Raw genomic sequence first — 243,793 nt, forward strand, 5'->3', positions numbered from 1 at the left:
TGCTGTGTCGATACCGGGTTATTTGTGCGATGTGAAAGGGGTATTAGTCTCTCCAGGACTACTTCCTCACTTAAACAAGCATCAAGCCAAGAGTCATTACCTTCACTGTCGTTATGCACTAATGTCACCGGTTCATCCTCCCTGGTAAATACTGATGAAAAAAAATTGTTCAATATTTCCGCTTTTAATTTGTCATCATTTATCAAAGCTCCCAATTCATCTATTAAAGAGCCTACGTTCTCCTTCTTTAACCTTTTACTGTTTGTATAGTTATAAAACTTTTTAGGATTGGTTTTACTCTATAGCGATTTTTTTTTTCCATACATAATTTTAGCTGCCCTTATGGCTTTTTTACAATTTTTTTATTGCATTCCTTGTAATACCGGAATGACTCCTTCCCTCCATTAGATTTAAATGCTTTGAAAGCACGCCTTTTATTAGCCATTGTTTCCTTGACCACCTTATTGAGCCACATTGGTTTTTGCTTAGTACTCCTGCGTTTACTGCTCATGGGAATGAATGTGAATATTTTTTTTTAAGCAACCCTTTTAAAGCTTCCCACATTTCCGATGTGTCCTTGCCTTGAAACAAAGCTTCCCAGTCAATGTCGTTTAGTGCCTGTCTCAGCATATTGAAGTTAGCTTTTCTAAAGTTTAATGTTTTGGTCGCTCCCTTATAGCTATGTTTCTTAAAAATGATGTCGATGTGATCATGTAGTGATCACTGTTTCCCAAGGTCTCCCCAACTTTAGTATTCAAATAATGTACACATTATTGGTAATAACTAGGTCCAGAATAGTTTTACCTCTAGTTGGGTCCTTCAATATATTTAAAAACCTGCTGCTCCTCACTGTGTGTGTGGTTACGATGTATATCTCACACTGTATATCTCACTGTGTGTGTGGCCACGATGTATATCTCACTGTGTGTGGTTATGATGTATATCTCACTGTATATCACGCTGTGTGTGTGGTCACGATGTATATCTCGCTGTGTGTGTGGTTACGATGTATATCTTGCTGTGTGTGGGGCCACGAAGTATATCTCGCTGTGTGTGTGGTTACGATGTATATCTCACTGTGTGTGTGGTCACGATGTATATCTCGCTGTGTGTGTGGTTACGATGTATATCTAACTGTGTGTGTGGTCACGATGTATATCTTGCTGTGTGTGTGGCCACGATGTATATCTCACTGTGTGTCTGGTTACAATGTATATCTCACTGTCTATATCTCACTGTGTGTGTGGCCACGATGTATGTCTCGCTGTGTGTGTGGCCATATTGTATATCTCGCTGTGTGTGTGGCCTCAGTGTGTGTGTGTGTGGCCACAGTGTATATCTCAGTGTGTGTGTGGTCATGATGTATATCTCGCTGTGTGTGTGGCCACGATATATATCTCGCTGTGTGTGTGGCTACGATGTATATCTCACTGTGTGTGTCGGCACGATGTATATCTCGCTGTGTGTGTGGCTACGATGTATATCTCACTGTGTATATCTCGCTGTGTGTGTGGCCACAATGTATATCTCGCTGTGTGTGTGGCCACCATGTATATCTCACTGTGTGTGTGGCCACGATGTATATCTCGCTGTGTGTGTGGCCACGATGTATATCTCGCTGTGTGTGTGGCCACTATGTATATCTCGCTGTGTGTGTGGCCACGATGTATATCAAGCTGTGTGTGTGGCCACAATGTATGTCTCGCTGTGTGTGTGGCCATATTGTATATCTCGCTGTGTGTGTGGCCACAATGTATATCTCACACTGTGTATGTGGTCACGATGTATATCTCGCTGTGTGTGTGGCCACAATGTATATCTCACTCTGTGTGTGTGTGGCCATGATGTAAATCTCGCTGTGTACATGGTTACGCTGTATATCGCGCACTGTGTATGTGGTCACGATGTATATCTCACTGTGTATATCTCACACTGTGTATGTGGCCACCATGTATATCTCGCTGTGTGTGTGGTCACGATGTATATCTCGCTGTGTGTGTGGTTACGATGTATAGCTGGCTGTGTGTGTGACCACGATGTATATCTCGCTGTTTGTGGGGCCACGATGTATATCTCGCTGTGTGTGTGGTCACGATGTATATCTCGCTCTGTGTGTGGTTACGATGTATATCTCGCTGTGTGTGTGGCCACTATGTATATCTCGCTGTGTGTGTTGTCACGATGTATATCTCGCTCTGTGTGTGGTCACGATGTATATCTCGCTCTATGTGTGGTCACTATGTATATCTCGCTGTGTATGGTTACGATGTATATCTCGCTGTGTGTGTGGCCACAATGTATATCTCGCTGTGTACGTGGTTACGATGTATATCTTGCTGTGTACGTGGTTACGATGTATATCTTGCTGTGTGTGTGGCCACGATGTATATCTCGCTGTGTGTGTGGCCACAATGTATATCTCGCTGTGTGTGTGGCCACGATGTATATCTCACTGTGTGTGTGGCCACGATGTATATCTTGCTGTGTGTGTGGTCACGATGTATATCTCGCTGTGTGTGTGGTCACGACAGAGCCGGCCCTAACCAATATGATGCCCTAGGCAAGATTTTGGCTGGTGCCCCCTAGCACCACCGCTAGTTCCGCCTCTGACCCTGCACCCCTTTCCCAGCACCATCACCCCCACCCATAGCAGTCCTTTTTTTTCCCTACCCCCTGTAATTTAAATAAAAACAGTGTGCATATTCGCACAGCCCAAAAAAGGTATGTGTAGTTGCTGGCAACGGGCATGGCCACACAATAGTAGCCCCAATTCAAATTATGCCTCACAGTAGTGCAACTTTATTCACAATTTATCATACGATAGTGCCCCTTATTCACATTACACCACACCATATTGCTCCTTATTCACATTACACCACACCATATTGCTCCTTATTCACATTACACCACACCATATTGCTCCTTATTCACATTACACCACACCATATTGCTCCTTATTCACATTATACCACACCATATTGCTCCTTATTCACATTACACCACACCATATTGCTCCTTATTCACATTACACCACACCATATTGCTCCTTATTCACATTACACCAGACCATATTGCTCCTTATTCACATTATACCACACCATATTGTTCCTTATTCACATTGTACCACACCATATTGCTCCTTATTCACATTACACCACACCATATTGCTCCTTATTCGCATTATACCACACCATATTGCTCCTTATTCACATTACACCACACCATATTGCTCCTTATTCACATTATACCACACCATATTGCTCCTTATTGTTATGCACACCAGTGCCTGCAGGAATGTACTGGTGTCAGAACTGTTATGCACTCCAGTGCCTGCAGGAATGTACTGGTGTTTGAACTGTTATGCACACCAGTGCCTGCAGAAATGTACTGGTGTCTGAACGGATAGGTATGCAAAACAAATGAACTCACAGACAGACTGGGGAATATGACATTACGTACACAGAAGGTGATAGGGTAACAAAATACACACAAAGTGAACAGAGAAGCCCAGAGGCTAAGGAACTGGGTGTCTCCCTAGTATTAGTAATGCTCAGATGGGAAAAGCAAGATGTTGTGTTTTAATACGTAGAGAACCCGAAATGCTGTTGCTAAGGGCAACAGCAAAACCCTAAAGGGTTACCAACGGGTGTGGCAGTAAACTCCTTGGTCAGAGATGGAATGATAGACACAAGGAGAGTCTCCACAATCCTAATTCTCACTTGCAGTGCACAGGTTCAGCTTACTGCCACTAAACTGACACCTGACACCTTGCACAGTGAGACAGGATTTAGGCAGGCAAGTCTTAGAATACAGCCGCAAACTTGCTAAGTTCACAGAGTAGTAAAAGAACCCCAGCAAGCTAAACGACTGACTCCAGTCTTACTGCTAGGTCTGGATTGGCAGAGTGTAGTACCAAATCCCCAGGCCTATTTGCAGTAAGCAACAACAAATACAAAGCTACACAGTACTGGCTAACTTTCAGGAACTGACTAACCAACAAAGATTCAGCAGTATCTGCTTAACCTGAGAAGAGGCCTTATAAAGCAGGTGCTGTCCACGCCCCACTCAGACCTCACAGACTGTGAGCAAAAAACCAGCACCGGATCCCCTGCCGTGCACAGAGCCTGTAACCACTGCACAGCAAAAGACCCGAACCGGAGTATCAGCTGCGCTCAGGTTACTCCGCTAGCACTTGTCTCCCGGTTGCCATGATGACGTGGCAGCACAGGGCAGGAGACCCTAACAGTACCCCCCTCTGACGAGGGGTCAAAGAACCCCTACCACCGGGTTTATCTGGGAACTGCGAGAAGAAAGAGCGTATCAGTCTGGGGGCATGAAGATCACAACTGCGCACCCACGACCGCTCCTCCGGGCCATACCCCTTCCAGTGCACCAAAAATGACAGCCGACCCCGAACCATCTTGGAGTCAAGAATCCTTTCAACAACAAACTCCCTCTGGCCACGTATCAGAAGAGGGGAAGGTCTTCCACTGGAAGAAGGATTACTAATCGCCCGTTTTAAAAGGGAACAATGAAATGTTTTATTGATACCCAAAGAACGGGGCAGATCTAACTGAAATGCCACCGGATTGATAACCCTGGTGATCTTATAAGGGCCGATGAACCGGGGGCCTAACTTATGAGATGGCTGTCTCAACTTCAAATTCTTGGTAGACAACCAGACGAAGTCTCCTAATTTGAAGCTGCAGGGTCTTTTCCGCTTATCAAAAACCCTTTTGGTCACTAATGACACAGACACAAGGGCTTTCTTCACTTTCCGCCAAATACCTCTAAGGACCGAAACCACAGAGGAACCACCAGGCGTGGAGTCCAGGGGGTCAAAAGAATTGGCCTTAGGATGATGCCCATACACACAAAGGAAGGGAGAGATCCCTGTAGCAGAGTGAGCCGCGTTGTTATAGGCAAACTCCGCCATGGACAGATGAGCAACCCAGTCAGTCTGACACTTGGAGACATAACACCTGAGGAACTGCTCCAAGGACTGGTTCACCCTTTCAGTCTGCCCATTAGACTGCGGATGGTAGCCTGACGACAAGCTGACAGAAATCTGGAGATCGGAACAAAATGCCCTCCAGAATTTGGCCACAAACTGGGATCCGCGGTCAGAGACCACATCAAGTGGCAACCCGTGGAGACGCACAACATGCAGCATAAATAATTCAGACAGGCGTCTGGCCGATGGCAGCCCAACCAGTGGAACGAAGTGCGCCATCTTCGAAAACCTGTCAACGACAACCCAGATGGCTGTCATCCCCGAGGATTTGGGCAAGTCCACCACAAAATCCATTGAAATGTGGGTCCATGGCTTAGATGGGATAGAGAGTGGATGTAATGGGCCAACAGGAACCCCTCTAGGAGTCTTATTTCGGGCACAGATGTCACATGCCCGAACCCACTGATCCACATCCTTAGCCACCGAGGGCCACCACACCGCCCTAGATAGCAACTCCCGAGTTCTGGCAATACCCGGGTGACCTGCCGACTTCTTGGCATGGAATTCCAGGAACACTCGCTGTCTTAACCTAGGAGGCACAAACAAAAGACCTACCGGAAGGTCTGGAGGAGCCTGCTCCTGTGCTCTAAGGACTAATGATAAGAGGTCCTGGGTAATGCCCACTTTAATACATGATGGGGACACAATGGGCAACGGCTCCTCGGTGGTCTCCTGGATTGGAGCAAAACTCAGCGAGAGCGCATCAGCCTTGATGTTTTTTGACCCAGGGCGATATGTTATCAAAAAATTAAAGCGAGCAAAAAACAAAGCCCATCGTGCCTGCCTGGCATTGAGACGCTTCGCTGACTCTAAATATGCCAGATTCTTATGGTCGGTGAGAATTGAGACCACAAACTTAGCCCCCTCAAGCCAGTGTCTCCACTCCTCGAGTGCATCCTTAATAGCCAACAATTCCCGGTTACCCACGTCATAATTCATCTCGGCAGGCGAAAATTTACGGGAAAAGTAAGCACAGGGATGAAGGCGATTATCAGACACTCCCATCTGAGAAAGTACTGCCCCAATACCCATCTCAGAGGCATCCACCTCCACCACAAAAGGACGCTCTGGATCTGGGTGTCGCAGCACCTTGGCCGATACATTGCCCTTTTGAGACGGGCAAAAGCCGCTTTAGCCTCACAAGACCAGTGAGCAACATCCGCCCCTTTCTTAGTGAGTGCCACCAAGGGCGCCACTATAGACGAAAATCCAGCGATAAATCGTCTATAAAAATTCGCAAAGCCCAGGAAACGCTGAAGCGCCTTCAAACTAGTGGGCTGCACCCAATCCAGGACTGCCTGTACCTTGGAACCCTCCATTTGGAAACCTTCTGGGGAGATAATATATCCTAGAAATGCGATTTGCTGAACTTCAAATTCGCACTTCTCCAGCTTCGCCCCAAGCCGGTGGTCTCTGAGTTTCTGGAGGACTAAGCGTACATGCTTCCGATGTTCCTCCAGGGAATGGGAGAAGATTAGGATGTCATCTAAGTATACAACTAAGAATCTATCCAAATATTCCCTGAGCACATCATTCATGAAATCCTGGAAGACTGCCGGGGCATTACAGAGCCCAAAAGGCATCACCAAATATTCATAATGCCCTGAGTGGGTATTAAAGGCAGTCTTCCATTCATCCCCCTCTCTTATTCGGATTAGATTGTACGCACCGCGTAGGTCAATCTTAGAAAAAATGGTGGCAGTACGAAGCTGGTCAAACAAGACCGAAATGAGAGGCAGTGGGTATGAGTTTTTAATCGTGATACGGTTCAATTCCCTGAAGTCGATGCAGGGTCGCAACGAACCGTCCTTTTTACCCACGAAGAAGAACCCCGACCCAACTGGAGACTGTGAAGGTCTGATAAATCCCTTAGCCAAGTTCTCCTGAATGTACTCTGCCATAGCCTGAGTCTCAGGACGTGACAAGGAGTACAACCTGCTCTTGGGAAGCTTAGCATTTGGCAACAAATCAATGGCACAGTCATAGGGGCGATGGGGAGGTAGTACCCCTGCAACTTTTTTGGAGAACACGTCCGCAAAATCTGCATAACACCCTGGCAATCCTGGCAAACTTAGCTGCGAGAGCCTGACTGGAAGGCTCAAGCAACTCCTGAAACAATCAGTACCCCAACTAAGAATCTCCCCAGAGACCCAGTCAAATTGAGGATTGTGGGCCCTTAACCAGGGTAACCCCAACACCAATGGGGCAAAAGTACAGAGAGTCACATAAAAGGACAATTTTTCAGAGTGTGTGGCTCCAATAAACAAAGAAATCTGGCTAGTGCAAGAGGAAATTTTACCTTGGGATAATGGTTCCCCGTTTAACCCACAAATCTCAATTTCCGATGCCAAGGGTACTAAGGGAACAGAGTGTTTTAGGGCGAATTGGCGGTCCATAAAAACCCCGTCGGCCCCACTGTCCACAAAGGCCTCAGTCTTGACAGTTTGACCGAGGATCTTCAAGGTCACCGGAATGATAAAAGTCTTCTTGGGAAATTCTGACTTCTGGCCTGACAGGATATTTCCCATCACCCTCAGGCCCTGAAGTTTTCCGGCTTTTCTGGGCATGATACTACCACATGACCTTTATTCCCACAGTACAAACACAACCCCTGCTGTCTCCTCCGCGTCTTCTCACGCGAGGAGAGGCGGGTAGCCCCAAGATGCATAGGCTCCTCGGAAAATTCCTCAGAGTCTGAGGTTCCCTTGGGAAAGAAGGAAACCTCAGTCTCCCTTTCAAGCCTACGCTCTCTCAGCCATCTATCCACCCGGATGGATAACTGCATGAGCTGATCCAAGCTATCAGGCAAGGGATATTGTACCAGTTGGTCCTTTATCTGGTTAGAAAGACCTCTTCGGTACTGGTGTCTCAGGGCTGGGTCATTCCACTGGGTATCATGGGCCAACCTCCGAAACTCCGTACAGTAAACCTCAACTGGCCTTCGCCCTTGCTTAAGGATCGAAATCTGAGCCTCGGCTGAGGCCGTCTTGTCAGGGTCATCATACAACATGCCGAGTGCCGTAAAAAAAGCATCAACACTTTTAAGCGACGGACAGTCAGGCTGCAACCCATATGCCCAGACCTGTGGGTCTCCTTGTAGCAAGGAAATCACTATGCCCACCCGCTGAATCTCCGACCCAGAAGACTGAGGCCTAAGCCGGAAGTATAGCTTGCAGCTCTCCTTGAAACAAAAGAACTGCGAGCGATCTCCAGAAAAACGATCCGGGAGATTTACTTTCGGCTCCTTAACCCCTGAAGGTGCTGCTGCTGCGGGAGCTCCGCCAGCGGCCTGGGAGGTGTGCATTTTAATGGACAAATCATTAAATTGTCGAGTCAGGACCTGCACCTGATCGACCACCTGTTGCAACTTATTTTGAGGGGTATGCTCCATATTCCCACAAAATTTCAACAGGAGTATTAGGCTGCTGAATATGTTATGCACACCAGTGCCTGCAGGAATGTACTGGTGTCAGAACTGTTATGCACTCCAGTGCCTGCAGGAATGTACTGGTGTTTGAACGGATAGGTATGCAAAACAAATGAACTCACAGACAGACTGGGGAATATGACATTACGTACACAGAAGGTGATAGGGTAACAAAATACACACAAAGTGAACAGAGAAGCCCAGAGGCTAAGGAACTGGGTGTCTCCCTAGTATTAGTAATGCTCAGATGGGAAAAGCAAGATGTTGTGTTTTAATACGTAGAGAACCCGAAATGCTGTTGCTAAGGGCAACAGCAAAACCCTAAAGGGTTACCAACGGGTGTGGCAGTAAACTCCTTGGTCAGAGATGGAATGATAGACACAAGGAGAGTCTCCACAATCCTAATTCTCACTTGCAGTACACAGGTTCAGCTTACTGCCACTAAACTGACACCTGACACCTTGCACAGTGAGACAGGATTTAGGCAGGCAAGTCTTAGAATACAGCCGCAAACTTGCTAAGTTCACAGAGTAGTAAAAGAACCCCAGCAAGCTAAACGACTGACTCCAGTCTTACTGCTAGGTCTGGATTGGCAGAGTGTAGTACCAAATCCCCAGGCCTATTTGCAGTAAGCAACAACAAATACAAAGCTACACAGTACTGGCTAACTTTCAGGAACTGACTAACCAACAAAGATTCAGCAGCATCTGCTTAACCTGAGAAGAGGCCTTATAAAGCAGGTGCTGTCCACGCCCCACTCAGACCTCACAGACTGTGAGCACAAAAACCAGCACCGGATCCCCTGCCGTGCACAGAGCCTGTAACCACTGCACAGCAAAAGACCCGAACCGGAGTATCAGCTGCGCTCAGGTTACTCCGCTAGCACTTGTCTCCCGGTTGCCATGACGATGTGGCAGCACAGGGCAGGAGACCCTAACACTTATTCACATTATACCACACCATATTGCTCCTTATTCACATTATACCACACCATATTGCTCCTTATTCACATTACACCACACCATATTGCTCCTTATTCACATTATACCACACCATATTGCTCCTTATTCACATTACACCACACCATATTGCTCCTTATTCACATTATACCACACCATATTGCTCCTTATTCACATTATACCACACCATATTGCTCCTTATTCACATTACACCACACCATATTGCTCCTTATTCACATGATACCACACCATATTGCTCCTTATTCACATTATACCACACCATATTGCTCCTTATTCACATTACACCACACCATATTGCTCCTTATTCACATTAGACCACACAGTAGTGCCCTTTCTATACGTTATGCCTCACAGTAGTGCAACTTTATTCACAATTTATCATACGATAGTGTCCCTTATTCACATTACACCACACCATATTGCTCCTTATTCACATTATACCACACCATATTGCTCCTTATTCACATTACACCACACCATATTGCTCCTTATTCACATTACACCACACCATATTGCTCCTTATTCACATTATAGCACACCATATTGCTCCTTATTTACATTACACCACACCATATTGCTCCTTATTCACATGATACCACACCATATTGCTCCTTATTCACATTATACCACACCATATTGCTCCTTATTCACATTACACCACACCATATTGCTCCTTATTCACATTATACCACACCATATTGCTCCTTATTCACATTACACCACACCATATTGCTCCTTATTCACATTATATCACACCATATTGCTCCTTATTCACATTATACCACACCATATTGCTCCTTATTCACATTAGACCACACAGTAGTGCCCTTTCTATACGTTATGCCTCACAGTAGTGCAACTTTATTCACAATTTATCATACGATAGTGTCCCTTATTCACATTAGACCACACCATATTGCTCTTTATTCACATTGGACCACACAGTAGTGCCCTTTCTATACGTTACGCCACACAGTAGAGCACCTTATACACATAATGCCACACATTGGTAATGCATTTGTTACACATAATACCACACAGTAATGCCCCTTACACATATGACACACATTATAAAATGTCCTTATAAACAGAATACGCCTTACACATTATGCCAACACTTATTAATGCCCTTATACACATAATTTCCCTTACACATATGCCGTACATTATTAGTGTCCTTATACACATAATGACACACATAGTGCCCCTTACACAAATGTTACACATTATTAATGCCCTTATACACATAATGACACATATAGTTCCTGGCGTGAGTCAACCGGCAGCTCTGCTAACGTCATGTGCCTATTTTTTATAAAAATGCATCTTATTTGCATTGCTATGTGGCTAGGATGCACAAGCAGCTTCTGCTGATTAAAATGATATGCAGCATGTCTATATACTGTGTGCGACTGTGGCTGTATCTGCATACAAAATGCTACACACAGAATATAGGCATGCCGCATATCATTTTAATCAGCAGAAGCTGCTTGTGCCCCTAGGCATACCAGATGCCCTAGGCAATTGCCTAGTTTGCCTATGCCTAGGGCCGGCTCTGGGTCACGATGTATATCTCGCTGTGTGTGTGGTTACGATGTATATCTCGCTGTGTATGTGGTTACGATGTATATCTCGCTGTGTGTGTGGTCACGATGTATATCTCGCTCTGTGTGTGGTTACGATGTATATCTCGCTGTGTGTGTGGCCACTATGTATATCTCGCTGTGTGTGTTGTCACGATGTATATCTCGCTCTGTGTGTGGTCACGATGTATATCTCGCTCTGTGTGTGGTCACTATGTATATCTCGCTGTGTGTGGTTACGATGTATATCTCGCTGTGTGTGTGGCCACAATGTATATCTCGCTGTGTACGTGGTTACGATGTATATCTTGCTGTGTACGTGGTTACGATGTATATCTCGCTGTGTACGTGGTTACGATGTATATCTTGCTGTGTACGTGGTTACGATGTATATCTCGCTGTGTGTGTGGCTACAATGTATATCTCGCTGTGTGTGTGGCCACGATGTATATCTCGCTGTGTGTGTGGCTACAATGTATATCTCGCTGTGTGTGTGGCCACGATGTATATCTCACTGTGTGTGTGGCCACGATGTATATCTCGCTGTGTGTGTGGTCACGATGTATATCTCGCTGTGTGTGTGGTCACGATGTATATCTCGCTGTGTGTGTGGTTACGATGTATATCTCGCTGTGTATGTGGTTACGATGTATATCTCGCTGTGTGTGTGGCCCCGATGTATATCTTGCTGTGTACCTGGTTATGTTGTATATCTCACACTGTGTGTGGTTACGATGTATATCTCGCTCTGTGTGTGGCCACAATGTATATCTCGCTGTGTGTGTGTGGTCACGATGTATATCTCGCTGTGTGTGTGGTTACGATGTATAGCTGGCTGTGTGTGTGACCACGATGTATATCTCACTGTTTGTGGGGCCACGATGTATATCTCGCTGTGTGTGTGGTCACGATGTATATCTCGCTGTGTGTGTGGTCACGATGTATATCTCGCTCTGTGTGTGGTTGCGATGTATATCTCGCTGTGTGTGTGGTCACGATGTATATCTCGCTGTGTGTGTTGTCACGATGTATATCTCGCTCTGTGTGTGGTCACGATGTATATCTCGCTCTGTGTGTGGTCACGATGTATATCTCGCTGTGTGTGGTTACGATGTATATCTCGCTGTGTGTATGGCCACAATGTATATCTCGCTGTGTACGTGGTTACGATGTATATCTTGCTGTGTACGTGGTTATGATGTATATCTTGCTGTGTGTGTGGCCACGATGTATATCTCGCTGTGTGTGTGGCCACAATGTATATCTCGCTGTGTGTGTGGCCACGATGTATATCTCACTGTGTGTGTGGCCACGATGTATATCTCGCTGTGTGTGTGGTCACGATGTATATCTCGCTGTGTATGTGGTTACGATGTATATCTCGCTGTGTATGTGGTTACGATGTATATCTCGCTGTGTGTGTGGCCCCGATGTATATCTCGCTGTGTACCTGGTTATGTTGTATATCTCACACTGTGTGTGGTTACTATGTATATCTCGCTGTGTGTGTGGCCACGATGTATATCTCACTGTGTGTGTGGCCACAATGTATATCTCGCTGTGTGTGTGTGTGGTCATGATGTATATCTCGCTGTGTGTGTGGTCACGATGTATATCTTGCTGTGTGTGTGGTCACTATATATGTCTTACACTGTGTGTGTGGTCACGATATATGTCTCACACTGTGTGTGTGGTTTAGGTGTATATCTCGCTGTGTACGTGGCCACGATGTATATCTCGCTGCGTACGTGGCCACGATATATATCTCGCTGTGTGTGTGGCCACGATGTATATCTCGCTGTGTGTGTGGCCACGATGTATATCTCGCTGTGTGTGTGGCCACGTTGTATATCTCGCTGTGTGTGTGGCCACGTTGTATATCTCGCTGTGTGTGTGGCCACGTTGTATATCTCGCTGTGTGTGTGGCCACGTTGTATATCTCGCTGTGTGTGTGGCCACGTTGTATATCTCGCTGTGTGTGTGGCCACGTTGTATATCTCGCTGTGTGTGTGGCCACGTTGTATATCTCGCTGTGTGTGTGTGATCACAATGTATGTCTCCCTGTGTACGTGGCCACGATGTATATCTCGCTGTGTACGTGGCCACGATGTATATCTCGCTGTGTGTGTGGTCACGATTTATATCTCACACTGTCTGTGTGGTTACGATTTATATCTCGCTGTGTGTGTGGCCACGATGTATATCTCCCTGTGTGTGTGTGTGTGTGTGTGTGTGGTCACGATGTATATCTCGCTGTGTGTGGTCACGATGTATATCTCGCTGTGTGTGTGGTCACGATGTATGTCTCACACTGTGTGTGTGGTTACGGTGTATATCTCGCTGTGTGTGTGGCCACATTGTATATCTCGCTGTGTGTGTGGCCACGTTGTATATCTCGCTGTGTGTGTGTGGCCACAATGTATATCTCCCTGTGTACGTGGCCACAATGTATATCTTGTTGTGTACGTGGCCACGAAGTATATCTCGCTGTGTGTGTGGTCACGATGTATATCTCGCTGTGTACGTGGCCACGATGTATATCTCGCTGTGTGTGTGGTCACGATTTATATCTCACACTGTGTGTGTGGTTACGATGTATATCTCGCTGTGTACGTGGCCACGATGTATATCTCGCTGCGTACGTGGCCACGATATATATCTCGCTGTGTGTGTGGCCACGATGTATATCTCGCTGTGTGTGTGGCCACGATGTATATCTCGCTGTGTACGTGGCCACAATGTATATCAAGCTGTGTACGTGGCCACAATGTATATCTGGAATACATACAGGAGACCGGCTGTCACTATACCGACAGCGACTTCCCATCAGCCAGAATCCTGGCTGTGAGGCATCGAGTCCCCTCGGTGGGGTGCTGCGCTCACCACAGGTTATAGTCCCACTCGGGTGTTGGCATGGACCCATCACCCAAGTAGGAATACGGGGCTGCGGTCGGGATTGCGACCACTGGCTGTTGGTATCCTGGATGCGGGGGCGGGGGGGGGAGGGGGGCGTGCTTCATCTTGCCCTGGCTGCCAGAGACCCTAGTTATGCCTCTGGGCCCTTTGCATCTTATTGCGTTGTTGGTTGTTTATTTTTTTAATAAGTGAAATATATCTGATTGTATTAAATGGAATATTTTTTATGTTGGTGCACACGTGGCGTCAGACATATAAGTGACCGTTTTACCTTTTACATGTCACCCTGCAGTTGATATGTAGCTTTCCCATTGCTGCGATATAGAAATGAGAATTTTCCAGGATAAATTGCATTTGTAGATAAAGATGCCCCTTACCCATCAGTGGTGGAACTGCCGGTGACAATGGAGTCAGTGGCCACCGGGCTCCAGTTCTTAAGAGGGCACCTCTCCTCCATGTCCCAGGCAGCTTCAAGCCCAAATCACTGCAGCACCGGTGCTAAGCAGGGGGTATGGGTTGTTGGGTCGACTCAACTTAAGTTGACAGTCATTAGGTCAACCACTGAAGGTCGACATGGGCATTAGGTCGACAGGTGAATATGTTGACATAATTTTTTAGACTTTTTTTTTTTGGTGTCGTTTTCTTCGTAAAGTGACGGTGAACCCCAATTAGTGCACCGTGTCCCCTCGCACGCAGGTTCCTCGCTCCGCTACCGCTTTGCTCAGCACAGGTTACCGTTCCAATCGTAATCCACGTGGATCATCAAGTATGGAAAAAATCCAAAAAATGAAGAAGAAAAAAAAGTGAAAAACTCACGTCGACCTTTTGACCTGTCGACCTATTGACCATGCCGACCTAATGACTGTCGACCCACGCTGTGTCGACCTAACGACCGTATCCCTTAGCAGGAGACCTAATTCGTTGAATGCCTGCGGCGGCTGCGGATCCGAGCACTCTGTGTGCTACCAGCTCCGTCTGCTGCTGTAATGCCGTAACTTCCACTGCGCTGTTACATCCCAGCCAGCCAGACAGAAGCTCCGCCTCCTAAGTGAGGAGGAGGCAGGTGCTTACAGAGCAGTAGTGGGGGGTCTGGCGCCATGTGTCCTGGGCCCCCATCTTTCAAGCAGGTATCAATGATGACGAGAACATGAGACTGTGGAGGTGGTAGTGTCCCAGCCGGGTGGAGGGGTGACTAGCCAGCACAGAGTGTAGCCCTGGTCAATGCGGTGTAACCTGGCAGAGAGGTGGGATGGAGGCCGAACATGGCGCCGTCTGGACAACGCAGATGTGTCCGGACTGTTGGGGGGGGCGGGCCGTAGCTGCGTGACGTCGCACGCAGCAGCTGCGACCTGGGACGCGGTGGATAGCTGCCTGCCAGTGCAGCTAGGCTGTGCAGACAGGGAGCTACTCGGTGGGTGCAAAAGCATCGCCGCCTTGCAATGCTTTTGCACCCGTGCGGGGAGGAAGGGGGGGACAGGGCCTGACATGCGGGGCGGATTAGCCCTGTGCTGGGCGTCCCACCGCATGTCTGTGTAACTGATCGTAGATGCGCTAAATTTATAGCATATCTGATCATAGCAATCGTCCCCTATATATGTGTATATGTATATACGTGTGTTTGTGTAAATCTGTATATATGTGTCTGCAGCCATAGGCAGGTGTCCTGGATGCGGAGTGAGTGGGCGTGTGGACAGGCAGTTCTGTATTAGGCTGTGACGCTCTCTGTAAAATATGGCAAGCATTGTGATACTCTTAATTATATGGCGATCACTGCACACTCCCTATATTATATGGCGATCACTGCAGTGCTCTCTTTTTAGTCTGGCAGTCTTTGCATTGTTATCTCTATTATATGGTGGTCACAGAATAGCGCTCAGTATTGTCTGGCCGTCACAGAATAGCGCTCAGTATTGTCTGGCTGTCACAGAATAGCGGTCAGTATTGTCTGGCCGTCACAGAATAGCGCTCAGTATTGTCTGGCTGTCACAGAATAGCGGTCAGTATTGTCTGGCCGTCACAGAATAGCGCTCAGTATTGTCTGGCTGTCACAGAATAGCGGTCAGTATTGTCTGGCTGTCACAGAATAGCGCTCAGTATTGTCTGGCCGTCACAGAATAGCGCTCAGTATTGTCTGGCTGTCACAGAATAGCGGTCAGTATTGTCTGGCCGTCACAGAATAGCGCTCAGTATTGTCTGGCTGTCACAGAATAGCGGTCAGTATTGTCTGGCCGTCACAGAATAGCGCTCAGTATTGTCTGGCCGTCACAGAATAGCGCTCAGTGTTGTCTGGCTGTCACAGAATAGCGGTCAGTATTGTCTGGCTGTCACAGAATAGCAGTCAGTATTGTCTGGCTGTCGCAGAATAGCTCTCAGTATTGTCTGGCTGTCGCCGAATAGCGGTCAGTATTGTCTGGCTGTCGCAGAATAGCGCTCAGTATTGTCTGGCTGTCACAGAATAGCAGTCAGTATTGTCTGGCTGTCGCAGAATAGCGGTCAGTATTGTCTGGCTGTCGCAGAATAGCGCTCAGTGTTGTCTGGCTGTCACAGAATAGCGGTCAGTATTGTCTGGCTGTCGCAGAATAGCGCTCAGTATTGTCTGGCTGTCACAGAATAGCGCTCAGTATTGTCTGGCTGTCGCCGAATAGCGCTCAGTATTGTCTGGCTGTCGCCGAATAGCGCTCAGTATTGTCTGGCTGTCGCCGAATAGCGCTCAGTATTGTCTGGCTGTCGCCGAATAGCGCTCAGTATTGTCTGGCTGTCGCAGAATAGCGCTCAGTATTGTCTGGCTGTCACAGAATAGCGGTCAGTATTGTCTGGCCGTCACAGAATAGCGCTCAGTATTGTCTGGCTGTCACAGAATAGCGGTCAGTATTGTCTGGCCGTCACAGAATAGCGCTCAGTATTGTCTGGCCGTCACAGAATAGCGCTCAGTGTTGTCTGGCTGTCACAGAATAGCGGTCAGTATTGTCTGGCTGTCACAGAATAGCAGTCAGTATTGTCTGGCTGTCGCAGAATAGCTCTCAGTATTGTCTGGCTGTCGCCGAATAGCGGTCAGTATTGTCTGGCTGTCGCAGAATAGCGCTCAGTATTGTCTGGCTGTCACAGAATAGCAGTCAGTATTGTCTGGCTGTCGCAGAATAGCGGTCAGTATTGTCTGGCTGTCGCAGAATAGCGCTCAGTGTTGTCTGGCTGTCACAGAATAGCGGTCAGTATTGTCTGGCTGTCGCAGAATAGCGCTCAGTATTGTCTGGCTGTCACAGAATAGCGCTCAGTATTGTCTGGCTGTCGCCGAATAGCGCTCAGTATTGTCTGGCTGTCGCCGAATAGCGCTCAGTATTGTCTGGCTGTCGCCGAATAGCGCTCAGTATTGTCTGGCTGTCGCAGAATAGCGCTCAGTATTGTCTGGCTGTCACAGAATAGCGCTCAGTATTGTCTGGCTGTCGCAGAATAGCGCTCAGTATTGTTGGCTGTCGCAGAATAGCGCTCAGTATTGTTTGGCGGTCACTAAAGTGTTTTCTGTATTGTCTCGCACTCACAAAGATTGCAGATGGAATGAACAATTCTTACGCTACTGTGCATTCCTCATTGGTTGAGATTTCACATCTGTCAAATTAGCAGTTCAACGTCGCATGGATCTGCAGCCAAGAGTAAACGTGAGTGGTTACAGCTTAGCGGAAAATGGCCTGTGACTGGTGACTTGATGGGGCGTACTGATTCACATGGAACAACAAACTTTCATAGGAATGTCATTGGCCTGTCATTTGTTTTACGAATTGGTTTCGGGGGTCCCAACATCTATCTTGCCTCCAGGCGACTGGGATGAAGTTACGCCACTGGTATGAATCTGCATAAGACCACAGGTTCTCACACTCAGTCCTCAGGACCCCAAACAGTTCTCGTTTTCCAGGTATATTCACAGAACTGCAAGTGATATTATCAGCTCCACCTGTGAATCTTCTATCAGTGAGTAATGAGTACACCTGTGCACCTGCTGGGTGACCTGGGAAACGTGTCAGTGAGTAATGAGTACACCTGCGGTCCTGCTGGGAGACCTGGGAAATGTGTCAGTGAGTAATGAGTACACCTGTGCTCCTGCTGAGTGACCTGGGAAATGTGTCAGTGAGTAATGAGTGCACCTGTTCACCTGCCGGGTGACCTGGTTAATGTGTCAGTGAGTAATGAGTACACCTGTACACCTTCCGGGTGACGTGGGAAATGTGTCAGTTAGTAACGAGTACACCTGTACACCTGCTGGGTGACCTGGGAAATGTGTCAGTGAGTAATGAGTGCACTTGTGCACCTGCTGGGTGACCTGGGAAATGTGTCAGTGAGTAATGAGTACACCTGTGCTCCTGTTGGGTGACCTGGGAAATGTGTCAGTGATGAGTACACCTGCTGGGTGACCTGGGAAATGTGTCAGTGAGTAATGAGTACACCTGTGCACCTGCTGGGTGACCTGGGAAATGTGTCAGTGAGTAATGAGTACACCTGTGCTTCTGCTGGATGACATGGCAAATGTGTCAGTGAGTAATGAGTACACCTGTGCTCCTGCTGGGTGACCTGGGAAATGTGTCGGTGAGTAATGAGTACACCTGTGCACCTGCTGGGTGACCTGGGAAATGTGTCAGTGAGTAATGAGTACACCTGTACTCCTGCTGGGTGACCTGGCAAATGTGTCAGTGAGTAATGAGTACACCTGCTGGGTGACCTGGGAAATGTGTCAGTGAGTAATGAGTGCACTTATGCACCTGCTGGGTGACCTGGGAAATGTGTCAGTGAGTAATGAGTACACCTGTGCTCCTGCTGGCTGACCTGGCAAATGTGTCAGTGAGTAATGAGTACACCTGTACACCTGCTGGGTGACCTTGGAAACGTGTCCGTGAGTAATGAGTACACCTGCTGGGTGACCTGGGAAATGTGTCGGTGAGTACTGAGTACACCTGTACACCTGCTGGGTGACCAGGGAAACGTGTCAGTGAGTAATGAGTGCACTTGTGCACCTGCTGGGTGACCTAGGAAACGTGTCAGTGAGTAATGAGTGCACCTGTGCACCTGCTGGGTGACCTGAGAAATGTGTCAATGAGTAATGAGTACACCTGCTGGGTGACCTGGGAAATATGTCGGTGAGTAATGAGTACACCTGTACACCTGCTGGGTGACCTGGGAAACGTGTAAGTGAGTAATGAGTGCACTTGTGCACCTGCTGGGTGACCTGGGAAACGTGTCAGTGAGTAATGAGTACACCTGTACACCTGCTGGATGACCTTGAAAACGTGTTAGTGAGTAATGAGTGCTCCTGTGCACCTGCTGGGTAACCTGGGATACTTGTCAGTGAGTAATAAGTGCACCTGTGCTCCTGCTGGGTGACCTTGGAAACGTGTCAGTGAGTAATGAGTACACCTGCCGGGTGACCTGTGAAATGTGTCAATGAGTAATGAGTGCACCTGTGCACCTGCTGGGTGACCCGGGAAACGTTTCAGTGAGTAATGAGTGCACCTGTGCACCTGCTGGGTGACCTGGGAAATGTGTCGGTGAGTAATGAGTGCACCTGTGCACCTGCTGGGTGACCTGGGAAATGTGTCAGTGAGTAATGAGTGCACTTGTGCACGTGCTGGGTGACCAGGGAAACGTGTCAGTGAGTAATGAGTGCACTTGTGCACCTGCTGGGTGACCTGGGAAACGTGTTAGTGAATAATGAGTGCACCTGTGCACCTGCTGGGTGACCTGAGAAATGTGTCAGTGAGTAATGAGTAGACCTGCTGGGTGACCTGGGAAACTTGTCAGTGAGTAATGAGTGCACTTGTGCACCTGCTGGGTGACCTGGGAAACGTGTCAGTGAGTAAAGAGTGCACCTGCTGGGTGACCTGGGAAAGGTGTCAGTGAGTAATGAGTACACCTGCTGGGTGACCTGGGAAACGTGTCAGTGAGTAATGAATACACCTGTGCACCTGCTGGGTGACCTGGGAAACGTGTCAGTGAGTAATGAGTACACCTGTACACCTGCTGGGTGACCTGGGAAATGTGTCAGTGAGTAATGAGTACACCTGCTGGGTGACCTGGGAAATGTGTCACTGAGTAATGAGTACACCTGCTGGGTGACCTGGGAAATGTGTCAGTGAGTAATGAGTACACCTGTGCACCTGCTGGGTGACCCGGGAAACATTTCAGTGAGTAATGAGTGCACCTGTGCACCTGCTGGGTGACCTGGGAAATGTGTCAGTGAGTAATGAGTACTCCTGTACACCTGCTGGGTGACCTGGGAAACGTGCCAGTGAGTAATGAGTGCTCCTGTGCACCTGCTGGGTAACCTGGGAAATGTGTCAGTGAGTAATGAGTGCACCTGTGCACCTGCTGGGTAACCTGGGAAACGTGTCAGTGAGTAATGAGTGCACCTGTGCTCCTGCTGGGTGACCTTGGAAACGCGTCAGTGAGTAATGAGTAGACCTGCCGGGTGACCTTTGAAATGTGTCAATGAGTAATGAGTGCACCTGTGCACCTGCTGGGTGACCCGGGAAACATTTCAGTGAGTAATGAGTGCACCTGTGCACCTGCTGAGTGACCTGGGAAATGTGTCAGTGAGTAATGAGTACACCTGCTGGGTTACCTGGGAAATGTGTCGGTGAGTAATGAGTACACCTGTACACCTGCTGGGTGACCTGGGAAACATGTCAGTGAGTAATGAGTGCACTTGTGCACGTGCTGGGTGACCAGGGAAACGTGTCAGTGAGTAATGAGTGCACTTGTGCACCTGCTGGGTGACCTGGGAAACGTGTCAGTGAGTAATGAGTGCACCTGTGCACCTGCTGGGTGACCTGAGAAATTTGTCAGTGAGTAATGAGTGCACCTGCTGGGTGACCTGGGAAATGTGTCGGTGAGTAATGAGTACACCTGTACACCTGCTGGGTGACCTTGGAAACATGTCAGTGAGTAATGAGTGCACTTGTGCACCTGCTGGTTGACCTGGTAAATGTGTCGATGAGTAATGAGTGCAGCTGTGCACCCGCTGGGTGACCTGGAAAACGTGTCAGTGAGTATTGAGTACACCTGCTGGGTGACCTGGGAAACGTGTCAGTGAGTAATGAATGCACCTGTGCACCTGCCGGGTGACCTAGGAAATGTGTCAGTGAGTAATGAGTACTCCTGTACACCTGCTGGGTGACCTGGGAAACGTGCCAGTGAGTAATGAGTGCTCCTGTGCACCTGCTGGGTGACCTGGGAATTGTGTCAGTGAGTAATGAGTGCTCCTGTGCACCTGCTGGATGACCTCGGAAATGTGTCAGTGAGTAAAAAGTGCACCTGTGCTCCTGCCGGCTGACATGGGAAATGTGTCAGTGAGTAATGAGTGCACCTGCTGGGTGACCTGGGAAACGTGTCAATGAGTAATGAGTACACCTGCAGGGTGCCCTGGGAAATGTGTCAGTGAAGAATGAGTACACCTGTGCACCTGCTGGGTGACCTCGGAAATGTGTCAGTGAGTAAAAAGTGCACCTGTGCTCCTGCCGGGTGACATGGGAAATGTGTCAGTGAGTAACGAGTGCACCTGTGCACCTGCTGGGTGACCTGGGAAATGTGTCCGTGAGTAATGAGTGCTCCTGCTGGGTGACCTGGGAAATGTGTCAGTGAGTAATGAGTACACCTGTACACCTGCTGGGTGACCTGAGAAACATGTCAGTGAGTAATGAGTGCTCCTGTGCATCTGCCGGGTGACCTGGGAAATGTGTCAGTGAGTAAAGAGTGCACCTGTGCTCCTGCTGGGTGACATGGGAAATGTGTCAGTGAGTAATGAGTACACCTGTACACCTGCTGGGTGACCTGGGAAACGTGCCAGTGAGTAATGAGTGCTTCTTTGCACCTGCTGGGTAACCTGGGAAATGTGTCCGTGAGTAATGAGTGCACCTGCTGGGTGACCTGGGAAATGTGTCAGTGAGTGACGAGTGCACCTGCTGGGTGACCTGGGAAATGTGTCCGTGAGTAATGAGTGCTCCTGCTGGGTGACCTGGGAAATGTGTCCGTGAGTAACGAGTGCACCTGTGCACCTGCTGGGTGACCTGGGAAATGTGTTGGTGAGTAATGAGTGCACCTGTGCACCTGCTGGGTGACCTGGGAAATGTGTTGGTGAGTAATGAGTACACCTGTACACCTGCTGGGTAACCTGGGAAATGTGTCAGTGAGTAACGAGTGCACCTGTGCACCTGCTGGGTGACCTGGGAAATGTGTCGGTGAGTAATGAGTGCACCTGTGCACCTGCTGGGTGACCTGGGAAATGTGTCAGTGAGTAATGAGTGCTCCTGCTGGTTGACCTGGGAAATGTGTCAGTGAGTAATGGATATACCTGTGCCCCTGCTGGGTGACCTGGGAAAGGTGTCAGTGAGTAATCTGTGCACCTGCTGGGTGACCTGGGAAACGTGTCAGTGAGTAATGAGTGCACTTGTGCACCTGCTGGGTGACCTAAGAAATGTGTAAGTGAGTAATGAGTACACCTGTGCACCTGCCGGGTGACTTAGGAAATGTGTCAGTGAGTAATGAGTGCACCTGTGCACCTGCTGGGTGACTTGGGAAATGTCGGTGAGTAATGAGTGCACTTATGCACCTAGGTGACCTGGGAAATGTGTCAGTGAGTAATGAGTACACCTGTGCACCTGCTGGGTGACCTGGGAAATGTGTCAGTGAGTAATGAGTACACCTGTACACCTGCTGGGTGACCTGGGAAACATGTCAGTGAGTAATGAGTGCTCCTGTGCACCTGCCGGGCGACCTGGGAAATGTGTCAGTGAGCAAAGAGTGCACCTGTGCTCCTGCCGGGTGACATGGAAAATGTGCCAGTGAGTAATGAGTACACCTGTACACCTCCTGGGTGACCTGGGAAACATGTCAGTGAGTAATGAGTGCACCTGTGCACCTGCCGGGTGACCTGGGAAATGTGTCAGTGAGCAAAGAGTGCACCTGTGCTCCTGCCGGGTGACATGGAAAATGTGCCAGTGAGTAATGAGTACACCTGTACACCTGCTGGGTGACCTGGGAAACGTGCCAGTGAGTAATGAGTGCTCCTGTGCACCTGCTGGGTAACCTGGGAAATGTGTCAGTGAGTAATGAGTGCACCTGCTGAGTGACCTCGGAAATGTGTCAGTGAGTAAAAAGTGCACCTGTGCTCCTGCCGGGTGACATGGGAAATGTGTCAGTGAGTAACGAGTGCACCTGTGCACCTGCTGGGTGACCTGGGAAATGTGTCGGTGAGTAATGAGTGCACCTGTGCACCTGCGCACCTGCAGGGTGACCTGGGAAATGTGTCGGTGAGTAATGAGTACACCTGTACACCAGCTGGGTGACCTAAGAAATGTGTCAGTGAGTAATAAGTACGCCTGCTAGGTGACCTGGGAAATGTGTCTGTGAGTAACGAGTGCACCTGTGCACCTGCTGGGTGACCTGGGAAATGTGTCGGTGAGTAATGAGTGCACCTGTGCACCTGCAGTGTGACCTGGGAAATGTGTCGATGAGTAATGAGTACACCTGTACACCTGCTCGGTGACCTAAGAAATGTGTCAGTGAGTAATAAGTACGCCTGCTAGGTGACCTGGGAAATGTGTCAGTGAGTAATGAGTACACCTGTACACCTGCTGGGTGACCTGGGAAACATGTCAGTGAGTAATGAGTGCTCCTGTGCACCTGCCGGGTGACCTGGGAAATGTGTCAGTGAGCAAAGAGTGCACCTGTGCTCCTGCCGGGTGACATGGAAAATGTGCCAGTGAGTAATGAGTACACCTGTACACCTGCTGGGTGACCTGGGAAACGTGCCAGTGAGTAATGAGTGCTCCTGTGCACCTGCTGGGTGACCTCGGAAATGTGTCAGTGAGTAACAAGTGCACCTGTGCACCTGCTGGGTGACCTGGGAAATGTGTCGGTGAGTAATGAGTACACCTGTGCACCTGCTGGGTGACCTGGGAAATGTGTCAGTGAGTAATGAGTGCTCCTGCTGGTTGACCTGGGAAATGTGTCAGTGAGTAATGGATATACCTGTGCCCCTGCTGGGTGACCTGGGAAAGGTGTCAGTGAGTAATCTGTGCACCTGCTGGGTGACCTGGGAAACGTGTCAGTGAGTAATGAGTGCACTTGTGCACCTGCTGGGTGACCTGAGAAATGTGTAAGTGAGTAATGAGTACACCTGTGCACCTGCTGGGTTACCTGGGAAACGTGTCAGTGAGTAATGAGTACACCTGCTGGGTGACTGGGAAACGTGTCAGTGAGTAATGAATGCACCTGTGCACCTGCTGGGTGACCTGGGAAACGTGTCAGTGAGTAATGAGTGCACCTGTGCACCTGCCGGGTGACTTAGGAAATGTGTCAGTGAGTAATGAGTGCACCTGTGCTCCTGCCGGGTGACTTGGAAAATGTGTCGGTGAGTAATGAGTGCACTTATGCACCTGCTAGGTGACCTGGGAAATGTGTCAGTGAGCAATGAGTACACCTGTGCACCTGCTGGGTGACCTGGGAAATGTGTCAGTGAGTAATGAGTATGCCTGCTGGGTGACCTGGGAAATGTGTCAGTGAGTAATGAGTACACCTGTACACCTGCTGGGTGACCTGGGAAACATGTCAGTGAGTAATGAGTGCTCCTGTGCACCTGCCGGGTGACCTGGGAAATGTGTCAGTGAGCAAAGAGTGCACCTGTGCTCCTGCCGGGTGACATGGAAAATGTGCCAGTGAGTAATGAGTACACCTGTACACCTGCTGGGTGACCTGGGAAACATGCCAGTGAGTAATGAGTGCTCCTGTGCACCTGCTGGGTAACCTGGGAAATGTGTCAGTGAGTAATGAGTGCACCTGTTGAGTGACCTCGGAAATGTGTCAGTGAGTAAAAAGTGCACCTGTGCTCCTGCCGGGTGACATGGGAAATGTGTCAGTGAGTAACGAGTGCACCTGTGCACCTGCTGGGTGACCTGGGAAATGTGTCCGTGAGTAATGAGTGCTCCTGCTGGGTGACCTGGGAAATGTGTCTGTGAGTAACGAGTGCACCTGTGCACCTGCAGGGTGACCTGGGAAATGTGTCGGTGAGTAATGAGTACACCTGTACACCTGCTGGGTGACCTAAGAAATGTGTCAGTGAGTAATAAGTACGCCTGCTAGGTGACCTGGGAAATGTGTCTGTGAGTAACGAGTGCACCTGTGCACCTGCTGGGTGACCTGGGAAATGTGTCGGTGAGTAATGAGTGCACCTGTGCACCTGCGCACCTGCAGGGTGACCTGGGAAATGTGTCGGTGAGTAATGAGTACACCTGTACACCTGCTGGGTGACCTAAGAAATGTGTCAGTGAGTAATAAGTACGCCTGCTAGGTGACCTGGGAAATGTCAGTGAGTAATGAGTACACCTGTACACCTGCTGTGTGACCTAGGAAACATGTCAGTGAGTAATGAGTGCTCCTGTGCTCCTGCAAGGTGACCTGGGAAATGTGTCAGTGAGTAATGAGTACACCTGTACACCTGCTGGGTGACCTGGGAAACATGTCAGTGAGTAAAGAGTGCACCTGTGCTCTTGCCGGGTGACATGGGAAATGTGTCAGTGAGTAATGAGTGCTCCTGTGCACCTGCCGGGTGACCTGGGACATGTGTCAGTGAGTAAAGAGTGCACCTGTGCTCCTGCCGGGTGACATGGGAAATGTGCCAGTGAGTAATGAGTACACCTGTACACCTGCTGGGTGACCTGGGAAACGTGCCAGTGAGTAATAAGTGCTCCTGTGCACCTGCTGGGTGACCTGGGAAATGTGTCGGTGAGTAATGAGTACACCTGTACACCTGCTGGGTGACCTGGGAAATGTGTCAGTGAGTAACGAGTGCACCTGCTGGGTGACCTGGGAAATGTGTCGGTGAGTAATGAGTGCACCTGTGCACCTGCTGGGTGACCTGGGAAATGTGTCAGTGAGTAATGAGTGCTCCTGCTGGTTGACCTGGGAAATGTGTCAGTGAGTAATCTGTGCACCTGCTGGGTGACCTGGGAAACGTGTCAGTGAGTAATGAGTGCACCTGTGCACCTGCCGGGTGACTTAGGAAATGTGTCAGTGAGTAATGAGTGCACCTGTGCACCTGCTGGGTGACCTGGGAAATGTGTCAGTGAGTAAAGAGTGCACCTGTGCTACTGCCGGGTGACATGGGAAATGTGCCAGTGAGTAATGAGTACACCTGTGCACCTGCTGGGTGACCTGGGAAACGTGCCAGTGAGTAATGAGTGCTCCTGTGCACCTCCTGGATAACCTGGGAAATGTGTCAGTGAGTAATGAGTGCTCCTGCTGGGTGAGCTCGGAAATGTGTCAGTGAGTAAAAAGTGCACCTGTGCTACTGCCGGGTGACATGGGAAATGTGTCAGTGAGTAATGAGTGCACCTGTGCACCTGCCGGGTGACTTAGGAAATGTGTCAGTGAGTAATGAGTGCACCTGTGCACCTGCTGGGTGACCTGGGAAATGTGTCAGTGAGTAAAGAGTGCACCTGTGCTACTGCCGGGTGACATGGGAAATGTGTCAGTGAGTAATGAGTACGCCTGCTGGGTGACCTGGGAAATGTGTCAGTGAGTAATGAGTACACCTGTTCACCTGCTGGGTGACCTGGGAAACATGTCAGTGAGTAATGAGTGCTCCTGTGCACCTGCCGGGTGACCTGGGAAATGTGTCAGTGAGTAAAGAGTGCACCTGTGCTCCTGCCGGGTGACATGGGAAATGTGTCAGTGAGTAATGAGTATGCCTGCTGGGTGACCTGGGAAATGTGTCAGTGAGTAATGAGTACACCTGTACACCTGCTGGGTGACATGGGAAACATGTCAGTGAGTAATGAGTGCTCCTGTGCACCTGCCGGGTGACCTGGGAAATGTGTCAGTGAGTAAAGAGTGCACCTGTGCTCCTGCCGGGTGACATGGGAAATGTGCCAGTGAGTAATGTGTACACCTGTACACCTGCTGGGTGACCTGGGAAACGTTCCAGTGACTAATGAGTGCTCCTGTGCACCTGCTGGGTAACCTGGGAAATGTGTCAGTGAGTAATGAGTGCACCTGCTGGGTGACCTCGGAAATGTGTCAGTGAGTAAAAAGTGCACCTGTGCTTCTGCCGGGTGACATGGGAAATGTGTCAGTGAGTAACGAGTGCACCTGTGCACCTGCTGGGTGACCTGGGAAACGTGTCCGTGAGTAATGAGTACACCTGTACACCTGCTGGGTGACCTGGGAAATGTGTCAGTGAGTAATGAGTACGCCTGCTGGGTGACCTGGGAAATGTGTCAGTGAGTAATGAGTACACTTGTACACCTGCTGGGTGACCTGGGAAACATGTCAGTGAGTAATGAGTGCTCCTGTGCACCTGCTGGGTGACCTCGGAAATGTGTCAGTGAGTAAAAAGTGCACCTGTGCTCCTGCCGGGTGACATGGAAAATGTGTCAGTGAGTAACGAGTGCACCTGTGCACCTGCTAGGTGACCTGGGAAATGTGTCGGTGAGTAATGAGTGCTCCTGCTGGGTGACCTGGGAAATGTGTCGGTGAGTAACGAGTGCACCTGTGCACCTGCTGGGTGACCTGGGAAATGTGTCGGTGAGTAATGAGTGCACCTGTGCACCTGCAGGGTGACCTGGGAAATGTGTCGGTGAGTAAAGAGTACACCTGTACACCTGCTGGGTGACCTAAGAAATGTGTCAGTGAGTAATGAGTACACCTGTGCACCTGCTGGGTGACCTGGCAAATGTGTCAGTGAGTAATGAGTACACCTGTACACCTGCTGGGTGACCTGGGAAACATGTCAGTGAGTAATGAGTGCTCCTGTGCACCTGCCGGGTGACCTGGGAAATGTGTCAGTGAGTAAAGAGTGCACCTGTGCTCCTGCCGGGTGACATGGGAAATGTGCCAGTGAGAAATGAGTATACCTGTACACCTGCTGGGTGACCTGGGAAACGTGCCAGTGAGTAATGAGTGCTCCTGTGCACCTGCTGGATAACCTGGGAAATGTGTCAGTGAGTAATGAGTACACCTGCTGGGTGACCTCGGAAATGTGTCAGTGAGTAAAAAGTGCACCTGTGCTCCTACCGGGTGACATGGGAAATGTGTCAGTGAGTGACGAGTGCACCTGTGCACCTGCTGGGTGACCTGGGAAACGTGTCCGTGAGTAATGAGTGCTCCTGCTGGGTGACCTGGGAAATGTGTCGGTGAGTAACGAGTGCACCTGTGCACCTGCTGGGTGACCTGGGAAATGTGTCGGTGAGTAATGAGTGCACCTGTGCACCTGCTGGGTGACCTGGGAAATGTGTCGGTGAGTAATGAGTACACCTGTACACCTGCTGGGTGACCTGGGAAATGTGTCAGTGAGTAACGAGTGCACCTGTGCACCTGCTGGGTGACCTGGGAAACGTGTCCGTGAGTAATGAGTACACCTGTACACCTGCTGGGTGACCTGGGAAATGTGTCAGTGAGTAATGAGTACGCCTGCTGGGTGACCTGGGAAATGTGTCAGTGAGTAATGAGTACACTTGTACACCTGCTGGGTGACCTGGGAAACATGTCAGTGAGTAATGAGTGCTCCTGTGCACCTGCTGGGTGACCTCGGAAATGTGTCAGTGAGTAAAAAGTGCACCTGTGCTCCTGCCGGGTGACATGGAAAATGTGTCAGTGAGTAACGAGTGCACCTGTGCACCTGCTGGGTGACCTGGGAAATGTGTCGGTGAGTAATGAGTGCTCCTGCTGGGTGACCTGGGAAATGTGTCGGTGAGTAACGAGTGCACCTGTGCACCTGCTGGGTGACCTGGGAAATGTGTCGGTGAGTAATGAGTGCACCTGAGCACCTGCAGGGTGACCTGGGAAATGTGTCGGTGAGTAAAGAGTACACCTGTACACCTGCTGGGTGACCTAAGAAATGTGTCAGTGAGTAATGAGTACACCTGTGCACCTGCTGGGTGACCTGGGAAATGTGTCAGTGAGTAATGAGTACACCTGTACACCTGCTGGGTGACCTGGGAAACATGTCAGTGAGTAATGAGTGCTCCTGTGCACCTGCCGGGTGACCTGGGAAATGTGTCAGTGAGTAAAGAGTGCACCTGTGCTCCTGCCGAGTGACATGGGAAATGTGCCAGTGAGTAATGAGTACACCTGTACACCTGCTGGGTGACCTGGGAAACGTGCCAGTGAATAATGAGTACTCCTGTGCACCTGCTGGGTAACCTGGGAAATGTGTCAGTGAGTAATGAGTGCTCCTGCTGGGTGACCTCGGAAATGTGTCAGTGAGTAAAAAGTGCACATGTGCTTCTGCCGGGTGACATGGGAAATGTGTCAGTGAGTAACGAGTGCACCTGTGCACCTGCTGGGTGACCTGGGAAACGTGTCCGTGAGTAATGAGTACACCTGTACACCTGCTGGGTGACCTGGGAAATGTGTCAGTGAGTAATGAGTACGCCTGCTGGGTGACCTGGGAAATGTGTCAGTGAGTAATGAGTACACTTGTACACCTGCTGGGTGACCTGGGAAACATGTCAGTGAGTAATGAGTGCTCCTGTACACCTGCTGGGTGACCTAAGAAATGTGTCAGTGAGTAATGAGTACACCTGTGCACCTGCTGGGTGACCTGGGAAATGTGTCAGTGAGTAATGAGTACACCTGTACACCTGCTGGGTGACCTGGGAAACATGTCAGTGAGTAATGAGTGCTCCTGTGCACCTGCCGGGTGACCTGGGAAATGTGTCAGTGAGTAAAGAGTGCACCTGTGCTCCTGCCGGGTGACATGGGAAATGTGCCAGTGAGAAATGAGTACACCTGTACACCTGCTGGGTGACCTGGGAAACGTGCCAGTGAGTAATGAGTGCTCCTGTGCACCTGCTGGATAACCTGGGAAATGTGTCAGTGAGTAATGAGTACACCTGCTGGGTGACCTCGGAAATGTGTCAGTGAGTAAAAAGTGCACCTGTGCTCCTACCGGGTGACATGGGAAATGTGTCAGTGAGTGACGAGTGCACCTGTGCACCTGCTGGGTGACCTGGGAAACGTGTCCGTGAGTAATGAGTGCTCCTGCTGGGTGACCTGGGAAATGTGTCGGTGAGTAACGAGTGCACCTGTGCACCTGCTGGGTGACCTGGGAAATGTGTCGGTGAGTAATGAGTGCACCTGTGCACCTGCTGGGTGACCTGGGAAATGTGTCGGTGAGTAATGAGTACACCTGTACACCTGCTGGGTGACCTGGGAAATGTGTCAGTGAGTAACGAGTGCACCTGTGCACCTGCTGGGTGACCTGGGAAACGTGTCCGTGAGTAATGAGTACACTTGTACACCTGCTGGGTGACCTGGGAAATGTGTCAGTGAGTAATGAGTACGCCTGCTGGGTGACCTGGGAAATGTGTCAGTGAGTAATGAGTACACTTGTACACCTGCTGGGTGACCTGGGAAACATGTCAGTGAGTAATGAGTGCTCCTGTGCACCTGCTGGGTGACCTCGGAAATGTGTCAGTGAGTAAAAAGTGCACCTGTGCTCCTGCCGGGTGACATGGAAAATGTGTCAGTGAGTAACGAGTGCACCTGTGCACCTGCTGGGTGACCTGGGAAATGTGTCGGTGAGTAATGAGTGCTCCTGCTGGGTGACCTGGGAAATGTGTCGGTGAGTAACGAGTGCACCTGTGCACCTGCTGGGTGACCTGGGAAATGTGTCGGTGAGTAATGAGTGCACCTGAGCACCTGCAGGGTGACCTGGGAAATGTGTCGGTGAGTAAAGAGTACACCTGTACACCTGCTGGGTGACCTAAGAAATGTGTCAGTGAGTAATGAGTACACCTGTACACCTGCTGGGTGACCTGGGAAACGTGCCAGTGAATAATGAGTACTCCTGTGCACCTGCTGGGTGACCTCGGAAATGTGTCAGTGAGTAAAAAGTGCACCTGTGCTCCTACCGGGTGACATGGGAAATGTGTCAGTGAGTGACGAGTGCACCTGTGCACCTGCTGGGTGACCTGGAAACGTGTCCGTGAGTAATGAGTGCTCCTGCTGGGTGACCTGGGAAATGTGTCGGTGAGTAACGAGTGCACCTGTGCACCTGCTGGGTGACCTGGGAAATGTGTCGGTGAGTAATGAGTGCACCTGTGCACCTGCTGGGTGACCTGGGAAATGTGTCGGTGAGTAATGAGTACACCTGTACACCTGCTGGGTGACCTGGGAAATGTGTCAGTGAGTAACGAGTGCACCTGCTGGGTGACCTGGGAAATGTGTCGGTGAGTAATGAGTGCACCTGTGCACCTGCTGGGTGACCTGGGAAATGTGTCAGTGAGTAATGAGTGCTCCTGCTGGTTGACCTGGGAAATGTGTCAGTGAGTAATGGATATACCTGTGCCCCTGCTGGGTGACCTGGGAAAGGCGTCAGTGAGTAATCTGTGCGCCTGCTGGGTGACCTGGGAAACGTGTCAGTGAGTAATGAGTGCACTTGTGCACCTGCTGGGTGACCTGAGAAATGTGTCAGTGAGTAATGAGTACACCTGTGCACCTGCTGGGTGACCTGGGAAACGTGTCAGTGAGTAATGAGTGCACCTGCTGGGTGACCTGGGAAACGTGTCAGTGAGTAATGAATGCACCTGTGCACCTGCCGGGTGACCTAGGAAATGTGTCAGTGAGTAATGAGTGCACCTGTGCTCCTGCTGGGTGACCTTGGAAAAGTGTCAGTGAGTAATGAGTACACCTGCAGGGTGCCCTGGGAAATGTGTCAGTGAGTAATGAGTGCTCCTGTGCTCCTGCTGGGTGACCTGGGAAATGTGTCAGTGAGTAATGAGTACACCTGTTCTCCTGCTGGGTGCCCTATGAAATGTGTCAGTGAGTAATTAATGCACCTGTGCACCTGCTGGGTGACTTGGGAAACGTGAACTGTGTGGGGTCCTGAGGATTGCATTTGATCCTGATTTTAGCTGGGTAGTCCCATCAGTGGGCCGTAGTGTCCTGTCGTCGTAGGGTGGGAAAGGGGGGTGTACTCTTTTACCTATGTAAAGCAGCAATGTATATTTTGCCTAGTCTCCTGGAATGGCCGGGAAGCTCCTGAAAATCCTGTGGCACTCCCAGGCATCCGGAAAAGTAGGCAAGTCTCCCAGAGCAGTCTCCAGCCACACCCCCCCCCCCCAGCAGTCGCCCTCATGCTCAGCGAAAGTGGGCGGGGCGATGCTGATTCTCGTCTTCTTCACAGTGCCGGTAATCTGGGAGTTGTATAACTGGGGAGGGGGTTGTCACGCCTGTGGTCTGACTCTGACCAGTGGAGATCTCAGGTGTAGGGGCCGACTGGAATGTGAATCTGGGAACTTTGATGAAGTTCTTATACATTAACCAGGATATGGTAAACTTGAGTGTAAGCCCGAAGGCGTGACCAGAATGGAGGAGAATATAAAATAAAACAAGTCTTTTATTCAGCACGCAAGATGGTACAGATAACGACAGATGGTATAATGCTGTAGCAGATGTAACGATGGCAAGATGTAATACGAGATGCAGTGTGAACCACTGATGAAGTCCCAATATAAAGGAATACACAATGTTACTGACCACTGGAGAAAGGATACCGATGGTACTGGATTTCAATGGCAGAGCACCGATGGAGCAGGAGATCAATGACGGAGCAGGAGATCGATGACAGAGCACCGATGGAGCAGGAGATCGATGACTGAACACCAATGAGCCAGGCAGAGTTGCAAGCAGGATGGAACTCAGGTCTCAGGGCAGAATGGAATCTCCTGGAGCAAGGTAACCTGGAAGCAGCTGAGAGCAAACATCCATACAGGGTATGACAATCATAGCACTGACGATTAGGCAGCCCTTACCCAGCATTCTTATAGGAGCCAGTGTGCAGAGATTGGCTGGGATGATCAGGTGGTGCAGAGAAGCTCAGACAGTCACATAATTGGCTGTGCTGCAGTCAGGTGATCAGGACTTGTCACAGCAGTACTCCAGGCTTAGGCTCTGATGTGGATTGAGGCATAGTAGTCCCAAACACTAGGAAGCAGACATTATGCTGAGAAAGCTATGCAGAAACAGCATGTACAGACTTTACTGCAAGCTGGGTGTGATGCCTGGTTGCTGAATACTGGATTCTGACAATTACTCACACAGTGGAATTCCTGCTCAGGTGCTAACCAGCAAGCAATCAAGACTGCAGTTTGTATGTGAAGAAGATGCCTGTTTGCAGAATAAGCTGAGGCAAGTCACAGAACATGAGAAATACAGTCAGAATAGTGACAGGCAGTGCCGGATTCCCCACTAGGCACGTGAGGCATGTGCCTAGAGGCGGCACAGAATATCCCCCCCCCCCTTTCGTGTTGTACGTGCGGTGGGAGGCTGCTTTGCAGCGTGAACACTGAGTTACAGCCTGGATGGCAGCGAGAGGCTGCCTCGTACTGTCAGAAATCCGTACTCCCACCCATCCGAACACGCAGGGGGGAGGAGTTCTGAGTACCTGGAAACTGAGTACCTGGAAACCCCCCCTGCCCGCCGATCGTTTGCGCAGCTTAACAATTTTTTTTATTTATTTTTACTTTCTTTGGCGGTGGGGGCTTGATGGCGCAGAGCGCAGGCAGCTGTGTCAGTAACACTGATGCTGGCTGACTGTAGTGTAGAGGGAGCTGCAGCGTCAGCATGCAGCCCCTCAAAGAAAGTTCCCATGAGGCATTGCATCACGACATGAAACCTGCAGTCGGATGACTAAACTGTCCCAGAGTCACTCTTCCTCAGAGACAGGTGTGTGTCTCGCGGCGTCGGTGATGGTGGGGGGGTGGCCTAGGGGGTGGGAATCTTTAATAAAGTATGCCAACTATATTTCTGTTACGTCCTAGAGGATGCTGGGGACTCCGTAAGGACCATGGGGAACAGACGGGCTCCGCAGGAGACATGGGCACTAAAAAGAACCTTAGACATGGGAGTGCACTGGCCTCCCTCCATGCCCCTCCTCCAGACCTCAGTTTGATACTGTGCCCAGAGGAGACTGGGTGCATTACAGGGAGCTCTCCTGAGTTTCCTGAAAGAAAGAAATTTTGTTAGGTTTTTTTATTTTCAGGGAGCCTGCTGGCAACAGACTCCCTGAATCGAAGGACTGAGGGGAGAGAAGCAGACCTACATAACTGCTAGGCTCTGCTTCTTAGGCTACTGGACACCATTAGCTCCAGAGGGAGTCTGAACACAGGTCTCTCCTAGCTGTTCGTCCCAGAGCTGCGCAGCCGTCCTCCTCACAGAGCCGGAAGATAGAAGCCGGGTGAGTATAGGAAGACAGAAGACTTCAGAGGAGGCAGAAGACTTCGGATTTTCACTGAGGTAACGCGCAGCGGTAACGCTGCGCGCCATTGCTCCCACACAACACACACACGGCAGGCACTGTAAGGGTGCAGGGGGGGCGCCCTGGGCAGCAATTAAACCTCTGGTCTGGCAAAATCAGGACATATATGAGCTCTGCACTATATATAAGAGATCCCCCTCCAGTTTTTAAAAGAAATCAAGCGGGACCGAAGCCCGCCGCTGAGGGGGTGGAGCTTGATCCTCAGCACTCACCAGCGCCATTTCTCCACAGCACACCGCTGAGAAGCTGGCTCCCCGGACTCTCCCCTGCTGAACACGGTGACAGAGGGTTTGAAAGAAGGGGGGGGGCACATAATTTGGCGCAGTGTCTTATATGTATTAAAAGCGCTATCTGGGGAAAAAAATTCCCCTGGGTCATTGGCGCTGGGTGTGTGCTGGCATACTCTCTCTCTGTCTCTCCAAAGGGCCTTGTGGGGGAACGGTCTCCAGATAAGAGAATTCCCTGAGTGTGTGGTGTGTCGGTACGCGTGTGTCGGCATGTCTGAAGCGGAAGGCTCTTATAGGGAGGAGGTGGAGCAAATGAGTGTGGTGTCTCCGTCGGCAACGCCGACACCTGACTGGTTGGATATGTGGAATGTTTTAAATGCAAATGTGAATTTATTGCACAAAAGGTTGGACAAAGCTGAGTCCAGGGAGTGTACAGGGAGTCAACCCCTGCCTGTCACTATGTCGCAGGGACCTTCGGGGTCTCAAAAGCGCCCACTATCCCAAATAGTTGATACAGATACCGACACAGATTCTGACTCCAGTGTCAACTACGATGATGCAAAGTTGCAGCCAAAATTGGCTAAAAGTATTCATTATATGATTATTGCAATAAAGGATGTGTTGCATATCACAGATGACCCCTCTGTCCCTGACACGAGGGTACACATGTATAAAGAAAAGAAACCTGAGGTAACCTTTCCCCCATCTCATGAGCTGAACGAGTTTTTTGAAAAGGCTTGGGAATCTCCAGACAAAAAAATGCAGATTCCCAAAAGGATTCTTATGGCGTATCCTTTCCCGGCTAAGGACAGGATACGGTGGGTATCCTCCCCAAGGGTGGACAAAGCATTGACACGCTTATCCAAAAAGGTAGCGCTGCCATCTCAAGATACGGCAACCCTCAAGGATCCTGCTGATCGCAAGCAGGAGACTACCTTGAAGTCAATTTACACACATTCGGGTACCTTACTCAGACCGGCTATAGCGTCGGCTTGGGTTTGTAGCGCTGTAGCAGCGTGGACAGATACCTTATCTGCGGATATAGATACACTGGATAAGGAAACCATTTTATTGACCCTGGGTCATATTAAAGATGATGTCCTATATATGAGAGATGCTCAGAGAGACATTGGCCTACTGGGTTCCAGAGTCAACGCTATGGCGATTTCGGCTAGACGAGTCCTATGGACCCGACAATGGACTGGTGATGCCGACTCGAAGAGGCATATGGAGGTTTTACCTTACAAGGGTGAGAAAATGTTTGGGGAAGGTCTCTCGGACCTAGTTTCCACAGCTACGGCAGGTAAATCAGCTTTTTGCCTTATGTTTCCTCACAGCCTAAGAAAACGCCACATTATCAGATGCAGTCCTTTCGGTCGCATAAACCCAAGAGAGTACGGGGATCGTCCTTTCTTGCCAGAGGTAAGGGCAGGGGGAAAAAGCTGCCAACCACAGCTAGTTCCCAGGAGCAGAAGTCCTCCCCGGCCTCTACAAAATCCACCGCATGACGCTGGGGCTCCGCTGAGGGAGTCCGCCCCAGTGGGGGCATGTCTTCGACTTTTCAGCCACATCTGGGTTCACTCACAGGTGGATCCCTGGGCAAAAGAAATTGTTTCCCAGGGTTACAAGCTGGAATTCGAAGAGGTGCCTCCTCGCCGATTTTTCAAATCGGCCCTACCAGCTTCTCCCCCAGAGAGGGAGATAGTTTTAAATGCAATTCAAAAATTGTGTCTTCAACAAGTGGTGATCAAAGTTCCCCTGCTTCAGCAGGGGATGGGGTATTACTCAACCCTGTTTGTAGCCCCGAAACCGGACAGTTCGGTCAGACCCATTTTAAATTTAAAATCCTTAAACCTATACTTAAAAATGTCATGACTGTGGTTTTGTGAACCCGGTGTTAGTGAAGTCTGTGCGGGCAACTGGAGGACTATGTGAATACTATCACTGACCTGGTTTGGGAGTGTTGAGGACTCGGGGTCTCTTCCGGTGACCGGGAAGAGGAACCGCTGCTGGACCGCAGCAGAGATGGACGAATCTAGGTTCTCCTCATGCAGGATTTGGTCGGCAGACAGGAGGCACGTATGGATGCTGGAGGTCTCCTGAAAGACAGAACTAGAAAAGGTGCTGAGGAATGAATGAAGGAGTACCGGATGCTGGAGACACCAACTACGCTTGTGAGCATTGGGTGTTTGGAGGCACTGAGGCGCTTGGAGGCACTGAGGTGCTTGTAGGTGCAGAAGTGCCTGGAGGCACTGAGGTGTTTGTAGGTGCAGAAGTGCTTGGAGACACTGAGGTGCTTGGAGGCACGGAAGTGCTTGGAGGCACGGAGGTGCTTGGAGGCACGGAAATGCTTGGAGGCACGGAGGTGCTGGAGGGACGGAGATGCTTGGAGGCACGGAGGCCACAGGGATACGGGAGCTCTGGAGATCACAACTACAACAGCAGTAAAGGTGAAACATGGCAGCTGTGGTTTTACGTTGAGACTCATGGAAATAGTGAACATCAGTGGCAACACAAATGTAAACCAAACGGGGTAACAAAGGAACAGAATTTTCACAGGAACTAAAGTACAAAGGTTACCTTTAGGGAGCTCAGCTTCAAAGCTCACACAGAGCTGTGTGTGACACGAGGAACTGGCCCAGTTTCCAACTCAGACTCCCGACTTATACTTCCTGGTCCTTGGCGATTGGTGAGCAGGATTAGGTGATGCAGAGAGTCTCAGGCTGGCAGAGGATTGGACAACTCTGGGTCAGGTGAACAGTCCCTGTCATGCGAGTACTCTAGACTAGGCTGTGATGTAGAATGAGGCCTAGCAGGCCGAGAGAACACTGAAGCCTGAACTTCTGCAAAACACAGGATGCTGGCTTTTAGGCCTAAACTTCAGATTACTGAATTCAGCCTCACACAGGAGATCACCACAGGTGGAGCTAATTAACTATTACCTTTCAGGCAGAGAACTCAGGAAAACTCATAGTGCAGACAAGCTGTTTAACTCAGTGAGTAAAAAGAAACAGGATCCGGGACAGATGGCAGGGGTAAGTCACCAAATATGAAACCTACAGTCAGGATTGTGACAGTACCCCCCTCTTCAAGGGTGGACTCCGGACACCCATCTTGAATCTTAGAGGAACTTGAGAAATTCATATAGAAGAACTTAGGACCTTCGTTGATGCCTCTTCTTACGGGAATATTTGGTTTTGACCAGGGAGAGCGGAATCTCCTGTAAAGAAAAAACTTCCTTAGAAAACATGGGACCTCCCCTGAAAGAAGTAGCATCATAAACTGGATCAAATTCAGAGTCTGAGTCCAAGTCTATTGGAAGATACCAGTCTTCTTTGGGAGTAACTACATGCGTTTTGTAAGCTGCATTAACAAGTTCAGAACAACACAAGGAACTTGGAGTGGAATCAATGGAAACATACCCAACTCTTAAATAAACAGGCTGTTGTCTTTGTACTGTTTTCCAATTCTTGGCATTCCTGAAATTCCATCAAGGTATTATCTTGCTCAGAAAGCGATGGGTCAGAAAACGGAGCATTGGCTGAATGTTCTGAAGACTGAGTGGTGGATGAAATTGGACTCAAGGAAACAGATGCCACTGAAACAACATTAGACTGAGGTACACATTCAGACATTAGGTCAATAGCCTTGGTATTTTTCTTGACTTTAGATGCTACAGCAGAATTATCCCGACATCGAGGAGATGAGATATTAGAATTCCCTGCGGAAGCTGTGGACTCAGTGCTGGAAGACAAGGAAACAGAGTCAGAGACAGACTGAAGTCTAATTTTAGAAGTAGATGGTGGAAGTCCTTTACTGGGACCAACTGACAAAAGTTCTTTACTCGGACCAATGCTTGGAATCGGTTTGAGTCCAGATGAGCTTGAACAGACTGAAACTGGAGAAATCTTTGGCTGGACGAGTAGGACTGGATTGGATCCGAGGATACTTGAATTGGCTGGAGCCAAAGGAGACTGACGAGGCTGGTCCTGGAGTATCGCTGGACCGGATGGAACCGGGACGGACTGACCAGGCTGGGCCTGGAGTATTGCTGGACCGGCTGGAACCGGGATGGACTGACCAGGCAGGGCCTGGAGTATTGCTGGACCGGCTGGAACCGGGACGGACTGACCAGGCGGGGCCTGGAGTATTGCTGGACCGGCTGGAACCGGGACGGGCTTACCAGGTGGAGCCTGGAGTATTGCTGGACCGGCTGGAGCCCTTTCTTCACTGGGCTGAACTGAGGCAGGAGCCCCCTCTTCACGGGGCTGAATTGAGGCAGGAGCCCCCTCTTCACAGGGCTGGGCTGAGGCAAGAGCCCCCACTTCACGGGGCTGGGCTGAGGCAAGAGCCCCCACTTCACGGGGCTGGGCTGAGGCAAGAGCCCCCACTTCACGGGGCTGGGCTGAGGCAAGAGCCCCCACTTCACGGGGCCGGGCTGAGGCAAGAGCCCCCACTTCACGGGGCCGGGCTGAGGCAAGAGCTCCCACTTCACGGGGCCGGGCTGAGGCAAGAGCTCCCACTTCACGGGGCCGGGCTGAGGCAAGAGCCCCCACTTCACGGGGCCGGGCTGAGGCAAGAGCCCCCACTTCACGGGGCCGGGCTGAGGCAAGAGCCCCCACTTCACGGGGCTGGGCTGAGGCAAGAGCCCCCTCTTCACGTGGCTGAACTGAGGCAGGAGCCCCCTCTTCACAGGGCTGGGCTGAGGCAAGAGCCCCCACTTCACAGGGCTGGGCTGGGCAGAGGCAAGAGCCCCCACTTCACGGGGCTGGGCTGAGGCAAGAGCCCCCACTTCACGGGGCTGGGCTGAGGCAAGAGCCCCCACTTCACGGGGCTGGGCTGAGGCAAGAGCCCCCACTTCACGGGGCCGGGCTGAGGCAAGAGCCCCCTCTTCACGGGGCCGGGCTGAGGCAAGAGCCCCCACTTCACGGGGCTGGGCTGAGGCAAGAGCCCCCACTTCACGGGGCTGGGCTACACTCTGTAGACTCTCTGGCTGGGCAGCACTCTGTAGACTCTCCGGCTGGGCAGCAGACTCTCTGGCTGGGCAGCACTCTGAAGACTCTCTGGCTGGGAAGCACTCTGAAGACTCTCTGGCTGGGCAGCACTCTGAAGACTCTCTGGCTGGGCAGCACTCTGAAGACTCCCTGGGGCTGGACCCTCTGAACCCCTTACTGTGGCTGGACGCTCTGAACCCCTCACTGGGGCTGGACACTCTGAACCCCTCACTGGGGCTGGACGCTCTGAACCCCTCCCTGGGGCTGAAGATACGGACGCCCCTCCTTGGGCTGAAGACATGGACGCCCCTCCTTGGGCTATAGACACGGACGCCCCTCCTTGGGCTGTAGACACGGACGCCCCTCCTTGGGCTGTAGACACGGACGCCCCTCCTTGGGCTGTAGACACGGACTCCTCTGTGACTCTAAATGGCTTGAACATTCTTCTCTGGACACCCAACTTGGGATAAGGTCTTTTAATCACCGGACCCCAGTCATAAATTTGAGTCTCTTTCAGAGTAGCCTTCTTGATACTCCCGTCAGCAGTAGCAGGATCGGCTATTGTGGATGACTTATAGACATGAGCACTATGATACTGAGATTTGTCACCATTCCCTGGTTTGCGAAGAATGCAGTCTTTAACAAAATGACCGGAATTTCCACAGTAAATACAGAGGTGTAGCTCCCTACGCCGCTGACGTTCAGCTTCAGAGAGCTTGGGCCGTGGATAGCTCTGATGAACAACTTTTCCTTGCACAGAGGAAGAGACTCTATTAACTGGATGGGACAAAACAGGATCAACAACGTTGGTAGTATTCCTGAAGAGATCAGGCATCACAGAAAGAATACTAGACAAAAGTTCTTGTAACTGTAATAACATCTGGTAGAAAATCTGCAGTTGTTCAGGAGTCTTAGTGCAGAAGGTCAGAGAATCTCCGGAGAACGAATTCCGCTGCAGACACTGTGCCAATAGATGCTAAATCGACTCCAAACCCTCCAAGCGTCCTGCAATATTGCTTAGGAGGTCCTGCGTCAGACAAACACTTTCGGCCGGGTCCATGTGGCCAGTTCCTACTGTCATGACTGTGGTTTTGTGAACCCGGTGTTAGTGAAGTCTGTGCGGGCAACTGGAGGACTATGTGAATACTATCACTGACCTGGTTTGGGAGTGTTGAGGACTCGGGGTCTCTTCCGGTGACCGGGAAGAGGAACCGCTGCTGGACCGCAGCAGAGATGGCCGAATCTAGGTTCTCCTCATGCAGGATTTGGTCGGCAGACAGGAGGCACGTATGGATGCTGGAGGTCTCCTGAAAGACAGAACTAGAAAAGGTGCTGAGGAATGAATGAAGGAGTACCGGATGCTGGAGACACCAACTACGCTTGTGAGCACTGGGTGTTTGGAGGCACTGAGGCGCTTGGAGGCACTGAGGTGCTTGTAGGTGCAGAAGTGCCTGGAGGCACTGAGGTGTTTGTAGGTGCAGAAGTTATTGGAGACACTGAGGTGCTTGGAGGCATGGAGGTGCTTGGAGGCATGGAGGTGCTTGGAGGCAGGGAGGTGCTTGGAGGCACGGAAGTGCTTGGAGGCATGGAAGTGCTTGGAGGCACGGAGGTGCTTGGAGGCACGGAAATGCTTGGAGGCACGGAAATGCTTGGAGGCACGGAGATGCTTGGAGGCACGGAGGCCACAGGATACGGGAGCTCTGGAGATCACAACTACAACAGCAGTAAAGGTGAAACACGGCAGCTGTGGTTTTACGTTGAGACTCATGGAAATAGTGAACATCAGTGGCAACACAAATGTAAACCAAACGGGGTAACAAAGGAACAGAGTTTTCACAGGAACTAAAGTACAAAGGTTACCTTTAGGGAGCTCAGCTTCAAAGCTCACACAGAGCTGTGTGTGACACGAGGAACTGGCCCAGTTTCCAACTCAGACTCCCGACTTATACTTCCTGGTCCTTGGTGATTGGTGAGCAGGATTAGGTGATGCAGAGAGTCTCAGGCTGGCAGAGGATTGGACAACTCTGGGTCAGGTGAACAGTCCCTGTCATGTGAGTACTCTAGACTAGGCTGTGATGTAGAATGAGGCCTAGCAGGCCGAGAGAACACTGAAGCCTGAACTTCTGCAAAACATAGGATGCTGGCTTTTAGGCCTAAACTTCAGATTACTGAATTCAGCCTCACACAGGAGATCACCACAGGTGGAGCTAATTAACTATTACCTTTCAGGCAGAGAACTCAGGAAAACTCATAGTGCTGACAAGCTGTTTAACTCAGTGAGTAAAAAGACACAGGATCCGGGACAGATGGCAGGGGTAAGTCACCAAATATGAAACCTACAGTCAGGATTGTGACAAAAAAGGTAAAAGTTCAAGATGGAATCGCTCAGAGCGGTCATCGCCAGCCTAGAAGTGGGGGATTGTATGGTGTCCCTGGACATAAAGGATGCATACCTTCATGTTCCCATATATCCACCTCATCAGGAGTTCCTGAGGTTTGCGGTACAGGATTGTCATTACCAATTTCAGACGTTGCCGTTTGGGCTTTCCACGGCCCCGAGGATTTTCACCAAGGTAATGGCGGAAATGATGGTGCTCCTGCGCAAGCAGGGTGTCACAATTATTCCGTACTTGGACGATCTCCTAATAAAAGCGAGATCACGAGAGCAGTTGCTGAACAGCGTATCACTTTCCCTGAAGGTGTTGCAACAGCACGGCTGGATTCTCAATATTCCGAAGTCTCAGTTGGTTCCAACGACTCATTTGCCTTTCTTAGGCATGATTCTGGATACGACCAGAAAAGGGTTTATCTTCCAATAGAAAAGACCCAAGAACTCATGAATCTGGTCAGGGACCTATTGAAGCCAAAAAAGGTGTCTGTGCATCACTGCACTCGAGTTCTGGGAAAGATGGTGGCGTCTTACGAGGCCATTTCTTTCGGCAGGTTCCATGCGAGGATTTTCCAATGGGACCTTCTGGACAAGTGGTCCGGGTCACATCTACAGATTCATCAGATGATCACCCTGTCCCCCAGGACCAGAATATCTCTCCTGTGGTGGCTGCAGAGTGCTCACCTTCTAGAGGGGCGCAGGTTCGGCATTCAGGACTGGGTTCTGGTAACCACGGACGCGAGCCTCCGAGATTGGGGAGCAGTCACACAGGGAAGAAACTTCCAAGGTCTCTGGTCAAGCCAGGAGGCTTGTCTTCACATCAACGTCCTGGAGTTGAGGGCCATATACAACGCCTTTCGTCAAGCGGAGAATCTGCTTCGCGACCTACTAGTTCTGATTCAGTCAGACAACATCACTGCAGTGGCTCATGTAAACCGCCAAGGCGGAACAAAGAGCAGAGTGGCAATGGCAGAAGCCACCAGGATTCTTCGCTTGGCGGAAAAATCATGTACGCGCTCTGACTGCGGTTTTCATTCCGGGAGTGGACAACTGGGAAGCAGACTTCCTCAGCAGACACGATCTACATCCGGGAGAGTGGGGACTTCATCAGGAAGTCTTCGCGGAGATTGCAAGTCAGTGGGGACTGCCTCAGATAGACATGATGGCGTCACGCCTCAACAAGAAACTACAGAGGTATTGCGCCAGGTCAAGGGACCCTCAGGCGGTGGCAGTGGACGCCCTGGTGACACCGTGGGTGTTCCAGTCGGTCTATGTGTTTCCTCCTCTTCCTCTCATCTCCAAGGTATTGAGAATCATAAGAAGAGGAGTACAGACAATTCTCATTGTTCCAGATTGGCCGCGAAGGGCCTGGTATCCGGATCTGCAAGAAATGCTCACAGAAGATCCGTGGCCTCTTCCTCACAGAAAGGACCTGTTACAACAGGGGCCCTGTCTGTTCCAAGACTTACCACGGCTGCGTTTGACGGCATGGCGGTGGCGGTTGAACGCCGGATCCTAGCGGAAAAGGGCATTCCGGATGAGGTCATTCCTACTCTGATAAAGGCTAGGAAGGACGTGACAGCAAAACATTATCACTGCATATGGCGGAAGTATGTATCTTGGTGTGAGTCCAGGAATGCTCCTCCGGAAGAATTCCATCTGGGCCGGTTCGTTCACTTCCTACAGACTGGAGTGAATTTGGGACTAAAATTAGGCTCCATTAAGGTTCAGATTTCGTCCCTATCCGTTTTCTTTCAAAAGGAATTAGCTTCTTTCCCAGAAGTACAGACTTTTGTGAAGGGAGTGCTGCATATCCAGCCTCCTTTTGTACCTCCAGTGGCACCCTGGGACCTAAACGTGGTGTTGCGGTTCCTTAAGTCTCACTGGTTTGAACCACTTAAAACGGTGGAATTAAAGTATCTCACTTGGAAAGTGGTCATGTTGTTGGCCTTGGCATCGGCTAGGCGAGTGTCGGAGTTGGCGGCTTTATCTCACAAAAGCCCCTATCTGATTTTCCATGTGGATAGAGCGGAATTGCGGACTCGTCCTCAATTTTTGCCCAAGGTGGTTTAATCTTTTCATATGAACCAGCCTATTGTGGTACCTGTGGCTACGCGGGACTTGGAGGACTCCGAGTCCCTTGATGTGGTCAGGGCATTGAAAATGTATGTGGCCAGAACGGCTCGGGTTAGGAAAACAGAGGCACTGTTTGTCTTGTATGCAGCCGACAAGGTTGGCGCTCCTGCTTCGAAGCAGACTATTGCTCGCTGGATCTGTAACACGATTCAGCAGGCTCACTCTACAGCTGGATTGCCGTTACCAAATTCTGTAAAGGCCCATTCCACTAGGAAGGTGGGCTCTTCTTGGGCGGCTGCCCGAGGGGTCTCGGCATTACAGCTGTGCCGAGCTGCTACTTGGTCGGGTTCAAACACCTTTGCAAAGTTCTACAGGTTTGATACCCTGGCTGACGAGGACCTCATGTTTGCTCAGTCGGTGCTGCAGAGTCATCCGCACTCTCCCGCCCGGTTTGGAGCTTTGGTATAATCCCCATGGTCCTTACGGAGTCCCCAGCATCCTCTAGGACGTAAGAGAAAATAAGATTTTAAACCTACCGGTAAATCTTTTTCTCCTAGTCCGTAGAGGATGCTGGGCGCCCGTCCCAGTGCGGACTACATCTGCAAGACTTGTATATAGTTTTTGCTTACATAAGGGTTATGTTACAGTTTTGATCAGCCTCGAGCTGATGCTGTTTTGTTTCATACTGTTAACTGGTTCGTATATTCCGGGTTATACGGTGTGGATGGTGTGGGCTGGTATGAATCTTGCCCTTAGATTAACAAAAATCCTTTCCTCGTACTGTCCGTCTCCTCTGGGCACAGTTTCTCTAACTGAGGTCTGGAGGAGGGGCATAGAGGGAGGAGCCAGTGCACACCCATGTCTAAGGTTCTTTTTAGTGCCCATGTCTCCTGCGGAGCCCGTCTGTTCCCCATAGCCCTTACGGAGTCCCCAGCATCCTCTACGGACTAGGAGAAAAAGATTTACCGGTAGGTTTAAAATCTTATTTTAATTTGTATGTGTGCTGTGTGTGCTATATGTATGTGGTGTACTATGTGTGTGTGCAAACTGTGCCATGTATATGTGTGTGCATTGTGTATGAGTGTGTGGTATGCTATGTATTTGTGTGCAATGTATGTGTAGTGTGCTATGTATATGAGTGTGTCCAATGTGTATGTGTGCATGGTGTGTTATGTATGTGTGTGGTGTATGCTTTGTGCAATGTGTATGTGTGGTGCACTATGTATGTGAGGTGTACTATGTATGTGTAAGTGCAATGTGGTATGCTATCTGAGTGTGCAATATTATGTGTGTTGTGTGTATGTGGTGTACTATGTATGTGTATAATGTGCTATGTATATGTGTGTGTGCAATCAGTATGGTGTGCTATGTGAGTGTGTGGTGTACTAAGTATGTGTATAGTGTGCTATGTATATGTGTGTGCAATGTGTAGGGTGTACTATGTATGTATGTATGTGTGAGTGTGGGGACAGCTAGAAAGTCTATAAGTAGTGTGTGTGTCTGCAATGTGCATATGTGTGCAATAGCAATCGCCCGTCAGGATCGCAGGCTGCGCTCTATGTCCCCCTCTGTCCGTAAATCCGACACTCTGGTAGTGTTCAGCTCTCCACAGAACGAAACACACACACACACACACACACACACACACACACACACACACACACACACACACACCTGCAACGTGTATAAGGGGCTCGACCTGGCGCAGTGTGTATACATCAGTCCCCCCCCCCCCCCCTCCACATCAGAGCAGCGGCGCAGCACGGCATTCTGTCCTCCTGCTGCTGCTGCATCAGAGCAGCAGTGGATGGAGGGTGGACGGACACACAAGTTGGGAGCACCGAGCACCCGAGCAAAGGTACAGCTGGTGAGTTATTAAGAGGGAGAGGAAGGGGGTTTTGGATGTTCAGTGGCCGATATTATTGTGCTTGGGCGGGGGGGGGGGGGGCTTTGGCCAATATCGTTGACCCCTAAATCCGGCTCTGGTGACATGGGTGCTATGATGTGATCGTGCTTCTACGCCCCCGCATTGCCTCCCGATGCCGAAGCTATGGCCCCCGTTGTGCCGAATGGAGGAGGCAGCCATATAGCCGGCAAGTATGGCACTGCACGTGATGAATAATGGGCGTGGCACATGGGCACGCTCCCCAAATGTCATACAACAGGGGTTGTGGCATTGTGAAGTCATGCCCCCTGTCACACGTGTGGCGTGATTGGCTTATACTAATCCTGGTAATGTTATCCTGTGGTACGTGCCGCACTCCGGGCACAGAAGTAATGGGCTGTATGTGCTGGGAATCAGTGCTATGCAGATTTATGGGCAGCAGAGGGCGCTGTGAGCCCATAGCTCAATGGTTCCCAAACTTTACTGAATCATTGCGCCCTATAGTAGCAGCATAATTGTGCTTATACGTACAGTGGGGCAAAAAAGTATTTGGACAGCCACCGATTGTGCAAGTTGACCCACTTAAAAAGCTGAGAGGTCTGTAATTTCCATCATAGATACACTTCAACTGTGAGAGACAGAATCTGGAAATCACATTGTATGATTGTTATACTATTTATTTGTTAATTCTTGCGGAAAATAAATATTTGGACAATCAAAAAGTTTAACTCAATACTTTGTAATATATAACCTTGGTTGGCAATTACAGAGGTCAAACGTTTCCTGTAGTTCTGGACCAGGTTTGCACACACTGTAGCAGGTATTTTGGCCCACTCTTCCATGCAGATCTTCTCTAGATCTGTCATGTTTTGGGGCTGTCGCCGGGCAACACGGACTTTCAACTCCCTCCACAGATATTCTATTGGGTTGAGGTCTGGAACTGGCTAGACCACTCCAGGACCTTGAAATGCTTCTTACAGAGCCAATCCTTAGTTGCCCGGGCGGTGTGTTTGGGGTCATTGCATACCTCCCAACTGTCCCGATTTTCGTGGGACAGTCCCGTTTTTTGGGGACTGTCCCGCTGTCCCACCCGCGGGCCGCAGTATCCCGCGGTGGGGTAGGGGCAGTTGGGAGGTTCTGTCTCTTGCTGCCCTGTCTATTCAGTGGAGACAGGAGGAGAGGGGGCATGCCAGTGGCTCACAGAACGCTGGGCATGCCCCCTCAGCGCTGGGCATGCCCCCTCCCATGCAGCCACACCCCCTTTTGCACAGGCCATGTCCCTTTTTCGGGAGTGGGCGCGACTTTGCCGCGCGTGTGTCCCTCCTTGAGCCAAGACAAAGTTGGGAGGTATGTCATTGTCATGCCGGAAGACCCAGCCACGTTCCATCTTCAATGCTCTTACTGAGGGAAGGAGGTTTTTGCCCAAAATCTCACGATACATGGCCCCAATTATCCTCTCCTAAATACTGATCAGTTGTCCTGTCCCCTTTGCAGAAAAGCAGCCCCAAAGCATGATGTTTCCACCCCCATGCTTCACAGTGGGTATGGTGTTCTTGGGATGCCATTCATCATTCTTCTCCCACCAAACACGGCGAGTGGAGTTTATACCAAAAAGTTTGATTTTGCTCTCATCTGACGAACTTACATTCTCCCAATCCTCCTCTGGATCATCCAGATGGTCACTGGCAAACTTTAGACGGGCCTGGACATGTACTGGCTTAAGCAGGAGGACCTTTCGGGCGCTGCAGGATTTCAGTCCATGACGACGTAGTGTGTCACTAATGGTAACCTTTGTGACTGTGGTCCCATCTCTCTTGAGGTCATTGACCAGGTCCCCCCGTGTAGTTCTGGCCTGATTCCTCACCGTTATCAAGATCATTGATACCCCACGAGGTGAGATCTTGCATGGAGCCCCAGGTTGAGGGAGATTGTCAGTGATCTTGTATTTCTTCCATTTTTTTTATAATTGCGCCAACAGTTGATCTCTTCTCACCAAGCTGCTTGCCTATTGTCGAGTAGCTCACCCCAGCCATGTGCAGCTCTACAATTTTGTCCCTGGTGTCCTTAGACAGCTCTCTGGTCTTGGCCATGGTGGAGAGGTAGCAGTCTGACTGTTTGAGGGTGTGGACAGGTGTCTTTTATACAGATAACCAGTTCAAACAGGTGCCATTAATACAGGTAACGAGTGGAGGATAGAAGAGCTTCTTAAAGAAGAAGTAACAGGTCTGTGAGAGCCAGAAATCTTGCTGCTTGGTAGGTGCCCAAATATTTATTTTCCACAAGAATATACAAGTAAATTGTTTAAAAATCATACAATGTGATTTCCTGGTTGTTGTTTTTTTCAGATTCTGTCTCTCACAGTTGAAGTGTACCTATGATGGAAATTACACACCTCCCTCATCTTTTTAAGTGGGTCAACTTGCACAATCGGTGGCTGTCCAAATACTTTTTTGCCCCACTGTAATACTTAGGGTCAGTTATGTGGTGGGGGACAGGGCTGCGCTCACCTGTCACCCTTAGGGTCAGTTATGTGGTGGGGACAGGGCTGCGCTCACCTGTCACCCTTAGGGTCAGTTATGTGGTGGGGGACAGGGCTGCGCTCACCTGTCACCCTTAGGGTCAGTTATGTGGTGGGGACAGGGCTGCGCTCACCTGTCACCCTTAGGGTCAGTTATGTGGTGGGGACAGGGCTGCGCTCACCTGTCACCCTTAGGGTCAGTTATGTGGTGGGGACAGGGCTGCGCTCACCTGTCACCCTTAGGGTCAGTTATGTGGTGGGGGACAGGGCTGCGCTCACCTGTCACCCTTAGGGTCAGTTATGTGGTGGGGGACAGGGCTGCGCTCACCTGTCATCCTTAGGGTCAGTTATGTGGTGGGGGACAGGGCTGCGCTCACCTGTCACCCTTAGGGTCAGTTATGTGGTGGGGGACAGGGCTGCGCTCACCTGTCACCCTTAGGGTCAGTTATGTGGTGGGGACAGGGCTGCGCTCACCTGTCATCCTTAGGGTCAGTTATGTGGTGGGGACAGGGCTGCGCTCACCTGTCACCCTTAGGGTCAGTTATGTGGTGGGGGACAGGGCTGCGCTCACCTGTCACCCTTAGGGTCTGTTATGTGGTGGGGACAGGGCTGCGCTCACCTGTCACCCTTAGGGTCAGTTATGTGGTGGGGGACAGGGCTGCGCTCACCTGTCACCCTTAGGGTCAGTTATGTGTGGGGACAGGGCTGCGCTCACCTGTCACCCTTAGGGTCAGTTATGTGGTGGGGACAGGGCTGAGCTCACCTGTCACCCTTAGGGTCAGTTATGTGGTGGGGGACAGGGCTGTGCTCACCTGTCACCCTTAGGGTCAGTTATGTGGTGGGGGACAGGGCTGTGCTCACCTGTCACCCTTAGGGTCAGTTATGTGGTGGGGACAGGGCTGCGCTCACCTGTCACCCTTAGGGTCAGTTATGTGGTGGGGACAGGGCTGCACTCACCTGTCACCCTTAGGGTCAGTTATGTGGTGGGGGACAGGGCTGCACTCACCTGTCACCCTTCAGGTCAGTTATGTGGTGGGGACAGGGCTGCGCTCACCTGTCACCCTTAGGGTCAGTTATGGGGTGGGGACAGGGCTGCGCTCACCTGTCATTCTTAGGGTCAGTTATGTGGTGGGGGACAGGGCTGCGCTCACCTGTCACCCTTAGGGTCAGTTATGTGGTGGGGGCAGGGCTGCGCTCACCTGTCACCCTTAGGGTCAGTTATGTGGTGGGGGCAGGGCTGCGCTCACCTGTCACCCTTAGGGTCAGTTATGTGGTGGGGGCAGGGCTGCGCTCACCTGTCACCCTTAGGGTCAGTTATGTGGTGGGGGCAGGGCTGCGCTCACCTGTCACCCTTAGGGTCAGTTATGTGGTGGGGGCAGGGCTGCGCTCACCTGTCATCCTTAGGGTCAGTTATGTGGTGGGGGACAGGGCTGCGCTCACCTGTCACCCTTAGGGTCAGTTATGTGGTGGGGGCAGGGCTGCGCTCACCTGTCACCCTTAGGGTCAGTTATGTGGTGGGGGCAGGGCTGCGCTCACCTGTCACCCTTAGGGTCAGTTATGTGGTGGGGGCAGGGCTGCGCTCACCTGTCACCCTTAGGGTCAGTTATGTGGTGGGGGCAGGGCTGCGCTCACCTGTCACCCTTAGGGTCAGTTATGTGGTGGGGGCAGGGCTGCGCTCACCTGTCACCCTTAGGGTCAGTTATGTGTTGGGGGCAGGGCTGCACTCACCGGTCACCCTTAGGGTCAGTTATGTGGTGTCACCCTTAGGGTCAGTGCATGTATGGGAAAACTGACACGTGTGTAGGAGTATGATGTACCCTGCATGGAAAGATCCAAATGAAGCACACACTGCCCACGGAGGAACCATCCAAGGCAGCCATGTGAAGCGCACTGCGTAGGTTGCTGCTGGCAGGGTGTGCAACCAATGGAGGTTTACACTACAGGAATAGTACACAGTGGGGTGGCAGTACGCTGTCAGAGGAAAGTTTGCAGGAAAACTGTACTAACATTATTTTGTGAAAATGATAAATGTCCTGGTCTCATGGGAGCAGTGCGGGTGGGTGTGAGAATGTGGGGAGCACACTGATGTCCAATGGAAATGACCCAGCAAAGTCTGGTCCTGGTGCGCACGCCCCTCAGTTCCCTGCTCAGCTTGAGGGGTAGTCCCGGGAGTAGTCATGATGTTTGGACAGAGGAGTAGTAGGCATTGGTCCTGGTGTTCTCATGGTGAGGAGAGGCCACATAATGGTCCTGAGTTGAAGTGTTGGGGGAACTAGTTTAATTACAGATTCTAGCGTAGTCCCAAAGTCCAAATCCAGTTCAAACTCTGGTTCTAACTTCATCCTTAACAAATGCATTCTTCACAAATGCGGGCAGGCCAAGTCCTAAAACTATCACATTGACCATAAATAGTCTGATTTGGTCTTGGAGCACCAACCTGAGGCATCACCACAAGTGCCCCGTGCCACCCAGTTTGGGGCCCCTGCTGTAGGTTGTTGCCATGTGTGATGGTTGTGTTACTTGCTGAGTGTGTTCTCCGTTCCTAGTCATCAGCTGTTATCTGCTCACTGCAGGCGAGTGTGAGGAAGCCGCGTCTGAGTCACACCTCCGTTATCTCTCCCACACTTAATGGGGAAATGAGGCCGTGGTTTTATAAGGTGTTAACCACAAAAATATATATATTGCTCTTACCCATATATAGTATAAAAGTTTGATGTATTTTTGCAGACTGCGTCTATGATCACCATTATTTATTAATATCACTACAAAATATTTTCTCCCGATCTCCTTCACCCTCCCTCACACTGCGGCATTCGTGTCATGCGCCGTTAAAGACACATTTCTATCAAAACCTGGGCGGATGGAGTAAAGTGCTTGGGCCGCTGTTAGAAATTTTCCTGAAAACCAAATTAGTGTAAAGTACTTATGCTAAAGGCCCTACGATTCTATCAGAGGCCATATGCACTGTGCACTTCCGTCAGAGGCCGCGCGCTTCCACCTGAGGCCGTGCACTTCCAACAATGGCTGTGCTTCCGTCAGTGGCCGCGTGCTTCCGTCAGAGGCCGTGCAATTCCAACAGAGGCCGTGTGCTTCCGTCAGAGGCCGTGCGCTTCCACCTGAGGCCGTGCACTTCCAACAATGGCTGTGCTTCCGTCAGTGTCCGTGTGCTTCCGTCAGAGGCCGTGCAATTCCAACAGAGGCCGTGTGCTTCCGTCAGAGGCCGTGTGCTTCCGTCAGAGGCTGTGCGTTTCCGTCAGAGGCTGTGCGCTTCCACCAGAGGCTGTGCGCTTCCGTCAGAGGCCGTGCGCTTCCGTCAGAGGCCATGCGCTTCCACCAGAGGCCATGTGCTTCCAACAGAGGCCGTGTGCTTCCGTCAGAGGCTGTGCGCTTCCACCAGAGGCCGTGCAATTCCAACAGAGGCCGTGTGCTTCCGTCAGAGGCCGTGCAATTCCAACAGAGGCCGTGTGCTTCCGTCAGAGGCCGTGTGCTTCCGTCAGAGGCCGTGTGCTTCCGTCAGAGGCCGTGCGCTTCCGTCAGAGGCCGTTCAATTCCTACAGAGGCCGTGTGCTTCCGTCAGAGGCCGTGCACTTCCACCAGAGGCCGTGCAATTCTGACAGAGACCATGTGCTTCCAACAGAGGCCGTGTGCTTCCGTCAGAGGCCGTGCAATTCCTACAGAGGCCGTGCACTTCCAACAATGGCTGTGTGCTTCCGTCAGTGGCCGTGCAATTCCGCCAGAGGCCGTGCGCTTCCGCCAGAGGCCGTGCGCTTCCGCCAGAGGCCGTGCGCTTCCGCCAGAGGCCGTGCGCTTCCATCAGAGGCCGTGCGCTTCCGTCAGAGGCCGTGCAATTACAACAGAGGCCGTGCGCTTCCGCCAGAGGCCGTGCGCTTCCGCCAGAGGCCGTGCGCTTCCGCCAGAGGCCGTGCAATTCCAACAGAGGCCGTGCAATTCCAACAGAGGCCGTGTGCTTCCGTCAGAGGCCGTGCAATTCCAACAGAGGCCGTGCAATTCCAACAGAGGCCGTGTGCTTCCGTCAGAGGCCGTGCAATTCCTACAGAGGCCAGGTGCTTCCGTCAGAGGCCGTGCAATTCCTACAGAGGCCGTGTGCTTCCGTCAGAGGCCGTGCAATTCCTACAGAGGCCGTGCGCTTCCGTCAGAGGCCGTGCGCTTCCACCAGAGGCCGTGCAATTCCAACAGAGGCCGTGCAATTCCAACAGAGGCCGTGCGCTTCCGTCAGAGGCCGTGCGCTTCCGTCAGAGGCCGTGTGCTTCCGTCAGAGGCCGTGCGCTTCCGTCGGAGGCCGTGCGCTTCCGTCAGAGGCCGCGCGTTTCCGTCAGAGGCCGCGCGTTTCCGTCAGAGGCCGCGCGTTTCCGTCAGAGGCCGCGCGCTTCCACCAGAGGCCGTGCGTTTCCGTCAGAGGCCGTGCGTTTCCGTCAGAGGCCGTGCGCTTCCACCAGAGGCCGTGCTATTCCAACAGAGGCCGTGCGCTTCCGTCAAAGGGCGTGCGCTTCCGTCAAAGGGCGTGCGCTTCCGTCAAAGGCCGTGCGCTTCCAACAGAGGCCGTGTGCTTCCACCAGAGGCCGTGCGCTTCCACCAGAGGCCGTGCGCTTCCGTCAGAGGCCGTGCAATTCTGACAGAGACCATGTGCTTCCAACAGAGGCCGTGCGCTTCCAACAGTGGCCGTGTGCTTACAACAATGGATGTGTGCATCTGTCAGAGGCCGTGCGCTTCCAACAGCGGCCGTGCGCTTACAACAATGGATGTGTGCACCTGTCAGAGGCCGTGCGCTTCCACCAGAGGCCGTGCACTTCCAACAATGTCTGTGTGCTTCCGTCAGAAGCCTTGGTCATCGTGAGCCCAACATGAATATGACATTAGTGCATTGTGGATATGTGACTGGACGCCTTCCCGCCCTCACTGTCTACACCCTGCAATCACAGATTGGGTTTGGGTCACGCGAGACCAGGCCAAAGGGGGATTCCCTCTTACCGTAAGTAACCACCTGTTACTGACTACACCTACTACGCAGTAGGCGGGTATGTCACTGCCACCACCAGTCTCCTACCACATGGCGCATGGAACCACATGCTGCTCAGGCATCTACTACCGGCACCTGTACCGTTTGCTGCTGTGTATGCGTGGACACTCTGCTGCCACACCTCCTGACTGGCATTGGCTGACCTCCACTGGTCACTGACCAGGCCCCTGCATTGGTAGCTGGCAGAAGGCGGGGCTTGGAGACGCGTTTGTCGCATTCTTGTTGGTCACAACATGAGCGCATTTGTCTTGAAGGCAAAGATGTTTATTCACTCAAATGGCCTAAAAGACCCTTCCTCCTCGCAAGCATTGCTCAGAGGGGCGCATACAAGATGTTACAGCAGATCTCTCTGTCAGAGAAGATGTGCACTCTGAGGCACGCAGCGGCAGGCCTCCATTTTATCTCAATCCAACACACTGTACAGCAGGGGATAGCTCCGCCCTGTTCTCTCGGGCCGGCGGCTGCGCGGCGCCCGCAATGCGCACGTGCGTCATTGCCTGGTGATGATCGTCGCCGGGCAGCGACGCCGCCAGCGCAGGAAGTGATCGCAAGAAGATTGACGGCGGGGAGGCGTTCCGGGGCATCTACTCACCGTTTTCCGGGCGTGGAGATCCGAGCGCAGGCGTTTGGAGGGCGGATGTCTGACGTGAATCACGGGACCTTCGTCGCTGGATCCGTCGCACAGGGTAAGTAGGTTTGACCCTGGTCTTGTTTTGTAGGAAACTTTTTTAGCATAGCAGGGCTGTACAAGCGATCGCAGCCCTGCTATGCTAAAACACACTCCCCCGTAGGCGGCGTCTAGTTGATCGCACCAGCAGCAAAAAGTTGCTACGTGCGATCAACTCGGAATGAGGGCCCATGTGCACTGCAGGGGGGGGGGGGGGGGGTGCAGAGGTAACATGTGCAGAGAGAGTTAGATTTGGGTGGGCTATATTGTTTCTGTGCAGGGTAAATACTGGCTGCTTTATTTTTACACTGCAATTTAGAATTCAGTTTGAACACACCCCACCCAAATCTAACTCTCTCTGCACATGTTACATCTGCCTGCCCCCCCCCCCCCCCCCCCCCAGATCTGATAGCAGCAGCAAATTTGTTAGCAGTTGGGCAAAACCATGTGAACTGCAGGGGAGGCAGATATAACATGTGCAGAGAGGTGTGGTGTGTTCAATCTGCAATCTAAATTGCAGTGTAGAAATAAAGCAGCTAGTATTTACCCTGCACAGAAACAAAATAACCCACCCAGATCTAACTCTCTCTGCACATGTTATATCTCCCCCCCCCCTCCCCTGCAGTGCACATGGTTTTGCCCAACTGCTAACAAAGGCCCTCATTCCGAGTTGTTCGCTCGTTCTTTTTCATCGCATCGCAGTGAAAATCCGCTTAGTACGCATGCGCAAAGTTCGCACTGCGACTGCGCCAAGTAATTTTACTATGAAGAAAGTATTTTTACTCACGGCTTTTTCTTCGCTCCGGCGATCGTAATGTGATTGACAGGAAATGGGTGTTACTGGGCGGAAACACGGCGTTTCAGGGGCGTGTGGCTGAAAACGCTACCGTTTCCGGAAAAAACGCAGGAGTGGCCGGAGAAACGGTGGGAGTGCCTGGGCGAACGCTGGGTGTGTTTGTGACGTCAACCAGGAACGACAAGCACTGAACTGATCGCACAGGCAGAGTAAGTCTGGAGCTACTCTGAAACTGCTAAGTAGTTAGTAATCGCAATATTGCGAATACATCGGTCGCAATTTTAAGAAGCTAAGATTCACTCCCAGTAGGCGGCGGCTTAGCGTGTGTAACTCTGCTAAATTCGCCTTGCGACCGATCAACTCGGAATGAGGGCCAAAATTCCTGCTGCGATCAACTCAGAATTACCCCCATGGTTTGGTCCAACTGCTAACAAATTTGCTGCTGCTATCAGATCTGAATTAGGCCCTAAAACCAGCTCAGCGTCATCAGAATCTTGGCATCTTCTTAGTAACATCTTGAAGTTCTGAAACCCAATAATCCTGTCTTTTCACCTGTGTGTATCTGTAACTGTTACACAGAGACACTAGAATACTCCCTAGCCTGCATCTCTAAGACATGACTTGTCCAGAGACCACATTCAGGTGCCAGGGTCATTATCATCTCAATTCCTAGGTGAGAATGTCCCAAGGGCAATGTGTCCCCAAATGTCAATGCATTGCAAAACGAAAACAACTTCCACATTCCTCCTAAGTGCTGCGCCCCTTCATTGTATATGTGCAATTCTGCAACTGTTCATAGCACTGACTATAACACATTAACCCTTATACAATTACATTATAAGTGCCCAGCGCCCAGAGCAGGGACGTGCAGTCAGGGGAGGCAGGGGCGGCAGTGCCTCCCCTGTCATTAATGAGTAAAATAATACAAAGAAGATACTTATGACACATAAGTATCTTCTTTATTATTTTACCTATCATTATATGTGTTAAAATCAGTTTGGGAGGCACCGATCGTGGTGCCTCCCGTAGTGATTGGGAAAGGTATGGGGAGCGGGGGGCGGGCGCAGGCGGGCCCTAGCAATGGGCTGGAAAAGCCCATTGAAATAACATGGGAAAGCGTCACCATTAGTGGTGCCGCTTTCCTACAGGGACGTGCTTTCAACCTATGAAAGCACGTCCCTGTGAGTGAAGCCACAGTGATTGGCCAGCGGATCCGTCACTGGATCCGCTGTCAATCACTGTGTGGGCGTCGGTACCAGCGGAGGTGCGGGCGGCGGAGGTGCGGGATGCGGCGGGCCGGGCGGCGGAGGTGCTGGCGGTGGAGAGGCGGACGGCGGTAGCGGCGGCGGGACGCGGCTTTCAGGCTCCTTGTGCAGAGTTCGGCAGCGGAAGCGGTACCCATTTCAAAAATGGCGCCTCAGCGTCATTTTTTAAATTCAAGATGGCCGCCGCGAGCCAATCATGGCTCGCCGCGTCATCGCCCCGCCCCCTCCCGCTGACTTATATAAGTCAGCGCGAGGCAGCGGCTGTCAGTCCGACAGCGGAGGAGGAGCGGAGAAGAGCTCCTAAAGACTGAAGACGCCGTGGAAGTCCTGGATGGGCGGCGGCTATGCAAAAGAGCTTAGCAGCCGCCGCCCACCAGGTGAAGATGCTGGAAGTCCTGGGAAGGCGGCGGCCATGCAAAAGAGCTTAAAGGCCGCCGCCTCCCAGGTGAAGACGTCGTGGAAGTCCTGGATGGGCGGCGGCTATGCAAAAGAGCTTAGCAGCTGCCGCCCACCAGGTGAAGACGCCGGAGGAAGACCCCAGAAGCCCTGGGGAGGTGGCGCCCCCCCAGGTGAAGACGCCGGAAGCCCTGGGAAGGCGGCGGCCATGCAAAAGAGCTTAAAGGCCGCCGCCCCCAGGTGAAGACCCAGTTCAATAAAGGATTTTTTAAAGAATGTGTCGTGTGTTTTTTTCAATATTTTCTTTACAGGTGCCAGCGGGCCCTTTATGTCCGGGCATGCTGGCACTTGTGGTTCTCCAAGTGCCAGCATGCTGGGGCAGGCTTGCTGGGACCTGTAGGCCACCTGTTGACAATGCTAAATTCCTTTGTCGTATAATCAACCCTTTATGAAGCTAAGAACACTGTACGCTGTTCACTCAAGAAATACCGTAATGGTACGCTAGTTACGTAACGATCGCTCAGCCGTAGGCGAGACGCTCAGGCGTCACGTTCGCTCACGGCCCAGGGATCACAGGACACGTTATTGGTTATGTCTAGGGGAAAGATTCGCTGTAACGTAGCGTACGCTAGAGACCACGAGGAGGTCACCAGCGATGCAGACGCTCACAACACTATACCTTTATGTTAAACCTTATACCGATGAAACACACAGAATACCTTAATGTGAGTACAGGGTGTAAATGCAACCTTGTGTAACCTGACTAACTACAAAGCTGATTGAGCGTCACCGACGCTCAAGTGAACACTTAACACTATAGTAAATACACTGATACTGGTTTAGGTTTCCAAAGCCTATTAACTGTATTATATCTAATATACTTGTAAAAGGGGATAACAGTACATATGATACGCTACAATATAACAGAGACCTCCTAACCACAGAACTAAACAATAAATACAATAAGACAATACTACGCTGACCTAAATGAAATACAATACCATACTATAATACTATAAGGTATTTAAGAGAAAAGAGGAGAGAGAGAGATAGAGAGAGAGAGAGAGAGAGATTGGCTCGCAGAAAGACAATGATTATGGAGAGAACTTACGCACAAAGGGTATGATCGCCAGCGCCTCGATATCCAGCTCCCGATTATCAGCAGATAACCGTTGATGAGAGAGTGAGTTTGGATATGGTCGGCCTGCCTATTTATGCCCCACACACAATGCAATCTCCTAGTCCCTACAATCCCATTGTCCATTGGCCGAAGGAATTCGGCCCTGCATCATAACAAAAGGTCATAGGGTGATTCATACAGGTGGGCTGTGACGATTTCCAACAGCTCAGGTGGGTGGGAAACTGGGTTTCCCGCCGCATACCTGAGTATGTGCAAATCATAGAAATGGACATAAACTTCTTATGTCCATAACTATTCGCACGAGCGATTAATACGCTCCAAACCAACACCGGAATATTGCTAATTAAATACTCTTCCGATGGGTACCAAACACTGCTGTATGATTCCTGTTAGACCCTTCGTACGATATAAAGAGGGATTCCTCAGCTCTGGGACATTGTATTTTAACCAAACTTTCAGAATCTATCAAAGGGACCATGATCTATAAACTACATTAATTGTGAACATTTGTAACGAATGAGTCGCACGCTACGATCACATAAACTCTACCGTAAATGCGCATACTGCGCGTGCGAGTGCACGCTATTGCGGGTATGCGCTTCCACGGGAGAGCGTACGCATGCGCAGCACGGACCAGTGTGCGGTGCAAATATGGCAGTGTGCATTAAGACATTTTTCTGACTTTGACAGTCCACCCTTTGGCAGTCAATAATAACTGCCACAAAATATTTAAGGAGAAAAATGTAAGTCAGGGGTTAATTGATTTCCATGGTTGGGTAGGGGAGGAGAGAGGAGAAGGTGTGAAGAGGGTATGACCTAGTGAGAAAGCAGAAGCATGTGTGTATGAGTCCATGTTTGGAGGGTCATGTATCATCGTGCCGTACGTGTGGTAAATCAAGCTTCGAGGTATTGCGAAGTATACATTTGAATTCCTTCTTATCCTGTGGTACAGGTCTGTGGATGGGCTGTCAAACTTTACCGAGCTCCTTTCGGCTGTAGTTGTAACAAAATGGGGATGCACATTTTAGTTGATGATACATGAATGGGGGAGGTATGTGGTTGCTGATATCTGTGCCTGAATTCCCTATCGTCTATGTGTGTCATTACCTGAGGGTTGTAGAGATGAAGATAAAGAACATTTATGGAAAATGCAATGATATTCTATGTCAGGGAAATGTACATTCGTCGATTGAGGTCTTGATTGGTGTCGGTTGATTGGAGTCTTCTTCTTTGTGCTTTTGCTCATAAATCGTGAGTAAAGCAAACAACGTCCATGGATTTACAAAAATGTTGGGCTAGCGTGATTTTAAAGTTCCTAGGGAAACTGGGGTACCCATGGCATTGTCCATCAAAATCTTGTATATCAGGTCGTCTGCTCTTCTTCTTTCCATCTTTCCGTTGTCGGCCCCTTGGCTCATCAAATCCTTCGTCTACGTGGGTCTTTGTACCTCGGAGGAAAACATAGAAATGGGTGAAAGACGGACCGTATACTCATTACATCATTACGTCATGGTTTCTAGCATTGGGTCATAAATCAAATCCAGGTTAATTACAGTTTCCTCACTCCTCAAGCTCATCACTTTCGTACTTTGTTTACACCTCATCAAAGCCTGCCCGCATCTAAATATCAATCCAAACGATATAACGACACCCAAAATACACAGTAGAAACTTTCCAACATCCATTATGACTCCTTGAGCCCAGTCTCCTAAACCGGAGAACCAATTTCGCGGGTTCAACCATGACACCCAACCAGTCAGCTCATTACCTACAGCAGCAAGGGTGAGATTGTGTTTTCGACGAAATTCCCACTTTAGTTGGAGAATATCGTCCATCTTTTGGTCTATGACCTCTACCGGATCCTCGGTGCTATTGGTGATATACGTGCAACACTTTATGCCGTACTGTGTTGCCAATGTAACACAATATCCGCCTGTTACTGCTGTAAGATAATTAAGAACCATCCTATGCTGAACTAGTTCTGTTTTGTAAGCTTGAAGTTCTCTTCCAGTGTATCTAAACGTGTCATCATACATTTCAGTGATATTATCTAACAAATTGGCGAGTGCGGAAATGTATCTATAATTCATCACTCCTCGAGCGGTACGAGTGAAATCTAACGCTACCAGAACCTGAATCCCGGTGGATTCATGGATAAGATCAGAGGCCGGATGCTCTAACCTTTCTGACAGTTGTCTTTTAACTCGGTGTTCGTAATGAGTGTGAGTATAAGGAGCTTGGGCACCACGGTGTATGTCCTTCATTTTGTCATGTGTTACAGTCATCACTTCAGGCAATACTTTTCCAACATAACACAATCCTTCAGAGTTTGGGGCAAGCCACTTGTACGCCTTTCTCCCGCATATGAAATATGCATCATCGGGGAGAACATATGGGACGGAGAAGGACATGACCATGTTACAAACCTTCCAGGTGAAATCTCCTGACCCTAATTCTTCCATCTGCCTAATGCACGTATCGGTTTGTACGATATGTGCACAGTATCCTGGTGATACCTCTCCAACTTTAGTAATCCTATTTCCTAAGGTATATCGATACCGGAAAGATTTTCCTCTACTGGCTATGTGGCGTACGAGCTCTGTATCTGTAGGCATTCTATCTGCTCTGTGTGAAAAGGTCATGGTAAGGTTGCTCCATGACACTTCCCAATTTCCCGGTTTTCTGGGATTGGAGATGTTAAAACATATGAGGGACCTATCCACATGGTATTGGTGGAGCTTCAAACTAGGAGGGCTGGAGATGTTAAACCTCCGGTCCACCGGTCTCCCACCACTTAGCTCAAGTACCTCCCCTAACGTTAAAGGAAATGGTACTAGCCCTGATTTACTGTGACCCTGAGGTACTTGAGAGCATACCCAACAATCTGTTTGGTTTAACACGTTACCCACTAAGGAGTGATAGTCACTCAATGGATGCCGGTCTATATGGATATTAAAACTAGATTGGCATTTCTTTATGCATCCATCTTCAACCAGATTATCACAGAGCCTACAGATACAATTTTCCTCAGCTAACAATCCATCACAATTTCTTCTATCGGATCGTTTTCTGATACTCGCCTTTGCTTGTTGGATTGGTTGATCTTGGAAAACTACGCCTCCATCATCATAATCGGAACCCATTCCAGAACCTCTCTCGACCTCTATGGTACTCTCGCCGGAATAGACTGCTCTGGTCAACATCATGGTCAACATCAAAATCCGGATCACAGTCTCTTTGGGCAAGTCCATCTTTGAGGAGGAAATAGAGAAGAATGAGAAGGGGGAAACAGAAATTTTAAGGGAGAGGGGATGGGAAGTGGAGAAAAACAATAAAAGGGAGAGGGGAGTCGACAACTGCTTCCGGTCTTCAAGGCTCAGGTGCCGCCTCAGTCCTCCTGGAACAGACACTCCAGTGATACAACCTCTACCGTCTGTTCCTTATCACGGGACTTCTCTGGATCAGCAACCTTCTTGCAGTGGGATGAATGGACCCAAGTCTCTCTCTCAGCAACCTTCAATGCTGTGGTGCTAGTCAATAAGACCTGGTATGGTCCTTCCCATCTATCAATAAGACAACCTGAGCGTAGAAAATTTCGTATCATTACATAATCCCCAGGTTCAATGTCATGACAATTACTATCTGGTAAATCAGGAATCACCAACTTCAGATTATCATTTTGATTCCTCAACTGCTTACTCATATTAATCAAGTACTTTACAGTTACTTCATTGTTACATTTCAAATCATCCTGAGGGTTAATCATGACATGCGGTTGTCGACCAAACAAGATTTCAAAAGGGGACAGATTAAGAGGGGACCTGGGAGTGGTTCTGATGCTATACAAAACAATGGGTAAAGCTTCTGGCCACGTCAATCCTGTCTCTGCCATTACTTTACTCAATTTATTTTTAATAGTGCTGTTCACTCTTTCGACCTTCGCACTCGCCTGTGGACGGTACGGAGTGTGCAGCTTGCTATCAATTCCCATCAACTTACACATTCCTTGAAAGACATCACCTGTAAAATGGGTACCCCTATCACTTTCAATGATTCTAGGGATACCATATCTACATACAAATTCCTGCACAATTTTCTTAGCTGTAAACATAGCGGTATTTGTAGCTGCTGGAAAAGCTTCGACCCAATTTGAGAAAACATCTATACAGACAAGTACATACTTTAAATTTCTACATGGGGGCAATTGAATGAAGTCAATTTGTATTACTTGGAAAGGGCCGCCGGCAGGTGGGATATGGGATGGTTCTGTAGGTATTGCCTTTCCAATATTCTTTCTCAGACAGGTAAGGCATGACATTGCTCTTTTACTAGCATGAGAGGAGAATCCTGGGGCGCACCAGTATGCTCTTACCAATTTGCACATCCCCTCCTTGCCTAGATGAGTCAGCCCGTGAGCTGCTTCAGCCAGACACGGAAGGTATGCCCTGGGGGCCACTGGTTTACCATGTCCATCCGTCCAGAGCCCTGAGGACTCCTGGCCATATCCCTTTGCCTTCCAGACTGCTCTCTCCTGAGTGGAACACAAATTCTGCATTTCACACAACTTTCGTGTGTTGATGGTATTAAATACCATCAGTTGTGTGGTGTCTGTCCGTATGGGGGTAGCAGCTGCAAGCTTTGCAGCTTCGTCTGCTCGGCTGTTACCAAGGGATACTGGGTCTTGACTATATGTATGTGCTTTACATTTGATAACAGCCACTCTGTCGGGTTCCTGTATCGCTGTTAGAAGCCTTTTTATATGAGCTGCATGCGCTATCGGTGTGCCAGCTGCCGTCATGAAATTTCTGAGCCGCCATAGGGCTCCGAAATCATGGACTACCCCGAACGCGTATCTGGAATCGGTGTAGATATTGGCTGACTTTCCCTTAGCCAATTCACATGCTCTGGTTAGGGCGACCAGTTCAGCAACCTGGGCTGAGTGAGGTGGGCCTAGTGGTTCCGCTTCTATGGTGTCTTGGTCATCTACGACTGCGTATCCAGTACACAAGTCTCCCGAGTCTGACTGTCTGTGACAACTACCGTCCGTGTAGAACGTGAGTTCTGCATCTTCTAGTGGATTGTCACTGATGTCAGGCCTTGCGGTAAAATTTTGGGTCAAATATTCCATACAATCATGTGTATCTTCCTTTGCATTAAATCCTCCTTCCCCATCACTCTCACCTCCCACCCTTTGTGCCTGTCCAGGCACACCTGGGAGAAATGTTGCAGGGTTTAATGCACTGCATCTCCTTATGGTGATGTTTACGGGGGCCATTAATGCCAATTCCCATCTTGTAAACCTTGCTGATGAGACGTGTCTGGTTTGGGCAGAATTCAATAAGGCAGATACCGCATGCGGTGTATGGATTGTGAGGTTGTGGCCTAGCACGACATCTTCGCTTTTTGTCACTAGCAATGCTATCGCTGCAACGCTACGCAAGCATGTGGGGAGGGACCGCGCTACCGTATCTAGCTGAGCGCTGTAGTATGCAACTGGCCTGCTGGCATCACCGTGTTTTTGTGTTAGTACACCTGCTGCGCACCCAGCACTTTCTGTTCCGTATAGTTCAAAGGGTTTCCCATAGTCTGGCATACCTAGTGCTGGTGCCTGCGTTAGGCACTGTTTGAGTCTCTCAAATGCTGTTTCGGATTCGTCTGTATGCGAAATCCGATCAGGTTTGTTTGAGGAGACCATTTCCTGCAAAGGTAGTGCCAATATGGAAAACCCTGGGATCCAATTACGGCAATACCCACACATTCCTAAAAACGTCCTGATCTGTTGCTGGGTTTGTGGCAGTGTCATGTCTCTAATGGCTTGGATTCTATCAGCGGTCAGGTGTCTCAGTCCTTGTGTTAGACAGTGTCCCAAGTATTTTACCTTAGCTTGGCATAATTGCAACTTGTCTTTGGAGACCTTGTGACCTGTGTCTGAAAGATGAAACAGGAGCTGTTTCGTATCCTTCAGGGAAGCTTCCAGTGAATCTGAACACAGCAGTAAATCATCCACATACTGTATCAATACTGATCCACTGTCTGGTTGGAAAGACTGTAAACAATCATGCAAAGCCTGAGAAAATATACTTGGACTATCTATGAAACCTTGGGGTAACCGAGTCCACGTGTATTGGACTCCTCTGTATGTGAATGCAAACAAATATTGGCTGTCAGGGTGCAGAGGTACCGAAAAGAAAGCGGAGCAGAGGTCAATAACAGTGAAAAATTTGGCAGTGGGAGGAATTTGCATTAGGATGACAGCTGGATTAGGCACTACGGGGAACTGACTCTCAACTATTTTGTTAATCCCCCTTAGATCCTGCACTAGCCTGTAACCCCTCCCCCCACTCTTTTTAACAGGGAAGATGGGACTATTTGCTGTGCTGGACGTTCTTACTAGAATGCCCTGTTGTAGCAAGCGCTCTATTACGGGAAAAACTCCTAACTCCACCTCTGGCTTCAGAGGATACTGTGGGATTTTTGGAGCTATCCTACCATCTTTTACTTGCACAACTACTGGAGCTACGTTTGCCATTAATCCAGTGTCCTGTCCATCTTTTGTCCAAAGTGACTCTGGTATCTGAGATGTCATCTCTTCTACCTGGGATGGGTTCCTATTTGTCATAATGGTGTGTGACATTAATTTTGATGGGGAGTCTAACATGTCTCGTACTTCCTGAGCGTGATTCTCAGGGATGTCCAAGAATACACCTTCAGGAGTACAATAAATGACGCAACCCATTTTACATAGTAAGTCTCTTCCCAGGAGATTAGTTGGTGCAGATGCAGCCAGCAAAAAGGAATGCTTGGTATGCAAAGGCCCTATTGTAATCTCGGCTGGTTTGCTAACAGGGTAGTGCTGGACTACTCCTGTTACTCCCATGGCTGGAATTGTCCTACCAGTGGTTCTCATGCCCACTGTCGAATTTATCACTGACTTGGCCGCCCCTGTGTCTACAAGAAAGTTTAAAGTTTTACCGGCTACATTGATTGCAATCTCTGGTTCGCTTCCAAGACTAGCAATCAATTTAACTGGTTGCAGATTACAGGTATGGCCACACCCCTATTGGGTATGCTGACCTCCCTGAATCCCGCTGGCAGCAACTACTTGTGAGGGAGTTAGCTGGGAACTACCAGAGGCATGCCAGTCTCTGTTTGGGGGATATCTTTTTGTTTCCCCTGTATGTGGCTCAAAACTCCGCCTCTGTGGACCCTGCTCCCAATGTCGTGTGTTGTGTTGTTGTCTAGGGGGTTGAAAAGACCTTTGTACATTCTTTGTTCTACATTCTCGTGCAAAGTGTCCCGGTCTGTTACAAGAAAAACATGTTATTACACTTGCCTTACCCACAGGATTCGGTGGTACATACGCAGGCTGCCTTGTGGTCAGCGCCTGTATACTTACGGACATCAACTTATCACTTTGCGACTCCCTGTGCCTAGTGATATTTCTGTCGTGATCAATAGCAGCCTCTCTCAAGGTGGACACTGACAGACCTCGCCAACATGGCTGCGTGGTCTGTACCCTAGCTTTTAATGTTTCTTTCAAACCATCCATCAGTACAGATACTGCTACTTCTCGATGGTTTGGGTTGGTCTTAATGTCTTCTATACCAGTGTACTTTGCCATTTCTAATAGTGCCCGGTGAAAATATTCTGTTGCCGTTTCGGACTCCTTTTGCTTAATGGAAAATATTTTATTCCATTTAACAACGGCAGGGAAATACTCTTTTAGCTGTAAATTTATCCTTTTTACATTATCCTTGTTGTACACGTCTGTAAGCGGTACATCTTTATCCAATGCACAATCAGCTAAAAACTGAGTTGCATCAACATTGGAAGGTAAACAAGCTCTTAGCAGTATCTGCCAATCCTTGTTGTTGGGTTCTACCGTGTTACCTAAATCCCTGATGTATTTTTGGCTAGCAACTAAATCCTTCCTGGGGTCAGGAAATTCGGACACTATTGTTCTTAATTCCATTCTGGAAAATGGAGTGTACATGGCAATGTTCCTTATGGGAGTGGCTCCAGAGACATCTGTTTTTCCATTGGGGACTGCTATTACCCTTACAGGAGCAATTCTAACAGCCTCTTCCTGTGTAGATTCTACAGCTTGTTGTGGTACAATTGTTTCAGTGTAGTGCATGGTGCCGTACTTACCCGTTGACACGACCTCACCTATCCCTCCGCTAGGGGCTTTCACTAATCTCGTGGGTGTCGCTGTGCCTACTGTGGTCTCTGCTATGGTGGCTGCAAGAGAGAGAGCTGAAATTGTTGCTGAATCGTCCTCTTGATCACACTCCTGAGGAAGGTTCAAAACAGGGTACATCTTGCACGGGTTAATACTTGCATGAGTTATTTGGTTAACATCATTAACATTTACAGTGTTACTAAGAGTTTGTGTTTTACAACCCAGTGCGTTTCTCTCCGCAATCAACTTTTCTCCTGCAATGTATGGTGGGGGGGGAGCTGTGGCAATCAACTTCCTGACTGCCCCAGATCCTGCCGCCAGAGCCAAACCTCTCTGTATCTCACCTTCCTGGTGCCATAACTGTAAATAATCATGATGCTGAATTCGTCTCTTTGCTGATTTTACGAGACATATCCTCCTCCTTAAATTTTGTAACACTTCTGGACTGAAGCTACCTATTCTTGGGAATTTGTCCCTGTCTTGTATAGTCATTCTCTCCCATTCATCACATAAAGATTCGGTGTGAATTCCATATTTTTCACACATTACATATCGTGCCGACCCAACTGGTCGGTTCACAGAATCAACCTGAACCAGGGTTGATCGCCCCCTACCTGAGCAACTGGCCCCCATGGTCTGCAGGTGTTGCTTAGTCCTCCTTGGATCTCTGTATCAAGGTTTTCAGCAAGCCTTTTCAGACAACCAAATTACTCCACAGTAGGCCGGCGGTGGCGGTTTACCGAGTACCCCACTCACTCGCCCACCTCGACCAATACGACCTGATCACACCGACGTGGTGCTGGCGTACTCGATACAGGGCCCCTATGGAACCTTCAGTTTACTGGAACATATGAGGGTTACCCGCAGGACACTTACTCTTTCCAGTAAAGGTGGGGTTGTTAGATAGTTCCTGAGTGACCAGCGAACTTCCCTTCCAAAAATAAAAAATTACACAAATCACGTCAGAATGTACAAATAGCGTTTGTGACCACTTTACTCTAATGGTATTAGGTCAGATCACTAACTACTGCACACAATTACGTGCGGTCCAATCGTTCAGTACACGAGCACTACTTGTCATGTACTGAAAGACCAATGGAATCGATGTTTCCGGCCGCGATTCCTTCAGCAAGAGCTTGTATGGCCTATATGGGTTCTGCACCAACACCCCAGGCGTTGTGCCACTGGACTTTTATAGCGGACCTTTTACCTTACGACCTCCTGGTCTTGTTACCTTATGACCTCCTGGTCTTGTTACCTTATGACCTCCTGGTCTTGTTTACCTTATGGTCCGCTATACTCTAATGCTCAAATATTATTTAACCAGGGATGCCTCCCTGGCCACCGTATATGTCACTTACACGTATGTCCCTTGACGAGTACCCGGCTTTCCTTTTGGTTCCACCTTAAAGTTATATAAACTTTTGTATACAAAACACACTCACTCAACACATGTACACTTTGTTTCTATATCTATTTCTGCGCAGAAATTGTCTTCAGGCCAAGAGTGTTACCAATTAGGAGCAGGATCTGTTAAACTAAATTTCAGATTTTCTAAAAATAGATTTGCGTTATTTACCGCTTCGCGTTATCTATCGCTGTGCGTTAATTATCGCCTTGCGCTAATTATCGCTTTGCGCTAATTCAACTTTTTCGTGACTTGAGCTACGTGAGCGTAACCGGACGCTACGTTGCGTAATGAACGCTGCGTGCGTCTGCCTTTGGATTGCGTACGCTAGTCTTTGTTAGCGACACGTGTACGCAATGCAAAGGATCCACCGTAACACAATATATTTATTTATCAATGTAGGTGATCCCTGATCATCTACCGCAATCCACACTGACTGCCTTGTATCTCAGACAAACCGTGTGTTTGTTCTATACTTTAACTATCACCTCTACTATTAAATAACAGCAAATCTCTTTTTAGCACTTTCTATCAACTATAAAATTTGGCAAACAGGAATAGTGATATACGAAAAAATGAAATACACAAGTGAAAAGAAATGCAGGTATGTATGCGTACGCAAGACAAAAGAAAAATAAACAGTTTTAAAAAGACACAAGCGTTTTGTTCTTACTTCCGGTTACCGGGTTCCTTCAGCACTCTTTATCTAAGCGAAGCAGACGCTTATCCCGTCAGCAACTGCGAGACAACCTCCCACCCTTTTGCTGGGGGATAATGTCTGCTGATCTACCTAGTGCAGATGTGAAAAGGACCGGACGAGCCCGCAATTGACAATGCTAAATTCCTTTGTCGTATAATCAACCCTTTATGAAGCTAAGAACACTGTACGCTGTTCACTCAAGAAATACCGTAATGGTACGCTAGTTACGTAACGATCGCTCAGCCGTAGGCGAGACGCTCAGGCGTCACGTTCGCTCACGGCCCAGGGATCACAGGACACGTTATTGGTTATGTCTAGGGGAAAGATTCGCTGTAACGTAGCGTACGCTAGAGACCACGAGGAGGTCACCAGCGATGCAGACGCTCACAACACTATACCTTTATGTTAAACCTTATACCGATGAAACACACAGAATACCTTAATGTGAGTACAGGGTGTAAATGCAACCTTGTGTAACCTGACTAACTACAAAGCTGATTGAGCGTCACCGACGCTCAAGTGAACACTTAACACTATAGTAAATACACTGATACTGGTTTAGGTTTCCAAAGCCTATTAACTGTATTATATCTAATATACTTGTAAAAGGGGATAACAGTACATATGATACGCTACAATATAACAGAGACCTCCTAACCACAGAACTAAACAATAAATACAATAAGACAATACTACGCTGACCTAAATGAAATACAATACCATACTATAATACTATAAGGTATTTAAGAGAAAAGAGGAGAGAGAGAGATAGAGAGAGAGAGAGAGAGAGAGATTGGCTCGCAGAAAGACAATGATTATGGAGAGAACTTACGCACAAAGGGTATGATCGCCAGCGCCTCGATATCCAGCTCCCGATTATCAGCAGATAACCGTTGATGAGAGAGTGAGTTTGGATATGGTCGGCCTGCCTATTTATGCCCCACACACAATGCAATCTCCTAGTCCCTACAATCCCATTGTCCATTGGCCGAAGGAATTCGGCCCTGCATCATAACAAAAGGTCATAGGGTGATTCATACAGGTGGGCTGTGACGATTTCCAACAGCTCAGGTGGGTGGGAAACTGGGTTTCCCGCCGCATACCTGAGTATGTGCAAATCATAGAAATGGACATAAACTTCTTATGTCCATAACTATTCGCACGAGCGATTAATACGCTCCAAACCAACACCGGAATATTGCTAATTAAATACTCTTCCGATGGGTACCAAACACTGCTGTATGATTCCTGTTAGACCCTTCGTACGATATAAAGAGGGATTCCTCAGCTCTGGGACATTGTATTTTAACCAAACTTTCAGAATCTATCAAAGGGACCATGATCTATAAACTACATTAATTGTGAACATTTGTAACGAATGAGTCGCACGCTACGATCACATAAACTCTACCGTAAATGCGCATACTGCGCGTGCGAGTGCACGCTATTGCGGGTATGCGCTTCCACGGGAGAGCGTACGCATGCGCAGCACGGACCAGTGTGCGGTGCAAATATGGCAGTGTGCATTAAGACATTTTTCTGACTTTGACACTGTAAAGAACAATATTACTATTCTTTGCAGGTGGACTACAGGTGCCAGCGGGCCCTTTATGTTCGGGCATGCTGGCACTTGTGGTTCTCCAAGTGCCAGCATGCTGGGGCAGGCTTGCTGTGATCTGTAGGCCACCTGTAAAGAACAGTATTAGCATACAATGAACCCCGCACCCACCGCCACCAGGGGTGCGGGGCATAGCACTGGGCTATCAGCCCAGTGCTGGTTGTTGCTCGGGAGGGGGGACCCCATTTTCCGAGGAATTCCAGCCCTGGGCTGACTGGTTTGGGGGGTGTTTAATGGCATGGCAGGGGGACCCCACACTGAGTGTCTCCCCTGCTATGGCATTATCCCCCCTGGCTGGTTCTGCCTGGTTCTGGTTTTAGTGGTGTGGGGGGACTGCACTTTTTTTTTCTTCGGTGGGGGGGGGGTTTAGCTGCAGTGCCTCCCCAGGCCCTGACCTCACCGCACGTCACTGGCCCAGAGCCGTAACCTGGCACACAGAGCAGTTGCCCTGAGGGCGCAACGGCCAGCGGCTTGTAATGAGTCAAATTGACTCATTACAAGCCGCCTCTGCTGTGTGCGCCGCGCTGGAGAAGCCAGTCCGGAGGCAGGGGAGGAGAGCAGCAGCGCCGGAGGCAGAGGAGGAGGAGGGAGGGGGACTGAAGCCGCAGCAGCGCTTATGTTATTGGTAGAGGCGCCGCTGCAGCAGTCCCCTCTCCTTCCGTATTGGCTGCCCAGCGCTGCTGTGAATGCTGGGATGCGGTTCTTTCATCCCAGCATTCACAGCGGCGGCGGGCAGCCAATACGGAAGGAGAGGGGACTGCTGCAGCGGCGCCTCTACCAATTACATAGCACTGCTGCGGCTCCAGTCTCCCTCCCTCCTCCTCCCCTGCCCGGGATCTGCCAGCACGAGGAGCCTGACTGCCAGCGGGGAGAGATGGTAAGTATCTCTCTCTCTCTATTTCTCTATTTTGTCTGCCGCAATGTGTAAAAAGGGGGACTGGCTGCCGTAATGTGTAAAAAGGGGGACGCTGTCTGCCATAATGTGTAAAAGGGGGGACGCTGTCTGCCATAATGTGTAAAAGGGGGACTGGCTGCCGTAATGTGTAAAAAGGGGGACGCTGTCTGCCATAATGTGTAAAAGGGGGGACGCTGTCTGCCGTAATGTGTAAAAAGGGGGACGCTGTCTGCCGTAATGTGTAAAAAGGGGACGCTGTCTGCCGTAATGTGTAAAAAGGGGGACGCTGTCTGCCGTAATGTGTAAAAAGGGGGACGCTGTTTGCCGTAATGTGTAAAAAAAGGGGACGCTGTCTGCCGCAATGTGTAAAAAGGGGGACTGGCTGCCGTAATGTGTAATAAGTGGACACTGTCTGCCATAATGTGTAAAAAGGGGGACACTGTCTGCCGTAATGTGTAAACAGGGGATGCTGTCTGCCGTAATGTGTAAAAAGGGGGATGCTGTCTGCCGTAATGTGTAAAAGGGGGACGCTGTCAGCCGTAATGTGTAAAAGGGGGACGCTGTCTGCCGTAATGTGTAAAAAGGGGACGCTGTCTGCCGTAATGTGTAAAAGGGGGATGCGGTCTGCCGTAATGTGTAAAAAGGGGGACGCTGTCTGCCGTAATGTTTAAAAGGGGGACTGTCTGCCGTAATGTGTAAAAAGGGGACGCTGTCTGCCGTAATGTGTAAAAGGGGGATGCGGTCTGCCGTAATGTGTAAAAAGGGGGACGCTGTCTGCCGTAATGTTTAAAAGGGGGACTGTCTGCCGTAATGTGTAAAAAGGGGACGCTGTCTGCCGTAATGTGTAAAAGGGGCTCTACCTGCTGTAGTGGCGCTACTGTGTGGCATAATTTGAATAATGGAGACTACTGTGCACCGTATTATGAATTGGTATTATTTTGTGGCCACGCCCCTTCCCCATGAAGCCACGCCCCTATATATATTTTTTGCCACCCCTATCTTGCATGGGGGGGGGGGCGCCAATGCCGTTTCTTGCACACAGAGTTAAAATGCCTAGTTACGGCACTGCCAGCCCCACTTCATCCATTTAGATAATGGCGAATGCTCCACTAGTTTCTCATGTGGGACGGGGGTCTCCGGCCACAAGATCTATACCTGGAAGAGCAGCGAGGGCTTTCTATCGGTATAAATATCATGTTGGACTCAGGGCGTGTTCTGGAAAGGAGTCATTTGTGCTAGGTCTCGCTGTAATCAGGCGTTTATAGTAACACAGGATGGGACTGGCGTTGAAGTTTATCTACAGAGGACTACGTGCTGCAACATGTGGGAAATTACAGAGATAGCGCTAAGTCCCATCGCATCATTTCACCTTAGTTCTGTCATCTCTCTGACAGTGACTGCTGCAGGCACTAGGGGGTTTCCCACTGCGGCTGCTGGTAATTCTCCCCAAGCTGCGCCACGCCACCACTATATTCTCTAGGCCCCGGCTCCCATGGGCTTCACAACTAGAAATCTCCCCTTGTCAGTAATCTCAGATGCAATGACCCGTGACAGCATTGGGGAAGCCCCTGGGGCATTGTGGGGGAGAAGGGGGAGTGTAAGCTGCAAGTAAGCCTGCACCTCTGTGTCACGTTGTAGCCAGGTGTCAGAGCTCAGAGATACACTGACATATGGGGCAGAGGGTGGGCTGAGGCCATGTGTAACTCGGCAGGTACAGGTAGTATATGTCATGCTGTAGCCAGGTGTCAGAGCTCAGAGATACACTGACATATGGGGCAGAGGGTGGGCTGAGGTCATGTGTAACTCGGCAGGTACAGGTAGTATATGTCATGCTGTAGCCAGGTGTCAGAGCCCACTACACTCAGTACCCTCAGATTACTTCCTCACACTCCTACCTCCAAGATTTCTCACGTGCTGCTCCACTTCTCTGGAATTCCCTACCTCTCCCCCTCAGACTCTCCACCTCTCTACAAAACTTCAAAGGGGCTCTCAACACCCACTTCTTCACCAAATCCAGCCAAATCTCATCCTAACCCTCTGTTCCACGCTCTCTATGTACCCCATCTGTGTCACCCCTGTCTGTCTACCCCTCCCCTTTAGAATGTAAGCTCTCACGAGCAGGGCCCTCTTCCCTCATGTGCTTATCCTTTGTCTTACTTTAATAATCTTCAACTGTACCACATCCAGCAGTCTTCTGCCACCTGATACTTATTCCAGTGTCATCTGCTGATGTAACTATGTTTATTTACCCTGTACTTGTCCTATATTGTCGTCAACTGTAAGTTTCTGTTTTCCTGTTTGATTATATGTTTATGTACTCTGTAATTGGGCGCTGCAGAACCCTTGTGGCGCCATTTAAATAAAGGAGGATAATAATAATAATACCCCTCTCCCTGCGTGCCCCTGACATTGGGTGTAGTATGTGTTGCCGGCGGTCGGGCTCCCTGCGACCAGCATACCGGTGCCGGAATCCCGACCGTCGACATACCGACAGCTGGGCGAGCGCAAATGAGCCCCTTGCGGGCACGCTACGCTCGCCACGCTATCTATTCTTCCTCCAGGGGTATCGTGGACCCCGAAGAGGGAGAAAAGTTGTCGGTATGCTGGCGATCGGGATTCCGGCACCGGTATGGTGGTCGTCGGGAGCCCGGCCGCCGGCAACCTGAAGACCACCCCCTAATATTACACCATCCAGCATCTCCTGCTACATTCTCAGAACCCCTCTCCCTGCCCCTGATATTACACCGCACAGCATCTCCCGCTACATTCTCAGTACCCCTCTCCCTGCCCCTGATATTACACCGCGCAGCATCTCCCGCTACATTCTCAGTACCCCTCTCCCTGCCCCTGATATTACACCGCGCAGCATATCCCGCTACATTCTCAGTACTCCTCTCCCTGCCCCTGATATTACACCACGCAGCATATCCCGCTACATTCTCAGTACCCCTCTCCCTGCCCCTGATATTACACCACGCAGCATATCCCGCTACATTCTCAGTACCCCTCTCCCTGCCCCTGATATTACACCACGCAGCATATCCTGCTACATTCTCAGAACCCCTCTCCCTGCCCCTGATATTACACCACGCAGCATATCCCGCTACATTCTCAGTACCCCTCTCCCTGCCCCTGATATTACACCACGCAGCATATCCCGCTACATTCTCAGTACCCCTCTCCCTGCCCCTGATATTACACCGCCCAGCATATCCCGCTACATTCTCAGTACCCCTCTCCCTGCCCCTGATATTACACCACGCAGCATCTCCCGCTACATTCTCAGTACCCCTCTCCCTGCCCCTGATATTACACCGCACAGCATCTCCCGCTACATTCTCAGTACCCCTCTCCCTGCCCCTGATATTACACCGCACAGCATCTCCCGCTACATTCTCAGTACCCCTCTCCCTGCCCCTGATATTACACCGCGCAGCATCTCCCGCTACATTCTCAGTACCCCTCTCCCTGCCCCTGATATTACACCACGCAGCATCTCCCGCTACATTCTCAGTACCCCTCTCCCTGCCCCTGATATTACACCGCGCAGCATCTCCCGCTACATTCTCAGTACCCCTCTCCCTGCCCCTGATATTACACCACGCAGCATCTCCCGCTACATTCTCAGTACCCCTCTCCCTGCCCCTGATATTACACCGCACAGCATATCCCGCTACACTCAGTACCCCTCTCCCTGCCCCTGATATTACACCGCGCAGCATCTCCCGCTACATTCTCAGTACCCCTCTCCCTGCCCCTGATATTACACCACGCAGCGTATCCCGCTACATTCTCAGTACCCCTCTCCCTGCCCCTGATATTACACCACGCAGCATATCCCGCTACATTCTCAGTACCCCTCTCCCTGCCCCTGATATTACACCACACAGCATCTCCCGCTACATTCTCAGTACCCCTCTCCCTGCCCCTGATATTACACCGTGCAGCGTATCCCGCTACATTCTCACTACCCCTCTCCCTGCCCCTGATATTACACCGTGCAGCATCTCCCGCTACATTCTCAGTACCCCTCTCCCTGCCCCTGATATTACACCGCGCAGCATATCCCGCTACATTCTCACTACCCCTCTCCCTGCCCCTGATATTACACCACGCAGCATCTCCCGCTACATTCTCAGTACCCCTCTCCCTGCCCCTGATATTACACCACGCAGCGTATCCCGCTACATTCTCAGTACCCCTCTCCCTGCCCCTGATATTACACCACGCAGCATATCCCGCTACATTCTCAGTACCCCTCTCCCTGCCCCTGATATTACACCGTGCAGCATCTCCCGCTACATTCTCAGTACCCCTCTCCCTGCCCCTGATATTACACCGTGCAGCATCTCCCGCTACATTCTCAGTACCCCTCTCCCTGCCCCTGATATTACACCGTGCAGCATATCCCGCTACATTCTCAGTACCCCTCTCCCTGCCCCTGATATTACACCGCACAGCATATCCCGCTACATTCTCAGTACCCCTCTCCCTGCCCCTGATATTACACCACGCAGCATCTCCCGCTACATTCTCAGTACCCCTCTCCCTGCCCCTGATATTACACCGCGCAGCATCTCCCGCTACATTCGCAGTACCCCTCTCCCTGCCCCTGATATTACACCACGCAGCATCTCCCGCTACATTCTCAGTACCCCTCTCCCTGCCCCTGATATTACACCACGCAGCGTATCCCGCTACATTCTCAGTACCCCTCTCCCTGCCCCTGATATTACACCACGCAGCATATCCCGCTACATTCTCAGTACCCCTCTCCCTGCCCCTGATATTACACCACACAGCATATCCCGCTACATTCTCACTACCCCTCTCCCTGCCCCTGATATTACACCACGCAGCATATCCCGCTACATTCTCACTACCCCTCTCCCTGCCCCTGATATTACACCGCGCAGCATATCCCGCTACATTCTCAGTACCCCTCTCCCTGCCCCTGATATTACACCACGCAGCATATCCCGCTACATTCTCACTACCCCTCTCCCTGCCCCTGATATTACACCGTGCAGCATATCCCGCTACATTCTCAGTACCCCTCTCCCTGCCCCTGATATTACACCGTGCAGCATCTCCCGCTACATTCTCAGTACCCCTCTCCCTGCCCCTGATATTACACCACACAGTGTATCCCGCTACATTCTCAGTACCCCTCTCCCTGCCCCTGATATTACACCGTGCAGCATCTCCCGCTACATCCTCAGTACCCCTCTCCCTGCCCCTGATATTACACCACGCAACATCTCCCGCTACATTCTCAGTACCCCTCTCCCTGCCCCTGATATTACACCACGCAGCATCTCCCACTACATTCTCAGTACCCCTCTCCCTGCCCCTGATATTACACCACACAGCATATCCCGCTACATTCTCAGTACCCCTCTCCCTGCCCCTGATATTACACCGCGCAGCATCTCCCGCTACATTCTCAGTACCCCTCTCCCTGCCCCTGATATTACACCACGCAGCATTTTCCGCTACATTCTCAGTACCCCTCTCCCTGCCCCTGATATTACACCACGCAGCATTTCCCGCTACATTCTCAGTACCCCTCTCCCTGCCCCTGATATTACACCACGCAGCATCTCCCGCTACATTCTCAGTACCCCTCTCCCTGCCCCTGATATTACACCGCACAGCATATCCTGCTACATTCTCAGTACCCCTCTCCCTGCCCCTGATATTACACCGCGCAGCATCTCCCGCTACATTCTCAGTACCCCTCTCCCTGCCCCTGATATTACACCGCACAGCATATCCCGCTACATTCTCAGTACCCCTCTCCCTGCCCCTGATATTACACCGTGCAGCATCTCCCGCTACATTCTCAGTACCCCTCTCCCTGCCCCTGATATTACACCACGCAGCATATCCCGCTACATTCTCAGTACCCCTCTCCCTGCCCCTGATATTACACCGCCCAGCATATCCCGCTACATTCTCAGTACCCCTCTCCCTGCCCCTGATATTACACCACGCAGCATATCCCGCTACATTCTCAGTACCCCTCTCCCTGCCCCTGATATTACACCGTGCAGCATCTCCCGCTACATTCTCAGTACCCCTCTCCCTGCCCCTGATATTACACCACGCAGCATCTCCCGCTACATTCTCAGTACCCCTCTCCCTGCCCCTGATATTACACCACGCAGCGTATCCCGCTACATTCTCACTACCCCTCTCCCTGCCCCTGATATTACACCGCGCAGCATATCCCGCTACATTCTCAGTACCCCTCTCCCTGCCCCTGATATTACACCGTGCAGCATCTCCCGCTACATTCTCAGTACCCCTCTCCCTGCCCCTGATATTACACCACACAGCGTATCCCGCTACATTCTCAGTACCCCTCTCCCTGCCCCTGATATTACACCGTGCAGCATCTCCCGCTACATTCTCAGTACCCCTCTCCCTGCCCCTGATATTACACCGCACAGCATATCCCGCTACATTCTCAGTACCCCTCTCCCTGCCCCTGATATTACACCGCGCAGCATATCCCGCTACATTCTCAGTACCCCTCTCCCTGCCCCTGATATTACACCGCACAGCATATCCCGCTACATTCTCAGTACCCCTCTCCCTGCCCCTGATATTACACCACGCAGCATATCCCGCTACATTCCCAGTACCCCTCTCCCTGCCCCTGATATTACACCACACAGCATATCCCGCTACATTCTCAGTACGCCTCTCCCTGCCCCTGATATTACACTGCGCTGCATCTCCCGATACATTCTCAGCACCCCTCTCCCTGCCCCTGATATTACACCACGCAGCATCTCCCGCTACATTCTCAGCACCCCTCTCCCTGCCCCTGATATTACACCACGCAGCATATCCCGCTACATTCTCAGTACCCCTCTCCCTGCCCCTGATATTACACCGTGCAGCAGCACCCGCTACACTCAGTACCCCTCTCCCTGCAGGGGCATGATATATTATAATTGCATATCTGCGTAAACACAATTGGGACACATACGCAGTGCGACTTAGATACTCCTCTACCTCCAACATCGGCAAAGCGTCCCATAATCTCTGAGTATGGGGTGGTCTTCTGTATGCCGAATGTCGGGATGTGATATATGAATATACTGGATGCAATTTTCCTTTGTACATCTCGGCTGCTGGTCTGCATGTGTCTCTCAGCTGTCACTCTGTCTGTGACTCATCTCCAGTCACTGGGACACGTGCAATGTCCTCATCCCACAGACAATGCTGGGATTCAGGATGTGGCGGTGAGAACATTCCCAGCTCTTTGCATTCCACTGGGGAGGAGAGAGGCACAGTAACAGAAGCGGGTGTGAGGTAAGAGGCACTGCCTGTAATACAGAGGTAAGAAGGGCCATGTAATATAGGGATAAGAACTAATCTACAGGGAGTAGACTGAGAGACAGTGTAATGGGAGCGGTATGTAATAGAAAGGGTTACACTAAGTGCTGTGTGTAATATAAGGGTAAAAAGTGCTGTGTGTAATAGAGGGGTAATGAGCGCTGTGTGTAATAGAGGGGTAAGAAGTGCTGTGTGTAATATAGGGTTAAAAAGTGCTGTGTGTAATAGAGGGGTAAGAAGTGCTGTGTGTAATATGGGGGCAAGAAGCGCTGTGTGTAATAGAGGGGTAAGAAGCGCTGTGTGTAATATGGGGGTAAGAAGCGCTGTGTGTAATATAGGGGTAAGAAGCGCTGTGTGTAATAGAGGGGTAAGAAGTGCTATGTGTAATAGAGGGGTAAGAAGCGCTGTGTCTAATATGGGGGTAAGAAGCGCTGTGTGTAATATAGGGGTAAGAAGTGCTGTGTGTAATATGGGGGTAAGAAGCGCTGTGTGTAATAGAGGGGTAAGAAGCGCTGTGTGTAATATGGGGGTAAGAAGCGCTGTGTGTAATATAGGGGTAAGAAGCGCTGTGTGTAATATGGGGGTAAGAAGTGCTGTGTGTTATATGGGGGTAAGAAGCGCTGTGTGTAATATAGGGGTAAGAAGTGCTGTGTGTAATAGAGGGGTAAGAAGTGCTGTGTGTAATAGAGGGGTAAGAAGTGCTATGTGTAATAGAGGGGTAAGAAGCGCTGTGTCTAATATGGGGGTAAGAAGCGCTGTGTCTAATATGGGGGTAAGAAGCGCTGTGTGTAATATAGGGGTAAGAAGCGCTGTGTGTAATATAGGGGTAAGAAGTGCTGTGTGTAATATGGGGGTAAGAAGCACTGTGTGTAATATAGGGGTAAGAAGTGCTGTGTGTAATATAGGGGTAAGAAGTGCTGTGTGTAATATAGGGGTAAGAAGTGCTGTGTGTAATAGAGGGATAAGAAGCGCTGTGTCTAATATGGGGGTAAGAAGCGCTGTGTGTAATATAGGGGTAAGAAGTGCTGTGTGTAATATAGGGGTAAGAAGTGCTGTGTGTAATATGGGGGTAAGAAGCGCTGTGTGTAATAGAGGGGTAAGAAGCGCTGTGTGTAATATGGGGGTAAGAAGCGCTGTGTGTAATATAGGGGTAAGAAGCGCTGTGTGTAATATGGGGGTAAGAAGTGCTGTGTGTTATATGGGGGTAAGAAGTGCTGTGTGTAATATGGGGGTAAGAAGTGCTGTGTGTAATATGGGGGTAAGAAGTGCTGTGTGTAATATGGGGGTAAGAAGTGCTGTGTGTAATATAGGGGTCAGAAGCGCTGTGTGTAATATGGGGGTAAGAAGCGCTGTGTGTAATATGGGGGTAAGAAGCACTGAGTATAATAGAGGGGTAAGAAGCTCTGAGTGTAATATGGGGGTAAGAAGTGCTGTGTGTTATATAGGGGTAAGAAGCGCTGTGTGTAATATGGGGGTAAGAAGCGCTGTGTGTTATATGGGGGTAAGAACTAAGAAGTGCTGTGTGTTATATGGGGGTAAGAAGTGCTGTGTGTAATATGGGGGTAAGAAGTGCTGTGTGTTATAGAGGGGTAAGAAGCGCTGTGTGTAATAGAGGGGTAAGAAGCGCTATGTGTAATAGAGGGGTAAGAAGCGCTGTGTGTAATATAGGGGTAAGAAGTGCTGTGTGTAATATGGGGGTAAGAAGTGCTGTGTGTAATATGGGGGTAAGAAGCGCTGTGTGTAATAGAGGGGTAAGAAGCGCTGTGTGTAATATGGGGGTAAGAAGCGCTGTGTGTAATATGGGGGTAAGAAGCGCTGTGTGTTATATCGGGGTAAGAAGTGCTGTGTGTTATATGGGGGTAAGAAGTGCTGTGTGTAATATGGGGGTAAGTGCTGTGTGTAATATGGGGGTAAGAAGTGCTGTGTGTAATATGGGGGTAAGAAGTGCTGTGTGTAATATAGGGGTAAGAAGCGCTGTGTGTAATATGGGGGTAAGAAGCGCTGTGTGTAATATGGGGGTAAAAAGCGCTGAGTATAATAGAGGGGTAAGAAGCGCTGAGTGTAATATGGGGGTAAGAAGTGCTGTGTGTTATATAGGGGTAAGAAGCGCTGTGTGTAATATGGGGTAAGAAGCGCTGTGTGTAATATGGGGGAAGAAGCGCTGTGTGTAATATGGGGGTAAGAAGCGCTGTGTGTAATATGGGGGAAGAAGCGCTGTGTGTAATATGGGGGTAAGTAGCGCTGTGTGTAATATGGGGTAAGAAGCACTGTGTGTAATATGGGGGTAAGAAGCACTGTGTGTAATATGGTGGTAAGAAGCGCTGTGTGTAATATGGGGGTAAGAAGCGGTGTGTGTAATATGGGGTAAGAAGCGCTGTGTGTTATATGGGGGTAAGAAGCGCTGTGTGTAATAGAGGGGTAAGAAGTGCTGTGTTTAATAGAGGGTAAGAAGCGCTGTGTGTAATATAGGGGTAAGAAGTGCTGTGTGTAATATGGGGGTAAGAAGTGCTGTGTGTAATAGAGGGGTAAGAAGCGCTGTGTGTTATATGGGGGTAAGAAGCGCTGTGTGTAATAGAGGGGTAAGAAGCGCTGTGTGTAATATGGGGGTAAGAAGCGCTGTGTGTAATATGGGGTAAGAAGCGCTGTGTGTAATAGAGGGGTAAGAAGCGCTGTGTGTTTATATGGGGGTAAGAAGCGCTGTGTGTAATATGGGTGTAAGAAGCGCTGTGTGTAATATGGGGGTAAGAAGCGCTGTATGTAATATAGGGGTAATAAGAAATGTGTGTAATATAGGGGTAATCAGTAATGTGTGTAATATACCAGTCACAGTGTAATATAGGGGTAATAAGTAATGTGTGTAATATACCAGTCACAGTGTAATATAGGGGTAATAAGTAATGTGTGTAATATAGGGGTAATAAGTAATGTGTGTAATATACCAGTCACAGTGTAATATGGGGGTAATAAGTAATGTGTGTAATATACCAGTCACTGTGTAATATAGGGGTAATAAGTAATGTGTTTAATATACCAGTCACCGTGTAATATAGGGGTAATAAGTAATGTGTGTAATATACCAGTCACAGTGTAATATAGTGGTAATAAGTAATGTGTGTAATATAGAGCTAATCAGTAATGTGTGTAATATACCAGTCACAGTGTAATAATAAGATTTTACTTACCGGTAAATCTATTTCTCGTAGTCCGTAGTGGATGCTGGGGACTCCGTAAGGACCATGGGGAATAGACGGGCTCCGCAGGAGACATGGGCACTTCAAGAAAGAATTTAGATTCTGGTGTGCTCTGGCTCCTCCCTCTATGTCCCTCCTCCAGACCTCAGTTAGAGAAACTGTGCCCGGAAGAGCTGACAGTACAAGGAAAGGATTTTGGGAATCCAGGGTAAGACTCATACCAGCCACACCAATCACACCGTATAACTTGTGATAACTTTACCCAGTTAACAGTATGAACAATAACAGAGCATCAGATAAAGCCTGATGCAACTATAACATAACCCTTATTTAAGCAATAACTATATACAAGCATTGCAGAAGAAGTCCGCACTTGGGACGGGCGCCCTGCATCCACTACGGACTACGAGAAATAGATTTACCGGTAAGTAAAATCTTATTTTCTCTAACGTCCTAGTGGATGCTGGGGACTCCGTAAGGACCATGGGGATTATACCAAAGCTCCCAAACGGGCGGGAGAGTGCGGATGACTCTGCAGCACCGAATGAGCAAACACAAGGTCCTCCTCAGCCAGGGTATCAAACATGTAGAACTTTGCAAAGGTGTTTGAACCTGACCAAGTAGCCGCTCGGCAAAGCTGTAATGCCGAGACCCCTCGGGCAGCCGCCCAAGAAGAGTCCACCTTCCTAGTGGAATGGGCCTTAACTGATTTAGGCAGCGGCAACCCAGACGCAGAATGAGCCTGCTGAATCGTGTTACAGATCCAGCGAGCAATAGTTTGCTTTGAAGCAGGCGCCCCAAGCTTGTTGGAAGCATACAGGATAAACAAAGATTCTGTTTTCCTGACCTTAGCCGTTCTGGCTACATAAACCTTCAAAGCCCCGACCACATCCAGTGACTCGGAATCCTCCAAGTCAGAAGTAGCCACAGGCACCACAATAGGTTGGTTTATATGAAAGGATGAAACCACTTTCGGCAGAAATTGTGGGCGGGACCGCAATTCTGATCTATCCGCATGGAAAACCAGATAGGGGCTTTTATGTGACAAAGCCGCCAATTCTGACACACGCCTAGCCGAAGCCAAGGCTAATAGCATGACCACCTTCCACGTGAGATATTTTACTTCCACCGTTTTGAGTGGTTCAAACCAGTATGATTTCAGGAAACTCAACACCACGTTAAGATCCCAAGGTGCCACTGGAGGCACAAAAGGGGGCTGAACATGCAGCACTCCCTTTACAAATGTCTGAACTTCAGGCAGAAAAGCCAGTTCTTTTTGAAAGAAAATGGATAAGGCCGAAATCTGAACCTTAATGGAACCCAATTTAAGGCCCAAAGTCACCCCCGACTGTAGGAAGTGAAGGAAACGGCCCAGCTGGAATTCCTCCGTAGGGGCATTCCTGGCCTCACACGAAGCCACATATTTTCGCCATATACGGTGACAATGTTGAGCCGTCACATCCTTCCTAGCCTCTATCAGCGTAGGAATGACCTCCTCCGGAATGCCTTTTTCTGCTAGGATCCGGCGTTCAACCGCCATGCCGTCAAACGCAGCCGCGGTAAGTCTTGGAACAGACAGGGCCCCTGTTGCACAAGTCCTGTCCTAGAGGCAGAGGCCACGGGTCCTCTGTGAGCATTTCTTGCAGATCTGGATACCAAGTCCTTCTTGGCCAATCCGGAACAATGAGTATTGTTCTCACTCTTCTTTTCCTTATGATTTTCAGCACCTTGGGTATGAGAGGAAGAGGAGGAAATACATAGACCGACTGGAACACCCACGGTGTCACCAGTGCGTCCACAGCTATCGCCTGAGGGTCTCTTGACCTGGCGCAATATCTCTGCAGCTTTTTGTTTAGGCGGGATGCCATCATGTCCACCTGTGGCAGTTCCCACCGACTTGCAATCTGCGTGAAGACTTCTTGATGAAGTCCCCACTCTCCCGGGTGGAGGTCGTGCCTGCTGAGGAAGTCTGCTTCCCAGTTGTCCACTCCCGGAATGAACACTGCTGACAGTGCGCTTACGTGATTCTCCGCCCAGCGAAGAATTCTGGTGGCTTCTACCATCGCCACCCTGCTCCTTGTGCCGCCTTGGCGGTTTACATGAGCCACTGCGGTGATGTTGTCTGGCTGAATCAGAACCGGTTGGTCGCGAAGCAGGGACTCCGCTTGACGTAGGGCGTTGTATATGGCCCTTAGTTCCAGGATGTTGATGTGAAAGCAAGTCTCCTGACTTGACCACAGCCCTTGGAAATTTCTTCCCTGTGTGACTGCCCCCCACCCTCGGAGGCTTGCATCCGTGGTCACCAGGACCCAGTCCTGAATGCCGAATCTGCGACCTTCGAGAAGGTGAGCACTCTGCAGCCACCACAGGAGAGACACCCTGGCCCTGGGGGATAGGGTGATTAACTGATGCATCTGAAGATGTGATCCGGACCACTTGTCCAGTAAGTCCCATTGGAAGGTCCTCGCATGGAACCTGCCAAAGGGAATGGCCTCGTATAATGCCACCATCCTTCCCAGGACTCGAGTGCAGTGATGCACTGACTCCTGTTTTGGTTTTAATAGATTCCTGACCAGTGTCATGAGCTCCTGAGCTCTCTCTATCGGGAGATAAACCCTTTTCTGGTCTGTGTCTAGGATCATGCCTAGGAGAGGCAGATGAGCTGTAGGAACCAACTGCGACTTTGGAATATATAGAATCCAGCCGTGTTGCCGTTACACTTCCAGAGAAAGTGATACGCTGTTCAGCAACTGCTCTCTTGATCTCGCTTTTATGAGGTACGCCTGATGAGGTGGATAAATGGGGACATGAAGGTATGCATCCTTTATGTCCAGAGTCACCATAAAATCTCCCCCTTTCAGGCTTGCAATGACCGCTCTTAGCGATTCCATCTTGAACTTGAACCTTTTCAGGTATATGTTCAGGGATTTTAAATTCAATATGGGTCTGACCGAACCGTCTGGTTTCGGGACTACAACATGGTCGAATAATAACCCCCTCCTTGTTGAGGGAGGGGAAGCTTGACCACCACCTGTTGAAGATACAATTTGTGAATTGCAGTTAACACTGTTCCCTCTTGTGGGGGGAAGCCGGCAGGGCCGTCGGTGAGGGGGCATCTCCTCAAAGTCCAGCTTGTATCCCTGAGACACAATATCTATTGTCCAGGGATCTAACAGGGAGTGAACCCACTTGTGGCTGAACTTACGAAGGCGTGCCCCCACCGGGCCTAGCTCCGCCTGTGGAACCCTAGCAACATGCGGTGGATTTTGTAGAGGCCGGGGAGGACTTCTGTTCCTGGGAACTAGCTGTGTTGTGCAGCTTCTTTCCTCTGCCCCCGCCTCTGGCAAGAAAGGACGCACCTCGGACTTTCTTGTTTCTTTGTTCGAAAGGCTGCATTTTATAATGTCGTGCTTTCCTAGTCTGTGCAGGAATATAAGGCAAAATATCAGAATTACCAGCTATAGCTGTGGAGACCAGGTCCGAGAACCCTTCTCCACACAATCCTCAGCCTTCCATATGCCTCTTAAGTCGGCATCATCTGTCCATTGCATATTCTACAGGACACGTCAAGCAGAAATCGACATAGCTTTGACTCTAGGACCCAGTAGACTCATGTCTCTTTGGACATGTTTTATATATATATATCTCTTAGGACAGCATCTTTAATATATATATCTCTATATATACATATATATATATATATATATATATATATACATACTAGGGTGTCAATCTCTGCTGATAAGGTACCTGTCCACACTGCCACAGCGCTATAAACCCATGCCGACACAATCGCCGGTCTGAGTAGTGTACCAGAATGTGCACGCTCTCTGCAGGATCCCTGAGAATAGCTGTTACGTCAGGGCTACCTTTTGGGCAAACGTGACACCCTAGGGCATACCTCCCAACCTTCTTTACTTGTGGAGCGGGACACTCGCGCGGCTTGCGCGCGTTCCCGAAAAAGGGTGTGACCTACGGAAAGGGGGCGTGGCTTCATGGGAGGACCCGCGATCGTGAGCCACGCCCCGTTTTCGTCACTGAGGGGGCATGCCCAGCGCTCTGTGAGCCGCTGGCATGCTCCCTCTCCCTCTGACTCCACTGAATAGACGCTGTGCGCATGCGCACAGCGTCTATTCACCGCTGCTCTGCTAAGCAGAGCAGCGATTGACAGAGCCTTCCAACTAACCCCCCCCCCCCCCACCGTGGGACACTGTGGCCCACGGGTGGGACAGCGGGACAGTCCCCAAAAAACGGGACTGTCCCGCAAAAATCGGGACAGCTGGGAGGTATGCCCTAGGGGAAGATTCCTATCGTATCCTGGCCCTAGTGGGGAAAGGATACTCCCTGAGAATTCTTTGTGGGAAGCTGCAGTCTCTTGTCTGGAGATTCCCGCTCTTTTTCATCATGAGAGGAGGGAAATTTACCTCAGCTTCCCTTACACCTGTGTACCCTTGTGTCAGGGACAGATGAGTCATCAGTGATATGCAAATCATCTTTTATTACAATAATCATATATTGAATACTTTTCTGCCATTTTGGCCATCAGACATGTCGACACACACGTACCGACACACCACACACTCAGGGAATGCTCATCTGAAGACAATTCCCCCATAAGGCCCTTTGGAGAGACAGAAAGAGAGTATGCCAGCACACACCCCAGCGCTATTAACCCAGGAATAACACAGTAACTTAATGTTAACCCAGTAGCTGCTGTTTATAATGATTTTTGCGCATAATTATGTGCCCCCCCCTCTCTTTTTACCCTCTTCTACCGTGTAACTGCAGGGGAGAGGCTGGGGAGCTTCCTCTCAGCGGTGCTGTGGAGAAAAAACATGGCGATGGTGAGTGCTGAGGAAGAAGCCCCGCCCCCTCGATGGCGGGCTTCTGTCCCGCTTTCATGTACAATTTTTGGCGGGGGCTCATACATATATACAGTGCCCAACTGTATATATGCAAACTTTTGCCAAAGAGGTCTCTAATTGCTTCCCAGGGCGCCCCCCCGCCCCTGCGCCCTGCACCCTTACAGTGACCGGAGTATGTGGGTGTAGTTTGGGAGCAATGGCGCACAGCTGCAGTGCTGTGCGCTACCTCAGTGAAGACTGGAGTCTTCTGCCGACGATTTCGAAGTCTTCTTGCTTCTTTCCCTCGGCTTCTGTCTTCCGGCTCTGCGAGGGGGACGGCGGCGCGGCTCCGGGATCGGACGACGAGGGTGAGATCCTGTGTACGATCCCTCTGGAGCTAATGCTGTCCAGTAGCCTAAGAAGCAGGACCTATCTGCAGAGAGTAGGGCTGCTTCTCTCCCCTCAGTCCCACGATGCAGGGAGTCTGTTGCCAGCAGAGCTCCCTGAAAATAAAAAAAACTAACAAAATACTTTCTTATTAGCAAGCTCAGGAGAGCTCACTGAACAGCACCCAGCTCGTCCGGGCACAGATTCTAACTGAGGTCTGGAGGAGGGACAATGAGAAGCCAGAGCACACCAGAATCTAAATTCTTTCTTGAAGTGCCCATGTCTCCTGCGGAGCCCGTCTATTCCCCATGGTCCTTACGGAGTCCCCAGCATCCACTAGGACGTTAGAGAAATAGGGGTGATAAGTAATGTGTGTAATATAGGGGTAGGCAGTAATGTGTGTAATATGCCGGTCACAATGTAATATAGGGGTAATAAGTAATGTGTGTAATATAAAAGTATAATGCAAGAATCCACAGCACTTTGCTCGAGGGGGCGGCGCTGTAGAGGAGGGGATGGCACTGTAGGGGAGGGAGCAGCGCTGTAGAGGAGGGGCCCGCACTGTAGAGGAGGAGGCGGCGCTGTAGAGGAGGGGATGGCACTGTAGGGGAGGGGGCGGCGCTGTAGAGGAGGGGATGGCACTGTAGGGGAGGGAGCAGCGCTGTAGAGGAGGGGCCCGCACTGTAGAGGAGGGGGCGGCGCTGTAGAGGAGGGGATGGCACTGTAGGGGAGGGGGCAGCGCTGTAGAGGAGGGGCCCGCACTGTATTGGAGGGGGCGGCGCTGTAGAGGAGGGGCTGGTGCTGCAGGAGCACTAACATTACAGAATGGTGATAATGGCGCCTCGGGACACTTGCATGCCTTGGGTTGGTGGTCTAAGACCAGTTCAAATTATTGATGGTCAATTTAACAGGCAAAACCAGGGCTGGTGGCTGCCAATCATAAAATATATGGACAAACAGAAGCAGATCCTGTTCCTCACCACGTAACCCTAAGGATGACATAATAAACACATTTTACTTCATTTTATATTTCTTTCTAAATTTCTCAGTAAGAAACTTTTGGCCTAGGGGTGCCATGAAAAGAATTCTGATGCTCTAGAGCGCCGTGATTCAAAAAAGTTTGGGAACCACCGGACTATGCTATAGAGGAGGGGGGCGGCGCTGTAGAGGAGGGGGCGGCGCTATAGAGGAGAGGGCAGTGCTGTAGAGGAGGGGATGGTGCTGTAGAGAAGGGGGCCGGAGCTGTAGAGGAAGGGGCGGCGCTGTGGAGGAGGGGCAGCACTGCATGAGCAGTAACATTTCAGAATGGTGATAATGACTATGCTGTAGAGGAGGGGCCCGCACTGTAGAGGAGGGGGCGGTGCTGTAGAGGAGGGGATGGTGCTGTAGAGAAGGGGGCCGGAGCTGTAGAGGAGGGGGCGGCGCTGTGGAGGAGGGGCAGCACTGCTTGAGCAGTAACATTTCAGAATGGTGATAATGACTATGCTGTAGAGGAGGGGCCCGCACTGTAGAGGAGGGGGCGGTGCTGTAGAGGAGGGGATGGTGCTGTAGAGAAGGGGGCCGGAGCTGTAGAGGAGGGGGCGGTGCTGTGGAGGAGGGGCAGCACTGCTTGAGCAGTAACATTTCAGAATGGTGATAATGACTATGCTGTAGAGGAGGGGCCCGCACTGTAGAGGAGGGGGCGGCACTGTAGAGGAGGGGGCGGCGCTGTAGAGGAGGGGCCAGAGCTGTAGAGGAGGGGACGGCGCTGTGGAGGAGGGGCAGCACTGCATGAGCAGTAACATTTCAGAATGGTGATAATGACTATGCTGTAGAGGAGGGGCCAGCGCTGTAGATGAGGGGCGGTGCTGTAGAGGAGGGGATGGTGCTGTAGAGGAGGGGGCGGCACTGTAGAGGAGGGGGCGGTGCTGTAGAGGAGGGGCCAGAGCTGTAGAGGAGGGGACGGCGCTGTGGAGGAGGGGCAGCACTGCATGAGCAGTAACATTTCAGAATGGTGATAATGACTATGCTGTAGAGGAGGGGCCAGCGCTGTAGATGAGGGGCCGGCACTGCAGGAGCAGTAACAATACAGAATGGTAATAGTGACTATGCTATGGAGGAGGGGGTGGCGCTGTAGAGGAGGGGGCAGTGCTGTAGAGGAGTGGGCGGCGCTATACAGGAGGGGGCGGCGCTGTAGGAGTAGTAACCTTACAGAATGGTGATAATGACTATGCGATCGAGGACGGGGCGGTGCTGTAGGGGAGGGGACGGTGCTGCAGAGGAGGGGACGGTGCTGTAGAGGAGGAGTCAGCGCTATACAGGGGGGGTGGTGCTGTAGAGGAGGAGTCAGCACTATACAGGAGGGGACGGTGCTGTAGAGGAGGAGTCAGCGCTATACAGGAGGGGACGGCGCTGTACAGGAGGGGACGGAGCTGTACAGGAGGGGATGGTGCTGTACAGGAGGGGACGGCACTGTACAGGAGGGGACGGCGCTGTACAGGAGGAGTTAGCGCTGTACAGGAGGGGACAGAGCTGTGGGGGAGGGGACTGTGCTGTACAGGAGGAGTCAGCGCTATACGGGGGGATGGCTCTGTAGAGGGGGAGTCAGCACTATACAGGAGGGGACGGTGCTGTAGAGGAGTCAGCGCTGTACAGGAGGGGACGGCACTGTACAGGAGGGGACGGCGCTGTACAGGAGAGGACAGAGCTGTACAGGAGGGGACGGCACTGTACAGGAGGGGACGGCGCTGTACAGGAGGAGTTAGCGCTGTACAGGAGGGGACAGCGCTGTGGGGGAGGGGACGGTGCTGTACAGGAGGAGTCAGCGCTATACGGGGGGATGGCGCTGTAGAGGGGGAGTCAGCGCTATACAGGAGGGGACGGTGCTGTAGAGGAGTCAGCGCTGTACAGGAGGGGACGGCGCTGTACAGGCGGAGTCAGTGCTGTACAGGAGGGGACGGCACTGTAGGGGAGGTAACGGCGCTGTATAGGAGGAGTCAGCGTTATAGAGGAGGGGACGACGCTGTACAGGAGGAGTCAGTGCTATACAGGAGGGGACGGCACTGTACAGGAGGAGTCAGTGCTGTACAGGAGGGGACGGCACTGTAGGGGAGGTAACGGCGCTGTACAGGAGGAGTCAGTGCTGTACAGGAGGGGACGGCACTGTAGGGGAGGTAACGGCGCTGTATAAGAGGAGTCAGCGTTATAGAGGCGGGGACGACGCTGTACAGGAGGAGTCAGTGCTGTACAGGAGGGGACGGCACTGTAGGGGAGGTAACGGCGCTGTATAGGAGGAGCCAGCGTTATAGAGGCAGGGACGGCGCTGTACAGGAGGAGTCAGTGCTGTACAGGAGGGGACGGCACTGTAGGGGAGGTAACGGCACTGTATAGGAGGAGTGAGCGTTATAGAGGCGGGGACGACGCTGTACAGGAGGAGTCAGTGCTGTACAGGAGGGGACGGCACTGTAGGGGAGGTAACGGCGCTGTATAGGAGGAGTCAGCGTTATAGAGGCGGGGACGACGCTGTACAGGAGGAGTCAGTGCTGTACAGGAGGGGACGGCACTGTAGGGGAGGTAACGGCGCTGTATAGGAGGAGCCAGCGTTATAGAGGCGGGGACGGCGCTGTACAGGAGGAGTCAGTGCTGTACAGGAGGGGACGGCACTGTAGGGGAGGTAACGGCGCTGTATAGGAGGAGTCAGCGTTATAGAGGCGGGGACGACGCTGTACAGGAGGAGTCAGTGCTGTACAGGAGGGGACGGCACTGTAGGGGAGGTAACGGCGCTGTATAGGAGGAGTCAGCGTTATAGAGGCGGGGACGACGCTGTACAGGAGGAGTCAGTGCTGTACAGGAGGGGACGGCACTGTAGGGGAGGTAACGGCGCTGTATAGGAGGAGTCAGCGTTATAGAGGCGGGGACGACGCTGTACAGGAGGAGTCAGTGCTGTACAGGAGGGGACGGCACTGTAGGGGAGGTAACGGCGCTGTATAGGAGGAGTCAGCGTTATAGAGGCGGGGACGACGCTGTACAGGAGGAGTCAGTGCTGTACAGGAGGGGACGACGCTGTACAGGAGGAGTCAGTGCTGTACAGGAGGGGGCGGCACTGTAGGGGAGGTAACGGCGCTGTATAGGAGGAGTCGGCGTTATAGAGGCGGGGACGGCGCTGTACAGGAGGAGTCAGTGCTGTACAGGAGGGGACGGCACTGTAGGGGAGGTAACGGCGCTGTATAGGAGGAGTCGGCGTTATAGAGGCGGGGACGACGCTGTACAGGAGGAGACAGTGCTGTACAGGAGGGGACGGCACTGTAGGGGAGGTAACGGCGCTGTATAGGAGGAGTCAGCGTTATAGAGGCGGGGACGACGCTGTACAGGAGGGGGCAGCAATGCAGGAGCACTAACATTACAGAATGATGATATAATGACCATGCATCGCTGCATTTCAAGTTCTCCTGGAATATTGCTCTAATTTATGGAAAAGGTGAGACATCAGAACTGTAATTGTTATTTTGGGGCTGATGTATCAAACCTTGGAGAAAGAGAGAGAAGATGGAGCTTGCCGTCTAGCACAGGGGTCATTCAGGTGCGCTGGAAATGATTTGCTGTATGTAATTGTGCTCATATGGGCAAAAGGTAAACCGTGCAAAAGACCGTCCACTGCGATCGCATCACTTGTGTACGGCGCAGCGTGATTGCAGAAACATCGCCACACATGGGGTCACCACGCAGAGCCTCTGATGCTGCTCTCCTGGGATGCAGCAAGTGTGATCACAGCTGATAATGCGTGCACTAGGGATGGCAGTAGGGAGAAGCAGAAGTAAAGGACTAGACCTGAGCACCTGCACACCCGCCCCAGGGCGAGAGCAGACCGGAGACGTGGGACATTCTTGGGGAATTCCCCAATTTCCCCGACAGCCTCCAGTCTCTGTCTGCTCTGTGTGTACTGGGGGCAGATGTACCTGGAGGTGAGGAATGTGGCACGGGGGTGGTACTGACAGTCACACAGTGCCGTGTGTGTGTAAGTGTACAGTGTGTGTTTGTGTGTGTGTGTGTGTGTGTGTGTGTGTGTGTGTGTGTGTGTGTGTGTATATATATATCTATCTATATCTGTGTTATTACAAAATATAAATTGTTATATGTAAGATAACGCCACGCACCGTGAACACTTTCATAGGAAAATTTATTTATGGATGGTGACGTAAGCGACCGGCAGTGCGTCACGTGTTTAGAAGGTGTTCTGTGGGTTCCGTTACAGATTTGCAATTACATTTTAGAGGGCGATCTGGGAAATCACCAGCGACTAGACAACGCCTCTACCATTGGCATACGAACTCTGAAAGAACTGGATGCTTGTCTAAGGAAAAAGCCCTGGGCGACTGCGTGTATCTGAACAAGTGGAGCTTATTGGCGCCATTTATCAACGCAGCCCTAAGAAACCCACAATGAGGGCAAGTCTGGAGATAATTCCACCACTGACCGGTCAGAACCACGCGGCGAGATTTCTGTGCAGGAGCGCTGTGAAGAAGAGGGTTTTATCTTCAGCAACGAGTCGTCTTTACGCACCAGCGGGAAACTTACCAAATAGAACGTTAGCATATGGGGGACTGAACATCCGTGACCAGCAGCGGGATCCCCGAAGCTTAATGTCTTCTGTGATATTTCTTGTCAAAGACTGCATGGCCCCTTCTTTCTCCAAGAAAAAAATGTAATGGGAGTTTTTATCTCGATATTCTTATTAACTGCTCAAAGACAGTGACCACTATATTCCCTAAGATCCAGCACAGCCACACTGGCACCACAGAGGTACAAAGTCCTCAACGAAACACTTCAATAGCGCTAGATTGGCTGCGTAACATGTGACCCTATGTCTCTCCTATGCTGGCTGCGTAACATGTGGCACTATGTCTCTCCTATACTGGCTGCGTAACATGTGGCCCTATGTCTCTCCTATGCTGCGTAACATGTGGCCGTATGTCTCTCCTATGCTGGCTGCGTAACATGTGGCCCTATGTCTCTCCTATGCTGGCTGCGTAACATGTGGCTCTATGTCTCTCCTATGCAGGGCCGGAGCTTCCACTAGGCAGTTTTAGGCAGCTGCCTAGGGGCGCCGGGACCTGAGGGGGCGACCTGCTACAGCTGCATGAAAAAGGTAGCGTGGCCCTACCTCTCACAACTGCCGCAATCCCCCCATCACTCGTATCTACAAAAGCCATGACTGCCAAGCTCCTGTATTGCAGGGTGACATGCCGTGCTGCTCTTCATTCCAGGCTCTTTCACAGACTACTCAGTACCATCTCTGCATCGCAGCCTGCAGGTGAGGTGGCTGCACAGTGCACTGTCCGCATTTGATAAGGAAAGAGGGGGAGAGCAGCAGTCTTAGGGGGCGGGTGCTGAGATGAGCAGCAGGCATGCACACTATCTGGGGTGGATGAGCAGCAGCATGCACACAGATGGTGGAGGGGATAGGACAGAAGACATTTAAAAGAGTAGGGGAAAGGGGGTGAGAGCAGCAGGAATCCACACAGTCTATGGAGATGGAGAGAAGAGAGCAGCCATGCAACAGGCTGGGGTTGGGGGAGAGCAGCAGTATGCTTTTCACCTGAAGGCCTGTTAGGGGGAAGGGGCAGTAGGCAGAACTTTTGCCTAGGGTGCCGAGAAACCTTGCATCGGCCCTGCTCCTATGCTGGCTGCGTAACATGTGGCCCTATGTCTCTCCTATACAGGCTGCGTAACATGTGACCCTATGTCTCTCCTATGCTGTCTGCGTAACATGTGGCCCTATATCTCTCCTATGCTGGCTGCGTAACATGTGGCTCTATGTCTCTCCTATGCTGGCTGCGTAACATGTGGCCCTATGTCTCTCCTATGCTGGCTGCGTAACATGTGGCCCTATGTCTCTCCTATACAGGCTGCGTAACATGTGGCCCTATGTCTCTCCTATGCTGGCTGCATAACATGTGGCCCTATGTCTCTCCTATGCTGGCTGCGTAACATGTGGCCCTATGTCTCTCCTATACAGGCTGCGTAACATGTGGCCCTATGTCTCTCCTATGCTGTCTGCGTAACATGTGGCCCTATGTCTCCTATGCTGCGTAACATGTGGCCCTATGTCTCTCCTATGCTGCGTAACATGTGGCCCTATGTCTCTCCTATGCTGGCTGCGTAACATGTGGCCCTATGTCTCTCCTATGCTGGCTGCGTAACATGTGGCCCTATGTCTCTCCTATGCTAGCTGCGTAACATGTGGCCCTATGTCTCTCCTATGCTGCGTAACATGTGGCCCTATGTCTCTCCTATGCTGCGTAACATGTGGCCCTATGTCTCTCCTATGCTGGCTGCGTAACATGTGGCCCTGTCTCTCCTATGCTGGCTGCGTAACATGTGGCCCTATGTCTCTCCTATGCTGGCTGCGTAACATGTGGCCCTATGTCTCTCCTATGCTGCGTAACATGTGGCCCTATGTCTCTCCTATGCTGGCTGCGTAACATGTGGCCCTGTCTCTCCTATGCTGGCTGCGTAACATGTGGCCCTATGTCTCTCCTATGCTGGCTGCGTAACATGTGGCCCTATGTCTCTCCTATGCTGGCTGCGTAACATGTGGCCCTATGTCTCTCCTATACGGGCTGCATAATGTGGCCTTATGTATCTCCTATGCTGGCTGCGTAACATGTGGACCCTTGTCTCTCCTATACAGGCTGCATAATGTGGCCCTATGTCTCTCCTATGCTGGCTGCATAACATGTGGCCCTATGTCTCTCCTATGCTGGCTGCGTAACATGTGGCCCTATGTCTCTCCCATGCTGCGTAACATGTGGCTTTATGTCTCTCCTATGCTGGCTGCATAACGTGGCCCTATGTCTCTCCTATGCTGCGTAACATGTGGCCCTATGTCTCTCCTATGCAGGCTGCGTAACATGTGGCCCTATGTCTCTCCTATACGGACTGCATAATGTGGCCATGTGTCTCTCCTATGCTGCATAACATGTGGCCATGTGTCTCTCCTATGCTGCGTAACATGTGGCCCTGTGTCTCTCCTATGCTGGCTGCGTAATGTGGTCCTATGTCTCTCCTATGCTGTGTAACATGTGGCCCTATGTCTCTCCTATGCTGGCTGCGTAACATGTGGCCCTATGTCTCTCCTATGCTGGCTGCGTAACATGTGGTCCTATGTCTCTCCTATGCTGCGTAACATGTGGCCCTATGTCTCTCCTATGCTGGCTGTGTAATGTAGCCCTATGTCTCTCCTATGCTGGCTGAGTAACATGTGGCCCTATGTCTCTCCTATGCTGGCTGTGTAACATGTGGCCCTATGTCTCTCCTATGCTGCGTAACATGTGGCCCTGTGTCTCTCCTATGCTGGCTGCGTAATGTGGTCCTATGTCTCTCCTATGCTGTGTAACATGTGGCCCTATGTCTCTCCTATGCTGGCTGCATAACATGTGGCCCTATGTCTCTCCTATATGGGCTGCATAATGTGGCCCTATGTCTCTCCTATGCTGGCTGCATAACATGTGGCCCTATGTCTCTCCTATGCTGCGTAACATGTGGCCCTATGTCTCTCCTATGCTGGCTGCGTAATGTAGCCCTATGTCTCTCCTATGCTGGCTGAGTAACATGTGGCCCTATGTCTCTCCTGTGCTGGCTGAGTAACGTGGCCCTATGTCTCTCCTATGCTGCGTAACATGTGGCCCTATGCCTCTCCTATGCTGGCTGTGTAATGTAGCCCTATGTCTCTCCTATGCTGGCTGAGTAACATGTGGCCCTATGTCTCTCCTATGCTGGCTGTGTAACATGTGGCCCTATGTCTCTCCTATGCTGGCTGCGTAACATGTGGCCCTATGTCTCTCCTATACAGGCTGCATAATGTGGCCCTATGTCTCTCCTATGCTGGCTGTGTAACATGTGGCCCTATGTCTCTCCTATCCTGCGTAACATGTGGCCCTATGTCTCTTCTATACAGGCTGCATAATGTGGCCCTATGTTTCTCCTAAGCTGGCTGTGTAACATGTGGCCCTATGTCTCTCCTATGCTGCGTAACATGTGGCCCTATGTCTCTCCTATGCTGGCGGCGTAACATGTGGCCCTATGTCTCTCCTATGCTGCGTAACATGTGGCCCTATGTCTCTCCCTTTTATTATGTGGATTTCACATGGACAAGTGTCACCCCCCCCAAACCCCCCCTCCTTCTGTTACTCTCCATGATCTGAAACAATGCAGACATGTTAAAGCGTGTTTGGCAAAAAATTTGTCTGCCACGTGTCTCCTGGTACACACCGACCATCTGTGAGTTGCTGTAATAAACTTCCAGTTTCTCACAACGGCATATGGTGCGTGTCGTTATCATAAATAGTTATTACTATTTCTTTTGTATTAACCCAGATATACATTTATGTAGTGTACATATGTACGTGTGTGAGTATATATTATGTGTGTATCTAGGCAGGAGCGTCTCTAAAGAGGAGGAGGTTCGTGTGCTGGCTCCGTCTGGGCCCCCTACTCTCTAGCCAGTGGCAGCTCTGGGCACTAGGGTCCCTAGGCGACTCTAGCGCTGTCCCAGAGTCTGCAGCACGTGCACCGATCTCTGTGGAAAATGGCGCAGCAGCCATTATGCCTGTAATTTTTCTACTGCGCATGTGCAAAACATCAGGAAAATGGTGCCGCGCCATTTTCCCAGTGATTTCAGCTGCTGCACCACGGGAGTCTGGGGGGTAAGTATTAAATAATGGGTGCAGGATGTGCAGTGTGGGCACTGGATACCGGTGGCCCGTGTGTACCGCACACACTGCACCCATTATTAATACGCAAGTGTATACAGTGTGTGTATGTATATATGTGTGTGTGTGTGTATATGAATGTATATATACTGTATATATATATATATATATATATACATATATATATATATATGTTCCTGTATGTATGTATACATACACGCACACGCACATATATATGTATGTATGCACACTTCAGCTCTTACAGCTCCCACCCTTGGTGCATCCTGAGGATACTTTGATCAGTTCTGTAATTCCCAGTACTGCCACCCTTGCCCCCTCCGCATGACGTCATGCGCACATGGGGGGTGTCTAACACAGAGTACAGAAAAGCCCTTTTATGCTAATGTTTTTGGCAGTCACTAGGATGCTCTCTCAATTCTATATTGGTTCCTAAGATGATCTCTGTGTAGAATATTAGCCAGTCAGATGCTCTCTGTATTGCCTATTGGTCACTAGGATGCTCTCTGTATTGCCTATTGGTCATTAGGATGCTCTCTGTATTGCCTGTTGGTCACTAGGATTCTCTTTGTATTGCCCATTAGTCACTATGTTGCTCCCTGTATTGTCTGTTAGTCGCTAGGATGCTCTCTGTGTTGCCTGTTGGTCACTGTGATGCTATCTGTGTTGCCTATTGGTCACTAGGATGCTCCCTGTATTGCCTATTAGTCACTAGGATGCTCTCTGTATTGCCTATTAGTCACTATGATGCTCTCTGTATTGCCTACTGGTCACTAGGATGCTCTCTGTATTGCCTATTGGTAACGAGGTTGCTCTCTGTATTGCCTATTGGTCACTAGGATGCTCTCTGCATTGCCTATTAGTCACTAGGATGCTCTCTGTATTGCCTATTAGTCACTATGATGCTCTCTGTATTGCCTATTAGTCACTAGGATGCTCTCTGTATTGCCTATTAGTCACTAGGATGCTCTCTGTATTGCCTATTGGTCACTAGGATGCTCTCTGTATTGCCTATTGGTAACGAGGTTGCTCCCTGTGTTGCTATTGGTCACAAGGATTCATTTAAAGCAACAGGCTAAAATGTAATCGCATCAATATGGTTTTGGGGATTTAGCTGTTAGATTTAAATCTATCATTTAAAAAAACTAACCTGATTAAGCATTTTATAAAATGGCTCCTTTTAATCTGTTGGGTACTCTGCCTAAATCACGGTCCTGGTGTATAATGCGCAGGCTATTATTGTACACATGGGCCGTATTCTGTGTGGGCTGTAGGAATTCCCTGAGGCAATGGGAAAGAGCCAGGGTACCCAGGCCCACTGTAAATGTTCCCAGATCACTTATTTATACCCCATCGATCCCAATACTTCAGTCTAACATGTAATCCCCACTTACAGGGGTAGATGGCAGCAGCAATACACAGCTGAGTCCCATGTTTTTGTCACCCAAGGTCACGGGTTCTGGTGTAATGATATACCAGGGGTAATAATGCTAAGTACAAGGTCCAACGCTTCCCTCTGGAATGTACACTAACAGGAGATACTAAAATATATATCAGCATTCATTTTATGAACGCCGGTACCCTAGCAGTATAGGCAGTGGCGTTTCTATAATGGGTGCAGTGTATGTCCCGGGGGGCCCACACCGCACACACTGCACCCATCTCTCTCCTATACTTACCTTTCCAGAGTCCATCGGTGACTGTGTGTGGGCCCCCTCCTCTCTCGTAGCCGTTGCCAGTGCCAGTGCCAGAGTCTACAGCGCATGCGCAGGACTCCGAAAAAATGGCACTGCAGCCATTTTTCGGAGTCCTACGCATGCGCTGTAGACTCTGGCACTGTGCCAGAGTCTACAGCGCTCAGAGCGCTAGCAGCGGCGCAACGGCTACGGGAGAGGAGGGGGCCCACACACGGAGTCTGCACACGGGTCCCCTCCTCTCTAGAGACGCCTCTGAGTATAGGACATGATACGTATAAACAAACTTTGCACTAAAGCTCTGCCTTTTGTATATGATATATGCCGTGTTCCCCTGCTAGAGATATTCTCTATAATGCTGTCTGTAGCACATACTGTAGCGGTCACTAGAATGCTCTCTGTATTGTACAGATGTCAGCAAAATTATCTCTGTATTGCATAGAGGTAACTAAAATGCTTTCTGTAACAGGGACGCTTCTAGAGAGGAGAAGGAGGCCTGTGTGCAGACCCCGCCTGGGCCCCCTCCCCTCTAGCTGGCAGCGCTGTAGACTCTGGGCAATAGGAGAACCTAGTGCTGTCCCAGAGTCCAGTGCGCATGCTGGCCCCAACGGGGGACTCTGGAGAGGTGAGTATTTAAAAAAATGGGTGCAGGGTATGTGCCCCCCTGGACCCCAAGGGCCCATGTGCACCGCACACACTGCACCCATTGTACATACACCAGTGCTCTGTAGTGTATACAGGTAAATAGAATTCTCTCTGTCGTGTATACAAGATGCTATAATGTTCTCTGTAGTGCATAGTGGTCACTATAATGCTCTTTATAGTGTATAGAGGTCAAATGAATGTTCTCTGTAGTGTATAAAGATAGCTAGTATGCTATCTGTAGGCTATAGAGGTTGGTAGAATGCTCTCTGTATTGTTTAGAGGTCACTAGAATGCTCTCTGTATTGTATAGATGGTTGTAGAATGCTCTATTGTATAGAGGTTGCTAGAATTTTCTCTGTATTGTACAAAGGTTGGTAGAATGTTCTCTGTATTGTCAGGGCCGGATTAACAATGGGGCGGATGGAGATGCAGCTCCAGGCCCCCCACTGGAAATAGGCCTACAGATCCCCTGCAGTTCAGATAGTGTTGACAGGAAAAAAAAACTTTTCTCCTGTCATCACCAATAGTATTCCCTCACTCGACTCCTGTCACGGAGAGACAGAACTCTGCCTATCCCCTCTGAAGCTGCCAACAGCTGTCACTGCCCAATGAAGCACATACCCAGGATCGAAGTAAGCTCCTCCTCCAGATCGCGATAAGCTCCGCCTCCTGGTGCATCTACAGCTGTGCCCACGATTGCTCAAAGTTCTTCTCACTTGCCATCCCAAGCTGTGTCTCTGTGGGACCTTTATAAACTTACTCAGCCCCCTCGTTCTTCCACTGCTGAGCCCTGGCCCCTGTTGTCTGAAGCCACACCCCCGGGCCGTTCTAAGCCCCGCCCACTGGACAGTACACTGCAGTGCAGTAGTGCTCTCCGCCTGTGTGATCTGTGAGGTGTTCTGCAGCTGCGGTTTGAGGTACAAAGGAGTATATGCTGTGTAGCCATATGCCCAGGACTTTCTCACGCTGAAAGTTATGTGTGCATGTTCTGTGACCTTAATGGCATAATGTTATAATTTATCATGCATGATAATCAATTGAATTCTGGCCAGTGTGTATACGGACACTACCTTAAGGTGTAATGTGACTATCAGACGCTGCCGCTCGGTGTGATGTAACTATCGGACACTGCCGTGCGGTGTAATGTAACTATCGGACACTGCCGTGCGGTGTAATGTAACTATCGGACACTGCCGTGTAGTGTAATGTGACTAGGACACTACTGAGCGGTGTAATGTAACTGTCGGACGCTGATGTATGGTGTAATGTGACTATCGGACGCTGCCGTGTGGTGTAATGTGACTATCGGACGCTGCCGTGCGGTGTAATGTGACTATCGGACGCTGCCGTGCGGTGTAATGTGACTATCTGTTAGGATCTCCTGTTCTGTACTGCCACGTCGCCATGGCAACCGGGAGGCAAGTGTTAGCGAAGTAACCTGAGCGCAGCTGATACTCCGGTCCGGGTTTTTACTGTGTAGTGGTTACAGGCTCTGTGCACGGCAGGGAATCCGGCGCTGGTTTTGTGCTCACAGTCTGTGAGGTCTGAGTGGGGCGTGGACAGCACCTGCTATATAAACCATCCTCTCAGGCTAGGCAAATGCTGCTGAATCTTTGTTTGTTAGTCAGTTCCAGAGAGTTAGCTAGTACTGTGTGACTTTGTATTTACTTGTTGCTTACTGCGAATAGGCCTTGGGATTCGGTACTTCATTCTGCCAATCCGGACCTAGCAGTAAGACTGGAGTCAGTTGTTTAACCTGCTGGGGTTCTTTTGCTATTCTGTGAACCCAGCAGGTTTGCGGCTGTACTCTCAGACCTGCTTGCTTAATCCTCCCTCACTGTGCAGGGCGTCCAGGTGTCAGTTTAGTGGCAGTAAGCTGAACCTGTGCCCTGCAAGTGGGGGTTAGGATTGTGGATACTCTCCTTGTGTCTATATTTCTATCTCTGACCAAGGAATTTATTCCCACACCCGTTGGTAACCCTTTGGGGTTTTTCCTGTTGCTCTTAGCAACATCATTTTGGGTGCTCCACATGTTAAATCACTACATCTCGCTTCATTGTCCGCTCTATTCCATCTGAGCATTCCTGACACTAGGGAGACACCCAATTCCTGAGCCTTTGGGCTTCCCCGTTCATTTTGTGTTTATTAGTTATTCCATCACCTCCTGTGTATGTTATGTTATACTGTCTGTGAGTTCGTTTTGCCTCGCATCCCTCTCTGTTCATACACCGGTATACTCCTGTTAGCACTGGTGTGCGTAACATATTCAGCAGCCCTACTCCTGTTGAAATTTTGTGGGAATATGGAGCATACCCCTCAAAATACTTTGCAACAGGTGGTCGATCAGGTGCAGGTCCTGATTCGACAATTTAATGAGATGTCCATTAAAATGAACACCCCGCAGGCCGCTAGCGGAGCTCCCGCTGCAGCAGCGGCGGCAAGTTTAGGGGTTAAGGAGCCGAAAGTAAATCTTCCGGATCGTTTTTCTGGAGATCGCTCGCAGTTCTTTTGTTTCAAGGAGAGCTGTAAGCTATATTTCAGGCTTAGGACCCAGTCTCCTGGGTCGGAGATTCAGCGGGTGGGCATGGTGATTTCCTTGCTACAAGGAGACCCACAGGTCTGGGCATATGGGTTGCAGCCTGACTGTCCGTCGCTTAAAAGTGTTGATGCTTTTTTTACGGCACTGGGCATTTTGTATGATGACCCTGACAAGATGGCTTCAGCCGAGGCTCAGATTACGGTCCTAAAGCAAGGGCGACGGCCAGCTGAGGTTTATAGTACGGAGTTTCGGAGGTTGGCTCATGATACCCAGTGGAATGACCCAGCCCCGAGAAACCAGTACCGAAGGGGCCTTTCTGACCAGATAAAGGACCAACTGGTACAATATCCCTCGCCTGATAGCTTAGATCAGCTCATGCAGTTATCCATCCGGGTGGATAGACGGCTGAGAGAGCGTAGGCTTGAAAGGGAGACCGCAGTTTCCTTTTTTCCCAAGGGAACCTCAGACTCTGAGGAATATTCCGAGGAGCCTATGCAGATTGGGGCTACCCGCCTCTCCTCGCGTGAGAAGACACGGAGGAGACAGCAGGGTTTGTGTTTGTACTGTGGGAATAAAGGTCATGTCATAGTATCATGCCCAGAAAAGCCGGAAAACTTCAGGGCCTGAGGGTGATGGGAAATATCCTGTCAGGCCAGAAGTCAGATTTTCCCAAAAAGACTTTTCTCATTCCGGTGACTTTGGAGATCCTCGGTCAAACTGTCAAGACTGAGGCCTTTGTTGACAGTAGGGCCGATGGGGTTTTCATGGACCGTCAATTCGCCCTGGAACACTCTGTTCCCTCAGTACCTTTGGCATCAGAGATTGAGATCTGTGGGTTAAACGGGGAACCATTGTCCCAGGGTAAAATTACCTCCTGCACCAGCCAAATTCCTTTGTTTATTGGAGCCACACACTCTGAAAAATTGTCTTTCTATGCGACTGTCTGTTCTTTTGCCCCATTGGTTTTGGGGTTACCCTGGTTAAGGGCCCATAACCCTCAATTTAACTGGGTCTCTGGGGAGATTCTTAGTTGGGGTAGTGATTGTTTCAGGAGTTGCTTGAGCCTTCCAGTCAGGCTCTCGCAGCTAAGTTTGCCAGGATTGCCAGGATGTTATGCAGATTTTGCGGATGTGTTCTCCAAAAAAGTTGCGGAGGTACTACCTCCCCATCGCCCCTATGACTGTGCCATTGATTTGTTGCCGGATGCTAAGCTTCCCAAGAGCAGGTTGTACTCCCTGTCACGTCCTGAGACTCAGGCTATGGCAGAGTACATTCAGGAGAACTTGGCTAAGGGATTTATCAGGCCCTCACAGTCCCCAGTTGGGTCGGGGTTCTTCTTCGTGGGTAAAAAGGACGGTTCGTTGCGACCCTGCATCGACTTCAGGGAATTGAACCGTATCACGATTAAAAACTCGTACCCACTGCCTCTCATTTCGGTTTTGTTTGACCAGCTTCGTACTGCCACCATTTTTTTCTAAGATTGACCTACGCGGTGCTTACAATCTAATCCGAATAAGAGAGGGGGATGAATGGAAGACTGCCTTTAATACCCACTCAGGGCATTATGAATATTTGGTGATGCCTTTTGGGCTCTCTAATGCCCCGGCAGTCTTCCAGGAATTCATGAACGATGTGCTCAGGGAATATTTGGATAGATTTTTAGTTGTTTATCTAGATGACATCCTAATCTTCTCCCATTCCCTGGAGGAACATCGGAAGCATGTACGCTTAGTCCTCCAGAAACTCAGAGACCACCAGCTTGGGGCGAAGCTGTAGAAGTGCGAATTTGAAGTCCAGCAAATCGCATTTCTAGGGTATATTATCTCCTCAGAAGGTTTCCAAATGGAGGGTTCTAAGGTACAGGCAGTCCTGGATTGGGTGCAGCCCACTAGTTTGAAGGCGCTTCAGCGTTTTCTGGGCTTTGCGAATTTTTATAGACGGTTCATCGCTGGATTTTCGTCTATAGTGGCCCTCTTGGTGGCACTCACTAAGAAAGGGGCGGATGTTGCTCACTGGTCTTGTGAGGCCAAAGCGGCCTTTGCCCGTCTCAAAAGGGCATTTGTCTCGGCCAAGGTGCTGCGACACCCAGATCCAGAGCGTCCTTTTGTGGTAGAAGTGGATGCCTCTGAGATAGGTATTGGGGCAGAGCTCTCTCAGATGGGGGTGTCTGATAATCGCCTTCATCCCTGTGCTTACTTTTCCCGTAAATTTTCGTCTGCCGAGATGAATTATGATGTGGGTAACCGGGAATTGTTGTCTATAAAGGATGCACTCGGGGAGTGGAGACACTGGCTTGAGGGGGCTAAGTTTGTGGTCTCAATTCTCACCGACCATAAGAATCTGGCATATTTAGAGTCAGCGAAGCGGCTCAATGCCAGGCAAGCACGATGGGCTTTGTTTTTTGCTCGCTTTAATTTTTTGATAACATATCGCCCTGGGTCAAAAAACATCAAGGCTGATGCGCTCTCGCGGAGTTTTGCTCCAGTCCAAGAGACCACAGAGGAGCCATTGCCCATTGTGTCCCCATCATGTATTAAAGTGGGCATTACCCAGGACCTCTTGTCATTAGTCCTTAGAGCACAGGGGCAGGCTCCTCCAGACCTTCCGGTAGGTCTCTTGTTTGTGCCTCCTAGGTTAAGACAGCGAGTGTTCCTGGAATTCCATGCCAAGAGGTCGGCAGGGCATCCGGGTATTGTGACGTTTGTGCCCGAAATAAAACTCCTAGAGGGGTTCCTGTCGGCCCATTACATCCACTCTCTATTCCATCTAAGCCATGGACCCACATTTCCATGGATTTTGTGGTGGACTTGCCCAAATCCTCGGGGATGACAGCCATTTGGGTTGTCGTTGACAGGTTTTCGAAGATGGCGCATTTCGTTCCACTGGTTGGGTTGCCATCGGCCAGACGCCTGTCTGAGTTATTTATGCAGCATGTTGTACGCCTCCACGGGTTGCCACTTGATGTGGTCTCTGACCGTGGATCCCAGTTTGTGGCCAAATTCTGGAGGGCATTTTGTTCTGATCTCCAGATTTCTGTGAGCTTGTCGTCAGGCTACCATCCACAGTCTAATGGGCAGACTGAGAGGGTGAACCAGTCCTTGGAGCAGTTCCTCAGGTGTTATGTCTCCAAGTGTCATACTGACTGGGTTGCTCATCTGTCCATGGCGGAGTTTGCCTATAACAACGCGGCTCACTCTGCTACAGGGATCTCTCCCTTCCTTTGTGTGTATGGGCATCATCCTAAGACCAATTATTTTGACCCCCTGGATTCCACGCCTGGTGGTTCCTCTGTGGTTTCGGCCCTTAGGGGTATTTGGAGGAAAGTTAAGAAAGCCCTTGTGTCTGTGTCATTAGTGACCAAAAGGGTTTTAGATAAGCGGAGAAGACCCTGCAGCTTTAAATTAGGAGACTTCGTCTGGTTGTCCACCAAGAATTTGAAGTTGAGACAGCCATCTCATAAGTTAGGCCCCCGGTTCATCGGCCCTTATAAGATCACCAGGGTTATCAATCCGGTGGCATTTCAGTTAGATCTGCCCCGTTCATTGGGTATCAATAAAACATTTCATTGTACCCTTTTAAAACTGGCGGTTAGTAATCCTTCTTCCAGTGGAAGACCTTCTCCTCTTCTGATACGGGGTCAGAGGGAGTTTGTGGTTGAAAGGGTTCTTGACTCCAAGATGGTTCGGGGTCGGCTGTCATTTTTGGTGCACTGGAAGGGGTATGGCCCGGAGGAGCGGTCGTGGGTGCGCAGTTGTGATCTTCATGCCCCCAGACTGATACGCTCTTTCTTCTCGCAGTTCCCCGATAAACCCGGTGGTAGGGGTTCTTTGACCCCTCGTCAGAGGGGGGGTACTGTTAGGATCTCCTGTTCTGTACTGCCACGTCGCCATGGCAACCGGGAGGCAAGTGTTAGCGAAGTAACCTGAGCGCAGCTGATACTCCGGTCCGGGTTTTTACTGTGTAGTGGTTACAGGCTCTGTGCACGGCAGGGAATCCGGCGCTGGTTTTGTGCTCACAGTCTGTGAGGTCTGAGTGGGGCGTGGACAGCACCTGCTATATAAACCATCCTCTCAGGCTAGGCAAATGCTGCTGAATCTTTGTTTGTTAGTCAGTTCCAGAGAGTTAGCTAGTACTGTGTGACTTTGTATTTACTTGTTGCTTACTGCGAATAGGCCTTGGGATTCGGTACTTCATTCTGCCAATCCGGACCTAGCAGTAAGACTGGAGTCAGTTGTTTAACTTGCTGGGGTTCTTTTGCTATTCTGTGAACCCAGCAGGTTTGCGGCTGTACTCTCAGACCTGCTTGCTTAATCCTCCCTCACTGTGCAGGGCGTCCAGGTGTCAGTTTAGTGGCAGTAAGCTGAACCTGTGCCCTGCAAGTGGGGGTTAGGATTGTGGATACTCTCCTTGTGTCTATATTTCTATCTCTGACCAAGGAGTTTATTCCCACACCCGTTGGTAACCCTTTGGGGTTTTTCCTGTTGCTCTTAGCAACATCATTTTGGGTGCTCCACATGTTAAATCACTACACCTCGCTTCATTGTCCGCTCTATTCCATCTGAGCATTCCTGACACTAGGGAGACACCCAATTCCTGAGCCTTTGGGCTTCTCAGTTCACTTTGTGTTTATTAGTTATTCCATCACCTCCTGTGTATGTTGTGTTATACTGTCTGTGAGTTCGTTTTGCCTCGCATCCCTCTCTGTTCATACACCGGTATACTCCTGTTAGCACTGGTGTGCGTAACACTATCGGACGCTGCCGTGTGGTGTAATGTGACTATCGGACGTTGCCGTGCGATGTAATGTAACTATCGAACGCTGCCGTGCGATGTAATGTAACTATCGAACGCTGCCGTGCAGTGTAATGTAACTATCGGACGCTGCCGTGCAGTGTAATGTAACTATCGGACGCTGCCGTGCGATGTAATGTAACTATTGAACGCTGCCGTGTGTTGTAATGTAACTATCGGACGCTGCCATGCGGTGTAATGTAACTATCGGACGCTGCCGTGCGGTGTAATGTGACTATCGGACGCTGCCGTGCGGTGTAATGTGACTATAGGACGCTGCCGTGTGGTGTAATGTAACTATCGGACGCTGCCGTTTTAATTTATCATGCATGGTAATCAATTGAATTCCGGCCAGTGTGTATACGGACACTACCTTGCGGTGTAATGTATCTATCAGACGCTGCCATGCGGTGTAATGTGACTATCGGACGCTCCTGTGCGGTGTAATGTGACTATAGGACGCTGCCGTGTGGTGTAATGTAACTATCGGACGCTGCCGTGTGGTGTATTGTAACTATCGGATGCTGCTGTGTGGTGTAATGTAACTATCAGCGCTGGTTTGCGGTGTAATGTGACTCGGACACTACTGTGCAGTGTAATGTGACTATCGGACGCTGCCGTGCAGTGTAATGTGACTATCGGACGCTGCCGTGCAGTGTAATGTGACTCGGACACTAGTGTACGGTGTAATGTAAATATCGGATGCTGCCATGCGGTGTAATGTGACTAGGTCACTACTGAGCAGTGTAATGTACAGTAACTGTCAGACACTGCAGTTTGGTGTAATGTGACTATCGGACGCTGCCGTGCAGTGTAATGTGACTCGGACACTAGTGTACGGTGTAATGTAAATATCGGATGCTGCCATGCGGTGTAATGTGACTAGGTCACTACTGAGCAGTGTAATGTACAGTAACTGTCGGACGCTGCAGTTTGGTGTAATGTAATTATCGGACGCTGCCGTGCAGTGTAATGTGACTCGGACACTACTGTGCGGTGTATTGTAACTATCGGACGGTGCTGTGCGGTGTAATGTAACTATCGGACGGTGCTGTGCGGTGTATTGTAACTCGGACACTACTATGCCGTGTAATGTGATTCGGACACTACTGTCTGGTGTAATGTGACTCGGACACTACTGTGCGGTGTAATGTAACTATCGGACGTTGCTGTGCGGTGTAACGTGTCTCGGACACTACCGTGCGTAATGTAACTAGCAGACGCTACCGTGCGGTGGAATGTAACTATCAGATGCTGCTGTGCGGTGTCATGTGACTCGGACACTACTGTGCGGTGTAATCTAACTATCGGACACTGCTGTGCGGTGTAACGTGTCTCGGACACTACTGTGCGGTGTAATGTAACTAACGGGCGCTGAGCCATTTCCCCTGCTCCCCTCTCCTTAATCCAATCTGCAGCGGTACACAATAGGCCTTTCCTATATTTCAGCTCCAGGCCCATGTGCACATTAATCTGGCACTGTGTATTGTATAGAGATTGCTAGAATACTCTGTATTGTATAGAGGTTGCTAGAATGCTCTGTATTGTATAGAGGTAGCTAGAATGCTCTCTGTATTGTATAGAGATTGGTAGAATGCTCTCTGTATTGTATAGAGGTTGCTAGAATGCTCTCTGTATTGTATAGAAGTTGCTAGAATGCTCTCTGTATTGTATAGAGGTCGCTAGAATGCTCTCTGTATTGTATAGAGGTCGCTAGAATGCTCTCTGTATTGTATAGATCACTAGAATGCTCTCTGTATTGTATAGAAGTTTGTAGAATGCTCTATTGTATAGAGGTTGCTAGAATGCTCTTGTAGTGTATAACAGGTCCCTAAAATTCTCTGTCACGAGTCGTCGCTGCTCGTTCCCTGTGGTTGCTAGGAGACGCTAGCTTCCATCCGGCCGCCGGCTCCTTGGCAACCAGGGTGCCAGCTCTCCGGCTGACAGTTACTGCGTGCAGCATTACAGCTGCTATCTATTGTTAATTAGACCTCCTCCTGCTCTGTATCTATTCTCATTGGTGGACTCTCTCTTTTAAAAAGATCTTACGGCCAACTCCAAGCTGCTGGTTATATTTACATCTTGTGTGAAGTTGCTGGTCTGTGTCTTGTCTAAGGAATCTTGCAGTACATCCTGTGGAGTGGTATGGAGTGCCATCACCCTGACCAAGTCTCATCTCTGCAGTGAGTGCCATCACCCTGACCAAGTCTCATCTCTGCTGTGAGTGCCATCACCCTGACCAAGTCTCATCTCTGCTGTGAGTGCCATCATCCTGACCAAGTCTCATCTCTGCTGTGAGTGCCATCACCCTGACCAAGTCTCATCTCTGCAGTGAGTGCCATCACCCTGACCAAGCCTCATCTCTGCAGTGAGTGACATCACTCCGACCAAGTCTCATTTCTACAGTGAGTGTGAGTGCCATCACCCTGACCAAGTCTCATCTCTGTAGTGAGTGACATCACTCAAACCAAGTCTCATCTCTGCAGTGAGTGCCATCACCCTGACCAAGTCTCAACTCTGCTGTGAGTGCCATCATCCTGACCAAGTCTCATCTCTGCAGTGAGTGCCATCACCCTGACCAAGTCTCAACTCTGCTGTGAGTGCCATCATTCTGACCAAGTCTCATCTCTGCAGTGAGTGCCATCACCCTGACCAAGTCTCATCTCTGCAGTGAGTGCCATCACCCTGACCAAGTCTCATCTCTGTAGGGAGTGCCATCACCCTGACCAAGTCTCATCTCTGCAGTGAGTGCCATCACCCTGACCAAGTCTCATCTCTGCAGTGAGTGCCATCACCCTGACCAAGTCTCATCTCTGCAGTGAGTGCCATCACCCTGACCAAGTCTCATCTCTGCAGTGAGTGCCATCACTCCGACCAAGTCTCATCTCTGCTGTGAGTGCCATCATCCTGACCAAGTCTCATCTCTGCAGTGAGTGCCATCATCCTGACCAAGTCTCATCTCTGCTGTGAGTGCCATTACCCTGACCAAGTCTCATCTCTGCAGTGAGTGCCATCACCCTGACCAAGTCTTATCTCTGCTGTGAGTGCCATCATCCTGGCCAAGTCTCATCTCTGCAGTGAGTACCATCACCCTGACCAAGTCTCATCTCTGCAGTGAGTGCCATCACCCTGACCAAGTCTCATCTCTGCAGTGAGTGCCATCACTCCGACCAAGTCTCATCTCTGCAGTGAGTGCCATCACCCTGACCAAGTCTCATCTCTGCAGTGAGTGCCATCACTCCGACCAAGTCTCATCTCTGCTGTGAATGACATCATTCCAACCAAGTCTCATCTCTGCAGTGAGTGCCATCATCCTTACCAAGTCTCATCTCTGCAGTGAGTGCCATCACCCTGACCAAGTCTCATCTCTGCTGTGAGTGCCATCACCCTGACCAAGTCTCATCTCTGCTGTGAGTGCCATTACCCTGACCAAGTCTCATCTCTGCTGTGAGTGCCATCACCCTGACCAAGTCTCATCTCTGCAGTGAGTGCCATCACTCCGACCAAGTCTCATCTCTGCTGTGAGTGACATCATTCCAACCAAGTCTCATCTCTGCAGTGAGTGCCATCATCCTTACCAAGTCTCATCTCTGCTGTGAGTGCCATCTTCCTGACCAAGTCTCATCTCTGCTGTGAGTGCCATCACTCCGACCAAGTCTCATCTCTGCTGTGAGTGCCATCTTCCTGACCAAGTCTCATCTCTGCAGTGAGTGCCATCACTCCGACCAAGTCTCATCTCTGCTGTGAGTGCCATCACCCTGACCAAGTCTCATCTCTGATGTGAGTGCCATCATCCTGGCCAAGTCTCATCTCTGCAGTGAGTGCCATCACCCTGACCAAGTCTCATTTTTACAGTGAGTGTCATCACCCTGACCAAGTCTCATCTCTGCAGTGAGTGCCATCACCCTGACCAAGTCTCATCTCTGCAGTGAGTGTCATTACCCTGACCAAGTCTCATCTCTGCTGTGAGTGTCATTACCCTGACCAAGCTTCATCTCTACAGTGAGTGCCATCACCCTGACCAAGTCTCACCACTGCAGTGAGTGCCATCACCCTGACCAAGTCTCATCTCTGCGATGAAGTTTATTTATTAATTTATTGACAGTTTCTTATATACCGCTGCAAATTCCATTGCGCTTTACAACTGGACACAATGATAAGACAAAACTGGGTAATAACAGAAAGTCACAGAGGTAGGAGGGCCCTGCTTACACTCTATAGCAGGCATTCCCAACCACGGTCCTCAAGGCACACCAACAGTGCAAGTTTTAGTGATTTCCAGGCTTCAGCACAGGTGACTTAATTAGTAGCTCAGTAATTTTGATTTAACCATCTGTGCTGCAGCCTGGATATCACTAAAACCTGCACTGTTGGTGTGCCTTGAGGACCGTGGTTGGGAATGCCTGATCTATAGGGAAATAGGCATTGATACACAAGGATAGGTGCTATCTATTGCATAGTTGTCCACCGGATTGCAAAGGTTCTTGGTGGGCTGTATGATATGGTCACACAGCAATGATGAACCGGGGTCGGGAGGAAAGGAAAGTGAAGAAAGAGAAAATATGTGAAGATATGTGTGGACTGTACAATGGAGATATAATTGGATAGGAAAGGCATGAAATTAATGTGAGCGGTTCTGGAATGTGATAAGCTGCCTGAAAAGGTGAGTTTTCAGGGGACGCTTTAATGTTTGGAGACTAGAGGAAACTCTTATTGTACGTGGTAGGGCTTTCCACAGAGTGGGTGTAGTGTGAAGAAAGTCCCGCAATCGTGCATGGGAGCAAGTAATGAGTGTGGATGAGAGACATAGATCTTGTGAAGAGCGAAGGGGCCGGGTTGGAAGATAGTTTGAGATAAGAGAAGTGATGTACATTGGTGTAGTTTGGTCAATGGCCTTGTGTGTGAGTATAAGTATTTTATACTGAAAACGGTAGAATACAGGTAACAAATGACATCACTCCAACCAAGTTTCAACTCTTCGGTGAATGACATCACTCCGACCAAGTCTCATCTCTGCGGTCAATGACATCACTCCGACCAAGTCTCATCTCTTCGGTGAATGACATCACTCCGACCAAGTCTCAAGGGGGGCCCGGGGTACAGTATGCCCTGCATCCCCCCCTTAATCTGGCTATGGCTCTCTGTAGTGTACAGAGGTTGTTAGAATGCTTTGTGTTGTATAAAGGTCACTGGAATGCTCTCTGTAGTGTACAGAGGTTGGTAGAATGTTTTGTGCTGTATAAATGTCACTGGAATGCTCTCTGTAGTGTACAGAGGTTGTTAGAATGCTTTGTGTTTTATAAAGGTCACTGGAATGCTCTCTGTAGTGTACAGAGGTTCGTAGAATGCTTTGTGTTGTATAAAGGTCACTGGAATGCTCTCTGTAGTGTACAGAGGTTCGTAGAATACTTTGTGTTGTATAAAGATCACTGGAATGCTCTCTGTAGTGTACAGAGGTTGGTAGAATACTTTGTGTTGTATAAAGGTCACTGGAATGCTCTCTGTAGTGTACAGAGGTTGGTAGAATGCTTTGTGTTATATAAAGGTCACTGGAATGCTCTCTGTAGTGTACAGAGGTTGGTAGAATGCTCTGTGTTGTATAGAGGTCACTAGGATGCTCTCTGTTTTGTATAGAGGTCACTAGAATCTGTATATAACGCAGACACATTACACAAGTGGCTGGAGAATGGGGACACTACTTTTGCATTATTGGGTGTGTCAAGGGGCTATTAGCAAATCGATGCAACCTGCGGTCATCATCATGAGCTCACAGTTTGCACGAGGAGTCCAGTACCCACAAGAAATCTCCCTCCAAATAAGCGCATTTGCACTTTTTAGGTGTCTATTCCAGATACATTTTGCAACACAATACACAATTCGGCAGCTATGAGAAGCGTACCAGATTCAAAGGGGTGTCATTTTCATGCTCACCCAAATAAGCATAATCGTGTTACACAGATACCTTCCCGGGTTTCTTTAATGTCGTGTTCGTCCCTGGACCGGCAGTGTCCAATTCAGTGACCTGGTCTGCCGCAGTCACCCCGATCAGCTCATCGTGGTGAGCTGATCGAGGAGACTGCTGCAGGCCAGGTACGCTTCTCAACTTGATTGATGGTGGATTTCTGTGCATTGACACCAGTTTTTAATGTTTTTTTTTTGCCTTTGAAATGTTAAAATTGTACTTCACTATACCACTTCCTCTCTTTTAAATTTTGGGTCAGTATCGAGTGAATACCCTACAAGGAGAGAGAAAACGCCTTTTGGTCAACAAGAGTGGATTGGGACGGTTAATAGACTTCCAAATGATGTTTCCGAAGAATTTTGTCCTGTAAAGTAGAACCAAAGTGACTTTCTGGATTCTAGAGTGCATATACTCTTATTTATGTCAATTCCTCCTATTCAACAAGTTGGTTTACATTTGCTGAAATTAACCACTTGGTATTTATTAAGATATTTTGGAATTAGAGTGTGAAAGTACATCTGATTTAGCACACCTATACCCATGTCATTTCTCCCTGTTTCCAAGAGGGTGCGCATAGTTGCCGAATTGTGTATTGTGTTATGGCATTTTAGGGTGGCGGGGACCACCTTGGCTTCTGTTGCTGCATCTTTGAGTTGGAGCGCTGGTTTAAACTTGTTGGATTGTATTCAGATACATTTTGCGCTGACGCATGTACACCCCCCCTCCAACCCCGTCTCCGCCCTGGTGAGTCAGTGTTCAGCCGAAACGCAAAGCAAAGATGCGCATCACACAATGACAAATACCACATAAAAAAGGAAGTTGCAGGAAAAGAAAAGCTGGATCTTGAATTTGTGCTGGAAGTTGTGAGGTCTTGTACAGGTACAGTATAAGAGAGCTACAGTGATATTGAAGAGGTAGGAGGTGCGCAGTGGCTCCGGTGACCATGAGAGTGGGCCTGGGGTCAGAGGAGCATAGCTCATCGTATATCACACATATAGTAATGTCACACTGTGTCATGGTTACACATAGCTCATCGTATATCACACATATAGTAATGTCAGGCTGTGTCATGGTTACACATAGCTCATCGTATATCACACATATAGTAATGTCAGGCTGTGTCATGGTTACACATAGCTCATCGTATATCACACACATATAGTAATGTCAGGCTGTGTCATGGTTACACATAGCTCATCGTATATCACACACACATAGTAATGTCAGGCTGTCTCATGGTTACACATAGCTCATCGTATATCACACATATAGTAATATCAGGCTGTGTTATGGTTACACATAACTCATCGTATATCACACATATAGTAATGTCAGGCTGTGTCATGGTTACACATAACTCATCGTATATCACACATATAGTAATGTCAGGCTGTGTTATGGTTACACATAGCTCATCGTATATCACACATATAGTAATGTCAGGCTGTGTCATGGTTACACATAGCTCATCGTATATCACACATATAGTAATGTCAGGCTGTGTCATGGTTACAGTATAGCTCATCGTATATCACACATATAGTAATGTCAGGCTGTGTCATGGTTACACATAGCTCATCGTATATCACACACACATAGTAATGTCAGGCTGTCTCATGGTTACACATAGCTCATCGTATATCACACATATAGTAATATCAGGCTGTGTTATGGTTACACATAGCTCATCGTATATCACACACATATATATGTCAGGCTGTGTCATGGTTACACATAGCTCATCGTATATCACACACACATAGTAATGTCAGGCTGTGTCATGGTTACACATAGCTTATCGTATATCACACATATAGTAATGTCAGGCTGTGTCATGGTTACACATAGCTCATCGTATATCACACATATAGTAATGTCAGGCTGTCTCATGGTTACACATAGCTCATCGTATATCACACACACATAGTAATGTCAGGCTGTGTTATGGTTACACATAGCTCATCGTATATCACACACACATAGTAATGTCAGGCTGTGTCATGGTTACACATAGCTCATCGTATATCACACATATAGTAATGTCAGGCTGTGTCATGGTTACACATAGCTCATCGTATATCACACACATATATAGTAATGTCAGGCTGTGTCATGGTTACACATAGCTCATCGTATATCACACATATAGTAATGTCAGGCTGTGTCATGGTTAAACATAGCTCATCGTATATCACACACATATATATGTCAGGCTGTGTCATGGTTACACATAGCTCATCGTATATCACACTTATAGTAATGTCAGGCTGTGTCATGGTTACACATAGCTCATCGTATATCACACACATATATATGTCAGGCTGTGTCATGGTTACAAATAGCTCATCGTATATCACACACACATAGTAATGTCAGGCTGTGTCATGGTTGCACATAGCTCATCGTATATCACACATATATATGTCAGGCTGTGTCATGGTTACACATAGCTCATCGTATATCACACTTATAGTAATGTCAGGCTGTGTCATGGTTACACATAGCTCATCGTATATCACACACATATATATGTCAGGCTGTGTCATGGTTACAAATAGCTCATCGTATATCACACACACATAGTAATGTCAGGCTGTGTCATGGTTGCACATAGCTCATCGTATATCACACATATATATGTCAGGCTGTGTCATGGTTACACATAGCTCATCGTATATCACACACACATAGTAATGTCAGGCTGTGTCATGGTTACACATACTCATCGTATATCACACATATAGTAATGTCAGGCTGTGTCATGGTTACACATACTCATCGTATATCACACATATATATGTCAGGCTGTGTCATGGTTACACATAGCTCATCGTATATCACACATATATATAGTAATGTCAGGCTGTGTCATGGTTACACATAACTCATCGTATATCACACACACATAGTCACATAGTAATGTCAGGCTGTGTCATGGTTACACATAGCTCATCGTATATCACACACATATATATGTCAGGCTGTGTTATGGTTACACATACTCATCGTATATCACACATATAGTAATGTCAGGCTGTGTCATGGTTACACATAGCTCATCGTATATCACACATATAGTAATGTCAGGCTGTGTCATGGTTACACATAGCTCATCGTATATCACACACACATAGTAATGTCAGGCTGTCTCATGGTTACACATAGCTCATCGTATATCACACATATATATGTCAGGCTGTGTCATGGTTACACATAGCTCATCGTATATCACACACACATAGTAATGTCAGGCTGTGTCATGGTTACACATAGCTCATCGTATATCACACACACATAGTAATGTCAGGCTGTGTCATGGTTACACATAGCTCATCGTATATCACACATATAGTAATGTCAGGCTGTGTCATGGTTACACATAGCTCATCGTATATCACACACACATAGTAATGTCAGGCTGTCTCATGGTTACACATAGCTCATCGTATATCACACATATATATGTCAGGCTGTGTCATGGTTACACATAGCTCATCGTATATCACACACACATAGTAATGTCAGGCTGTCTCATGGTTACACATAGCTCATCGTATATCACACATATAGTAATGTCAGGCTGTGTCATGGTTACACATAGCTCATCGTATATCACACACATATATAGTAATGTCATGGTTACACAATGAGCTGTGATTTAGGATAAGTATACAATAAAGGAATGGGGGTCCCAGCAGTTGGTGAATGGTCTGCTATTGGTTTACGCTCTGGCAGAACCGCAGTCCCACATAGCTGGGCTCAGACTGGTTTTCGGGGGCTCCTGTGGACATTTTGCAATTAGAGCTCAGACTGAAACCGGTACTGTAACCAAGAGGTTTATCTCAGGCTAATACAGTCTACAAGTACATCTAGTAACCAATCCCCGACCACAGCCACCACTACCCAGCATGCTTTGTGTCCCCTGTCAGCAATGTTCCACCTAACCCCTGCAGACACGCTCTGTGGTCCAGCTATAGAGGAAGCACTTATACACAAATCTCACTGCACGCACTTGTGCACCTTCTACTGTGTGGACACTCTGTACATGTGACACGGGTGACCCGCACTCTGTACATGTGACACACGGGTGACCCGCACTCTGTACATGTGACACGGGTGACCCGCACTCTGTACATGTGACACACGGGTGACCCGCACTCTGTACATGTGACACACGGGTGACCCGCACTCTGTACATGTGACACGGGTGACCCGCACTCTGTACATGTGACACGGGTGACCCGCACTCTGTACATGTGACACACGGGTGACCCGCACTCTGTACATGTGACACACGGGTGACCCGCACTCTGTTCATGTGACACGGGTGACCCGCACTCTGTACATGTGACACAAGTGACTCACAATGGTAAATTTACTAAGGTGGGAGTTATTTAGAACTGGTGATGTTGCTCATAGCAACGAATCACATTCTCCTTAACATTTATCTAGTAGCTTCTAGAAAATAGTAGATTGAATCTGATTGGTTGCTATGGGCAACATCACCAGTTCTAAAAAAAACTCCCACCTTAGTAAATTTACCCCACAGTCTGTAAATGTAACAGTGTCGACTCACAATCTGTACCTATTCCACGGCTGACCTGCAATCTGTACATGTAACACCGGTGACCCGTACTCTGTACATACAGGCAGGGCAGGCATGTGATGGGCGGGTGACCGGGGCAGGGCAGGCGTGTGATGGGCTGGTGACTGGGGCAGGGCAGGCGGGTGACCGGGGCAGGGCAGGCATGTGATGGGCAGGTGACCAGGGCAGGCGTGTGATGGGTGGGTGACCGGGGCAGGGCAGGTCTGTGATGGGCGGGTGACCGGGGCAGGCGTGTGATAAGCTGTAAGAATGGTGACATCCTATAGCAGTGTAACTCCCAGTCGCTGGTGCACAGCGTGCCCTATGGCTGTGTGACTATGGAGACGGCGTGGCACCTGTCAGCAATACGTGTGAGGAGGGCTGTCACATAGTAAAGGCCATGTATAGTATATGTATATAGGCCCTCATTCCGAGTTGATCGCTCACTAGCTGCTTTTAGCAGCAGTGCAAAAGCTAAGCCGCCGCCCTCAGGGAGTGTATCTTAGCTTGAAAGGTTCGCAGAATTGCTACAAAAAAAGATTGTGCATTTTCAGAGCAGCTCGAGACTTACTCCTAGCTTGCGATCACTTCAGACTGTTTAGTTCCTGTTTTGACGTCACAAACACGCCCTGCGTTCGGCCAGCCACTCCCCCGTTTCCCCAGCCACCCCTGCGTTTTTATCGGGCACGCCTGCGTTTTTACACACACTACCCAAAAACGGCCAGTTACCACCCAGAAACACCCACTTCCTGTCAATCACTCAGCGGTCAGCAGTGCGATTGAAAAGCGTCGCTCGACCTTGTGTGAAACTGCATAGTCTTGTGTGAAAGTACGTCACGCATGCGCACAGCGCACCATACGCATGCGCAGAAATGCCGCTTTTTCACCTAATCGCCGCGCTGCGACCGGAAGCAGCTAGTGAACAACTCGGAATGACCCCCATAATGCAGTCCAGGTTATTGCATTGGGAACAGCAGAAGATACTGGAATCCCAGATCTGTAGCGTTATGTCCTTTTATGTTGGCTCTATGCGACTGCTGCCAGGAATCTGTATCCAGCACTGCCGTATAATTCATGGGGCTCAGGGCACTTTCATCTGGGAGGATCATGGGATTAGGACATGAAAGGTGGAATTACCTGTAAGCACACCTGAGGGGGCGGATCCTGCTCCGGAACCTGCTGAGACAATAGCAAACAATGTCTGCACTCCTAGACTGACAGGTAACACAATCTCCCCATTATATCCGCTGCAAGGACAAACACAAGGCAACACCAGAAGCAATAGCGCTGTACAACCGGACCCTGCATGTGAGGTGCCCCCACCCTTCCCCAGCCAGGTACCTACCTAACTACCCTGCAGCATGTGATGTGCCCCTACCCTCCCATGGACCTGCCTAACTACCCTGCATATGAGATACCCCCACCCGCTCCTGCCAGGTACCTACCTAACTACCCTGCATGTGATGTGCCCCTACCCCTCCCATGGACCTGCCTAACTACCCTGCATGTGAGATACCCCCACCCCTCCCCTGCCAGGTACCTACCTAACTACCCTGCATGTGAGATACCCCCCTCCCTGCCAGGTACCTACTTAACTACCCTGCATGTGAGATACCCCCCCCCTCCCCTGCCAGGTACCTACCTAACTACCCTGCATGTGATGTCCCCCTCCCTCCCAGGTACCTTCCTAACTACCCTGCATGTGATGTGCCCCCCCTCCTCCCCAGATACCTGCCTAACTACACTGCATGTGAGATACCCCATCCCTCCCCTGCCAGATACCTACCTAACTACCCTGCAGCATGTGATGTGCCCCTACCCTCCCATGGACCTGCCTAACTACCCTGCATATGAGATACCCCCACCCACTCCTGCCAGGTACCTACCTAACTACCCTGCATGTGATGTGCCCCTACCCCTCCCATGGACCTGCCTAACTACCCTGCATGTGAGATACCCCCACCCCTCCCCTGCCAGGTACCTACCTAACTACCCTGCATGTGAGATACCCCCCTCCCTGCCAGGTACCTACTTAACTACCCTGCATGTGAGATACCCCCCTCCTCCCCTGCCAGGTACCTACCTAACTACCCTGCATGTGATGTCCCCCTCCCTCCCAGGTACCTTCCTAACTACCCTGCATGTGATGTGCCCCCCCTCCTCCCCAGATACCTGCCCAACTACACTGCATGTGAGATACCCCATCCCTCCCCTGCCAGATACCTACCTAACTACCCTACATGTGAGATACCCCCCCTCCCCTGCCAGGTACCTACCTAACTACCCTGCATGTGATGCCCCCCCCCCCCCCTCCCAGGTACCTTCCTAACTACCCTGCATGTGACGTGCACCCCCTCCTCCCAAGATACCTACCTAACTACCCTGCATGTGAGATACCCCCCTCCCCTGCCAGGTACCTACCTAACTACCCTGCATGTGATGTCCCCCCCCCCCCCTCCCTCACAGGTACCTTCCTAACTACCCTGCATGTGATGTGCCCCCCCTCCTCCCCAGATACCTTCCTAACTACCCTGCATTTGATGTGCCCCCCCTCCTCCCCAGATACCTACCTAACTACCCTGCATGTGATGTCCCCCCCCCCCCCTCCCTCCCAGGTACCTTCCTAACTACCCTGCATGTGATGTGCCCCCCCTCCTCCCCAGATACCTGCCTAACTACCCTGCATGTGAGATATCCCCCTCCCCTGCCAGGTACCTACCTAACTACCCTGCATGTGATGTGCCCCCCCTCCTCCCCAGATACCTACCTAACTACCCTGCATGTGATGTCCCCCCCCCCCCCTCCCTCCCAGGTACCTTCCTAACTACCCTGCATGTGATGTGTCCCCCCTCCTCCCCAGATACCTGCCTAACTACCCTGCATGTGAGATACCCCACCCCTCCCCTGCCAGGTACCTACCTAACTACCCTGCATGTGATGTCCCCCACCCCTCCCCTGCCAGGTACCTACCTAACTACCCTGCATGTAATGTCCCCGTCCCCCCCCCCCTCGCCCCCAGATACCTGACTAACTACACTGCATGTGATGTGCCCCCACCCCCCTTCCCCCTCCCCTCCCCTCCCCTGGCAGGGACCTGCCTAACTACCCTGCATATGAGGGACCCGTGCAGGGCTCTATGGGACGGTCTGTGTGTGGCAGCTGCTGTATTTCTAGGACTCGGCTTCTTGCTTTCAGTGAATTGTTTCTGTCACAGGCAGGACCCCCCCCCCCTCATCTCCTCCCTCAGTAAACATTAACAAAGGTTCTCTCTTCTCCTCAGACACACTGCCCGGATTACTCAGGAGAGTCAGTCACCATGTCGCTGCTGCATCCACTGCTACTACTGCTGCTGCTAGGTGGTACGTATCTTCCTCCATCGTCCATCTGCCCACCAGTGCACCCCTATTACTGCTGTGTCCCCTCCTTCCTGCACCCCTATTACTGCTGTGTCCCCTACTTCCTGCACCCCTATTACTGCTGTGTCCCCTCCTTCCTGCACCCCTATTACTGCTGTGTCCCCTACTTCCTGCACCCCTATTACTGCTGTGTCCCCTACTTCCTGCACCCCTATTACTGCAGTGTCCCCTCCTTCCTGCACCCCTGGTACTGCTGTGTCCCCTCTTTCCTGTACCCCTGTTACTGCTGTGTCCTCCCCTTCCTGTTACTGCTGTGTCCCCTCCTTCCTGCACCCCTGGTACTGCTGTGTCCCCTCCTTCCTGCACCCCTGGTACTGCTGTGTCCCCTCCTTCCTGCACCCCTGTTACTGCTGGCTCCCCTTCTTCCTGCACCCCTGTTACTGCTGTGTCCCCTCCTTCATGCACCCCTGTTATGCTGTGTCCCCTCCTTCCTGCACCCCTGTTACTGCTGTGTCCCCTTCTTCCTGCATCCTGTTACTGCTGTGTCCCCTCCTTCCTGCACCCCTCCTTCCTGCACCCGTTACTGCTGTGTCCCCTGCTTCCTGCACCCCTATTACTGCTGGCTCCCCTCCTTTCTGCACTCCTGTTACTGCTGTGTCCCCTCCTTCATGCACCCCTGTTATGCTGTGTCCCCTCCTTCCTGCACCCCTGTTACTGCTGTGTCCCCTTCTTCCTGCATCCTGTTACTGCTGTGTCCCCTCCTTCCTGCACCCCTCCTTCCTGCACCCCTATTACTGTTGGCTCCCCTCCTTTCTGCACCCCTGCTACTGCTGGCTCCCCCCTTCCTGCACCCCTGCTACTTCTGGCTCCCCTCCTTCATGCACCCCTGTTACTGCTGTATCCCCTCATTCCTGAAGCCCTGTTACTGCTGTGTCCCCTCCTTCCTGCACCCCTAGTACTGCTATGTCCCATCCTCCTTGCACCCCTGTTACTACTGTGTCCCCACCCTTCCTGCGCCCCTGGTACTGCTGTGTCCCCTCCTTCCTGCAACCCCAGTTACTGGTGCCTCCCCCCCTTCCTGCACCCCTGTTACTGCTGGCTCCCCTCCTTCCTGCAACCCTGTTACTGCTGTGTCCCCTTCTTCCTGCACCCATGCTGTGTTCCCTTCTTCTTGCACCCCTGTTACTGCTGTGTCCCCTTCTTACTGCTGGCTCCCATATTTTCAGTACCCCTGTTACTGCTGGCTCCCATATTTACAGTACCCCTATTACTGTTGGCTCCCCCCTTCCTGTAGCTAATGACTGGTTTAACAATTCTGTTAATGGTGCTACCAGCACTTCTTTAAGTTCTTTTAGTATCCTTAGATGGGATACATTCAAAAATACAAAAAAAAAAATTAATGGTGCTACCAGCTCCTCTTTAACAGAATTATTCAACCAGTCATTAGCTACAGTAGTAATTCCACAGTACTGGAAAAGAGAGAATGTAGTCCCACTGCACAAAAGTGGAATCGAGGAAGAGGCAAACTACAGACCAGTGAGTCTTGCACCAGTAGTAGGAAAATTGATGGAAACACTCTTAAAGAAAGAGTTGTAGATTATCTAAAATCTAGCAATTTACAGGATCCCAAACAGCATGGATTCACTGGGGGGAGATCATGTCAAACAAAACGTATTGATTTTTTTGACTGTTTGACTAAAGTGATGGATAAAGGTGGAGCCGTGGATACAGCTTATCTAGACTTTAGTAAGGCTTTTGACACTGTCACATCGCAGACTGCTAAATAAACTTGAAAGCTTTGGATTGGATACTAAAATGGTTGTATGGATAAAATCTTGGTTGCGTGATAGAAAACAGAGAGTTGTAGTAAATGGAGTGCATTCACAGGAGGGAAATGTTACCAGTAGAGTACACCAGGGAACTGACTTGGACCAGTGCTTTTTAATATCTTTACTTGTGACATTGCAAATGGCATTAAAGGGAAGGTATGCCTTTTTGCAGATGACACAAAGGTATGCACCAGGGTAGACACACCAGGTGGGGTAAAACAAATGACTGATGATCTAGGTAGACTAGAGGAATGGTCAAGAGTGTGGCAATTACAGTTTAATGCCAAAAAAATGCTAAATTATGCACTTGGGTCTCAGAAATCCAAAGGCTAAATATAGTATTAATGGCACTATACTGGGAACTACTGAGGAGGAAAGGGATCTAGGAGTCACTATTTCAGGTGACATAAAGGCAGGTAAGCAATGTAACACAGCAATGAGGATGGCTAGTCAGATGCTTGGTGCATTGGGAGAGGAATCAGCAGCAGAGAGAAGTAATAATGCCACTGTATAGGTCATTGGTGCGGCCTCATCTATACTACTATGTCCAGTTCTGGAGGCCATATCTTCAGAAGGATATTAATACATTAGAGACTGTACAAAGAAGGGCAGCTAACATGGGGCCTAATTCAGACCTGATCGTTGCTGCAAATTTGTTAGCAGCTGGGCAAAACCATGTGCACTGCAGGGGGGGGCAGATGTAACATGTGCAGAGAGAGTTAGATTTGGGTGGGTTATTTTGTTTCTGTGCAGGGTAAATACTGGCTGCTTTATTTTTCACTGCAATTTACATTTCAGTTTGAACACACCCCACCCAAATCTAACTCTCTCTGCACATGTTACATCTGCCCCACCTGCAGTGCACATGGTTTTGCCCAACTGCTAACAAAATTGTTGCTGCGATCAACTCAGAATTAGGCCCATAGAGAGAACCACACACACACATCACCTGTAATATAGCGCCGTCACACACACATCACCTGTAATCTTGCACTGTCAACACACACATCACCTGTAATATAGCGCTGTCACACACACACATCACCTGCAATATAGCGCTGTCACACACACATCACCTGTAACATAGCACTGTCACACACACATCACCTGTAATATAGCGCTGTCACACACACATCACCTGTAATATAGCGCTGTCACACACACATCACCTGTAATATAGCGCTGTCACACACACACACATCACCTGTAATATAGCGCTATCACACACACATCACCTGTAATATAGCGCTGTCACACACACATCACCTGTAACATAGCGCTGTCACACACACATCACCTGTAATATAGCGCTGTCACACACACACGCATCACCTGTAATATAGCGCTATCACACACACATCACCTGTAACATAGCGCTGTCACACACACATCACCTGTAACATAGCGCTGTCACACACACATCACCATATAGCGCTGTCACACACACATCACCATATAGCGCTGTCACACACACATCACCTGTAATATAGCGCTGTCACACACACATCACCTGTAATATAGCGCTGTCACACACACATCACCTGTAATATAGCGCTGTCACACACACATCACCTGTAATATAGCGCTGTCACACACACATCACCTGTAATATAGCGCTGTCACACACACATCACCTGTAATATAGCGCTGTCACACACACATCACCTGTAACATAGCACTGTCACACACACATCACCTGTAATATAGCGCTGTCACACACACACACATCACCTGTAATATAGCGCTGTCACACACACATCACCTGTAATATAGCGCTGTCACACACACATCACCTGTAATATAGCGCTGTCACACACACATCACCTGTAACATAGCACTGTCACACACACATCACCTGTAATATAGCGCTGTCACACACACATCACCTGTAACATAGCACTGTCACACACATACACATCACCTGTAATATAGCGCTGTCACACACACACACATCACCTGTAATATAGCGCTGTCACACACACATCACCTGTAATATAGCGCTGTCACACACACATCACCTGTAATATAGCGCTGTCACACACACATCACCTGTAACATAGCACTGTCACACACACATCACCTGTAATATAGCGCTGTCACACACATCACCTGTAATATAGCACTGTCACACACACATCACCTGTAATATAGCGCTGTCACACACACATCACCTGTAATATAGCGCTGTCACACACACATCACCTGTAACATAGCACTGTCACACACACATCACCTGTAATATAGCGCTGTCACACACACACACACACACACATCACCTGTAATATAGCGCTGTCACACACACATCACCTGTAATATAGCGCTGTCACACACACATCACCTGTAATATAGCGCTGTCACACACACATCACCTGTAATATAGCGCTGTCACACACACATCACCTGTAATATAGCGCTGTCACACACACATCACCTGTAACATAGCACTGTCACACACACATCACCTGTAATATAGCGCTGTCACACACACACACATCACCTGTAATATAGCGCTGTCACACACACATCACCTGTAATATAGCACTGTCACACACACATCACCTGTAATATAGCGCTGTCACACACACATCACCTGTAATATAGCGCTGTCACACACACATCACCTGTAATATAGCGCTATCACACACACACACACACACACACACATCACCTGTAATATAGCGCTGTCACACACACATCACCTGTAATATAGCACTGTCACACACACACACATCACCTGTAATATAGCGCTGTCACACACACATCACCTGTAATATAGCACTGTCACACACATCACCTGTAATATAGCACTGTCACACACACACACATCACCTGTAATATAGCGCTGTCACACACACATCACCTGTAATATAGCACTGTCACACACACATCACCTGTAATATAGCACTGTCACACACACATCACCTGTAATATAGCGCTGTCACACACATCACCTGTAATATAGCGCTGTCACACACACATCACCTGTAATATAGCGCTGTCACACACACATCACCTGTAATATAGCGCTGTCACACACACATCACCTGTAATATAGCGCTGTCACACACATCACCTGTAATATAGCGCTGTCACACACACATCACCTGTAACATAGCGCTGTCACACACACATCACCCGTAATATAGCGCCGTCACACACACACACATCACCTGTAATATAGCGCTGTCACACACACATCACCTGTAACATAGCGCTGTCACACACACATCACCTGTAATATAGCGCTGTCACACACACATCACCTGTAACATAGCGCTGTCACACACACATCACCCGTAATATAGCGCCGTCACACACACATCACCTGTAATATAGCACTGTCACACACACACACATCACCTGTAATATAGCACTGTCACACACACACACACACACACACACATATCACCTGTAGTATAGCGCTGTCACACACACATCACCTGTAACATAGCGCTGTCACACACACATCACCTGTAACATAGCGCTGTCACACACACATCACCTGTAATATAGCGCTGTGTTCGGCTGTCACTGTGTCTCTGGGCTGTGTGCGGCTGTCGCTGTGTCTCTGGGCTGTGTGCGGCTGTCACTGTGTCTCTGGGCTGTGTGCTGTGTCACTGTGACTCTAGGCTGTGTGCGTCTGTCGCTGTGTCTCTGGGCTGTGTGCGGCTGTCACTGTGTCTCTGGGCTGTGTGCGGCTGTCACTGTGTCTCTGGACTGTGTGCGGCCCTCACTGTGTCTCTGAGCTGTGTGCGGCTGTCACTATGTCTCTGGGCTGTGTGCTGTGTCACTGTGTCTCTGGACTGTGTGCTGTGTCACTGTGTCTCTGGGCTGTGTGCTGTGTCATTGTGTCTCTGGGCTGTGTGCGGCTGTCACTGTGTCTCTGGGCTGTGTGCGGCTGTCACTGTGTCTCTGGGCTGTGTGCTGTGTCACTTTGTCTCTGGGCTGTGTGCTGTGTCACTGTGTCTCTGGGCTGTGTGCGGCTGTCATTGTGTCTCTGGGCTGTGTGCGGCTGTCACTGTGTCTCTGGGCTGTGTCACTGTGTCTCTGGGCTGTGTGCGGCTGTCACTGTGTCTCTGGGCTGTGTGCGGCTGTCACTTTGTCTCTGGGCTGTGTGCTGTGTCACTGTGTCTCTGGGCTGTGTGCTGTGTCTCTGGGCTGTGTGCGGCTGTTACTGTGTCTCTGGGCTGTGTGCGGCTGTCACTGTCTCTGGGCTGTGTGCGGCTGTCACTGTGTCTCTGGGCTGTGTGCGTCTGTCACTGTGTCTCTGGGCTGTGTGCGGCCCTCACTGTGTCTCTGGGCTGTGTGCTGTGTCACTTTGTCTCTGGGCTGTGTGCTGTGTCACTGTGTCTCTGGGCTGTGTGCTGTGTCACTGTGTCTCTGGACTGTGTGCGGCCCTCACTGTGTCTCTGGGCTGTGTGCGGCCCTCACTGTGTCTCTGAGCTGTGTGCTGTGTCACTATGTCTCTGGGCTGTGTGCTGTGTCACTGTGTCTCTGTACTGTGTGCTGTGTCACTGTGTCTCTGGACTGTGTGCTGTGTCACTGTGTCTCTGGGCTGTGTGCTGTGTCACTGTGTCTCTGGACTGTGTGCTGTGTCACTGTGTCTCTGGGCTGTGTGCTGTGTCATTGTGTCTCTGGGCTGTGTGCGGCTGTCACTGTGTCTCTGGGCTGTGTGCGGCTGTCACTGTGTCTCTGGGCTGTGTGCTGTGTCACTTTGTCTCTGGGCTGTGTGCTGTGTCACTGTGTCTCTGGGCTGTGTGCGGCTGTTACTGTGTCTCTGGGCTGTGTGCGGCTGTCACTGTGTCTCTGGGCTGTGTCACTGTGTCTCTGGGCTGTGTGCTGTGTCACTGTGTCTCTGGGCTGTGTGCGGCTGTCACTGTGTCTCTGGGCTGTGTGCTGTGTCACTGTGTCTCTGGGCTGTGTGCTGTGTCACTGTGTCTCTGGGCTGTGTGCTGTGTCACTGTGTCTCTGGGCTGTGTGCTGTGTCACTGTGTCTCTGGGCTGTGTGCTGTGTCATTGTGTCTCTGGGCTGTGTGCGGCTGTCACTGTGTCTCTGGGCTGTGTGCGGCCCTCACTGTGTCTCTGGGCTGTGTGCGGCTGTCACTGTGTCTCTGGGCTGTGTGCGGCTGTCACTGTGTCTCTGGGCTGTGTGCGGCTGTCACTGTGTCTCTTGGCTGTGTCACTGTGTCTCTGGGCTGTGTGCGGCTGTCACTGTGTCTCTGGGCTGTGTGCGGCTGTCACTGTGTCTCTGGGCTGTGTGCGGCTGTCACTGTGTCTCTGGGCTGTGTGCGGCTGTCACTGTGTCTCTGGGCTGTGTGCGGCTGTCACTGTGTCTCTGGGCTGTGTGCGGCTGTCACTTTGTCTCTGGGCTGTGTGCGGCTGTCACTGTGTCTCTGGGCTGTGTGCGGCCCTCACTGTGTCTCTGGGCTGTGTGCTGTGTCACTGTGTCTCTGGGCTGTGTGCTGTGTCACTGTGTCTCTGGGCTGTGTGCTGTGTCACTATGTCTCTAGGCTGTGTGCTGTGTCACTGTGTCTCTGGGCTGTGTGCTGTGTCACTGTGTCTCTGGGCTGTGTGCTGTGTCACTGTGTCTCTGGGCTGTGTGCTGTGTCACTGTGTCTCTGGGCTGTGTGCTGTGTCACTGTGTCTCTGGGCTGTGTGCTGTGTCACTGTGTCTCTGGGCTGTGTGCTGTGTCACTGTGTCTCTGGGCTGTGTGCTGTGTCACTGTGTCTCTGGGCTGTGTGCTGTGTCACTGTGTCTCTGGGCTGTGTGCGGCTGTCACTGTGTCTCTGGGCTGTGTGCGGCTGTCACTGTGTCTCTGGGCTGTGTGCGGCTGTCACTGTGTCTCTGGGCTGTGTGCGGCTGTCACTGTGTCTCTGGGCTGTGTGCGGCTGTCACTGTGTCTCTGGGCTGTGTGCGGCTGTCACTGTGTCTCTGGGCTGTGTGCGGCTGTCACTGTGTCTCTGGGCTGTGTGCGGCTGTCACTGTGTCTCTGGGCTGTGTGCGGCTGTCACTGTGTCTCTGGGCTGTGTGCGGCTGCCACTGTGTCTCTGGGCTGTGTGCGGCTGTCACTGTGTCTCTGGGCTGTGTGCGGCCCTCACTATGTCTCTGGGCTGTGTGCTGTGTCACTGTGTCTCTGGGCTGTGTGCTGTGTCACTGTGTCTCTGGGCTGTGTGCTGTGTCTCTGGGCTGTGTGCGGCTGTCACTGTGTCTCTGGGCTGTGTGCGGCTGTCAGTGTGTCTCTGGGCTGTGTGCGGCTGTCACTGTGTCTCTGGCCCGTGTGCGGCTGTCACTGTGTCTCTGGGCTGTGTGCGGCTGTCACTGTGTCTCTTGGCTGTGTCACTGTGTCTCTGGGCTGTGTGTGGCTGTCACTGTGTCTCTGGGCTGTGTTCGGCTGTCACTGTGTCTCTGGGCTGTGTGCGGCTGTCACTGTGTCTCTGGGCTGTGTGCGGCTGTCACTGTGTCTCTGGGCTGTGTGCGGCTGTCACTGTTTCTCTGGGCTGTGTGCTGTGTCACTGAGTCTCTGGGCCGTGTGCGGCTGTCACTGTGTCTCTGGGCTGTGTGCGGCTGTCATTGTGTCTCTGGGCTGTGTGCGGCTGTCACTGTTTCTCTGACGTCCTAGTGGATGCTGGGTACTCCGTAAGGACCATGGGATATAGACGGGCTCCGCAGGAGACTGGGCACTCTTAAAAGAAAAATTAGGTACTATATCTGGTGTGCACTGGCTCCTCCCTCTATGCCCCTCCTCCAGACCTCAGTTAGAATCTGTGCCCGGCCAGAGCTGGATGCACCCTAGGGGCTCTCCTGAGCTTCCTAGAAAAGAAAGTATTTGTTAGGTTTTTTATTTTCAGTGAGATCTGCTGGCAACAGACTCACTGCTACGAGGGACTGAGGGGAGAGAAGCGAACCTACCTGCTTGCAGCTAGCTTGGGCTTCTAAGGCTACTGGACACCATTAGCTCCAGAGGGATCGAACACAGGCCCAGTCCTCGGTCGTCCGGTCCCGGAGCCGCGCCGCCGTCCCCCTTGCAGAGCCAGAAGAACGAAGAGAAGTTGAAAATCGGCGGCTGAAGACTCCGGTCTTCATTAAGGTAGAGCACAGCACTGCAGCTGTGCGCCATTGCTCCCTTAGCACACCACACACTCCGGCCACTGATGGGTGCAGGGCGCTGGGGGGGGGGCGCCCTGGGCAGCAATTAGATTACCTTACTTGGCGAAAAGCACATAATACAGTCTGATAAACTGTATATGTGCATTAACCCCCGCCATTAAAGTACATAAAAGGACAGAAGCCCGCCGCTGAGGGGGCCGGGCCTTCTTCCTCAGCACACCGGCGCCATTTTCTCTTCACAGCTCAGCTGGAAGGAAGCTCCCCAGGCTCTCCCCTGCAGTATCCTGATACACAAAGGGTAAAAAAGAGAGGGGGGGGCACATAAATTTAGGCGCAAAACTGTGTATATAAGCTGCTATAGGGGAAAAATCACTCAGTATAGTGTACATCCCTGTATTATATAGCGCTGGGGTGTGTGCTGGCATACTCTCTCTGTCTCTCCAAAGGGCCTGGTGGGGGAACTGTCTTCAAATAGAGCATCCCCTGTGTGTGTGGTGTGTCGGTACGCGTGTGTCGACATGTCTGAGGTAAAAGGCTCCTCTAAGGAGGTGATAGAGCGGATAAGTGTGTGGGAGGGTGTCTCCATCAACAACGCCGACACCTGTTTGGATATGTGTAAGTGCTGAGGTAAAATTATTGCACAAAAGGTTAGGGAACAGAAAGGAAATCTACCCTGGTCTATCCCTATGTCACAGAGTCCTTCAGAGTCTCTCACTATCCAAAATAACAAAGTATCGACACGGAGTTTAACTCCACTGTCGACTACGATAATGCAAACTTACAGCCAAGAGGGCTAAAAGATATTCAATATATGATTATTGGAATAAAAGATGATTTGCATATCACTGATGACTCATCTGTCCCTGACATGAGAGTACACATGTTAAGGGGAAGAATGCTGAGGTAAATTTCCCTCCTCTCATGAGGAAAAAGAGCGGGAATCTCCAGACAAGAGACGGCAGCTTCCCACAAGAGAATTCTCAGGCTGTATCCTTTCCCCACTAGGGCCAGGATGTGTTGAGAATCTTCCCCTTGGGTGTCCTGTTTGCACTAGCTATTCTCAGGGATCCTGCAGATAGCGTGCACATTCTAGTATACTACCCAGACCGGCGATTGTGTCGGCATGGGTATATAGCGCTGTGGCAGCGTGGACAGGTACCTTATCAGCAGAGATTGAGACCCTAGTATGCATATAAATATTTTAAGATGCTGTCTTAAGTGATAGATATATAATTATAAAGCATGCCCAAAGGGACATGAGTATACTGGGTCCTAGAGACAAAAGCTATGTCGATTTCTGCTTGACGTGTCCTGTAGAATATACATTGGACAGATGAGGCCGACTTAAGAGGCATATGGAAGGCTGAGGATTGTGTGGAGAAAGGTTCTCGGGCCTGGTCTCCACAGTTATAGCTGGTAATTCTGATATTTTGCCTTATATTCCTGCACAGCCTAGGAAAGCACGACATTATTAAATGCAGCTTTTCGAATAAAGAAACAAGAAAGTCTGAGGTGCGTCCTTTCTTGTCAGAGCCGGGGGCAGAGGAAAGAAGCTGAACAACACAGCTAGTCCCCAGGAACAGAAGTCCTCCCCGGCCTCTACAAAAATCCACCGCATGTCGCTGGGGCTCCACAGGCGGAGCTAGGCCCGGTGGGGACACGCCTTCATAAGTTCAGCCACAAGTGGGTTCACTCCCTGTTAGATCCCTGGGCAATAGAAATTGTATCGCAGGGATACAGGCTGGACTGTGAGAAGATGCCCCCTCACCGAGGACCCGGCGGGCTTCCCCCCAAGAGAGGGAGCCAGTGTTAACTGCAATTCGGAAATTGTATCTTCAACAGGTGGTGGTCAAGGGTCCCCTCCTTCAACGCGAGGGTGTTATTATTCGACCATGTTATAATCCCGAAACCAGACGGTTCGGTTAGACCCATATTGAATTAAAATCCCTGAACATATACCTGAAAAGGTTCAGGTTCAAGATGGAATCGCTAAGAGCGGTCATTGCATGCCTGAAATGAATCGGGACATAAGGGATGCATACCTTCGTGTCCCCATTTGTCCACCTCATCAGGCGTACCTCAGAATTGCGGTACGGGATTGTCATTACCAATTTCACCAAGGTAATGGCAGATATGATGGTGCTCCTGCGGAAGCAAGGTGTCACTATTATCACATACTTGGATGATCTCCTCATAAAAGCGAGATCAAGAGAACAGTTGCTGGACAGCGTATCACCTTCTCTGGAAGTGAAACGGCAACACGACTGGATTCTATATATTCCAAAGTCGCAGTTGGTTCCTACAGCTCATCTGCCTCGCCTAGGCATGATCCTAGACACAGACCAGAAGAGGGTTTATCTCCCGATAGAGAGAGCTCAGGAGCTCATGACACTGGTCAGGAATCCATTGAAAACCAAAACAGGTGTCAGTGCATCACTGCACTCGAGTCCTGGGAAGGATGATGGCATCATACGAGGCCATCCCCTTCGGCTGGTTCCATGCAAGGACAATGGAACTTACTGGACAAGTGGTCCGGATCACATCTTCAGATGCATCGGTTAATCACCCTATCCCCCAGGGCCAGGGTGTCTCTCCTGTGGTGGCTGCGGAGTGCTCACCTTCTCGAGGGCCGCAGATTCGGCATTCAGGACTGGGTCCTGGTGACCACGGATGCAAGCCTCCGAGGGTGGGGGCCAGTTACACAGGGAAGAAAATTCCAAGGTTTGTGGTCAAGCCAACAGACTTGCCTTCACATCAATATCCTGGAACTAAGGGCCATATACAACGCCCTAAGTCAAGCGGAGTTCCTGCTTCGCGACCAACCGGTTCTGATCCAGTCAGACCGCAGGGGCTCATGTAAACCGCCAGGGCGGCACAAGGAGCAGGGTGGCGAGGGTAGAAGCCACCAGAATTCTTCGCTGGGCGGAGAATCAAGTAAGCGCACTGTCAGCAGTGTTCATTCCGGGAGTGGACACGACCTCCACCCGGGAAAGTGGTGACTTCATCAGGAAGTCTTCACGCAGTTTTGCAAATTGATGGAAACTGCCTCAGGTGGACTACATGGCGTCCCACCTCAATAAAAAGATAAAAAAGGTTTTACGCTGGGTCAAGAGACTCTCAGGCGATAGCTGTGGTCGCACTAGTAACACCGTGGGTGTTCCAGTCGGTATATATATTCCCTCCTTTTCCTCTCAGACCCAAGGGCTGAGAATTGTAATAAACGGAGGAGTGTGAACAATATTCTTTGCTCCGGATTGGCCAAGAAGGACTCGGTACCCGGAACTGCAAGAAATGCTCTCAGAGGACCCATGGCCTCTGCCTCTCAGTCAGGACATGTTGCAACAGGGACCCTGTCTGATCCAAGACTTACTGCGGCTGCGTTGGATGGCATGGCGGTTGAACGCCGGATCCTAGCGGAAAAGGGCATTCCGGATGCAGTTATTCCTACGCTGATAAAGGCTAGGAAAGACGTGACAGCAAGACTTTTTCACTGTATATGGCGAAAATAGGTTGCTTGGTGTGTGGCCGGGAAGGCCCTACAGAGGAATTCCAGGGGGGTCGATTCCTGCACTTTCTACAGTCAGGAGTGACTATGGGCCTAAAATTAGGATCCATAAAGGCCAAGATTTCGGCCCTATCCCTTTTTCTCTCAAAAAGAACTGGCTTCACTGCCTGAAGTTCGGACGTTGTTACAGGGGTGCTGCATATTCAGCCCCTTTTGTGCCTCCAGTGGCACCTTGGGATCTTAACGTGTGTTGGATTCCTAAAATCCCACTGGTTTGAGCCACTTAAGACCGTGGAGCTAAAATATCTCACGTGGAAAGTGGTCATGCTTTTGGCCTTAGCTTGGACTAGGCGTGTGTCAGAATTGGTGGCTTTGTCATGTAAAAGCCCATATCTGATCTTCCATATGGAAAGGGCAGAATGGAGGACTCGTCCCCAATTTCTCCCTAAGGTGGTATCATCGTTTCATTTGAACCAACCTATTGTGGTGCCTGCTGCTACTAGGGACTTGGAGAATTCCAAGTTGCTGGACGTAGTCCGGGCCCTGAAACTTTATGTTTCCAGGACGGCTAGAGTCAGAAAAACTGACTCGCTATTTATCCTGCATGCACCCAACAAGTTGGGTGCTCCTGCTTCAAAGCAGACTATCGCTCGCTGGATCTGTAACACGATTCAGCTTGCACATTCTGCGGCTGGACTGCCGCATCCTAAATTAGTAAAAGTCCATTCCACGAGGAAGGTGGGCTCTTCTTGGGCGGCTGCCCGAGGGGTCTCGGCTTTACAACTTTGCCGAGCTGCTACTTGGTCGGGTTCAAACACTTTTGCAAAATTCTACAAGTTTGATACCCTGGCTGAGGAGGACCTTGGGTTTGCTCATTCGGTGCTGCAGAGTCATCCGCACTCTCCCGCCCGTTTGGGAGCTTTGGTATAATCCCCATGGTCCTTACGGAGTACCCAGCATCCACTAGGACGTCGGAGAAAATAAGAATTTACTCACCGGTAATTCTATTTCTCGTAGTCCGTAGTGGATGCTGGGAGCCCGTCCCAAGTGCGGACTCTCTGCAATACATGTATATAATTATTGCTTAACTAAAGGGTTATTGTATGAGCCATCTGTTGAGAGAGGCTCAGTTATTGTTCATACTGTTAACTGGGTATAGTTATCACGAGTTGTACGGTGTGATTGGTGTGGCTGGTATGAGTCTTACCCTGGATTCCAAATCCTTTCCTAGTAATGTCAGCTCTTCCGGGCACAGTTTCCCTAACTGAGGTCTGGAGGAGGGGCATAGAGGGAGGAGCCAGTGCACACCAGATATAGTACCTAATCTTTCTTTTAAGAGTTCCCAGTCTCCTGCGGAGCCCGTCTATACCCCATGGTCCTTACGGAGTACCCAGCATCCACTACGTACTACGAGAAATAGAATTACCGGTGAGTAAATTCTTATTTTCTCTGGGCTGTGTGCGGCTGTCACTGTGTCTCTGGGCTGTGTGCGGTTATCACTGTGTCTCTGGGCTGTGTGCGGCTGTCACTGTGTCTCTGGGCTGTGTGCGGCTGTCACTGTGTCTCTGGGCTGTGTCACTGTGTCTCTGGGCTGTGTGCGGCTGTCACTGTGTCTCTGGGCTGTGTGCGGCTGTCACTGTGTCTCTGGGCTGTGTGCGGCTGTCACTGTGTCTCTGGGCTGTGTGCGGCTGTCACTGTGTCTCTGGGCTGTGTGTGGCTGTCACTGTGTCTCTGGGCTGTGTGCGGCTGTCATTGTGTCTCTGGGCTGTGTGCGGCTGTCACTGTGTCTCTGGGCTGTGTGCGGCTGTCACTGTGACTCTAGGCTGTGTGCGGCTGTCACTGTGTCTCTGGGCTGTGTGCGGCTGTCACTGTGTCTCTGGGCTGTGTGCGGCTGTCACTGTGACTCTAGGCTGTGTGCGGCTGTCACTGTGTCTCTGGGCTGTGTGCGGCTGTCACTGTGTCTCTGGGCTGTGTGCGGCTGTCACTGTGTCTCTGGGCTGTGTGCGGCTGTCACTGTGTCTCTGGGCTGTGTGCGGCTGTCACTGTGTCTCTGGGCTGTGTGCGGCTGTCACTGTGTCTCTGGGCTGTGTGCGGCTGTCACTGTGTCTCTGGGCTGTGTGCGGCTGTCACTGTGTCTCTGGGCTGTGTGCTGTGTCACTGTGTCTCTGGGCTGTGTGCGGCTGTCACTGTGTCTCTGGGCTGTGTGCGGCTGTCACTGTGTCTCTGGGCTGTGTCACTGTGTCTCTGGGCTGTGTGCGGCTGTCACTGTGTCTCTGGGCTGTGTGCGGCTGTCATTGTGTCTCTGGGCTGTGTGCGGCTGTCACTGTGTCTCTGGGCTGTGTGCGGCTGTCATTGTGTCTCTGGGCTGTGTGCGGCTGTCACTGTGTCTCTGGGCTGTGTGCGGCTGTCACTGTGTCTCTGGGCTGTGTGCTGTGTCACTGTGTCTCTGGGCTGTGTCACTGTGTCTCTGGGCTGTGTGCGGCTGTCACTGTGTCTCTGGGCTGTGTGCGGCTGTCACTGTGTCTCTGGGCTGTGTGCTGTGTCACTGTGTCTCTGGGCTGTGTGCGGCTGTCACTGTGACTCTAGGCTGTGTGCGGCTGTCACTGTGTCTCTGGGCTGTGTGCGGCTGTCACTGTGACTCTAGGCTGTGTGCGGCTGTCACTGTGTCTCTGGGCTGTGTGCGGCTGTCACTGTGTCTCTGGGCTGTGTGCTGTGTCACTGTGTCTCTGGGCTGTGTGCTGTGTCATTGTGTCTCTGGGCTGTGTGCGGCTGTCACTGTGTCTCTGGGCTGTGTGCGGCTGTCACTGTGTCTCTGGGCTGTGTGCTGTGTCATTGTGTCTCTGGGCTGTGTGCGGCTGTGTGCTGTGTCACTGTGGCTGAGGCCGCCTGGATATTGCAGAGCAGATGTCTGTACAGATAACACTGGGCTGTCAGCAGTGAAGCGTGTAATCACACTTCCCAGGCTGGTCTCCATGTTCCGTCATATGTCTGCATCTGGTCTCCCTGAGGTGTGAGGCATCAGCGCAGTGTCACTGCAACACAATGGCGGGGCCAATAGTCATATTCTTCTGCTCCTGAATGTGCGTGTGCCACAGGATCCATTTGTGTGGTAAAATCGCCAGATGTATCAAACCTTCAAATGAGGGCAGGTGGAGAAGTTACCCGTAGCAACCAATCAAATTGTTACATGCGCGCTCTGATGGCAGCTGGTCAGGCACACGGTATATAGAATGTGTGAGATGGATGTGATGGCGGCTGCTCCCCCTATTGTTACACGCGTGCTCTGATGGCGGCTGGTCCGGAACACGGTACATAAAATGTGTGAGATGTATGTGATGGCGGCTGCTCCCCCTATTGTTACACGCGTGCTCTGATGGCAGCTGGTCCAGAACACGGTACATAAAATGTGTGAGATGGATGCGATGGCGGCTGCTCCCCCTATTGTTACACGCGTGCTCTGATGGCGGCTAGTCCGGAACACGGTACATAAAATGTGTGAGATGTATGTGATGGCGGCTGCTCCCCCTATTGTTACACGCGTGCTCTGATGGCGGCTGGTCCGGAACACGGTACATAAAATGTGTGAGATGTATGTGATGGCGGCTGCTCCCCCTATTGTTACACGCGTGCTCTGATGGCGGCTGGTCCGGAACACGGTACATAAAATGTGTGAGATGTATGTGATGGCGGCTGCTCCCCCTATTGTTACACGCGTGCTCTGATGGCGGCTGGTCCGGAACACGGTACATAAAATGTGTGAGATGTATGTGATGGCGGCTGCTCCCCCTATTGTTACACGCGTGCTCTGATGGCGGCTGGTCCGGAACACGGTACATAAAATGTGTGAGATGTATGTGATGGCGGCTGCTCCCCCTATTGTTACATGCTGCTTTTATGGCGGCTGGTTCGGAACACGGTGTCACAAAACGGAAGTTTACAGCACTTCCCAGTCACACTTTGACCTGCCTGTGGCACAGTCCAAAGCGCTATCTGCCATTCTTTGGTACATCCGGTGTCCCGCGCTGTCAGTCATAGCATCAATTTCAGGATTTTTAGGCTTCGGCTCCTTCCCGGCCTGCTAGGCCTCAGTCCACTCTGAAGCTTAGCCTGGAGTACTTCATGTTACTTCCTGATCAGCTGACTCGGCAGAGAACTCTCCAACAAGGTAGTGTTTCCCTGACATGTGATCCATTCAGCCTATCACCAGAGAGCAAGGGGTATATATTCCAGCTCCAAGCACTGGGAAGCTGTCAGTGCTTTGTTGTCCTCAAGCCTGTAGAGTGCTCCTGCAATCTCCTGTTTAAAGAGACAGTGCATTACCAACTTCAGCACTTCCTGACTCCTATCTCCAGGATATCTGCAAATCTGCACTGCTGGTTATCTCATCTCCAGGATATCTGCAAACCTGCACCGCTGGTTATCTCATCTCCAGGGTATTAGCAAACCTGCACTGCTGGTTATCTCATCTGCAGGATATCTGCAAACCTGCACCACTGGTTATCTCATCTCCAAGATATCTGGAAACCTGCTCTGCTGGTTATCTCCTCTCAAGGATATCTACAAGCCTGCACCACTGAGTATCTTATTCAGCTATCCTGTACTGCTGGTTCAATCCCAACTTCCAGCTATCCTGTACTGCTGGTTCAATCCCAGCTTCCAGCTATCCTGTACTGCTGGTTCAATCCCAGCTTCCAGCTAACAAGCTATCCTGTACTGCTGGTTCAATCCCAGCTTCCGGCTATCAATCTCTACCACAAGTGTCACTCAACTATAATTGCCCTGGTATCCCCAGTGTTCTAGTTCCCTGTAGTTGTACAAACACATGTGGCCAGCCATAGACTTTAGCCGAACCTGCCATGCATGTATGAGCAGGCCATATATGAAGCCCGCACTATTTCGTCCTCGGGACTCCAGCCAACTAGCTACTAGACTTTGTCCGGTTCCACAAGTACCAACAAATGTGACACATGGTACATAGAATGTCTGAGATGTATGTGTGGCAGCTCCGCTCTGTCCTCTGTGTGATGTGGCGGCAGCTCCGTTCTGAGTGATGTGGCTGCAGCTCCGCTCTGTCCTCTGTGTGATGTGGCGGCAGCTCCGCTCTGTCCTCTGTGTGTGATGTGGCGGCAGCTCCGCTCTGTCCTCTGTGTGTTGATATTGTCGATATTATCTTAAACCATAAAGCTATACTTTTATCGGATACCAATATGCCATTGTCTGTAGCCACTTTCTCCCCTACAATATACGGTGGTGGTGGTGCGGTTGCCATTATTTTCCTGCTAGGTTTGGAACCTGCTGCGTGAGCTAATTCTCTTTGCATATCGCCCTCTTGCTGCCATAAATTTAAACAGTTTGTGTGTCTGACCCTTTGCTTTCGGGATTTTATCAGACATATCCTAATCCTTAAATTCTGCAATACCTCTGGTTCAAAACTGCCTACCTTAGGGAATGGTTCCCTATCTTCCGCAGTCATACGTTCCCATTCATTGCACAAAACTTCTGTGTGTGGTCCATACTTCTCACACATTATGAACCTCGCTGACCCCCTGGGCCGCGGTATGTCAACCTGAACCCTGGTTGCACGTCCCTTACTTGAGCAACTGGCCCCCATATTTTTGCAGGTATTGTCCTTTTGCTAATCCCACAAAAAAAAACAAAATACTCAATATAAGGCAACGGTGAAAGTTCTCCGAGCGCTCTTCACCCGCTCACCGCCCACGTTGGCCAGTACTACCATACACTGTCGATAGCGAAGGCAATGTACCCAACTTAGGGCCCTATGTAACCTCTATTTACTGGAAGTTTCTGGGAATAACTTACCCTTTCCAGTAAATATAAGTTGTTGGAGATTTCCTGAGAGAGACCAGCGACAACTCCTAAACCTTTATTATACACAAATCACGCTTGCGTATGCTATATACAGCGCTAATGATACCGCGATTTTACACAAAGCTCGTAAAAAGGGTATCACGTTGCGCAAAATATTGCATCCACGAACGCGCGGTCCAATCGCACAGCGTATAGGTACTTGTTACTTATCCGCCGTACGACCACTGGAAACGATTTTCAGGCTGCGAAACCTCAGCCGGAGCGTATCAAAAAACTAAATGGGTAAACCTTCGCTAACCCCCTGGGCTGCGGTACTCTAAACCTCGCTGACCTCCTGGGCCGCGGTACTCTGCTACCTTGCTCCTTTGCACTTCAATCTATATTAACGTGAGTCAGCTATCTCACGCCACCAAGTCTCCACTCACTTAATGTACCACTCGACGGGATCCCGAATTCCCTGGGTCCACAAAACCTTTATTATGTTTGCTCACTCACGTTCGTTCACTCAAATACACTTTAGTTTTTCTGTACAGAAAATTATCTGTCATTCAGATAAACAGCCTTAATACCAGAGGCAATGCAGTAAAAAAGGTTTTATTTAAACGAAATATTGGAAACCGAGCAATTTGTGCTAATGTAGCGTGGCTACTGTCCCGCCCCTAAACTAAACAATGCTATTGTGTAATTTGTACTTAGCGGTCGTACCCTTACGCACATTGCGTAAACACGCGACAGTGCGTATGTCTTTACGTTGCGTACGCAGTCCCGTACTTTGTCCGAGACACGTGTACAAAAACCGTACGTCCGCAATAGTACAAATCCCACACTTCTATAAATGTAAGCGATATTCCCTATAATCGTTTACTTAACACAACACAGTTTCTCTCTGTATAAACCTGTTTAACTAGGCCAGACTGTATTTGTGTTTTACGTTTACTTCCTTAATATTTATTCTATATTTTTAACTAAATAGCAACAAATTTCTCCGCACAGGTCTAAATGAATCTAGTAATCAGTATTTATGGCAACAATATGAGCAGGCATGCAAAGTACAGGTGTACGCTTGTGTTGTGTGCGCATTTGGCGCCAAACAGAAATTCACAGACTTTTTAAATAGCTTTGCGTATTTACTTTACGGGTCCCACCAGCATCCCTACAAACCATGCAGAGCAGACGCCATCTAATCAGCAATAAAATAAAGTTTCCCAGTGTATCCTGCGGCCAGAAAAAGATTTACGTAGGATACCTGTCCACCCTTTGCTGATAGATAAAGTCTGCTTTAACCTGCTAGGCTGCGGGTATGTGGAAATCCCGGACGATGCCCCCAATTGATAATGTCGATATTATCTTAAACCATAAAGCTATACTTTTAAACACACGTTTACCATGGAGCCGCTACGGCCGCTAAACTTAATATTCACTCTACGTACCTTTTACGCTATTTGCGTAATTAGTCCCGTACCGTGTACGGACTCTGCGTACAAACGCCGCGCTGGGGATACAAAGTACACGCAGCGCGTACACACTCAATTAATACACTTTAAAACCTTATACAGTTAGGCAATGTAATACACTTTAAACCCTAGCAGGGAAAAGAGGACACAACACCGATTTGTAGTAAATCACTGGGTTCCGACACCACAGAGTAATATATCTAAAAGGGGGTTTAACAATACAAATTATGCACTACAATACAACAGAGTAAATGGCTACAGTCAATGTACATACGTGAGAATATTCGCATGCGCTTCCTGGTCCAGTCCTCCGCTAATCAGGTAGATAGCGTTGAGAGTCTTGTGTCTGGCCGGGCTGCAGCAGGCTTTATTTATACAAGTCTTCCAAAAGCAATATAATGGATACTGTAATCCCTTTGTCCATTGGACACAGGGATGCATCCTTACAGTACAGGAGAGGTCATAGGTTGATTTGAAAAGGTGGGCGTTGTCTTTCTCAACTGCTCCTGTGGGTGGTCTCCTCTGGATTCCCACCGCATACATAATGTACAGTAAATACAGTTTATATCTATATTCTGCTTCTGTACATAACTATCCACAGGAACATGCGATCTTCCGCAAACCAATGCCGGAATGTTACCCTTAAAATACCCTACAGCTGGATACTAGACACCACCTTATAACCTTAGTCTGTCCCCTCCTATCATGCAAAGGTGAATCCCTTTGTTCTGGAATCATTTAAACTGTTGATACTTGCTGATGTGGTGCAGGGGGACTATGTGTACAATGTGCACTATTTGGATTAAATATGGAATGTTTTGATAGCCCTCCATGCATTCACAAACTCCGCCGTAAATACCCATACCACGCGCAGGACTGCGGGAGCGACCATACCCAAATTGCGGATATGTGCACGCACGGCGGAACAAGTGCACGCGCAGTGGGCATGTGTGTGTATTTTTGTTATGCACACCAGTGCCTACAGGAATGTACTGGTGTTTGAACTGTTATGCAAAACAGATGGACTCACAGACAAACTGGGGGATATGACATAACGTACACAGAAGGTGATAGGGTAACAAAATACACACAAAGTGAACAGAGAAGCCCAGAGGCTAAGGAACTGGGTATCTCCCTTGTATTAGAACTGCTCAGATGGAAAAGCAAGATGTTGTGTTTTAATACGTAGAGAACCCGAAATGCTGTTGCTAAGGGCAACAGCAAAACCCTAAAGGGTTACCAACGGGTGTGGCAGTAAACTCCTTGGTCAGAGATGGAATGATAGACACAAGGAGAATCTCCACAATCCTAATTCTCACTTGCAGTGCACAGGTTTTAGCTTACTGCCACTAAACTGACCCCTGACACCTAGCACAGTGAGACAGGATTAGACAGGCAAGTCTTAGAATACAGCCGCAAACTTGCTAAGTTCACAGAGTAGTAACAGAACCCCAGCAAGCTAAACGACTGACTCCAGTCTTACTGCTAGGTCTGGATTGGCAGAGTGTAATACCAAATCCCCAGGCCTATTTGCAGTAAGCAACAAACAAATACAAAGCTACACAGTACTGGCTAACTTTCATGAACTGACTAACCAACAAAGATTCAGCAGCATCTGCTTACCCTGAAAAGAGGCCTTATAAAGCAGGTGCTGTCCACGCCCCACTCAGACCTCACAGACTGTGAGCACAAAAACCAGCACCGGATCCCCTGCCGTGCACAGAGCCTATAACCACTGCACAGCAAAAGACCCGAACCGGAGTATCAGCTGCGCTCAGGTTACTCCACTAGCACTTGTCTCCCGGTTGCCATGACGACGTGGCAGCACAGGGCAGGAGACCCTAACAGTACCCCCCCTCTGACGAGGGGTCAAAGAACCCCTACCACCGGGTTTATCAGGGAACTGCGAGAAGAAAGAGCGTATCAGTCTGGGGGCATGAAGATCACAACTGCGCACCCACGACCGCTCCTCCGGGCCATACCCCTTCCAGTGCACCAAAAATGACAGCCGACCCCGAACCACCTTGGAGTCAAGAATCCTTTCAACAACAAACTCCCTCTGGCCACGTATCAGAAGAGGGGAAGGTCTTCCACTGGAAGAAGGATTACTAATCGCCCGTTTTAAAAGGGAACAATGAAATGTTTTATTGATACCCAAAGAACGGGGCAGATCTAACTGAAATGCCACCGGATTGATAACCCTGGTGATCTTATAAGGGCCGATGAACCGGGGCCCTAACTTATGAGATGGCTGTCTCAACTTCAAATTCTTGGTAGACAACCAGATGAAGTCTCCTAATTTGAAGCTGCAGGGTCTTTTCCGCTTATCAAAAATCCTTTTGGTCACTAATGACACAGACACAAGGGCTTTCTTCACTTTCCGCCAAATACCTCTAAGGACCGAAACCACAGAGGAACCACCAGGCGTGGAGTCCAGGGGGTCAAAAGAATTGGCCTTAGGATGATGCCCATACACACAAAGGAAGGGAGAGATCCCTGTAGCAGAGTGAGCCGCGTTGTTATAGGCAAACTCCGCCATGGACAGATGAGCAACCCAGTCAGTCTGACACTTGGAGACATAACACCTGAGGAACTGCTCCAAGGACTGGTTCACCCTTTCAGTCTGCCCATTAGACTGCGGATGGTAGCCTGACGACAAGCTGACAGAAATCTGGAGATCGGAACAAAATGCCCTCCAGAATTTGGCCACAAACTGGGATCCGCGGTCAGAGACCACATCAAGTGGCAACCCGTGGAGACGCACAACATGCAGCATAAATAATTCAGACAGGCGTCTGGCTGATGGCAGCCCAACCAGTGGAACGAAGTGCGCCATCTTCGAAAACCTGTCAACGACAACCCAGATGGCTGTCATCCCCGAGGATTTGGGCAAGTCCACCACAAAATCCATTGAAATGTGGGTCCATGGCTTAGATGGGATAGAGAGTGGATGTAATGGGCCAACAGGAACCCCTCTAGGAGTCTTATTTCGGGCACAGATGTCACATGCCCGAACCCACTGATCCACATCCTTAGCCACCGAGGGCCACCACACCGCCCTAGATAGCAACTCCCGAGTTCTGGCAATACCCGGGTGACCTGCCGACTTCTTGGCATGGAATTCCAGGAACACTCGCTGTCTTAACCTAGGAGGCACAAACAAAAGACCTACCGGAAGGTCTGGAGGAGCCTGCTCCTGTGCTCTAAGGACTAATGATAAGAGGTCCTGGGTAATGCCCACTTTAATACATGATGGGGAAACAATGGGCAACGGCTCCTCGGTGGTCTCCTGGATTGGAGCAAAACTCCGCGAGAGCGCATCAGCCTTGATGTTTTTTGACCCAGGGCGATATGTTATCAAAAAATTAAAGCGAGCAAAAAACAAAGCCCATCGTGCCTGCCTGGCATTGAGACGCTTCGCTGACTCTAAATATGCCAGATTCTTATGGTCAGTGAGAATTGAGACCACAAACTTAGCCCCCTCAAGCCAGTGTCTCCACTCCTCGAGTGCATCCTTAATAGCCAACAATTCCCGGTTACCCACGTCATAATTCATTTCGGCAGGCGAAAATTTACGGGAAAAGTAAGCACAGGGATGAAGGCGATTATCAGACACTCCCATCTGAGAAAGCACTGCCTCAATACCCATCTCAGAGGCATCCACCTCCACCACAAAAGGACGCTCTGGATCTGGATGTCGCAGCACCTTGGCCGCAACAAATGCCCTTTTGAGACGGGCAAAAGCCGCTTTAGCCTCACAAGACCAGTGAGCAACATCCGCCCCTTTCTTAGTGAGTGCCACCAAGGGCGCCACTATAGACGAAAATCCAGCGATAAATCGTCTATAAAAATTCGCAAAGCCCAGGAAACGCTGAAGCGCCTTCAAACTAGTGGGCTGCACCCAATCCAGGACTGCCTGTACCTTGGAACCCTCCATTTGGAAACCTTCTGGGGAGATAATATATCCTAGAAATGCGATTTGCTGAACTTCAAATTCGCACTTCTCCAGCTTCGCCCCAAGCCGGTGGTCTCTGAGTGTCTGGAGGACTAAGCGTACATGCTTCTGATGTTCCTCCAGGGAATGGGAGAAGATTAGGATGTCATCTAAGTATACAACTAAGAATCTATCCAAATATTCCCTGAGCACATCATTCATGAAATCCTGGAAGACTGCCGGGGCATTACAGAGCCCAAAAGGCATCACCAAATATTCATAATGCCCTGAGTGGGTATTAAAGGCAGTCTTCCATTCATCCCCCTCTCTTATTCGGATTAGATTGTACGCACCGCGTAGGTCAATCTTAGAAAAAATGGTGGCAGTACGAAGCTGGTCAAACAAGACCGAAATGAGAGGCAGTGGGTATGAGTTTTTAATCGTGATACGGTTCAATTCCCTGAAGTCGATGCAGGGTCGCAACGAACCGTCCTTTTTACCCACGAAGAAGAACCCCGACCCAACTGGAGACTGTGAAGGTCTGATAAATCCCTTAGCCAAGTTCTCCTGAATGTACTCTGCCATAGCCTGAGTCTCAGGACGTGACAGGGAGTACAACCTGCTCTTGGGAAGCTTAGCATTTGGCAACAAATCAATGGCACAGTCATAGGGGCGATGGGGAGGTAGTACCTCTGCAACTTTTTTGGAGAACACGTCCGCAAAATCTGCATAACACCCTGGCAATCCTGGCAAACTTAGCTGCGAGAGCCTGACTGGAAGGCTCAAGCAACTCCTGAAACAATCAGTACCCCAACTAAGAATCTCCCCAGAGACCCAGTCAAATTGAGGATTGTGGGCCCTTAACCAGGGTAACCCCAACACCAATGGGGCAAAAGTACAGACAGTCACATAAAAGGACAATCTTTCAGAGTGTGTGGCTCCAATAAACAAAGAAATCTGGCTAGTGCAAGAGGTAATTTTACCTTGGGATAATGGTTCCCCGTTTAACCCACAAATCTCAATTTCCGATGCCAAGGGTACTAAGGGAACAGAGTGTTTCAGGGCGAATTGGCGGTCCATAAAAACCCCGTCGGCCCCACTGTCCACAAAGGCCTCAGTCTTGACAGTTTGACCGAGGATCTTCAAGGTCACCGGAATGATAAAAGTCTTCTTGGGAAATTCTGACTTCTGGCCTGACAGGATATTTCCCATCACCCTCAGGCCCTGAAGTTTTCCGGCTTTTCTGGGCATGATACTACCACATGACCTTTATTCCCACAGTACAAACACAACCCCTGCTGTCTCCTCCGCGTCTTCTCACGCGAGGAGAGGCGGGTAGCCCCAATCTGCATAGGCTCCTCAGAAAATTCCTCAGAGTCTGAGGTTCCCTTGGGAAGGAAGGAAATCTCAGTCTCCCTTTCAAGCCTACGCTCTCTCAGCCGTCTATCCACCCGGATGGATAACTGCATGAGCTGATCCAAGCTATCAGGCAAGGGATATTGTACCAGTTGGTCCTTTATCTGGTTAGAAAGACCTCTTCGGTACTGGTGTCTCAGGGCTGGGTCATTCCACTGGGTATCATGGGCCAACCTCCGAAACTCCGTACAGTAAACCTCAACTGGCCTTCGCCCTTGCTTAAGGATCGAAATCTGAGCCTCGGCTGAGGCCGTCTTGTCAGGGTCATCATACAACATGCCCAGTGCCGTAAAAAAAGCATCAACACTTTTAAGCGACGGACAGTCAGGCTGCAACCCATATGCCCAGACCTGTGGGTCTCCTTGTAGCAAGGAAATCACTATGCCCACCCGCTGAATCTCCGACCCAGAAGACTGAGGCCTAAGCCGGAAGTATAGCTTGCAGCTCTCCTTGAAACAAAAGAACTGCGAGCGATCTCCAGAAAAACGATCCGGGAGATTTACTTTCGGCTCCTTAACCCCTGCAGGTGCTGCTGCTGCGGGAGCTCCGCCAGCAGCCTGGGAGGTGTGCATTTTAATGGACAAATCATTAAATTGTCGAGTCAGGACCTGCACCTGATCGACCACCTGTTGCAACGTATTTTGAGGGGTATGCTCCATATTCCCACAAAATTTCAACAGGAGTATTAGGCTGCTGAATATGTTATGCACACCAGTGCCTGCAGGAATGTACTGGTGTTTGAACTGTTATGCAAAACAGATGGACTCACAGACAAACTGGGGGATATGACATAACGTACACAGAAGGTGATAGGGTAACAAAATACACACAAAGTGAACAGAGAAGCCCAGAGGCTAAGGAACTGGGTATCTCCCTTGTATTAGAACTGCTCAGATGGAAAAGCAAGATGTTGTGTTTTAATACGTAGAGAACCCGAAATGCTGTTGCTAAGGGCAACAGCAAAACCCTAAAGGGTTACCAACGGGTGTGGCAGTAAACTCCTTGGTCAGAGATGGAATGATAGACACAAGGAGAATCTCCACAATCCTAATTCTCACTTGCAGTGCACAGGTTTTAGCTTACTGCCACTAAACTGACCCCTGACACCTAGCACAGTGAGACAGGATTAGACAGGCAAGTCTTAGAATACAGCCGCAAACTTGCTAAGTTCACAGAGTAGTAACAGAACCCCAGCAAGCTAAACGACTGACTCCAGTCTTACTGCTAGGTCTGGATTGGCAGAGTGTAATACCAAATCCCCAGGCCTATTTGCAGTAAGCAACAAACAAATACAAAGCTACACAGTACTGGCTAACTTTCATGAACTGACTAACCAACAAAGATTCAGCAGCATCTGCTTACCCTGAAAAGAGGCCTTATAAAGCAGGTGCTGTCCACGCCCCACTCAGACCTCACAGACTGTGAGCACAAAAACCAGCACCGGATCCCCTGCCGTGCACAGAGCCTATAACCACTGCACAGCAAAAGACCCGAACCGGAGTATCAGCTGCGCTCAGGTTACTCCACTAGCACTTGTCTCCCGGTTGCCATGACGACGTGGCAGCACAGGGCAGGAGACCCTAACAATTTTATACGTGCTGCGTGTTCTATAATATTTTTCGACTTTGACAGTGTGATGTGGCGGCAGCTCCGCTCTGTCCTCTGTGTGTGATGTGGCGACAGCTCCGCCCTGTCCTCTGTGTGTGATGTGGCGGCAGCTCCGCCCTGTCCTCTGTGTGTGATGTGGCGGCAGCTCTGCCCTGTCCTCTGTGTGTGATGTGGCGGCAGCTCTGCCCTGTCCTCTGTGTGTGATGTGGCGGCAGCTCTGCCCTGTCCTCTGTGTGTGATGTGGCGGCAGCTCTGCCCTGTCCTCTGTGTGTGATGTGGCGGCAGCTCTGCCCTGTCCTCTGTGTGTGATGTGGCGGCAGCTCTGCCCTGTCCTCTGTGTGTGATGTGGCGGCAGCTCTGCCCTGTCCTGTGTGTGATGTGGCGGCAGCTCTGCCCTGTCCTCTGTGTGATGTGGCGGCAGCTCCGCTCTGTCCTCTGTGTGATGTGGCGGCAGTTCTGCCCTGTCCTCTGTGTGTGATGTGGCGGCAGCTCTGCCCTGTCCTCTGTGTGATGTGGTGGCAGCTCCTCTCTGTGCTCTGTGTGTGATGTGATGGCAGCTCTGCTCTGTCCTCTGTGTGTGATGTGATGGCAGCTCTGCCCTGTCCTCTGTGTGTGATGTGGCGGCAGCTCTGCCCTGTCTTCTGTGTGTGATGTGGCGGCAGCTCTGCCCTGTCCTCTGTGTGTGATGTGTCGGCAGCTCTGCCCTGTCCTCTGTGTGATGTGGCGGCAGCTCCGCTCTGTCCTCTGTGTGATGTGGCGGCAGTTCTGCCCTGTCCTCTGTGTGTGATGTGGCGGCAGCTCTGCCCTGTCCTCTGTGTTATGTGGCGGCAGCTCCGCTCTGTCCTCTGTGTGTGATGTGACGGCAGCTCTGCTCTGTGTGATGTGGCGGCAGCTCCGCTCAGTCCTCTGTGTGATGTGGCGGCAGCTCTAGTGATCGTATTATGTACTATTGCTATTGTCATAATATGAGCCACTGGCCAATAGGAGGGGTCCCCCCTGTGTTTTCCTGTGACTCGTGCTCTGATGGTGGCTGTTCCGGCACGCGGGGAATAGAAAATGGTGATGTTATTGTCTATGTATGATATTGAGATATATTGGCAATGTACTAAGCTTGAGGAGAGAGATAAAGTGGAAGGAGATAAAGTACCAACCAATCAGCTCCTAGCTGTCCCTTTTAAAATACAGCCTGTAACATGACAGGAGCTGATTGGCTGGTACTTTACCTCAGCCCACTTTATCCCTCTCTGTGTACATCATAACTCTGGTACTAATTACAGTAAGTCACCTGTGCTCAAGTATGGATGGATATCCTTAAAACCTGGACAGTTAAGTGTCCCTTGGGGACTGAAGTTAGGATCTCCTGGAATAGAGCACGGGTGCTTGTTAGTCTTGATGTACAGAGACTGGATTATTTCAGTGAGGTCTCCTAGGCCATTATAAAGGGATTTTTCAAAATTTCACCCACAAAGGGGTTAAAAGGGGTGAGATGATTATTGGGAATTCCCCCTCACAGAGGATCGTTAAGACAGCCCACCCAGTCGGGGCTATAAAGAATGCATGGTGCCGGCAAAACCAAGTTGCGGCGTGGGGAGGACACAGTGCTCTGTTCCTGGACTTCCTTGCCAGTGGCAGTTTAAGAGCAGTCCATTATTCAAATAGGGGAGCCACATCAACTGCCACCCCTAAACACTGTCAAGCATCGCTTAGTGTGACATAATGGACTGCTCTGCAACTGCCACTGGCAAGAAAGTGCAGCCTAATGATTCAGGAGATTTTGTGATGAGTCAGTTGTATTTGATAGGAGGGCAGGCTATACCATAGGTCGCCCTGATTACATGATGTGTATGACCCCTGACAACATACAGGACAAGGTTTCCAGTGCCTCAGAGCAGCTGGAAAATGCCAGCCTCACCTCACTCTATGGTGTTTCTCTGCAGGCGCTGTGCCAGGCGGGCACGCACTCTCCATGTGCGGATGGAGGAAGCAGCTTGCTGATGGGAATAACCTGCGCTACTACCGCAGTTCCACAGACGATACGGTGACTGTGCTGAATACGGCTAAAGCCCTGATGGTCATCTCTCCGTTTGCGCCCTCTGGTAACATTACCCTGCAGACGCATGCTGGGATGTACGTCTTCTGCGTGCACTGGCTTCCCGCTCTGCGCATCTTCAATATCACCTATGGGGTGACCAAGTCATGGGAGGTCTCACCCAGGTCGGACATGGAGGATGATGTCTCTCTACGGCCCACGCCACCCACCAGCTGTGACCCTGAGTTCCCCCTGATCAACGTGACCATCAATGGACAGCTAAAGGGGAATTCATGTCACTTCAACTACTCCATCCAGGCTCTGAGCTCCGGTAAGGCCCGACACGTCACATATCAGCCAGAGGTGTAATGGTGCCCATACACTTGTGAGATAATCGGTGCTAACCTTCAATTTCGACCACATCTGTGAGAGAAATGGAAGGATTGTATGCACATTTAAGGTACCATGCGACCCGATGCGCGGGCACGCCGCTCGAATATCGCGTCTTATGATAGTATGTGCTGCCCTTAATATTTATCGAATCGCGGCGTGGGGGGGGGGGGGTGCCGCTGTCAGTGAAGCGGGGGGGGGGGTTGGTGCCGCTGTCAGTGAGGTCAGGGATATGTCAGTGAGGCGGTGGGTGTGCCGCTGTCAGTGAGGCGGTGGGTGTATCGCTGTCAGTGAGGCGGGGGGGGGCGCTGTCAGTGAAGCGGGAGGGTGGTGAAGGGGGGGGGGTGCCGCTGTCAGTGAGGCGTGGGGGGGGGGGGTGCCGCTGTCAGTGAGGCGGGGGGGGGGGTGCCGCTGTCGTTGAGGCGGGGGTTGTGCCGCTGTCGGTGAGGCGGGGGTGTGCCGCTGTTGGTGAGGCGGGGGGTGTGCCGCTGACAGTGAGGTGGGGGGTGTGCCGCTGTCGGTGAGGCGGGGGGTATGCCGCTGTCGGTAAGGCGGGGGTGGTGCCGCTGTCGGTGAGGCGGGGGGGTGTGCCGCTGTCGGTGAAGCGGGGGGGGGGGGGGGGGGTGCCGCTGTCAGTGAAGCGGGGGGGGGGGGGCCGCTGTCAGTGAGGTCAGGGATGTGTCAGTGAGGCGGTGGGTGTGCCGCTGTCAGTGAGGCGGTGGGTGTATCGCTGTCAGTGAGGCGGGGGGGTGCCGCTGTCGGTGAGGCGGGGGGGGGGGTGCCGCTGTCAGTGAGGCGGTGGGTGTATCGCTGTCAGTGTGGAGGGGGTGTGCCGCTGTCAGTGAGGCGGGGGGTGTGTGCCGCTGTCAGTGAGGCGGGGGGGGGGGATGCCGCTGTCAGTGAGGCGGGGGGGGGGGGGGGTGCCGCTGTCAGTGAGGCGGTGGGTGTGCCGCTGTCAGTGAGGAGGGGGTGTGCCGCTGTCAGTGAGGCGAGGGGGGGTTGTGCCGCTGTCAGTGAGGCGGAGGGTGTGCCGCTGTCAGTGAGGCGGTGGGTGTGCCGCTGTCAGTGAAGCGGGGGGGGTGGGGTGCCGCTGTCAGTGAGGAGGGGGTGTGCCGCTGTCAGTGAGGCGGGGGGGGTGCCGCTGTCAGCGAGGCGGGGGGGGGGTGCCGCTGTCAGGGGGGGGGGAAGTGCCGCTGTCAGTGAGGCGGGGGGTGTGCCGCTGTCGGTGAGGCGGGGGGTGTGCCGCTGTCGGTGAGGCGGGGGTGTGCCGCTGTCGGTGAGGCGGGGGGTGTGCCGCTGTCGGTGAGGCGGGGGGTGTGCCGCTGTCGGTGAGGCGGGGGTGTGCCGCTGTCAGTGAGGAGAGGGTGTGCCGCTGTCAGTGAGGCGGTGGGTGTGCCGCTGTCAGTGAGGCGGGGGGGTGTGCCGCTGTCAGTGAGGCGGGGGTGTGCCGCTGTCGGTGAGGCGGGGGTGTGCCGCTGTCGGTGAGGCAGGGGGTGTGCCGCTGTCGGTGAGGCGGGGGTGTGCCGCTGTCGGTGAGGCAGGGGTGTGCCGCTGTCGGTGAGGCGGGGGGTGTGCCGCTGTCGGTGAGGCGGGGGGTGTGCCGCTGTCGGTGAGGCGGGGGGTGTGCCGCTGTCAGTGAAGCGCGGGGGGGGTGCCGCTGTCAGTGAGGCGGTGGGTGTGCCGCTGTCAGTAAGGTCAGGGATGTGTCAGTGAGGCGGTGGGTGTGTCGCTGTCAGTGAGGCGGGGGGGGGGGGGGTGCCGCTGTCGGTGAGGCGGGGGGGGGGGGGGGGGTGCCGCTGTCAGTGAGGCGGGGGGGGGTGCCGCTGTCAGTGAGGTGGGGGGGGGGGTGCCGCTGTCAGTGAGGCGGTGGGTGTGCCGCTGTCAGTGAAGCGGGGGTGCCACTGTCAGTGAGGTCAGGGATGTGTCAGTGAGGTGGTGGGTGTGCCGCTGTCAGTGAGGTGGGGGGGGGTGTGCCCCTGTCAGTGAGGCGGGGGGTGTGTGCCGCTGTCAGTGAGGCGGGGGGGGTGTGCCGCTGTCAGTGAGGCGGTGGGTGTGCCGCTGTCAGTGAGGCGGTGGGTGTGCCTCTGTCAGTGAAGCAGGGGGGGGTGACGCTGTCAGTGAGGAGGGGGGGTGCCGCTGTCAGTGAGGCGGGGGGGTGCCGCTGTCAGTAAGGCGGGGGGGGGGGAGGGGGTGCCGCTGTCGGTGAGGCGGGGGTGTGCCGCTGTCGGTGAGGCGGGGGTGTGCCGCTGTCAGTGAGGTCAGGGATGTGTCAGTGAGGCGGTGGGTGTACCGCTGTCAGTGAGGCGGTGGGTGTGTCGCTGTCAGTGAGGCGGGGGGTGTGCCGCTGTCTGTGAGGCGGGGGGGGGGGGGTGTGCCGCTGTCGGTGAGGCGGGGGGGTGTGCCGCTTTCGGTGAAGCAGGGGGTGTGCCCCTGTCGGTGAGGCGGGGGGTGTGCCGCTGTCGGTGAGGCAAGGGGTGTGCCGCTGTTGGTGAGGCGGGGGGTGTGCCGCTGTCGGTGAGGTGGGGGGGGTGCCGCTGTCGGTGAGGTGGGGGGGGTGCCGCTGTCAGTGAGGCGGGGGGTGTGCCACTGTCAGTGAAGCAGGGGGTGTGCCGCTGTCAGTGAAGCGGGGGGTGTGCCGCTGTCGGTGAGGTGGGGGGGGGTGCCGCTGTCAGTGAGGCGGGGGGATGTGCCGCTGTCAGTGAGGCGGGGGGCGGGGGGTGTGCCGCTGTCAGTGAGGCGGGGGGGGTGCCGCTGTCAGTGAGGCGGGGGGGGGGTGCCGCTGTCAGTGAAGCGGGGGGTATGCCGCTGTCAGTGAGGCGGGGGTTGTGCCGCTGTCAGTGAAGCGGGGGGGGGGTGCCGCTGTCAGTGAGGCGGTGGGTGTGTCGCTGTCAGTGAGGTCAGGGATGTGTCAGTGAGGCGGTGGGTGTGCCGCTGTCGGTGAGGCGGGGGGGGGTGCCGCTGTCAGTGAAGCGGGGGGGGAAAGGTGCTGCTCCCAGTAAGCCGGTGGGTGTGTCGCTGTCAGTGAGGCGGTGGGTGCAGCTGTCAGTGAAGCGGGGGGGGGGGGGGGAGTTGCTGCTGGCAGTGAGGCGGTGGGTGTGCCGCTGTCAGTGAGGTCAGGGATGTGTCAGTGAGGCGGTGGGTGTGCCGCTGTCAGTGAGGCGGTGGGTGTGCCGCTGTCAGTGAAGCGGGGGGGGGTGCCGCTGTCAGTGAGGAGGGGGTGTGCCGCTGTCAGTGAGGCGGGGGGTGTGTGCCGCTGTCAGTGAGGCGGGGGTGTGCCGCTGTCGGTAAGGCGGGGGTGTGCCGCTGTCAGTGAGGAGGGGGTGTGCCGCTGTCAGTGAGGCGGTGGGTGTGCCGCTGTCAGTGAAGCAGGGGGTGTGCCCCTGTCGGTGAGGCGGGGGGTGTGCCGCTGTCGGTGAGGCGGGGGGTGTGCCGCTGTCGGTGAGGCGGGGGGGTGCGCTGTCGGTGAGGCGGGGGTGTGCCGCTGTCGGTAAGGCGGGGGTGTGCCGCTGTCAGTGAGGAGGGGGTGTGCCGCTGTCAGTGAGGCGGTGGGTGTGCCGCTGTCAGTGAAGCAGGGGGTGTGCCCCTGTCGGTGAGGCGGGGGGTGTGCCGCTGTCAGTGAAGCGGGGGGTGTGCCGCTGTCAGTGAGGCGGGGGGGGTGCCGCTGTCAGTAAAGCGGTGGGGGGGGGGGGTGCCGCTGTCAGTGAGGCGGTGGGTGTGCCGCTGTCAGTGAGGTCAGGGATGTGTCAGTGAGGCGGTGGGAGTGCCGCTGTCAGTGAGGCGGTGGGTGTGTCGCTGTCAGTGAGGCGGGGGGTGTGCCGCTGTCAGTGAAGCGGGGGGGGGGGGGGGGGGTGCTGCTGTCAGTGAGGCGGTGGGTGTGCCGCTGTCAGTGAGGTCAGGGATGTGTCAGAGAGGCGGTGGGTGTGCCGCTGTCAGTGAGGCGGTGGGTGTGCCGCTGTCGGTGAGGCGGTGGGTGTGCCGCTGTCAGTGAGGCGGGGGGTGTGCCGCTGTCAGTGAGGCGGTGGGTGTGCCGCTGTCAGTGAGGCGGGGGGGTGTGCCGCTGTCGGTGTGGCGGGAGGGGGGGGTGCGCTGTCAGTGAAGCGGAGGGGGGGGGGGTGCTGCTCTCAGTAAGGCGGTGGGTGTGTCGCTGTCAGTGAGGCGGTGGGTGTGCCGCTGTCAGTGAAGCGCGGGGGGGGGGGGGGGGGGTGTTGCTGTCAGTGAGGCGGTGGGTGTGCCGCTGTCAGTGAGGTCAGGGATGTGTCAGTGAGGCGGTGGGTGTGCCGCTGTCAGTGAGGCGGTGGGTGTGTCGCTGTCAGTGAGGCGGGGGGTGTGCCGCTGTCGGTGATGCGGGGTGGGGTGCCGCTGTTGGTGAGGCGGGGGGTGTGCTGCTGTCGGTGAGGCGGGGGGGGTGTCGCTGTCAGTGAGGCGGGGGGTGTGCCGCTGTCAGTGAGGTGGGGGAGTGTGTGCCGCTGTCAGTGAGGAGGTGGGTGTGCCGCTGTCAGTGAGGCGGGGGGGTGAGCCGCTGTCAGTGAGGCGGGGGGGGGGGGGGGGGGGGGGCGCTGTCAGTGAGGCGGGGGGGGTGTGCCGCTGTCAGTGAGGCGGTGGGTGTGCCGCTGTCAGTGAAGCGGGGGGGGGGTGCCGCTGTCAGTGAGGAGGGGGTGTGCCGCTGTCAGTGAGGCGGGGGGGGGGGTGTGCCGCTGTCAGTGAGGCGGGGGGGGGGGGGGTGCCGCTGTCAGTGAGGCGGAGGGGGGGTGTGCCGCTGTCAGTGAGGCGGGGGGTGTGCCGCTGTCAGTGAAGCGGGGGGTGTGCCGCTGTCGGTGAGGCGGGGGTGTGCCGCTTTCGGTGAGGCGGGGGGTGTGCCGCTGTCGGTGAGGCGGGGGGGTCCACTCTCGGTGAGGCGGGGGGTGTGCCGCTGTCAGTGAGGCGGGGGGTGTGCCGCTGTCAGTGAGGCGGGGGGTGTGCCGCTGTCAGTGAGGCGGGGGGTGTGCCGCTGTCAGTGAAGCGGGGGGGTGTGCCGCTGTCAGTGAGGCGGGGGTTGTGCCGCTGTCAGTGAAGCGGGGGGGGGGTGCCGCTGTCAGTGAGGCGGTGGGTGTGTCGCTGTCAGTGAGGTCAGGGATGTGTCAGTGAGGCGGTGGGTGTGCCGCTGTCAGTGAGGCGGTGGGTGTGTCGCTGTCAGTGAGGCGGGGGGTGTGCCGCTGTCAGTGAAGCGGGGAGGTGAGTGCTGCTGTCAGTGAGGCGGTGGGTGTGCCGCTGACAGTGAGGTCAGGGATGTGTCAGTGAGGCGGTGGGTGTGCCGCTGTCAGTGAGGCGGTGGGTGTGTCGCTGTCAGAGAGGCGGGGGGGGGTGCCGCTGTCAGTGAAGCGGGGGGGGGGGGGTGCTGCTCCCAGTAAGCCGGTGGGTGTGTCGCTGTCAGTGAGGCGGTGGGGTGTGCCGCTGTCAGTGAAGCGGGGGGGGGGGGGAGTTGCTGCTGTCAGTGAGGCGGTGGGTGTGCCGCTGTCAGTGAGGTCAGGGATGTGTCAGTGAGGCGGTGGGTGTGCCGCTGTCAGTGAGGCGGTGGGTGTGCCGCTGTCAGTGAAGCGGGGGGGGTGCCGCTGTCAGTGAGGAGGGGGTGTGCCGCTGTCAGTGAGGCGGGGGGGGGGGTGCCGCTGTCAGTGAGGCGGGGGTGTGCCGCTGTCGGTAAGGCGGGGGGTGTGCCGCTGTCAGTGAGGAGGGGGTGTGCCGCTGTCAGTGAGGCGGTGGGTGTGCCGCTGTCAGTGAAGCGGTGGGTGTGCCGCTGTCAGTGAGGAGGGGGTGTGCCGCTGTCAGTGAGGCGGGGGGGGGGGGGGTGCCGCTGTCAGTGAGGCGGGGTGGGTGTGCCGCTGTCGGTGAGGCGGGGGGGTGTGCCGCTGTCGGTGAGGCGGGGGTGTGCCGCTGTCGGTGAGGCGGGGGGTGTGCCGCTGTCGGTGAGGCGGGGGGTGTGCCGCTGTCGGTGAGGTGGGGGGGGGTGCCGCTGTCGGTGAGGCGGGGGGTGTGCCGCTGTCAGTGAAGCGCAGGGGGGAGTGCCGCTGTCAGTGAGGTCAGGGATGTGTCAGTGAGGCGGTGGGTGTGTCGCTGTCAGTGAGGCGGTGGGTGTGCCGCTGTCGGTGAGGCGGGGGGGGGGGGTGCCGCTGTCGGTGAGGCGAGGGGGGGTGCCGCTGTCGGTGAGGCGGGGGGTGTGCCGCTGTCAGTGAGGCAGGGGGGGGGGGGGGGGGGGGTGCCGCTGTCAGTGAGGTGGGGGGGGGGGTGCCGCTGTCAGTGAGGCGGTGGGTGTGCCGCTGTCAGTGAAGCGGGGGGGGGGTGCCACTGTCAGTGAGGTCAGGGATGTGTCAGTGAGGCGGTGGGTGTGCCGCTGTCAGTGAGGGGGGGGGGGGTGCCCCTGTCAGTGAGGCGGGGGGTGTGTGCCGCTGTCAGTGAGGCGGGGGGGTGTGCCGCTGTCAGTGAGGCGGTGGGTGTGCCGCTGTCAGTGAGGCGGTGTGTGTGCCGCTGTCAGTGAAGCGGGGGGGGGGGGGGGGGGTGCCGCTGTCAGTGAGGAGGGGGGGGTGCCGCTGTTAGGGAGGCGGGGGGGGGGGGGGGGGGGTGCCGCTGTCAGTGAGGCGAGGGGGGGTGCCGCTGTCAGTGAGGCGAGGGGGGTGTGCTGCTGTCAGTGAGGCGGGGGGGTGCCGCTGTCAGTGAGGCGGTGGGTGTGCCGCTGTCAGTGAGGCGGGGGGGTGCCGCTGTCGGTGAGGCGGGAGGGGGGGGTGCCGCTGTCAGTGAAGCGGGGGGGGGGGGGGGGTGCTGCTCTCAGTAAGGCGGTGGGTGTGTCGCTGTCAGTGAGGCGGTGGGTGTGCCGCTGTCAGTGAAGCGGGGGAGGGGGGGGGGGTGTTGCTGTCAGTGAGGCGGTGGGTGTGCCGCTGTCAGTGAGGTCAGGGATGTGTCAGTGAGGCGGTGGGTGTGCCGCTGTCAGTGAGGCGGTGGGTGTGTCGCTGTCAGTGAGGCGGGGGGGTGTGCCGCTGTCGGTGAGGCGGGGTGGGGTGCCGCTGTTGGTGAGGCGGGGGGTGTGCCGCTGTCGGTGAGGCGGGGGGTGTGTCGCTCGCTGTCAGTGAGGCGGGGGGTGTGCCGCTGTCAGTGAGGTGGGGGAGTGTGTGCCGCTGTCAGTGAGGAGGTGGGTGTGCCGCTGTCAGTGAAGCGGGGGGGGGGGGGTGCCACTGTCAGTGAGGTCAGGGATGTGTCAGTGAGGCGGTGGGTGTGCCGCTGTCAGTGAGGCGGGGGGGGGTGAGCCGCTGTCAGTGAGGCGGGGGGGGGGTGTGCCGCTGTCAGTGAGGCGGGGGGGTGTGCCGCTGTCAGTGAGGCGGTGGGTGTGCCGCTGTCAGTGAAGCGGGGGGGGTGCCGCTGTCAGTGAGGAGGGGGGTGTGCCGCTGTCAGTGAGGCGGGGGGGGGGTGCCGCTGTCAGTGAGGCGGAGGGGGGGGGGTGCCGCTGTCAGTGAGGCGGAGGGGGGGGGGTGCCGCTGTCAGTGAAGCGGGGGGGGTGCCGCTGTCGGTGAGGCGGGGGTGTGCCGCTGTCGGTGAGGCGGGGGGTGTGCCGCTTTCGGTGAGGCGGGGGGTGTGCCGCTGTCGGTGAGGCGGGGGGGTGCCACTCTCGGTGAGGCGGGGGGTGTGCCGCTATCAGTGAAGCGGGGGGGGGGGGGGTGCCACTGTCAGTGAGGTCAGGGATGTGTCAGTGAGGCGGTGGGTGTGCCGCTGTCAGTGAGGCGGGGGGGTGTGCAGCTGTCAGTGAGGCGGGGGGGTGAGCCGCTGTCAGTGAGGCAGGGGGGGGGTGTGCCGCTGTCAGTGAGGCGGGGGGGTGTGCCGCTGTCAGTGAGGCGGTGAGTGTGCCGCTGTCAGTGAAGCGGGGGGGGTGCCGCTGTCAGTGAAGCGGGGGGGGGGGGGGGGGGTGCCACTGTCAGTGAGGTCAGGGATGTGTCAGTGAGGCGGTGGGTGTGCCGCTGTCAGTGAGGCGGGGGGGGGGTGTGCAGCTGTCAGTGAGGCGGGGGGGTGAGCCGCTGTCAGTGAGGCAGGGGGGGGGGTGTGCCGCTGTCAGTGAGGCGGGGGGGGTGTGCCGCTGTCAGTGAGGCGGTGGGTGTGCCGCTGTCAGTGAAGCGGGGGGGGTGCCGCTGTCAGTGAGGAGGGGGTGTGCCGCTGTCAGTGAGGCGGGGGGGGGGGTGCCGCTGTCAGTGAGGCGGGGGGGGGGGTGCCGCTGTCAGTGAGGCGGGGGGTGTGCCACTGTCAGTGAAGCGGGGGGGTGTGCCGCTGTCGGTGAGGCGGGGGTGTGCCGCTGTCGGTGAGGCGGGGGGTGTGCCGCTTTCGGTGAGGCGGGGGGTGTGCCGCTGTCGGTGAGGCGGGGGGGGTGCCACTCTCGGTGAGGCGGGGGGTGTGCCGCTGTCAGTGAGGCGGGGGGGTGTGCCGCTGTCAGTGAGGCGGGGGGTGTGCCGCTGTCAGTGAAGCGGGGGGTATGCCGCTGTCAGTGAGGCGGGGAGTTGTGCCGCTGTCAGTGAAGCGGGGGGGTGTGCCGCTGTCAGTGAGGCGGGGGGTGTGTGCCGCTGTCAGTGAGGCGGGGGGGTGTGCCGCTGTCAGTGAGGCGGTGGGTGTGCCGCTGTCAGTGAGGCGGTGGGTGTGCCGCTGTCAGTGAAGCGGGGGGGGGGGGTGCCGCTGTCAGTGAGGAGGGGGGGTGCCGCTGTTAGGGAGGCGGGGGGGGGGGGGGTGTGCCGCTGTCAGTGAGGCGAGGGGGGGGTGCCGCTGTCAGTGAGGTGGGGGGTGTGTCGCTGTCAGTGAGGCGGGGGGTGTGCCGCTGTCAGTGAAGCGGGGGGTATGCCGCTGTCAGTGAGGCGGGAGTTGTGCCGCTGTCAGTGAAGCGGGGGGTGTGCCGCTGTCAGTGAGGCGGGGGGTGTGTGCCGCTGTCAGTGAGGCGGTGGGTGTGCCGCTGTCAGTGAGGCGGTGGGTGTGCCGCTGTCAGTGAAGCGGGGGGCCGCTGTCAGTGAGGAGGGGGGGTGCCGCTGTTAGGGAGGCGGGGGTGTGCCGCTGTCAGTGAGGCGAGGGGGGGTGCCGCTGTCAGTGAGGCGGTGGGTGTGTCGCTGTCAGTGAGGTGGGGGGGGGTGTCGCTGTCAGTGAGGTGGGGGGTGTGCCGCTGTCGGTGAGGCAGGGGGGGTGCCGCTGTCGGTGAGGCGGGGGGGGGTGCCGCTGTCGGTGAGGCGGGGGGGGTGTCGCTGTCAGTGAGGCGGGGGGGTGTGTCGCTGTCAGTGAGGCGGGGGGTGTGTCGCTGTCAGTGAGGAGGTGGGTGTGCCGCTGTCAGTGAAGTGCGGGGGGGGGGGGTGCCACTGTCAGTGAGGTCAGGGATGTGTCAGTGAGGCGGTGGGTGTGCCGCTGTCAGTGAGGCGGGGGGGGTGAGCCGCCGTCAGTGAGGCGGGGGGGGGGGGGGGGTGCCGCTGTCAGTGAGGCGGTGGGTGTGCCGCTGTCAGTGAAGCGGGGGGGGTGCCGCTGTCAGTGAGGAGGGGGTGTGCCGCTGTCAGTGAGGCGGGGGGGGGGTGCCGCTGTCAGTGAGGCGGAGGGGGGGTGTGCCGCTGTCAGTGAGGAGGGGGGTGTGCCGCTGTCAGTGAAGCGGGGGGTGTGCCGCTGTCGGTGAGGCGGGGGGGGTGCCGCTTTCGGTGAGGCGGGGGGGTGTGCCGCTGTCGGTGAGGCGGGGGGTGCCACTCTCGGTGAGGCGGGGGGGTGTGCCGCTGTCAGTGAAGCGGGGGGGGGGGGGTGCCACTGTCAGTGAGGTCAGGGATGTGTCAGTGAGGCGGTGGGTGTACCGCTGTCAGTGAGGCGGGGGGGGGGTTCAGCTGTCAGTGAGGCGGGGGGGGTGAGCCGCTGTCAGTGAGGCGGGGGGGGGGGGGGGTGCCGCTGTCAGTGAGGCGGGGGGGGTGTGCCGCTGTCAGTGAGGCGGTGGGTGTGCCGCTGTCAGTGAAGCGGGGGGGGTGCCGCTGTCAGTGAGGAGGGGGTGTGCCGCTGTCAGTGAGGCGGGGGGGGGTGTGCCGCTGTCAGTGAGGCGGAGGGGGGGTGTGCCGCTGTCAGTGAGGCGGGGGGTGTGCCGCTGTCAGTTAAGCGGGGGGTGTGCCGCTGTCGGTGAGGCGGGGGTGTGCCGCTGTCGGTGAGGCGGGGGGGTGTGCCGCTTTCGGTGAGGCGGGGGGTGTTCCGCTGTCAGTGAGGAGGGGGGGGTGCCACTCTCGGTGAGGCGGGGGGTGTGCCGCTGTCAGTGAGGCGGGGGGGTGTGCCGCTGTCAGTGAGGCGGGGGGTGTGCCGCTGTCAGTGAGGCGGGGGGTGTGCCGCTGTCAGTGAAGCGGGGGGTATGCCGCTGTCAGTGAGGCGGGGGTTGTGCCGCTGTCAGTGAAGCGGGGGGGGGGTGCCGCTGTCAGTGAGGCGGGGGGGGGTGTGGCGCTGTCAGTGAGGCGGGGGGGTGTGCCGCTGTCAGTGAGGCGGTGGGTGTGCCGCTGTCAGTGAGGCGGTGGGTGTGCCGCTGTCAGTGAAGCGGGGGGGGGGGGGTGCCGCTGTCAGTGAGGAGGGGGGGTGCCGCTGTTAGGGAGGCGGGGGGGGGGGTGTGTGCCACTGTCAGTGAGGCGAGGGGGGGGGTGCCGCTGTCAGTGAGGCGAGGGGGGTGTGCTGCTGTCAGTGAGGCGGGGGGGGTGCCGCTGTCAGTGAGGCGGTCGGTGTGCCGCTGTCAGTGAGGTCAGGGATGTGTCAGTGAGGCGGTGGGTGTGCCGCTGTCAGTGAGGCGGTGGGTGTGTCGCTGTCAGTGAGGCGGGGGGAGGGGGGTGCTGCTGTCAGTGAGGCGGTGGGTGTGCCGCTGTCAGTAAGGTCAGGGATGTGTCAGTGAGGCGGTGGGTGTGCCGCTGTCAGTAAGGCGGGGGGTGTGTCGCTGTCAGTGAGACGGGGGGTGTGCCGCTGTCTGTGAGGCGGGGGGAGGGTGCCGCTGTCAGTGAAGCGAGGGGGGGGGGGGTGCTGCTCTCAGTAAGGCGGTGGGTGTGTCGCTGTCAGTGAGGCGGTGGGTGTGCCGCTGTCAGTGAAGCGGGGGGGGGGGGGAGTTGCTGCTGTCAGTGAGGTGGTGGGTGTGGTGTGCCGCTGTCAGTGAGGTCAGGGATGTCTCAGTGAGGCGGTGGGTGTGCCGCTGTCAGTGAGGCGGTGGGTGTGTCGCTGTCAGTGAGGCGGGGGATGTGCCGCTGTCGGTGAGGCAGGGGGGGTGCCGCTGTCGGTGAGGCGGGGGGGGTGCCGCTGTCGGTGAGGTGGGGGGGGTGTCGCTGTCAGTGAGGCGGGGGGTGTGCCGCTGTCAGTGAGGTGGGGGAGTGTGTGCCGCTGTCAGTGAGGCGGTGGGTGTGCCGCTGTCAGTGAAGCGGGGGTGGGGGTGGTGCCACTGTCAGTGAGGTGAGGGATGTGTCAGTGAGGCGGTGGGTGTGCCGCTGTCAGTGAGGCGGGGGGGGGGTGCCGCTGTCAGTGAGGCGGGGGGTGCCGCTGTCAGTGAGGCGGGGGGGTGTGCCACTGTCAGTGAGGCGGTGGGTGTGCCGCTGTCATTGAAGCGGGGGGGGTGCCGCTCTCAGTGAGGAGGGGGTGTGCCGCTGTCAGTGAGGCGGGGGGGGTGTGCCGCTGTCAGTGAGGCGGAGGGGGGGTGTGCCGCTGTCAGTAAGGCGGGGGGGGTGTGCCGCTGTCGGCGAGGCGGGGCGTGTGCCGCTGTCGGTGAGTCGGGGGGTGTGCCGCTGTCGGTGAGGCGGGGGGTGTGCCGCTGTCGGTGAGGTGGGGGGGTGCTGCTGTCGGTGAGGCGGGTGGGTGTGCCGCTGTCGGTGAGGCGGGGTGTGTGCCCCTGTCAGTGAAGCGGGGGGTGTGCCGCTGTCAGTGAGGCGGGGGGGGTGCCGCTGTCAGTGAAGCGGGGGGGGGGTGCCGCTGCCAGTGAGGCGGTGGGTGTGCCGCTGTCAGTGAGGTCAGGGATTTGTCAGTGAGCCGGTGGGTGTGCCGCTGTCAGTGAGGCGGTGGGTGTGTCGCTGTCAGTGAGGCGATGGGTGTGCCGCTGTCAGTGACGGGGGGGGGGTGCTGCTGTCAGTGAAGGAGGGGGGGGGTGCTGCTGTCAGTGAGGCGAGGGGTGTGCCGCTGTCAGTGAGGCGGAGGGTGTGCCACTGTCAGTGAGGTGGGGGGGTGTGCCGCTGTCAGTGAGGCAGTGGGTGTGCCGCTGTCAGTGAAGCGGGGGGGGGGGGCACTGTCAGTGAGGTCAGGGATGTGTCAGTGAGCCGGAAGTGGGGGGGGGGGGGTGCCGCTGTCAGTGAGGCGGGGGGGGGTGCCGCTGTCAGTGAGGCGGGGGGGGGGGGGTTTGCCGCTGTCAGGGAGGCGGTGGGGTGTGCCGCTGTCAGTGAAGCGGGGGGTGTGCCGCTGTCAGTGAAGCGGGGGGGTGTGCCGCTGTCAGTGAAGCGGGGGGGGGGGGTGCCGCTGCCAGTGAGGCGGGGGGGGTGCCGCTGTCAGTGAAGCGGGGGGTGTGCCGCTATCAGTGAAGCGGGGGGGTGTGCCGCTGTCAGTGAATTGGGGGGTGTGCCGCTGTCTGTGAGGCGGGGGGGGTGCCGCTATCAGTGAAGCGGGGGGGGGTGCCGCTGTCAGTGAAGCGGGGGGTGTGCCGCTGTCAGTGAAGCGGGGGGGTGCCGCTGTCAGTGAGGTCAGGGATGTGTCAGTGAGGCGGGGGGGTGCCACTGTCGGTGAGGCGGGGGGGGGGGGGGGGGTGCCGCCGTCGGTGAGGCGGGGTGTGTGCCCCTGTCAGTGAAGCGGGGGGTGTGCCGCTGTCAGTGAGGCGGGGGGGTGTGCCGCTGTCAGTGAAGCGGGGGGGGGGTGCCGCTGCCAGTGAGGCGGTGGGTGTGCCGCTGTCAGTGAGGTCAGGGATTTGTCAGTGAGCCGGTGGGTGTGCCGCTGTCAGTGAGGCGGTGGGTGTGTCGCTGTCAGTGAGGCGATGGGTGTGCCGCTGTCAGTGACGGGGGGGGGTGCTGCTGTCAGTGAGGCGGGGGGTGTGCCGCTGTCAGTGAGGCGGAGGGTGTGCCACTGTCAGTGAGGTGGGGGGGTGTGCCGCTGTCAGTGAGGCAGTGGGTGTGCCGCTGTCAGTGAAGCGGGGGGGGGGGGGCACTGTCAGTGAGGAGGGGGGGGTGCCGCTGTCAGTGAGGCGGGGGGGGGGTTTGCCGCTGTCAGTGAGGAGGGGGTGTGCCGCTGTCAGGGAGGCGGTGGGGTGTGCCGCTGTCAGTGAAGCGGGGGGTGTGCCGCTGTCAGTGAAGCGGGGGGGTGTGCCGCTGTCAGTGAAGCGGGGGGGGGGTGCCGCTGTCAGTGAGGCGGGGGGTGTGCCGCTGTCAGTGAAGCGGGGGGTGTGCCGCTATCAGTGAAGCGGGGGGGTGTGCCGCTGTCAGTGAATTGGGGGGTGTGCCGCTGTCTGTGAGGCGGGGGGGGGTGCCGCTATCAGTGAAGCGGGGGGGGTGCCGCTGTCAGTGAAGCGGGGGGTGTGCCGCTGTCAGTGAAGCGGGGGGGTGCCGCTGTCAGTGAGGTCAGGGATGTGTCAGTGAGGCGGGGGGTGCCACTGTCGGTGAGGCGGGGGGGCGGGGGGGGGGGGGGGGTGCCGCCGTCGGTGAGGCCGGGGGGGTGCCGCTGTCGGTGAGGCCGGGGGTGTGCCGCTGTCGGTGAGGCCGGGGGTGTGCCGCTGTCGGTGAGGCCAGGGATGTGTCGGTGAGGCCGGGGGTGTGTCGGTGAGGCCGGGGGTGTGCCGCTGTCAGTGAGGACGGGGGTGTGCCGCTGTCGTTGAGGCCGGGGGTGTGCCGCTGTCGGTGAGGCCGGGTGTGTGCCGGTGAGGCCGGGGGTGCGCCGCTGTCGGTGAGGCCGGGGGTGTGCCGCTGTCGGTGAGGCCGGGTGTGTGCCGGTGAGGCCGGGGGTGCGCCGCTGTCGGTGAGGCCGGGGGTGTGCCGCTATCGCTACGCTCGTTTACCGTTCCCAATTGTAGTCCACGTGGATCGTAAAGTATGAAAAAGTTAAAAAAAATGAAGAAAAAAATGTGAAACTCATGTCGACCTTTTCCATGTCGACATAGTACATGTTGACCCATTGATCATGTCGACACAATGCATGTCGACCAACAGTGGCCGACCTAAGTGCTGGTGACCTAATAACGGTATCCCGCTCTGCACTGTACATGAAGGAGAGATGTATACTGTCAGACCAGTGAGAGCTCCCAGTAGGAGCCTGCGTGCCTCTCCCCCTCTGCACTGTACATGTAGGATAGATGTATACTGTCAGACCAGTGAGAGCTCCCAGTAGGAGCCTGCGGGCCTCTCCCCCTCTGCACTGTACATGTAGGATAGATGTATACTGTCAGACCAGTGAGAGCTCCCAGTAGGAGCCTGCGGGCCTCTCCCCCTCTGCACTGTACATGAAGGAGAGATGTATACTGTCAGACCAGTGAGAGCTCCCAGTAGGAGCCTGCGGGCCTCTCCCCCTCTGCACTGTACATGTAGGAGAGATGTATACTGTCAGACCAGTGAGAGCTCCCAGTAGGAGCCTGCGGGCCTCTCCCGCTCTGCACTGTACATGAAGGAGAGATGTATACTGTCAGACCAGTGAGAGCTCCCAGTAGGAGCCTGCGGGCCTCTCCCGCTCTGCACTGTACATGAAGGAGAGATGTATACTGTCAGACCAGTGAGAGCTCCCAGTAGGAGCCTGCGTGCCTCTCCCGCTCTGCACTGTACATGAAGGAGAGATGTATACTGTCAGACCAGTGAGAGCTCCCAGTAGGAGCCTGCGGGCCTCTCCCCCTCTGCACTGTACATGAAGGAGAGATGTATACTGTCAGACCAGTGAGAGCTCCCAGTAGGAGCCTGCGGGCCTCTCCCCCTCTGCACTGTACATGAAGGAGAGATGTATACTGTCAGACCAGTGAGAGCTCCCAGTAGGAGCCTGCGTGCCTCTCCCCCTCTGCACTGTACATGAAGGAGAGATGTATACTGTCAGACCAGTGAGAGCTCCCAGTAGGAGCCTGCGGGCCTCTCCCGCTCTGCACTGTACATGAAGGAGAGGTGTATACTGTCAGACCAGTGAGAGCTCCCAGTAGGAGCCTGCGGGCCTCTCCCCCTCTACACTGTACATGAAGGAGAGCTGTATACTGTCAGACCAGTGAGAGCTCCCAGTAGGAGCCTGCGGGCCTCTCCCGCTCTGCACTGTACATGAAGGAGAGATGTATACTGTCAGACCAGTGAGAGCTCCCAGTAGGAGCCTGCGTGCCTCTCCCCCTCTGCACTGTACATGAAGGAGAGATGTATACTGTCAGACCAGTGAGAGCTCCCAGTAGGAGCCTGCGGGCCTCTCCCGCTCTGCACTGTACATGAAGGAGAGATGTATACTGTCAGACCAGTGAGAGCTCCCAGTAGGAGCCTGCGGGCCTCTCCCCCTCTACACTGTACATGAAGGAGAGATGTATACTGTCAGACCAGTGAGAGCTCCCAGTAGGAGCCTGCGGGCCTCTCCCGCTCTGCACTGTACATGAAGGAGAGATGTATACTGTCAGACCAGTGAGAGCTCCCAGTAGGAGCCTGCGTGCCTCTCCCGCTCTGCACTGTACATGAAGGAGAGATGTATACTGTCAGACCAGTGAGAGCTCCCAGTAGGAGCCTGCGGGCCTCTCCCCCTCTGCACTGTACATGAAGGAGAGATGTATACTGTCAGACCAGTGAGAGCTCCCAGTAGGAGCCTGCGGGCCTCTCCCCCTCTGCACTGTACATGAAGGAGAGATGTATACTGTCAGACCAGTGAGAGCTCCCAGTAGGAGCCTGCGTGCCTCTCCCCCTCTGCACTGTACATGAAGGAGAGATGTATACTGTCAGACCAGTGAGAGCTCCCAGTAGGAGCCTGCGGGCCTCTCCCGCTCTGCACTGTACATGAAGGAGAGGTGTATACTGTCAGACCAGTGAGAGCTCCCAGTAGGAGCCTGCGGGCCTCTCCCCCTCTGCACTGTACATGAAGGAGAGATGTATACTGTCAGACCAGTGAGAGCTCCCAGTAGGAGCCTGCGGGCCTCTCCCCCTCTGCACTGTACATGAAGGAGAGATGTATACTGTCAGACCAGTGAGAGCTCCCAGTAGGAGCCTGCGGGCCTCTCCCGCTCTGCACTGTACATGTAGGATAGATGTATACTGTCAGACCAGTGAGAGCTCCCAGTAGGAGCCTGCGGGCCTCTCCCCCTCTGCACTGTACATGAAGGAGAGATGTATACTGTCAGACCAGTGAGAGCTCCCAGTAGGAGCCTGCGGGCCTCTCCCGCTCTGCACTGTACATGAAGGAGAGATGTATACTGTCAGACCAGTGAGAGCTCCCAGTAGGAGCCTGCGGGCCTCTCCCCCTCTGCACTGTACATGAAGGAGAGATGTATACTGTCAGACCTGTGAGAGCTCCCAGTAGGAGCCTGCGGGCCTCTCCCGCTCTGCACTGTACATGAAGGAGAGATGTATACTGTCAGACCAGTGAGAGCTCCCAGTAGGAGCCTGCGGGCCTCTCCCGCTCTGCACTGTACATGAAGGAGAGATGTATACTGTCAGACCAGTGAGAGCTCCCAGTAGGAGCCTGCGTGCCTCTCCCGCTCTGCACTGTACATGAAGGAGAGATGTATACTGTCAGACCAGTGAGAGCTCCCAGTAGGAGCCTGCGGGCCTCTCCCGCTCTGCACTGTACATGAAGGAGAGATGTATACTGTCAGACCAGTGAGAGCTCCCAGTAGGAGCCTGCGTGCCTCTCCCGCTCTGCACTGTACATGAAGGAGAGATGTATACTGTCAGACCAGTGAGAGCTCCCAGTAGGAGCCTGCGTGCCTCTCCCGCTCTGCACTGTACATGAAGGAGAGATGTATACTGTCAGACCAGTGAGAGCTCCCAGTAGGAGCCTGCGGACCTCTCCCCCTCTGCACTGTACATGAAGGAGAGATGTATACTGTCAGACCAGTGAGAGCTCCCAGTAGGAGCCTGCGGGCTCTCCCCCTCTGCACTGTACATGTAGGAGAGATGTATACTGTCAGACCAGTGAGAGCTCCCAGTAGGAGCCTGCGGACCTCTCCCCCTCTGCACTGTACATGTAGGATAGATGTATACTGTCAGACCAGTGAGAGCTCCCAGTAGGAGCCTGCGGGCCTCTCCCCCTCTGCACTGTACATGTAGGAGAGATGTATACTGTCAGACCAGTGAGAGCTCCCAGTAGGAGCCTGCGGGCCTCTCCCCCTCTGCACTGTACATGTAGGAGAGATGTATACTGTCAGACCAGTGAGAGCTCCCAGTAGGAGCCTGCGGACCTCTCCCCCTCTGCACTGTACATGTAGGAGAGATGTATACTGTCAGACCAGTGAGAGCTCCCAGTAGGAGCCTGCGTGCCTCTCCCGCTCTGCACTGTACATGAAGGAGAGATGTATACTGTCAGACCAGTGAGAGCTCCCAGTAGGAGCCTGCGGGCCTCTCCCCCTCTGCACTGTACATGTAGGAGAGATGTATACTGTCAGACCAGTGAGAGCTCCCAGTAGGAGCCTGCGTGCCTCTCCCGCTCTGCACTGTACATGAAGGAGAGATGTATACTGTCAGACCAGTGAGAGCTCCCAGTAGGAGCCTGCGGGCCTCTCCCCCTCTGCACTGTACATGAAGGAGAGATGTATACTGTCAGACCAGTGAGAGCTACCAGTAGGAGCCTGCGTGCCTCTCCCGCTCTGCACTGTACATGAAGGAGAGATGTATACTGTCAGACCAGTGAGAGCTCCCAGTAGGAGCCTGCTGGCCTCTCCCCCTCTGCACTGTACATGAAGGAGAGATGTATACTGTCAGACCAGTGAGAGCTCCCAGTAGGAGCCTGCGGGCCTCTCCCGCTCTGCACTGTACATGAAGGAGAGATGTATACTGTCAGACCAGTGAGAGCTCCCAGTAGGAGCCTGCGGGCCTCTCCCGCTCTGCACTGTACATGAAGGAGAGGTGTATACTGTCAGACCAGTGAGAGCTCCCAGTAGGAGCCTGCGGGCCTCTCCCGCTCTGCACTGTACATGAAGGAGAGATGTATACTGTCAGACCAGTGAGAGCTCCCAGTAGGAGCCTGCGGGCCTCTCCCCCTCTGCACTGTACATGAAGGAGAGATGTATACTGTCAGACCAGTGAGAGCTCCCAGTAGGAGCCTGCGGGCCTCTCCCGCTCTGCACTGTACATGAAGGAGAGATGTATACTGTCAGACCAGTGAGAGCTCCCAGTAGGAGCCTGCGGGCCTCTTTCCCTCTACACTGTACATGAAGGAGAGATGTATACTGTCAGACCAGTTAGAGCTCCCAGTAGGAGCCTGCGTGCCTCTCCCCCTCTGCACTGTACATGTATGAGAGATGTATACTGTCAGACCAGTGAGAGCTCCCAGTAGGAGCCTGCGGGCCTCTCCCCCTCTGCACTGTACATGAAGGAGAGATGTATACTGTCAGACCAGTGAGAGCTCCCAGTAGGAGCCTGCGGGCCTCTCCCCCTCTGCACTGTACATGAAGGAGAGATGTATACTGTCAGACCAGTGAGAGCTCCCAGTAGGAGCCTGCGGGCCTCTCCCCCTCTGCACTGTACATGAAGGAGAGATGTATACTGTCAGGCCAGTGAGAGCTCCCAGTAGGAGCTTGCGGACCTCTCCCCCTCTGCAGCGATGGAATTCCAGTTATCCAGAGACTTTGCCAGGTCTGGCAGCTCCCACATCCTCCCAGTGTGCCAGGACATTGTGCCTGGTGAATGCGAGGAAGGGCCTGGGGGGGTCACACTTACATCACTGGAGCATGACATCTGTCTCCCAGCTCTTATTGTCCCCAAAATAGATGTCTGCCGTGTCCTATCTCCATGCCAGGCCGTAGTGTTAGTACCTGGGCTTCCCCTGGCTGTGCTGTATCCTATCTCCATGCCAGGCCGTAGTGTTAGTACCCGGGCTCCCCCTGGCTGTATCCTATCTCCATGCCAGGCCATAGTGTTAGTACCTGGGCTCCCCCTGGCTGTATTCTATCTCCATGCCAGGCCGTAGTGTTAGTACCCGGGCTCCCCCTGGCTGTATTCTATCTCCATGCCAGGCCGTAGTGTTAGTACCCGGGCTCCCCCTGGCTGTATTCTATCTCCATGCCAGGCCAAAGTGTTAGTACCCGGGCTCCCCCTGGCTGTATCCTATCTCCATGCCAGTCCGTAGTGTTAGTACCCGGGCTCCCCCTGGCTATATCCTATATCCATGCCAGGCCGTAGTGTTAGTACCCGGGCTCCCCCTGGCTGTATCCTATCTCCATGCCAGGCCGTAGTGTTAGTACCCGGGCTCCCCCTGGCTGTATCCTATCTCCATGCCAGGCCGTAGTGTTAGTACCCGGGCTCCCCCTGGCTGTATCCTATCTCCATGCCAGGCCGTAGTGTTAGTACCCGGGCTCCCCCTGGCTGTATCCTATATCCATGCCAGGCCATAGTGTTAGTACCCGGGCTCCCCCTGGCTGTGCTGTATCCTATCTCCATGCCAGGCCGTAGTGTTAGTGCCTGTGGTCCCCCTGGCAGAGCGGTGTCCTGTCTCAGTGCCATGCAGTAATTTTAGTACCCGGGCTCCCCCTGGCTGTATCCTATCTCCATGCCAGGTCGTAGTGTTAGTACCCGGGCTCCCCCTGGCTGTATCCTATCTCCATGCCAGGCCATAGTGTTAGTACCCGGGCACCCCCTGGCTGTATCCTATCTCCATGCCAGGCCGTAGTGTTAGTACCCGGGCTCCCCCTGGCTGTATCCTATATCCATGCCAGGCCATAGTGTTAGTACCCGGGCTCCGCCTGGCTATATCCTATATCCATGCCAGGCCATAGTGTTAGTACCTGGGCTCCCCCTGGCTGTATCCTATCTCCATGCCAGGCCGTAGTGTTAGTACCCGGGCTCCCCCTGGCTGTGCTGTATCCTATCTCCATGCCAGGCCGTAGTGTTAGTACCCGGGCTCCCCCTGGCTGTATCCTATCTCCATGCCAGGCCGTAGTGTTAGTACCCGGGCTCCCCTGGCTGTATCCTATCTCCATGCCAGGCCGTAGTGTTAGTACCCGGGCTCCCCCTGGCTGTGCTGTATCCTATCTCCATGCCAGGCCGTAGTGTTAGTGCCTGTGGTCCCCCTGGCAGAGCGGTGTCCTGTCTCAGTGCCATGCAGTAATTTTAGTACCCGGGCTCCCCCTGGCTGTGCTGTGTCGGATCTCAGTGCCAGGCCGTAGTGTTAGTACCTGGGCTCCCCCTGGCTGTGCTGTGTCCTCTCTCCATGCCAGGCCGTAGTGTTAGGACACAGCACAGCCAGGGGGAGCACGGGTACTATCTCCATGCCAGGCCGTAGTGTTAGTACCCGGGCTCCCCCTGGCTGTATCCTATCTCCATGCCAGGCCATAGTGTTAGTACCCGGGCTCCCCCTGGCTGTATCTTATCTCCATGCCAGGCCGTAGTGTTAGTACCCGGGCTCCCCCTGGCTGTGCTGTATCTGATCTCAGTGCCAGGCAGTGGTGTTAGTGCCTGTGGTACCCCTGGTAGAGCAGTATCCTATCTCAGTGCCAGGCCGTAGTGTTAGTGCCTGTAGTACCCCTGGCAGAGCAGTGTGCTGTCTTGGTGCCAGTGCCAGGCAGTAGTGTTAGTGCCTGTAGTCCCCCTGGCAGAGCGGTGTCCTATCTCAGTGCCAGGCCGTAGTGTTAGTACCCGGGCTCCCCCTGGCAGAGCTGTGTCTTGTCTCAGTGCCAGGCAGTGGTCCTAGTGCCTGTGGTCCCCTTGGCAGAGCTGTGTCCTGTCTCGGTGCCAGGCAGTGGTGTTAGTGTCCGGGCTCCCCCTGGCCTCCTTTACTGATGAATCCACTCTCTCTGGCACCCACTAGATAGGGATATTCCGGTATATTAAGAACAATGGCCCTCATTCCGAGTTGTTCGCTCGCAAGCTGCTTTTAGCAGCTTTGCACACGCTAAGCCGCCGCCTACTGGGAGTGAATCTTAGCATAGTAAAATTGCGAACGAAAGATTCGCAATATTGCGAAAAGACTTCTCTGTGCTGTTTCTGAGTAGCTCGAGACTTACTCTTCCAGTGCGATCAGTTCAGTGTTTGTCGTTCCTGGTTTGACGTCACAAACACACCCAGCGTTCGCCCAGACACTCCCCCGTTTCTTCAGACACTCCCGCGTTTTTCCCAGAAACAGCAGCGTTTTTTCACACACTCCCATAAAACGTCCAGTTTCCGCCCAGAAACACCCACTTCCTGTCAATCACATTACGATCACCAGAACGAAGAAAAAACCTCGTAATGCCGTGAGTAAAATACCTAACTGCGTAGCAAATTTACTTGGCGCAGTCGCAGTGCAAACATTGCGCATGCGCAGTTAGCGGAAAATCGCTGCGATGCGAAGAAAATTACCGAGCGAACAACTCGGAATGACCACCAATGTCCTCCTTGGACTTTTCCTCTGAACTAAGGAAAGAAGCAGCGAAGTTCTGCAGCGTTGCAGCATATGTCACTTGTCAGCGCAAAGCGTTTTCCAGGAGATGTCTGTGTATAGAAACAAATGTTTTCACCGCTGGCAGCCACTAGATGGCGTGGAACGGAGATTTTCCAATGTAGCTCCATTCGGGGCGCGATCGGCTGCCAGCGTCTACATTTCACCTCGCACCTACCGGGGGTGGCGAGCTGACATGTGTGAAAAGTGATCCTTTTGGGCGCCTATTAGTTTAGTCGTCAGATTTAGTTGCACCCGACACGAATAACGGGCGCGATAGGGGTCATCAGTTGTGTATCGCCCTTTGCGATCTCCGTCACTTTAGACGGGAGATCGGGCCGATAACATTTGAATTCTCTCCATAGAATGTGATGGCACGTAAGAGCCACTGGACCCATATACTGTACACACATTCACGCTAGGGGTCATTTTGTTGGGATCCAGTTATAACCCACCAGTATATTTTTGGATTGTGGGAGGAAATGAGATCACCCGGAGAAAACCCACACAGGTACGGGGAGAACATACAAACTCCACACTGGGCCATGGTGGGAACCCATGACCTGAGTGCTGTGAGGCAGTAATGCTAACCATTACACCATCCGTGCTGCCCAGTTTAATGGTGGGTGTGGCTTTGTTAATGGTGGGTGTGGCTTTGTTAATGGTAGGCATGAATATATTTAATAATAGGTGTGTTTTGGTATGGGTAAGTTTGGTTAAATTGGTGGGTGTGGCTTTGTTAATGATGGGTGTGGCATTGTTAATGGTAGGCATGAATATATTTAATAATAGGTGTGTTTTGGTAATGGTAAGTTTGGTTAAATTGGTGGGTGTGGCTTTGTTAATGGTGGGTGGGGCTTTGTTAATGGTTATGAATTTCTCATCCATATTATTACCAGTTATTAATGTTCACAGAGAATATTTGGACATTCACATCAGTCTCTGCTCCAGTGGAGCTTACACTCTATATTCCTACCACACGTACATGCACACACATACACAGGCACCCATCAGGGGGGTACTGGGGGCACAGCTTTGCCAGGACCAGCCTCTCTGGCAGAGTGGGGAGGGCCCGGGCCACTCATGCCGCCATCTGCCCGCCACCGTCCGTCCCTGTCCGTCTGCCACCACCGTCCGCTCTCTAATAAAGTGTCCCTCTCCAAACATATGGTGATACTCCTTATGCGCATAGGAATTTTTTTTTTTTAAATATTTATTTTAGATTTTTCTTTTATTTGTGGGGTGGGGGGCTGCTGCCTATTTTGTCAGTCCTGTGCCCCAAATTTTCTGCACACCACATCAGAGTTATTATTTTTGTTGTTAGAAGGTGTATGCAAATATTGATACTGGGAAAGCTACAGTATGAGTTCAGTGGCTGCATGTAGTATACTCCCAGTGGCGGATCCAGGGGGGGGGCATGCGGGCCTGTGCCCCCACTGTAATTTTTTTCCTGGATCCTCCTCTGTATACTCATATCCTAATATCTGCTTTCTAGGGTTCCTATTGGATGCAGTGCTCGTGTACGGGAATAAATCACAGTAATTGTATGATATAAACGTGTCAGTAGTGACCTGTCTCTCTATTCTCCCCATTATAACTCTGCATCTGTGACTTCTGCCTGTCTCACCCCAGACACCGCATCCCTAGAACACGAGATCTCGCAGGTGGGCGACTACCTGGACAGGTCAGGACTCCGCGGGAACAGGCGAGAGTAAGTGTCTGATTATTCTCACCATAGTTCTGTATATATGAGGAATAATTTGTCCCGCTTATCCCTGCACTGATGCCACACTCTGATAATGATCTGCTCTGTAGGCCCCTTATCCCTGCACTGATGCCGCACTCTGATAATGATCTGCTCTGTATGCCCCTTATCCCTGCACTGATGCCGCACTCTGATAATGATCTGCTCTGTATGTCCCTTATCCCTGCACTGATACCGCAGTCTGATAATGTATAATGGTCTGCTCTCTAGGCCCCTTATCCCTGCACTGATGCTGCAGTCTGATAATGATCTGCTCTCTAGGCCCCTTATCCTTGCACTGATGCCGCAGTCTGATAATGTATAATGATCTGCTCTCTAGGCCCCTTATCCCTGCACTGATGCTGCAGTCTGATAATGATCTGCTCTCTAGGCCCCTTATCCTTGCACTGATGCTGCAGTCTGATAATGATCTGCTCTCTAGGCCCCTTATCCTTGCACTGATGCTGCAGTCTGATAATGATCTGCTCTCTAGGCTCCTTATCCCTGCACTGATGCTGCAGTCTGATAATGATCTGCTCTCTAGGCCCCTTATCCTTGCACTGATGCCGCAGTCTGATAATGTATAATGATCTGCTCTCTAGGCCCCTTATCCCTGCACTGATGCTGTAGTCTGATAATGATTTGCTCTCTAGGCCCCTTATCCTTGCACTGATGCCGCAGTCTGATAATGATATGCTCTCTAGGCCCCTTATGCCTGCATTGATGCCGCAGTCTGATAATGGTCCGCTCTGTACGCCCCTTATCCCTGCACTGATGTCTCAGTCTGATAATGATCTGCTCTGTACGCCCTTATCCTTGCACTGATGCCGCAGTCTGATAATGATCTGCTCTGTACGTCCCTTATCCTTGCACTGATGCCGCAGTCTGATAATGATCTGCTCTGTGCGCCCCGTATACCTGCACTGATGCCGCAGTCTGATAATGATCCCCTCTGTACGCCCCTTATCCCTGCACTGATGCCGCAGGATACGCCTTGTGATGTGTCCCCGGACATCTGTCGTTGCGGACAGACGCATATAAGGCCGGGAATAATCACTATCTGATTGTACTTCCTGGGCTGTTCTCATTTATCCACCAATAGCATTGACACATAGGAAATGTGTATTGGGGCATTGGTCAGAGGTGGGTGCAGCCCACAGCAATAACAATTGTCTTGTTTCAGGCTGCGCAGGTGGATTGATACGGCGCTGTCGGCGGTACAGTTGGATGGGGACAGACACCATTTTGGGAAGGGGTCACTGGAGGCAGCAGTGTACAGGCTGGACTCTGCTGATGTGGTGAGTGGTATATCCTAGCCCACCCTTGTCCTCAGCCTGATTACCCAATGTCTAACGTCATTGTCCTGCTCTGACCATACGTTAATCCTTCTCTTCTACAGCTAAACTCTATTCCTGAGAGTCTGGGGGTCTCTCTGCATTTCCCAACACAGCTGTTAGAGACGGTGATGGATAAACCTGCCATGAGACTGTACGTGGTCCGACTCCACGGCCCTTCTCTCTTCCAGGTGACCCTTTCATTCCCCTACCCCGTCCCCACCATGGCGCGACCCCCCTACCCCATCCCAACCATGGCGCAACCCCCTGCCCACACCAGATGGGCCCCTCTGCTCTATCCTGTCGTGACCAGGCACTGTATACAGTATACGGGACTGTAATATATCCCGTCATCCACGCAGACAGCCTATAAAACCCCTGTAATGTCTTCCATTGCTCTGTGTACAGGATGCCGCAAACAGCACGCTGCTCGGAGATCAAGTGGTCGGCATCAGCCTGCAGGACACAAAGGTCACCAACCTCCCTGAGGATATAGTACTCACCTTTCAGCATCAGCCCATACAGGTAACCTCTCTTGTGTACTAGCTCTCCTATATGACTATATATGGAGCAGCTGCTTGCCCAGGTGTGGTAGAGTACCTGTTCTGGGTAATAGTTACCACACCTCTGTTATACAGTACCTGTCCCAGGTAACACCTATCTACACTATAACACCTGTCCCAGGTAACACCTATCTACACTATAACACCTGTCCCAGGTAACACCTATCTACACTATAACACCTGTACCAGGTAACACCTATCTACACTGTAACACCTGTACCAGGTAATACATCTCTACACTATAACACCTGTACCAGGTAACACCTATCTACACTATAACACCTGTCCCAGGTAACACCTATCTACACTATAACACCTGTACCAGGTAATACCTATCTACACTGTAACACCTGTACCAGGTAACACCTATCTACACTGTAACACCTGTACCAGGCAATACATCTCTACTCTATAACACCTGTCCCAGGTAACACTTCTCTACAATATAATACATGTCCCAGGTAACTCCTCTCTACACTAGAACACCTGTACCAGGTAACACCTCTCTACAATATAATACATGTACCAGGTAACACCTGTCTACACTAGAACACCTGTCCCAGGTAATACATCTCTGCACTGTAACACATGTCCCAGGTAATACATCTATACACTATAACACCTGTACCAGGTAACACATCTCTGCACTGTAACACCTGTCCCAGGTAACACCTATCTACACTATAACACCTGTCCCAGGTAACACCTATCTACACTAGAACACCTGTACCAGGTAACACCTATCTACACTAGAACACCTGTACCAGGTAACACCTCTCTACAATATAATACATGTACCAGGTAATACATCTCTACACTATAACACCTGTACCAGGTAACACCTCTCTACAATATAATACATGTACCAGGTAATACATCTCTGCACTGTAACACATGTCCCAGGTAACACCTATCTACACTATAACACCTGTCCCAGGTAGCATCACTCCCACCTGCAGCACCTCCTGCAGTATCAGTGACGGGTAGCACTTGTAGTGATGACTCTAGCACCCGGCACCTAGCCAGTGAGGAGGACGTGTGGTGTGTCGCTGCTGCAGCTGTACTCAGTACTCGCCTGTTCCGGGTGTTTGGAGAGTGTAAAGGCCGCACTGAATATGGTGCTATGAGACGTTTTTGTGGCCGGTTACACACCACACGTCAGGCGGGCGGTTTATTTCCCACAGCTCAGGCACAGTCTCTTCAAAGTGTTTATGGATAAGATGCAACTGTCACATCCCCTCCAGGTGGCCGGGGGCGGTCTCTTTTCGTCCCATCTACCCATTCTCCCCTGTGAGTGTGGAGATGGGAGAGAGAGCGCTGCACGGCTGTGAGAGATGGGAGAGAGCGCTGCACGGCTGTGAGAGATGGGAGAGAGCGCTGCACGGCTGTGAGAGATGGGAGAGAGCGCTGCACGGCTGTGAGAGATGGGAGAGAGCGCTGCACGGCTGTGAGAGATGGGAGAGAGCGCTGCACAGCTGTGAGAGATGGGACAGAGCGCTGCACGGCTGTGAGAGACAGGTGAGAGCGCTGCACGGCTGTGAGAGATGGGAGAGAGCGCTGCACGGCTGTGAGAGATGGGAGAGAGCGCTGCACGGCTGTGAGAGGACAGAGAGCGCTGTACGGCTGTGAGAGGACAGGAGAGAGCGCTGTACGGCTGTGAGAGGACAGGAGAGAGTGCTGTACGGCTGTGAGAGGACAGGAGAGAGCGCTGCACGGCTGTGAGAGGACAGTAGAGAGCGCTGCGCGGCTGTGAGAGGACAGGACACAGGAGAGAGTGCTGTACGGCTGTGAGTGATAGGAGAGAGCGCTGTACGGCTGTGAGTGATAGGAGAGAGCGCTGCATGGCTGTGAGAGGATAGGAGGGAGCGCTGCACAGCTGTGACAGGACAGGAGAGACCGCTGCACGGCTGTGAGAGGACAGGAGAGAGCGCTGCACGGCTGTGAGAGGACAGGAGAGAGCGCTGCACGGCTGTGAGTGATAGGAAAGAGCGCTATACGGCTGTGAGAGGATAGGAGAGAGCGCTGCACGGCTGTGAGAGGACAGAAGAGAGTGCTGCGTGGCTGTGAGAGGGCAGGAGAGAGCGCTGCACGGCTGTGAGAGATAGGAGAGAGCGCTGCACGGCTGTGAGAGATAGGACTGTGAGAGATAGGAGAGAGCGCTGCATGGCTGTGAGAGGACAGGAGAGAGCGCTGCACGGCTGTGAGAGACAGGAGAGAGCGCTTCATGGCTGTGAGAGGACAGGAGAGAGCGCTGTACGGCTGTGAGAGGACAGGAGAGAGCGCTGCACGGCTGTGAGAGATGGTAGAGCGCTGTACGGCTGTGAGAGGACAGGAGAGAGCGCTGCACGGCTGTGAGAGATAGGAGAGATTGCTGCACGGCTGTGAGAGATAGGAGAGATTGCTGCACGGCTGTGAGAGGACAGGAGAGAGCGCTGTACGGCTGTGAGAGGACAGGAGAGAGCGCTGTACGGCTGTGAGAGGATAGGAGGGAGCGCTGCACGGCTGTGACAGGACAGGAGAGAGCGCTGCACGGCTGTGACAGGACAGGAGAGAGCGCTGCACGGCTGTGAGTGATAGGAGAGAGCGTTATACGGCTGTGAGTGATAGGAAAGAGCGCTGCACGGCTGTGAGAGGACAGGAGAGAGCGCTGCACGGCTGTGAGAGGACAGGAGAGAGCGCTGCACGGCTGTGAGAGGACAGGAGAGAGCGCTGCACGGCTGTGAGAGGACAGGAGAGAGCGCTGCACGGCTGTGAGTGATAGGAGAGAGCGCTATACGGCTGTGAGTGATAGGAAAGAGCGCTGCACGGCTGTGAGAGTACAGGAGAGAGCGCTGCACGGCTGTGAGAGGACAGGAGAGAGCGCTGCACGGCTGTGAGTGATAGGAGAGAGCGCTATACGGCTGTGAGTGATAGGAAAGAGCGCTGCACGGCTGTGAGAGGACAGGAGAGAGCGCTGCACGGCTGTGAGAGGACAGGAGAGAGTGCTGCACGGCTGTGAGAGGACAGGAGAGAGTGCTGCACGGCTGTGAGAGGACAGGAGAGAGTGCTGCACGGCTGTGAGAGGACAGGAGAGAGTGCTGCACGGCTGTGAGTGATAGGAAAGAGCGCTATACGGCTGTGAGAGGACAGGAGAGAGCGCTGTACGGCTGTGAGAGGACAGGAGAGAGCGCTGTACGGCTGTGAGAGGACAGGAGAGAGCGCTGCACGGCTGTGAGAGGACAGGAGAGAGCGCTGCGCGGCTGTGAGAGGACAGGAGAGAGCACTGTACGGCTGTGAGAGGACAGGAGAGAGCGCTGCATGGCCGTGAGAGGACAGGAGAGAGCGCTGCGCGGCTGTGAGAGGACAGGAGAGAGCGCTGCGCGGCTGTGAGAGGACAGGAGAGAGCGCTGCATGGCTGTGAGAGGACAGGAGAGCGCTGCGCGGCTGTGAGAGGACAGGAGAGAGCGCTGCGCGGCTGTGAGAGGACAGGACACAGGAGAGAGTGCTGTACGGCTGTGAGTGATAGGAGAGAGCGCTGCACGGCTGTGAGAGGACAGGAGAGAGCGCTGCACGGCTGTGAGTGATAGGAAAGAGCGCTATACGGCTGTGAGAGGACAGGAGAGAGCGCTGCGCGGCCATGAGAGGACAGGAGAGAGCGCTGCAGAGGGCAGAAGTGAGCGCTGCGCGGCTGTGAGAGGAGACATAGACCTGTGGATTCCCTACACTGACGTCCCCTCTATATGGCTCCATTACTCTGTATACTGGGTCACGTGTCATCTCTGGGCACAAATCCTGTACTATGAATGAACCCATCCAGCAATATCTCTGTTCCGAGAGTTTTATTAGATTGTCAGCTCCTGTAATACAGCGATTCCCCTAATACATCTTTCTCTAACGTCCTAGTGGATGCTGGGGACTCCGTAAGGACCATGGGGATAGACGGGCTCCGCAGGAGACATGGGCACTTTAAGAAAGAATTTAGATTCTGGTGTGCACTGGCTCCTCCCTCTGTGCCCCTCCTCCAGACCTCAGTTTGATACTGTGCCCAGACGAGCTGGGTGCTTTTTAGTGAGCTCTCCTGAGTTCGCTGAGAGAAAGTATTTTGTTAGGTTTTTTATTTTCAGGGAGCTCTGCTGGCAACAGACTCCCTGCATCGTGGGACTGAGGGGAGAGAAGCAGCCCTACTCTCTGAAGCTAGGTCCTGCTTCTTAGGCTACTGGACACCATTAGCTCCAGAGGGATCGTACGCAGGATCTCACCCTCGCCGTCCGATCCCAGATCCGCGCCGCCGTCCCCCTCGCAGAGCCGGAAGACAGAAGCCGGGTGAGTATGAGAAGCAAGAAGACTTCATATCGGCAGCAGAAGACTCCGTTCTTCACTGAGGTAACGCACAGCACTGCAGCTGTGCGCCATTGCTCCCACACACCTCACATACTTCGGTCACTGTAAGGGTGCAGGGCGCAGGGCGGGGGCGCCCTGGGCAGCATTTGGATCCTCTTTTTGGCAAAAGTAAACATATATATACAGTTGGGCACTGTATATATGTATGAGCCCCTGCCAAGAAAATGCATATTTAAGCGGGACAGAAGCCCGCCGTCGAGGGGGCAGGGCTTCTTCCTGAGGCATTCACCAGCGCCATTTTTTCTCCACAGCTCCGCTGAGAGGAAGCTCCCCAGGCTCTCCCCTGCAGATTCACGGTAGAAGAGGGTAAAAAGAGAGGGGGGGCACATAAATTAGGTGCAAAAAAAAAAAACACAATATAAACAGCAGCTACTGGGTTAACATTAAGTTACTGTGTTATTCCTGGGTTTATAGCGCTGGGGTGTGTGCTGGCATACTCTCTCTCTGTCTCTCCAAAGGGCCTTGTGGGGGAACTGTCTTCAAACAGGGCATTCCCTGTGTGTGTGGTGTGTCGGTACGCTTGTGTCGACATGTCTGATGAGGAAGGCTATGTGGAAGCAGAGCGGGAGCAAGTGAATGTGGTGTCTCCGCCGACGGCGCCGACACCTGATTGGATGGATATGTGGAAGGTTTTAAATGATAATGTTAATTCCTTGCATAAGAGGTTAGATAAAGCTGAAGCCTCAGGACAGTCAGGGTCCCAACCCGTGCCTGATCCTATGTCGCAGAGGCCGTCAGGGTCTCAGAAGCGCCCACTATCCCAAATTGTTGATACAGATACCGACATGGATTCTGACTCCAGTGTCGATTACGATGATGCAAAGTTACAGCCAAAGTTGGCTAAATCACTCCGATATATGATTATAGCAATTAAGGATGTTTTGCACATCACAGAGGAAACCCCAGTCCCTGACAGGAGGGTTCATATGTATGGGGAAAAGAAGCCGGAGGTAACCTTTCCCCCCTAACACGAGCTGAATGAGTTATGTGAAAAAGTTTGGGAATCTCCAGATAAAAAAATGCAGATTTCCAAACGGATTCTTATGGCGTATCCTTTCCCGCCAACTGACAGGTTATGATGGGAATCCTCCCCTAGGGTGGACAAAGCTTTAACATGCTTATCCAAAAAGGTAGCCCTGCCGTCCCAGGATATAGCTACCCTCAAGGATGCTGCTGATCGCAAGCAGGAGGGTACCCTGAAGTCCATTTATACACATTCAGGTACCTTGCTCAGACCGGCAATCGCGTCGGCCTGGCTCTGTAGTGCTGTAGCGGCATGGACTGATACCTTATCAGAGGAGTTGGATACCCTAGATAGGGGTACTGTTTTATTGACCCTGGGGCATATTAAAGACGCTGTCCTTTATATGAGAGATGCTCAAAGACACATTAGTCTACTGGGTTCTAGAATAAATGCTATGTCAATTTCTGCCAGAAGGGTCCTGTGGACTCGGCAATGGACAGGTGATGCCGACTCAAAAAGGCATATGGAGGTTTTACCTTACAAGGGTGAGGAATTGTTTGGGGAGGGTCTCTCGGACCTGGTCTCCACAGCTACTGCTGGAAAGTCAAATTTTTTGCCATATGTTTCCTCACAGCCTAAGAGAGCACCATATTATCAAAAGCAGTCCTTGCGATCACAGAAAAACAAGAAAGGCCGAGGTGCGTCCTTTCTTGCCAGAGGCAGGGGCAGAGGAAAGAAGCTGCACAACACAGCTAGTTCCCAGGAACAGAAGTCCTCCTAGGCCTCTACAAAATCCACCGCATGACGCTGGGGCTCCGCAAGCGGAGCTAGGACCGGTGGGGGCACGTCTTTGAAATTTCAGCCACAAGTGGGTTCACTCCCAGTTTGATCCCTAGGCAATAGAGTTTGTGTCTCAGGGATACAAGCTGGAATTCTAGGAGATGCCCCCTCACCGATACCTCAAATCGGCCCTGCCAGCTTCCCCCCACGAGAGGGAAATAGTGTTAACTGCAATTCATAAATTGTATCTTCAACAGGTGGTGGTCAAGGTTCCCCTCCTTCAACAAGGAAGGGGTTATTATTCGACCATGTTTGTAGTCCCGAAACCGGACGGTTCGGTCAGACCCATATTGAATTTAAAATCCCTGAACATATACCTGAAAAGGTTCAAGTTCAAGATGGAATCGCTGAGAGCGGTCATCGCAAGCCTGGGAGGGGGGGATTTTATGGTGTCTCTGGACATAAAGGATGCATACCTTCATGTCCCCATTTATCCACCTCATCAGGCGTACCTCAGATTTGTGGTACAGGATTGTCATTACCAATTTCAGACGTTGCCGTTTGGTCTCTCCACGGCACCGAGAATATTTACCACGGTAATGGCGGAAATGATGGTGCTCCTGCGGAAGCAAGGAGTCACAATTATCCCATACTTGGACGATCTCCTCATAAAAGTGAGATCAAGAGAGCAGTTGCTGATCAGCGTAGCACTTTCTCTGGACTCGTCTGCCTTTCCTGGGCATGATTCTGGACACAGACCAGAAAAGGGTTTATCTCCCGATGGAGAAAGCTCAGGAACTCATGACACTGGTCAGGAACCTATTAAAACCAAAACAGGTGTCAGTGCATCACTGCACTCGTGTCCTGGGAAAGATGGTGGCATCATACGAGGCCATTCCCTTCGGCAGGTTCCATGCGAGGACTTTTCAATGGGACTTACTGGACAAGTGGTCCGGATCACATCTTCAGATGCATCGGTTAATCACCCTATCCCCCAGGGCCAGGGTGTCACTCCTGTGGTGGCTCACCTTCTCGAGGGCCGCAGATTCGCCATTCAGGACTGGGTTCTGGTGACCATGGACGCAAGCCTCCGAGGTTGGGGTGCAGTCACACAGGGAAGAAATTTCTAAGGTCTGTGGTCAAGTCAAGAGACTTGCCTTCACATCAACATCCTGGAACTAAGGGCCATATACAACGCCCTACGTCAAGCGAAGACCCTGCTTCGCGACCAACCGGTTCTGATTCAGTCAGACAACATCACCGCAGTGGCTCATGTAAACCGCCAAGGCGGCACAAGGAGCAGAGTGGCAATGGCGGAAGCCACCAGAATTCTTCGCTGGGCGGAGAATCACGTAAGCGCACTGTCAGCAGTGTTCATCCCGGGAGTGGACAACTGGGAAGCAGACTTCCTCAGCAGACACGACCTCCACCCGGGAGAGTGGGGACTTCATCAGGAAGTCTTCGCACAGATTACAAGTCAGGGGGAACTGCCACAGGTGGACATGATGGCATCCCGCCTCAACAAAAAGCTACAGAGGTATTGCGCCAGGTCAATAGACAATCAGGCGATAGCTGTAGACGCCCTGGTGACACCGTGGGTGTTCCAGTCGGTCTATGTATTTCCTCCTCTTCCTCTCATACCCAAGGTGCTGAGGATAATAAGAAAAAGAGGAGTGAGAACAATCCTCATTGTTCCAGATTGGCCACGAAGGACTTGGTATCCAGATCTGCAAGAAATGCTCACAGAGGACCCGTGGCCTCTTCCTCTAAGACAGGACTTGTTGCAACAGGGGCCCTGTCTGTTCCAAGACTTACCGCGGCTGCGTTTGACGGCATGGCGGTTGAACGCCGGATCCTAGCAGAGAAAGGCATTCCGGATGAGGTCATTCCTACGCTGATAAAGGCTAGGAAGGACGTGACAGCTCAACATTATCACCGTATATTGCGAAAATATGTTGCTTGGTGTGAGGCCAGGAATGCTCCTACGGAGGAATTCCAGCTGGGCCGTTTCCTTCACTTCCTACAGTCCGGAGTGTATTTGGGCCTAAAATTGGGTTCCATTAAGGTCCAGATTTCGGCCCTATCCATTTTCTTTCAAAAAGAGTTGGCTTCTCTACCTGAAGTTCAGACGTTTGTAAAGGGAGTGCTGCATATTCAGCCCCCTTTTGTGCCTCCAGTGGCACCTTGGGATCTTAACGTGGTGTTGAGTTTCCTGAAATCCCACTGGTTTGAACCACTCAAAACGGCGGAGTTGAAATATCTCACGTGGAAGGTGGTCATGCTGACTACTGACTTGGAGGATTCAGAGTTACTTGATGTGGTCAGGGCTTTGAAGGTTTATGTAGCCAGAACGGCTAGGGTCAGGAAAACAGAGTCTTTGTTTATCCTGTATGCTTCCAACAAGCTTGGTGCTCCTGCTTCAAAGCAAACTATTGCTCGCTGGATCTGTAACACGATTCAGCAGGCTCATTCTGCGGCTGGATTGCCGCTGCCAAAATCAGTTAAGGCTAAGAAGGTGGGCTCTTCTTGGGCGGCTGCCCGAGGGGTCTCGGCATTACAGCTTTGCCGAGCGGCTACTTGGTCAGGTTCAAACACTTTTGCAAAGTTCTACAAGTTTGATACCCTGGCTGAGGAGGACCTTGTGTTTGCTCAATAGGTGCTGCAGAGTCATCCGCACTCTCCCGCCCGTTTGGGAGCTTTGGTATAATCCCCATGGTCCTTACGGAGTCCCCAGCATCCACTAGGACGTTAGAGAAAATAGGATTTTAATTACCGGTAAATCTATTTCTCGTAGTCCGTAGTGGATGCTGGGTGCCCGTCCCAGTGCGGACTTCTTCTGCAATACTTTTGTATATAGTTATTGCTTCAATAAGAGTTAAGTTATGGTTGCATCAGGGTTGGACCTGATGCTCTGTTTTTTTGTCATACTGTTGACTGGTTGTTATCACAAGTTATACGGTGTGATTGGTGTGGCTGGTATGAATCTTGCCCTGGATTACCAAAATCCTTTCCTTGTACTGTCAGCTCTTCTGGGCACAGTTTCCCTAACTGAGGTCAGGAGGAGGGACATAGAGGGAGGAGCCAGTGCACACCAGAACCTAAATTCTTTCTTAAAGTGCCCATGTCTCCTGCGGAGCCCGTCTATCCCCATGGTCCTTACGGAGTCCCCAGCATCCACTACGGACTACGAGAAATAGATTTACCGGTAAGTAAAATCTTATTTTTCTCTCTCTGCAGGGAAACCTCTCACCATTGTGTGTGTTCTGGGACGGTAAGTACTACTGTACTCAGCATAACATGTTGTTCATAGTCGCTCATTATCCCCAGGGCCAGATTCAGGGCCTCATGGGCCTGGCGCTGAAAAGGGGCCTGTTGTGAGAGTTGGAGGAGGTGTGGCCAGTCTTATGTGGGTGTGGCCAGTACTATGTGGGCGTAACCACCGCCTACACTACCTCCACCAATGTCTCCTTGAATACTTAATGGTAGGAACATTTTGAGGAAAATAAAAATACTGTACAACGATTGTGATTTATGCCCAACCGTGTGGGTGACTAGTCATCAGGGCTGTGGCCCCATTTCCCCCACTGGCCCTTATCGCTCTGTTCTCACTGAATATATGGGTGAGAGGCAATCCTTCCTCCTACCGGAACCCTCTCCACACAACATACGTCCTACTTCCATCCTCACCCGCTACTAACAGGAAGTCCCTACTGGGGCTATACAGACACCCGGCTACCGCCACCCTCTCCGCACAACATACGTCCTACTTCCATCCTCACCCGCTACTAACAGGAAGTCCCTACTGGGGCTATACAGATACCCGGCTACCGCCACCCTCTCCGCACAACATACGTCCTACTTCCATCCTCACCCGCTACTAACAGGAAGTCCCTACTGGGGCTATACAGACACCCGGCTACCGCCACCCCCTCCGCACAACATACGTCCTACTTCTATCCTCACCCGCTGCTAACAGGAAGTCTCTTCTGGATCTATACAGACACCCGGCTACCGCCACCCTCTCCACACAACATACGTCCTACTTCCATCCTCACCCGCTACTAACAGGAAGTCTCTTCTGGAGCCATACAGACACCCGGCTACCGCCACCCTCTCTGCACAAAATACGTCCTACTTCCATCCTCACCCGCTGCTAATAGGAAGTCTCTACTGGATCTATACAGACACCCGGCTACCGGAACCCTCTCCACACAACATACGTCCTACTTCCATCCTCACCCGCTACTAACAGGAAGTCTCTACTGGGGCTATACAGACACCTGGCACCGGCACCCTCTCAGCACAACATACGTTCTACTTCCATCCTCACCCTCTACTAACAGGAAGTCTCTACTGGGGCTATACAGACACCCGGCTACCGCCACCCTCTCCATACAACATACATCCTACTTACAGCCTCACCCGCTACTAACAGGAAGTCTCTACTGGAGCTATACAGATACCCGGCACCTGCACCCTCTCCACACAACATACCTCCTACTTCCATCCTCACCCGCTACTAACAGGAAGTCCCTACTGGGGCCATACAGACACCCGTCTACCGCCACCCTCTCCAGACAACATACGTCCTACTTCTATCCTCACCCGCTACTAACAGGAAGTCCCTACTGGGGCCATACAGACACCCGGCTACCGCCACCCTCTCCACACAACATACGTCCTACTTCCATCCTCACCCGCTGCTAACAGTAAGTCTCTACTGGAGCTATACAGACACCCGGCTACCACCACCCTCTCCGCACAACATACGTCCTACTTCCATCCTCACCCGCTACTAACAGGAAGTGCCTACTGGGGCTATACAGACACCCGGCTACCGCCACCCTCTCCAGACAACATACGTCCTACTTCCATCCTCACCCGCTACTAACAGGAAGTCTCTTCTGGAGCTATACAGACACCTGGCTACCGCCACCCTCTCTAGACAACATACGTCCTACTTCCATCCTCACCCGCTACTAACAGGAAGTCCCTACTGGGGCTATACAGACACCCGGCTACCGGAACCCTCTCCACACAACATACGTCATACTTCCATCCTCACCCGCTACTAACAGGAAGTCTCTACTGGGGCTATACAGACACCTGGCACCCTCTCAGCACAACATACAGTACGTCCTACTTCCATCCTCACCCGCTGCTAACAGGAAGTCTCTACTGGATCTATACAGACACCCGGCTACCGGAACCCTCTCCACACAACATACGTCCTACTTCCATCCTCACCTGCTACTAACAGGAAGTCTCTACTGGGGCTATACAGACACCTGGCACCGGCACCCTCTCGGCACAACATACGTCCTACTTCCATCCTCACCCGCTACTTACAGGAAGTCTCTACTGGGGCTATACAGACACCCGGCTACCCCCTCCCTCTCCATACAACATACATCCTACTTCCAGCCTCACTCGCTACTAACAGGAAGTCTCTACTGGAGCTATACAGATACCCGGCACCTGCACCTTCTCCACACAACATACGTCCTACTTCCATCCTCACCTGCTACTAACAGGAAGTCCCTACTGGGGCCATACAGACACCCGTCTACCGCCACCCTCTCCAGACAACATACGTCCTACTTCTATCCTCACCCGCTACTAACAGGAAGTCCCTACTGGAGCCATACAGACACCCGGCTACCGCCACCCTCTCCACACAACATACGTCCTACTTCCATCCTCACCCGCTACTAACAGGAAGTCCCTACTGGGGCCATACAGACACCCGGCTACCGCCACCCTCTCTAGACAACATACGTCCTACTTCTATCCTCTCCCGCTACTAACAGGAAGTCCCTACTGGGGCCATACAGACACCCGGCTACCGCCACCCTCTCCACACAACATACGTCCTACTTCCATCCTCACCCGCTGCTAACAGGAAGTCTCTACTGGAGCTATACAGACACCCGACTACCGGAACCCTCTCTGCACAACATACGACCTACTTCCATCCTCACCCGCTACTAACAGGAAGTCCCTACTGGAGTTATACAGACACCCGGCTACCGCCACCCTCTCTGCACAAATATACTTCCTACTTCCATCCTCACCCGCTACTAACAGGAAGTGTCTTCTGGATCTATACAGACACCCGGCTACCACCACACTCTCCGCACAACATACGTCCTACTTCCAACCCCACCTGCTACTAACAGGAAGTCCCTACTGGGGCTATACAGACAACCGGCTACCGCCACCCTCTCTGCACAAAATACGTCCTACTTCCATCCTCACCCGCTGCTAACAGGAAGTCTCTACTGGATCTATACAGACACCCTGCTACCGGAACCCTCTCCACACAAAATACGTCCTACTTCCATCCTCACCCGCTACTAACAGGAAGTCTCTACTGGGGCTATACAGACACCTGGCACCGGCACCCTCTCAGCACAACATACGTCCTACTTCCATCCTCACCCGCTGCTAACAGGAAGTCCCTACTGGGGCTATACAGACAACCGTCTACCGCCACCCTCTCCAGACTACATACGTCTTACTTCTATCCTCACCTGCTACTAACAGGAATTCCCTACTGGGGCTATACAGACAACCGGCTACCGCCACCCTCTCCAGACTACATACGTCCTACTTCCATCCTCACCCGCTACAAACAGGAAGTGCCTACTGGGGCTATACAGATACCCGGCACTGGCACTCTCTCCGCACAACATACGTTGTACTTCCAGATACCCACCCACAGGGGGTAGAGGCGGCTCACCCACAGGGGGTTACATGGCACCTGGTGGATGAGGAGTGGCACATGGGTATATGAAGGGGTGGAGACAGCTCACTCACAGGGGGTTACATGGCACCTGGCGGATGAGGAGCGGCACATGGGTATATGAAGGGGTAGAGACAGCTCACCCACAGGGGGTTACATGGCGGATGAGGGGCGGCACATGGGTATATGAAGGGGTAGAGGCCGTTTACCCACAGGGGGTTACATGGCACCTGGCGGATGAGGGGCTGCACATGGGTATATGAAGGGGTAGAGGCCACTCACCCACAGGGGGTTACATGGCAGCTGGCGGATGAGGGGCTGCACATGGGTATATGAAGGTGTAGAGGCTGCTCACCCACAGGGGGTTACATGGCACCTGGCGGATGAGGAGCGGCACATGGGTATATGAAGCGGTGGAGGCCGCTCACCCACAGGGGGTTACATGGCTCCTGGCGGATGAGTGGCTACACATGGGTATATGAATGGGTAGAGGCCGCTCACCCACAGGGGGTTACATGGCAGCTGGCGGATGAGTGGCTACACATGGGTATATGAAGGGGTAGAGGCCGCTCACTCACAGGGGGTTACATGGCACCTGGCGGATGAGGGGCGGCACATGGGTATATGAAGGTGTAGAGGCCGCTCACCCACAGGGGGTTACATGGCAGCTGGCGGATGAGTGGCTACACATGGGTATATGAAGGGGTAGAGGCCGCTCACTCACAGGGGGTTACATGGCAGCTGGCGGATGAGGAGCTACACATGGGTATATGAAGGGGTAGAGGCCGCTCACTCACAGGGGGTTACATGGCACCTGGCGGATGAGGGGCGGCACATGGGTATATGAAGGGGTAGAGGCCGCTCACCCACAGGGGGTTACATGGCAGCTGGCGGATGAGGGGCGGCACATGGGTATATGAAGGGGTAGAGGCCACTCACTCACAGGGGGTTACATGGCAGCTGGCGGATGAGGGGCAGCACATGGGTATATGAAGGGGTAGAGGCCGCTCACCCACAGGGGGTTACATGGCAGCTGGCGGATGAGTGGCTACACATGGGTATATGAAGGGGTAGAGGCCGCTCACCCACAGGGGGTTACATGGCACCTTGCGGATGAGGGGCGGCACATGGGTATATGAAGGGGTAGAGGCCGCTCACCCACAGGGGGTTACATGGCACCTGGCGGATGAGGGGCAGCACATGGGTATATGAAGGGGTAGAGGCCGCTCACTCACAGGGGGTTACATGGCACCTGGCGGATGAGTGGCTACACATGGGTATATGAATGGGTAGAGGCCGCTCACCCACAGGGGGTTACATGGCACCTGGCGGATGAGGGGCGGCACATGGGTATATGAAGGGGTAGAGGCCGCTCACCCACAGGGGGTTACATGGCACCTGGCGGATGAGGGGCTGCACATGGGTATATGAAGGGGTAGAGGCCGCTCACCCACAGGGGGTTACATGGCACCTGGCGGATGAGGGGCGGCACATGGGTATATGAAGGTGTAGAGGCCACTCACCCACAGGGGGTTACATGGCACCTGGTGGATGAGGGGCAGCACATGGGTATATGAAGGGGTAGAGGCCACTCACTCACAGGGGGTTACATGGCAGCTGGCAGATGAGGGGCAGCACATGGGTATATGAAGGGGTAGAGGCCGCTCACCCACAGGGGGTTACATGGCACCTGGCGGATGAGGGGCGGCACATGGGTATATGAAGGGGTAGAGGCCGCTCACCCACAGGGGGTTACATGGCACCTGGCGGATGAGGGGCAGCACATGGGTATATGAAGGTGTAGAGGCCGCTCACCCACAGGGGGTTACATGGCACCTGGCGGATGAGGGGCGGCACATGGGTATATGAAGGGGTAGAGGCCGCTCACCCACAGGGGGTTACATGGCAGCTGGCGGATGAGGGGCAGCACATGGGTATATGAAGGGGTAGAGGCCGCTCACCCACAGGGGGTTACATGGCAGCTGGTGGATGAGGGGCAGCACATGGGTATATGAAGGTGTAGAGGCCACTCACCCACAGGGGGTTACATGGCACCTGGCGGATGAGGGGCAGCACATGGGTATATGAAGGGGTAGAGGCCGCTCACCCACAGGGGGTTACATGGCACCTGGCGGATGAGGGGCGGCACATGGGTATATGAAGGGGTAGAGGCCGCTCACCCACAGGGGGTTACATGGCACCTGGCGGATGAGGGGCAGCACATGGGTATATGAAGGTGTAGAGGCCACTCACCCACAGGGGGTTACATGGCACCTGGCGGATGAGGGGCGGCACATGGGTATATGAAGGGGTAGAGGCCGCTCACCCACAGGGGGTTACATGGCAGCTGGCGGATGAGGGGCAGCACATGGGTATATGAAGGGGTAGAGGCCGCTCACCCACAGTGGGTTACATGGCAGCTGGCGGATGAGGGGCGGCACATGGGTATATGAAGGGGTAGAGGCCGCTCACCCACAGGGGGTTACATGGCACCTGGCGGATGAGGGGCAGCACATGGGTATATGAAGGGGTAGAGGCCGCTCACCCACAGGGGGTTACATGGCACCTGGCGGATGAGGGGCAGCACATGGGTATATGAAGGGGTAGAGGCCGCTCACCCACAGGGGGTTACATGGCACCTGGCGGATGAGGGGCGGCACATGGGTATATGAAGGGGTAGAGGCCGCTCACCCACAGGGGGTTACATGGCAGCTGGCGGATGAGGGGCGGCACATGGGTATATGAAGGGGTAGAGGCCGCTCACCCACAGGGGGCTACATGGCAGCTGGCGGATGAGGGGCGGCACATGGGTATATGAAGGGGTAGAGGCCGCTCACCCACAGGGGGTTACATGGCAGCTGGCGGATGAGGGGCGGCACATGGGTATATGAAGGGGTAGAGGCCGCTCACCCACAGGGGGTTACATGGCAGCTGGCGGATGAGGTGCGGCACATGGGTATATGAATGGGTAGAGACCGCTCACCCACAGGGGGTTACATGGCACCTGGCGGATGAGGGGCAGCACATGGGTATATGAAGGGGTAGAGGCCGCTCACCCACAGGGGGTTACATGGCAGCTGGCGGATGAGGGGCGGCACATGGGTTTATGAAGGGGTGTAGAGGCCGCTCACCCACAGGGGGTTACATGGCAGCTGGCGGATGAGGGGCGGCACATGGGTATATGAAGGGGTAGAGGCCGCTCACCCACAGGGGGTTACATGGCAGCTGGCGGATGAGGGGCAGCACATGGGTATATGAAGGGGTAGAGGCCGCTCACCCACAGGGGGTTACATGGCAGCTGGCGGATGAGGGGCGGCACATGGGTATATGAAGGGGTAGAGGCCGCTCACCCACAGGGGGTTACAGGGCAGCTGGCGGATGAGGGGCAGCACATGGGTATATGAGGGGTAGAGGCCGCTCACCCACAGGGGGTTACATGGCAGCTGGTGGATGAGGGGCGGCACATGGGTATATGAAGGGGTAGAGGCCGCTCACCCACAGGGGGTTACATGGCAGCTGGCGGATGAGGGGCAGCACATGGGTATATGAAGGGGTAGAGGCCGCTCACCCACAGGGGGTTACATGGCAGCTGGCGGATGAGGGGCAGCACATGGGTATATGAAGGGGTAGAGGCCGCTCACCCACAGGGGGTTACATGGCAGCTGGCGGATGAGGGGCGGCACATGGGTATATGAAGGGGTGGAGGCCCCTCACCCACAGGGGGTTACATGGCAGCTGGCGGATGAGGGGCGGCACATGGGTATATGAAGGGGTGGAGGCCGCTCACCCACAGGGGGTTACATGGCAGCTGGCGGATGAGGGGCGGCACATGGGTATATGAAGGGGTGGAGGCCGCTCACCCACAGGGGGTTACATGGCAGCTGGCGGATGAGGGGCGGCACATGGGTATATGAAGGGGTGGAGGCCACTCACCCACAGGGGGTTACATGGCAGCTGGCGGATGAGGGGCGGCACATGGGTATATGAAGGGGTGGAGGCCGCTCACCCACAGGGGGTTACATGGCAGCTGGCGGATGAGGGGCGGCACATGGGTATATGAAGGGGTGGAGGCCGCTCACCCACAGGGGGTTACATGGCAGCTGGCGGATGAGGGGCTGCACATGGGTATATGAAGGGGTAGAGGCCGCTCACCCACAGGGGGTTACATGGCAGCTGGCGGATGAGGGGCTGCACATGGGTATGTGGCTGTATCTATAGGACCAGTGAGTGAGTAACACTGATCACATCTTCTCCTGCAGAATCATCCGATGACTGGAGCACCTACGGCTGCCGAACCGCCCCCAGCGTGCGCCACACTTCCTGCCGCTGTAACCACCTGACTTACTTTGCTGTGCTGATGGTGAGTTCTGTATCTAATCCTGATCACTGCGATATACCCTATAATCACCCGATCCCCACATAACGGCATAGTGCATTCCCCTCACAGGTAACATACATACCCCCAAATCTCCATTATCTATATTACATCCCTCACCCCAATATAACGTGTACCCCAACTCCTAGTAACACAGTAACCCTCACAGGTAACATACATACCCCCAAATCTCCATTATCTATATTACATCCCTCACCCCAATATAACGTGTACCCCAACTCCTAGTAACACAGTAACCCCTCACAGGTAATATACATACCCCCAAATCTCCATTATCTATATTACATCCCTCACCCAATATAACGTGTACCCCAACTCCTAGTAACACAGTAACCCATCACAGGTAACATACATACCCCCAAATCTCCATTATCTATATTACATTCCTCACCCCAATATAACGTGTACCCCAACTCCTAGTAACACAGTAACCCCTCACAGGTAACATACATACCCCCAAATCTCCTGTATCTATATTACATCCCTCACCCCAATATAACGTGTACCCCAACTCCTAGTGACACAGTAACCCCTCACAGGTAACATACATACCCCCAAATCTCCATTATCTATATTACATTCCTCACCCCAATATAACGTGTACCCCAACTCCTAGTAACACAGTAACCCCTCACAGGTAACATACATACCCCCAAATCTCCATTATCTATATTACATCCCTCACCCCAATATAACGTGTACCCCAACTCCTAGTAACACAGTAACCCTCACAGGTAACATACATACCCCCAAATCTCCATTATCTATATTACATCTCTCACCCCAATATAACGTGTACCCCAACTCCTAGTAACACAGTAACCCCTCACAGGTAACATACATACCCCCAAATCTCCATTATCTATATTACATCCCTCACCCAATATAACGTGTACCCCAACTCCTAGTAACACAGTAACCCCTCACAGGTAACATACATACCCCCAAATCTCCATTATCTATATTACATCCCTCACCCCAATATAACGTGTACCCCAACTCCTAGTAACACAGTAACCCCTCACAGGTAACATACATACCCCCAAATCTCCTGTATCTATATTACATTCCTCACCCCAATATAATGTGTACCCCAACTCCTAGTAACACAGTAACCCCTCGCAGGTAACATACATACCCCCAAATCTCCATTATCTATATTACATTCCTCACCCCAATATAACGTGTACCCCAACTCCTAGTAACACAGTAACCCCTCACAGGTAACATACATACCCCCAAATCTCCATTATCTATATTACATCCCTCACCCCAATATAACGTGTACCCCAACTCCTAGTAACACAGTAACCCCTCACAGGTAACATACATACCCCCAAATCTCCATTATCTATATTACATCCCTCACCCCAATATAACGTGTACCCCAACTCCTAGTAACACAGTAACCCCTCACAGGTAACATACATACCCCCAAATCTCCATTATCTATATTACATCCCTCACCCCAATATAACGTGTACCCCAACTCCTAGTAACACAGTAACCCCTCACAGGTAACATACATACCCCCAAATCTCCATTATCTATATTACATCCCTCACCCCAATATAACGTGTACCCCAACTCCTAGTAACACAGTAACCCCTCACAGGTAACATACATACCCCCAAATCTCCTGTATCTATATTACATCCCTCACCCCAATATAACGTGTACCCCAACTCCTAGTAACACAGTAACCCCTCACAGGTAATATACGTACATACCCCCAAATCTCCATTATCTATATTACATTCCTCACCCCAATATAACGTGTACCCCAACTCCTAGTAACACAGTAACCCCTCACAGGTAACATACATACCCCCAAATCTCCTGTATCTATATTACATTCATCACCCCAATATAACGTGTACCCCAACTCCTAGTAACACAGTAACCCCTCACAGGTAACATACATACCCCCAAATCTCCTGTATCTATATTACATCCCTCACCCCAATATAACGTGTACCCCAACTCCTAGTAACACAGTAACCCCTCACAGGTAACATACATACCCCCAAATCTCCATTATCTATATTACATTCCTCACCCCAATATAACGTGTACCCCAACTCCTAGTAACACAGTAACCCCTCACAGGTAACATACATACCCCCAAATCTCCATTATCTATATTACATCCCTCACCCCAATATAACGTGTACCCCAACTCCTAGTAACACAGTAACCCTCACAGGTAACATACATACCCCCAAATCTCCTGTATCTATATTACATCCCTCACCCCAATATAACGTGTACCCCAACTCCTAGTAACACAGTAACCCCTCACAGGTAACATACATACCCCCAAATCTCCTGTATCTATATTACATCCCTCACCCCAATATAACGTGTACCCTAACTCCTAGTAACACAGTAACCCTCACAGGTAATATACATACCCCCAAATCTCCATTATCTATATTACATCCCTCACCCCAATATAACGTGTACTCCAACTCCTAGTAACACAGTAACCCCTCACAGGTAACATACATACCCCTAAATCTCCTGTATCTATATTACATTCCTCACCCCAATATAACGTGTACCCCAACTCCTAGTAACACAGTAACCCCTCACAGGTAACATACATACCCCTAAATCTCCTGTATCTATATTACATCCCTCACCCAATATAACGTGTACTCCAACTCCTAGTAACACAGTAACCCTCACAGGTAATATACATACCCCCAAATCTCCATTATCTATATTACATTCCTCACCCCAATATAACGTGTACCCCAACTCCTAGTAACACAGTAACCCCTCACAGGTAATATACATACCCCCAAATCTCCTGTATCTATATTACATCCCTCACCCCAATATAACGTGTACCCCAACTCCTAGTAACACAGTAACCCCTCACAGGTAACATACATACCCCCAAATCTCCATTATCTATATTACATTCCTCACTCCAATATAACGTGTACCCCAACTCCTAGTAACACAGTAACCCCTCACAGGTAATATACATACCCCCAAATCTCCATTATCTATATTACATCCCTCACCCCAATATAACGTGTACCCCAACTCCTAGTGACACAGTAACCCCTCACAGGTAACATACATATCCCCAAATCTCCATTATCTATATTACATTCCTCACCCCAATATAACGTGTACCCCAACTCCTAGTAACACAGTAACCCCTCACAGGTAACATACATACCCCCAAATCTCCTGTATCTATATTACATCCCTCACCCCAATATAACGTGTACCCCAACTCCTAGTAACACAGTATCCCTCACAGGTAACATACATACCCCCAAATCTCCTGTATCTATATTACATCCCTCACCCCAATATAACGTGTACCCCAACTCCTAGTAACACAGTAACCCTCACAGGTAACATACATACCCCCAAATCTCCATTATCTATATTACATTCCTCACCCCAATATAACGTGTACCCCAACTCCTAGTAACACAGTAACCCCTCACAGGTAATATACATACCCCCAAATCTCCATTATCTATATTACATCCCTCACCCCAATATAACGTGTACCCCAACTCCTAGTGACACAGTAACCCCTCACAGGTAACATACATACCCCCAAATCTCCATTATCTATATTACATCCCTCACACCAATATAACGTGTACCCCAACTCCTAGTAACACAGTAACCCCTCACAGGTAATATACATACCCCCAAATCTCCATTATCTATATTACATCCCTCACCCCAATATAACGTGTACCCCAACTCCTAGTGACACAGTAACCCCTCACAGGTAACATACATACCCCCAAATCTCCATTATCTATATTACATTCCTCACCGCAATATAACGTGTACCCCAACTCCTAGTAACACAGTAACCCTCACAGGTAATATACGTACCCCCAAATCTCCATTATCTATATTACATCCCTCACCCCAATATAACGTGTACCCCAACTCCTAGTAACACAGTAACCCCTCACAGGTAACATACATATCCCCAAATCTCCATTATCTATATTACATCCCTCACCCCAATATAACGTGTACCCCAACTCCTAGTAACACAGTAACCCCTCACAGGTAACATACATACCCCCAAATCTCCATTATCTATATTACATTCCTCACCCCAATATAACGTGTACCCCAACTCCTAGTAACACAGTAACCCTCACAGGTAATATACATATCCCCAAATCTCCATTATCTATATTACATTCCTCACCCCAATATAACGTGTACCCCAACTCCTAGTAACACAGTAACCCCTCACAGGTAATATACATACCCCCAAATCTCCATTATCTATATTACATCCCTCACCCCAATATAACGTGTACCCCAACTCCTAGTAACACAGTAACCCCTCACAGGTAACATACATACCCCCAAATCTCCTGTCTCTATATTACATCCCTCACCCCAATATAACGTGTACTCCAACTCCTAGTAACAGAGTAACCCCTCACAGGTAACATACATACCCCCAAATCTCCATTATCTATATTACATTCCTCACCCCAATATAACGTGTACTCCAACTCCTAGTAACAGAGTAACCCCTCACAGGTAACATACATACCCCCAAATCTCCATTATCTATATTACATTCCTCACCCCAATATAACGTGTACCCCAACTCCTAGTAACACAGTAACCCCTCACAGGTAACATACATACCCCCAAATCTCCTGTATCTATATTACATTCCTCACCCCAATATAACGTGTACCCCAACTCCTAATAACACAGTAACCCCTCACAGGTAACATACATACCCCCAAATCTCCTGTATCTATATTACATCCCTCACCCCATTATAACGTGTACCCCAACTCCTAGTAACACAGTAACCCTCACAGGTAACATACATACCCCCAAATCTCCATTATCTATATTACATTCCTCACCCCAATATAACGTGTACCCCAACTCCTAGTAACACAGTAACCCCTCACAGGTAACATACATACCCCCAAATCTCCATTATCTATATTACATCCTTCACCCCAATATAACGTGTACCCCAACTCCTAGTAACACAGTAACCCCTCACAGGTAACATACATACCCCCAAATCTCCATTATCTATATTACATCCCTCACCCAATATAACGTGTACCCCAACTCCTAGTAACACAGTAACCCTCACAGGTAATATACGTACCCCCAAATCTCCTGTATCTATATTACATTCCTCACCCCAATATAACGTGTACCCCAACTCCTAGTAACACAGTAACCCCTCACAGGTAACATACATACCCCCAAATCTCCATTATCTATATTACATCCCTCACCCCAATATAACGTGTACCCCAACTCCTAGTAACACAGTAACCCTCACAGGTAACATACATACCCCCAAATCTCCATTATCTATATTACATCCCTCACCCCAATATAACGTGTACCCCAACTTCTAGTAACACAGTAACCCTCACAGGTAACATACATACCCCCAAATCTCCATTATCTATATTACATCCCTCACCCCAATATAACGTGTACCCCAACTCCTAGTAACACAGTAACCCTCACAGGTAATATACGTACCCCCAAATCTCCATTATCTATATTACATTCCTCACCCCAATATAACGTGTACCCCAACTCCTAGTAACACAGTAACCCCTCACAGGTAATATACGTACCCCCAAATCTCCATTATCTATATTACATTCCTCACCCCAATATAACGTGTACCCCAACTCCTAGTAACACAGTAACCCTCACAGGTAATATACATATCCCCAAATCTCCTGTATCTATATTACATCCCTCACCCCAATATAACGTGTACCCCAACTCCTAGTAACACAGTAACCCTCACAGGTAACATACATACCCCCAAATCTCCATTATCTATATTACATCCCTCACCCCAATATAACGTGTACCCCAACTCCTAGTAACACAGTAACCCTCACAGGTAATATACATACCCCCAAATCTCCTGTATCTATATTACATTCCTCACCCCAATATAACGTGTACCCCAACTCCTAGTAACACAGTAACCCCTCACAGGTAACATACATACCCCCAAATCTCCATTATCTATATTACATCCCTCACCCCAATATAACGTGTACCCCAACTCCTAGTAACACAGTAACCCTCACAGGTAATATACATACCCCCAAATCTCCTGTATCTATATTACATTCCTCACCCCAATATAACGTGTACCCCAACTCCTAGTAACACAGTAACCCCTCACAGGTAATATACGTACCCCCAAATCTCCATTATCTATATTACATTCCTCACCCCAATATAACGTGTACCCCAACTCCTAGTAACACAGTAACCCTCACAGGTAATATACATATCCCCAAATCTCCTGTATCTATATTACATCCCTCACCCCAATATAACGTGTACCCCAACTCCTAGTAACACAGTAACCCTCACAGGTAACATACATACCCCCAAATCTCCATTATCTATATTACATCCCTCACCCCAATATAACGTGTACCCCAACTCCTAGTAACACAGTAACCCTCACAGGTAATATACATACCCCCAAATCTCCTGTATCTATATTACATTCCTCACCCCAATATAACGTGTACCCCAACTCCTAGTAACACAGTAACCCTCACAGGTAACATACATACCCCCAAATCTCCATTATCTATATTACATCCCTCACCCCAATATAACGTGTACCCCAACTCCTAGTAACACAGTAACCCCTCACAGGTAACATACATACCCCCAAATCTCCTGTATCTATATTACATCCCTCACCCCAATATAACGTGTACCCCAACTCCTAGTAACACAGTAACCCCTCACAGGTAACATACATACCCCCCAAATCTCCTGTATCTATATTACATCCCTCATCCCAATATAACGTGTACCCCAACTCCTAGTAACACAGTAACCCCTCACAGGTAACATACATACCCCCAAATCTCCATTATCTATATTACATTCCTCACCCCAATATAACGTGTACCCCAACTCCTAGTAACACAGTAACCCCTCACAGGTAACATACATACCCCCAAATCTCCATTATCTATATTACATCCCTCACCCAATATAACGTGTACCCCAACTCCTAGTAACACAGTAACCCCTCACAGGTAACATACATACCCCCAAATCTCCATTATCTATATTACATTCCTCACCCCAATATAACGTGTACCCCAACTCCTAGTAACACAGTATCCCTCACAGGTAACATACATACCCCCAAATCTCCATTATCTATATTACATTCCTCACCCCAATATAACGTGTACCCCAACTCCTAGTAACACAGTAACCCCTCACAGGTAACATACATACCCCCAAATCTCCTGTATCTATATTACATCCCTCACCCCAATATAACGTGTACCCCAACTCCTAGTAACACAGTAACCCCTCACAGGTAACATACATACCCCCAAATCTCCATTATCTATATTACATTCCTCACCCCAATATAACGTGTACCCCAACTCCTAGTAACACAGTAACCCCTCACAGGTAACATACATGCCCCCAAATCTCCATTATCTATATTACATCCCTCACCCCAATATAACGTGTACCCCAACTCCTAGTAACACAGTAACCCCTCACAGGTAACATACATACCCCCAAATCTCCATTATCTATATTACATTCCTCACCCCAATATAACGTGTACCCCAACTCCTAGTAACACAGTAACCCCTCACAGGTAACATACATACCCCCAAATCTCCATTATCTATATTACATTCCTCACCCCAATATAACGTGTACCCCAACTCCTAGTAACACAGTAACCCCTCACAGGTAACATACATACCCCCAAATCTCCATTATCTATATTACATCCATCACCCCAATATAACGTGTACCCCAACTCCTAGTAACACAGTAACCCCTCACAGGTAACATACATACCCCCAAATCTCTATTATCTATATTACATCCCTCACCCCAATATAACGTGTACTCCAACTCCTAGTAACACAGTAACCCCTCACAGGTAATACACATACCCCCAAATCTCCATTATCTATATTACATCCCTCACCCCAATATAACGTGTACCCCAACTCCTAGTAACACAGTAACCCCTCACAGGTAACATACATACCCCTAAATCTCCTGTATCTATATTACATCCCTCACCCCAATATAACGTGTACCCCAACTCCTAGTAACACAGTAACCCCTCACAGGTAATATACATACCCCCAAATCTCCTGTATCTATATTACATTCATCACCCCAATATAACGTGTACCCCAACTCCTAGTAACACAGTAACCCCTCACAGGTAACATACATACCCCCAAATCTCCATTATCTATATTACATTCCTCACCCCAATATAACGTGTACCCCAACTCCTAGTAACACAGTAACCCCTCACAGGTAACATACATACCCCCAAATCTCCATTATCTATATTACATCCCTCACCCCAATATAACGTGTACCCCAACTCCTAGTAACACAGTAACCCTCACAGGTAACATACATACCCCCAAATCTCCATTATCTATATTACATCCCTCACCCCAATATAACGTGTACCCCAACTCCTAGTAACACAGTAACCCCTCACAGGTAATATACATACCCCCAAATCTCCATTATCTATATTACATCCCTCACACCAATATAACGTGTACCCCAACTCCTAGTAACACAGTAACTCCTCACAGGTAACATACATACCCCCAAATCTCCATTATCTATATTACATTCCTCACCCCAATATAACGTGTACCCCAACTCCTAGTAACACAGTAACCCCTCACAGGTAATATACATACCCCCAAATCTCCATTATCTATATTACATCCCTCACCCAATATAACGTGTACCCCAACTCCTAGTAACACAGTAACCCCTCACAGGTAACATACATACCCCCAAATCTCCATTATCTATATTACATTCCTCACCCCAATATAACGTGTACCCCAACTCCTAGTGACACAGTAACCCCTCACAGGTAACATACATACCCCCAAATCTCCATTATCTATATTACATCCCTCACCCCAATATAACGTGTACCCCAACTCCTAGTAACACAGTAACCCCTCACAGGTAACATACATACCCCCAAATCTCCTGTATCTATATTACATCCCTCACCCCAATATAACGTGTACCCCAACTCCTAGTAACACAGTAACCCTCACAGGTAACATACATACCCCCAAATCTCCATTATCTATATTACATCCCTCACCCCAATATAACGTGTACCCCAACTCCTAGTAACACAGTAACCCCTCACAGGTAACATACATACCCCCAAATCTCCATTATCTATATTACATTCCTCACCCCAATATAACGTGTACCCCAACTCCTAGTAACACAGTAACCCCTCACAGGTAACATACATACCCCCAAATCTCCATTATCTATATTACATTCCTCACCCCAATATAACGTGTACCCCAACTCCTAGTAACACAGTAACCCCTCACAGGTAACATACATACCCCCAAATCTCCTGTATCTATATTACATTCCTCACCCCAATATAACGTGTACCCCAACTCCTAGTAACACAGTAATCCTCACAGGTAATATACATACCCCCAAATCTCCTGTATCTATATTACATCCCTCACCCCAATATAACGTGTACCCCAACTCCTAGTAACACAGTAACCCTCACAGGTAACATACATACCCCCAAATCTCCTGTATCTATATTACATTCCTCACACCAATATAACGTGTACCCCAACTCCTAGTAACACAGTAACCCGTCACAGGTAACATACATACCCCCAAATCTCCATTATCTATATTACATTCCTCACCACAATATAACGTGTACCCCAACTCCTAGTAACACAGTAACCCCTCAAAGGTAACATACATACCCCCAAATCTCCATTATCTATATTACATTCCTCACCCCAATATAACGTGTACCCCAACTCCTAGTAACACAGTAACCCCTCACAGGTAACATACATACCCCCAAATCTCCATTATCTATATTACATTCCTCACCCCAATATAACGTGTACCCCAACTCCTAGTAACACAGTAACCCTCACAGGTAATATACATACCCCCAAATCTCCATTATCTATATTACATCCCTCACCCCAATATAACGTGTACCCCAACTCCTAGTAACACAGTAACCCCTCACAGGTAACATACATACCCCCAAATCTCCACTATCTATATTACATTCCTCACCCCAATATAACGTGTACCCCAACTCCTAGTAACACAGTAACCCTCACAGGTAACATACATACCCCCAAATCTCCATTATCTATATTACATTCCTCACCCCAATATAACGTGTACCCCAACTCCTAGTAACACAGTAACCCTCACAGGTAACATACATACCCCCAAATCTCCATTATCTATATTACTTTCCTCACCCCAATATAACGTGTACCCCAACTCCTAGTAACACAGTAACCCCTCACAGGTAACATACATACCCTTAAATCTCCTGTATCTATATTACATTCCTCACCCCAATATAACGTGTACCCCAACTCCTAGTAACACAGTAACCCCTCACAGGTAACATACGTACCCCCAAATCTCCTGTATCTATATTACATCCCTCACCCCAATATAACGTGTACCCCAACTCCTAGTAACACAGTAACCCTAACAGGTAACATACATACCCCCAAATCTCCATTATCTATATTACATTCCTCACCCCAATATAACGTGTACCCCAACTCCTAGTAACACAGTAACCCCTCACAGGTAACATACATACCCCCAAATCTCCATTATCTATATTACATCCCTCACCCCAATATAACGTGTACCCCAACTCCTAGTAACACAGTAACCCCTCACAGGTAACATACATACCCCCAAATCTCCATTATCTATATTACATCCCTCACCCCAATATAACGTGTACCCCAACTCCTAGAAACACAGTAACCCCTCACAGGTAACATACATACCCCTAAATCTCCTGTATCTATATTACATCCCTCACCCAATATAACGTGTACTCCAACTCCTAGTAACACAGTAATCCCTCACAGGTAACATACATACCCCTAAATCTCCATTATCTATATTACATCCCTCACTTCAATATAACGTGTACCCCAACTCCTAGTGACACAGTAACCCTCACAGGTAACATACATACCCCCAAATCTCCTGTATCTATATTACATCCCTCACCCCAATATAACGTGTACTCCAACTCCTAGTAACAGAGTAACCCTCACAGGTAACATACATACCCCCAAATCTCCATTATCTATATTACATCCCTCACCCCAATATAACGTGTACCCCAACTCCTAGTGACACAGTAACCCCTCACAGGTAATATACATACCCCCAAATCTCCATTATCTATATTACATCCCTCACCCCAATATAACGTGTACCCCAACTCCTAGTAACACAGTAACCCCTCACAGGTAATATACATACCCCCAAATCTCCATTATCTATATTACATCCCTCACCCCAATATAACGTGTACCCCAACTCCTAGTAACACAGTAACCCCTCACAGGTAACATACATACCCCCAAATCTCCATTATCTATATTACATTCCTCACCCCAATATAACGTGTACCCCAACTCCTAGTAACACAGTAACCCCTCACAGGTAACATACATACCCCCAAATCTCCATTATCTATATTACATCCCTCACCCAATATAACGTGTACCCCAACTCCTAGTAACACAGTAACCCCTCACAGGTAACATACATACCCCCAAATCTCCATTATCTATATTACATCCCTCACCCCAATATAACGTGTACCCCAACTCCTAGTAACACAGTAACCCCTCACAGGTAACATACATACCCCCAAATCTCCTGTATCTATATTACATCCCTCACCCCAATATAACGTGTACCCCAACTCCTAGTAACACAGTAACCCCTCACAGGTAACATACATACCCCCAAATCTCCATTATCTATATTACATTCCTCACCCCAATATAACGTGTACCCCAACTCCTAGTAACACAGTAACCCCTCACAGGTAACATACATACCCCCAAATCTCCATTATCTATATTACATCCCTCACCCCAATATAACGTGTACCCCAACTCCTAGTAACACAGTAACCCCTCACAGGTAACATACATACCCCCAAATCTCCATTATCTATATTACATTCCTCACCCCAATATAACGTGTACCCCAACTCCTAGTAACACAGTAGCCCTCACAGGTAACATACATACCCCCAAATCTCCATTATCTATATTACATCCCTCACCCCAATATAACGTGTACCCCAACTCCTAGTAACACAGTAACCCCTCACAGGTAACATACATACCCCCAAATCTCCATTATCTATATTACATCCCTCACCCCAATATAACGTGTACCCCAACTCCTAGTAACACAGTAACCCCTCACAGGTAACATACATACCCCCAAATCTCCATTATCTATATTACATCCCTCACCCCAATATAACGTGTACCCCAACTCCTAGTAACACAGTAACCCCTCACAGGTAACATACATACCCCCAAATCTCCATTATCTATATTACATTCCTCACCCCAATATAACGTGTACCCCAACTCCTAGTAACACAGTAACCCCTCACAGGTAACATACATACCCCCAAATCTCCATTATCTATATTACATTCCTCCCCCCAATATAACGTGTACCCCAACTCCTAGTAACACAGTAACCCCTCACAGGTAATATACATACCCCCAAATCTCCTGTATCTATATTACATCCCTCACCCCAATATAACGTGTACCCCAACTCCTAATAACACAGTAACCCCTCACAGGTAATATACATACCCCCAAATCTCCTGTATCTATATTACATCCCTCACCCCAATATAACGTGTACCCCAACTCCTAGTAACACTGTAACCCCTCACAGGTAACATACATACCCCCAAATCTCCATTATCTATATTACATTCCTCACCCCAATATAACGTGTACCCCAACTCCTAGTAACACAGTAACCCCTCACAGGTAATATACATACCCCCAAATCTCCATTATCTATATTACATCCCTCACCCCAATATAACGTGTACCCCAACTCCTAGTAACACAGTAACCCCTCACAGGTAATATACATACCCCCAAATCTCCATTATCTATATTACATCCCTCACCCCAATATAACGTGTACCCCAACTCCTAGTAACACAGTAACCCCTCACAGGTAATATACATACCCCCAAATCTCCATTATCTATATTACATCCCTCACCCCAATATAACGTGTACCCCAACTCCTAGTAACACAGTAACCCCTCACAGGTAACATACATACCCCCAAATCTCCATTATCTATATTACATCCCTCACCCCAATATAACGTGCACCCCAACTCCTAGTAACAGTAACCCCTCACAGGTAATATACATACCCCCAAATCTCCATTATCTATATTACATCCCTCACCCCAATATAACGTGTACCCCAACTCCTAGTAACACAGTAACCCCTCACAGGTAACATACATACCCCCAAATCTCCTGTATCTATATTACATCCCTCACCCCAATATAACGTGTACCCCAACTCCTAGTAACACAGTAACCCCTCACAGGTAACATACATACCCCCCAAATCTCCATTATCTATATTACATCCCTCACCCCAATATAACGTGTACCCCAACTCCTAGTAACACAGTAACCCCTCACAGGTAACATACATACCCCCAAATCTCCATTATCTATATTACATTCCTCACCCCAATATAACGTGTACCCCAACTCCTAGTAACACAGTAACCCCTCACAGGTAATATACATACCCCCAAATCTCCATTATCTATATTACATTCCTCACCCCAATATAACGTGTACCCCAACTCCTAGTAACACAGTAACCCCTCACAGGTAATATACATACCCCCAAATCTCCTGTATCTATATTACATCCCTCACCCCAATATAACGTGTACCCCAACTCCTAGTAACACAGTAACCCTCACAGGTAACATACATACCCACAAATCTCCATTATCTATATTACATTCCTCACCCCAATATAACGTGTACCCCAACTCCTAGTAACACAGTAATCCTCACAGGTAACATACATACCCCCAAATCTCCATTATCTATATTACATTCCTCACCCCAATATAACGTGTACCCCAACTCCTAGTAACACAGTAACCCCTCACAGGTAATATACATACCCCCAAATCTCCATTATCTATATTACATCCCTCACCCCAATATAACGTGTACCCCAACTCCTAGTAACACAGTAACCCTCACAGGTAACATACATACCCCCAAATCTCCATTATCTATATTACATTCCTCACCCCAATATAACGTGTACCCCAACTCCTAGTAACACAGTAACCCCTCACAGGTAATATACATACCCCCAAATCTCCATTATCTATATTACAGCCCTCACCCCAATATAACGTGTACCCCAACTCCTAGTAACACAGTAACCCTCACAGGTAATATACATACCCCCAAATCTCCATTATCTATATTACATCCCTCACCCCAATATATCGTGTACCCCAACTCCTAGTAACACAGTAACCCTCACAGGTAATATACATATCCCCAAATCTCCATTATCTATATTACATCCCTCACCCCAATATAACGTGTACCCCAACTCCTAGTAACACAGTAACCCCTCACAGGTAACATACATACCCCCAAATCTCCATTATCTATATTACATCCCTCACCCCAATATAACGTGTACCCCAACTCCTAGTAACACAGTAACCCTCATAGGTAACATACATACCCCCAAATCTCCATTATCTATATTACATTCCTCACCCCAATATAACGTGTACCCCAACTCCTAGTAACACAGTAACCCTCAAAGGTAATATACATACCCCCAAATCTCCATTATCTATATTACATCCCTCACCCCAATATAACGTGTACCCCAACTCCTAGTAACACAGTAAACCCTCACAGGTAACATACATACCCCCAAATCTCCATTATCTATATTACATTCCTCACCCCAATATAACGTGTACCCCAACTCCTAATAACACAGTAACCCTCACAGGTAACATACATACCCCCAAATCTCCATTATCTATATTACATCCCTCACCCCAATATAACGTGTACCCCAACTCCTAGTAACACAGTAACCCCTCACAGGTAACATACATACCCCCAAATCTCCATTATCTATATTACATCCCTCACCCCAATATAACGTGTACCCCAACTCCTAGTAACACAGTAACCCCTCACAGGTAATATACATATCCCCAAATCTCCATTATCTATATTACATCCCTCACCCCAATATAACGTGTACCCCAACTCCTAGTAACACAGTAACCCTCACAGGTAATATACATACCCCCAAATCTCCATTATCTATATTACATCCCTCACCCCAATATAACGTGTACCCCAACTCCTAGTAACACAGTAACCCCTCACAGGTAACATACATACCCCCAAATCTCCATTATCTATATTACATCCCTCACCCCAATATAACGTGTACCCCAACTCCTAGTAACACAGTAACCCCTCACAGGTAATATACATACCCCCAAATCTCCATTATCTATATTACATCCCTCACCCCAATATAACGTGTACCCCAACTCCTAGTAACACAGTAACCCCTCACAGGTAACATACATACCCCCAAATCTCCTGTATCTATATTACATTCCTCACCCCAATATAACGTGTACCCCAACTCCTAGTAACACAGTAACCCCTCACAGGTAACATACATACCCCCAAATCTCCATTATCTATATTACATCCCTCACCCCAATATAACGTGTACCCCAACTCCTAGTAACACAGTAACCCCTCACAGGTAACATACATACCCCCAAATCTCCATTATCTATATTACATTCCTCACCCCAATATAACGTGTACCCCAACTCCTAGTAACACAGTAACCCCTCACAGGTAACATACATACCCCCAAATCTCCATTATCTATATTACATCTCTCACCCCAATATAACGTGTACCCCAACTCCTAGTAACACAGTAACCCCTCACAGGTAATATACATACCCCCAAATCTCCATTATCTATATTACATCCCTCACCCCAATATAACGTGTACCCCAACTCCTAGTAACACAGTAACCCCTCACAGGTAATATACATATCCCCAAATCTCCATTATCTATATTACATCCCTCACCCCAATATAACGTGTACCCCAACTCCTAGTAACACAGTAACCCCTCACAGGTAACATACATACCCCCAAATCTCCTGTATCTATATTACATTCCTCACCCCAATATAACGTGTACCCCAACTCCTAGTAACACAGTAACCCCTCACAGGTAACATACATACCCCCAAATCTCCATTATCTATATTACATTCTTCACCCCAATATAACGTGTACCCCAACTCCTAGTAACACAGTAACCCCTCACAGGTAATATACATATCCCCAAATCTCCATTATCTATATTACATCCCTCACCCCAATATAACGTGTACCCCAACTCCTAGTAACACAGTAACCCTCACAGGTAATATACATACCCCCAAATCTCCTGTATCTATATTACATCCCTCACCCCAATATAACGTGTACCCCAACTCCTAGTAACACAGTTACCCCTCACAGGTAACATACATACCCCCAAATCTCCTGTATCTATATTACATCCCTCACCCCAATATAACGTGTACCCCAACTCCTAGTAACACAGTAACCCTCACAGGTAACATACATACCCCCAAATCTCCTGTATCTATATTACATCCCTCACCCCAATATAACGTGTACCCCAACTCCTAGTAACACAGTAACACCTCACAGGTAACATACATACCCCCAAATCTCCATTATCTATATTACATTCCTCACCCCAATATAACGTGTACCCCAACTCCTAGTAACACAGTAACCCCTCACAGGTAATATACATATCCCCAAATCTCCATTATCTATATTACATCCCTCACCCCAATATAACGTGTACCCCAACTCCTAGTAACACAGTAACCCCTCACAGGTAACATACATACCCCCAAATCTCCTGTATCTATATTACATTCCTCACCCCAATATAACGTGTATCCCAACTCCTAGTGACACAGTAACCCCTCACAGGTAACATACATACCCCCAAATCTCCTGTATCTATATTACATTCCTCACCCCAATATAACGTGTACCCCAACTCCTAGTAACACAGTAACCCCTCACAGGTAACATACATACCCCCAAATCTCCATTATCTATATTACATCCCTCACCCCAATATAACGTGTACCCCAACTCCTAGTAACACAGTAACCCCTCACAGGTAACATACATACCCCCAAATCTCCATTATCTATATTACATTCCTCACCCCAATATAATGTGTACCCCAACTCCTAGTAACACAGTAACCCCTCACAGGTAACATACATACCCCCAAATCTCCATTATCTATATTACATTCCTCACCCCAATATAACGTGTACCCCAACTCCTAGTAACACAGTAACCCCTCACAGGTAACATACATACCCCCAAATCTCCATTATCTATATTACATTCCTCACCCCAATATAACGTGTACCCCAACTCCTAATAACACAGTAACCCCTCACAGGTAACATACATACCCCCAAATCTCCTGTATCTATATTACATCCCTCACCCCAATATAACGTGTACCCCAACTCCTAGTAACACAGTAACCCCTCACAGGTAATATACATACCCCCAAATCTCCATTATCTATATTACATCCCTCACCCCAATATAACGTGTACCCCAACTCCTAGTAACACAGTAACCCCTCACAGGTAACATACATACCCCCAAATCTCCTGTATCTATATTACATCCCTCACCCCAATATAACGTGTACCCCAACTCCTAGTAACACAGTAACCCCTCACAGGTAATATACATACCCCCAAATCTCCTGTATCTATATTACATCCCTCACCCCAATATAACGTGTACCCCAACTCCTAGTAACACAGTAACCCCTCACAGGTAACATACATACCCCCAAATCTCCATTATCTATATTACATCCCTCACCCCGATATAACGTGTACCCCAACTCCTAGTAACACAGTAACCCTCACAGGTAACATACATACCCCCAAATCTCCATTATCTATATTACATTCCTCACCCCAATATAACGTGTACCCCAACTCCTAGTAACACAGTAACCCCTCACAGGTAACATACATACCCCCAAATCTCCATTATCTATATTACATCCCTCACCCCAATATAACGTGTACCCCAACTCCTAGTAACACAGTAACCCCTCACAGGTAACATACATACCCCCAAATCTCCTGTATCTATATTACATTCCTCACCCCAATATAACGTGTACCCCAACTCCTAGTAACACAGTAACCCCTCACAGGTAACATACATACCCCCAAATCTCCATTATCTATATTACATCCCTCACCCCAATATAACGTGTACCCCAACTCCTAGTAACACAGTAACCCCTCACAGGTAACATACATACCCCCAAATCTCCATTATCTATATTACATCCCTCACCCCAATATAACGTGTACCCCAACTCCTAGTGACACAGTAACCCCTCACAGGTAACATACATACCCCCAAATCTCCATTATCTATATTACATTCCTCACCCCAATATAACGTGTACCCCAACTCCTAGTAACACAGTAACCCCTCACAGGTAACATATACATACCCCCAAATCTCCATTATCTATATTACATTCCTCACCCCAATATAACGTGTACCCCAACTCCTAGTAACACAGTAACCCCTCACAGGTAATATACATATCCCCAAATCTCCATTATCTATATTACATCCCTCACCCCAATATAACGTGTACCCCAACTCCTAGTAACACAGTAACCCTCACAGGTAATATACATATCCCCAAATCTCCATTATCTATATTACATTCCTCACCCCAATATAACGTGTACCCCAACTCCTAATAACACAGTAACCCCTCACAGGTAACATACATACCCCCAAATCTCCATTATCTATATTACATCCCTCACCCAATATAACGTGTACCCCAACTCCTAGTAACACAGTAACCCCTCACAGGTAACATACATACCCCCAAATCTCCATTATCTATATTACATCCCTCACCCCAATATAACGTGTACCCCAACTCCTAGTAACACAGTAACCCCTCACAGGTAACATACATACCCCCAAATCTCCTGTATCTATATTACATCCCTCACCCCAATATAACGTGTACCCCAACTCCTAGTAACACAGTAACCCCTCACAGGTAACATACATACCCCCAAATCTCCATTATCTATATTACATTCCTCACCCCAATATAACGTGTACCCCAACTCCTAGTAACACAGTAACCCCTCACAGGTAATATACGTACCCCCAAATCTCCATTATCTATATTACATTCCTCACCCCAATATAACGTGTACCCCAACTCCTAGTAACACAGTAACCCCTCACAGGTAATATACATATCCCCAAATCTCCTGTATCTATATTACATCCCTCACCCCAATATAACGTGTACCCCAACTCCTAGTAACACAGTAACCCCTCACAGGTAACATACATATCCCCAAATCTCCATTATCTATATTACATCCCTCACCCCAATATAACGTGTACCCCAACTCCTAGTAACACAGTAACCCTCACAGGTAATATACGTTCCCCCAAATCTCCTGTATCTATATTACATCCCTCACCCCAATATAACGTGTACCCCAACTCCTAGTAACACAGTAACCCCTCACAGGTAACATACATACCCCCAAATCTCCATTATCTATATTACATCCCTCACCCCAATATAACGTGTACCCCAACTCCTAGTAACACAGTAACCCTCACAGGTAAGATACATACCCCCAAATCTCCATTATCTATATTACATTCCTCACCCCAATATAACGTGTACCCCAACTCCTAGTAACACAGTAACCCCTCACAGGTAACATACATACCCCCAAATCTCCATTATCTATATTACATTCCTCACACCAATATAACGTGTACCCCAACTCCTAGTAACACAGTAACCCTCACAGGTAACATACATACCCCCAAATCTCCATTATCTATATTACATTCATCACCCCAATATAACGTGTACCCCAACTCCTAGTAACACAGTAACCCCTCACAGGTAACATACATACCCCCAAATCTCCATTATCTATATTACATCCCTCACCCCAATATAACGTGTACCCCAACTCCTAGTAACACAGTAACCCCTCACAGGTAACATACATACCCCCAAATCTTCATTATCTATATTACATCCCTCACCCCAATATAACGTGTACCCTAACTCCTAGTAACACAGTAACCCCTCACAGGTAACATACATACCCCCAAATCTCCATTATCTATATTACATCCCTCACCCCAATATAACGTGTACCCCAACTCCTAGTAACACAGTAACCCTCACAGGTAACATACATACCCCCAAATCTCCATTATCTATATTACATTCCTCACACCAATATAACGTGTACCCCAACTCCTAGTAACACAGTAACCCTCACAGGTAATATACATACCCCCAAATCTCCATTATCTATATTACATTCCTCACCCCAATATAACGTGTACCCCAACTCCTAGTAACACAGTAACCCCTCACAGGTAACATACATACCCCCAAATCTCCATTATCTATATTACATCCCTCACCCCAATATAACGTGTACCCCAACTCCTAGTAACACAGTAACCCTCACAGGTAACATACATACCCCCAAATCTCCATTATCTATATTACATTCCTCACCCCAATATAACGTGTACCCCAACTCCTAGTAACACAGTAACCCCTCACAGGTAACATACATACCCCCAAATCTCCATTATCTATATTACATTCCTCACCCCAATATAACGTGTACCCCAACTCCTAGTAACACAGTAACCCCTCACAGGTAACATACATACCCCCAAATCTCCTGTATCTATATTACATCCCTCACCCCAATATAACGTGTACCCCAACTCCTAGTAACACAGTAACCCCTCACAGGTAACATACATACCCCCAAATCTCCATTATCTATATTACATCCCTCACCCCAATATAACGTGTACCCCAACTCCTAGTAACACAGTAAGCCCTCACAGGTAATATACATACCCCCAAATCTCCATTATCTATATTACATTCCTCACCCCAATATAACGTGTACCCCAACTCCTAGTAACACAGTAACCCCTCACAGGTAACATACATACCCCCAAATCTCCATTATCTATATTACATCCCTCACCCCAATATAACGTGTACCCCAACTCCTAGTAACACAGTAACCCCTCACAGGTAACATACATACCCCCAAATCTCCATTATCTATATTACATCCCTCACCCCAATATAACGTGTACCCCAACTCCTAGTAACACAGTAACCCCTCACAGGTAACATACATACCCCCAAATCTCCATTATCTATATTACATTCCTCACCCCAATATAACGTGTACCCCAACTCCTAGTAACACAGTAACCCTCACAGGTAACATACATACCCCCAAATCTCCATTATCTATATTACATCCCTCACCCAATATAACGTGTACCCCAACTCCTAGTAACACAGTAACCCCTCACAGGTAATATACGTACCCCCCAAATCTCCATTATCTATATTACATTCCTCACCCCAATATAACGTGTACCCCAACTCCTAGTAACACAGTAACCCCTCACAGGTAACATACATACCCCCAAATCTCCATTATCTATATTACATTCCTCACCCCAATATAACGTGTACCCCAACTCCTAGTAACACAGTAACCCCTCACAGGTAACATACATACCCCCAAATCTCCATTATCTATATTACATTCCTCACCCCAATATAACGTGTACCCCAACTCCTAGTAACACAGTAACCCCTCACAGGTAATATACGTACCCCCCAAATCTCCTACATCCCCAATCACTCAGCCCCCCCCCCCCCCCCATACAACGTGTACCCCTGATACTCTGAGCCCCCACTAATCTCCGCTCTTGATGTGCAGCAAGTGTCCAGTGAGGTGATATCTGAGGTGCACCTCGTGTCTCTCTCTGTCCTGACATTCGCTGGATGCAGCATCTCCGCTCTGTCCTGTCTCTTCACCATCGGCTGGATCTGCTGCACCAGGTACTGTGAGATACATAGTGTTACATGTGTGTTACATGTGTGTTACATATGGCGTCTCCGCACTGTCCTCCTGTGCCAGGTACTGTGAGATACATAGTGTTACATGTGTGGTACATATGGCATCTCCACTGTCCTCCTGTGCCAGGTACTGTGAGATACATAGTGTTACATGTGTGTTACATATGGCGTTTCCGCACTGTCCTCCTGTGCCAGGTACTGTGAGATACATAGTGTTACATGTTTGTTACATATGGCGTCTCTGCACTGTCCTCCTGTGCAAGGTACTGTGAGATACATAGTGTTACATGTGTGGTACATGTGTGTTACATATGGCGTCTCTGCACTGTCCTCCTGCGCCAGGTACTGTGAGATACATAGTGTTACATGTGTGGTACATGTGTGTTACATATGGCGTCTTTGCACTGTCCTCCTGCGCCAGGTACTGTGAGATACATAGTGTTACATGTGTGGTACATGTGTGTTACATATGGCGTCTCTGCACTGTACTCCTGCGCCAGGTACGGTGAGATACATAGTGTTACATGTGTGTTACATATGGCGTCTTTGCACTGTCCTCCTGCGCCAGGTACTGTGAGATACATAATGTTACATGTGTGGTACATGTGTGGTACATATGGCGTCTCTGCACTGTCCTCCTACGCCAGGTACTGTGAGATACATAGTGTTACATGTGTGGTACATGGGTGTTACATATGGCGTCTCTGCACTGTCCTCCTGCGCCAGGTACGGTGAGATACATAGTGTTACATGTGTGTTACATATGGCGTCTTTGCACTGTCCTCCTGCGCCAGGTACTGTGAGATACATAGTGTTACATGTGTGGTACATGTGTGTTACATATGGCGTCTCTGCACTGTCCTCCTGCGCCAGGTACTGTGAGATACATAGTGTTACATGTGTGTTACATATGGCGTCTCTGCACTGTCCTCCTGCGCCAGGTACTGTGAGATACATAGTGTTACATGTGTGTTACATATGGCGTCTCTGCACTGTCCTCCTACGCCAAGTATGGTGAGATACATAGTGTTACATGTGTGGTACATGTGTGTTACATATGGCGTCTCTGCACTGTCCTCCTGCGCCAGGTACTGTGAGATACATAGTGTTACATGTGTGTTACATGTGTGTTACATATGGCGTCTTTGCACTGTCCTCCTGCGCCAGGTACTGTGAGATACATAATGTTACATGTGTGTTACATGTGTGGTACATATGGCGTCTCTGCACTGTCCTCTTGTGCCAGGTACTGTGAGATACATAGTGTTACATGTGTGTTACATATGGCGTCTCTGCACTGTCCTCCTGCGCCAGGTACTGTGAGATACATAGTGTTACATGTGTGGTACATATGGCGTCTCTGCACTGTCCTCTTGTGCCAGGTACTGTGAGATACATAGTGTTACATGTGTGTTACATATGGCGTCTCTGCACTGTCCTCTTGTGCCAGGTACGGTGAGATACATAGTGTTACATGTGTGTTACATATGGCGTCTTTGCACTGTCCTCCTGCGCCAGGTACTGTGAGATACATAGTGTTACATGTGTGTTACATGTGTGGTACATATGGCGTCTCTGCACTGTCCTCTTGTGCCAGGTACTGTGAGATACATAGTGTTACATGTGTGTTACATATGGCTTCTTTGCACTGTCCTCCTGCGCCAGGTACTGTGAGATACATAGTGTTACATGTGTGGTACATGTGTGTTACATATGGCGTCTCTGCACTGTCCTCCTGCGCCAGGTACTGTGAGATACATAGTGTTACATGTGTGTTACATATGGCGTCTCTGCACTGTCCTCCTGCGCCAGGTACTGTGAGATACATAGTGTTACATGTGTGGTACATATGGCGTCTCTGCACTGTCCTCTTGTGCCAGGTACTGTGAGATACATAGTGTTACATGTGTGTTACATATGGCGTCTTTGCACTGTCCTCCTGCGCCAGGTACTGTGAGATACATAGTGTTACATGTGTGGTACATGTGTGGTACATATGGCGTCTCTGCACTGTCCTCCTGCGCCAGGTACTGTGAGATACATAGTGTTACATGTGTGGTACATATGGCGTCTCTGCACTGTCCTCCTGCGCCAGGTACTGTGAGATACATAGTGTTACATGTGTGTTACATATGGCGTCTTTGCACTGTCCTCTTGTGCCAGGTACTGTGAGATACATAGTGTTACATGTGTGGTACATGTGTGTTACATATGGCGTCTCTGCACTGTCCTCCTGCGCCAGGTACTGTGAGATACATAGTGTTACATGTGTGTTACATATGGCGTCTCTGCACTGTCCTCCTGTGCCAGGTACTGTGAGATACATAGTGTTACATGTGTGTTACATGTGTGTTACATATGGCGTCTCTGCACTGTCCTCCTGCGCCAGGTACTGTGAGATACATAGTGTTACATGTGTGTTACATATGGCGTCTCTGCACTGTCCTCCTGTGCCAGGTACTGTGAGATGCTTAGTGTTACATGCGTGGTACATGTGTGTTACATATGGCGTCTCTGCACTGTCCTCCTACGCCAGGTACTGTGAGATACATAGTGTTACATGCGTGGTACATGTGTGTTACATATGGCGTCTCTGCACTGTCCTCCTGCGCCAGGTACTGTGAGATACATAGTGTTACATGTGTGTTACATATGGCGTCTCTGCACTGTCCTCCTGTGCCAGGTACTGTGAGATACATAGTGTTACATGTGTGGTACATGTGTGTTACATATGGCGTCTCTGCACTGTCCTCCTGCGCCAGGTACTGTGAGATACATAGTGTTACATGTGTGTTACATGTGTGTTACATATGGCGTCTCTGCACTGTCCTCCTGCGCCAGGTACTGTGAGATACATAATGTTACATGTGTGTTACATGTGTGGTACATATGGCGTCTCTGCACTGTCCTCTTGTGCCAGGTACTGTGAGATACATAGTGTTACATGTGTGTTACATATGGCGTCTTTGCACTGTCCTCCTGCGCCAGGTACTGTGAGATATATAGTTACATGTGTGGTACATATGGCGTCTCTGCACTGTCCTCCTGCGCCAGGTACTGTGAGATACATAGTGTTACATGTGTGGTACATATGGCGTCTCTGCACTGTCCTCCTGCGCCAGGTACTGTGAGATACATAATGTTACATGTGTGTTACATGTGTGGTACATATGGCGTCTCTGCACTGTCCTCCTGCGCCAGGTACGGTGAGATACATAGTGTTACATGTGTGTTACATATGGCGTCTCTGCACTGTCCTCCTGCGCCAGGTACTGTGAGATACATAGTGTTACATGTGTGGTACATGTGTGTTACATATGGCGTCTTTGCACTGTCCTCCTGCGCCAGGTACTGTGAGATACATAGTGTTACATGTGTGGTACATATGGCGTCTCTGCACTGTCCTCTTGTGCCAGGTACTGTGAGATACATAGTGTTACATGTGTGTTACATATGGCGTCTTTGCACTGTCCTCCTGCGCCAGGTACTGTGAGATACATAGTGTTACATGTGTGGTACATATGGCGTCTCTGCACTGTCCTCCTGCGCCAGGTACTGTGAGATACATAGTGTTACATGTGTGGTACATATGGCGTCTCTGCACTGTCCTCCTGCGCCAGGTACTGTGAGATACATAATGTTACATGTGTGTTACATGTGTGGTACATATGGCGTCTCTGCACTGTCCTCCTGCGCCAGGTACGGTGAGATACATAGTGTTACATGTGTGTTACATATGGCGTCTTTGCACTGTCCTCCTGCGCCAGGTACTGTGAGATACATAGTGTTACATGTGTGGTACATGTGTGGTACATATGGCGTCTCTGCACTGTCCTCCTGCGCCAGGTACTGTGAGATACATAGTGTTACATGTGTGTTACATATGGCGTCTTTGCACTGTCCTCCTGCGCCAGGTACTGTGAGATACATAGTGTTACATGTGTGTTACATATGGCGTCTCCGCACTGTCCTCCTGTGCCAGGTACGGTGAGATACATAGTGTTACATGTGTGTTACATATGGCGTCTCCGCACTGTCCTCCTGTGCCAGGTACTGTGAGATACATAATGTTACATGCGTGGTACATGTGTGTTACACAGTGTTTCTGTCCTGCTGCTATATATCCCTCTATGAACATGTATGTTTTGTGCAGCATTGATTGTATATTGTAGTTTACGTACCGCATGTGGATTACAGTTTAGTGTTGTCCTGTGTGTATGTCCACACAGCGTATGGCATGGTGTAGTATTTTAGTACAGATGGTGCAGTGGTTAGCATTACTGCCTTCCAGCACTGAGGTCATAGGTTCAATTCCCACCACAGTCTTAACCGTGTAGTTTGTATATTCTCCGGGTACTCCGGTTTCCTCCCACAATCCAAAAATATACTGGTAGGTTAATTGGCTCCTAACAATATTATCCCTAGTGTGAATGTGTCTGTATGTACATGTGATAGGGAATATAGAGTGTAAGCTCCACTGGGGCAGGGACTGATGTGAATGGGCAAATATTCTCTGTACAGCGCTGCGGAATATGTGTGCGATATATAAATAACTGGTAATATAGAACCAGCTTTCAGAAAGATTTGGATTATTTTAGTATATGACGTGTGTGTTCTATCATATAATAACGTATGTATCACACATGTTCTCATGGCAGGAAGATGCAGACAAACCCCACGTTACAGATCCACATGAACCTCTTGGGGGCGGTGTTACTCCTGGACCTGAGCTTTATTCTGAGCGCGGTACTCGGAGCTCTGGAGGAACAGAACGTTTGTAGAGGCTCCGCCATTGCTCTGCACTTTGCTCTGCTCTGCACATTCGCCTGGATGGCCATCGAAGGCTTCAACCTCTACCAACTGGTGGTCAAAGTCTTCCAATCGTCTTCTGTGTCAGCTCTAAAACTCGCCCTGCTGGGCTGGGGTGAGTCCTGGTATAATAGTAACTAGACCCTGCCCCCCTTCTGTCTCCGTATAACACGCATGTGATAATTACAGGTCTGTGTGATTAGTACATCAGAGGAACTGCCCCCCCCCCCCCACTCCCCCACTTCTGTCTCCATATAACACGCGTGTGATAATTATAGGCCTGTGTGATTAGTACATCAGAGGAACTGCCCCCCCCACTCCCCCACTTCTGTCTTCATATAACACGCGTGTGATAATTGCAGGTCTGTGTCATTAGTACATCAGAGGAACTGACCCCCCTTCTATCTCCATATAATAATACTCTCACACGCATGTAGTAATTACAGGTCTGTGTCATTAGTACATCAGAGGAACTGCCCCCCCCCCCTTCTATCTCCATATAATAATACTCTCACACGCATGTAGTAATTACAGGTCTATGTGATTAGTACATAAGAGGAACTGACCCCCCCCCCCCCCTTCTATCTCCATATAATAATAGTGTCTCCATATAATAATACTCTCACACGCATGTGATAATTACAGGTCTGTGTCATTAGTACATCAGAGGAACTGCCCCCCCCCCCCCCTTCTATCTCCATATAATAATACTCTCACACGCATGTAGTAATTACAGGTCTGTGTTATTAGTACATCAGAGGAACTGCCCCCCCTTCTGTCTCCATATAATAATACTCTCACACGCATGTAGTAATTACAGGTCTGTGTGATTAGTACATCAGAGGAACTGCCCAGTGCCCCCCCCCCCCCCCCCCCCCTTCTGTCTCCATATAATAATACTCTCACACGCATGTAGTAATTACAGGTCTGTGTCATTACTACATCAGAGGAACTGCCCCCCCCCCCCCTTCTGTCTCCATATAATAATACTCTCACACGCATGTAGTAATTACAGGTCTGTGTCATTAGTACATCAGAGGAACTGACCCCCCCCCCCCCCTTCCCTTCTATCTCCATATAATAATACTCTCACACGCATGTAGTAATTACAGGTCTGTGTGATTAGTACATCAGAGAAACTGCCCCCCCCCCCTTCTATCTCCATATAATAATACTCTCACACGCATGTAGTAATTACAGGTCTGTGTCATTAGTACATCAGAGGAACTGCCCACCCCTTCTGTCTCCATATAATAATACTCTCACACGCATGTAGTAATTACAGGTCTGTGTCATTAGTACATCAGAGGAACTGCCCCCCCCCCCTTCTATCTCCATATAATAATACTCTCACACGCATGTAGTAATTACAGGTCTATGTGATTAGTACATCAGAGGAACTGACCCCCCCCCCCCTTCTATCTCCATATAATAATACTCTCACACGCATGTAGTAATTACAGGTCTGTGTCATTAGTACATCAGAGGAACTGCCCTCCCCCCTTCTATCTCCATATAATAATACTCTCACACGCATGTAGTAATTACAGGTCTATGTGATTAGTACATCAGAGGAACTGACCCCCCCCCCCCCCCTTATATCTCCATATAATAATACTCTCACACGCATGTAGTAATTACAGGTCTATGTGATTAGTACATCAGAGGAACTGACCCCCCCCCCTTCTATCTCCATATAATAATACTCTCACACGCATGTAGTAATTACAGGTCTGTGTGATTAGTACATCAGAGGAACTGCCCCCCACCCCCCCTATCTCCATATAATAATACTCTCACACGCATGTAGTAATTACAGGTCTGTGTGATTAGTACATCAGAGGAACTGCCCCCCCCCCCCCCCCCCCTTCTGTCTCCATATAATAATACTCTCACACGCATGTAGTAATTACAGGTCTGTGTGATTAGTACATCAGAGGAACTGCCCCCCCCCCCCTTCCCCCTATCTCCATATAATAATACTCTCACACGCATGTAGTAATTACAGGTCTGTGTGATTAGTACATCAGAGGAACTGCCCCCCCCCCCCCCCCTTCTATCTCCATATAATAATACTCTCACACACATGTAGTAATTAATTACAGGTCTGTGTCATTAGTACATCAGAGGAACTGCCCCCCCCCCCCCTTCTGTCTCCATATAATAATACTCTCACACACATGTAGTAATTACAGGTCTGTGTCATTAGTACATCAGAGGAACTGCCCCCCCCCCCCCCCCTTCTGTCTCCATATAATAATACTCTCACACGCATGTAGTAATTACAGGTCTGTGTCATTAGTACATCAGAGGAACTGCCCCCCCCCCCCCTTCTGTCTCCATATAATAATACTCTCACACGAATGTAGTAATTACAGTTCTGTGTGATTAGTACATCAGAGGATTCTCTGTTCTCCTCATTGTTATTTAGGGGCTAATGTATGAAATATGCGGGAACATCTCTCTCCGTCAAACATTGTGTAATTTCCGTCTTGTGTATCCGGTATATTTGGGTGGGGATGGGAATGCGATATAATCCCTGAATTCCGATAATTTTATATTTTTCATTTTTGAATTCTTATTAAAATAATCCTGCACATGGCCCGCTTCAGCTCTGGACCTGCGCGGTGAGTGCATGCTGGCGCTGTGCGTGCTGGGGTTCTGCGAGGTGAGTGCGTGCTGGCGTTCTGCGCGGTGAGTGTTATCTATCCATCTGTCAAAGAGCTCAGTGCTCATCATAACATCCAGTGGTTATTTTACATATGAAAACTCTATTGGCTTTATTTTTGTTAAAAATTGAAAATAATATTGTATGTGTCGGTGTGTGTGTGTGTGTATGTGTGTGTATGTATGTATGAGTATATATATGTGTATGTGTATATATATATATATATATATATATATAGTACTCAAAAGGTGATAGTTGGCGCACAGAACCTTCCTCTGGATGTTCATATAGTTGTAGATAACTTTTAATTGGTCCTAAGCACTTCCCTTATATTTCCCGGGGTGGCTGCCTAATCTCCAGACGATCCGCTGTTCAGGCAGATCTTAATGAATTCTAAAAAACAAAAGATGAGAAAGGCGCCTCCTAGTGCAGTATAGACAAAATAATTAACCTCCACCAAAAAGCACCCTAAAATAAGATGGGTACTGTATTGAGTGGTCTTATAACCACCTGTAAACCGCGTGTTAGAAGATTCAGATATTCCCCGCTCCTGACAGTGAATTCCTGGATGTAACGGTCACTATATATATATATATATATATATATAAACACCTGACCCTCTCCATGAGGGAGAAAATGCTCTGTTCTTGGACTTTCCTGGTAATATATATATATGTGTGTGTGTATATGTAAAAAATAGCCCAGATCTGTGACTCTGTGCCTGTGTGTATAACGCTGGGCGTGGCTAGGGGGTGTAGTATGGTATGCCGGCGGCCGGGCTCCCGGCGACCAGCATACCGGCGCCGGGAGCCCGACCGCCGGCATACCGACAGCGTGGCGAGCGCAAATGAGCCCCTGTATACGGTAAAAATTAAGATTGACTCACTGATCACTGACTCATAACGAAATCTCTTAAACCACAAGGCCTACAATATTAAAACTTGGCAGGTAGCTTCTCCCTAGGTCCCAGGTGCTTGCTAAGAATCCGTTTTACAAATATCGCTACCCATCCCCAGAAATCGCAAAAAAATGTATGCATGTGTGTATGTATGTTCCAGCATAACTCTGGAATGCCTGGACCAGTTTACACCAAACTTGGTACACATATGACTTACAATCGGGGAACAAACACTGTGCGGGTAACACACCCCCCTAGCACCCCTAGGGGTGTGGCAGCAGCACAGAGTATTTCAGTAGACAACATAACTCTGGAAAGCCTGGAGAAATTTACACCACATTTTTACACATATGGCTTACAATCTGGGAACAAACACTGTGGGGGTAACACACCACTAGGGGTGGGTCAGCAACACAGACTATATTAGGACATGCATGATATGTCAGTGACGACAGGGCTTCATATGGCAGTGCCATGATGTGAGGAGGGGAATGGAGGTAGCAGGAAGCCACACGCTGAGAGTCATATAGTGGGAGGAGCAGGGTCCCCAGCAGCGCAGAGTATATCAGGAGATGCATAATATGTCAGGCAGGATAGGGCTACATGTGACAGGGGCACTGACATGATGTGAGGAGGGGAATGGAGGCAGCAGGAAGCCACAGACTGAGAGTTGTATAGTGAGAAGAGCAGGGTCCCTTGGGGGACACAAAAGGGGTCTGGCCACTACACAAAGTGGGTCAGGGAAGCAAGATATGCCTATATACTAGATCTCCAACCAATGTAAATTAACGAACAACTAACATTCTAATTTACCATCCTCATCCCCGAGCGAAGCACGGGTATTCAGGCCAAAAAAAATATATATATATACTGCGTAACGCCGGCACTCTGGATGCCCCCTAGGGCTTACTTACTCTGGTGCCCTCCATCTGGGTTTGGCAACCCCCATATGTTGATAAAAAATGAGGCGGCACTCAGAGATTTGTTGAAAAGCAAACAGGTGTGTATTCAAATCATCACATCAAATGATGTGATGTGGTGATTTGAATGCACACATGTTTGCTTCTCAACAAATCTCTGAGTGCCGCCTCATTTTTTGGATGGATGGATATTATGGATGGATGGATGGATGGATAGATATTATGGATGGATGGATATTATGGATAGATAACGCACACAGTGTGTATGTATGTATGTATGTATATGTGTATATATATATATATATATATATATGTATGTATGTGTGTGTGTGTGTATATATATATATATATATATATATATATGTATGTATGTAGGTAGGGATGCAGTCAATTTACCTACAATCAAGATCCCAACTGTTAAAATCCCGACAACCATTGACCGACGGTCAAAATACCAACATTTACAATGGCGACAGATCAAAAAGTCTAAATTAGTTTTTCATGATTTTTTTTTTTTTTATTGAAACCGACTTGTCCATACTTTACCATCCCAGTGGATGTGGAGGGGGAATACAATAGTAGCCGAAGCTTGGCGAGCGCAGCGAGAGGACACGGTGCACTTGTACGGTGTCCATGTCAACCTATGTCGACATACACACCAAAAACAATGAAAAATTTGTGTCGACTTTTTGACCTGTCGATATTCTGATTGTAGTTATTTCATACTGATCCCATATAAATATATTTCTCTATCGTCCTAGTGGATGCTGGGGTTCCTGAAAGGACCATGGGGAATAGCGGCTCCGCAGGAGACAGGGCACAAAAAGTAAAGCTTTAGGATCAGGTGGTGTGCACTGGCTCCTCCCCCTATGACCCTCCTCCAAGCCAGTTAGATTTTTGTGCCCGGCCGAGAAGGGTGCAATCTAGGTGGCTCTCCTAAAGAGCTGCTTAGGAAAGTTTAGCTTAGGTTTTTTATTTTACAGTGAGTCCTGCTGGCAACAGGATCACTGCAACGAGTGACTTAGGGGAGAAGAAGTGAACTCACCTGCGTGCAGGATGGATTGGCTTCTTGGCTACTGGACATCAGCTCCAGAGGGACGATCACAGGTACAGCCTGGATGGTCACCGGAGCCTTGCCGCCGGCCCCCTTGCAGATGCTGAAGTAAGAAGAGGTCCAGAATCGGCGGCAGAAGACTCCTCAGTCTTCTAAAGGTAGCGCACAGCACTGCAGCTGTGCGCCATTTTCCTCTCAGCACACTTCACACGGCAGTCACTGAGGGTGCAGGGCGCTGGGAGGGGGGCGCCCTGGGAGGCAAATGAATACCTATTTTGGCTAAAAATACCTCACATATAGCCTCCGGAGGCTATATGGAGATATTTAACCCCTGCCAGAATCCGTTAAGAGCGGGAGACGAGGCCGCCGAAAAAGGGGCGGGGCCTATCTCCTCAGCACACAGCGCCATTTTCCCTCACAGAAAGGCTGGAGGGAAGGCTCCCAGGCTCTCCCCTGCACTGCACTACAGAAACAGGGTTAAAACAGAGAGGGGGGGCACTAATTTGGCGATATGCTTATATATATATTAAGATGCTATAAGGGAAAACACTTATATAAGGTTGTCCCTATATAATTATAGCGTTTTTGGTGTGTGCTGGCAAACTCTCCCTCTGTCTCTCCAAAGGGCTAGTGGGTCCTGTCCTCTATCAGAGCATTCCCTGTGTGTGTGCTGTGTGTCGGTACGTGTGTGTCGACAGGTAGGAGGACGATGTTGGTGAGGAGGCGGAGCAATTGCCTGTAATGGTGATGTCACTCTCTAGGGAGTCGACACCGGAATGGATGGCTTATTTAGGAAATTACGTGATAATGTCAACACGCTGCAAGGTCGGTTGACGACATGAGACGGCCGACAAACAATTAGTACGGTCCAGACGTCTCAAAAACACCGTCAAGGGTTTTAAAACGCCCGTTTACTTTAGTCGGTCGACACAGACACAGACAGGGACACTGAATCCAGTGTCGACGGTGAATAAACAAACGTATTCCTTATTAGGGCCACACGTTAAAGGCAATGAAGGAGGTGTTACGTATTTCTGATACTACAAGTACCACAAAAGAGGGTATTATGTGGGATGTGAAAAAACTACCATAGTTTTTCCTGAATCAGATAAATTAAATAAAGTGTGTGATGATGCGTGGGTTCCCCCCGATAGAAAATTATGGGCGGTATACCCTTTCCCGCCAGAAGTTAGGGCGCGTTGGGAAACACCCTTTAAGGTGGATAAGGCGCTCACACGCTTATCAAAACAAGTGGCGGTACCGTCTATAGATAGGGCCGTCCTCAAGGACCAGCTGACAAGGCTGGAAAATATAATAAAAAGTATATACACACATACTGGTGTTATACTGCGGCCAGCGATCGCCTCAGCCTGGATGTGCAGAGCTAGGGTGGCTTGGTCGGATTCCCTGACTAAAAATATTGATACCCTTGACAGGGACAGTATTTTATTGACTATAGAGCATTTCTATATATGCGAGATGCACAGAGGGATATTTGCACTCTGGCATCATGAATAAACGCGATGTCCATAACTGCCAGAAGATGTTATGGACACGACAGTGGTCAGGTGATGCAGATTCCAAACGGCACAGTATGGCCGTATACAGGAAGAGGACTTGTTTGGGGTCGGTCCATCGGACCTGGTGGTCACGGCAACTGCTGGAAAATCCACCGTTTTTTTACCCTAAGTCACATCTCTGCAGAAAAAGACACCGTCTTTTCAGCCTCAGTCCTCTCGTCCCTATAAGATCATATCTGCCCAGGGATAGAGGAAAGGGAAGAAGACTGCAGCAGGCAGCCCATTCCCAGGAACAGAAGCGTTCCACCGCGTCTGACAAGTTCTCAGCATGGCGCTGAGACCGTACAGGACCCCTGGATCCTACAAGTAGTATCCCGGGGGTACAGATGGGAATGTCGAGACGTTTCCCCTTCGCAGGCTCCTGAAGTCTGCTTTACCAAGTCTCCCTCCGACAAGGAGGTAGTATGGGAAAAAATTCACAAGCTGTATTCCCAGCAGGTGATAATTAAATTACCCCTCCTACTACAGAAAAGGGGTATTATTCCACACTATATTGTGGTACTGAAGCCAGAAGGCTAGGTGAGACTTATTCTAAAAAAAAAAAAAAATTTTTTTTTGAACACTTACAAAGGTTCAAATTAAGATGAAGTCACTCAGAGCAGTGATAACGAACCAGGAATAAGGGGACTATATAGTGTCCCGGGACATCAGGGATGCTTACCTCTATGTCCCAAATTTGCCCTTCTCACTAAGGGTACCTCAGGTTCGTGGTGCAGAACTGTCACTATCAGTTTCAGACGCTGCCGTTTGGATTGTCCACGGCACCCTGGGGTCTTTACCAAGGTAATGGCCGAATTGATGATTCTTCTTCGAAGAAAAGGCGTCTTAATTATCCCTTACTTGGACGATCTCCTGATAGGGGCATAGTCCAGGGAACAGTTGGAGGTCGGAGTAGCACTATCTCGGATACTGCTACAATCAGCACGGGTGGATTCTAAATATTCCAAAATCGCAGCTGATCCCGACGACACGTCTGCTGTGCCTAGGGATGATTCTGGACAGTCCAGAAAAAGGTGTTTCTCCCGGAAGAGAAAGCCAGGGAGTTATCCGAGCAAGTCAGGAACCTCCTAAAAACAGTGCATCATTGCACAAGGGTCCTGGTAAAAATGGTGGCTTCCTACGAAGCAATTCCATTCGGCAGATTTCACGTAAGAACTTTTCAGTGGGATCTGCTGGACAAATGGTCCGGATCGCATCTTCAGATGCATCAGCGGATAACCCAATATCCAAGGACAAGGGTGTCTCTCCTGTGGTGGTTATAGAGTGCTCATCTTCTAGAGGGCAGCAGATTCGGCATTCAGGATTGGATGCTGGTAACCACGGAGCCCAGCCGGAGAGGCTGGGGAGCAGTCACACAAGGAAAAAATTTCCAGGGAGTGTGATCAAGTATGGAGACTTTTCTCCACATAAATATACTGGAGCTAAGGGTAAATTTATAATGCTCTAAGCTTAGCAAGACCTCTGCTTCAAGGTCAGCCGGTATTGATCCAGTGGGAAAAACATCACGGCAGTCGCCCACGTAAACAGACAGGGCGACACAAGAAGCAGGAGGGCAATGGCAGAAACTGCAAGGACTTTTCGCTGGGCGGAAAATCATGTGATAACACTGTCAGCAGTTTTTCATCCCGGGAATGGAAACTGGGAAGCAGACTTCCTCAGCACGACCTCCACCCGGGAGAGTGGAAACTTCATTGAGAAGTTTTTTCCACATGATTGTAAACCGTACCAAAGGTGGACATGATGGCGTCCCGTCTGAACAAAAAACGGGACAGGTATTGCGCCAGGTCAAGAGACCCTCAGGCAATAGATGTGGACGTTCTGGTAACACCGTGGGTGTACCAGTCGGTGTATGTGTTCCCTCCTCTGCTTCTCATACCTAAGGTGCTGAGAATTATAAGACGTAGAGGAGTAAGAACTATACTCATGGCTCCGGATTGGCCAAGAAGGACTTGGTACCCGGAACTTCAAGAGATGCTTACAGAGGTCTTATGGCCTCTGCCGCTAAGAAGGGACTTGCTTCAGCAAGTACCATGTCTGTTCCAAGACTTACCGCAGCTGCGTTTGTCGGCATGGCGATGGAAAGCCGGATCCTAAGGGAAAAAAGGCATTCCGGAAGAGGTCATTCCTACCCTGGTCAAAGCCAGAAAGGAGGTGACCGCACAACATTATCACCACGTGTGGCGAAAATATGTTGCGTGGTGTGAGGCCAGGAAGGCCCCACAAAGAAATTTCAACTCGGTCGTTTCCTGCATTTCCTGCTAACAGGAGTGTCTATGGGCCTCAAATTGGGGTCCATTAAGGTTCAAATTCGGCCCTGTAAATTTTCTTCCAGAAAGAATTGGCTTCAGTTCCTGAAGTCCAGAAGTTTGTCAAGGGAGTATTGCATATACAAACCCCTTTTTTGTGCCTCCAGTGGCACTGTGGGATCTCAACGTAGTTCTGGGATTCCTCAAATCACATTGGTTTAAAACCAGTCAAATATGTGGATTTGAAGCATCTCACATAAAAAGTGACCATGCTCTTGGCCCTGGCCTGGACCAGGCGAGTGTCAAATTGGTGGTTTTTTCTCAAAAAAGCCCATATCTGTTTGTCCATTCGGACAGGGCAGAGCTGCGGACTCGTCCCCAGTTCTCTCCCTAAGGTGGTGTCAGTGTTTCACCTGAACCAGCTTATTGTGGTGCCTTGCACCTACTAGGGACTTGGAGGACTCCAAGTTGCTAGGAGTTGTCAGGGCCCTGAAAATATGTTCCAGGACAGCTGGAGTCAGAAAATCTGACTCGCTGTTTATACTGTATGCACCCAACAAGTTGGGTGCGCCTGCTTCTAAGCAGGCGATTGCTCGTTGGATTTGTAACACAATTCAACTTGCACATTCTGAGGCAGGCCTGCCACAGTCTAAATCGGTTAAGACCCATTCCACAAGGAAGGTGGGCTCATCTTGGGCGGCTGCCCGAGAGGTCTCGGCATTACAACTCTGCCGAGCAGCTACGTGGTCAGGGGAGAACACGTTTGTAAAATTCTACAAATTTGATATCCTGGCAAAAGAGGACCTGGAGTTCTCTCATTCGGTGCTGCAGAGTCATCCGCACTCTCCCGCCCGTTTGGGAGCTTTGGTATAATCCCCATGGTCCTTTCAGGAACCCCAGCATCCACTAGGACGATAGAGAAAATAAGAATTTACTTACCGATAATTCTATTTCTCGGAGTCCGTAGTGGATGCTGGGCGCCCATCCCAAGTGCGGATTATCTGCAATACTTGTACATAGTTACAAAAATCGGGTTATTATTGTTGTGAGCCATCTTTTCAGAGGCTCCGCTGTTATCATACTGTTAACTGGGTTTAGATCACAAGTTGTACGGTGTGATTGGTGTGGCTGGTATGAGTCTTACCCGGGATTCAAAATTCCTCCCTTATTGTGTACGCTCGTCCGGGCACAGTACCTAACTGGCTTGGAGGAGGGTCATAGGGGGAGGAGCCAGTGCACACCACCTGATCCTAAAGCTTTACTTTTTGTGCCCTGTCTCCTGCGGAGCCGCTATTCCCCATGGTCCTTTCAGGAACCCCAGCATCCACTACGGACTCCGAGAAATAGAATTATCGGTAAGTAAATTCTTATTATTTATAACCTCATTCCTCTGCACTTGCCGTAATAATATCCAAGTAATTTTAATTATAAAGAATTATTTTACAATTAAAAAAATACAAAAAAAAGTTACATTTAATTTCAATTTGCTCGAATACACAATTAACGTCGGGAAAATCTGCGGCTAACAAGTGATGAAACGTTTTGGGACAACTCCGCGCTGTGACGGTGATACATGTGGTTTCCATTTGCTTTCAACACAAAATTATATTTCTCTAACGTCCTAGTGGATGCTGGGGACTCCGTCAGGACCATGGGGATTAGCGGCTCCGCAGGAGACAGGGCACAAAAATAAAGCTTTAGGATCAGGTGGTGTGCACTGGCTCCTCCCCCTATGACCCTCCTCCAAGCCTCAGTTAGGTTTTTGTGCCCGTCCGAGCAGGGTGCAATCTAGGTGGCTCTCCTAAAGAGCTGCTTAGAAAAAGTTTTTTAGGTTTTTTATTTTCAGTGAGTCCTGCTGGCAACAGGCTCACTGCATCGAGGGACTTAGGGGAGAGAAGTGAACTCACCTGCGTGCAGGATGGATTGGCTTCTTAGGCTACTGGACACCATTAGCTCCAGAGGGAGTCGGAACACAGGTCTCACCCTGGGGTTCGTCCCGGAGCCGCGCCGCCGACCCCCCTTGCAGATGCCGAAGATGGAAGAGGTCCAGAAGCAGGCGGCAGAAGACTTTTCAGTCTTCCTGAGGTAGCGCACAGCACTGCAGCTGTGCGCCATTGTTGTCAGCACACTTCACACAGCGGTCACGGAGGGTGCAGGGCGTTGGGGGGGCGCCCTGGGCAGCAATGTATTATACCTTTTTATGGCTAAAAATACATCACATATAGCCATTTGAGGCTATATGGATGTATTTAACCCCTGCCAGATCTCACAGATTCCAGAGAAGAGCCCGCCGAAATAGGGGGCGGGGCTTATTCTCCTCAGCACACAGCGCCATTTTCCTGCTCAGCTCCGCTGTGAGGAAGGCTCCCAGGACTCTCCCCTGCACTGCACTACAGAAACAGGGTAAAACAGAGAGGGGGGGGCACTTTTTTTGGCGATATTAATATATTTAAGCTGCTATAAGGATACAACACTTTTATATAGGGTTGTTCCCATATATATTATAGCGCTTGGGTGTGTGCTGGCAAACTCTCCCTCTGTCTCCCCAAAGGGCTAGTGGGGTCCTGTCTTCAATAGAGCATTCCCGGTGTGTCTGCTGTGTGTCGGTACGTGTGTGTCGACATGTATGAGGACGATGTTGGTGTGGAGGCAGAGCAATTGCCGGTAATGGTGATGTCACCCCCTAGGGAGTCGACACCGGAATGGATGGCTTTGTTTATGGAATTACGTGATAATGTCAGCACATTACAAAAATCAGTTGACGACATGAGACGGCCGTCAAACCAGTTGGTACCTGCCCAGGCGTCTCAGACACCGTCAGGGGCTGTAAAACGCCCTTTACCTCAGTCGGTCGATACAGACCCAGACACGGACACTGAATCTAGTGTCGACGGTGAAGAAACAAACGTATTTTCCAGTAGGGCCACACGTTATATGATCACGGCAATGAAGGAGACTTTGCATATCTCTGATACTACAAGTACCACAAAAAGGGGTATTATGTGGGGGGTGAAAAAACTACCTGTAGTTTCTCTGACGTCCTAAGTGGATGCTGGGGACTCCGTCAGGACCATGGGGATTAGCGGCTCCGCAGGAGACAGGGCACAAAAGTAAAAGCTTTAGGATCAGGTGGTGTGCACTGGCTCCTCCCCCTATGACCCTCCTCCAAGCCTCAGTTAGATTTTTGTGCCCGGCCGAGAAGGGTGCAATCTAGGTGGCTCTCCTAAAGAGCTGCTTAGAGTAAAAGTTTGTTAGGTTTTTTTATTTTCAGTGAGTCCTGCTGGCAACAGGCTCACTGCTACGAGGGACTTAGGGGAGAGAAGTGAACTCACCTGCGTGCAGGATGGATTGGCTTCTTAGGCTACTGGACACCATTAGCTCCAGAGGGAGTCGGAACACAGGTCTCACCCTGGGGTTCGTCCCGGAGCCGCGCCGCCGACCCCCCTTGCAGATGCCGAAAAGTGAAGGTCCAGAAACGGCGGCAGAAGACTCTTCAGTCTTCATAAGGTAGCGCACAGCACTGCAGCTGTGCGCCATTGTTGTCAGCACACTTCATAGCAGCGGTCACTGAGGGTGCAGGGCGCTGGGGGGGGCGCCCTGGGCAGCAATGATAGTACCTTATTCTGGCTAAAAATACATCACATATAGCCCCTGGGGGCTATATGGATGTATTTAACCCCTGCCAGGTCTCAGAAAAACGGGAGAAGAAGCCCGCCGAAAAGGGGGCGGGGCCTATTCTCCTCAGCACACAGCGCCATTTTCCCTCACAGAAATGCTGGTGGGAAGGCTCCCAGGCTCTCCCCTGCACTGCACTACAGAAACAGGGTTAAAACAGAGAGGGGGGGCACTTATTTGGCGATATGTATATATATATTAAAATGCTATAAGGGAAAAACACTTATATAAAGGTTGTCCCTGTATAATTATAGCGTTTTTGGTGTGTGCTGGCAAACTCTCCCTCTGTCTCCCCAAAGGGCTAGTGGGGTCCTGTCCTCTATCAGAGCATTCCCTGTGTGTGTGCTGTGTGTCGGTACGTGTGTGTCGACATGTATGAGGACGATGTTGGTGAGGAGGCGGAGCAATTGCCTGAAATGGTGATGTCACTCTCTAGGGAGTCGACACCGGAATGGATGGCTTATTTAAGGAATTACGTGATAATGTCAACACGCTGCAAGGTCGGTTGACGACATGAGACGGCCGGCAAACAAATTAGTACCTGTCCAGGCGTCTCAAACACCGTCAGGGGCTGTAAAACGCTCATTTACCTCAGTCGGTCGACACAGACACAGACACTGACACTGACTCCAGTGTCGACGGTGAAGAAACAAACGTATTTTCCTTTAGGGCCACACGTTACATGTTAAGGGCAATGAAGGAGGTGTTACATATTTCTGATACTACAAGTACCACAAGAAGGGTATTATGTGGGGTGTGAAAAAAACTACCTGTAGTTTTTCCTGAATCAGATAAATTAAATGAAGTGTGTGATGATGCGTGGGTTTCCCCCGATAGAAAATTATTGGCGGTATACCCTTTCCCGCCAGAAGTTAGGGCGCGTTGGGAAACACCCTTTAGGGTGGATAAGGCGCTCACACGCTTATCAAAACAAGTGGCGGTACCGTCTCCAGATAGGGCCGCCCTCAAGGAGCCAGCTGAGAGGCTGGAAAATATCCTAAAAAGGTATATACACACATACTGGTGTTATACTGCGACCAGCGATCGCCTCAGCCTGGATGTGCAGCGCTGGGGTGGCTTGGTCGGATTCCCTGACTGAAAATATTGATACCCTTGACAGGGACAGTATTTTATTGACTATAGAGCATTTAAAGGATGCATTTCTATATATGCGAGATGCACAGAGGGATATTTGCACTCTGGCATCAAGAGTAAGTGCGATGTCCATATCTGCCAGAAGATGTTTATGGACACGACAGTGGTCAGGTGATGCAGATTCCAAACGGCACATGGAAGTATTGCCGTATAAAGGGGAGGAGTTATTTGGGGTCGGTCCATCGGACCTGGTGGCCTCGGCAACAGCTGGAAAATCCACCTTTTTTACCCCAAATCACATCTCAGCAGAAAAAGACACCGTCTTTTCAGCCTCAGTCCTTTCGTCCCCATAAGGGCAAGCGGGCAAAAGGCCAGTCATATCTGCCCAGGGATAGAGGAAAGGGAAGAAGACTGCAGCAGGCAGCCCATTCCCAGGAACAGAAGCCCTCCACAGCTTCTGCCAAGTCCTCAGCATGACGCTGGGGCCGTACAAGCGGACTCAAGTGCGGTGGGGGGTCGTCTCAAGAGTTCAGCGCGTAGTGGGCTCACTCGCAAGTGGACCCCTGGATCCTACAAGTAGTATCCCAGGGGTACAGACTGGAGATTCGAGACGTCTCCCCCTCGCAGGCTCCTGATGTCTGCTTTACCAACGTCTTCCTCCGACAGGGAGGCAGTATTGGAAACAATTCACAAGCTGTATTCCCAGCAGGTGATAATCAAAGTACCCCTCCTACAACAAGGAAAGGGGTATTATTCCACACTATATTGTGGTACTGAAGCCAGACGGCTCGGTGAGACCTATTCTAAATGGGAAATCTTTGAACACTTACATACAAAGGTTCAAATCAAGATGGAGTCACTCAGAGCAGTGATAGCGAACCAGGAAGAAGGGGACTATATGGTGTCCCTGGACATCAAGGATGCTTACCTCCATGTCCCAAATTGCCCTTCTCACCAAGGGTACCTCAGGTTCGTGGTACGGAACTGTCACTATCAGTTTCAGACGCTGCCGTTTGGATTGTCCACGGCACCCCGGGTCTTTACCAAAGTAATGGCCGAAATGATGATTCTTCTTCAAAGAAAAGGCGTCTTAATTATCCCTTACTTGGACGATCTCCTGATAAGGGCAAGGTCCAGAGAACAGTTGGAAGTCGGAGTAGCACTATCTCAAGTAGTTATACGACAGCACGGGTGGATTCTAAATATCCAAAATCGCAGCCGTTTCCGACGACACGTCTGCTGTTCCTAGGGATGGTTCTGGACACAGTCCAGAAAAAGGTGTTTCTCCCGGAGGAGAAAGCCAGGGAGTTATCCGAGCTAGTCAGGAACCTCCTAAAACCAGGAAAAGTGTCAGTGCATCATTGCACAAGAGTCCTGGGAAAAATGGTGGCTTATTACGAAGCGATTCCATTCGGCAGATTCCACGCAAGAACTTTTCAGTGGGATCTGCTGGACAAATGGTCCGGATCGCATTTTCAGATGCATCAGCGGATAACCCTATCTCCAAGGACAAGGGTGTCTCTCCTGTGGTGGTTACAGAGTGCTCATCTTCTAGAGGGCCGCAGATTCGGCATTCAGGATTGGATGCTGGTGACCACGAAGGCCAGCCTGAGAGGCTGGGGAGCAGTCACACAGGGAAAAAATTTCCAGGGAGTGTGATCAAGTCTGGAGATTTTTCTCCACATAAATATACTGGAGCTAAGGGCAATTTACAATGCTCTAAGCTTAGCAAGACCTCTGCTTCAAGGTCAGCCGGTATTGATCCAGTGGGACAACATCACGGCAGTCGCCCACGTAAACAGACAGGGCGGCACAAGAAGCAGGAGGGCAATGGCAGAAACTGCAAGGATTTTTCGCTGGGCGCAAAATCATGTGATAGCACTGTCAGCAGTGTTCATTCCGGGAGTGGACAACTGGGAAGCAGACTTCCTCAGCAGGCACAACCTCCACCCGGGAGAGTGGGGACTTCATCGGGAAGTCTTCCACATGATTGTGAACCGTTGGAAACCAAAGGTGGACATGATGGCGTCCCGCCTGAACAAAAAACTGGACAAGTATTGCGCCAGGTCAAAAGACCCTCAGGCAATAGCTGTGGACGTTCTGGTAACACCGTGGGTGTACCAGTCGGTGTATGTCTTCCCTCCTCTGCTTCTCATACCCAAGGTATTGAGAATTATAAGACGTAGAGGAGTAAGAACTATACTCGTGGCTCCGGATTGGCCAAGAAGGACTTGGTACCCGGAACTTCAAGAGATGCTCACAGAGGACTCATGGCCTCTGCCGCTAAGAAGGGACTTGCTTCAGCAAGTACCATGTCTGTTCCAAGACTTACCGCGGCTGCGTTTGACGGCATGGCGGTTGAACGCCGGATCCTAAGGGAAAAAGGCATTCCGGAAGAGGTCATTCCTACCCTGGTCAAAGCCAGGAAGGAGGTGACCGCACAACATTATCACCACAGGTGGCGAAAATATGTTGCGTGGTGTGAGGCCAGGAAGGCCCCATGAAGAAATTTCAACTCGGTCGTTTCCTGCATTTCCTGCAAACAGGAGTGTCTATGGGCCTCAAATTGGGGTCCATTAAGGTTCAAATTTCGGCCCTGTCGATTTTCTTCCAGAAAGAATTGGCTTCAGTTCCTGAAGTCCAGAAGTTTGTCAAGGGAGTACTGCATATACAACCCCCTTTTGTGCCTCCAGTGGCACTGTGGGATCTCAACGTAGTTCTGGGATTCCTAAAATCACATTGGTTTAAACCGCTCAAATCTGTGGATTTGAAATATCTCACAGGGAAAGTGACCATGCTGTTGGCCCTGGCCTCGGCCAGGCGAGTGTCAGAATTGGCGGCGTTTGTCTCAAAAAAGCCCATATCTGATTGTCCATTCGGACAGGGCAGAGCTGCGGACTCGTCCCCAGTTTCTCCCTAAGGTGGTGTCAGTGTTTCACCCGAACCAGCTTATTGTGGTACCTGCGGCTACTAGGGACTTGGAGGACTCCAAGTTGCTAGATGTTGTCAGGGCCCTGAAAATATAGTTTCCAGGACGGCTGGAGTCAGGAAAACTGACTTGCTGTTATCCTGTATGCACCCAAAAAACTGGGTGCTCTTGCTTCTAAGTAGACGATTGCTAGTTGGATGTGTAGTACAATTCAGCTTGCACATTCTGTGGCAGGCCTGCCACAGCCAAAATATGTAAATGCCCATTCCACAAGGAAGGTGGGCTCATCTTGGGCGGCTGCCCGAGGGGTCTCGGCTTTACAACTTTGCCGAGCTGATACTTGGTCAGGGGCACACCCTGACTGAGGAGGACCTGGAGTTCTCTCATTCGGTGCTGCAGAGTCATCCGCACTCTCCCGCCCGTTTGGGAGCTTTGGTATAATCCCCATGGTCCTGACGGAGTCCCCAGCATCCACTTAGGACGTCAGAGAAAATAAGAATTTACTTACCGATAATTCTATTTCTCGTAGTCCGTAGTGGATGCTGGGCGCCCATCCCAAGTGCGGATTGTCTGCAATACTTGTACATAGTTATTGTTACAAAAATCGGGTTATTATTGTTGTGAGCCATCTTTTCAGATGCTCCGCTGTTATCATGCTGTTAACTGGGTTCAGATCACAGGTTGTACAGTGTGATTGGTGTGGCTGGTATGAGTCTTACCCGGGATTCAAAATCCTTCCTTATTGTGTACGCTCGTCCGGGCACAGTATCCTAACTGAGGCTTGGAGGAGGGTCATAGGGGGAGGAGCCAGTGCACACCACCTGATCCTAAAGCTTTTACTTTTGTGCCCTGTCTCCTGCGGAGCCGCTAATCCCCATGGTCCTGACGGAGTCCCCAGCATCCACTACGGACTACGAGAAATAGAATTATCGGTAAGTAAATTCTTATTTTTTCCTGAATCAGAGGAATTGAATGATGTATGTGATGAAGCGTGGGTTAACCCAGATAGAAAAGGGCTAATTTCTAAAAAGTTATTGGCATTATACCCTTTCCCGCCAGAGGTTAGGGCGCGCTGGGAAACACCCCCTAAGGTGGATAAGGCGCTCACACGCTTATCAAAACAAGTGGCGTTACCGTCTCCTGATACGGCCGCCCTCAAGGATCCAGCTGATAGGAGGCTGGAAACTACTCTAAAAAGTATATACACACATACTGGTGTTATACTGCGACCAGCCATCGCTTCAGCCTGGATGTGCAGTGCTGGAGTGGTCTGGTCGGATTCCCTGACTGAAAATATTGATACCCTGGATAGGGACAGTATTTTACAGACTTTAGAGCAATTAAAGGATGCTTTTCTTTATATGCGAGATGCTCAGAGGGATATTTGCACTCTGGCATCGAGAGTAAGTGCGATGTCCATATCTGCCAGAAGAAGTTTATGGACACGACAGTGGTCAGGTGATGCGGATTCCAAACGGCATATGGAAGTATTGCCGTATAAAGGGGAGGAATTATTTGGCGTCGGTCTATCGGATTTGGTGGCCACGGCAACTGCCGGGAAATCCACCTTTTTTCCTCAGACCCCCTCCCAACAGAAAAAGACACCGTCTTTTCAGCCGCAGTCCTTTCGGTCCTATAAGAACAAGCGGGCAAAAGGACAGTCATATCTGCCCCGAGGCAGAGGAAAGGGTAAGAGAGGGCAGCAAGCAGCTCCTTCCCAGGAACAGAAGCCCTCCGCGGGTTCTGCAAAGCCCTCAGCATGACGCTGGGGCTTTACAAGCGGACTCAGGAGCGGTGGGGGGTCGACTCAAGAATTTCAGCGCGCAGTGGGCTTGCTCACAGGTGGACCCCTGGATCCTGCAGGTAGTATCTCAGGGTTACAGGTTGGAATTCGAGAAGTCTCCCCCTCGCCGGTTCCTAAAGTCTGCTTTGCCAACGTCTCCCTCAGACAGGGCGACGGTATTGGAAGCCATTCACAAGCTGTTTTCTCAGCAGGTGATAGTCAAGGTACCCCTCCTACAACAGGGAAAGGGGTATTACTCCACGCTATATTGTGGTACCGAAGCCGGACGGTTCGGTAAGACCTATTCTAAATCTGAAATCTTTGAACCTGTACATACAAAAATTCAAGTTCAAGATGGAATCACTCAGAGCAGTGATAGCGAATCTGGAAGAAGGGGACTTTATGGTGTCCCTGGACATAAAAGATGCTTACCTGCATGTCCCAATTTGCCCTTCACATCAAGGGTACCTCAGGTTCGTGGTGCAAAACTGTCATTATCAGTTTCAGACGCTGCCGTTTGGATTGTCCACGGCACCTCGGGTCTTTACCAAGGTAATGGCCGAAATGATGATTCTTCTGCGAAGAAGAGGCGTATTAATTATCCCTTACTTGGACGATCTCCTGATAAGGGCAAGGTCCAGAGAACAGCTGGAGGACGGAGTAGCACTAACCCAAGTAGTGCTGCAACAACACGGGTGGATTCTGAATTTCCCAAAATCTCAGTTGACCCCGACAACACGTCTGCTGTTCCTGGGAATGATTCTGGACACGGTTCAGAAAAAGGTGTTTCTTCCGGAGGAGAAAGCCAAGGAGTTATCCGAACTTGTCAGGAACCTCCTAAAACCAGGAAAAGTGTCTGTGCATCAATGCACAAGAGTCCTGGGAAAGATGGTGGCTTCTTACGAAGCAATCCCATTCGGCAGATTCCACGCACGAACTTTTCAGTGGGATCTGCTGGACAAATGGTCCGGATCGCATCTGCAGATGCATCAGCGGATAACCTTATCGCCACGGACAAGGGTGTCTCTTCTGTGGTGGTTACAGAGTGCTCATCTGTTAGAAGGCCGCAGATTCGGCATACAGGACTGGGTCCTGGTGACCACGGATGCCAGTCTGAGAGGCTGGGGAGCGGTCACACAGGGAAGAAACTTCCAGGGAGTATGGTCAAGCCTGGAGATGTCTCTTCACATAAATATACTGGAGCTAAGAGCGATTTACAATGCTCTAAGCCTGGCAAAACCCCTGCTTCAGGGTCAGCCGGTGTTGATCCAGTCGGACAACATCACGGCAGTCGCCCACGTAAACAGACAGGGCGGCACAAGAAGCAGGAGAGCAATGGCAGAAGCTGCAAGGATTCTTCGCTGGGCGGAAGATCATGTGATAGCACTGTCAGCAGTGTTCATTCCGGGAGTGGACAACTGGGAAGCAGACTTCCTCAGCAGACACGATCTACACCCGGGAGAGTGGGGACTTCATCCAGAAGTCTTCCACATGATTGTGAACCGTTGGGAAAAACCAAAGGTGGATATGATGGCGTCTCGCCTCAACAAAAAACTGGACAGGTATTGCGCCAGGTCAAGAGACCCTCAGGCAATAGCTGTGGACGCTCTGGTAACACCGTGGGTGTTCCAGTCAGTGTATGTGTTTCCTCCTCTGCCTCTCATACCCAAAGTACTGAGAATTATACGGCAAAGGGGAGTAAGAACGATACTCGTGGCTCCGGATTGGCCAAGAAGAACTTGGTACCCGGAACTTCAGGAGATGCTCACGGAAAATCCGTGGCCTCTACCTCTAAGACGGGACCTGATTCAGCAGGGACCGTGTCTATTCCAAGACTTACCGCGGCTGCGTTTGACGGCGTGGCGGTTGAACGCCGAATTCTAAGGGAAAAAGGCATTCCGGAAGAGGTCATCCCTACACTGGTTAAAGCCAGGAAGGAGGTGACTGCACAACATTATCACCGCATTTGGAGAAAATATGTTGCGTGGTGCGAGGCCAGGAAGGCCCCCACGGAGGAATTTCAATTGGGTCGATTCCTACATTTCCTGCAAACAGGATTGTCTATGGGCCTCAAGTTGGGGTCCTTTAAGGTTCAAATTTCGGCCCTGTCGATTTTCTTCCAGAAAGAATTGGCTTCAGTGCCTGAAGTCCAGACTTTTGTAAAAGGAGTACTACATATACAGCCCCCGGTTGTGCCCCCAGTGGCTCCGTGGGACCTTAATGTAGTTTTGGATTTTCTCAAATCCCATTGGTTTGAGCCACTCAAATCGGCGGATTTTAAATATCTTACATGGAAAGTAACCATGCTACTGGCCCTGGCTTCAGCCAGGAGAGTGTCAGAATTGGCGGCTTTATCGTATAAAAGCCCATATCTGATTTTCCATTCGGACAGGGCAGAACTGCGGACGCGTCCTCATTTTCTGCCTAAGGTGGTGTCAGCGTTTCACCTGAATCAGCCTATTGTGGTGCCTGCGGCTACTAGCGATTTGGAGGATTCCAAGTTGCTGGACGTTGTCAGGGCATTGAAAATATATATTTCAAGGACGGCTGGAGTCAGAAAATCTGACTCGCTGTTTATACTGTATGCACCCAACAAGCTGGGTGCTCCTGCTTCTAAGCAGACGATTGCTCGTTGGATTTGTAGCACAATTCAACTTGCACATTCTGTGGCAGGCCTGCCACAGCCTAAATCTGTCAAGGCCCATTCCACAAGGAAGGTGGGCTCATCCTGGGCGGCTGCCCGAGGGGTCTCAGCATTACAACTCTGCCGAGCAGCTACGTGGTCGGGGGAGAACACGTTTGTAAAATTCTACAAATTTGATACCCTGGCTAAAGAGGACCTGGAGTTCTCTCATTCGGTGCTGCAGAGTCATCCGCACTCTCCCGCCCGTTTGGGAGCTTTGGTATAATCCCCATGGTCCTGACGGAGTCCCCAGCATCCACTAGGACGTTAGAGAAAATAAGATTTTACTTACCGATAAATCTATTTCTCGTAGTCCGTAGTGGATGCTGGGCGCCCATCCCAAGTGCGGATTGTCTGCAATACTTGTACATAGTTATTGTTACAAAAAAATCGGGTTGTTCTTGTTGTGAGCCGTCTGTTCAGAGGCTCCTACGTTGTCATACTGTTAACTGGGTTCAGATCACAAGTTGTACGGTGTGATTGGTGTGGCTGGTATGAGTCTTACCCGGGATTCAAAATCCTTCCTTATTGTGTACGCTCGTCCGGGCACAGTATCCTAACTGAGGCTTGGAGGAGGGTCATAGGGGGAGGAGCCAGTGCACACCACCTGATCCTAAAGCTTTATTTTTGTGCCCTGTCTCCTGCGGAGCCGCTAATCCCCATGGTCCTGACGGAGTCCCCAGCATCCACTACGGACTACGAGAAATAGATTTATCGGTAAGTAAAATCTTATTTTTACGAATATAAAACCCCCCCCACAAACGACTGACTTTCGGAAAAACTGTGACGATGGTTCTTACCTTCCCACGTTACTTATTTATAGCAAAAATTATATGAAAAATATTTTTAACGCATGCAGAAAAAAGCCAACTGTAGATACAGGGTCCCTCAGTCTTGTATCGGTCGCTGTAATGGACTCGGCTGATGCGGATACATATGTATTGCTGGAAGTGATTTCTGGGTCTAACGCATAATGGCGCAGTTACTGGGTGAGCCGGCGTGTAATTGTTGTATCTCTCCGCAGGGGTGCCTGTCCTGATTGTAACGTCTATTATTCTGATGGATGTGGCGAATTACGGTGTATACTACATTAAGGTGGAGCGACCATTTTCCCAGAACTCCACCGCTTCTATGTAAGTTTCCCAAATGTCCTTCATTTCCTCACAGCCACCCTGGAACGTTACTCCTGCGGTTTAACACAAAAGCAAATTACGCCCTCCCGCTGGGAACTATCATCTCGGCCACTAATCCAGACACACATTCTGGGTATTTGGAGGGTGCCTGTTCCCAACGCAGTCACTTCATATTCTCATTGTCCTCTCTGTGTTCTGTCCACGGTGGCTCATGGTCCTCTAGGTGTCCTGTCCACAATGCCTCATGGTTCTCTCTATGTTCTTTCCACTGTGTCTCATTGTCCTCTCTGTGTTCTGTCCACGGTGGCTCATGGTCCTCTTGGTGTCCTGTCCACAATGCCTCATGGTTCTCTCTATGTTCTTTCCACTGTGTCTCATTGTCCTCTAGGTGTTCTGTCCACGGTGCCTCATTGTCCTCTAGGTGTTCTGTCCACGGTGCCTCATTGTCCTCTAGGTGTTCTGTCCATGGTGTCTCACAGTCGGTTTATTCCCTTCTAGATGTTGGCTGACTGAACCCATCGTCCATCAAGTTGTGAATTTGGGATTTTTCGCCACTGTTCTGCTATTTAATATCTGTATGCTAGTTGCTATGACCCGGCGGGTCCTGCGACTATCTGTTCACACCCGGGGGGAGAAGATCCGCCATTGTGTCACGTTGCTGGGTCTAAGCTGCATGTTGGGTCTGCCATGGGGCACAGCATTCTTCTCCTTTGGAGCCCTGTACCTGCCAGTCCAATACTTTTTCAGCATCTTAAATGCCCTACAAGGTGAGTGATGGTCTGTACTCCCGCCCATGAGCCCCCCCATCCCCCGCTGAGATCTCACAGCTCGGTTATTATTGCAACTTGGGGTTTGTTGATGCAGCCACAGGGGAGAGTGCAGTGTGGCCGCGCCCTGATACCGCTCACTGAGGGAGTGGGGCCGCACCCTGATACCGCTCACTGAGGGAGGGGGGCCGCGCCCTGATACCGCTCACTGAGGGAGGGGGGCCGCGCCCTGATACCGCTCACTGAGGGAGGAGGGCCGCGCCCTGATACCGCTCACTGAGGGAGGAGGCCGCGCCCTTACTGCTCACTGAGGGAGGAGGCTGCACCCTGATACCGCTCACCGAGGGAGGGGGGCCGCGCCCTGATACCGCTCACTGAGGGAGGGGGGCCGCGCCCTGATACCACTCACTGAGGGAGGAGGGCCGCGCCCTGATACCGCTCACTGAGGGAGGAGGGCCGCACCTTAATACCGCTCACTGAGGGAGGGGGGCTACACCCTAATACCGCTCACTGAGGGAGGGGAGCCGCACCCTAATACCGCTCACTGAGGGAGGGGGGCCGCACCCTAATACCGCTCACTGAGGGAGGGGGGCCGTACGCTGATGCTGCTCACTGAGGGAATTGCGCCCTGATGCCGCTCACAATGAGGGGACCGTGCCCTGACGCTGCTCACTGAGGGAATGGGGCCATGCCCTGACGCTGCTCACTGTATCCCCTGTATATTATGGATTGTACAAGACCTTTTATTTATTATCCTATATAAGGACACATCCATACAAGGCTTGGTATGGAGCGAGGGCAGGGACAGGAGTCGGCTCAGCACGCTGGGAGCTTGTATACAGGGCAAGGTACCAAGGCTAGTGGTAAGGGAGGAAGAAGTGGCTGGAGGGTCCTGCCAGTCACAGCTCCCCGATTACATCATCAATGTCACAGAGAACATGATCTAATACATGGCGGGAATCACAGGACAGCAGCAGCTATATGCTCAGCCAATCAGTGAGTAATGGCGGCTCCGCATCGTCAGTGATTGGGAGAATAAGGAGTTGCAGGTGTGAGTTCTTCATCAGCTGGATGGTTCCATCATTCTGGCCTCTTGCAGGATATTAGTGTGCGGTGGATGTTCTGCGTGGTGGGATGTCACAACCTCTGAGCTCATACAGAACCCCCTGGCCTGTGTGGTACGTTACAGTGACCTCTACCCTGCTCCATGATAACCGGTCTCTCTCCTTCCTCTCAGGCTTGTTCATCTTCCTGTGGTATTGTGCACTGTCCCAGCCTTCCGCCAAGCATCCACTGCCTTCCTCCGAGAGCACCAGCACCGTCCCAATGTCTCCCCGAGCAGACCAGAGCACCAGCAGTGACCACAAGAAGCTCCTGACATGATCCGTCGGCGGCCCCTGGTCGACACTCGCTGTAGCACTTTCCTAGGAGTCACGACGCTTCGCCAGGACGTACAGACTCTGGGGCAGTAATAAGCTTTGGGCGTATGCCCCGGGGGCACCAATTGTATAGAATCACACGTCTATTGCAGGTTATTCCAAGGACCGGGTGCTAGAACATGCACCTGCTGGTCAGGTGTGGACAGTTTAGACTGCAAGCTCTTAGGGATAATATTGGATTGTATTTGTATGAAGGGTCTGGGGGTGGCTGTGTGGTATGGATGAGAGGGGCTTGTCTGTTAGCAGTGTAGCACGGAGAATGCGCAGTGACTGCGCTAACGTTAGACGTTGCCGCAGAATGAGGCGGATCAGGGATTAATCGCTGTTTGGAAGGGAAAGATTTTTACAAAATTAGAAGAAAAAAAAGATAAAGATCTTTATGGATTTTATTTGAGTTATTCTACACGTGTCCGCGAGGCTGCTGTGGTCTTACCACGTCTCATTCATCCCGCAACACTTAGCCCCGGGGCACGTATGCGGAACCATTACCATGTTGGGGGGAGGGGGGGGGACGCTGCTGCAGGGACACTGCTGGGATCTCCGTATGCAGCCCCTGCTGACGTGTGTTACACACGAGTTGCACAACACGCAGTACAGCTACCAGAACTCTCACCTGTCACCTTTATATCTGATTAGTGCCGACACCACTGACACGTGGGCATTAGTCACTGACTGGATTGTTGCACGCAAACACTGGATTCTACTAGAAATGTTATATAAGATATATAACGTGTGCCAATGTAATATATAACTGATGTATGTGTATATATGGGGTAGAAATAAAGAGTTTATAGAAGCATTGTGTTCTGACCTATGGGGTCAGGGTGGGCACTTGGTGGGCACATCACTACAGCCTGGGGCACCAGGAGACCAGGCCTTCTGATCACTACACAAGCCATTATCGGGGAACAAACCCCAAATCTGCAAGGATGCACCAGGGAGCTAATGGAGGGTGGGAAAGGCGGGGAGGTTGGTGCAGGGAGGGTGGGAAAGGTGGGGAGGATGGTCAGGTGAGGGTGGGAAA

At 50.9% G+C, this 243,793-nt stretch overlaps 1 protein-coding gene across 3 annotated transcripts; it reads left to right on the forward strand.

The window, feature by feature from the left end:
- Positions 1 to 77,661: 77,661 nt before the first annotated feature.
- LOC134969692 (adhesion G-protein coupled receptor G1-like) lies at positions 77,662 to 243,565 on the forward strand. Of its 3 annotated transcripts, none has more exons than XM_063945801.1 (14): positions 77,662 to 77,740; positions 119,390 to 119,468; positions 148,086 to 148,508; positions 171,710 to 171,788; positions 173,005 to 173,119; positions 173,221 to 173,346; positions 173,564 to 173,680; positions 183,080 to 183,113; positions 190,847 to 190,947; positions 212,951 to 213,072; positions 217,749 to 218,014; positions 240,455 to 240,563; positions 241,062 to 241,330; positions 242,568 to 243,565. In XM_063945801.1, the coding sequence occupies exons 2-14, from the start codon at positions 119,426 to 119,428 to the stop codon at positions 242,711 to 242,713; spliced, it is 1,950 nt and encodes a 649-aa protein (XP_063801871.1). In that variant the 5' UTR covers positions 77,662 to 77,740; positions 119,390 to 119,425; the 3' UTR covers positions 242,714 to 243,565. The 3 variants fall into 3 exon arrangements, with proteins under 3 accessions (XP_063801871.1, XP_063801873.1, XP_063801872.1); XM_063945803.1 differs by lacking the exon at positions 77,662 to 77,740 and adding an exon at positions 112,239 to 112,403; XM_063945802.1 differs by lacking the exon at positions 77,662 to 77,740 and adding an exon at positions 117,368 to 117,446.
- The last annotated feature ends 228 nt before the right edge of the window (positions 243,566 to 243,793 follow it).

This window comes from Pseudophryne corroboree, chromosome 11 (genome assembly GCF_028390025.1).
Source record: "Pseudophryne corroboree isolate aPseCor3 chromosome 11, aPseCor3.hap2, whole genome shotgun sequence".
Taxonomy (NCBI): Eukaryota; Metazoa; Chordata; class Amphibia; order Anura; family Myobatrachidae; genus Pseudophryne; species Pseudophryne corroboree.

Coding starts and splice junctions, on each gene's coding strand:
- LOC134969692 (XM_063945801.1), top strand. CDS start 119,426: ATGTCGCTGCTGCATCCACTGCTACTACTGCTGCTGCTAGGTG. Junction 173,681..183,079: donor TTCAGCATCAGCCCATACAG/GTAACCTCTCTT, acceptor CTCTCTCTGCAG/GGAAACCTCTCACCATTGTG. Junction 218,015..240,454: donor ACTCGCCCTGCTGGGCTGGG/GTGAGTCCTGGT, acceptor ATCTCTCCGCAG/GGGTGCCTGTCCTGATTGTA.